Source organism: Stenella coeruleoalba (assembly GCF_951394435.1).
Source record: "Stenella coeruleoalba genome assembly, chromosome: 3".
Taxonomy (NCBI): Eukaryota; Metazoa; Chordata; class Mammalia; order Artiodactyla; family Delphinidae; genus Stenella; species Stenella coeruleoalba.
In genome coordinates this window covers 165,665,004-165,922,102 of record NC_137148.1, presented here as the reverse complement: position 1 = coordinate 165,922,102, position 257,099 = coordinate 165,665,004, and the positions used below count along the sequence as shown (strand labels likewise).

At 49.6% G+C, this 257,099-nt stretch overlaps 10 protein-coding genes across 24 annotated transcripts; 6 read left to right on the top strand and 4 right to left on the bottom strand.

The window, feature by feature from the left end:
• Positions 1-18,426: 18,426 nt before the first annotated feature.
• On the top strand, positions 18,427-60,048 carry ADGRE3 (adhesion G protein-coupled receptor E3). The gene is made up of 16 exons (XM_079917051.1): positions 18,427-18,494; positions 26,042-26,092; positions 27,349-27,471; positions 33,551-33,706; positions 37,011-37,048; positions 41,592-41,772; positions 44,515-44,631; positions 46,093-46,277; positions 48,371-48,538; positions 49,647-49,844; positions 50,131-50,366; positions 50,978-51,044; positions 51,265-51,356; positions 53,356-53,524; positions 57,550-57,645; positions 59,821-60,048. Exons 1-16 carry the CDS (start codon positions 18,470-18,472, stop codon positions 59,827-59,829), a joined length of 1,911 nt encoding a protein of 636 aa, XP_079773177.1. The 5' UTR covers positions 18,427-18,469; the 3' UTR covers positions 59,830-60,048.
• A 7,586-nt stretch (positions 60,049-67,634) lies between these two features.
• On the bottom strand, positions 67,635-80,014 carry CLEC17A (C-type lectin domain containing 17A; the record flags this gene model as incomplete). The annotated part of the gene is made up of 12 exons (XM_079917551.1): positions 67,635-67,975; positions 70,469-70,578; positions 73,863-74,014; positions 74,225-74,320; positions 76,357-76,419; positions 76,505-76,645; positions 77,275-77,316; positions 77,491-77,532; positions 77,616-77,666; positions 77,749-77,781; positions 79,755-79,829; positions 79,972-80,014. 12 exons carry the CDS (start codon positions 80,012-80,014, stop codon positions 67,843-67,845), a joined length of 981 nt encoding a protein of 326 aa, XP_079773677.1. The 3' UTR covers positions 67,635-67,842.
• Positions 80,015-91,974: 11,960 nt separating this feature from the next.
• On the top strand, positions 91,975-96,354 carry NDUFB7 (NADH:ubiquinone oxidoreductase subunit B7). Its single transcript, XM_079917941.1, has 3 exons — positions 91,975-92,146; positions 95,709-95,877; positions 96,172-96,354. The coding sequence occupies exons 1-3, from the start codon at positions 92,035-92,037 to the stop codon at positions 96,293-96,295; spliced, it is 405 nt and encodes a 134-aa protein (XP_079774067.1). The 5' UTR covers positions 91,975-92,034; the 3' UTR covers positions 96,296-96,354.
• Positions 96,324-124,467, bottom strand: TECR (trans-2,3-enoyl-CoA reductase; the record flags this gene model as incomplete). Of its 4 annotated transcripts, XM_079917938.1 has the most annotated exons (13): positions 124,340-124,467; positions 99,412-99,462; positions 98,739-98,790; positions 98,356-98,400; positions 98,157-98,260; positions 97,965-98,080; positions 97,773-97,878; positions 97,582-97,654; positions 97,448-97,491; positions 97,314-97,371; positions 97,143-97,231; positions 96,770-96,815; positions 96,331-96,534 (listed from the first exon to the last, which is right to left on the bottom strand). In XM_079917938.1, exons 1-13 carry the CDS (start codon positions 124,352-124,354, stop codon positions 96,449-96,451), a joined length of 885 nt encoding a protein of 294 aa, XP_079774064.1. In that variant the 5' UTR covers positions 124,355-124,467. The 4 variants fall into 4 exon arrangements, with proteins under 4 accessions (XP_079774061.1, XP_079774063.1, XP_079774064.1 ...); XM_079917935.1 differs by lacking the exon at positions 97,143-97,231 and having other exon boundaries at positions 96,324-96,681; XM_079917937.1 differs by lacking the exon at positions 97,143-97,231 and having other exon boundaries at positions 96,324-96,534.
• Positions 124,468-130,994: 6,527 nt separating this feature from the next.
• Positions 130,995-134,723, top strand: DNAJB1 (DnaJ heat shock protein family (Hsp40) member B1). The gene is made up of 3 exons (XM_079916951.1): positions 130,995-131,270; positions 132,450-133,030; positions 133,333-134,723. Exons 1-3 carry the CDS (start codon positions 131,060-131,062, stop codon positions 133,561-133,563), a joined length of 1,023 nt encoding a protein of 340 aa, XP_079773077.1. The 5' UTR covers positions 130,995-131,059; the 3' UTR covers positions 133,564-134,723.
• A 10,271-nt stretch (positions 134,724-144,994) lies between these two features.
• GIPC1 (GIPC PDZ domain containing family member 1) lies at positions 144,995-157,494 on the top strand. Of its 5 annotated transcripts, none has more exons than XM_079918073.1 (10): positions 144,995-145,079; positions 146,787-146,841; positions 148,438-148,492; positions 149,960-150,047; positions 153,248-153,568; positions 154,468-154,653; positions 154,750-154,930; positions 155,670-155,782; positions 156,099-156,180; positions 156,318-157,494. In XM_079918073.1, exons 5-10 carry the CDS (start codon positions 153,281-153,283, stop codon positions 156,467-156,469), a joined length of 1,002 nt encoding a protein of 333 aa, XP_079774199.1. In that variant the 5' UTR covers positions 144,995-145,079; positions 146,787-146,841; positions 148,438-148,492; positions 149,960-150,047; positions 153,248-153,280; the 3' UTR covers positions 156,470-157,494. The 5 variants fall into 5 exon arrangements, with proteins under 5 accessions (XP_079774199.1, XP_079774200.1, XP_079774197.1 ...); XM_079918072.1 differs by lacking the exon at positions 144,995-145,079 and adding an exon at positions 146,188-146,274; XM_079918071.1 differs by lacking the exons at positions 144,995-145,079; positions 146,787-146,841 and adding an exon at positions 146,180-146,274.
• Positions 157,495-159,456: 1,962 nt separating this feature from the next.
• On the top strand, positions 159,457-163,124 carry PTGER1 (prostaglandin E receptor 1). Its single transcript, XM_079918157.1, has 3 exons — positions 159,457-159,527; positions 160,724-161,703; positions 162,305-163,124. Exons 2-3 carry the CDS (start codon positions 160,744-160,746, stop codon positions 162,569-162,571), a joined length of 1,227 nt encoding a protein of 408 aa, XP_079774283.1. The 5' UTR covers positions 159,457-159,527; positions 160,724-160,743; the 3' UTR covers positions 162,572-163,124.
• A 124-nt stretch (positions 163,125-163,248) lies between these two features.
• On the bottom strand, positions 163,249-188,521 carry PKN1 (protein kinase N1). Of its 3 annotated transcripts, XM_079918156.1 has the most exons (23): positions 188,491-188,521; positions 186,567-187,844; positions 181,636-181,939; positions 179,844-179,995; positions 178,101-178,236; positions 174,899-175,044; positions 174,464-174,677; positions 173,454-173,648; positions 171,722-171,831; positions 171,487-171,630; positions 169,187-169,262; positions 168,963-169,104; positions 168,780-168,873; positions 166,992-167,071; positions 166,841-166,916; positions 166,653-166,744; positions 165,237-165,413; positions 165,014-165,076; positions 164,806-164,882; positions 164,462-164,604; positions 164,088-164,195; positions 163,917-163,997; positions 163,249-163,519 (listed from the first exon to the last, which is right to left on the bottom strand). In XM_079918156.1, exons 2-23 carry the CDS (start codon positions 186,585-186,587, stop codon positions 163,316-163,318), a joined length of 2,835 nt encoding a protein of 944 aa, XP_079774282.1. In that variant the 5' UTR covers positions 186,588-187,844; positions 188,491-188,521; the 3' UTR covers positions 163,249-163,315. The 3 variants fall into 3 exon arrangements, with proteins under 3 accessions (XP_079774282.1, XP_079774281.1, XP_079774280.1); XM_079918155.1 differs by lacking the exon at positions 188,491-188,521 and having other exon boundaries at positions 186,567-188,103; XM_079918154.1 differs by lacking the exons at positions 186,567-187,844; positions 188,491-188,521 and adding an exon at positions 183,012-183,187.
• A 6,791-nt stretch (positions 188,522-195,312) lies between these two features.
• Positions 195,313-203,315, top strand: DDX39A (DExD-box helicase 39A). 4 transcript variants are annotated; one of them, XM_079918484.1, is made up of 11 exons: positions 195,313-195,480; positions 199,102-199,313; positions 199,447-199,574; positions 200,420-200,512; positions 200,868-201,051; positions 201,755-201,873; positions 202,207-202,338; positions 202,427-202,536; positions 202,640-202,784; positions 202,922-203,069; positions 203,165-203,315. In XM_079918484.1, exons 2-11 carry the CDS (start codon positions 199,106-199,108, stop codon positions 203,179-203,181), a joined length of 1,284 nt encoding a protein of 427 aa, XP_079774610.1. In that variant the 5' UTR covers positions 195,313-195,480; positions 199,102-199,105; the 3' UTR covers positions 203,182-203,315. The 4 variants fall into 4 exon arrangements, with proteins under 4 accessions (XP_079774610.1, XP_079774611.1, XP_079774612.1 ...); XM_079918485.1 differs by having other exon boundaries at positions 195,394-195,533; XM_079918486.1 differs by lacking the exons at positions 195,313-195,480; positions 199,102-199,313; positions 199,447-199,574; positions 200,420-200,512 and adding an exon at positions 201,476-201,536 and having other exon boundaries at positions 200,975-201,051.
• Positions 203,316-203,402: 87 nt separating this feature from the next.
• On the bottom strand, positions 203,403-219,525 carry ADGRE5 (adhesion G protein-coupled receptor E5). 3 transcript variants are annotated; one of them, XM_079918480.1, is made up of 21 exons: positions 219,447-219,525; positions 219,135-219,329; positions 215,675-215,725; positions 215,337-215,456; positions 214,628-214,783; positions 211,171-211,302; positions 210,465-210,611; positions 209,849-209,995; positions 209,714-209,760; positions 209,508-209,585; positions 207,869-208,046; positions 207,678-207,785; positions 207,234-207,457; positions 206,464-206,643; positions 205,449-205,640; positions 204,976-205,202; positions 204,777-204,843; positions 204,551-204,642; positions 204,297-204,465; positions 204,106-204,210; positions 203,403-204,021 (listed from the first exon to the last, which is right to left on the bottom strand). In XM_079918480.1, the coding sequence occupies exons 2-21, from the start codon at positions 219,172-219,174 to the stop codon at positions 203,992-203,994; spliced, it is 2,490 nt and encodes an 829-aa protein (XP_079774606.1). In that variant the 5' UTR covers positions 219,175-219,329; positions 219,447-219,525; the 3' UTR covers positions 203,403-203,991. The 3 variants fall into 3 exon arrangements, with proteins under 3 accessions (XP_079774606.1, XP_079774607.1, XP_079774608.1); XM_079918481.1 differs by lacking the exon at positions 210,465-210,611 and having other exon boundaries at positions 203,404-204,021; XM_079918482.1 differs by lacking the exons at positions 210,465-210,611; positions 211,171-211,302 and having other exon boundaries at positions 203,406-204,021.
• Positions 219,526-257,099: the final 37,574 nt, after the last annotated feature.

Sequence of the window (257,099 nt, the reverse complement as noted above, 5' to 3'; positions counted from 1 at the left end):
TACCTAATTTCTCTGTGCCTCAAGTTTCCTAAACTGTTGAGTGGGGGCAATAATGAGATAGCACTGAGGATTGGATGATATAATGCCTATATGCAAAACACTTATCATAATACCTGACATGTTATAAGTGCTCAATAAATATTGGCTACTATCACTATAGTTTTTGATGACATAACCTTATATCAGTATAAAATCTCCCCCTCTTCCCTTTTTAAAATTGGCCTTTAATTTTAGTCTAACATTGCCATAACATCTTCTTGCTGTTGTTGTTAGTATTTGTCTGATATGTCTCTTGTTTTCAACCTCTTTGTCATTTTCTCTTAATTGATGTTTTTTAATAAATAGTACATAGCTGAAGAAACAAAAGAAAAAAGAAATAGTACGTAGCTGGATTTTGTTTTTTAAGGAAGTCTGAAAGTAACTCTCTTCTAACAGGGGAACTTAATCCACTTACATTTAATGTGATTATTGATATGTTTAATGTACTTTTGCCACCTTATTTTACATTTATCTTATGTTTTCTATTTATCATTTGTGTTTCTTGTATGTTGATTGAGCCAGTTCTCTTTTTTCTTAATTTTATTTATTTTTTATACAGCAGGTCCTTATTAGTCATCAATTTTATACACATCAGTGTATACATGTCAATCCGAATACCCCAATTCATCACACCACCACCACCACCACCACCACCACCACTTTCTCCTGCTTGGTGCCTATACGTTTCTTCTCTACATCTGTGTCTCAATTTCTGCCCTGCAAACCGGTTCATCTGTAGCATTTTTCTAGGTTGCACATATATGCGTTAATATACAATATTTGTTTTTATCCTTCTGACTTACTTCGCTCTGTATGACAATCTCTAGATCCATCCACATCTCTACAAATGACCCAATTTCGTTCCTTTTATGGCTGAGTGATATTCCATTGTATATATGTACCACATCCTCTTTATCCATTCATCTGTCGATGGGCATTTAGGTTGCTTCCATGACCTGGCTACTGTAAATAGTGCCGCAATGAATATTGGGGTGCACGTGTCTTTTTGAATTATGGTTTTCTCTGGGTATATGCCCAGTAGTGGGATTGCTGGATCATATGGTAATTCTATTTTTAGTTTTTTAAGGAACCTCCATACTGTTCTCCATAGTGGCTGTATCAATTTACATACCCACCAACAGTGCAAGAGGGTTCCCTTTTCTCCACACCCTCTCCAGCATTTGTTGTTTCTAGATTTTCTGATGATGCCCATTCTAACAGGTGTGAGGTAATACCTCATTGTAGTTTTGATTTTCATTTCTCTAATAATTAGTGATGTTGCACAGCTTTTCATGTGCTTCTTGACCATCTGTATGTCTTCTTTGGAGAAATGTCTATTTAGGTCTTTGCCCATTTTTGGACTGGGTTTTTTATTTCTTTAATATTGAGCTGCATGAGCTGTTTATGTATTTTGGAGATTAATCCTTTGTCCGTTGATTTGTTTGCAAATATCTTCTCCCATTCTGAGGGTTGTCTTTTCATCTTCTTTATGGTTTCCTTTGCTGTGTAAAAGCTTTGAAGTTTCATTAGGTCCCATTTGTTTATTTTTGTTTTTATTTCCATTACTCTAGGAGGTGGATCAGAAAAGATCTTGCTGTGATTTGTGTCAAAGAGTGTTCTTCCTATGTTTTCCTCTGAGAGTTTTATAGTGTCTGGTCTTACATTTAGGTCTTGAATCCATTTTGAGTTTATTTTTGTGTATGGTGTTAGGGAGTGTTCTGATTTCATTCTTTTACATGTAGCTGTCCAGTTTTCCCAGCACTACATATTGAAGAGACTGTCTTTTCTCCATTGTATATCCTTGCCTCCTTTGTCATAGATTAGTTGACCATAGGTTTGTGGGTTTATCTCTGGGCTTTCTATCTTGTTCCATTGATCTATATTTCTGTTTTGTGCCAGTACCATATTGTCTTGCTTACTGTAGCTCTGTAGTATAGTCTGAAGTCAGGGAGTCTGATTCCTCCAGCTCCGTTTTTTTCCCCTCAAGCTTGCTTTGGCTCTTCGGGTTCTTTTGTGTCTCCGTACAAATTTTAAGATTTTTTGTTCTAGTTCTGTAAAAAATGTCATTGGTAATTTGATAGGGGTTGCATTGAATCTGTAGATTGCTTTGAGTAGTAGAGTCATTTTCACAATATAGATTCTTCCAATCCAAGAACATGGTATATCTCTCCATCTGTTGGTATCATCTTTAATTTCTTTCAACAGTGTCTTATAGTTTTCTGCATACAGGTCTTTTGTCTCTCTAGGTAGGTTTATTCCTAGGTATTTTATTCTTTTTGTTGCAATGGTAAATGGGAGAGTTTCCTTAATTTCTCTTTCAGATTTTTCATCATTAGTGTATAGGAATGCAAGAGATTTCTGTGCATTAATTTTGTATACTGCAACTTTACCAGATTCATTGATTACCTCTAGTAGTTTTCTTGTGGCATCTTTAGGATTCTCTATGTATAGTATCATGTCATCTGCAAACAGTGACAGTTTTACTTCTTCTTTTCCAATTTGTATTCCTTTTATTTCTTTTTCTTCTCTGATTGCCATGGCTAGGACTTCCAAAACTATGTTGAATAATAGTGGTGAGAGTGGACATCTTGTCTTGTTCCTGATCTTAGAGGAAATGGTTTCAGTTTTTCACCATTGAGAATGATGTTTGCTGTTAGTGTGTCGTATATGGCCTTTGTTATGTTGAGGTAGGTTCCCTCTATGCCCACTTTCTGGAGAGTTTTTATCATAAATGGGTGTTGAATTTTGTCAAAAGCTTTTTCTGGATCGATTGAGATGATCATATGGTTTTTCTCCTTCAGTTTGTTAATATTGTGTATCACATTGATTGATTTGCGTACATTGAAGAATCCTTGCATCCCTGGGATAAATCCCACTTAATCATGGTGTATGATCCTTTTAATGTGTTGTTGGATTCTGTTTGCTAGTATTTTGTTGAGGATTTTTGCATCTATGTTCATCAGTGTTATTGGTCTGTAATTTTCTTTTTTTTGTAGTATCTTTGTCTGGTTTTGGTATCAGGGTGATGGTGGCCTCATGGAATGAGTTTGGGAGTGTTCCTTCCTCCGCAATTTTTTGGAGGAATTTGAGAAGGATGGGTGTTAGCTCTTCTCTAAATGTTTGATAGAATTCACCTGTGAAGCCATCTGATCCTGGATTTTTGTTTGCTGCAAGATTTTTAATCACAAATTCAATTTCATTACTTGTGATTGGTCTGTGCATATTTTCTATTTCTTCCTCGTTCAGTCTTGGAAGGTTATACCTTTCTAAGAATTTGTCCATTTCTTCCAGATTGTCCATTTTATTGGCATAAAGTTGTTGTAGTAGTCTCTTAGGATTCTTTGTATTTCTGCGGTGTCTCTTGTAACTTCTCCTTTTTCATTTCTAATTTTATTGATTTGAGTCCTCTCCCTCTTTTTCTTGATGAGTCTGGCTAATGGTTTATCAATTTTGTTTATCTTCTCAAAGGACCAGCTTTTGGTTTTATTGATTTTTGCTATTGTTTTCTTTGTTTCTATTTCATTTATTTCTGCTCTGATCTTTATGATTTCTTTCCTTCTGCTAACTTTGGGTTTTGTTTGTTCTTCTTTCTCTAGTTCCTTTAGGTGTAAGGTTAGATTGTTTATTTGAGATTTTTCTTGTTTCTTGAGGTAGACTTGTATAGCTATAAACTTCCCTCTTAGAACTGCTTTTGCTGCATCCCATAGGTTTTGGGCTGTCGTGTTTTCATTGTCATTTGTCGCTAGATATTTTTTGATTTCCTCTTTGATTTCTTCAGTGATCTCCTGGTTATTTAGTAATGTATTGTTTAGCCTCCATGTGTGTGTGTTTTTTATGTTTTGTTCCCTGTAATTCATTTCTAATCTCATAGCATTGTGGCCAGAAAAGATGCTTGATATGATTTCAATTTTCTTAAATTTACTGTGGCTTGATTTGTGACCCAAGGTGTGATCTATCATGGAGAATTTTCCGTGTGCACTTGAGAAGAAAGTGTAATCTGCTGTTTTTGGATGGACTGTCCTATAAATATCAATTATATCTATCTGGTCTATTGTGTCATTTAAAGCTTCTGTTTCCTTATTTATTTTCATTTTGGATGATCTGTCCATTGGTGTAAGTGAGGTGTTAAAATCCCCCACTATTATTGTGTTACTGTCGATTTCCTCTTTTATAGCTCTTAACAGTTGCCTTACGTATTGAGATGCTCCTATGTTGGGTGCATATATATTTATAATTGTTATATCTTCTCCTTGGATTGATGCCTTGATCATTATGTAGTGTCCTTCCTTGTCTCTTGTAACATTGTTTATTTTAAAGTCTATTTTATCTGATATGAGTTGCTAGTCCAGTTTTCTTTTGATTTCCATTTGCATAGAATATATTTTTCCATCCCCTCACTTTCAGTGTGTATGTTTCCCTAGGTCTGAAGTGAGTCTCTTGTAGACAGCATATAGATAGATCTTGTTTTTGTATCCATTAAGCCAATCTGTGTCTTTTGGTTGGAGCATTTAATCCATTCACGTTTAAGGTAATTATCGATATGTATGTTCCTATGACCATTTTCTTAATTGTTCTGGGTTTCTTTTTGTAGGTCCTTTTCTTCTCTTGTGTTTCTCTCTTAGAGAAGTTCCTTTATCATTTGTTGTAGGGCTGGTTTTGTGGTGCTGAATTCTCTTACCTTTTGCTTGTCTGTAAAGCTTTTGATTTCTCCATCGAATCTGAATGAAATCCTTGCCAGGTAGAATAATCTTGGTTGTAGGTTCTTCCCTTTCATCTCTTAAAATATTTTCTTGGGTCCTTTCTCTCTGTCATCTCCTCTGGAACCCCTATAATGCGAATGTTGTTGCATTCAATGTTGTCCCAGAGGTCTCTTAGGCTGTCTTCATTTCTTTTCATTCTTTTTTCTTTATTCTGTTCTGCAGCAGTGAGTTCCACCATTCTGTCTTCTAGGTCACTTATCCATCCTTCTGCCTCAGTTATTCTGCTATTGATTCCTTCTAGTGTAATTTTCATTTCAGTTATTGTATTGTTCATCTCTGTTTGTTTGTTCTTTAATTCTTCTAGGTCTTTGTTAAACATTTCTTACATTTTCTCGATCTTTGCCTCCATTCTTTTTCCGAGGTCATGGATCATCTTCATTATCATTATTCTGAATTCTTTTTCTGGAAGGTTGCCTATCTCCACTTCATTTAGTTGTTTTTCTGGGGTTTTACCTTGTTCCTTATTCTGGTACATAGCCCTCTGCCTTTTCATCTTGTCTGTCTTTCTGTGAATGTGGTTTTTGTTTCACAGGCTGTAGGATTGTAGTTCTTCTTGCTTCTGCTGTCTGCCTTGTGGTGGGTGAGGCTATCTAAGGGGTTTGTGCAAGTTTCCTGATGGGAGGGACTGGTGGTGGGTGAGCCAGTTCTCTTTACTCTTCTCAACTTGCTCCACCTTTTCTTCAGTGTGTTAATTTTTAAAAGTACAAGTTATGGTCAAATTTAAGAGTAGTATTTGGTGTTGTTTCTTGATTATCAATTATTTTTTCCTTTCTGCCTTGTTTTGTATTTATATTATTAAAATCATCCATGTTATTCAATACTTATTTTTCTAATATATCACAAAGAAAAACACTGATGGATTTAATAGACTTAAATTATAACATTCTCTATATTAAACAAGAGTAAAGAGTAAATGATAAGTGATAAACTTGGAGATATATTCCTCATATAAAGAGAAGATTATATCCTCAGTAGAGTTCTTGCCACACCAACAATACAAACACGAATAACACCCAACAGGAGTTGACCAAAAAAAATGCCCCATAGAACAGAAAGGGTTATGACAACTTAAAGTCATCCATGTTACTTATTTTAAAATGTTATATATTATGGGAAATATAAAGAAATAGAAAAAATAATTTCTTTATATACTACATGTTCCAAAATTTCACTGTGGTTTACTCAGTAGGCTTCTTTGATCTGGAAATTCATGTCTTTCAGCTCTGGGAAAGTATTTTATATTATTTTCTTAGATAACATGCTCCTCTTGGATTTTTTTTCTTTTTTGTTTCTTTCTTTCTAAAACTCCTCAGACTCTATCTTTTTGGTCTCCTTTCTTGCAGAGTGTCACCACTTTATATCTAATCCTTTTATTGAATTTTCATCTTGGCTTCCATAATTTTAATTTCTTAAAGCTCTGTCTTATTCTTTTTTTACTTGCAACTATTCTTGTTATATCTTTTAGAAGATACAAATTAAAAGTGTTCTTAAGAGTTTACTTGTTCCCAGAGATTATTTTAGGACAGCTATGGAGTCTCCTTAACACAAACACTATCACAATTGAGAATCCACTGAGGCTGTGAGTTTATCTGTGGCTGTAATTCTGCTACCTGCAAGATAAAACTTTAAGGTTAGTTTTAGATTAGTTCAGCCTGAGGATGTAGGAAATAAGACATTCTTTTAGTAAAGTACGATAGAGTCCCTGATTCCCTGACAAGTGACTTGAGCAAATATTTTAGGACTTTGAGCTTGTCATTCTTTTTTTTTTAAGCTCCCCGTCACATATAGAAGCAACTAACTGGCCTTGCAGTCCTCGAATTCCTCACTTGCTCCTTGGACTTCAATGCCAGTGACCAAAAGCATATGTCATTGTCCAGGGCACCTTCTGGTTGGGGACCGCTTGCTCAAACCTCAGCTCTGTCCTCAGCAGCAGCAGGGAAGCCTGACTGGGCAAAGGGAAGGAGACAAGACATACGAACATTGTGTACCCTAGAACTCAGCATGGTCTGTCCACTCACACACCTAAGTGTGTTACTCCATCTCTCCTCTTGTTCCTCACTGTGTTTTAAGTTGATTTAGTAAACCATGTGATTTAAGTATTTCAGTTTGGCCTGTTAACTTTTCTATGCTGTGACCTCCAGCATGGCTTGCCTGGTGATATAGTTGGGGCCTGTCATTGCATTAAGGTAATTTCCCACGTGGCAGGCACAGACACCAAAACCCAGACACTGATGTGACCAACGCAGGGTGCTGGATGCTAACTCTTGATCCTCTGGCACTGGTAACCCCAGAAAACCTTGTATAGCTGCTGCTACTGTTACCAAAACAGGAAGTCCAGCTGCTTGCTGTTCAGAAGGCAATAAAGAGGCGAGGTTGGTGGAAAGGAAACTTTGCTTTATCCTGGACGACAGCAACCAGTGGGAGGGCAGACTCCTGTCCAAAGGCTGACTCCGTCTCCCACTGACAATCAGTGGGCAAGAGATTTTATAGACGGAGGGAGGGGGCTACATGCAGAAACAGCACAGTCAGCTCTGACAGTCATCTTGAAATTGGTCATGCAGTGGTCTGAGCAGCATCATTTTGATTGTTTTAAGTACAGTTAATCTTCACTTCCAGGGTTGGTTTCTTCCCATTTCCTTGAGGCCAATTCTTGGAATTGTGGCAGCTTACATCATTGCTACAGTCTGGTCATCATGTAGTTAACATCTTCCACCTGGTGAGGGTTTCAGTATGTCTAAGATAGCTCAGAGGATCTGGCTCAGAATATTATCTATAGTCCTTGAGAAGGAACTAAAGGTCCTTGACTATGCTTAATGACTACTATTATTTGGTCTCCTTTGACTGTTTTCCTTTGTTTCTGAATTTTCTCACTTCTCTGATTAAACATTCTTTGGCTAAAGATTTTCCGCAGACAAAAGGCAGGCAGATGTCATGGCAGGGAAGGACCATAGGGTCCTCTCCATTTCACTACCCTCCCAGCATGGGTCCCCTGAAATTCTTGCCTTCTGCATTGCTAGCTTAGGATTCAAGTGATGCTGGATCTGCTTTGTGGAGCCTAGCCCTGTGTTACAAGGGAGGCAAGGAAGGGCGGGATCTGACTTCTAGAGTGAGAAGCATAGGAGGTGTTGAAATGATCTGGGCAGTCAAAAAAGAATGACAAATATTCCCTACAGTTGACCTGGTCTGCCATCCTTCTCTCTGCAGATATGCAGACAGGGATAGACGGAAGGCTGGTCGCAACTATTAATCCTGGTTGTGCCTGGGAGGTGAGCTTTCACATTATTCATTGTTTTATTCCTTAGACTTGACCTTATTGTTTGGGAGGTGTGGTGTAAGGCCTAAAATTAAGGTCCACTATTATGTGCTGCCTTGACATCTGGGGAAAACTGGGATGGTCTTGAATGGCCTACTGTAAGTTCACCTCCTCGCTCTGCTCCCACAGAAATGATCCCCTAGCAAACAATCCTCCTTACCATGGGGACCAGGCGCAGTTCCTGCTGATCCCCGAATAGCGGGCTTCAGTGCCCTGCCAGCCTGCAGAATTATTCAAACATGCCAGTCATATCCACCCATGGGAACAAGAGGCCACTTCATCCTCTTATCACTACAAAGCCTGCCTCTGACAACGCCTGGCTATTCACTCTGTTGTTGAGCATAGCCACATGGAATCCTATGTGACACATGGCATCCTCCCACCCCCCAGGGCTATGAGTATATGTGACTAATAAAGTGCTGTCTGTCCAGTATCAGATGTCATGTGTTCCACTATCCCCATTAACAGTTGAGCAAGAATCCCTTCCTCATCCAAGAGGTGAAGAGGAGACAATCAAAGCAGGAGGGAATATAAATCATAAATCTTTTTAAAGCACCATTTAGACAGAATAAGTCAGGATCTCAAAGGTCTTTACCCTTTGATTCAGTTCCAACAAGTTACTCTGTAGAAATATTTGCGCAAGATCTCAGTGATAAAACACATAAGGATGTTCACTGCAGTATTATTTGTTATAGGGTGAAAATGGAAGCAGCCTAAGTGTCTGGTCTATCAGTAGGGAATTGAATAAATAATTCCACACAATGCAATGTGGTGAAGTCATTAAATTTGAAGTGGTATATAATTTACAATAGCTACTCAAAATATGTCAGTGTTATGAGTTAACTACATAGCAACATCTTTATTTTAATCCCCTAGCATTTCTCTATTCCCAAACTTGCTCTGCACCAACTATCTGATTTTATTGCCTAGAACTATTTGCATGAACAATGCATTTTTTAACAAATAAAAGAAAGAAAATCAAATTTTGTTAGTGCCATGAATGTATTTCTTTCCCCTAAAGAGTAAATGGATTGGCATGATTAACCCCACTTGAATATGAGAAAATTGAGATTGAGTAAAATTAATAACCCTGACATAAAATCACTGAGCACAGAGAAGGTATATCTTAAACATTTGTTGGATGAATGAGTAGACGATGGGTGAATGGATGGTGGATGATGAATGGATGAATGGGTGGGTGGATGGGTGGATGATGGGTGGGTAGGTGGAGGGATGAATAAAGTTCCTACCTCCCATTTTTATGCACTTGTTACAAAATTTAGCTTATTAACTTAATGAATATCTTTGGACCTGAATTTTCAAATGCAATAAGAACATATTAATAGATTTAAGGTGATATAAAAAGGCACTAGTTAATATTTCTGTAGGATTTGCTTCAGTTCCTCACATTCCAAAGATTTCGACCTGTTTCATAAACCCAGCACTTGAAGCTGCTTTGAATTTCTTATTCCGTAGGTTCCCTGGAAGGTGGCAGTATGGTGTAAGGACTAAGTACTCTAAGTTCAAATAGGATTCAACCATCATCCTCATCATAATCAATAAAATGATATTAATAACAAGGGATCTTATTTGCACCCTGCCATGATCCAAGTACAGTGTTCATTGTTTTCCAAGCATAAATGTATATTTAACTGTTTACAGTAAAATGGATTAAAGACCTAAATGTAAGGCCAGAAACTATTAAACTCTTAGAGGAAAACATAGGCAGAACACTCTATGACAAAAATCACAGCAAGATCCTTTCTGACCCACCTCCTACAGAAATGGAAATAAAAACAAAAATAAACAAATGGGACCTAATGAAACTCCAAAGCTTTTGCACAGCAAAGGAAACCATAAACAAGACCAAAAGACAACCCTCAGAATGGGAGAAAATATTTGCAAATGAAGCACTGACAAAGGATTAATCTCCAAAATTTACAAGCTGCTCATGCAGCTCAATATCAAAAAAACAAACAACCCAATACAAAAATAGGCAGAAGACCTAAATAGACATTTCTCCAAAGAAGATATACAGACTGCCAACAAACACATGAAAGAATGCTCAACATCATTAATCATTAGAGAAATGCAAATCAAAAGTACAATGAGATATCATCTCACACCAGTCAGAATGGCCATCATCAAAAAATCTAGAAACAATAAATGCTGGAGAGGGTGTGGAGAAAAGGGAACACTCTTGCACTGCTGGTGGGAATGTGAATTGGTTCAGCCACTATGGAGAACAGTATGGAGGTTCCTTAAAAAACTACAAAGAGAACTACCATATGACCCAGCAATCCCACTACTGGGCATATACCCTGAGAAAAGCATAATTCAAAAAGAGTCATGTACCAAAATGTTCATTGCAGCTCTATTTACAATAGCTCAGAGATGGAAACAACCTAAGTGTCCATCATCGGATGAATGGATAAAGAAGATGTGGCACATATATACAATGGAATATTACCCAGCCGTAAAAAGAGACGAAATTGAGCTATTTGTAATGAGGTGGATAGACCTAGAGTCTGTCATACAGAGTGAAGTAAGTCAGAAAGAGAGAGACAAATACCGTATGCTAACACATATATATGGAATTTAAAAAAAAATGTCATGAAAAACCTAGGGGTGAAACAGGAATAAAGACACAGACTTACTAGAGAATGGACTTGAGGCTATGGGGAGGGGGAAGGGTAAACGGTGACAAAGCGATAAAGAGGCATGGACATATATACACTACCAAACGTAAGGTAGTTAGCTAGTGGGAAGCAGCCGCATAGCACAGGGAGATCAGCTCGGTGCTTTGTGACCGCCTGGAGGGGTGGGATAGGGAGGGTGGGAGGGAGGGAGATGCAAGCGGGAAGAGATATAGGAATATATGTATATATATAACTGATTCATTTTGTTGTGAAGCTGAAACTAACATACCATTGTAAAGCAATTATACTCCAATAAAGATGTTAAAAAAAAAAAAAACTACAAATAGAACTACCATATGACCCAGCAATCCCACTACTGGGCATATACCCTGAGAAAACCATAATTCAAAAAGAGTCATGTACCACAATGTTCATTGCAGCTCTATTTGCAATAGCCCAGAGATGGAAACAACCTAAGTGCTCATCATCGGATGAATGGATAAAGAAGATGTGGCACATATATACAATGGAATATTACCCAGCCGTAAAAAGAGACGAAATTGAGCTATTTGTAATGAGGTGGATAGACCTAGAGTCTGTCATACAGAGTGAAGTAAGTCAGAAAGAGAGAGACAAATACCGTATGCTAACACATATATATGGAATTTAAAAAAAAATGTCATGAAAAACCTAGGGGTGAAACAGGAATAAAGACACAGACTTACTAGAGAATGGACTTGAGGCTATGGGGAGGGGGAAGGGTAAACGGTGACAAAGCGATAAAGAGGCATGGACATATATACACTACCAAACGTAAGGTAGTTAGCTAGTGGGAAGCAGCCGCATAGCACAGGGAGATCAGCTCGGTGCTTTGTGACCGCCTGGAGGGGTGGGATAGGGAGGGTGGGAGGGAGGGAGATGCAAGCGGGAAGAGATATAGGAATATATGTATATATATAACTGATTCATTTTGTTGTGAAGCTGAAACTAACATACCATTGTAAAGCAATTATACTCCAATAAAGATGTTAAAAAAAAAAAAAACTACAAATAGAACTACCATATGACCCAGCAATCCCACTACTGGGCATATACCCTGAGAAAACCATAATTCAAAAAGAGTCATGTACCACAATGTTCATTGCAGCTCTATTTGCAATAGCCCAGAGATGGAAACAACCTAAGTGCTCATCATCGGATGAATGGATAAAGAAAATGTGGCACATATATACAATGGAATATTACTCAGCCATAAAAAGAAACGAAATTGAACTATTTGTAATGAGGTGGATAGACCTAAAGTCTGTCATACAGAGTGAAGTAAGTCAGAAAGAGAAAAACAAAGACCATATGCTAACACATATATATGGAATTTAAGGGGAAAAAAATGTCATGAAGAACCTAGGGGTAAGACAGGGATAAAGACACAGACCTACTGGAGAACGGACTTGAGGATATGGGGAGGGAGAAGGGTGAGCTGTGACAGGGCGAGAGAGAGTCATGGACATATACACATTAACAAACGTAGTAAGGTAGATAGCTAGTGGGAAGCAGCCGCATGGCACAGGGATATTGGCTTGGTGCTTTGTGACAGCCTGGAGGGGTGGGATAGGGAGGGTGGGAGGGAGGGAGACGCAAGAGGGAAGACATATGGGAACATATGTATATGTATAACTGATTCACTTTGTTATAAAGCAGAAACTAACACACCATTGTAAAGCAATTATACCCCAATAAAGATGTTAAAAAAATAATAATAAAATATATTTTCATGGAACTGGTTCTAAGGAGTATTGGTTTCTAAGGAAATGGGGCCAGGGGAGGTACTAACATCATCCTCTACACCAACACTTAACATGAATTAAGCCTGAGTGACATCATAATCCTTGAGACTGTAAAGAATTAAGAATTACGTGTGAGCTGCTCACGCCTGGCTTTATCATGTGATGATGCAACATGGTCTCTGGGAAATCATTATTTTGAACACTTTAAAATGAAGAGGAAGTGACATTCATATTCTGTATAGCAACTTTGGAGGCAGTGGATAAACATAACCAGACAAAGTTTTGAGCACTGTAGTGAACACTCCTGGTGCTCTGTCCAGATCCCATTCATCACTTTGCCTGTCAAGTTATGTAAACACCCTACCCCCTAGAGGCAGCCCATAACCAACGACTGACTAAAACAGGGGGATGAAAGGCGTTGCCTCAAGATGGATCATCTCCATGGTACCCACTCCAGAGCTCCCCCCCCTGGAATTAGCTGGGACAACCCATATCCTCCCTAAAATAATCATGTGCATTCCAACCCCTTCTCCCCCTGCCCCCAATAAACCATGTACATCCCAACAATTACCCCCCAACAAATTATTTGCATGCTAACTGTTCCCCCCAACATATCATGTGCAGTCTAACTGTTACCCTCCAAAAAAATCATTTGCATGCCAGCACTTACTCCTCCAACAAATTATGTCATCCCAACCCTTACTAACCCAACAAACCATGTGATCACAACCCTGCCTCTCAGACAAATCAAGTACATCCAAACCCTTACAAAAGCATGTGCATTCCCCAACAAAGCATGTGCATCTTAATTCCTACCTCAAGATCTGCTAAAAGGAGACTGGCCTAAGATAACCACATCATAAAGGAATGTCTATCAATTAGTAGAAGTTACTTTTGGAGCTATTGTGAAGGTTTCCTGGGAGGAAATATCTCTTCTGGGTCTGGGAGTTGGAAGGGGAGCTAGAGTTAGAGAGAGAAAGGAAATTTCAGGTAGAGGGAACAGCGTGTGCAAAAACAAGACTCCCTGAGAATGGGGATTTTTGTCTGTTCACTATTTTATCCCTTGGACCAAGAATGGAGCAGTGCCCTCTGGGGTGAGGCTGGAGATTGAGCCTGGACTCAGATATGTAGATGCCCAGAGATTCCCATGGCTGAGAGCTCCTGGCCCCCACCATCAGGAGACCTCTCAGGAGCTAGTCAGTGATTTGAAGCAGCCGATAACTACTCTAAGGGCTACAACAATGAATAAACAAAAATCCTTGCCCTACGGATCTGGCACTGCAGTAGTGGAGAGAGACAATAAACAAAATAAATAAAGTAAATAAGCAAACTGTTTTGTATATTAGAAGGTGGTGGGTACAATGAATAAAAATAATTGGGCAATGGGGATAGGGTGTGTGTGTGTGTGTGTGTGTGTGTGCGCGTGTGTGTGTGTGTGTGTGTGCGTGTGTGTGTGTGTGATTTTAGACAGGGCAGTCAGGGAAGGCCTCACTGACAAGGGGACACTTAACCAATAACTTGAAATGAGGAAGTGAGCCATATGGTTACCTGAAGGTATCTGAGGAAAAGCATTTAGATACAGGGAACAGCAAAGGCAAAGGCCCAGAGGCAGGAGAGTGCCTGTCATCTTCAAGGAAAGACAAAGAGCCAGTGTGGTCAAAGCAGAAAAAGTGAGGGAGAGTCTGGGAGGAGGTGAGGGCAAGGATGTGACAGGGGGAGATCATGCAGGGCCCTACAGGCCACAGTGAGGAATTTGACTTTTACTCTGAGTGAGGTGGGAGTCACATGGACTCTCAGCAGAGGAAGATCAGGATCCGACATGGATTTAACAGGATGACATTACCTCTGACCTCAGTAAAGTCTTGTTAAACATCACAACCTGGTTGAGATGAGCCAGGAGGAAGCAGAAAGAGCTTCTGAGTCTAGGGCATGAATGTCAGGGCTAGGAACCAGCACAAGACAGTGACCTCATGGAGGTCAAAAGTAGCAAAGACAGCTACCTGGCAGTAAGGTGAAAGGTCTGGCATGGATGGATGGATGGATGGATTGGGGATGGACAGAAAGATAGGTGGGTGAGTGGATGGATGGAAAGGTAAGTGGGTGGGTGGGTGGATGGATGGATGGATGAATGGATGGATGGATGGATGGATAGAAAAGGCATCTGTAAGGTGGACCTGCAGGAAATGCTAAAAAAAATACTGAGACAATTTTAGAGGGTCTGGTTTTCAGCAAGAAAGTCCCTGGAGTTTTATGCTGTAATAACTTGGTTATAAAAAGCTATTATAGGGGCTTCCTTGGTGGCGCAGTGGTTAAGAATCCGCCTTCCAATGCAGGGGACATGGGTTTGAGCCCTGGTCCAGGAAGATCCCACATGCCATGGAGCAACTAAGCTCGTGTGCCACAACTACTGAGCCTGCGCTCTAGAGCCCGTGAGCCACAACTACTGAGCCCACACACCACAACTACTGAAGCCCATGCATCTAGAGCCCGTGCTCCACAACAAGAGAAGCCACCACATTAGGAAGCCCGGGCACCACAACGAAGAGTAGCCTCTGCTCACCGCAACTAGAGAAAGCCCACGTGCGGCAACGAAGACCCAATGCAGCCAAAAATAATTATTTTTTTTAAAAAAAGCTATTATAATCTCATCTTATCACAGGTAAAAAGCTAGGGATGTTTGGTTTGTACTTGTGTGTTCTACTGAGGAATGTAAGGGTGGTAGAGAGCCAGCAATGGCTTCTGGTTCTCTTTGGGGTTCCTTTAATAAATACTTCATCATCATACTGTTGGTAGACCAGAGAACAATACCGTGCAGATCTGGGTTCTCAGACTTGAGCATGCATCAGAATCACCTGGAGAACCTGTTAAACGCAACTTGCTGGGCCCCACCCCAGACCTTCTGGTTCATCAAATCTGGGGCAGAGCCTGAGAATCTGAATTTCTAAGTTCCCAGATGATGCTGATGTTGCTGGTCCAGAGACCATACCTTGAGAACTAGCGATGTAGAGAAACATGGACATTGAAACATAGACTTTGATAGCTCTGTGTTGAAAGCAATTTTGAACATTCTGAATGTAAAGAAGTTTCCAAAATATCTTAACTAACTTATTTTCCGCTTCTGTTTTCCTTTTCATATATAAGAAAGAGTGATATGTTGTAAAAGTTTTTTCCAAATAAATCTACAACAGCTTGTTCAATAAGGATAACATAAAAATTCTAAATAAGAAGGCATTGTGTCATAGTTTGTTAGGTTTGGTGGTACCTAAAATACGGGCGTACCTTAAAATTAATGATGCCTTAGGTTTGGTTACATACGGAATGCATAGAGAGGGGAGATGTTAACTCTACCTTGGGGTAGGGAACGGGGCAGAGTAGGGCTCTGGGGGGTCTACCTTGGGGGTCAAGGAAGGACATACAAAAGAATGCACACATGGAGGACTTGGCCAGGGGCAGAGCAGTGGAGGAAAAAGGGAAATTCCTGGTGGAGGGGACCACACGGAGGCTGGACAATGCCTGAGCAAGTACTCAGGGCAGATGAGGAGCCGGAGGGAGAGGGGTGGGAGATGAGGCTGGTGAGGTGGACTGGGGCCAGAGTGAATATGATTTATGTGCCTATGAAGCACATTTAGCCTGCAAAGTATCTGTGGGGCTGTGAGGCAGGTGTGTGCAGGGCTCAGATTCTTGTTTCAGAAAGCTTTCCTGGATGAAAGGTAGAGCATGGGATGTAAAGACAACCATTTAGGAGACTGTTGAAGTTATCCCATATCAGAGATGCCTTAGGGACAGAAAAGTTGAATAATTTCCCCAAAGTCACACGGCTAATAAGTGCCCAAGCCAAGACTTGAAAGTAGGCAGTCTGGCTCTAGAGTCAGGACTCTGCAATAGCATTGGTCTGACCACTAGGGGGCACTGCCTGTCTTTCTTGATCAACTCTTGCCTCCAACTCTCACCCCCTCCCCCCACCCCTCCCCAGAGGACCACTAGGAAAAAACAACAGGAAGACCCAGTACATGGTTGCTGGGCCAGTGGGATGTTGAGAGCCCAACAGTCTTACTATGTAGGACTCATGACCTTGTCCATCCCAATAACTGGCTAATTCCACCATGCTCCAACCACCCAAGGAGGTCCTTGTTCATCTTCTCTCATTCACACACTTCTCTCCACCTCTCTCTGGAGTTGACTATACTTGGTGCCTCCACTTCTTCACCTCCCATTTTATCCTCAATCTATTTCATTCTGGTTTCCATCATCATCACCATCACCATCACCACCTTCCCCACTATTATCACCACCACCATCACCTCCACTCCCATGATCTCTGCCACCACCTTCACTGTTTTCACCACCATCACCATCACCATAACCACCACCTTTATCACCACCAGAACCACCAGTACAATTGTCCCCACTGCCACCATTATCTCCACCACCACCTCTGCTATCTTCACCAGCACCATCACCACCACCTCCACCATCTTCATTACCACCATCATCCTCACCACTGGAACTACTCTTAGAATAGAACAACCTCCTTACTGCTCTGTCCTGTGAATATTCTTCAGTCTTAATTCATTTTGGTCTCTTTCCTTGGTCTTCCATGACACCATACTCTACTCATTTCCCCCACATCTGTCTGACCACTCTTGCCCTCTCTCGTCTATTAGCTGCTCCTCCACTCCCTGCTTGTATTTATTTTTTATATAACTGTGTTTATTTATTTATGGCTGGGTTGGGTCTTCATTGCTGCACGTGGGATTTCTCTAGTTGCAGTGAGCGGGCTTCTCATTGCAGTGGTTTCTCTTGTTGCGGACCACGGGCCCTAGGTGGCGCGGGCTTCAGTAGTTCTGGTGCGCGGGCTCAGTAGTTGTGGCGCATGAGCTTAGTTGCTCCACAGCATGTGGGATCTTCCCGGACCAGGGCTCAAACCCATGTCCCCTACACTGACAGGTGGATTCTTAACCACTGTGCCACCAGGGAAATCCCTCCACTCCCTGATTTTAAATTACTTACTCAGAACTCTATTCTCACTCTATAATCTATCTCTAAATGATTTAATCCATTATCATGGCTATAACTACCATCTATTGGCTGGGGGTGGGAGGGAAAAGACCTCTTTTTTGTGATCTAGATTACATATACAATGTATATTGAAATCACAATACCTCAAAATCAACTTAACCCAAACTTAATTTTATCTCTCCCCCGAAACCTGCTTTTCCTCCAATGTTCCCTTTCTCTGTAGTTCTATATAGAAAATATTGTGTTAATTTTGTTCACTGCTATATCCCTAGAAAGTAGCACAGATCTTGTCACTCAATAAGATTTGTCTTAATAAATATTTGTTGAGAGAGGCAATGACTCCCAAATCCTGCAATTGGTCTAGATAGCTCCAAATGACCAAATAATACATCACCTTCTACCAGACTTTGAGACTCCAGTCAGATCTGGTGAGTGCCATATTTTGAGGGGGAAGGGGGATCACAGATTTGTAAAAAATGACACTTTCAGAAACTTTAGATAACGATAGAGATACTGTAAATTCTGGCTTAGCCACCTCCAAACCACAGGGTTATTTAAAGTTTATTTTGATCCCGCAGTCACTTCCTGCTCCTCAGACAATGCTCTGTAATTAAAGGGCATTCCTTTTCTAGGGTCAATTGATTCTGTAATCCCAAAGGTGATCAACAATAGCTAGAAAAATCTACTACCAAGGAAACATCTGAAAACAAGTGAAGAAAAGGTAACGAAAATGAAAAGCAGAACCATGGGTCTGATGGTGAAAGATGGAAGAAGTTCACTTCTCTGTCAGTGGTTTCCTATGTCAGCTGACCATGTCAGTTCTCATGAGATTTCCTTGAGATAGGAAAAGTGGTTGAGAGGGAGCACAGTAGGGAGCTTTGAGTGCTGACTGGCAAGTGTTACCTGCACACAGGAATGCAAGGGTCATCGCTTCTTCCAGGTATGTGTAACCTTAACCTACCCCATATCAGGGGCTACTTGGTTCAACAATTAGCTGTCTTTCCCTTCTCCTCTTTCTTCTGCTCTGCTTTGAACACTCTCCTTTCACCCTTGGGTTATGGTTTCCTTCCTCACCACCCTCTTCAAACTACGCTCTCAAATATCCCTAAAATTGTCCTTACGGTCAAATCCAATGAGCTGTTCATCTCCCTCTTCACAGGTCTTGTTTTCTAACTGATATTCTCTCCTCCTTGATAACTTCTGTGACCTAGCACTGCCCTGATTTTCCTCTGCCTCTCTTGCTATTCTTTCTTTCTCCTCCTTTTGCCTTTTCCTGAATACTAATAATAATAACCAAAATTTTCAAGCACTCACTATGCACCTTGCATATTAATCCATTTAATTCTCATAATGGGCTCATAAGGTGGGTACTAATATTATTTCCATCTTATAGATGAGAAAACTGGAGCACAGAGAGGTTTTGTTACTCATCCAAGGTCACACAGATTGTAAATGGCAGAACCAGGATTTGAATCCAAGCCTCCTGGCTTCAGATCTTTGTTAATATGCCTTTGGGTTTTCTCCTTCTCTTTTTCTACTCTGTCTCCCTAGAGGAATCTTAAGATCCCATGGCTTCAACAACCACATCTGTGCAGGTAGCTCTCCAACTCTGAAATCCCTTCCATTCTCTGGCTCCAGATCAAATAACAATATCAATAGCTACAATATCAACCAAAGCTAACATATGTTGAGCACCTGGTATCAGGCTAAGATGTTCTATATTCATTATCGCACAGTACCTCCACATTACAGATGTAAAATGGCATCACAGAAATGGTGCTCAAAACCTCACACTTATTTAGTTGCAGAGGCAGGTAATAGATCATAAAGTCTATCAAAATAATATAAGCTACTTGAAGGCAAAGGTCCCCTCACTTTTGCAGCCCGTTCTGCAACATCTTACATATAAGAGGTATCCAGTATATATCTGTGGAGTCAAATTTAAGTGAGAGAGCGTGCAATTTTTTATATATCAATTATGCCTCAGTAAAGCTAAAAAACTCTTTTAATGAGAGAAGCTCAAAAAAGATGTTTCCTGCTTTGGGGCAACTGCAGGCAGAGTCCTGGAAACTTCTGAGATGGATTATTTGTGAATTTCAGTTATCCATGACCTCTCTGACCACATCACTAGATGGAACAGACAGTGTAGTAGAATGAGTATCAGGTGAAGAATTTAAAAATAGAATTCTAGTGCAAATAAAATGATAATAGAGGCAGCTAGCATTTATGAAGTGATTTCAGCCAGACATTGTGCTTTACACAATTCCCTCATTTATGTCATCGCTCCAACCCCAGGAGGCAGGCAATGCTATCACCCTGTTTCATATATGGAAACTTAGAGTAGTTAAGCAACCTGCTCCAATTTGCACGACTGGTGTCTGAGGTACTTGACCCCTGGGGACCTCTTTTCTCATTAACAAAAAGAGTCAGCTGATGATTTCTAAAGCCTCTTAGAACTCTGGGATTCTGGCATGCCAATGACTCTTCAAGAGCTCTAACTTAAGACTCATGCCCGTATTATTGAGCACAGGATTGCTGGCTGGGCTGGAAGGACACCTTGAAGACTAGCCTTGAGGAAATGTGATGGTACCCAGACTGCCTGAGTTTTAGGAACCAGGAAGTACTTTTCAGCCTTATGTTTTACTAGCTGCCTCTGCAAGCTATAGTCGTCATTGGGGCAGCTGTAATGTTAGTGTAGCTGCTGCAAATTAATCATCATACAAAGTAGGAAAAAGGGAAATTTAAATGTATTAAGAAATATTCCAGGATCCTGCCATTAAGCGGTTCACATCCCAGCTGAGAATATATTCATTGGACCACCGGAAATATTCAAAATGCTCCATGAAAGCAGTTGCATAAGTAATTGATCACGGGACAGACCTGGCAACTTAGAATAAGAGCCTGGGAGGAGGAGTAACAGCCCCCACCAAAGATGTCAACATCCCCTGAAACGTGTGGATATGTTACCTCACATATACAGGGGAGGTAAAAATTCTCCTCTACCCTCTTATGGTCTCTAGCTGGGAATAAGAATTAAATTGACATAAGATAGATTAATAGGAGAGAAGCATAAACATTTAATTAAATTTGAACATGTACATGGGAGCCTTCACAAGAAAATGAAGACCCAAAGAAGTGACCAGAGCACAAAGTTTTGTACCTTTTAGACAAAGAAATGATAAATGTGTGAGGAAACAAGACAGACAAAGGGATTGGGGCTAGATGCAATAAATTGTGAGGAAGTGACTAGGAGATACAGAGGAGGGGAAAGTACTGGAAGATAGGGTTATTTTAGTAAGTTTGTACAGATCTGTTTCAAGGTCCATTCACAGTCTCTGGGAGTAAAGATGCTCTTCTCATCCTGGTACAGGGAGGGCACCTTTCTTGTGGGAAATTATGGCCAGTTTTTAGGTAGAAAAGGGTAGATCATAAAGCTCGTCCTGCATCTTCTGCCTCTCAATTGCCTCCAGCTCAAAATAATGAATATGCCAAAGTGGAATATTTTGGGGTGGCATGTCCTGAACCCCATCACATGGTCAAAGGGACTTTGCAGATGTGCTAAAGATCTTGAGATGAGCAGATTATCCTGGATTATACTGGTGGGTCCAATATAATCACAAGGGTCCTCATCAGAGAGAGACAAGAGACCAGAAAGGAGAGACGTTGCTATGCCACTGGCTTTGAAGATGGACCAAGGGGCCGTGAGCCAAGGAAGGTGGGCAGCCTCTAAAAGCTGCAAAAAGCAAGGAGATGGATTCTCCCCTAGAGCTTCCAAATCAGCCCTACTAACACCTTGATTTTAGCCCAATGAGAGTGATTTTTGACAGAATTGAATTTTCTACGCAATTGTAAGGGAATATATTTCTGTTTTTTTAAGCCACTAAATTCAGTTTTTGGTTTTTTTTTTTTTTTTTTTTCCGGTACGCGGGCTTCTCACTGTTGTGACCTCTCCCGTTGCGGAGCACAGGCTCCGGACGCGCAGGCTCAGTAGCCATAGCTCATGGGCCCAGCCGCTCCACGGCATGTGGGATCCTCCCGACTTGGGGCATGAACCCGTGTCCCCTGCATCAGCAGGCGGACTCTCAACCACTGCGCCACCAGGGAAGCCCCCATTTATTTATTTTTGTTTTTATTTCCATTTCTCTAGGAGGTGGGTCAAAAAGAATCTTGCTGTGATTGATGTCATAGAGTGTTCTGCCTATGCTTTTCTCTAAGAGTTTGATAGTGTCTGGCCTTACATTTAGGTCTTTAATCCAATTTGAGTTTATTTTTGTGTATGGTGTTAAGGAGTAATGATGAAAAAACTGAAAGTGATATTAAGAAAACACTCCCATTTACCATTGCAACAAAAAGAATAAAGTACCTAGGAATAAACCTCCTGAAGGAGACAAAAGACCTGTATGCAGAAAATTATAAGACACTGATGAAAGGAATTAAAGATGATACAAAGAGATAGAGAGATATACCATGTTCTTGGATTGGAAGAATCAACATTGTGAAAATAACTCTACTACCCAAAGCAATCTACAGACTCAGTGCAATCCCTATCAAACTACCACTGGCATTTTTCACAGAACTAGAACAAAAAATTTCACAATTTGTATGGAAATACAAAAAGACCCTGAATAGCCAAAGCAATCTTGAGAAAGAAAAACAGGGTTGGAGGAATCAGGCTCCCTGACTTCAGACTATACTACAAAGCCACAGTAATCAAGAGAGTATGGTACAGGCACAAAAACAGAAATATAGATCAATGGAACAGGAGAGAAAGCCCAGAGATAAACCCACGCATATATGGTCATCTTATCTTTGATAAAGGAGGCAAGAATATACAATGGAGAAAAGACAGCCTCTTCAATAAGTGGTGCTAGGAAAACTGGACAGCTACATGTAAAAGAATGAAATTAGAGCACCTTCTTTTTTTTTATTCCATGTGTTTTTATTTTAAAATAAAGGACAAAACATACATCATATTATTTTACATATACTTACAAATAGTTTTCTGCAGATATTATTGCTTTTATTGTTTGATTGAGTGTGAGTCATTTTTAAAAGTTCTCACATTTCTGTCCAAGGCAGTGTTTGGCTGACAGCAGTTACTCTTTCTATATATTTGAGATATTTTATGGGAATTAAAAACTTAAGAATTTATGTCATTTGTGTTCTCTTTCTCATGAATATTTTAATGATCTGATTTAGTAACCCCTTCACACTAAGATCACTCATTTTTTTAAAAAGCTATATATCAGGTTTTTCTAGTTTATAATATAAAATAATTTAGATTAGAATGTGTAAATCATTGTGTAATTTCAATATTTCCAACTATAGATTTACTATGGAAATAGCACTCATAGTCAGCTTTCTGGTTTTGTTTTTCTTTGTTTTGTTTACCATTTAAACTTTTTGTCTTATATTGGAGTATAGCCGATTAACAATGTTGTGATAGTTTCAGGTGCACAGGAAAGCGACTCAGCCATTCATAAACATGTATCCATTCTCCCCCAAACTCTCCTAGTTTATAATATAAATTCAACTAAAATATCATTAAAACAAACAGAAGCCATAATTTGGTGGCTCAGAAAAAAATAATTTTGAAGTTGAAGTTAATAAATGCCAAACATAAACTTTTCCCTGCTAAAAATAACACTAGAGACAGTACAAAGAATATTATAGGATGATGGCTGAATGACTTTTAAGCTTTTAAAAGAGTCTCAGTGATGCAATTTTAGTTATATTGGAAAGTATTTTTAATCTTTATAAACCAGTTATTATTCCTTATGTCTAAATTTCTGGTTGAGAGAAGAAAACATTTGTATATGTCTCCAAACTGGGTCATTTCTATATTTTGCAATTCTCTGTTTTAAAAAATTGCAATTAAAAGGAAAAGTCAGAAGTATAACCTGAAGAGCAGGAAAGATTAAATATTTAATGCTGTTCCCTAGAGTTTTTCTTCCCAAATTGTCTCTCCAGTTCATAATTCTTTCATAAGGATTTTGAATGTTCATATGTTTATTATTAAACATTATTTCAGGGGACAGTAATTTAATTACTATCATGAGTATAATTTTTCAATATACTATTTTTCATTTCAGAATCTTTTGCAAAGCATTGTTTAAAACGGTGCATGCAAACGAAATCTGCAAACTCCTTAGCAACTAGATGCTCTCAAAATTACTTCCAAAAACCAAAATCTGCCAGTAGATATTTGCTAAAAATTAATTTTTCTAGTATTCACCTTCTAAAGTCGTTAGAAAGCTGAAGTATGTTCATGTACCTAAAATGTTTAGAACAATGCCTGGCATGTGGTAAGAGCTCAATTCCTCTTGGATATTGTGGAGGCTGCCCTTAGAACTTTGCCCAATTTCCCCCACCCAGGATATCCTCTCCCCAAGACATGAGTCTCTCTCTTCAAGAGAAATTTCACTGATGTGCTCATAGGCAGGATGGAGGGGTGTTTTCATCACAGGGCATGCCACATTTTAACCCAAAAATTCCCATCTCCTCCAAGTCTTGCTCCACAGACACCAGCCACCACATCTTCTGAACCTCCCCAAGGTAGCCAAGACATCCCCCCCACCCATTTCACCAGACTCTCAGCCTCGAGTCCTCCAATCCCAGTCCTTTACCAACAGGAATCAAAGTTTACCAGCTCCACCAAACTAGTCCACCCTCACCCAACCTGTCATCCAACTTGGTAAACAGACACCTTCCATGACCAGGACCCACTTTCTTTTTTTATTTTGGCTTTATTGAGGTGTAATTGACATACAAAAATATTGCACACATTTAATGCCTACATCTTGATGAGTTTGGACATAAGGATACACCATACACCCATGATATCATCCCCACAATCAAGATATTAAGTATATCTATCACTTCCAAAATGTTCATTATTTGTGGAAATGTTTTTCTTTTTCTTCTTTCTTTTTTTGTAAAATGACTAACATGAGATCTATCCTTTTAGCATATTTTGAAGTATACAACACCAAGTTGTTAAATGTATTTGCTATGTTTTACAGCAGACCTCTAGAACGTATTCATCTTATATAGCAAAAACTGTATACCCATTGAAAAAGAATGCCCTGGTAACTGCCATTCTATTCTCTTCTGTGAGTTTGACTCCTTTTCATATAAGAGAAATCATACAGTATTTGTCCTTCTGTGTCTGGTTTCATTTCACTTAGAGTAATGTCCTCTAGATTCATCTATGTTGCTGTAAATGGCAAGACTGCCTTATTTTTTAAGGTTGAATAACATTCCATTGTGTGTGTGTGTGTGTGTATATATATATATATATATATATATATATATATATATATATATATATATATACCACATTTTTTATCCATTCATCTGCAGGACCCACTTTCTTAGGAGGTAACCAATGTTGCAAATAAGGTTACTAGTCACTGGACCTGTGCACACTAGAAGAGCCACATTGGTTGTTCATATTGAAATGTTTCCACACCATGTGTAAATAATTGTTTCCCAGAATCAGCTCCCAGGACACTCCTGCCAGCCCAGACCCTTTCCTGGGACCCCATCGACTGCCTCACAATTCAGCAGCTGAAAGATTAACACCTGCTGCCTCAGAGAGGGTCTCCAATGTCCATTCTGATTGGTTGGTTCCTGAAACATACCAGTTGTTAAATATTTTGTATATTGTACTTGCAAGTGGCAAATTATTCTAGACATTACTATGTTATAAGAGAATGAAAAGAAGGTAAGGAGAGAACTAACAATCAGAGTGGTGTAAGATTTATTAAGAAAGGAAGAGAAAAGCCACCCATCTATCCAGCACCTTCGGGTCTTTGCAGAAGCAAGAACATGGCTGATGATACCACCAGATGTTGGGAAGGTTTGGGGAAGAAGAAAATAGCACTTTAGCAGCCACAGTAGAAGTAGCCTTCACATAGAGGCAGCCTTCATTTTTCAAAAAGGCAGAAACAATACTTCCCTTCCAAGACGTGTTTCTGGAATTTTGCCTATCCTCCATCAAGAGAAAGACTCTGGTTCTGGTCCACTTGAATCTGGGTGGACATGTGACTTTCTTGTAACCAAGAGAATATGGTGGAATGGAGCTGCATGACTTCCTGGACTGGATCTTGAGAGGAGATGTAGACTGGTTGGCCAGAACCCTCATGCTTAGAGCTCTGAAGATGCCTGACCAAGGCTGACATGATGGGAGGAAGCCCAAACTACCCTAGGCCCTGAGACTACATGAAGCCATGTCCAGCCGGTTCCCAGATGCTCCAGCCCCATCACTGTCTAACAGCAACTGTATAGGAAGCTCCAAGCCAGAACTATTCAGCTGAGCCTTTCCCAGATTCCCAAATCATAGAAACCACAAGAGATAATAAAATGAATGTCTGCATTTTGTGATAGTTGTTATTCAGCAATAGATAACTGATACCCAGCCCTTGGAGAATATCCTAGAATCTTTCCTCAATCGTTTCATGTCTCCCTTCTGCTTCCCTGTTCCAGGACTCTGCTTTCTGCTAAGCTTGTCAGGAGTCGTGGCTCAGAAAACCAAAGGTGAGTACTTAAAGCCTGACTTTTCCATAGCCAGAGATCAGGGAGGGTGTAGACCAATAAGGCACCTGGGCCCACTCACATCCTCCAACAAGACAGAGGAAGGGGGCTACTTCTGGGAACAGAAATGGGGCAGGTTTCCTCCTGTAATTCTTTTTAAGTCATCATTTCATCAAATTTGGGTACATTTTAAGTTATCTTTTTTTTTAATTTTACTGTTATTTGTCTATTTATTTGTTTTTAGTAACCACAGCATGACCAAGGTAGAGGTAGAACAGTGAATAAAACACACCAATTCTCATGAAGTAAACATTCTGGTGGGGAGAGACAGAGCATGATGAAAATCATTTCATTCCGATCACAAGCAAGTCAACAAAAAATGAGCAAGTTCATTCCAGGTTAACTTTAATCCCTTGGCGATCTCACTAGATTCTGAATCAACAAGCCTAGGGTGGAGCCTGATATCCTACATTTCTAGCTAAAAGCTAGGGATGCATTCTGAGTTGCCAGGCTCTGCACATTTTCCCCCCATCATGTTCCCTGCCTCCACTCTGTGTGAACCCTGGACAGCTCCCAGAATTCTCCACTAGACTTAAGCTTGAGATATTTCCTCAGCCCCTGTTATTTCCATTCATTTTCAAGGGGCCTCAAATTAAGATCCTTAGTGATCTCCATCTAAATGAAGTTACACATAGTGTTACAAAGATAACATGTACCCTTATCACCATATACCTTCTGTGGTACCCTACGAATTCAAATTTTTGTAATCATAGCTGACACTTAATATGTTCCAGGCACTGCCTGAAGAACTTTATATGTATTAATTCACTTACTCCTCACATTAACCCATTTTACAGATGAGGAAGTTGAGGCACAGAGAGGGTAGGACACTTGTGCAAAGACACACGGGTAGTAAGTGGTGGAGCCAGAATCAAACGCAGTGTCCCAGGTCTTAACCAAGTCATTCCCCTTTTATATATTCTGCAATGATCTTGAGAATAACACAGTTATATTGCATTGAAATATTTGTGTTAAAATTAACTTGTTTAATGCCAACCTCAGTCCTTTATCATGCATAAGAATCACACTTTTTTCTGTAGCTTGGTATCTTTTAACTTTTTAATGTACTGACGTCTCACAAAAGGAAAAAGGTGCAGCTTCCTCAGCCTTGAGAGGCCTTTGCTCAGAGGCAAAACCAAATGATAACAGGAGAGATTTTGACTCTGGTGACATCTGACCTGCCTCTCTTCTCCTTGCAGGGACCTGTCGTTCGTGTCCCCCACATTCTTCCTGTGTCAATGCCACTCACTGTACCTGCAACCATGGATACACTTCTGAATCCGGGCAGGAATACTTCACATTCCCCTTGGAGACATGTAAAGGCAAAGGGATAATTTTCAAATCACCTAGAGGTAGATATGGAAAGAAGGCAGGATAAGGGCTTTGAGGGGGTAACAATAATATGCAATACTGAAACCTATGCCAACTCAACCTTCACCAAGAAAGAAATTCTTCCATGAAGTCAGAAAAGTGGGCTCTTCCAGAACTTAGTTAGGTCTCAATTCTCTCCTCCATAATGTAAGGATAATAATGCTGACTTCATGATAGCAGTAAGGGGTTTGAATAAGGTAATAATAAATGTAACTATACTTCATGAATCATAAAGCATTGTGTAATTTTTTGTACAATTTTTTAAGGAGATAGATTATGTACTGAAGTCATGGCAAAGAAAGAATAAAAGCTTGGGCAGAAACTTTTTTTAATATAAAGTCTGTGGTCACCTAAGATGCAAGATGCTGCCTCAACTCAATAATTTAAATGTCCAATCCTATGGAAGAATGAACACTCTAGAGTTGAGTAAATATTAGGTTTTTCCCCTTTCCTACTTTTCAACATCCCTCCTGGTTGGAAGCCTACAGTTGGGAGTAAGGTGTATAATTGGTTTCTTTCCTCTTTCCCCACCCAACATTCTACTTTCCTTCACCCAATCTTGCAAGAGTTGTAACCTGGCAGGGAGATGAGGAAAGGGGAGCAGGGAAGTTTTTCCTTGACAATACTATGGTTGCTATTTAGTCTCTATGTTCCTGAGATATAGCACTTTCAGTCGTGACAGCTTTTGTGGGTTATTTGAGGACAATTCCCCAATCACTCCCCTGAAATTCCCCTGATAACAGCAAATTCATCCCTACACCTTACTCATCCTGGAGGAATCCTGTGTCTTCTTTAGCTTCTCCCTGATAAAGTCCATTTGCCACTCCATGTGGCCCTCTCTGAAAGAAACTAAGCAACCCCACACCCAAAACTTCTCACACATGACCCACATCTAGCTCTTGGGAGATATTCACTCACCCTTTGCCCAAGAAACTTGAGATGAGCAGGTGCAGCAGATCTCTTTTCTGCCCAAGTGGCTCACTATTTAGATTTTTCAGGAGGAAACAGGCACCAATCAACTGGGTCCCCATAAAATGCAAAGACAGTGTAATTAGCTGAATGAATTCCTTAAAATCCCTCTCTTGGATTAAGCTGAAGAGAAAAGCACCCACACACACTTCTCCTCTTGGGTGGAAGTAGAGGGGCTCACAGGACAGCATCAGCTTTCTCCAAATAAATCCTTCCTCTCTTACTTACCAGCTCTTTTTAAACCTCACATGAATGAAGGCTATAAAAATCACACGACCAGATCCCAGACATCTCCTTCTTTGCAAATATAGCATCATGGCTTGTTCCTCACTTGAAATGCTCCCCTTGTGCTTTTTCTAATGGTAGACCATGAATTATCTTTCCAGTTCCTACTGATTCAATGGGCTTATTCTAATTTTCTATTTCTTCTTGGAATAATATTGATTATTTATAAGAAATCACTTATTTTCCCTAATTTTTAAATTTGTGACCATAAAGTTGCATACAGCATTCTCTTATGGTTATTTTAATCACCTCCTTGAAACTGTGGTATGTTCCCCTTCTTGCTATTTTCCGTCAGGTTTTTTTTCATCAAACTTGTGTGGGTTTATCTGTCTTATTGGTCTTTTGAATTTTTTATCCTTTCTACTATGTTTTTTGTTTTCTATTTTATTGATTTCAGCTTTAATCTCTTCTTAATTTCTTTTTTCTGGGTTCTTAAAATGAATACTTAGATGCTTTATTTTTTCACCTTTCTTTCTTAAAAATAAAGACATATAAGATTATAAATTTTCCTCTGAGTATAGGTTTAGATATATTCTACAGGATGAAGTATTCTTCTTATTGATCTGTGGATGGTTTGTAATTTCCTTTTGATGTTTTGCTACTCCAAGAATTATGTGGGAGGGTGCTTCCTCATTTCCAAAAGTTAAGATTTTTTGTACATTTTTGCATTATATATTCCTAATTTTATTAGGTATTAAAGAATCATTTCTACTTTTAAAAAATTTATTAGAATTTTTAAACTAATGGCTGAAAATCTCTACTTTATAAGTTTTTATTAGAGATATCTTTGTGGAAGCATATGATTGATTTTATGAAAGAAAGTATATATTTTATTTTCAAGGAATATAAAATTCTTTCTCTCTGCATAGGCTTCTATCTTCTATTTCAGTCTCTATTTCTGTGTGTGTGTGTGTGTGTGTGTGTGTGTGTGTGCGCGCGCACATGAGTGCCTTTGTCTGTCTCTCTGACTTTCTGTATATGTGTATTTATTAATTTTATTTACTCATTAATTTCCCCATATCTTTACTTCTTATCCACTAGATCTTTCCTCTGTTTGTATGTGCTTATTGATTGTGATATCCAGTTCTTCTCTACTCTTATTTATTTTTTTATCTACTAGTTCCGAGAGAAGTGAATTGAATATCCGAGTATAATTGTATTTTGATTGCTTCTTACATTTCTACTTGTTTGTGCTTTCTGTATTTATCTGTGTTGTTTGGTGCATACATATTTGTGAATGGAATATAATTTTCTTCATAAAATGTGTTAAGTATCAATACATAGTTTCCCTCTTTACCTTGTTTTACATATTTGTGAATGGAATATAATTTTCTTCATAAAATGTGTCAAGTATCAATACATAGTTTCCCTCTTTACCTTTACATAGTTTCCCTCTTTACCTTAAATTCCACTGAGTCTGATATTAATATTATACATTGTTTTATTTCTGTTTGAATTCTCCTAGTATCTCTTTGTGCACCTCTTTATTTCCAATATTATCAATCTCCTGAAAACAGTATATAGTTGGGTGTCATTTTTTAGCCCATTGTTCCACTTACCTACTGCTGCATAATAAAACCCAAACTTATTGGCATAAAACAACCATTTTATTATGCTCATATGGGTCAGGAATTCAGACAAGCAAAACAGTGATGGCTCTTCTCTGCCCCTTGATATCTTAGGCCTCAGATAACAGGCTCAAATGGCTGGTGGTGACTCAAACAGTTGAGGGTTAGAATTATCTGAAAGCACCTCTCCTCACATGTCTGTGCCTGGGATGGGATAACGCAAAGACTGGAATCATCTAGGATTGTCAGCTGGAGCCCCTATGCTAGATCTCTCCATGTAGCTTCGGCTTCTCACAGTTGATGGTTGAATTCTGAGAGGTAATGTCTCAGCATGGAGTTTCCAGAGAGTGAGGCTTCCAAGAGACTCAGGCAGAATTGCGCGTTTTTTATGACCTTGTCTCAAAGTCCCATTGTAACACTTCTGCAATAGTCTTCTTCTTTTTTTTTTTTGCGGTATGCGGGTCTCTCACCGTTGCGACCTCTCCCGTTGTGGAGCACAGGCTCAGGACGCGCAGGCCCAGCGGCCATGTCTCACGGGCCTAGCCACTCCGCGGCATGTGGGATCCTCCCAGACCGGGGCACGAACCCGTGTCCCCTGCATCAGCAGGCGGACTCCCAACCACTGCACCACCAGGGAAACCCTGCAATAGTCTTTTGACTAAAGCAGTCCTGAGCACACTTGGACACAAAGAGATAAGACAATGTGCCCACATCTCAATGGAAAGAGTGTCAAATAATTTGACAGTTTTGAAACTGTCACACTCAATATTCTAGTCTCTATTTTTTTCTCTTTTTTCCTAGTCTCTATTTTAATAGAAGATTTCCATTTATATTTAATGTATATTAGTCCATTTATATTTAGTGTAATGACTGACACAGTTACTCCCACGGTCTTACTTTACATTTATTATTAATTTTATATTATTATGATTTCCTCATTTGCCTTTTTCTTTGTTTTGCATAGGATTTTTTTAACGTCTTTATTGGAGTATAATTGCTTTACAACTATGTGTTAGTTTCTGCTTTATAACAAAGTGAATCAGCTACACATATACATACATTCCCATATCTCTTCCCTCTTGCATCTCCCTCCCTCCCACCCTCCCTATCCCACCCCTCTAGGTGGTCACAAAGCACCGAGTTGATCTCCCTGTGCAGCTGCTTCCCACTAGCCTTTTTCTTATTTGTGTTTGTTTTATCAAGTTGCTATTAGTTCCATTTTTCCCTTTACTTATTTAGAATTTCTACTATACTTTTCATCCTATTAATGGTTACTTTCTCTTTTCTTAATTTCATAATCAAACACATATTTCTCTCCTAATATTTGAAACACTCATCAATTATTTTTCCCACCAGGTTGCATTGTTTTCCCTACCAAGATGCTTAATTTTACCCTTACTTCCCCTCCCCCAGTAAAGAGATGACATCCTTAAAATACTCTCATTTTACTCCTCTCCTTTCCTCCTCTTCCCTCCAATCCCCCCCCATGAATGTTAATTTTATTTCAATGTTCATTGTGAAACCCTGCTTCCTCTTCCCTTCATCTTCCTCCAAGTTGAGGTTTCTGTACTTGCTAATTTAATACTTGTTAACTTGTTGTTTGCTTGGAGCATTTCTTTGCATGTTTTCTTCACATTGGGTACATGGGTAATATCCCTCTCAATTATTGTATAACCTCACCTTTCTTTTACTCTAACCAGTAGACTCTATCTTGGCTGTGTAGAGAATTTTTTAACTCCATCCTCTTACCCCAGTAATCCATTGATACATATCCCAGTAATCACAGAAACCGTCTTCAAGTTTACAGGTTTGCAGTTGGGAATTCCAGTACCAGATTGAGTCTCATTCCTTTGTAGTGAATTGTAACTACTTTCTATCTCACATTTTGTAAAGTTTTTCTCAGGAGACCATCCTTATTTTTCATTGGTTAAGTGTATGTCACAGGACAACCCTATCTGAAAGGGAGGCTGAGAAAGAGAGCACCTGAGAAACTGGAACAAGATTGCCATGCTTGGCCTCCCAAACAAGGAATAGCTATTGAGTAAGCAACAGCATCAGCCACACTATGTCACACTCTGAAAATCCTAAATTCCCTGTTTCCTGTAACAGACAGGGAAATCCCACATTTTTACTTCCCACTTGACATCATTGTAAAGGGGCTACAGTGACCCTGAGGACTGGAGACATATTGATTTAACAAAAATATTCTAACTCAATTAGTTAGTTTAGCAGATGTATTAATCTGCTCAGGTTCCTATAACAAAATACCACAGGCTGGTGGCTTAAACCACAGAAATTTACTTTATAACAGTTTTGGAGGCTGGAAGAAGTCCATTATCAAAGTTCTGGCAGATTCTGTTTCTAGTGAGACCTGCCTTCTTGCTGTACCTTCACATGGTCTTTCCTCACTGGGCATAAGGGCAGAAACAATGGTTTGGAGTAGCACTCCTGTGTCTCTTCTTATGAGGATGCTACTCCTATCAGATCAGGGCCCCTTTCTTATGATCTCATTTAACGTCAATTACCTCCTAAGAGGCCCCATCGCCAAAAACAGCCATGTTAGGAGTTAGGGCTTCAACATATGAACTGGGGGTAGGGGGGAGATACAAACATGGTCAGTATCCCATCTATATGCCCTTGGCATTTTTCATTCCTTTGTACACCAAGTCTGAGGCTTTCTCTGGCTACTGAAGACCACTCAGTCCACACGCAGGACAAATGGAAGTACTGGAGGGTTTACATTCCCTGGGAACATTCCTCCACCAATAAATAAGATTTTGTGGATAAATACCCCAGCTCCCTCACCCCTCAGGTAGGCTTACCTGAAGTGCATGCTCTACACTGCCTCTCAGAGGTTCCCAGAGGAATTGAGCCTCAGTCACCCACAGTAGAAATTTCCTGGATAATATCCCCTTTATTTTCTGCCTTCCCTTCCCTGTTTCATTTCACCATTTCCATTCCAGTGTTTTCTGGGACCATCTCCCAAATAAAGTACTTGAACTTGAATCCTTGTCTCAATGTCTGCTTCTTGGAGAACCCAACCAAAATCAACGAAGAAAGGACAGAACAAAGACAACCATTACCTTAACTGAGTTGTTTTGGAAAGCCAGGATAGACCCTGATGGAAAGGATATAGCTTCTGGCACATATTTAGATGTTCAATAAATCTTTGTCAAATGAATAACCAAATTTCTCCTTTGTGTTCCAGATATTGATGAATGTACACCACCCATTAGTATATATTGTGGTGTGAATGCTGAATGTCAGAATACCGAAGGAAGTTTCTACTGTCAGTGTAAGGCTGGATATAAAGCCCTCCCTGGGAAAGCACAATTCAATAATTCCAATGAGAACACTTGTCAGAGTAAGAAAATTCTTGTCTTCTTGTCTCCTTTCTAATTTTTAATTGAGTCTAACACCAGAAAATATATACTTGTGGTGGGGCCAGGACATGTCTATTTTCTGGAGGGAAATGGGTGATGGAAAGAGGAGGGGAAAAGGAAAGAAGGAAGTTTAGAGAAATAATGGGGTTAAGAAGCCAAGTGAGGGAGTTCCCTGGTGGTCCACTGGTTAGGACTGGGCCCTTTCACTACCATGTCCCTGGGTTCAATCCCTGGTCGGGGAACTAAATCCCACAAGCAGTGCAGTGCGGCAAAAACAAAAAAAGAAGAAGGCAAGTTGGAGATGGAGGTGACAGGGTTGTGGCTGAGAGAAGATTCTTTGAATTGCAAAGTAAAGAAACCCACTCAGGCTAACTTAAGCAGAAAAGATGGGTTTATGATAAAGATGCGTGGAAACGTCTTGGAACTCAACGGCAATAATACAGCTGGGATTATGGAATGAACTGAAGCTGGGGACCAAACACTGTCAGGGCACCCCAGTCTCTCATACTCTGGGTCTGCTCCTTTCCTCTCTTTCATTGCAAACTGCCTTTTCTGACTCCTTGTCCACAAGACAGGAAATCTGGCCACCAACAGCTCCAAATCTTACCATTTTTATTGATCCAACCACCCAAAGAAGGGTCAATTGATTCTCTCTTGGACATAATTGCATATTACTTGGAAATGTACAAATTGGCCCAATTTGAGTCATATGCCTACCCTCAGATCTGTGACCTTGGATAAGCATGATCACTGTCATAGAAATCATATAGATGGAGAAGATCTATACATAAGAAACATGGGACTTGGCAGACTATCCATGAGGTATTGACTATAGTTGAAATCATAAGAGAGAGGGTCTTTAAAGCTAAATTCTAGGAAACTGATTTGTGGAGAAACAATAATACTGATAGATAATATTTATTTCATTTGTACTATGTGCCAGGTACAACACCAAGTGCTTTACATTCATTATTTCATTTATTACATGAGGTAAGCACTGTTATTACAGATAAAGAAACTGAAGCGGGCTTCCCTGGTGGCACAGTGGTTGAGAGTCCGCCTGCCGATGCAGGGGACACAGGTTCGTGCCCCAGTCTGGGAAGATCCCATATGCCGCAGAGCGGCTGGGCCCGTGAGCCATGACCGCTGAGCCTGCGCGTCCGGAGCCTGTGCTCTGCAACGGGAGAGGCCACAACAGTGAGAGGCCCACGTACCGCAAAAAAAAAAAAAGAAAGAAAGAAACTGAAGCACCCAAAAGTTAAGTAACTTGTTCAAGGTCTGCCAACTAATAAGATGATTTTTAAGATGATAGGCTTAGGTCAGCCTATATTGAGAGTCCACACTCAGCCACTTGCTACACTGCAGCATGGGTCTCAGGGAAGCCATAAAAGGGACAACACATGTTTTTTTGGTGCAATAATAATAATAATAGTAATAATCAGTTATTCCTCTTTATCAGTCAAGATCAAGCCTGGAAAACAGAAACACACTAGGTCTTTTAAACATAAGTAATTTCATATAGAGAATTGGTGCTGGTGAAGGAAGAGCTGAGAAGTCAAAAGGACAGTGAAGCAACCCAGGGATTAGCAAGAGCAGAAATCTGTAGCCATCCTGTACCTAGGGGGACAGAAGAGGAAGTGGTATTAGCAGGATCCAAAAGCTGGGTCCATCTGATGAGAGCTGGCAATTTGGAAGATATACAGCCCTCAGAGGGCTATTGCAGGGATTAAATGAGATAGTACCATTTAAAGCATTTAGTGCAGTACCTATAAGTATTTGCTAATATTGCTAGCTTTTCATCTGATTCTCAGGAAAACCAAACTACATTAACACCCCTGCTCCTGTTAGAAAGGTCTGGGAAAGTTCAGGTTTCTCTTTAATATCAAAAGTATGTTGTCCACCAATGGGAGGTGCTCCTGCAAGATTCAGGCCCAGGTTACGCTATTTCCCCAAGTCTCAAGCTGGAGCCCACACCAGGGTCTTGGAGCTGCACGCGCTCCAAGTGTGAGACTGAGGTCCAGGTGGGGAAGGTGACAGAAATGAGCATGGGGTGCGTAGGAAGGGGTTGCTGTGCCATAAGTCCACCACTAATTCAGACAATCAATAAATAGTTGTTACATGAATTAATGAGTAAATGAGTGAAAGAATATGATTGAAGCCAAAGTGAATTAGCGTTTTACTAGGCAGCAGGCACCTCTGTTGACAATGTATAAACAGGCTGAGATTTTGCCTGGGTTATGATGTTAATCTGTTAAACTCACCTTATCTAACAAGAAAGAGAAATGCCTTAGTTATTTTCCTAATTTTAAGACATTTTCTAATTTTAAGAGCTCTTTTATATGGATTGAGTCCATCCAGGGTTAGTTATCACCAAGGTTGGTAGGTCCAAGAAAGCCCTCACAAAAAATGTATACAGCTTTCAGCCAAAAGCGTGTTTTTCTACAATGAACGTGGTTTCCAATAACAAACATTTTCAGACTCAGGCTGTAAGTAAAAGTTCTTGAACTCTTAAGACAAAACCTTCAATGTACAGGAAAACTCTTTGCTCTTTTTAGCAAATAGACTCAGCTGAAAACCAAGACACAGAATAAGTATAGATTTAACCTCAGTATGATGGTAACAGGTATGTAAACATTTGCTAGACTTTTCTCGTCTTTCTAAAATAGAGATGATTATCCTCACAACGTACAATACAAGAAGCAATATACCAAGGTCCCATTAACAGCTGAAGATCATAAACTGACATTCTAGTCTCAGTTATAATTCCCAGCCAGGCTGAATTTTAAAACCTGAAGCACCTAATTTTCTGTTTCCTCAGCCATTTCAGTTATAATGTTCAGCCAGGTCTGAATGAAAGAATTTGGAGCTTGCAATTTTCCACTTCCTCTATGCTAAGGTATCTCTACCACAGCAGTATTGACATTTGGGCCCCATAATTCTTTGTGGTCAGAAGCCATTCTGTGCACTGTAGGGTGTTGAGCAGCATCCCAGGCCTCCACCCACTAGATGCCTGTAGCATCCCCCACCCCAAGTCATGAGTGACCACCAAAAATATCTCCAGCCATTGCCAGGGTCCCTTGGAGGCAAAATAAGTTGAAAAACACTGCTCTATGCCACAACAGGGAATTTGGACTCTGATCCCCCAAAAGAGCAAATGACCTTGTCAGGAAACATAAAGTGTATGAGTTCAGACCTTCTAGATGCAAAGTTACCCACCTTACCTGCCAACCTCTCCACCCTTTAACTTTCAATTCCGACAGTAACATCCTTTGTTGTCTCTTTCAGAAACCACCCCCCCAGAGACAACCAATGGCACGAAAGAGGTGAGTGGAAGCTGAATCCTGGAACCTAGTCAGGTAACAAATATTTACAAATCTCAAAGCTAGCAAATGGAGGTGAATACTATATATTATATGTGTGCTATATGTCATATACCATATATATGATAATATAAAATATATGATATATATTATGACAACATATTTTGATATATGTTAATTATAATATGTGTTAATTATATTATTATAATGTTATCTAATATGTATTATGTATAACTATGATATATACATGTACATCACTATGTTTATTGCTACATATCTCACTATAGAGATAGATAGATACAGCATGTATGTAAATAAGGGTGTATGTGTATGTATATATAGGTATGTGTGTGTCTGCCCCCTAAAGAGAAGATCTATCCCAAACCAAGAAAGACAGACTAAGCAAGACTGTATTAGGATATGCTGAGCTGTTGTAACAAAGAGGCCCAAATATCCAATGGCTTTAAAAAGATAGATTTTTATTATTTTCTGACTTATCAGTCCAGAGGCAAGGAATCCAGGCTGGTGAAGGGATTCTGCTCCACGAGTCCATTAAGTGTGCCCATGGTCTTTCCATACTGTTACTCCATCATCCCCTGGCATCTTGTCCTCAACTGCATAGCCAAAGCTGGGTTGCTGCAATGCTGCATTCGTACTGGTGGACAGAGGGAAGAGGGTGCTCAGGGCAAGTTCTCGGGAGTACAAGGTGAAGAGGGGAGAATAGAGAGAGGGCCTGTCTCCTCATCTACTCACTACGTGATATGCTAATAATGTCAGGATAACTTCCTTGGAGACATGTCTTTTTTCTTTCTTTTTTTTTTGGATGCATTGGGTCTTCATTGCTGTGCACAGGCTTTCTCTAGTTGTGGAGAGCAGTGGCTGCTCTTGGTTGTGGTGCGCAGCCTTCTTATTGCAGTGGCTTCTTTTGTTGCAGAGCATGGACTCTAGGCACACGGGCTCAGTAGTTGTGGCTCATAGGCTCTAGAGTGCAGGCTCAGTAGTTGTGGCTCACGGGCTCTAGAGCGCAGACTCAGTAGTTGTGGTGCATGGGCTTAGTGGCTCTGCAGCATGTGGGATCTTCCCGGACAAGGGCTCGCACCCATGTCCTCTGCATTGGCAGGCAGAGTCTTAACCACTGCACCACAAGGGAAGTCCCTAGAGACATGTCTTAAGGTGACAACCCAGAAGTCGCATATATCATAGCCAAACCTAGCTGCAAGGGAGGCTGGGACAATATGGTCTGTGGTTGGGTAGCATGGCCCAGATAAAATTTGAGGAATTCATTCAATTATTAAAAGTAAGAGGGGGAAATGGATATTGTAGGACAATTAAGAGAGAGAAACCAAAAAGATGCCTGATAGGTAGTAATCATTTAGTGTCTGTAAACTGACTCTGAATTTTAACAAAAAGAACGATCCATGTCTCTGAGAATCTATAGTCTAGCAGAATGGACTTGTCCCTTATTTGCCCTACTCCCCACCCTCACCCTGCTCTACTCCAGAGAAACTGTTCATGCCTTGCCCTCTCAAGCTCCAGGCCTCCAAGTACATGCTGTTCTCTCAACCTGAAACTCCTTTTCCCAGTTCCTCACCTGGCTGGTTCCTCCCATTCTTCCTTACTCAAGACTCAATTCAGGGGACTTCCCTGGTGGTGCAGTGGTTAAGAATCCACCTGCCAATGCAGGGGACACAGGTTCGAGCCCTGGTCCGGGAAGATCCCACATGCTGCAGAGCAACTAAGTCCGTGCGCCACAACTACTGAGCCTGCACTCTAGAGCCTATGAGCCTATGAGCTTAGTTCCCTGGTCTGGGAACTAAGATCCCACACGCCTCGAGGCAACTAAGTCCGTGCACCACATCTACTGAGCCTGTGCTCTAGAGCCGGCACGCCACAACTACTGAAGCCCGCACACCTAGAGCCCATGCTCTGCAACAAGAGGAGCCACCACAATGAGAAGCACGCACACCGCAACAAAGAGTAGCCCCCGCTCGCCACAACTAGGGAAAGCCCATGCGCAGCAATGAAGACCCAACGCAGCCAATAAATAAATAATTAATTAATTAATTTAAAAAAGACTCAATTCAGGTGTTGTGTCCTCCTGGATGGCCTCCCTAAACTCCTCCATCTTAGTTAATATCCCCCCACTATGTTCTTACAGTAGGGGATGTGGGGTTTAGAAGTGTAGAAAGAGGTTTGAATCCCAGCACCACAATGGCAAGTGATCCAGAGAAACAGAACCAATAGGGGAAAAGATATAAAGAGATTTGTTATAAGGAATTGGCTGACAGGCCCCGAAATCTGCAGTCGACAAGCTGAAGACCCAGAAGAGTTGATTGTGTAGTTCCAGTTTGAATCCAGAGGTCTGAGACCCAGGAAGAGCCGATGTTTCAGTTCGAGTTTGAAGGAAGAAAACAATGTCCCAGCTCAAGGCTGGAACTGTCAGGCAGGCAGGAGGAAAATCCCTTCCTCAGAGTTCTTATTCTAGTCAGGCCTCCAACTGACTGGATGATCCCCAGCCACAACAGGAAGGACAATCTGCTTTACTTCATCTATCCATTCAGATGTTAAGTTCATCCAGAAACACCCTCACAGACACACCCAGAATGATGCTTGACCAATATCTGTGTAACCCATTACCCAGTTAAGCTGAAACATAAAATTAACCATCACGCTCTTCAAGATCAATTTACTCATCTGTAAGACAGGGGTGGTAATGGCACCCTTGGATAGATGAGCAGTTTAGATGAGATAATATATGTGTAGTATTTAGCACAGTGCCTGACCCAGAATACATGTTCCATCTATGTTATCCATCATTATCTCCGTCAGACTGATAATATTTACATGGTGTGCTGTCACCCTCTAGACAGTGAGCTTCTTGAGGGCAGGAATCAGACCAAGCCCACATTGGGAGTTCAGCAACTGTTCATTGAAGTAATGAACAAATAATCATGTTATCAACAGGAGCATTTCTTTATAAAATGTCATTGCCACGTTCCTCAAAAAATTAAACATAGAATTACCAGGTGACACGGCAATTCCACTCCTAGGAATATACCCAAGAGAACTGAAAGCAGGGACCCAAACCTATACCCGGACAAAAGTATATTTCCAAAAGATGCATACATCCTTATTTCATAGCAGCACTATTCACAATAGCCAAGACATGGAAACAACCTAAATGTCCATTGACAGATGAATGAAGAAGATGTGGTATATATATACAATGGAATACTACTCAGTCATAAAAAGAATGAAATAATGCCATTTGCAGCAACATGCATGGACCTAGAGATGATCATACTAAGTGAAGTCAGTCAGACAGAGAAAGACAAATACCATATGATATCACTTGCATGTAGAATCTAAAGTATGACACAAATGAACTTATTTACAAAACAGAAACAGACTCATAGACATAGAGAACAGACTTTTGATTGCCAAGGAGGGGGGAGGGCAGTAAGGGAGGTACGGAAAGTGAGTTTGGGATTAGCAGATGCAAACTATTATATATATTGTAGAATGGATAAACAACAAGGTCCTACTTTATAGCACACAGAACTATATTCAGTATCCTGTGATAAACCATAATGGAAAAGAATATGAAAAAGAATGTATATAAAACTAAATCACTTTGCTGTACAGGAGAAATTAACACATTGTAAATCAACAATACTTCAATAAAATAAAGAAAAAGAAGAAAAAAAGAAGAAAGAAGAAAGCAGGGACCCAAATAGATACTTGCACACCTATGTTCTTAGCAGCACTATTCACAATAGCCAAAAGGCAGAAATGGCCCCAATGACCATCAACAGATGAATGGATGAATAAAATGTGGTATATCCATACAGTGGAATATTATTCAGCCATAAAAAATTGAAATTCTGATTCCCACTACGACATGGATGACCTTAAAAACATTATGTTTAGTGAAAGAAGTCAGACACAAAAGATCACATCGTGTATGATTCCATTTATATGAAATGTCCAGAATAGGCAAGTCCATGGAAACAGAAAGCAGATTCGTGCTTTCCAGAGGCTTGGGGAAGGGAGAATGGGGAGTAACTCTTTAATGGGTTTTATCTGGGGATGATGGAAATGTTTTAGAACTACATAGAGGTGATGATTCCACAACATCATGAATGTCCTAAATTGTCACTAACTTGATCCCCTGGGGATCAAAATCACCCCCAGTTAAGAACCACTGGTCTATTTCTAGAAACCTTACCACTTCCTTGTTGGTAAAAGATGTTCATAATAACTAACACTTATATGGTGTTTACCAGGCACAGACACTGTTCTAAAAACGTAGCATCTCTTCACTTATTTACTCTTCCCCAAAACTCTATGGGGTCTTAGTTCTGTCCTCATTCTAAACAGGGTATCTGAGGCACAGAGCGATTGAGTGACTTTCCCAAGGTTGCTCAGCAGGTGAATGGTGGGGTCAGGAGTTAAACTAGTTGTCTGGCTCCAGCACCTGCTTTCTTGTGTTTTCTTCTGACCCTCTGTCAGATTGGATTTTTTTAAATTCTTTCTCTCTTCAAAGATGCAACAGGTTGTTGAGAATATCAAGTCACTTCTCACCAATGAGACTGTATGGGGAACGGAAAAGACAAAAAACACAACCACGTTCACATCTATTCTCCAGAATATTGAATCAGTTGTTCTAGAAGCTGCCTTGAAAGCCCCAGACCAAAAACTCCAGAAAGTCCAAAACCGTACTGTGGGTAAGAAGACAATAAGGCATGATACACACAGGGTGTGGTTACTAACTGGGGTCTGGATTGAGCAATTAGAAAAGTAAATAAGTACTGCCTGAGTCCATTAATATAAAATTCTAGAAAATGCAAACTAATCTATAGTAACAGGGAGGAGAGGAAAGGTGAAGGGATGAAAAAAGGGCATGAGAAAAATTTGGAGAAATTGTTGGGGGTGTTAGAAATGCTCTCTACCTTGATTGTGGTGGTGGTTTCACAGATGTATACACTCAATGAAACTCATCCAGTTGTACACTCTAATACATGCAATTTTGTGTACATCAATTACACCTCCATAGAGCTGTTTTTAAAAATTGCCAGTGGGGGAATTCCCTGGTGGTCCAGTGGTTAGTACTCAGTGCTTCCACTGCCAGGACTCGGGTGGATCTGGGAACTAATATCCCACAAGCCGCCTGACATGGCCAACAATTTTTTTAATAAAAATAATTTTAAAAAATTAAAAAAAAATTTTAAATAGATAAAAATTGTCAGTGGTTTCTAATCCTGAGTCTGGGATTCTGGCTTGAAGTTAGGTTTTTGGTTTTTTTTCAACCAGTGCTTACATAACTCAACAGCACACGTCACAGGGATGCTACTTAAACCATCCCAGAAGGAACATCTTACTACATATTTTTAAAATAAAAATACTTTTATTAGGGAATTCCTTGGTGGTCCAGTGGTTAGGACTTGGCACTTTCACTGCCGGGACCTGAGTTCGGGGAACTAAGATCCCGCAAGCCACGCAGCGCAGCCAAAAAAAGAAATACTTTTACTATACTAGTCATACATATTCATTATATATCTATGTGATGAGATGATATGTCAATTAGCTTGACCTTGGTAATCGTTTCGCTATGTATATGTGTGTGTCAAGTCTTCATACTGTACACCATAAATATATACAATTTTTGTTTTTGAAAATAAAAATAAATAAAATACCATAGCAAAGCCAAGTATTAAATTTTTTAAAAATTAGGAAAAAACATGTACACAAAACTAAATTGAGACCAGCCAAATCTGCCCACAACCCAATCCTCCAATCTGATACCCATGTAGTTACATGTCTGATGAAGAGACACATGTTTGTTGTGTATGTTACAATTTACATACGGTTGCACAACCTGCTTTCTCACTCACTACATTACTAACATCTTTCCATGTAAGTCATATACATCATCATTACCTATGTTACTGTCTTCAATGGCTTATAGAGTTACATTGTATATATAATTTATTTATACTATATATTTATTTATACTATAATTTATTTATTTCCCTATTCTGGTAAATGCAGGTTGTTACCAAACAACCCTGCGACAAAGACCATTGAAAATTTATCTGTGTGTTTGTTTGATGTTTTCTTAGGATAAATTCATAGAAGAGGAATTGTTAGGTCAAAGGGAAAAAAACATTTTATAGACTTTTGATACATATCACTATATTGGCCTCCAGAAATGCTGTTTGCTGTGCTTTTTATTCAGCTCAGAGATGTCAGTGTATTTGTGTATGCCTAACTAACCATTTTGTTTTACCAACTTGCATGATAAAGTACTTTATACTTTATAAAAATAATAATTTTTTAAATTGCTTTAATAAAATAAAATTCAGTGTCTAACCTTCCTGGGAAACCAGAATCTGCACAATTTCTTTCAAAATTAAACCAGATTACGAGTAACTCTCATCTTTCCTGATTTGGCCAGTTCCTAACTGTTTAATCGATGACCAGTACCCTTACCTCAGGGGCTTCAGTCTTTTCATATATAAAATGAGATAATAATGCTGCATATAATACACTTACAACTAGGGCTGGTAATTGCTATAACTTTGATTATTCTACTTTCCACTCTTTAGTATTATAAAGTTTTATTTAAATAGTATCATTTTTTATATTCCTATCTACTTCATAATAGTATCATTCTTTAAGTGCTATTTTGTTACTTGCTTCTTTTTAACTCTTTTTAAACGTAAAAAAAGGAGACATAATAAGCCTACTGCACTCATCATCCAGATTGAATAATTTCCAACTCATGACCAGTCTCAGACTCTCTGATTTTTAAGATAAATATTTTCATGAGCTTATTTCCTGCTCTTTTTTTTTTTCTTTTGGCCATGCCATGTGACTTGCGCGATCTTAGTTCCCCCGACCAGGGATCAAACCCCTGCCCCCTGCAGTGGAAGCGTGGAGTCCTAACCACTGGACCGCCAGGGAATTCCCTTATTTCCTGCTTTTCTGTGACTTCATTTTTATTGGAAGCATGGTTCCCCATTAAAGAGATAAGCCATAACTTATTTAATCAGTTCCTTCTTAAACATTTAGGTCACTTCCCATTTTTCACCATTATCGTCTTTGCTGTTGTGAAATTAGCTACAACTTTCTTGTAGCTAATTCTGTCCTCTTATCCATGATTGTTCTCCTAGAATAAATTCCGAGAAACAGAATTGTTGCTTCAAAGACAATATGCTAGAGAATATTATTTAAGAACTTGGTTTCAGGAGTTAGAGTCGTACTTAAATTCTGAACTTCAGTTTCCTCATCTGAACAATGGTTCCTCATGGCGTTATATGATGCTGTTATAAGATGATGATGTATAAGGATCTTAGTCCAGTGCCTGGCACATCTTAGACATTCAGTAAATTTGAGCTGTTTGTGTAGCTATGCACATTTTTAAAACTTATAATAATGGTAAGCTTGCCCGTTGTTTTTCCTACCAGCTGTTGAAACTCGAGTTGTTACAGACAATTGCTCCACAGGAGTCATCTTCAACTTGAGCGCCCTAATGAACTCCATGAATATCAGCTGCAGTGACATCATCCAGGGAAATACACAAGGTACATGTGGTGGCTGCATGCAGAATCCCTAAGACATGCAGAGCAATATCACTGTGTGAGTAGTAAGGAAAGGTCCACAATAGGCTCCTCCCTAATGGGTCTGTTACCCTAAAACTGTGTCATTTGAGTCTTTTCCTTAAAAACAAAAATCTTCTTAAACTAGAGGCTTTCTATTCTTCAGCATGAAAGAGGCTTCTTTGCAGTTGAGGGGCTGTTCTACCTGGGTCTCAGTTTAGGTTCACTCAGAAGCAGTCCATGGACAAGTATAAGGAGTTCAGTTGTAATGATTTTATTTGGGAGATGATCCCAGGAAGCATCAGTAGGTGTATCAGTCAGGGTTCTCCAGAGAAACAGAACCAGTGGGGGCTGTGTGTGTGTATGGAGAGAGAGACAGGGACAAAGACAGAGATTTTAAGGAATTAGCTCCTGTGATCGTGGAGGGTAGCAAGTCTAAAATCTAGCCAGCAGGCTGAAGACCCAGGGAAGAGTTGTTGCAGCTTGAGTTGCTCCGCAACAAGAGAAGCCACCGCAATGAGAAGCCCGCGCACCACAACAAAGAGTAGCCCCCACTCTCCACAACTAGAGAAAGCCCGCGCGCAGCAACGAAGACCCAATGCAGCCAAAAATAAAATAAATAAAATAATTTTTTAAAAAAAGTAAAAAAAAAGAATACCCAATGTAGGATACCATTTATGTGAATTTTTAAACACAGAAAACAATACTGTATATTATAATGGAAACATGCTTATGTAGTAAAATTACAAATGTATTCATGGAAAGGCCACACTTCCACTTCAAGTCCGTGGTTATTTCTCGAGAAGGAAGAAAGAGAATGAAATAATAGTGGGATCTTTAGCCATATCTAAAACATTTTATTTCTTAAAAAAATACATAATTCTGAAGCCAATACGACAAAACTATAATATATTTTAAATCCGAGTGTAAATGTCTGTATGTCTTTTTTATAGTTTTCTAAGTGTTTGAAATATAAGTTAAACTTTTTTAGAAAATAAAGATGTTTTCAAAGAATTCACCATTTACCACATGCTTGGCACTGTGCTAGGAGCCCTGTGGTTTCCAAATGAAGTATCCGGTATTAGTTACTCAGTACGTTTAGTGCCTGTTGGAAAAATAGGATTAATCCACAGGAAATAATTAATGGACAGTTGAATTCTCTTTGGCACGGCAGGGACTGCACTTGAAATACGAATTTGGAGAAAGACACATCAAGCTGCCAGAGGATCTAGGGAAGACTTCCCGAGCCAGAGGCTGGGTTGGAGATGGGTCTTTGAGGAGGAGTTGTGAATATTTGGGTAGGAAGAGCAGGAAAGGAAAAGTAAACATCCTAGACACAGCTGAGCACAGGGGTGGCGATCATGGGAGTCTGTCAGGTATGGAGTGGGAAAGGGCAACAGAAGGAATGGTGGCACTTTTTAAGACTCCATTATTCTGTTTCCTCAGGTCCCAGTGCAGTTGCCTTTATTTCATACTCTTCTCTTGGAAACATCATAAATGCAACATTTTTTGAAGAGGTGAATGAGAAAGATCAAGTTTACCTGAACTCCCAGGTAGTGAGTGCCGCTATTGGACCCCAAAGGAACACATCTCTCTCCCAGCCTGTGACTCTAAGTTTTCAGCACCTGCAGGTGGGTGAAAGCTACAATTTGTACTTGCTTAGGTTTCATGGATGTTAGACCAAACAATTTTTAAATACTCCCAAGTCAATCATTCTGGACCTGCACTGTGCAACATCATAGCCAGGAGCCAACTACAGTTATTGAGCATTTGAAATATGGTGAGTCTGAACTGAGATTTTGAAGACTTAGTATTTCCAGGTTTAGATTCAGTATTTCCAGACTTTGAAGACTTAGTAAGAAAAACAATGTGTTAAGCATCTCAATAATTTTACACTGATTACATGTATTGATTTATATTGACATATTAAAAGATATTATTTTGAATATAGTGCTTTAAATAAAATATTTTATTAAAATTAATTTGACCTGTTTCTTTTCCTTTTTTTTTTTTTTTTTTTTTCGGTACGCGGGCCTCTCCCTGCTGTGGCCGAGCACAGGCGCAGGCCCAGCGGCCATGGCTCACGGGCCCAGCCGCTCCGCGGCATGTGGGATCTTCCCAGACCGGGGCACGAACCCGTGTCCCCTGCATCGGCAGGCGGACTCTCAACCACTGCGCCACCAGGGAAGCCCTCTTTTCCTTTTTTAATGTGGTAGTAGAAATTTTCAAATTACATAAGTGACTCATATGATATTTCTCTTGGGCAGCATCATTCTAGTTCGTGGAATTTTTTTAATTGCCGGTACCTCCTACATCTGTGAAATTTGAACTGAGACATAGTGTTTATTCTTGCACAAAAGCCTGGAATTAATTATTAAGACTACATAATTCAATCAGAAGAAAAACTTTTATATAATTCATTGCCTTTTCCCATTCTCTGCCCAAACTCTTAAAGGCAGGAGGGTTAATAGCCAGACATAGTAACTGTTTAGAAAGTAAGAGTTGAAAGAAATCTTGCCGTTTTTTTGACAACATGGATGAACCTTGAAGACCTTATGGCCAAGTGAAATAAGTCAGACAGAGAAAGACAAATACTGACTGATCTCATATATATGTGGAATCTGTAAAAACAAACTCATAGAAACAAAGGACAGATTGGTGGTTGCCAGCGACAGAAGGTGGGAGAAAGAGGTAATCGTGATCAAATGTTACAAACTTCCAGTTATAAGATGAATAAGTTCTGGGGATGTAATGGAGAGAATAGTGACTCTAGTTAACTCTAGTTAACAATACTGTATGGTATATTTGAAAGTTGCTAAGAGAGTAGCTTTTAAAAGTTTTCACCACAAAATAAAAATTGTAAATATGTGAAGTGATGGATGTTAACTAACCTTGTTGTAATAATCATTTTGCAATATATACATATATCGAATCATTACATACACCTTAAACTTACACAATGTTATATGTCAATTAAATCTCAATAAGGCTGGAAAAAATAAATCAAACTTTTTTAATTTTTAAGAAAATAAGAATTAAGTGGGAGAAGGTGAGGAAAGGTAGGTTTTCTCCATCTGATGCATAAAATCTAGGAATGGAATTTTTGATGTATGGCATGGAGCAATGGAAGTGGAGCAAGATATCTGGGGATGGTCCAGTGGATTATCAAAGGAGATACAGCCGCCAAATAGGATAGCATCCAACTCACATCCTTGGCCCGATCAAGTGTTGCTATGGACATCCTGGGGGCAAAAAAAAAAAAGAGAGATTGAAAACTAACTTTATTGTCTCCTGGTAATGTTTCTTCCCTACACTACCCCTGTCATTGTATGAGCAATTATTGTGTTGTAAGCGGTCAGGGCAGAATTGATGTGAAGACATCAGGGAAATTTGGCTTAGAGAGTATTTGGGAGAAAAATTTAAGTGAGCCTTATACTCTATTTTTATTTGACTCCCGTGTTGGAGGATAAAGTCCTGAAGCCAATGACATCTTGTAAAATTCTGGCTCCCAGAGAGAGGTGGGTTCATTTTCTGTTATGTGGAATCCCAATAGAGTTGGGACTACGCGGACAGGTTCCTGGTGGTCATCCTCTTCACTTAAAATAGAAATTACCTGATCTCTCCTAACCCGTGGTGTCATCTCTTTGCACCCCACCAGCATAGACTGACACTCTGAGAGCAGTCTCTCCCAAGGAAGGACATGATGAGCCTGTTCTATTTTCAGATAAATTCCAGTATCAAAAAGGTCTTCTGCGTCTACTGGAAAGGTACAAAGGAGGGCGGCCACTGGTCCACAGAGGGCTGTTTGCTGATACAAGCAAACAAGACTCACAGTATATGCAATGCCACTCACCTGTCCAGTTTCGCTGTCCTCATGGCCATCGACACACAGGTATGATGTAAACATTGAATTCCTCAAGCTAATCCTTTTGGAGGCCCTGCTTAGGTGGCCATAAATGCTATAAGGAAAATTTTTAAAGAGCGTGTGTCTGGAGTGATTGCAGAAGTGTGCTACTTTAGATAACATGGTTAGAGGAGAATTAACTATTCAGGCTGAAATCTGAATATTAAGTCAGTGGGGTTACAATGTGGGTGAATCTCAAAAATATCATGCTGTGTGAAATAAGTTAGACACAGAGGCCCACATATTGTAGGATTCCAGTTATATGAAATGCCTAGAATAGGCAAATCCATAGAGACAGAACAAATTGATGGTTTCTAGGGGCTGGGAGAAGGGGAGAAGTGGGGGTAACTTCTTAATGGGCATGAGGTTTTATTTTGGGGTGATTCAAATGTTTTGGAACTAGAGAGAGGTGGTGGTTGCACAACACTGTGAATGTACTAAAAGTCACTAAATTGTACTGTGTAAAATGGTTAGTTTTATATTATTTGGATGTTACCTCAATGAAAAAAAAAAAGGTTTCAGGGAAGAGCATCCCAAAAAGAGATACACGTATGTGTCAAGGTCCTGAGAGAGAACAAACTTGGTGTGTTCCAGAAATAAATGTGGTTGGAGCAGAGTGAATGAGAGGGAAGTGGAAAAGTTCAGGTTGGAGAAAAGGGCACAGGGAAAATGCATCAGACTTCAAATGCTATGGTCAGGAGTTTGGATTTCATTCAAATTACAATGGAAAGGCAAGAGGGAATTTGAATCAGGGATGCTGCATACTTATGTTATTAGAAGAAATCTCTGGCTCCTGGGTCAAGAATGGATGGTGGTGCAGCAGGAGTGGACTGGTAGAGAGATGATGGTGGTCAGGATTTGGGTGGCAGCAGCAAAGGTGGTGGGAGAAGGTCAGACTGGACACATATCCTAGACGAGGGGTCAGAGTACTGATAACATAGGCTGGGTGACAGCATACAGGAAGTCCTGCATCCCTCCCCTCCTTGCAGAGCTGAAGGTGATCTGCCTATGTTGGGATGCCACATTCCAAGGGGTGGGGGAGTATAATCCCAGAGCAGGAAAGGGTGACTGTGATGTCCTCTCTGATGTGTCCCAGGAGAAGGATCCCACACTGACTGTGATCACCTATGTGGGGCTGAGCCTGTCTCTGCTGTGCCTCCTCCTGGCAGCCCTCACCTTCCTGCTGTGCAAAGCCATCCAGAGCACCAGCACTTCGCTCCACCTGCAGCTCTCACTCTGCCTCTTCCTGGCCCACCTGCTCTTCCTAACAGCCATCGATAGAACTGAGATCAAGGTACTTGTACTGTCCCAAAATACCCCTGCCCTGCCTCCAGTGTTTGCTGAGTTCATGGAGCCATGCTGCATTGGACACCTTAATAAAATAGCCTTGGGCCCCAGAGGGAGGTTGGGGGAGATGTACCAAGGTGAGTAGTGCTGCCATTGATTATCAACCACCTTTACCTTCAATGACCTTGGTCTAATACCAGGTGTTCTGAACTCAATGTCAGTATAAAAGAGACGCCCTGGGGCCATGCTCCACCCTGACAATCCCTCCTGGTTACACCTTCCTCCTTCCCCAGGTGCTATGTGCCATCATTGCAGGTGCCTTGCACTATCTCTACCTGGCCTCCTTCACCTGGATGCTGCTGGAGGGCCTGTACCTCTTCCTCACTGCACGCAAACTGACGGTGGTCAACCACTCCAGTATCAACAGGTTCATGAAGAAGCTCATGTTCCCAGTGGGCTACGGAGTCCCGGCTGTGATCGTGACCATTTCCGCAGCATCCAGGCCTCATCTTTATGGAACACCTGATCAGTGAGCTTGACTCTCACCCTGTGCCATGGACATATTTGAGGGCAGTGTTAATAGTGATGATTGGGATATTCACATCAAATGCACTCTACTTTCTCCTTGAGTATAAGGGTTCTAATCTCTTTCCCAGTGAGGTGGGGAAAAATGATGTAAGAGGCTCTGGAAGGGGAGATTTTTTTTTTTTTTTTTTTTGCAGTATGTGGGCCTCTCACTGTTGTGGCCTCTCCCGTTGCGGAGCACAGGCTCTGGACGCGCAGGCTCAACGGCCATGGCTCACGGGCCCTGGAAGGGGAGAATTTTGCAGTTAGGTCCCAACTTTATCTCTCCCATAATTTGTGACCTCAAGTCCTTAATTCTCAGTCCCCTCATTAGTGAAATGGGGATAATGGTCACCTCCATGGTCCCACCTTCAGAATACTAGTGTGAAAATTTAACAGGACTGTGCCTGTAAAATGTAGCAGTAACACATGGTAGTGAACAATTAAAGCCTTCATTGTCAGCTGACATTTTCAGGAGACATTGGAAAATTCTCTGTTAGGAAAAGGTGTCATTTCATATCCATTTCATGTGCTTTCTCTGATCTCTCTTTGCGTCCCTTTTCCCATTTTTCCCAGCTGCTGGCTCGACCTGAAGCAGAAATTCATCTGGGCTTTCCTCATCCCCGTCTGTGCCATTAGCTGTGTGAGTGAATATGTGGCTCTGATGTTCCTGACCTAAGAAGAAGCACCAGACATGGGTGCAAGATAGCACAAGGGACATATATTTTCTCGGTTGTATGATTTGGTTTTTCCACCTGCTACCAATTCAAACCCATGTTCAGGGAGGTAGGAGTTGTGTACAATTTACAGTGGACATAGTACATCTTAACTTGTATTCTACATGGTCTGTGTCATTCCTGCAGGTGAATTTTGTATTTTTTATCTTGGTTCTTTGGATTTTGAAAAGAAAACTTTCCTCCCTCAACAGTGAAGTGTCAACCATCCAGAATCTAAAGTAAGATGAAGCAAGTGGTATTTTCTAACCCTCTTTTCCTCTACTCACTTCCTACTGGTCCCTCCTACATATTGACACAGACATACACCCCACAGCCAGGCTCTAAGGACTAGCAAGACCACTACCATCTTCCACTATCACAATTAATGAGAAGCTGTATTCACTAGAGTACAGGCTAAATTTCTGTGACTCAAAAATGGGAGTGAAATAGAAGTTTATTTCATTCTCACGCCACAGGCCAGAGGTAAACAGTCCAGGGCTAATGGGAAGCTCGGCTCCACAGAGTGATCCAGGGACTCACGTTCTTTCTATTGTGTTGCCCCACCATCCCCTAGGATGTTGTCTTTATCAGTATCCCATATGCAGGAAGGAGTTGACATGAAAGTTGCAAGTTCCACATTTGCTCATATCCCATTGGCTAGACCTTGGTCACATGGTGACACCTAGCTGGAAGGGAGCCTGGGAAATGTAGTCTCTAACTGGGTAGCCCTGTGTCCTTGATAAATCTCAAAAAGCGAAGCGATCTAACACTAAACGGAAGAAGAGGAGAATGGAAGAATACAGCTTTGGCCACACAGCACAAGAGGCAATAGGTTCAGGGAGGATTTAGGTTAAAATATATTTTGTATAATACTATTTCAAAAAACTGGGAACTATGAGTATTTCTTTTATTTTTCAGCATCCATCTTTTTTTTTTTTTTTTTTTTTTGTGGTACACGGGCCTCTCACTGCTGTGACCTCTCTCATTGCAGAGCACAGGCTCTGGACACGCAGGCTCAGCGGCCGTGGCTCACGGGCCCAGCTGCTCCATGGCATGTGGGATCCTCCTGGACCAGGGCACAAACCTATGTCCCCTGCATTGGCAGGAGGACTCTCAACCACTGCACCACCAGGGAAGACCTCAGCATCCATCTTAATTTGACATGTAATTTGTTGAGGTTTTCATTGTAATCACAAGAATAACACATTTGTTATTTGTTCATTACTTGTCAAAAGTTTTCAAAATATATAAAGTTAAAAGTGAAAGTTGCTTACTCCCTCTTTTCCTGCTACTTTTACCTCCCAGGGAATCCAGGGGTAACAAACTGCATGATATGATATGTCTGATATTTTCCCAGGACTTTTTCTGTGCATTTTCTGTAGAACAGACAGACTTACATACAATAGCATCACTACATAAATTGTTCCTCAACTAGCTTTTCTCACTTATGTAATATGATATTTTAAAATTAGGAATATATAGATACAAAAGTAGGGTGACCTTACATCTCAGTTTGCCTGGAATGGTTCCAGGTTATGTTTGTTGATGCACTGTAATTATTAAAAACACTCCTTTTTCATTGAAGCATAGTTGATTACAATGTTCTGTTAGTTTCAGGTGTACAAAAAAGTGATTCAGTTACACACATACATATGTATATTCTTTTTCAGATCCTTTTCCATTATAGGTTATTACAAGATATTGAATGTAGTTCCCCTGAATAGCACACGTTTTGACCCCTCCATCTATAAATGATATATAGAGAGAGAGATAAAGAGCTTTATCTTTGCAGTTTTAGAATGCTTTACGTATGTATGGTACTAATTTTGTTCTATATACTGTCCTAAATACTTTACATATGTTAAGGTCTCATTTAATCTTTGCAGCAACCCTATGAAATAGGAGTAGTACAAAGATTAGGGAACTGAGTTACAGAAAAGTAGGGATTCCCTGGTGGTGTAGTGGTTAGGACTCAGCGCTTTCACTGCCATGGCCCAGGTTCGATCCCTAGTCAGGGAAATAAGATCTCCCAAGCCACATGATTTAAAAAAAACAAAAACAAAAAAAAAAACAAAACACACGCCAGACAGTAACTTGCCCAAGGTCACACAGTTAGTGCTGCCTTGGATTTAAACCCAGGCATTCTAGCTCCAGAGTCTTCACCGTTAACAACAATGCTGTAGAAATATTCATGTCCATCATTAGCTTTTTTACATTATTGATTACTACTTCCCTCAGGATGCTGACACTCAAAGCAACAGCTCAGCTCTTCATTCTGGGATGCACATGGTGTCTGGGCGTCTTGCAGTTCGGCCCAGCTGCCCATGTCATGGCCTACCTCTTCACCATCATCAACAGCCTTCAGGGTTTCTTCATTTTCTTGGTCTACTGCCTCCTCAGCCAGCAGGTAAACTGTGACCTCTTTCTTTATTGTTTTAAAATTAAGAAACATTTGGAGATACATAGTTTAATAAACATTCAAATCCACATTCTCTAAATTTTCATAGGCACTTGTGAGTGGTGTGTAAACACTCCCTATATGTTCTCTACTGTGAGATGCTATTGATTGTAAGAAATATTAATTTATTAATGGCTTTCAGAAAGTAAATAATTGCTGCATCAAGGAAATACCATGTTTTTCTTCAACTATCCCATGCGTAATAGTCATCTATTGCCATGTAACAAACAACCTCAAAAATCTCAGTGGCTTAAACACAAACATTTACTTTTCTCATTCTGGAGTCTGCAGGTTGACTGGGGTTCAGCTGATCTTGGCTGGGCTCAGCTTGACCTGGCTCCAGGATGAAGATCATGTTCAGGTCTGTTCTTTGTGACCCTGAGGCTTGGGAGAAAGGGGAGCATCTCCCTAACATAAGTTCTTCTTATAACAATGGCAAAATCACAAGAAGGCAAGCTCTACTGAGCAAGGCCATTTCAAGGTGATTCTGTTTGCATCACCTCCACCAATATTTCATTGGCCAAATAAGATCCCATGTCCAAGCCCAAAGTCAATTGGAGAAAAACACTCCATTCACCACGAAGCTAAGACAGGGTGTAATGCTACTACAGAAGAGTGAATAACTGAGATCAATAAAGCAATCTACCACACCACTTAACATGAATTCTTAAACACATTTCCATGTGATGTATATCCTCTCTACTAATGTTTTAATAGCTCTATAATGAAATTACACAATAATATAGTTTTTCTAACATTTGATCATGAACATTTTCAAATATACGAAAAAGTTGAAAGAATTATGTAGTGAACATGCAATACCGATCACCTAGATTCTGTAAGTAACGTTGTGCTATGTTTGCTTAATCACATATCTGTCCATATACCTACCCTTCTATTCATCTACCCATCCATCCACATGTACAGCCAAAGAAAACTGTAAGCAACTCTTCTCAGTGGATGTATGCACTTGAGTGAGCACCATGCAAAAGACTTATTTGTACTCTTCCCCCAGTTCATCTCAGTGCCTGAGGCATCTCACAGTGTGAGCCTCCAGTTTTTCAAGATATATATTTTGTATTCAATATGGCTACTAAACACAAGCCAATTCATGTGTCTGCAGCTGAACAAAAGAAACAGTGTGCATCTGACACTTGGGAAATACTGGCTGCTGTGGGCTTGTTGAGATAAATCTCTAAGATGGTTCCTTACTAAGGGGTGCTCAGGGGTAATATGAACTGCATGCTGGCTCTAGAAATGAACCCCAGGCAAGATGCTACCGTGCTGTATACTACTGAACCACGTTGACATACTTCTACTTAGATTTAGTTAAGTTATACTCATCTATAGAACAGGATACTATGCAACTATTAAATATAATGTAAAAGACTGAAACCCCAATGAAACTTGGATCTACATGATCCAGGCCAGGAGGTGCAATGGCCAAATAAAGATATTCCAGCAGCCAGAAGAAATACAAAATCACCCAAGTTCTTTATTTGTACTTCTCAAATACCATGAAGAAGACACATAGTCCAGCTGAGCTTTGTTGAGCTCGGCCACTAAGATTTTGAGGTCGTTTATTACTGCAGCAAAACATGTCCTGACTGATATACTTCTTCCTCTTCCTTCTCCTCTTCCTCCTCCCTCCTTCTCCTCCTCTTCCTCTTCTCTCTCTCTCTCTCTCTCTCTCACTCGCGCGCGCGTGCGCTCCTTCCTCTCTCCCTCTTTTCCTCACTCTGCATCCACACGCCCAAAGAACCAAACTAGGAAAGGAAGAACAGCTCCTCTGAGGATAAGAGAGAGGAAGAAACTGAGCCGACAGAGCAGCCACTCCCTAGAGAACAAAGGATGAGCATAGGCATAGACCATTCAAATGTTAATTTTTGTCTGGGCACAAGAATACTTTATGACCGGAAGGATATTCAAAATATATTAGTGAATATATGTGGAATCTAAAATATGATACAAACGAACTTATTTACAAAACTGAAACAGACTCACAGACATAGAAAACAAACATTTTTACCAAAAAGGGAAAGGATGGGCAGGGAGGGATAAGTTAGGAGTTTGGGATTAGCAGACACAAATTATCATATATAAAATAGATTAAAAACGAGGACCTACTGTATAGCACAGGGAACTATATTCAATATCTTGTAATAAACCATGATGAAAAAAATGTGTAAAAGAATATATACATATGTATGTTTAAATGAATCACTTTGCTATACACCAGAAACTAACACAACATTGTAAACCAAATATACATCAATAAAATACATAATTTTTAAATTTTTAAAAATATATTAGTGAAAGAGTAAGTTTCAAATCATTGCTCCAGAAGGGTTCTATTTTGTTTATATAACATATATAAATATTCATTTCTTATGCTATGTTATCTAGTTATTCACGTGTGGGTAATGGTGTATATGGAAAAACACCACTTATTCTCAAGCAATTTTGCCACTCCCGGGGGGACATTTATCAATGTCTGGGGACACTTTTGATTGTCACAACTAGGGGAAAAGGTACTACTGACAATTAGTTGGTAGAGGCCAGAGTTACTGCTAAACATCCTACGGTTAATAAGATAGTCCCCACTACAAAGGATGATCCAACTCAAAATGTCAGTAGTGCCAAAGTTGGAAACCTTGGTGTAGCAAATGTTGTTGATGACTCTCTCATATCACTTTGGCATTATATTCTACATGCCCAGGGTTGCTTATTGTAAACACCTGTGACTCTGTGCCTGTGGGCTTCTTACTGCCCACAGGACATGCCTGCTTTATACACAGGGCAAGCTGGTGGTGCCAGAGAGTAATGGCCCTTGAGAGCAGCCATCAACCAATGACTGATGGGAGCTGGTAGATAGTTGCCCCAGCTCCCTTGTCCCTGAGGTGGGATGACTCTGAGGTGTGTCCTCTGTTGTCTCCAGAGCCCCCGAGTGGCACTGAACCCCAGATGTCCACAATGGAAAGGATTATGCATCCTTTACTAGCTGCCTTCCCTTCTCAATCTCACTTCCCCACTGATCTACTGGTGTTTCCTGGGATCACCCCTCGAAAGAACTCTTTGCACTAGAACCCTTGTCTCAAGGTCTGCCTCTGGGGGACCCCAAACCAAGACACATGGAAGGATACCACCAAAACATGATCAGTGATTTTTCGCTAGATTGAGCAACTATGTGTGACTTCTATTTTCTTCCTTTGCATATGCATATTTTGTTGAGTTTCTACAACAAATGAAAAAATTATTGTGATAAAGTATATATAACAAAATTTATCATTTTAACCATGCTTAAGTGTACAGATCAGTGGCATTAAATACATTCACATTGTCATGCAACAATCACCACCATCCATTCTAGAACTTTTTTTTTTTTTTTTTTTTTTGCGGCACGCGGGCCTCTCACTGTTGTGGCCTCTCCCGTTGCGGAGCACAGGCTCCGGACGCGCAGGCTCAGCGGCCATGGCTCACGGGCCCAGCCGCTCCGCGGCATGTGGGATCTTCCCAGACCGGGGCACGAACCCGTGCCCCCTGCATCGGCAGGCGGACTCTCAACCACTGCGCCACCAGGGAAGCCCCTAGAACTTTTTGATCATCCCAAACTGTACCCCTTAGGCAATAATGCCCCATTCTCCCCTGCCAAGCCCCTGGTAACCAGTATTCTACTTTGTCTCAATTAATTTGACTATTATAAGGATCTCATTCATGTGGAATCACACAATATTTGTCCTTTTGTGTCTGGCGCATATATTTCACTCAGTGTAATGTCTTCAAGGTTCACCCATGTTATAGCATGTGTCAGAATTTTATTCCTTTTTAAGGAATAAATAACATTCCATTGTATGCATATATCACATTTTGTAGGAAAGGTTTTTCATAATGTCTCTCTCGTCTTTCTCACTCACTGACTTTTCTCTTCTCCATTGTTAACAAAAACAATCCTAGCCTTTCCTTTGATGTTCCAGGTCCGAAAGTGGTTTGGTGAAATCATCAAATCTAAATCTGAGCCTGAGACTCATACACTTTCCAGCAGGTTTGGTCCTGACTCAAAACCCAGTGAGGTAAGAAGACTTGTGACTTATTCTAATGTTTTACCCCTTGACACCCCGAACTTCCTCTCCATGTCTTAGTACAAACTCCCTTTCTTGCAGGGTATGGAGAAGAGTTCTTTTCCTGATGACCTGGTTTGCATTCTTCATTCCCATCATACTGTTTCTCAGTGACTCTTCCTTGCCCGCTAACAGTGCTTAAGCTGGCTGTTCAATATATTCCTGTCATTTAAAGTATGGGTACAGCACCACTACCATCTAATGTAGAATCCTTTAGCGGGAGACTTACAATCATAGACATAGCAGAGTGGTCATCATCCCCTGAGCTCTCACTGTCTAAAGAGAGGTGGACTAGAGCCCCATGGAGTTAGTGGATACCACAGAAAGGATCCAGGAGAGGAACCCCACCCCAGATGCTCCACATACCTATAGAGGAGGAGTGCATGTGATAATGGGACCTTCCTGGGAGAGGAAATGGTCCTGTTAGAAAGGGAACCTCTCTGGAACTTGGTTGCTGGATTTTCGTCTGTTCTTCCATTGAGCTAACTCAGGACCAATGCACCGAGGAATAAGCTCCCAGTACTATCTGAGACTTCTCTCCACAGTTGTCCCCTAATTGCTCTTTTAGAAAAATGGGAGAATATACTTGTAAGAAACCATGTCACTAGATGAGCCAGATGGGCTCCAAAGCTCAAAATCCATAAAAATCCTCCCAATCTCATTTGGTTTTATGCCTTCCATGTACATGCCTACCACATCTGCTAGCCAAGGAGTCTTAGAATATGTTGTTTTTAAGCTAAACAAAACTGAGAAATTTCTGATACATTGTCTTCTACATTTCTTGAGAAAATATGGGATTTTCTTCAGCCGTGGAAATATTGAGGTCACTGAAGAAACATCTATTCCATACTGGAGGGAGGGAAAGGGAATTCATTCTAAATCTTTCCAAAAGAACCAAGAGGAAAATGGAACCATTTTTAGGACAAAAGTTTTAGGACAGTCACGTCAGCTGATTGGAAAATTTTTTAATATATATTAAGCTTAATCATTCTCAATAAGAGTAAAATGGTGGTAGGTGCTAACCATTGGCTGTGACCTTTGAAACGTTTCCCAGACAATCCAAAATAATAAAGCTGCCAGCACTCCAGCTACTGGTTTCCCACAATGAATAAGAAAGCTTTATTATTATTATTATTATTATTATTATTATTATTATTATTATTGTTTAACATTGTGGAACTTGAATGAGTATATCTTTTGAAAGGGAATTATATATTATATATTTATATATGATATATTATATATTTAAAATATATTTTATATGTAGCTGCATTTAAGAAATACATTTGCTTTAATTAAAAGAATTTCTGAAGCTTTTATTTTTTATGCACAGAGTATGAGTAAAAAGCTAACAAAACCCTCTGTCCTTTACAGACAAATTTGGTCTTGGGTTAACTTTCTAGCTCTGTTCCCCAGACATTTGATAACATTGGAAGGTCAGCTGTATAACCAGGGAATACTGTTTATGGGAAAAGTCATATGCTTGACTGGGTGGGAAATTCTGTGAATGAACCATAAATACCAGGAAGGAAGGCATAGCTTTGGACTTCCTGCATACAGTGACTCTTATAACTGAGTCAGGAATTCCTATCCTCATGGGCTGTTGTACAAGATATTTGTTCCTCTGGGGGGCCTGAGGCATCTAAACCAAGCTGGAGCTTGTAGGGGGCAAAGAGAGTATTTGTTGAGTTCTACAATGTGTAAGACACTATGGTAGGCAGTGGATGTACAAAAAGCAATAAGACCAACACAGTACCTGCCTTCAAGGAGCTTAGAGTCTAGCCTTTCTTTATGGACAAAAACCAACATCCAGGGGGCTGAAATTCTAGAGTAGGATACTATATCCAAACTTTTTTTCAAAAAAAGAATTCTTCAAACTGGATTTTTGAGAAGTCCTCCTACTGTAAGCTAAAGAAGGCCACACCTTTCCTAGGATTCCAAAATGCTAGGATATCATGCCATCATTGCCTGCTGGATGGAGATTTCTGGCTTTAACCCACTCCTGCTGTTTCTTTCTGTTTTGTTGTCATTCATTCGTTCGTTCGTTCATTTGTTTGTTTGTTTGTTCTATCCTTACATCTACCTTTAATCTAAACGTCTTGTTTGGGGGGGGGGCATGTTTTCCAGGACAAGTGAAAATACTAAAACTAGAACATTCAGCTCCTCATGGAAAGCCATACATGTGGATCTGGTTGGCATCATAAAGAATGAAGGTGGGGACAAGAAGAATCATCATACATGTCATTCCTGGAGAGGAAATGCTTAACCTTTACTTCCTGAAGTGTTTGTTCTGCATAATGTGCTCTCAATAAATGTGTATTCAATTGGACTTCTCTTCACTGATGTGTTCAATCCATGCTTGTTCCTGGATACACAAATCATGACCATTGCAAATATTCCCTGGACTTTTTGTAAATAAAGAAGCCCTTTTCAAGGCCTTTTTTCAGTTTCTTACTCTCTCTCCTCCTAAACTTGCTCTAAACTATGAGTTTAAACTAAATGAGTTTAAACTCATTGAGTCCCTCAAACCATCAGCTTCTTCCAAACCATCATCTTTACCTCCTCTCTTATCCAGGCTAAATCTCGCGATCAACGATGTCAAATGATCCTCTCCCATGCTTTCAACACCATTGCTTCCTCATTCTGATTCTACATTTACCTGGGAATACCCAAATCCAGGACTGATCCAATCATGGCAGGCACTGTGGCTTGTCTACTCAGCAGCCATCACCACCATCACATGTTCCTTGTTGACAGAACCTTGATTGTTTTCATATTGGGGATAGCACTGTACCTGGGTCCAGAGGTCCATTGAGATTGGTCTCAGCCCAGTGATTCTCAACTGGAGGTGATTTATCCCCACCATTAGGGACATTTGGCAATGTCTAGAGACATTTTTGGTTGTCATGACTGGGGCAAGGGGGGATGCTACTGACACCGAAGTGACAGATGCCAGGGATGCTGTTGAATATCCTACAATACACAAGACAGCCCCCCACATATACAGCCAAGAACTGTCCATCCCTAAATATCAGTAGTTCTGAGGTTGAGAAACCTCCCAAACCATTGGCAATGGGCATTTGGATCAATTCTACCCACTGAGATATAAGAAACACCTACTGGAACATATATTCTGTCCTTGATAAAAACAAATACAAATTCAAGAAGAGCTTGCCGATTACTTCCTAGTTTTAGCTGCTATCATATAATAATATGAGGCTTGGAGAGAAGATATCATGGAAATACTAAGGGTGGAAGAGTGAAAAGACAGAAATAATCTGGGCTTTTATGACACTGTTGGGTTGCTGAACCAACCCTTGAACTTTTTCATATGTAAGACAAATAAACTCCTTTTGTTAAGCCAGTTGGGTCAGGTTAGCTGTTACTTGCAGTCCAAAGCATCCTTCCTTATGAACCAATCATGTCTCTTCTCTGCTCCCCATCAAGGCAGTGAGCTCTCAGAATCACTCAGCTAGGAGCCAATACAAATGTGTGTTTTCTGGTCTAAACAAGACCTTCCAGGCTACCTGGAACTCACTCTTCCTCTCCCTGGTCAACTTCCCCACATGGGGAGTTCTAGTTTTTCAGTTCTTTCCCCAATCTGCATCCTCTTTCTCTATATAAGGTAGAAGACTGTCTCCTACTTCACAGAGAAAATAAACACCAGCTTATGAAAACTCCCTCAACTTTCTGACATCCCTTACAATTATACCCACATCCACACTCATCCTTGATTCCTTCCCCCACTGATTCTCATCATCTCCTCCATTCTTCCACAATGGCAGAGAGGGTCCCTCTTCTTGTTTGAAACTAACCTCCACCGCTGTGCTTTGGATCTTGTCTCCTCCTGCCTCTTTGGGGACCTTTCTCCATTGATTATCTCCTCTCTCTCCTGAGTCTTCCATCTCTCTCACATCCTCACATTCCTCAGTGGCATTTAAATATGCTAAAGATGGATGAGCGGGACTTTCCTGGTGGTCCAGTGGTTAAGAATCCACCTTCCAATGCAGCAGACACGGGCTCGATCCCTGGTCGGGGAACTGAGATCCCACATGCTGCAGGGCAACTAAGCCCACGTTGGCAGCTACTGAGCCTGCGTACTCTGGAGCCCATGCACCACAACTAGAGAGCTTGCATGCTACAACTACTGAGACTGCGCACTCTAGAGCCCGCGCACCACGACTAGAGAGAAGAGCCTGTGTGGCAACAAAGAGCCCATGCACCACAATGAAAGATCCCGCATGCCACAACTAAGACCCAACACAGCCAAATAAATAAATAGATAAATAAATAAATACTTTTTTTAAAAATGGAGGAGCAAACTTCTTCTGTAAAGGGACAGGTATTTTAGACTTTTCAGGCTAGATATAGTGATAGATAGGAAGATAGGTGATAGATAGACAGACAGACATAAATACATTTGTGTGATATGTGTGTAAAGGGATATATGTGTATATCACTTTAGAAATACAAAAACCATCCCTAGCTCACTGGCCATACAAAAACAGGCTGCGGGAAGGATTTGAGACACACACACACAATGCTATAGTTTGCTGGCCCCCATGATAAAGAAAGAGAGATGGCAGATTCTAGGAAAATGGCCATCTGCACACATCTCAGTTCCCCTCCACGCTCTACCTTAATATATCTGCCTCTTTGAACCAAAAGTCTGCTGGGACCCATGGCAGCTGGGTGGGCATGAGAGTGATATCTCTGGGGGGAATCCCCAAAGGGAAATCTGGGGTTGAAATGTCTCCCCTAGGCACCAGGTGGAAAGTTCCAAGGTAAGCTGAAGAATGCTCTGGGTGGAAGTCAGACAGTTCATCCTATGAAGAGTCTGATCCACCAGGGTCCACAGACATCCTGGGATAAGGTCAGCATCACTCCTGTGTGTGTGTGTGTCTGATCCATCTGGCTCCCAAGGACTCCAAAAGGAGCTCTGCTCCTGAATCTAGAAGAAAGCAAGGAGATTGGGGAGCAAGGAGGCACCTCTGCACACCTGCCTAGTGCACACATAGACCCCTGCAGGGAAGAATCCATCTCCTTTCATCACTTGGGAAACTGTCACCACTTAGAGTTCTCAACCCCCACATCTGAGCCCCAAAGAAAAATGACAGCCCGTGAGAGGCCCCCAACAGCCAAAAAGAGGATGGTCCAACATAATTGTCACCCAGGAAAATCGAGCTGCTGGAGTAGACAGACAACAACTTTAAACAAGAATAATAAAAAAGAAGAATGCAAGGAGGTTCAAGTACAGCACCAAAACATTCTATGGAACCAAATAAAAAGGGAATAAATAAAAAGATGAATTTTACTGGATGAATTAAAGAAGAGGATGAGACAAATTAGTGAGTTAGAAGACCATGTGGAAGAAATATCTCAAAAAAAAAAAGAAAAAAACAGAGCAAAAAAAATGCCAAAAGATGAAAATCATGAAGGAAAATGATCAGTCTTGGAGACCCAGGAGATCTACTATGGGAATAGTTGGGGGTAGCGGTTGGAAGAGTAGGGAGGAAGTATGTTCAGGTCTCTTCCACCCCAGAAGTTCCCCCTGCTACAATAACCATTCTATCTACTTCTCTTCATAGCCAAAATTCTAGAAAATTTGTTTACACCCTGCTGTGCCCACTTCCTCCCACCCTTCACTGCTCAGCCCGCAGTCTGATTTCTGCTTCCAACACACCCAAGAATGACTCAATGTCCCAAATACTTCCTCAGTGCTAAGTTCACTGATGGCTTCTCAGTCTTTTCTAACTTGACCTTTGGGTCACATTTCACTCTGTTGGTCCTCCTTTCTTCTCTTTTTTGACAATCAAGTATTTTTAGGTATTTTTTCCAACTTTATTGAGATATAATTAACAAACAAAATTTGTATATATTTAAGGTGTACAACATGATGATTTTATCTATGTATGCATTATCCCCTTTCCTTCTTGCAGCATTCTCTTCTCCTGGCTTCTCTAACACCACACTGTCCTCCTATAAGGGTGGTCAACTCATCCCAGTTCGCCCTGGACTTTCCCAGATTTGGCACTAAAAGTCCTGCATCCCAGAAACCCCTCCATCCCAGGAAAACCAGAATCATATTGCAATCTCATCTTCTCCTGTCCCATAGTGTCTTAGTTTGGGTTCCCCCAGGAGCAAATTCTGAAACAAGGATTCTAATGCAAGTAGTTTATTTTGGAGGTGATCCCGGTGAACACCAGCAGGGTTGCAAAGAAGTGAATCAGGGGAAGAAAGGAAGCCAATACAAGATGGGAGCTTAATCCCAGCAGGGACCTCTGGGCAATCACTTGGGACCTGCATCTCAGACTCATCTCACCTGAGGGATGAGGGAGCTGGGGCATGGGTATACCAAGTTCAGGCTTTGGTCGAGGATTGTTCCGGGAAGCATTTTCCCCCTGATGCTTCTCACCTGCCTTCTGCCAGATAAGGTGTTTTTCCAGTGGCAGCTGCTGGCCAACAGAAGTCACTGAAAATGTGAGGACTAAGGATATAAGCAGGGCATGACCACATCTGCTACATACAAGATTCTATCCTTGACCCAAGAGACGTTCTTAGAACTTGGCAGGAGTTCATGAACCACCTAAATTTAACTGTGTTGTTAGCATAAGTAATTTTCTTCCCCATCTCTAGTAACAATAACTCCTTCTTTCCTGCTAATGAAGCGGAAAACCTGGAGTCATTCTTTAGGCTTCTCTTTCTCTCACACCCAACATCCAATTCATCAGCAAATCTCACTCGCTGTATCTTCAAAATAGATCTAGAATTCTTCCTGCCTTCACAATTAGCTCCCTGGTCCCCATCATCCCTCACCTGCGTTATTGTAATAGCCCCAGGAGAGCCACAGAGATGATTTATCAACAGACTCAGAATCCAACTCCTGCGCTCCTACCTCAGTCCAGGATGTCTGTTCTATCATATCATGTTGTTCCTTTCCTATAACTGTGGGCTGAGGCAAGAGCCACAGGGTTAGAGTTTTCAGAGATAATTCAGGTTTACGGACAGTCCCTTGAATGGCAGCAGGTGCTACAGAGAGAGATCAACCACTGGAGGCACAGACTGAGTCCAAATACCATCTCTGCCACTTATCCACTAAATGACAATGGACAGGCCATGAGACCCCTCTGGGCCTCAGTTTTCCCAGCTATAAAATGGGGTTGGTAATTATTCCAACCTCACAAAATCATCATGAAGATTAAATGAGAGCTACTCCATCTATCTAGTGCATAATATATGCTTGACTAATCATGGCTTTTTTTTTTAACCACCAAGAATGCCCAACCTTTGGTCCCCTAGACCCAAAGAGGTAAAGAGAGCTTTCCCTGGTGGCACAGTGGTTAAGAATCCACCTTCCAATACAGGGGACACAGGTTCAAGCCCTGGTCTTGGAAGATCCCACATGCTGCAGAGCAGCTAAGCCCGTGCGCCACAATTACTGAAGCCTGCGCGCCTAGAGCCCATGATCCACAACAAAAGAAGACACCGCAATGAGAAGCCTCCGCACCGCAACAAAGAGTAGCCCCCGCTCTCCGCAATTAGAGAAAGCCCAATGGCAGCAAGGAAGACCCAATGCAGCCAAAAATAAATTAATTAAATAATTTTTTTAAAAAAAAAGAGGTAAAGAGGATCTCCTTCATGTTTTCCTCTCTACCTGAAATTAGACAATCATGAGAGATGCAGAAGGGAGATAGGTTTGGACCAGCTCCACTATGGACCACTCCCCCACAGCATGACTCAGAGATGTGACCACAGCGTTCCTGCTTCCCCATTTCTCAGCACACATATTCGGGGAAACTGAAGTTTCCTCTTCCTCTTCTGACAAAAACAATTTCTTGGGCCAAAGTTCCCCTGGGTAGAGGGCTTAGAACAGGATGTCCACCCACTCTGCAGTCTATGGGCCATATGGAGGGTTAGTTTCGATACTGATGAGTTGGGGGGCAGGTGTGCAGGTGGGAGGAGACAAGTACAGAGGGAACAGGAAGTGAGGTGAATGCCAATCCCCTGCTCCCACTGCTTCCCCTGCTCAGAGCCTCCTTGCCTTAATCACCCCCCCACCCCCACCCCCGCTCTCAGTCAAAACAGGAACTATTGTGCTATTAGTCAAGGGCACTTGTTGATCAATAAATTGACTGGCTTGTACCCACCCCTGGACACAAATGCAGGGATTGTCTAAAGAGATTGATGTGTTGAGTTGTGCTCAGCTGGGGGTAGTACCAGCCCTCTAGGGGGTGTTTTTGTTTTGTTTTGTTTTTTGTTTTGTTTTTTGCGGTACGCGGGTCTCTCACTGTTGTGGCCTCTCCCGTTGCGGGCCGCAGGCTCCGGACGCGCAGGCCCAGCGGCCATGGCTCACGGGCCCAGCCGCTCTGCGGCATGTGGGATCTTCCCGGACCAGGGCACGAACCCGTGTCCCCTGCATCGGCAGGCGAACTCTCAACCACTGCGCCACCAGGGAAACCCTAGGGAGTGTTTTTGATTAGCACAATGACTGGGAAGGACACCTCTGGCATTTAGTGGGTTGAATTGTGCACCCCCCTCTCAAAATTCACATGTTAAAGCCTTAACCCCCAGCCCACATAACCTTAGAATGTGGAGACTTTGGAGATAAAGTGTCCAAAGAGGTAATTAAATTAAATCATGTCATCAGGGTGGGCTCTAATCCAATATGTCTGGTGTCCTTAAAAGAAGAAGACAATGGGAATTCCCTGGTGGTCCAGCGGTTAGGACTCCTCACTTTCACTGCAGGGGCCCAGGTTCAATCCCTGGTCGGGGAACTAAGATCCCTCAAGCCGTGCCGTGCGGCCAAAAATAAATAAATATTTTTTAGAAAAAAAGAAGATGAGATTATGACACAGACACTTACAAAGGGAAAACCACGTGAAGACACAGAGAGAAGACAGCCCATCTACAAGCCAAGGAGAGAGAGCTCACCAGAAACCAGCCACGCCAACACCTTGATCTCAGACTTCCATCCTCCAGAAATGCGAGACAATGCATTTCTGTTGTTTAAGCCAGTTGATGGCATTTTATTATGGCAGCCCCAGCAAACTGGCACAGTGGGCAAGGACCACACAATGAACTGGCATTTTGAGAAGCCTTTAACATAACTCATAAGTCAAGTGAATTCCTTCATCAAAGAGCTTTACAGACCGACAAACAGCCTAAAGGCACATGTGGGTAGATATCACCATTGTCCTGAGGATCTGACCAAGATGTGGCCTGCCACACTGGATGATTCAGCTGGTCTGTCTTTCTAGAAGTTCCATGTCTTGGCAGAGGTCTGATGCCACCACTTAGCTTGGGCAGACCTCACCCAGGACATCGAAAAAGCTTCATGTCAGGAATAATTTTGCCCCACCTGCTTCCCAGAAGCTGGTCCGCATCAAGTAGGCAGTAAGGGATCCCAGTCCCAGCATATCATGGTCCAGAGGAGCCAGGGTATTTTCTGTTCCAGCTCAATCAGTGCCAGACCTGGAGCTCCCAGAATCAGTATCATTTCCTAAGAGCCAGGGACTTGGTGACTTTCCTCCAGACCCCAGAACTGGGAGACCATTACCAAGACCTGGTGTCTCTCCAGCTCACCATCCTCTATAGACTGAGTTTTATGTCCCCCCCCCCAAAAAAAAACTCATATGTTAAATTCCAACCCCCAATGTGATGCTATTAGGAGGTTGGGACTTTGGGAGTGATTAGGTCATGGAGGTGGAGCCCTCATTAATGGGATTAGTGTCTTTATAAAAGGGACCGCAGAGAGCTCTCGCCCCTCTCAGGATGTGAGGACTCGGTGAGAAGATGGCATCTATGAACCAGGAAGCAGGTCGTCACTAAACACTGAATCTCCCTGGGCCTTGATCCTGGGCTTACGAGCTTCCAGAACTTTGAGAAATAAATGTCTGTTATTTATAAGCCATCCACTCTACAGTATTCTGTTACAGCAGGCTGAACAGACTAAGACACCATCCAACTGAACAAGCCCTCACGTCCTCGCCCTAGAAACGATCTGACTTGCACCCCAGGGAACTCGCTACATCCAGGCTGCTGGTTCCATCTTGGGCACGTCCACATCAGTTCTCAGAGGGCAGGAGGTTCTCATGTCCAAAAGCCAAGGGGTACCGGGTACGGACCCCCACCCAACCTCAGCTCTTGGGTTCAACAGGAACATTTCCGCTCACAAATCCAATATGTAGTTTTGTCGCAAGAGAGGTCATTCCAGGTGCCACCTTTGTTCATGCTGGCACAGTCCTCATCATGGAGGTTGTTGGGTTCCTGTGGGTCCCAAAAGCTGGATAAAGGAAAAAGTGCATATAGGGAGGGATGAATAGGTGGAGCACAGGGGGTTTTTCAGGGCAGTGAAACTGTTATTCTATATGATACTGTGATGGTAGATACATGACATCATGCATTTGTCAAAACCCATAGAATGTACAGCACAAAGAGCGAACCCTAATGTAAACTATGGACTTTAGTCCATAATAATGTATCTATATTGGTTCATCATTTGTAACAAATGCACCACACTAATGCAAGGTGTTAATAATAGAAAAAAAAGTGTGAGCGACAGAAGGAATATGGGAACTACTTCTCTGTACCTTCTTCTCAATTTTTCTGTAAATCTAAAACTGCTCTAAAAAATAAAGTCTGACTCAGACATAAAAAAAGAATGAAATTTTGCCATTTGCAACAACATGCATGGACTTGGAGGGTATTGTGCTGAGTGAAATAAGTCAGACAGGAAAAGACAAATACTATATGATATCACTTATATGTGGAATCTAATAAATACAACTAACTAGTGAATACAACAACAAAGAAACAGACTCACAGATATAGAGAACCAACTAGTGGTTACAAGTGGGGAGAGGAAAGTGGGGAGGGGCAATACAGGGGTAGGAGAGAAAGAGGTACAAGTTATTAGGTATAAATAAGCTACAAGGATATATTTTACAACACAGGGAATATAGCCAATATTTTATAATAACTATAAATGGAGTATAACCTTTAAAAATTGTGAATCACTATATTATACCCCTGTGACTTATATAATACTGTACATCAACTATACTTCAATTAAAAAAATAATAAAAGAAAACAGAAAGAAGAATAAAGTTTATTCATTTTAAAAAAAAGACTATCGGAAAAAAAAGAAAAAGAGAGGCCTTCATTGTTCAGGGCTCTTTCTGCCATCCAAATCTTTTCTCAGCCTTTCAGAATTACCTAAACATGCTGCATTATCCCCTTCACCCCAGCAGCTTGTCTGTTCTAACTCAGCCCCACCTCCTGTTCACCAGAAATTCTCCCAGCCCCTGAATCTGTTTCCTGCATCTGGTCAGTTTCTGCTTCCTCTTCCAAAGAACACTTCTGTTATACCACGTTCCTCCCAACCTTCTAGGTATTGTAATGTCTTAGGTCATGTTCCCTTAAAGCAGAGCCAGATTTGGCAATTCGGGTGCAGAGGATTTATTAAGGGCTGTCCTCAGGAGATAGGGAGTGAGAGAAACAGGATGTGGCAGCAGATAGAATTGAGCAAGGATGTAGGTTCAGCCTGATCTAACCTCAGCCTGATCCCACAGGAAACTCTGAAATTTGAATAGCACCACAGAGTTATTCCAACTTGAAACAAGGGGTCCAGGCTTCTCTTAACTGGTCACTCTCTGTGGCATGACCCCAATGGGAGTGGAGTAACCTCCTAGCTGAACAGACTTCCATTCAGCTGAAGCCAACTCTCTGGAGAAAGCATAACTGTGAACTTTTAGCAGTCAATGCCCCCTGCTGGAGGGAGCCCTCACCAGCCCCATGAAGGGATATGAGCTGAGCACCTGCAGTGCCACACCATGCCATGACATCTCAATTTGCAGAGCTCTGCCTCCTTCCAGGAATCTTTAATAAAAAATAAAATCCCCAGACAAAACATTAATATCTCTAATATAGAAAGAGCTCCTAGAGATCAGTAAGAAAAAGACCAAAACCACAATATAAAAAAATACACAAAAGATATGAATAGATAATTCACAGAAAAGTTAATACATATGGCTATTAAACATATGAAAATACACCCAACCTCAGGGATAAGAGAAATGCAAATTAATACTACACTGGGTTTCCATTTTTCACCTACATATAAACCAACAAAATTCCAAAAGTTTGATGAATGTGTGGGCAAAAAATTATAGTCAAGCTGGTGAGAGAATAAATTGGTATAACCAGTATGGGGGACAATTTGTTAATATTTATTTAAAATACAAATACATACACTCCTTGAGAAAGTAAAGCATAATGGCTAAGAGCATAGAGTTTTAAGCCAGGTTGGGTGGCACTGCCACCTGCTAGCTGTCTGACCTTGGGAAGGTTGCTTAACCTCTCTGTGCCTCATTTTCCATACCTTCAAAATGGAGATAATAATGGTACTCACTTTACAGAATTATTAAGAAGATTAAATAAATGAGCTAATATAAAGAGTGCCCAAAAAATGAGATCCTGTTCATCCTTTTAGCAAATCAAAATCTTCCTCTTCCTCTTGCCCTACAGCCATGCCTCCTTTTCCTTTTTCTCCCCCCAACCATTGGTCTGGGGACTTGATATGTTTGAGCAGTTGTGCTAAAGGTTGAGATGTTTCAATGGAGGAAAAATTAAAGTACAGGCACCAGAAGTCCTATCAGAAAAAAAAGCACCCTTGTGCCTCCCAGTCCAGCTCAGCCTGGAATTCTAAAGAATCTGCTGGTTTGGACTTCACAAGGACTTACAAGGAAGAGAGATCCCAAGAGCCCTGGATACTTGCCTGAAAGTGATGGGTGACCCATCCAGCCACCTCCAGTCCCCTTCACGGTTTTTGTCGTTCAGCCCCAACCAGTATACCCGAGGAGAGCCATGAGCCTTGGCCACAAAGTTCTGCAAGTACAAACTTCATTCAGCCATCAGTTCTTCTACACACCCTCTGCTCTGTCCCACACACATTTAGGGCTTGTGAGTGCCACCCCAATACCCTTCCCAGTCCCCATGGCATGCAGAACAAGATCAACGCATTCCTCCCACTTGAGCATGTTCAGTGGTAATAGTCATGCCACCTTCTTGCAAAACCTATGAACCACTCTGTGCCTCAGTTTCCACCTCTGTAAAATGGGATAATAGTAGCTACCTCCTCATAGAGTTATTGAGAGGGTTGAATGAATTAGTATGCATAAAGAGCTTGAAACAGTGTCTGACATGCAGTAAGTACTATGACATCTTAACGTTTAACATTATATAATTTAAGGAACATTTTAATAATAATAAGTGATATCTTGATTTCCCTGGTACTTTCACGCCACCCTGCAGTCCTCATCTGCATCCAGGCAGAAGAACTTGGGTGGCGGGGGAAGGAAAGGAATGGGGATTCCTGGCTTTTATATTTCCAAAGCCCAGGCCTTTGGGAGAAAAGAAAGGACTTGGGCAAAATACAAAAGATTAGGAAGAAAATGAAAATATCATGATTTAAAGCAACTCCTCTCCAGGCAAACTGATCTATGGTAAGGGAAACCAGATAAGTAGTTCCCTAGGGTGGGGGTGGCGTGACTGGGAAAGGGGCATGAAAGAACTCCCTGGGTGGTAGAAACATTGTAAATCTTGACTGGGTTGACAGTTACACAGGTGTATACATATGCCAAAACTCAGTGAATGTACACTTAAGATCTGTGCATTTTACTGTATGCAAATCATATCTCATTCACTCAACCTTATTCAAGACCAAGATTCCCTAAAAGGTAGAGAGGAAAGATTGCAATATGAAGGAAATTATGGAGATGTAGACATGGTGGGTGCCAGAAAGAGGGCTCTGCATTTCATTCCCTGGTAGAGTCCGAGGTGATGGCCAAAACCTCAGATGGGTATGAAAACTCTAAAAAGTAGAGTGTACCTCGACCCTGTTGCCTGGGTAAAGCCCCAGAGAAGTATCAGGAAACCAGAAAGAGAAAAGAGCTGCTTGGTCCATCAAATTAGAATAGTGCCTAGCACATAGTAGGTGCTCAAAAATTGTTCGTTGAATTAATAAGTTAATAAGTGACCTACACACTTTGCACAGATATCTCATTTGATCTTCATTGTGACCTACTGAAGCAAGGATTGTTAACCCCATTTTATAGATGAGAAAATTGAGGCAGAGAGAAGTTAAGTAATTTGTCCAGGATCATTCATCCAGTGGATGTCCCAGTGGATACCAGCTTGGAGTAAAGACCTTGAGGACCAGACATGTACTACCCTCCGCCTTGACCCCATATAAGCTGTTCCTACTCAGAAGAAAGATAGAAGATCTCAACTGACAGATAAAATTTCCACCCTCCTGGTATAATGGGAGCTCAAAAGAGGCAGGAAATGAGTTATTTAAAGAAAACAAAGTTATATTTCTTATGCACCTGAGTTTAGGGAGTATGACTTATACCTCCCCATCATCTTATTACATCTAATTAAATTACATCATCTAATTTAATCTCAAAAAAACCCCCTCTGTACTACCTACTCATACAAATGATGCTATGAAACAGAAAGATTTTTTTAAAATAGAGGGAAAAAAATAGGATGGTAGGCCTAAATCTAACCAAATCAATAATTACATTAAATGTAAATGGTCTTAAAACACCAATTAAAAGCCAGAGATTGTCAGATTGAATTTAAAATATATATGTAAGACCCCACTATATGCTATCTACAAGAAAACTACTTTTTTTTTTTTTTTTTTTTTTTGCAGTACACAGGCCTCTCACTGCTGTGGCCTCCCCCGTTGCAGAGCACAGGCTCCAGATGCGCAGGCCCAGTGGCCATGGCTCGCGGGCCCAGCCACTCCACGGCATGTGGGATCCTCCCGGACCAGGGCACGAACCCGCGTCCCCTGCATCGGCAGGCGGATCCCCAACCACTGCGCCACCAGGGAAGCCAGAAATCTACTTTTAAGATAATGACATAGACAGGTTAAAAATAAAAGGATGGGAAAAGATAAACCATGCAAACACTAATCAAATAGTGCTATGAAGCTTATGGCCAAGAATATGGACTTTGAAACCAGCTTTCTGGGCTCAGATCCTAGCTCTGACACTTACTAGTTGTAATAAGCAAGTTGCTTAAGTGAAATATGCCTCAGTTTCCTCATCTGTGAAGTACTGATATGTAATGATATATACTGTGTACAAATGGTCTTACCACCTAGCTTTGGTAGTATTAAGTCATTAAAGTTATTTACACATATTCCAATTCTCCTTCTACATAAACATTGATGAAACCGTCTTTCCCTGCATCTTAAAGCATAGCAGTGCCCATGGGACTTTCTTTGTGAGTGCACATAGGTAGAAGTTTTAAAAGTCAGTGTATGACTTGCCTCATACACTTCCATCATTGAGCTATAGGGACTGTCTGTTACTTCAGAATAACATAACGTCTCCTGACTCACACACTAATTTATAGAGCTGTTGTTAGAATTACGTGAATGCATGTAACATGTTTAGAATACAGCCTAGAGAATAGAAAGTGCTACCTAAGAGATAGCCATTATATTATATCTCCATGTTAGAGGGAAAACTGAGACTCAGAGAGGATAAGTAAACACAATCAGGATTTGAACTCAAGCAAAGCATACCCCCTTAACCTTCATATTAAACGTTTTAGTGGGGACTTCCATGGTGGCGCAGTGGTTAAGAATCTGCCTGCCAATGCAGGGGACACGGGTTAGATCCCTGGTCCGGGAAGATCCCACATGCCATGGAGCAGCTAAGCCCGTGCACCACAACTACTAAGCCTGCGCTCTAGAGCCCATGAGCCACAACTACTGAAGCCCACATGTTCTAGGGTCCGCGTGCCACAACTACTGAGCCTGTGTGCTGCAACTACTGAAGCCCGCATGCCTAGAGCCCATGCTCTGCAAGGGAAGCCACTGCAATGAGAAGCGGACACACCACAACGAAGAGTAGTCCCTGCTTGCCGCAACTACAGAAATCCCACGCACAGCAACGAAGACCCAACATAGCCCAAAATATTTTTTAATTAAAAATAAATTTTAAAATAAAACATATTATTAAAAAAGAAAAAGTTTTAGTGACTCAAAAGCAATTCCAGTTTCTCTACATCCAGGCCTGAGAAGGATATGTAAATCCTAGAAGAGAGGCAGGCTGGCCCTGCTGGTTCTCAAGGGCTTGGTAGGGACAGCTCACCTGCTCAGCAAAGTTACTGATGATGACCAAGTGAGAGTAATTCTCCTGGCAGAACTTCCGGGCTTCATCCCATGACTTGGTGCTTGGAGAGAAGTAGTAACACTTACCCTGAAAAGGGAGCCAGCCCTCAGGGCAGGTGACCCTGGTACAGTCTGGGGACAGGATAGGATTCTGTCAGAGTGGGCCCAGAACCAGAGTAATGTACATGGTATGCCATGTACAGTTGTGCAGGCTATGCACTGCTCCACTCCAGGTTGGCACCACTCACATAGATTACACTAAGAATCACTTCCATGGATTTATGCAGGGTAGCAGCTCTGCCATGTCCCCCATCTCAGGGAAGTTCCCCAAGTCCCACTCACCTAATAAGCCCCGAAGTTCCAGCAGGGACTGGTTGGTGTCAGCTCTTACTCGTTCAATGTCCTTCTTCAGGCCGGCTAGCCCCGCCATGCCAGTCACTGTCAGCAGGGATGGGCTGTAGGGTTAGAGACCCAAACCCCCACCTACCCACCTACCCATCACTGACTGCAGACACACCAGAGAACAGCAAGAGCTGTGTTCCCCCACTGCACCCCTGTTCTACTGGGTGGTGGTAAAACTCAAAAACACATGCTCAGTGCCCAAGAAGAGCCCTAATGTGACTCCAAGGAGAGATTAATCCCTGAGGCATGGGGAAGAGTAAAGATGGTGGGCTTCTTGCAGGAGGTGGGTTTTAAAGGAAAATGGTGATTCCGTATCTCTAAGGGGATGGGGAGGCACAGTAGGCAGGAGCCACCTTGGAAGCAAAGGTCCAGAGACAAGCATGTTGGGAAAGACTGGTGCAGTAGAGGTCAAGCAGAACCTCACAGGAGCTTGAGCTCAAAGTGGGAAGAGGTCTGGTGTCTGGGTCCTTAAATGCAAAGCTAAAGGTTTTGTGTTGGACTCCGGGCAGTGAGAAGCCATTGATGGGTTTTGACTGGAAGAGTGGCTTGGTCTGAAGTGTGGGGTGAAGAATTGTGGAATGGAGCAATTTTCAGACTTCAGGAATCATACTGAAAGCCTCTTCTACAACTAATGTATGTGTTCCCACTACTTTCACACAAATTTGCCCTCTCCCAATACTCCCCAGGGCCACCACTAGATGGCCCTTCAGTTGGACAAGACAGAAATCTTAGATAGAGAGATGATAGACAGACAGATAGATAACATATACGTTATCCTTGACACTCTTCCCTCTCACTCACCACCATTCCCACTCACTCATCCCCAGTCTGGTCAATTTTACCTCCTAAATCTTTCCACTCCACCTACTACTCTTCATCCCCACAACCACAACTCTTATCCAAGCATCCATCATCTCTCAATTACCCAATTTCACCATTCTCCTCCCTTGTACTTATGTCGCCTCCTACCACAGGGCCTTTGCACATGCCTAAGACCCTGAACTCCTTACCCAGTTAACTCCTCTCCCTTCACACAGCTATAGTACCATTTCCCTAGCGAAACTCTATATGACACTCTCAAAGATAAGGTCAAGACCCCTTGTTAGATTTTTTCATAGAATTGCCTTCCTCTTCCTTTGGACTATTCATCAAAACTTGGAATTTTACCCTCATTTGGATGATAATTTGGTAAATGGCTGTCTATGCTTGTACTGTCCAACAGAAACAAGATGTGAACCACATAGGTAATTTTAAATTTTCTAGTGTTTTAAAAGTCAAAAGAAAGTAAAATTAATTTGAATGCCATTTTTGTTTATCTCAATATATCCAAAATATTAGCATTTCAGTGTATAATCAATATTAAAGATTATCATTATTATTGATATATTTGACATTATTTTGTAGCAAATCTTTGACATATGTATCTTTTGGTTGGGTTTTTTGGTTTGTTTTGTGGTTTTGGTTTTTTTGTTTTGGCCGTGCCACGTGGCTTGTAGGATCTTAGTTCCCCAAGCAGGATCAAACCCGGGCCCAAGGCAGTGAAAGCGCTGAGTCCTAACCACTGGACCTCCAGGGATTCCCATGAAATCTGTATGTATTTTTTTTTAAGATTTTTTTCGATGTGGACCATTTTCAAAGTATTGAATTTGTTACACTATTGCTTCTGTTTTACATTTTTGTTTTTTTGGCTGCGAGGCATGTGGAATCTTAGTTTCCCGACCAGGGATGGAACCCGCACTCCCTGCACTAGAAGGCGAAGTCTTAACCACTGGACTGCCAGGGAAGCCCCCCGTATGTATTTTAGGCTTACAGTATATCTCAATCCAAAATGACCACATTTCAAGTGCTCAACAACCACAGTGACTCATGGTCGCCATATTGGACAGTGGAGGTCTAGACACACACACACACACACACTCCACAGGGACAGGGACTATGTCTGATGTGTTAACCATCTTACCCACCCATCCCCCACCCTGCTACCTAGCACAGTGCCTAGCAAAGATGGCATTGGGGTTGGTCATGTTCGTGCTCAATACGCATGCTTTGAAGGGATGATTGAAAGCACTCACCATTTGCTCGCCATGCCATCTGCTGAAAGGTTAACATCCTCAGCTCTTCCACCACCTCCCGGTCTATGAGAAGGAGTCCAGCTTGAGCCCAAGTCCTCCCATACCCCTTCCCCAATTTCTCTGCATGCCCCATCCTCACCTTACTCACATTTAATCAGGGTAACAGCCAGACCAGTGCAGCCCATGAGCAGTGACACCACCACCAGCAGACACACGTACACCATCAGTCTCTCCTCCTGGTAACACCTAAGACCTCCGGACTTCTGACTGATCCAGGGCACTGGAGTGGCTGGGGGGAAGAGATGGGGACAGAGAGACTGATGCTGGTGCTTCAGATAGTGAGGAATGGACCCTTGAGCTTTCCTCCAAGAGCAGGGGGGGCAAATGACTATGGTCATGACTATATCACCAGGTGGGGTCAGCAAGAGAATATCAGGGAGAGAAAACGCTAAAGAAGCCCAGAGCATTTGTGGAATATACAATACGCCACACATTCTGTCACACCCTTATTATTTTACTGGCTCCTCACCCTTATGACGTAGCTATAAATAGTATTCCCATTTTGCAAATAAGTGAACTGAGGGCTTGGAGAGGTCATGCATAACTTGGACCCAGCTCTTCTCTTAACATTTAGGATGCACTCCAGCAGCCCCTGCCCAAGCTGCTCCCTGGTGGCCCAAGCTGTGGACCCTTGCATCTGGGGCAGAGAACATTTCCCATAACTTATAGGCAAGCAGGAGGTAGGGCTTGAAGAGTACCTGGTGGATATCCTGGGTCCCTGGGGGTCTGGTTTAGACTCAGAAAGGAGGAGCTTCTGAAAGGAAATGTTTCTCTACCAGGGTCTCACTCCAGAGCTATAGGTCTCAAATACACTGGCCACCATGAGAGGGGAGATAGAGGTAAACCTAAAGGACTTACTGGCTATAGGCAGCTGGGATGGAGGATGTACAAGATCAGTGCCTGGGAGAAAGGCAAGAGAGGTTTATTCATAAGTCACCGAAAGACTTCGTCTTCCAAGATCAACAACCTCCCCCCAAGCCCTCTGATTTGTTCTTTGGTCAGAATTGGGGGACTGGAGGGAGGACTTCCAAGTGTCCGCTCTCAGGCTTCGTAATGGGTATTCCCACTGCTCACCCAGTTGAGGAGTTGTGCAGGTGACAGGGGTGAGGTTCAGGCCTGGAAGGGGTCAGAAAGACAACAGTCATGCAGAGCAGGGCTTCAGCCAAGTGAACAGGAAGGTCCCAGCCCTAGATGCTCACCTGTGTTCTTCAGGAGCTTGCAGGGAAGTGGGGGGTTCTCTGTTTTCTTTCCTGAGGAGGAAGGAATGGTTGCTCAGGCCCAGATCAGGATAAAGCCAGCACTGGGTCTCCTGTACCCCCAGCCCCAGCTCACCTGCCCTTGGAGGCCTTGGTGGAGCCGTCCAACCTGGCGAAGAGAAGCTCAGCATTACAGCCGGTCCAAGGATGGGAATGAGGTGGAAAGGCAGTGATGGAAACAGGATTGACATGTACGCACTGTTATATTTCAAATAGATGACTGGGACTTCCCTGGTGGTGCAGTGGTTAAGAATCCACCTTCCAATGCAGGGGGCGCTGGTTTGATCCCTGGTTGGGGAACTAAGATCCCACATGCCGTGGGGCAACTAAGCCTGCGTACTGCAACTACTGAGCCCGCACCCTCTGGAGCCCATGCGCCACAAATAGAGAGGCCACGCACTGCAACTACTGAACCCACGTTCTCTAGAGCCTGCATGCCACAACTAGAGAGAGACCTGTACACTGCAATGAAGAGCCCGCACACCACAAGGAAGATCCCGCAGGCCACAACTAAGACCCAGTGCAGTCAAATAAATAAATAAATATTTTCAAATAAATAAATAAAAATAAAATAGATGACCAGCAAGGACCTATTGTAAAATTAATTAATTTATTATTTTTTTTAAAAAAAGAGGGACTTCCCTAGCGGTCCAGTGGTTAGGACTCTGCACTTCCACTGCTGGGGGCACAGGTTCAATCCCTGGTCAGGGAACTAAGATCCCGCATGCCGCATAGTGTGGCCAAAAAAAAGAAAAAAGAAACAGGATTGAGATTGCAATGGAGGGTTAGGGATGGGGTTGTGCATGAGAATGGAATTGGGCTTAGGGATAGGGACAGGATTAAGATACAGTGACCAACCATCCTGAATGACCCAGGACTTTCCTAATTTTAAAACAGGAAGTCCCACATTCCAAGAAATCTTTCATCTCTGCACAAACTGGGACAGTTGATCCCCCTAAGTTAAAGACACAAGTGAGTTTGGGTATGGGAATAGAGTCAAGGTTAAGGTTGGGATGAGGGTTTGGATTGAGATGATGGGGTTGAAGAAGGGTCAGGGATAGTGATGGACATGGGAGTAGGTTTGTGATTCAGAGTGTAGTTGGGGTGAAGAATGGGGCTGTAGCTGCATTGGGGAATGGGGGAGAAGTTGAGGTTGGGTTGTAGTTGTGTTGGGGCTTGGTGATAGTTTTGATTTGGACAGGAGATGGGTTGGAGATGGGGCTGCATTTGGAGATGGGGGTGGGACCTAAATTTGGGGAAGGGGTGGCCTTGAAGACAGCGATGGGGTGGGTCTTCGGGTTGGGCTTGGGGACCATGCTGGGACCAAGATGGATTTGGAGACGGACAGGCAAAAAGCAGAGCCCAGGGGCTTCCCCTGGTGGGAGTTTACTCAGGGAAACCTCAAAGTCTCCACTGTGTTTTTTTCGTTTGGCCCTGCCACGCAGCTTGCGAGATCTCAGTTCCCCAACCAGGGGTGAAACCCAAGTCATGGCAGTAAAAGCGCCCAGTCCCAACCACTGGACCCAAAGCCTCCACTTTTATATACACTTATTGGACTCTTGTTGAGTCCCTGGCCAGGCATGGCCCACCCAAGTCTAAAGGCAAATTTGGGCCCTGGGTGTGAATGCGAAGAGGTTGGAGAGACAACAGTCCACTCACAGCTTCTGAAATACTGGCTTTCATGTCTCGGGGCCTTTGCATCCACCTGTTCTTTTCTGGGCTTCTCTTCTTAACAAACTCCTGTTCATCCCTCAAGTCTCACTCCAATGTCCCCTCATCTGACCCTGAATCCTCCCACTAGTGCAGGCAGACCCCTCAATTACCCTCAGGATTTCCCCAATTTCATAATCCCTCCCCTCTCAGACCTGCTCACCCAAGACTATGCCCAAAACTGCCTCCCCCCATCAGACTGAGAGACCCTCAGGTGGACGCATGGATACTCCCACCATCATGGTGCCCAGTATGGGCAGGCTGACCATGTATGTCTGCAGTGCCCAGCTAGTTCCCCCTGGGGAGTCTGTTCCCCAACCTCATCGCTCAAATCACACATCTCTTCACCTGGCCTCTGAGAGGTCCTCTTACCTGGCTTGGGAGGAAGGTCCTTGTACGGTGGTGCCGTGTTCTCATAATCATCATCATCCTCCTCTTCTCTGGGCCCTTCCAGAGGAAAGGCAAGTGAGAGCCCAGCCCATTCCCTCCTCTGTCCCTCACACCCTGGTCTCTGGCCCCAAGGTGGGAATACTGTAACCTGGGTCCTGACCACCCCTGGTCCCCAGCCCATGCCTGGCCAGGGCCATACCTGGCAGGTCCCTGCACCCAGAGTTAGTATACAGGGTGCACATGACTGCAGCTAACACAGGAGCCTGAGAAGAAGCAGGCAGAGCTCGACAGCTTCTTCTCCTTGTGTCCTCAACTCAGGTGACTAGGTTTTTTCTCAGTTCCTTTTTTCTTTAAAAGTCAAGAACATGCAAATCTATCTTGAGGGGAACACCACAGACCGCACACACACACACACACACACACACACACTTATTCTTCTCCCCAGTTTGGATTCATGCATAGAAATAACAATGACAACAGCCCCTGCATTTGAGTTCCTACACGGCACCAAGCCCTGGGTGAAAAATAGATAAGCTCCTTCCTTCATGAAACTTCAATCGAGACAGGAGAGACAATAAACCTATAAAGAAATATAGAAATAAGCAATATGGTTTGGTTTTTAATTTTATTTCCAATAGTAACTAAGTATTACCTTAAAATAAAATAAAACAGGGTAAAGGGATAGGATGGGGGCTAATGTAGAGAGGTGGTCAGGGGAGGCCTCCCAGAGGGGTTGACATTTACAACAAGACGTTAAAGTAATCGGTGCTAAGTACTCCCACATTCCCACAGTGAAGTTTTAGGCTCACTGTGGCTACATAACAAATTACCCCAAAACTTCATGACTTAAAAAAACAGTAGGGGGCTTCCCTGGTGGCTCAGTGGTTGAAAGTCCGCCTGCCGATGCAGGGGACACAGGTTCGTGCCCCGGTCCGGGAAGATCCCACATGCTGTGGAGCGGCTGGGCCCGTGAGCCATGGCCACTGAGCCTACGCGTCCAGAGCCTGTGCTCCACAACGGGAGAGGCCACAATAGTGAGAGGCCCGCGTACCGCCAAAAAAAAAAAAAAAAAAAAAAAAAAAAAAAAACAGTAGGCATGTATTATCTCACAGTCTCTGAGGCTCAGGGATTCAAGAGCAGCTGTGTGGTTCTGGCTCGGGATCTTTCATAAGGTTTCAGTCAAGATGTTGCCCAGGGTTGCGGTCATCAGAAAGCTAGGCTGGGGCTAGAGGATCTCCTCCACGACGGTACACTCCCATGGCTGTTGGCAGGAGGCCTCAGTTCCTCGCCATGTGAGCCTCTCCCAAGGGCTGATTGAGTATCCTCACAACATGGCATAGGCCAAAATGGAAGCCACAAAGCCTTGTATGATCTAGCCTCACAAATCACAAACTATGATCTCTACTATATTTATCACATGGACCAGCTTTGAGTCACTGTGGGAGGAAACCACACGAGGACATAAATACCAACAGGTAGGCATCATTTGGAGGCCATCTTGAAGGCTGCCTACCACAGTCATATACACAGAACTTGCAAAGGAGTGTTTTTCATCCTGAACTTGACATCGACTGGAGGGTATTTAAAAAGTGAAAGTTAAAGAGAGAGAGAGGGAGGTCTGTCTACCCTATGGGGAAACCAAGGGATGAGGTTTTGATTCACACCCAAAACAGCATGAAGTGAAATGACGGACATAGGGGAAAGGGCTGCAATACGAGTGGCTGCGTCTTTTGGTACATCAAGGATGTGGGAGTTTCCTGTGAGCCTCGTGAAAGAGGTGGAATAACCAGACTGAGGCCCAAGAAAGCAGCCTGCCTATGTTTCTCAAAACGACCACCATCAGCCTTTGGGGCCAACAGCTCGAGAATCATCCATGACGCCTCCCTTCTCTCTCATTCCACGGCTGTGGCACATTATGTTTTCAAAAGATGGCTGCAACAATAGCTCATGTCCTACACGTTCTGATGCAAGGTGACCATGCCACTCCATCAAGAAGTAGAGTCTAATTATCCTCCCTTTAAATCTGGGCTTGCCTTAGTGACTCTCTTATAACCAACAAAATGTGGCACAAGGGACAGCTGCCACGCAGCTTCCACCTGGCTCTGTCAGAACATGTGCTCCCAGCTGACATTTTGTGAGGAAGCCCAAGCCACATGGAGGTGCTTGGCTCAACAATCCCGGTTGAGGCCAGATTTCAAGTCATCCCAGCCCAGGTGCCAGACATGTAAGTGAAGGCACCTCCCAATGATTCCAGTCCCCAGGAGAGTTAGAGTCACCTCCAGCCCTTTGGGTCTTCCCATCCAAGGCCCCAGACGTCATAGAGCAGAAACAAGCTGTCCCTACCATGCTCTGTCCCACAGAATCCATGAGCAGATGAAGTGATTATTTTATGCCACTACATTTGGGGTGGTTTCTTAGACACCCTAGATAACTGGAAATGTGACCAATCTGTTAGTAATTCTGGTTGGCTCTACCTTCACAGCATATTCAGCATCTGAGTCCTTTTCACCTCCTGGTCTTAGCCAGCATCCTCTTTCACCTGGATTGCAGTAATAGCCTCCACCTAAGTCTACCCACTTCTGCCCTTGCCCCCGTTATGGGGGCAAACTCATAGAAGCAGGGAGATGGTTGCCCATGGCTGGAGGGAGGGAAAAAATGGGTAGATGTTGGTCAATGGGTACAAAGTTTCAGTTGTGCAAGATGAATATGTTCTAGAAAACTACAATGTGACTATAGTTGACAACATTGTATTGTGTACTGGAAACTGGCTAAGAGGGTAGATCTTGGGTGTTCTTAACACAAAAAAAGAATAAATAAAAGGAAAATGTTAACTCTGAAGTGATAGATACGTTGACTGGCTTGGTTGTGGTGAATATTTCACAATATACATGTATATTGGGTTATCAGGTTGTACACCTTAAATACATACAATTTTGACTGTCAAGAATATCTCAGAAGGACTTCCCTGGTGGTGCAGTGGTTAAGAATCCTCCTGCCAAGGCAGGGGACACAGGTTCGAGCCCTGGTCCGGGAAGATCCCACATGCCGCGGAGCAAATAAGCCCGTGTGCCACAACTACTGAGCCTGTGCTCTAGAGCCCACAAGCCACAACTACCGAGCCCGCGTGCCACAACTACTGAAGCCCACGCACCTAGAGCCCGTGATCCGCAACAAGAGAAGCCACTGCAATGAGAAGCCCGCGCACCGCAATGAAGAGCAGCCTCCCACTCGCCGCAACTAGAGAGAAAAGCCCGTGCGCAGCAACAAAGACCCAACGCGGCCAAATTAATTAATTAATTTAATTTGAAAAAAACAATACCTCAGTAAAGCTGGAAGAAAAACAACCATAACTGTTTTTATTTAAACTTTTGATAATTTCTTTACCACAATTTTCTTTCACTTTTTTTTTTAAACATTGCATTAATATATAATTTTTCTTGGGAAAAAAAATAGAGTCTGAAATCAAGGTGTGGGCAGGGCCATGCTCCCTCCAAAGGCACTAGGGGAGGATCCTTTTTGCCTCTCCAGCTTCTAGGGTTTCCTGGCACTCTTTGGCTTGTGGCCACATCACTCCAATCTCTGCCTCCGTCTTCACATGCCTTTTTCTCTGTGCATCTCTGTGTCTCAACTCTAGATGCTATGCTGGTGGTTTTGAAGATGCAGGAAGGGGCCATGAGCCAAGGAAGGCAGCTCTAGAAGCTGGAAAAGGCTAGAAAACAGATTCTCCCATTCTCGAAGCCTCTGAGGGAGAGTGGTCCTGCTGATAACTTGGTTTCAGCCACATGAAACAACTTTGAACTTCTGACCTCCAGAACTATAAAAGAATTCATTTCCGTTGTTTTAAACCACTAAATTTGTGGTAATTTGTTACAGCAAGCATAGCATATTACATACCCCAAAGGGCAAGACCCCAATTACTCTTTTGAGGGGTTTTCCATTAAAGTAAAAGGAAATGCAACTCAGATTGGCTTAAACAACAAGGAAATCCCGTCAGGCCCGTCCATGTACAAGTTAGAAAATTGGGCGGGGTCGCTGTAACGGAGATTCAGAACAAGAGTGGCTTAAATGAGATGGAATTTATTTCTCACCTCACAGTCTCAATATAAGCAATCCACAGTCTCCGCCAGCGGAAACTCTTCCCCAGCACATGCGGAGGGGGGTGGCCCCAGCCCTACTTGAGGTGGGAGGGCAGCAGCAGACCAGCCTCCCTCTCCAGGAAAAGCTCACCCCAGGGGCTGGGCATCCCCCCGCCCCGTTCCCATGATGTAACATCCTGAACCTCTCCCACCTGCATGAGGTGTGGGTGTGCTGTTCCCATTCTACAGATGGGGAAATGGAGACTTGTCTGAGAAGGAAGAGTCTGTCTGCCCAGCAAATACCCACTGAGCATACACAACAAGTGTCAGATTCCAGATGGATATGGGGGTTCAGGGTGGACGGATAGGGAAGGGATGGGGGGATACACCAACCAAGAGGACTGATAGCATCTCTGGCCATCAAGGGCATCCTTTAAGGTGGGTGGGCCTGGGCAAGGTAAGTGTGGTGAAGGTTGGATGGTCTCACTATGTGAGGGTGACGGCCACATGGCCAAGGCCATGTCTCGAGACTTGGCACACAGTAGGTGTGCAGGAACTGGTAGTGAAATCCAGTCCTGTCAACTGGGTATAATAACATAAAGCCATGGGCCCAGGCTGACCCGGCTCTGCCCCATTCTTGCTACGTGACCTCAGGGAAGTAGAACAACATCTCCGAGCAGAGGTCTCCTGATAAGTCCAATGGAGATTGGGGATTCAGTTGTTCATTCATCTATTCAACAGATGTGTACTGACCACCTACTATGTGTTAGGCTCTGTTCTAGGTACTAGGGAGACATTGGTGAATCACAACAAAAATCCCTACCCTTGGGATTAGAAACAGGGAGAGATATAATGAATAAAATAAACAAATACCTTATATAGAGAACGAACTAGTGGTTACCAGTGGGGAGAGGGAAAGAGGGGAGGGGCAAAATAGGGGTAGAGGATTAAGAGATACAAACTACTATGAATAAAATAAATAAGAAACAGGATATATTGTACAGCACAGGGAAATCAGCAATTATTTTGTAATAACTTTAAATGGAGTATAATCTATAAAAATATTGAATCACTACGTTGTACACTTGAAACTAATATAATATTGTAAATCAACTATACTTCAATAAAAAGACATACCTTAGAAATGTTGTTAGATAGGCATAAGCAGAAAAAAGAAGAAAAATAAAGCAGACAAGAGGAATCAGGTGTGCATGGGGCGGGACTGTTGCAATAGTAAAGAAGATCACAGAATGGAAATGATACAAAGCATGGTCTTGGACCAGAACCAAAGTATACTAGAAATCACAGAATGATATCTGGAAAATCCATACGTATTTGGAAATTAAATCATGGGTCAGACAGGAAGTCAAAACTAAAAATAGTTTTGACTGAATGAAAGTGAAAACGTACCCTATCAAAATATGTGGGGAGCAGCTAAAGCAGTGCTAAGAGGGAATTGTAGGGCGTTAAACACTTATGTTTAAGAAGGTGATGGGGGAGTTCCCTGGCGGTCCAGTGGTTAGGACTCAGCACTCTCACTGCTGCGGCTCTGGTGGGGGAACTAAGATCCCACAAGCCGCAAAGCACTAGGCGTGGCCAAAAATAAATAAATAAATAAGGTGATTGGGTCTATTTGAAAGTTGCAAATAGAGTTTTTTTCTTTCTTTTTCAAGTAACAGTTTTGGGAACATCTTTCTTATCTGTGTTTCTAGGCACTCCTCTACATGCATTACGGAACTGTCTGCACATCCATTCACTAAAGTAATACTGTTCACAACTGGATGATCAAGGAACACTCAAAAAAAAAACGTTTTTATACATGAGCTGTTAAATACACCACTACATGCAATAAAAAATGGTCAGCACGTTATTTACTGATGTAAGACTCATCTAATCTTGCTGAGCAATTAGCACTCTTAGAACCACCTTGTGTGTCTACAAACACTTCCTTATATGCATTACAGAACATATACCTGATCCATGCCCTGAAATAACACTGCTTTCACAGAGTAAGTATCTCTTGAAAGTTCTCATTACAAGAAAAATAAAAAAAAGGGTAACGGTGCCATAATGGATGGATGTTAATAAGACTTAATGTGGTGACCATTTCACAATATATACAAACATTGCATCATGTTGTACACCTGAAACTAATATAATGTTATATGTGAATTATATATCAATTTTAAAAGAAGGAGGGGGGAGGGAGGGGGGGAGGAGAAGGAGATGATCAGGAAAGACCTGACAGTTGAAATCAACTGAAGAAGGTGGGGGAAAGCCCTGTACCTATCTGGAAGAAAAGCATTCTAGTCTGTGCAAAGGCCCTGAGGACAGCAAGCTCCTGGTGTCTTCGAGAAACAGGGAGTCTGAGATCCAATGTCCCCTTCTCAGTGAAACTTTCTAAAACTGAAGTTCCAAGCCCACCCTTCTCCATACACTCCATTCATTACGTTTGTCCTTAACAGTTATCACCATCTTATCACACACATTGTGTCCAATAGGATGTTTGTTGAATGAATGAGTGACGGTCCTGCCCACCAAACCCTAAGGCCAGGCCACTCCAGGCTCGCTGGTCCTCCACCACCAGCCAGCAGCCCGACACGCAGGCAGCAGAATCCCGGGGCAGCTCCTGGATTACAGGCGCGCCTCTGGTCACTACCACGGACCGAGGCCAGGTCTTCCCCAGGGACTGTCTAGGCCAAGCTAATTTATTTTTCCTCCTCTCCGGAACTAAAGTACCCAGAGCTTCCGACCTCCCATGCAGCGGACCGAGGCGAGGCGCAAACTCCGCCCAGAATGTTCTTCTCCATCCCCGGCCCTACCTGGGGCCTCCGAGGCTGTTCCGCCCACAAAATGCTAATGCAGCCCCTGCCCGGGGCAGAGCAGAAGCCTCTGCGCAGATGGCAGTGGCCCGGGAAAGAGGAAGGAGGGGCGGGGAAGCTGTGGGCAGTGATGCAGGGCACCTGGGGATGCGGGCGGGGAACACAGTAAGGTCTCATCAGATGGTTGGTAGAAGAAGAAAAACAGGAAGACTGTGGGGCACGGGTGACTGAGGCCCGGCCCCTCCCTCACCCCTGAATACCACCCTCACTCTAATATTATCCCCCCTCAGATCTCCAACTCTGAGTATGGACAGACCAAGCTGAAGCATCTGCGTCCAGGGACCTCAGGACAGATGTAGGTCCACATCCCCACCCACCCAGAGTCATCCCTGGCTTGGACCTCTTCATCCTCTAGTGAAACGACTGGTCGTGGGAGTCCCCTCTGGTGGGCCTTCTAGTTAGAGAGCGCCACCCAGATGAAAGTGATAATAGCGCATGCGCGTACTGGATACCTCCTAGGTGCCCGGCAGGAAGCGCTTTTCAGGCAACCATCAACTGGTTGACCGACTGGTTCTTCCAAACCACCCTGTTCATTTATTCATTTGTTGATTTTTGACAAGTATTTACTAAACCCCCGCTGTGTGCCAGTACCCTTCTAGGTGCAGAAATACAGCGGTGAACAAGACAGGTAAAATTCCCTGCTCTGCAGAGCTGACCTTCAAGAGGAGAGACCAACAGTTAACAAGTTAAATACTAAGTCAAATATATAGATCTCAGGTTAGAGGGCGGTAAGTGCTAATAAGGAAAATAAAACCATGAAGGGGGTGGGAGCTGTTTAGTAGGGACCCATTTTACAGATGAGTAAACTGCATCTCTGAAAGGGAAGTCACTTCCCAAGATCACGCAGGGAGAGTGAGCTGGCACCGTGATTTGCCACTCTGGGTCTCCTCCCAGCTCTGGCCTCTAGGTGAGCAGCTGACACACAGAAAAAGAGAGGCAGAGGGGAGACACACAGAACAGGGTAGGGCTGCCTGGTATAGCCGTGCAGGTTGGGCACTGCACAACTCCAGGAGTGCCATTCACAAAGACAAGAACGTGCATGTTGTCCCCTGGAGTCAGGAAGTGCGCAAGGATCACAAATCTATACCACGTTCTGGGGACAGAACTTCCTGGAAAGGAAGTCTCAATCACCATCGGTCTATCCTCCATGGCTTGCGTTACTGAACCAGGTGTGTTTGCCAGATGCCCAGCAAGCCAAACCTGAGACACCAATTTTGCAGCAGAGAAAGGGTTCACTCACAAGGCAGCCAAGCAAGATGGGAGAACATATCTCAACTCCACCTCCCTGAAGGTGAGGGGCTCGGGATATTTATGGAATAAAGCTGAGGCTTGCGGAGCATGGGGAAAGGTGATTAGAGATCTTTTCTTTTAAGTGAGGTAATCATCATTCTACTCAGGCCAGTGTAAGCTACATGCTTCTCCACGGGATGCAAGTCCAGAAAATGGCAGGGTTAGCCTGCTCTGAGGGTGGAGTTTTGAGTCCTCTGACGTCAAAAGGACACTGATTGGACACCTGTGCAGACCCAGTTGGAGGGTGGGTGGTCCCAACCAGTCTTAACTGGCTTGAGCTCAGACTGGACACAGCTGACTCCAAGTTCCTGAAAAACAACCCTGGTAGACATCTTATTGTTTAGGCTACGTGACACTTGGAGGACATGCAAGTTTTTATAAAAACAATAAAAGCAAGCTTGATCCGTGAAGGGACGTTACAGTTCACTACTTATTAAGCAAGTTACAGTTTAATGGATCTAACTGATGACTTTCTGTTTCGCTTGCCTTTTTGAGTTCCCAATATATCATGGCTACGTCCCTGTGTCAGCACATGAAAATCTAGCTCAGTAGTTCTCCCAAGGTTGGTCCCCAGACCAGCAATATCTCTGTCACCTGGGAAATGCAGATTCTGGGGCTCCAGACCTCCTGAGTCAAATGCTTTCAGGCTGGGTGTGGCTTTTGCTCCACATAAATGGGGAGCCACGGGAGGGTTTCAGCAGAGGAAGGACATGATCCAATTTCTGTTTTGACAGGTGCAACCCGAGGGTGAGAGATTAAGGAAGGTGGGGGCCAGGAGAAGCCTACTGCAGTTGTACTGGAGATATGGCCATGACCTGGATGGGGCTGGTGGCCATTGGAGGGGGTAGGAATGGGTTGTGTTCTTTATCGGTTTCTACAGTGCAACCAAAGAAATTTGCCACTGATTTGGATGGCTGGAGTGAGAGGACTAGAGTTGAGTATGACCAAAAGGTTTGGGGCCTGACACCTGGAAAAAATGGAGCAGACATTGCCCAAGACAGGAAGACAGAGGGAGGAACAGATTTAGGAGAGAACAGAGAGAAATCAGGAGTGTCGTTTGAGGGTGTGTTATAGACTGTTTGTATCTCCCCACCACCACCACCAAAAAAAAAAAAAAAAAAATTCATATGTTGAAATCTAATCCCCAATGTGATAGTATTAGGAGGTGAGGCCTTTGGGAAGTGATTAAGTCATGGGGGTGGAGCCTCACAAATGGGATTAGTGCCCTTAGAAGAAGAGACATGGGAGCAAGCTCACCCCCTTTCCACCATGTGAGGACACAATGAAAAGCTGGCCGTCTGCAACCCAGAAGAGGACCCTCGCTGGAACCCAACCATGCTGGCACCCTGATCTTGGATTTCCCACCTCCAGAACTGTGAGAAATAAATTTCTATTGTTTATAAGCCTTTATTATAGCAGCTCAAACAGAATAAGCATGTGAAGGTGCCCAGTCGGTGGCTGGATATATTCATGTGTCGGCATTTCAGGGGAGAAGACATATCTAGAGACAGATTTGGGGGTTATCCATCTATAAGGTGGTATATTCATTTCCTAAGGCTGCTCGACAAATGACCACAAACTGGGTGGCTTAACGCAACAGAAATTTGTTCTCTCACAGTTCTGGAGGCCCGAAGTCTGAAATCATGTTGTCGGCAGAGCTGTGCTCCCTCCAAAGGCTCTAGGGGAGATTCTGCTCCTTGCCTCCTTCAGCCTCTGGTGGCTCCAGGTGTTCCTTGGCTCGTGGCCGCATCACTCCAATTTCTGCCTCTGTCTTCACACGACCTTCTCTCTTTCTCTGTTTCCTCTTCTGTTGATGTCAAATCTCCCTCCATCTTTCTCTTATAAGAACACTTATTGCATTGGAGGCCTACTTGGCCTACGATCTCATCTCAATACCCTTCATTACATTTGCAAAGGCACGTTTTCCAAATAAGGTCACATTCACAGGTTCCCAAGATGAGGGTATGGACATACCTTTTTAAGGGGGCAGCACTGTTTAACCCACTACAGATTGTATATAAAGCCCTTCGTAGGACGCGTGTGAGTGGAGAGAGATACCCTCCACCCCCACTCTTTTCTTCTTGTTCACCTCTGTGTCCTCAAGGTCTGACACAGCCATTCATAATAGAGGGATGTAGTAGTAACAATAAGTAACACTTATCTAATGCTATGTGCTAAGCACTGCTATAAGTACTTCATATAATTAACACATTTAATGCTTAAAACATTAAAATTGAGATCTCGATTTTACAAAGAGCTAAAGGCACTCACCCAGACCACACAAATAGGGTTCTAATCCAGGACATCTGTTCTCTCAAATAGCAGGAAACCCCCTTGGCCCAAGTAGAGGAATCTGGCTTGCTTTAGAGAATCTCACATATTACAAACACAAAATAAATTTACTGAAGAACACCGGATGCTGCTGTCACCTGATATCCTGTGATTGGAGCTGGCATAGAACAACCGTAACTCTAAACATGACATCTCTCGGTATCAATGCCACTCAGGCCTCCAGGGAGCACTTCCCCGCCACTCTGGCTGATGCCCTCCTGTGTCTGAGTGTGATTCTGGTTGTGCCGCTGCCAGTGCTGGAAACAGATGCTGCTTTGGGGTGTGTAGGGGACTTGAGCACCAGACAAGTTTAGGTAGGAGAAAAGACAAATTATCTTGTGTATTTGTTTCCTAGGGCTGCCATAACAAGGTACCACAAACTAGGTGGCTTAGAACAAGAAAAATTTATAGTCTCACGGTTCTGGAGGCTGCAAGTCCAAAATAAGGTGTGAGCAGGGCCATGCTTGCTCCCAAGTCTCTGGGGGAGGATCCTTCCTGGCCTGGGATCCTTGGTGTTCATATGCTTGTAGATGCATCACTCCAGTCTCTGCCTCCAGCATCATGTGACGCTCTGTGTGCATGTCTGTGTCCAAATTTCCCTCTTATAAGGACATCAGTCATTGGATTAGGACCCACCCGAGTCCATCATGACCTCATCTTAACTTGATTACATCTGCAAAGACCCTACTTTCAAAAAAGATCACATTCACAGGTTCCCAGGGGTTAGGAGTTCAACTTATTTGGGGGAGGGGGGGTGGACACAATTCAACCCACAACACCTTGTCAAATGAAATCTAATCATGCAGCATCCAAGTATCATTTCCCAGCACGGCCAAGCACCCAGTGAAAGGCTTCTCTTTTGTGTTCCAATGTGCAGGATTCCAGAGAGAGTAACAAATTAACACAACATTTGTTACAGCTGCACATTGGGTCAAGAAGTATTTGGCAGTATTACCAATGTATTATACTTTTAAATATACATGTGTAGAAGCTCTAATGTAACAGGGGTGAAATGTAATACCCATTCTTTACAGGGGCAACTACAGGGATACTACAATCACAGCTCGTTTTATTTTTACAAAGTACTAAATTGGATTTATTTAAAATCTCAGCTTATAAATAGTTTATAAATAACTTTTATTTGCTTATTTAAATTAAACTTAATTAAAATGCTTATTTTAAATAATTTTATTTAAACTTTTGATATTTGCTAATTATGTCAGCTCTGTGCAGGGTTTTTTATGACAAATTCGAAAGTTTTAGAATAAAGACTTTTTTGAAATACGACATAAGAATAATTTTCATTTGCGCTCTAGCTTCGGGAGAAGCTAGAAATACGACATAAGAATAATTTTCATTTGTGCTCTAGCTTCAGGAGACCAGAGGCGCCCAGGGAGGGTGGGAGGAAGCCTCAGGCTCACATCGTCCACCCTCTCCTGCCCAGATGGATTTCCAGAAGCAGGGAGGCCCCCTCTGGCGATCACCAGAGTAGGAGGCGCGCACCTTACTATCTCAGCCCAACCGCAAGGTGGCGCCAGAGATACCTGAAGTCCTCCGGAGTCGTTCATCTCTATGATCCCCGCTGCGGCCTGAGCAACCCGGAAGCCGTCGCTGGCCAAGGAGTGCTTCCGGGTAGGGGCTGGGTGACCCTGTCTGCTGCAGGAACCTGCGGCGACAGCAACCATGGGGGCGCACCTAGGTCGGCGTTACCTGGGCGATGCATCGGTGGAGCCTGACCCCCTGCGGATGCCCACCTTCCCGCCAGACTACGGCTTCCCCGGGCGCAAAGAACGCGGTGAGTCCCAGTGCGCAGGCGCGGCCGGCGGGAGTTTGGGGTGGGCGCCGGAACCCCTGAACCCCGGGGTCGGCTGGGCTCGAGCGTCATGCACTGTGTCTGGGTTCAGCCCTGACCTCGGCCCGGAGGAGTCCAGGGGGCGCGCGTGACCCTGCCTGAGTGTGGAGGCATTCCAGGCAGAAGGCACTGTTTGAACAAAAAGCCCGGGGGCAAAAGAGAGTGGCGACACAGGACCTAATGAGGCGGTAGTCCTGGAGTGAGTGGGGAACTATGGGAGGGTTTATCGCGGAAGGGATGTGCTTATTGTACCTCTGTCCGGATGTCGCTGCTATTTTTAGGTATGCTAGAGAAAACACGAGGGGGGCTCACGCCGCACATACTGTTCTGCACTTTGCTTTTTTTATTCGTTAATATCACAAGCATATCGAGCGCCAGTCCTGGACCAAGTCCCGAGTTGGGCACCGAGGATGCAGCAGGCACTGACTAAGGGGGAACTCACAGCCCTGTAGGGAAGACAAAGGAACCTGGCGGATCTTGATGATGGCCCCTGGGAGTATCAAGGCGGGCTTTCAGGAGACTATGACTGGAAGCGAGGCCTGCGGGAGATGCGGAGGAGTTGGCCCCACCGAGACCAAGGAGAGGGGAGAGCTAGTGCTTCAAAGCAGAGGAGGGACACGATCAGATTTGCTTTATCAAAAGGTCACGTTGGCTGCCAGGTGGGCGACGACTTGGAGACAGAGAGATCCCTAAGGGAATGGGGTGGTGCAGAGAGGTGTGGATTTAGGAGAATGTTGGGAGGTACGGTCCTATGGTGTCTCGAGTCCTTGTAGTTCCTTTAGCCCCACTGGAACCTGCAGTCCATCAGTACCCCCACCTCCTTATCCTGTCAGTCCTTCCCGCTGCCCCTCACACCCTGCTTTCCCATTAATGTTTTGCAAACACCCAGAGCCGCCCCACCCCATCCCCTCCTCTGTCTTGCTTAACCAGAACCCTGGTTAAAGCCAGCTCTCCTCCGTGGCTCCTGTCCCTGTGCAGCTGAACATCGTGGGAGAAAAACACCCATCCTCCCTGACTGGTCTCCCAATTGCTCCCCCAGTTGACTCTTCATGCTGCTGTTTTCCTGTCACATTCCCTGGCCCTTCGCTCTCTCGGGCTCCTTCCTAGACCATGGTCTCACGCCTTCTCTCTCAGACCCCAGCACCTCCTTTCAGCTAGTCACTTTGTATCCTCTTAAGAAAATAGAAGCAGCCAAAAGAGCTCTTGTGGGCTCCCTTCATCCCTGCTTCCTACACACCCTGGACTCCACCTTCTCTCCTGTTAGCCCAGATGATCTGCCCCGGCTTTAGCTAAGCCTCTGCTCCAGGTGAGCCCTCTGATGCCCTCCATCCCATCCTCTCACCTACCCAAGGACTGCTCCAACCACTCTCCCTCTCTTGCAAGGTTGGTTTTCCCATCAACATGCAAATACGCTGTTATTTCTGCTGTCGTAATATCTTCTTCTGGGGCTTCCCTGGTGGTGCCGTGGTTAAGAATCCGCCTGCCAATGCAGGGGGCATGGGTTCGAGCCCTGGTCCAGGAAGATCCCACATGCCGCAGAACAACTAAGCCCGTGCACCATAGCTACTGAGCCCGCGCTCTAGAGCCCGCGAGCCACAACTGCTGAAGCCCGCACGCCTAGAGCCCGTGCTCCGCAACAAGAGAAGCCCCCGCAATGAGAAGCCCGCACACCGCGACGAAGCCCGCACGCAGCAACGAAGACCTGACACAGCCAATAAATAAATAAATAAATAAAATTTAAAAAAAAATTTTTGGGGGGGGGGGTTGTGTCGGGTCTTCGTTTCTGTGCGAGGGCTTTCTCTAGTTTTGGCAAGCGGGGGCCACTCTTCATCGCGGGCCTCCCACTATCGTGGCCTCTCTTGTTGTGGAGCACAGGCTCCAGACAGGCTCCAGACGTGCAGGCTCAGTAGTTGTGGCCCAGATTCTCAGGTCTAACTCCACTGTGGCAGCAGCAGGCACGGCCGGTCGCTGCCACCTCCTGGGAGCCCCTCTTCACGTGGTTCCAAGACCCCACAGCTCCCGCCCACCTCCCTGCCTTGTAAATGCCAAGGCGCCCCACTGCGTGGGTCTCTCCTGTCTCCACCCACTCCCACCACTCCCTGGGGGTCGTTGCTAGTCCTCTGGTTTCAAATGGCTGCTGTGCACCAGGGCTGGAGTTTTTATCTCCAGCTGGGCCTTGACCCTGAACCCCAGACTCATGGACCTCACTGCCTGCTTGGCATCTCCACTCCACATTTAACGGGCATCTTGCACTCAGCAGGCCTGAAACAGAGCTCCTGACCTCCCCTACCAACCCTGTGCCTCCCTCCAGCGCTGACCACCACATGCTCAGGCCGAAACCCCTGAGGCATCCCGCCTGTCCTCCCACTTCAGGGCCTTTGCACCTGCTGTGCCGCTCTTGGGGATGCCTTACCCGGGTGTCTATGTGACCCACTCCCTCACCTTCGTATGCCACCTTTTGACGGCCCCCTCCATCTAAAGTTGTGACCCACCTCCCCACACTGCCTCTCTCTCTCCCTTATTTTCCTCCCTAATACTTAGCATTGTCAGGCATCCTACAACATCTAGCTCTACCTGTTTGTTCTGTGTCTCCCTCCAAGAGCAGGGAGGGATCCTTGCCTGGCATGTTCCCTTGTATATCCCCAGCACCCAGCACACAGTTGGTACTCCATAAATCCTGGCTACTGACTGACTCATCAGGCTGGAGCATCAGGTGTGAAGTGCCACCTTGACATGGAAACTATCAGGGGCTGCAGGTGGACACAAGGCCTGGGACTCAACGATATACGGGGTGGAGACGGAAGCCATGAATTAGAATGAGTGGACGGCTCTTAGCAAGAACCACCAGAAGCCAAGGCTTAATGTTTGGGCAGCTTAATGTTTGGACAGCCATAGAGATGGCAGGAAACCTGGGGAGGGTGTGGCAGAGAGGGGGGCCACCGGAAGAGAATGTTCGAGAAAGGAGGAGCATCTAGGACCAAGAAAGATGGGGTAAGATGGGGGGGCAGGGGTTCCCTTGAGGATGCAGGAAGGCTAGGTCCTGTGTGCCCCGTGCTAGGTGGGGACAGAGCTCAGGATCACCAGCACAGCGGGCGCGGGCTGGGGTGTGTGCCCACGATTACTGACGGCCCCCAGATGGGCCCCAGTTGAAGTGAAGGTTGATTTCATCCCCGTGGGGTTTACCAGGTGGGTGGGGCAGCAGGACGAGGATTATTAGTTCAGCTTTCTATGAGGCGGGCAGAAGCTGTGCCTCCACTGAGAGGACAGAGCTGGGATCCAGGTCCCCCAGGCAGACACACAGACGCCCACACACCTCTGCAGGGTGGCGCTGTCTGGGGAGTGACCCCAGGGGGAGGGGAGGCAAGAATCTAGCGTGGATTTCGAGGTGCTCGGTGATGGCGGGAGAGGGACCCTGCCCATCTGGGCCTCAGTGTTGGGGGTTGCTTTCGTGCGAATTAGAAAGCTCTTCCTGGCCCTGGCTGAGCCCCACCCGTCCCCCCCGCAGAGATGGTGGCCACTCAGCAGGAGATGAATGACGCGCAGCTGGTGCTCCAGCAGCGGGACTACTGCGCCCACTACCTCATCCGGTTCCTCAAGTGCAAGCGCGACAGCTTCCCCAACCTCCTGGCCTGCAAGCACGAGCAGCACGACTGGGACTACTGCGAGCACCTCGAGTGAGCCCCACGCCCGCCCCGAGCCCTCACCCGGCCAGGCCCCACCTCAGTAGAAAGAGGAATCCCAAAGGGGCTGCGGGGTGGGGCGGGCTGCTTTGAGGTGCCTACAGGAGTGGCCACGCCTAGTTCAGGTGGGAGGCCCAGCTCTTGCTCTGGGCTCACTGGTGTCCACCCCAGGGGAGGGGGCAGACCCCAGAGTTACATCACAGGCACGCAGGTCTTCCCTACCTGCGACCCCCTCAGAGTCCCATCAGCTCCCCAGGCTACCCCTCCCTCCTTGTACTCTGCCTGCAGCTACGTGAAGCGCATGAAGGAGTTTGAGCGGGAGCGGCGGCTGCTCCAGCGGAAGAAGAGGCGGGAGCAGAGGGAGGCCAGAGGCCAGGGGTCCGGTGACGTGGGCCCCGAGGTGGCCCTGTAGCGGCCCCGCCTACCACCCTGTAGACCAGTCAAAAAAAATAAAAGCCTCCAGGGCCCTCAGCCCAAGCTCCGCCTCTTTCTTTGGTGTGCTGAGCCCCGAACCGACCCCCAAAAGAAACACCGCTGAGTCTGAGTCCAGCTGGGCAGGCAGGTTTTATTCCAGACGCTGGAGAGCAGTGGTTCCCACTCCTCGCCCAGAATGACACTGGGGCGGGGGGACACGAGCCTGGCTGGCTGAGCCTGGGTGAGGGGATGCCATTCAGAGCAGGAAGGGGATGATGGGCATGCGCAGGGGCGGGTAGTCTCGGAACTCCTTCAGGTAGCTGCGGTGCTTGCCCTTGGCCCAGATGGTCATCTGGGTGAAGCCCACCAGGGAGAAGAGGGCCACTGTGGGGTGGAGCAGGGGAGTCAGGGAGGGAGGGCTGCACCCAGCAGGGACGGGCGGGGCCCCCTGGGGAAGGGGCAGCGGGCTCACCTGGGAGGCACTGTGTCATGATGGCAAAGCCAATCCAGGACCCCACCTGTGGGCAGAGCAGGCAGGGTGAAGGCGGGCAGGGCTGGGCAGCCCCAGCTGTTCTAGTAAGGGGATGGGAACCGCACGCCAGAGCTCGAGGGGCCTGGAGTAAGGGGGCACTACACGATGAAGCTGCCCCTCAGTCCCCAACAGCCACAAGCCCAGCTGGACACCTCCCAGGCCCCACAGAGGCCACAGTCTCTCCATTTCCAAATGTTCCAAGTTCAAACTGCAGAAACAGCTACGGAGCCAGGCACCGCCCCCTCCTAGAAGCTAGCCCTCCACATGGGACCCCAAGCCCCGGGAGGGAGAGGAGAGGAGGGCAGACCCTCACCTCGTAGGTGTAATTGGGACAAGACACCAGCAGGAAGAGCCATGTGAAGGGGTTCTTGGTGGGGTATGGGATCTTCCTGGTCTTAGACCCTGGGAGGACAGGACAGGAGTGAGACCCGCTGGCTCAGCCTGCCCAGGTGGCCATCCCCCCTGCCCGGAGCAGGCCACTCACCAGCTGGCCGCAGGTCCCGCAGGGCCATGTGGATGGAGAAGTTGCCGAGCTGGCAGATCTGTTAGAGAAGCAGGGTCAGCTCGGAGCCGCCCCCCAAACTCCCCGCACCCTGTCATCCGTCCCAGCCCGCTTACCACAAAGATGGCGAGCGCCAGTTTAACCTGCTGAGCTCCGTAGGCTGAAGAGGAAGCAGAGAAGGGAAGCCCGTGAGGGGAGAGCCTGGGTGAAGGGGTGTTCACAAGGGAGAGCAGGGCCCGAGGCCACTTACTTGGCGGTGTGTAGAGAGGGTGGTTGATGTAATAGGCCATCCACGCGGCGAAGCCCCAGTAGTAGGTGCAGTTCTGAAAGGGAGCAGGGCCGGGATGGAGCCTGGCCCAATGGAGGGCAGGACCCAGGTGAGGGGGACCAGGGAGGGTAGGGCCGGGGGTGAAGGGCCTGGACAGGCAGCTGGGGGCTCACCTTGAAGATGTTGCGCAACGGCATGGTGCCGTGGGAGAAGCGGTGCACGAAGAGCGTCTCCAGCAGGCGCTTGATGTAATGGAATGAGTGGCAGATGCAGGCAAGGCTGCGGGCGGGGGAGCCAGTTCAGCGGGGGCAGGTCCGCAGGCCTTCCCCTCCCCCTGCCACCTCCTCCCACCCGGCCCCACTCACTGTACCACCGTGTGCCGACTGGACGTGAAGTCATATTTGTGGCCATAGATGAAGGGCACCCGAAAGTAGAAGAGCAGATAGATGAAAAGGGGCCCGGCGTACTCTGTCAGGAAGACCTGGGGAGGGGAGAGGTGAGTCACCCCAACGCGGCAGATGGGAGACGAGGCTGCTGGGAGAGGGGTCTGCACGCACCGTTACCCAGCTGATCTGGGCCCCCAGGTCCCGGAAGTAGAGGGTGGCCGTGGTGCCCACGGGCAGCTTCTGCAGAACATCCTCATCCTTCAGGGACTTGCCCTCTGCGGAGAGTCGGGCCAGGGCTCAGGGCCTGCCTGGGCCTTCGCCCAGGGCCACCCAGGAGCCCGGGGACAGCCAAGCAGACAGCTGTACTCACTGGGGTCCAGGCGGAGGGACTGGCGGGCGGGGTACCACTGTGGATCTGTAGGGAGAGTAGGGTGTCACAGCACACAGCCTGATGGGGCCCAGGGTCCCTACAGCTCCTCCGGCCCCCGGGCAAGATCTCTGAAGTTTGTGTGGCTCCAGGACACAGACCGGAAGAGCAGGCAAAGCGGGATGTTGTCCTTCCCAAAGCCCAGCAAGGGCGTTCCTGTTGATGGCCACACGGGGGCGGGTGCCCCAGGCAAGCCCAGAGAAGCCTGGGCCACACTGGGGTTATCTCTGCAGGCCCTTGCGGGAGAGGCATGTAGGACAGGGTCCTACCTAGAGGCCCCTGCCCAGAGGGGTCGCGGGGGCAGTGTGGCTGGGTCCTGGACTTACGGCTCTTGGTGAAAAGGTTCTTGATCTCAGCAATGGTGGCTTGGGGCTCCACCTGGGGGAAACACAGGCCAGGCACCAGTAAGCCGTGGGCGGGGAGCCCGGGACCCAGAATCCCTCTTGGTGAAGTGGGATGGACTGGGGTCCCAGGCAACTGCTATGGGAGGGGGGAGCCGACAAGGCAGCCATGGGCCTGAGGGCCATTTTAACCAGGCAGCCAGGTCACCCCTGGACTGGCTGGGAGATGGTGTGAGCATGGGAAGCCAGGCCCACCTCGCCTCTCCTCTCCACCCCCAGCCGCAACTCCCCCCAGAGAAAAGGCCCTCAACCTGTTCCAGACCTCCCTGGGATGGGACGAACCCCTTCCCCTGGCCTGGCCTCGGAGTGGGGCCGGTCTCAGGACTCCACCTCCTTCCCAGGCCCCAGAGCCATGCAGGGTCCACTGAGGCTGCTTCACCTCCTCTCACACTGGGAGGCCAGCTCCCGGCCACACCCAGGGGCCAGGGTGCTCTACCCTGAGCGGCAAGCCGGCTGGGGCAGGCCCAGGGACAGTACGCCTCCTGCACACCCTGAAGGGCAGGGGCTGGGTGTCAGGACCCAGGTGGAGGGGCACTCCCATCTCCCTGGTCGCAGGCCCAGCACCCTCGGGCCAGCGCAGTCTGCACTGCGGTCCTACCTTGTCCAGGAAGCACAGCTTCTCCCGGGTCTTTGCGTCCAGAATCTCCACCTCAAAGAAGAGAACGGCCTTTTTAGGTTTCTTGATCGTCTTGGGGGGCATGGGCCGGGGGAGGCCATTGAGGCCAAAGACGGGGCCAAGGCCCTGGCTGGTCTCCCGGGCCACCACGCTCACGCTCAGGTCCATGCCTGCCCCGCTCTGCCCGCTGCGGCCAGAGGCCCCAGCTGCCGGCCGTCAGCCCCCACCACAGACCTCCCCACGCGAAGTGCTCTGGGCCGGGCCGGCGAGATCAAATTCTGCCGCGGTGCTGGAAGGCAGCCCGGGCCTGCCTTGGCTCCGCCAGCTTCTGTGCAGATGTAACCCGAGTGGCCCAACAGCCACAGCCCAACTAAATATATAACTGCCCCACACTGAGCCCCCCAGGAGCCATGCCACAGACCTCCTGGGAGGGGGCACCTGGGGGCAGCCCTCCAAGGGCTGAGTTGCCCTGACTGTAAGGCTTTCGAGGGGACACGGACCCCCAACAGCACGGGGGGGAAGGGAGATCCCCAGAAGAGGCATGGAGGTGCCTCCTGGCCTCCCTGCCCAGTGCAGAGCAAGGGCCTGTCACCAGGAGCAGGGTGAGAGGCCAACGGGCCGCCCAGGCCCCAGCTCAGGCGCACAGAGTTCACTGGGCTTGGAGAAATCCCAGCTATTTTGAGAATCCGTGAGATAGATCTTCCATTTCCCCTTCTGAGCTGTAAGAGACACTCCGGATTATTCTCCTCGTGCATCTGTGTTCCCAGGGAGGTGACAGATTCCGGCGTTATTGGTGCAGAGAGCCTCTCTCTAAGTGTGGAACGGGTCAGGAAACCAGGAAGTTTCCAGCAAGCGCCCCAGCCTAGGCCAAGACCTTGGCTCACACCTCCCCGGCCTCCCTCTCCACCCAGTTCTCACTAGGTCCACCCAGGCCTTGTTCAAGGCCACCTCCAGGGCAGTCTTCCCACCATGTCAGCCCAACATAGCACCCTCGTCCGGGCCCTGAGCCCCCCAAAGCCCAGGGCAGACAGCCTGGGCACCCCCACCCCACTCCACTCTCCCTGAGCCCCAGGCAGTGGTGGGACCAGTGGTGCAAAGGGGCAGTGCTGGGAGGGAGGAAGCCCCCAGGGGGACGTGATCCACCCATCCTAAGCGGGTCCGAGAAGGCACCTGGGCCAGCTGAGAATGGTGTGAACTGCTGGTGGAGCTGGAGTGAGGCCCAGTAGGGCCCGAGCCCACCACGCAGGCCTGAGGGCCCCAGTGTAGGGCTTGACGCAGATCTTATTAGACATGGGGACGTGGCAGGCAGGGCTGGGTCTGACCCCAAGTCGGCCACTGGGCAGCAGGTGCTGAGGACCCTTCCCGCCTGGCAGGCCCTCAGTCAGAGATAGCATGGAGAAAAGGAGCAGATCTTAGAGCCCCAGGGCAGGGCCCCAGACAGGGCTCTCTGAGGGCACGCCCACCCACCTAGGGCCACGCCCCCCAGGAGGAAAGGGCTCCCCTCACACACACTCCACCACCAGTGGGAGAGGCAGGGGGCGTGGTGGGCAGCACACAGGACTGAATCCGGCCCTGCCACGCTGTCACTGGGTGACTCTGGGGCTGTCACTTCTCTCTGAGCCTCAGGCCGGAGGCAGGTAGGAAAGTGTGTACCTCGAGGGGCTGGCGTGGTACCTGACAGATGGGAAGTGCTCCCCAAACCTCAGGCTGTGAGGACAGGCTTGAGGGGACCCTGGGCGCCTGCGATGAAGGGAAGGGGATGGGCCTGGGTTCAGATCCCGGCTCCCCTACTGGCCAGGGGGTCGCTGCAACACACTGGCCTGTTTGCCCACCTATGCTCTACCCACCCCACGTCATGGACGGAGGGCAGGAGAGAGCCCAGAGCCCAAGAATTCCTGGCCGATGCTACTGTCACCACGCTAGAGAGTGCGCCTGCTGTCAACTGGGGGCTCTGCATGGCCACGTGGCCTTGGGGGGCAGGTTACTGAACCCCTCTGAGTCATGGGGATAACAAGGCCAGACAGAAGGGCCAGAAAGAGGGCGCTGCTCACACTACCCCGAGTGTCTGGCCCCACCAAGGGGACTCGGAAGAGGGAAGGGGTACAGGCAGAATGTGCCCAAAAAGGCGAGGATAGCACCGCCCCGAGCAGGCAAAGGGCCTGCTGCCCTGTGGCGGCAGGTATATTAATAGTTCCTGGGTCCCAGGCGGGCAGTGCCCACATGCCTTCCGAGCTCGTGTGGTCCGCAGGAAGGCTGCACCACGTCTATTGGGAGAGCAGGCCTCCGAGTTCCTGCTGAACCACTCACAGCTTAAAATACAACCAGCCCCTCTCCCTGCCGGCCAGCTGCTGGGGGAGGGCTGAAACCCTACCCTCTCCCCCCAACCTGGGCACCAGACCAGAACCCAGGAGGAGAGTATGGGACGTCGGGGCCCCGACTGGCTGCTGGGAAAGGAAGCTGGGCAGCGGGAGGGGACGGCCGGGACAGGGGCCACCCTCCCAGCAGCCGCTGCTGCAGCTGCTACGGCTGCCACTGCCGCCAACACACCCAGGCCAGCCCGAGGCTGCAGAGGAGCAGCGGCGCCCTCACAGAGGTAAGCCCGGCCCGTGCGGCAGCACTCAAGGCCCCGGGGCCACTGGGGAGTGGGCTGCCCCAGCTCAAGGCCGCTGTGACAGGTTTGGTCCTCATTTCCCATTTCCTGTCCCCAAATCTCCACCACAGGAGAGGTCTGAAAGGCCCTGGGCAGGGCAAGGGGGTGGGGATGCGGTGTCGGGGGGGAGCCACAGGGCCTACCATCGTACAACTGCCTGTGCCTCTCTAATTATTTCAGAAAAGTAAAATTTTTAAATTTTAAAAGCCAAGTGGGAAGGAAAAAAAATAAAAAATAAATAAAAATTATACATATATATATATATATATATTTAGGTGAGAGAAGCCAGGTACAAAGGGGTCACGTGTTTATGTGAAATGCCCCAAACAGGTAAATGGAAGGAGACAGAAAGCAGACTGGTGGCTGTCAAGGATGGGGTGAGGGGAGATGGGAGTGGCAACTAATGGGGACCGGGTCTCCTTTTGGGGTGATGAAAAGGTTGTGGAACTAGACAGAGACGGGGGTTGCACAACACTGTGAATTAAATTCCCTTTTAAATGGCTAATTGTACGTCACGTGAATTTTACCTCAATAAATCTTTTTTTTTAAAGGGTGGGGCTAGCAAACCGGTCCCAATTACCCATAGAGAGAAAAGGCCGAGGGGCAGGGAGCAGCAGAGGCTAGCCACACCTCCACCCCACCCGATGAGGGCCTAAATATGGGGGAGCCCATCACGCACTTCCCAATCTTCAGTCCCTGAGCTTACCCCCTACTCCCCACCCCGCCCTGCTCTGCGCCCCAGCACACTCCCGTCCCTACGCTTGTCACACACACTCACACACCCCTGAGCCTGCCCGGGCCTGAGGCCAGCCTGGGGTGGGGGCCCAGGATAGGCCCAGGACTGGGGTGAGGGGCACAGGTGGCTGCTGGGCAGAGCCCCAGGCAGGGGTCCTGAGCACAGAAGGGGAGGTAGCAGGCTCAGGCCCTACCCCAGAGAGAAGGCAGGCAAGGGGCAGGGGAGGAGTGAGTGGTGGGACTTTCTGAAGGAGCCGGGGACAGCTCTTCCTGTCCCCGTGGAGGGAAGGGGCTGGGGGGACAAGGGGGCGGTGATATGTTCGAAGGATGAATGAAGCAAAGCCCGTGAGGGTGTCACTGACTTGAAGTCCGGGCACTGGCCACAGGCAGGGGGTGTGGCCCCAAAGCCTCAGGCACAGTGGCCAGACAGAGGGCAAGGACAGGCAGGAGCCCTGGCCTGGGGCACAGGACGCTGGCTCTACGATGACAGTTCCCCAGCCTGGGAGGAATTCTCACCCAGAGGCCCCAGATTCCAGGGCCCAGCCAAGGGCAACTCATGGCACCATGAGGTCAGGGCTGGACAAGGGGCAGGGCACAGCCCACCCCGCAGGCTGCAGCCCTGCCCCACCCAGAGGGGAGTACCCAGAGCTACTGCCGGGCAGCAGGGCCCACACGCTTCACTGCCTTCATGGGAATAAATATGGTGCTGATCAAGGTAGCCATAGTAGAAAGGGGGGTGCCCACTTTCTGAGCACCTGTTTCAAGCTAGCATGGGTGCCCAGAGCCTCAGGGAGACAAGGCTCCTGGGATGGTCCCCACGTGGCAGATGAGAAAACCAGGGCTCAAGAGTAGGAGAGGGCTTCCCTGGTGGTGTAGTGGTTGAGGGTCCGCCTGCCGATGCAGGGGACACGGGTTCGTGCCCCGGTCCGGGAAGATCCCATGTGCCGCGGAGCGGCTGGGCCCGTGAGCCATGGCCACTGAGCCCACGTGTCCGGAGGCTGTGCTCCGCAACGGGAGAGGCCACAACAGTGAGAGGCCCGCGTACCGCAAAAAAAAAAAAGAGTAGGAGAGGCTAAGGGCCTTTGCACATGCTGTTCTCACTGCCTGAATCGCTCTCCCCCAGACCCCGCAGGGCTCCTCCCTAACCTCGTCAGTGAGGCCCTTCCTGACTGTCAACTTAAAATAGCAACCCAGACATTTACCGTCTGCCTCCCACTGGATGGTCAGCTCCAGAGGGCAGGGACTGTCCCGTCCTCAGTCACTTCCCAGCACCCAGGACAGAGCCTGGCGAGGAGCTGTTCTCCATAAGCACCTGCGGGAGGCACCTTGCCTCAAAGCCCCCACCCCACCACCCTCTGAGCCAAGGCCTTTCCCTCACTCCTCCTTCACCACACTTGGGGGGATGGGGGCCTGCCCACCACACCAGACCCCAGAGCAGAGGTGGGCGCCCCAGTGCAGGAGCTGCTGCAGGAGGGCTTTCCCTAGCCTGGGCCGGCGGCCTCGCTCCAGGGAAGCCTCTGTGAGGCCTGCAGACACACCCACCCAGCTCCGGTGACCCTGTGCAGCCCAGCATTCTGGCTGCCAGACCCTCCTCCAAGGAGCGGGGCACTGCTCACCAACGGAAAGGGTCTCTGGTAGGCCAGCTCTGGCTTCTAGGGAACCCTGTCTCTCTTCACCAGCATCCCCAACACAGAAGGGGCTCCACACTGACAGGCTCCACACACCCTGGGCCCTTGGAGGCGGCAGCAACACAGGCACAGCGGCCCCTCACAAGGAGGCTCTGAGGTCAAAAAGACTCACCTATTTCCTGGCTGTGTGGCCCTGGACGAGTAACCCAACCTCTCTGAGCCTCCATTTCCTTTATCTACAAAGTGGGCTGCCCCCACCTGCTATCTCACAGGGTCACTGTAAGATTTACACATAATAACAACCACCATTCTGGTCTGTGTGAGGTCCGGGGCGGGGGGTGCTAGTGCCCGGGGGTGCCGGAACAGAGAACAGCGGCACGTTCTGCACCAAGAATTGTGGGGAAAGACAGAGAACGGGGGGCGGGGGGGTCAGGAGTTGGGAGGATGGCCATTTTAGACAGAGTGGTCAGGGAAGGCCTCCCTGAGAAAGTACACAAACATGTCCAGTCTAGGATAATTCTTATAAAGAATAAATGTTATCAGACCGATACTAGCGAAACAGAAGTGGCAGACGCACAGGGAGCCAGGCCCCTCCTCCTCCCCGAGTCCTCACCACGATCATGAAGGGGCCCAACCACACCAAGGTCAGAGAGGTGATGCAAGGAGCTGATGACAGTGAGCCTGAACCCTAACAATAGCAAGACACGTGCGGATGGCAGAGGCTGGGCTGTGGCGAGCGTCCCTACTGTAGTTCATCACCGCCACAGCCGGGGCGGCAGCCGCCGAGACTGCCCCGCTCTCCACTGCCCCCTTGTGGCCGCGGCCTCTGCTCCCACCAGCTGGAAGGGTGTGCACAGCAGCTGGAGCTCCAGGTGAATGAACCGGGCACATCTGGTGCAGGATGGGAGCAAGAGAGTGAACACTAACTCTGGCTCTGCCACTCACCAGCCAAGAGGCCTCGGGGAGCCACTGCCTCACGCTCCTTCCTTCATGCATTCATCCTTTCCTGCCTCCCCTTTTCCCCTGGGCACTGCAGTGAACAAACCCCTGCCTTCACAGAAGCTGCATTCCAGGCGTGGGCTGGGGGTGGGTAGGGACACACAATAAATAGTGGCATGTTTTGCACCAAGAGCTGTGGAGACAAAAAGAGAAAGGTGGCAGGGGTGGGGTGGGGGAGTATGGCCGTTTTAGACAGAGCGGTCAAGGAAGGCCTCCCTGAGGAAGGGGCATCTAAAAAGGCCAGTGGAACTGAGGGAACAAGTCGTGCATACATCCAGGGGAAATGCGTTCCAGGCAGAGGGAACAGCCACTGCAAAGGCCCTGAGACTGGACTGTGCCTGGCATGTTTAAGCAGCAGACCACTGTGGCAGGAGCAGAGTGTGGAGGGGGAGAGCAGGAAGACACAAACAGGGAAGTGATGGGGCAGATCTTGCAGGCGATTGTGGGCCACAGGGAGGACTCTGGCTTTTACGCTGAGTGAGGTGGGAGCCATGGAGGGTTCTTGAGCAGAGGAAGGATGTGACCTGACTCAGCTGTTCCTAGGCAGCCCCGTGGGAAATGGGAGACCAGGGCAGAAGCAATGATGAGGGCAGGAGTAGGGAGATGGCCATGGAGTGGGTGAGAAGTGGACAGACTATGAAGATGGAAGTGACAAGATGTGCTGATGGTTTGGGTGTGGGGATGGGGGGCAGGGGTGGGTCTGAGGTTCTGACCTGAGCCTCAGAAGGGAGAAGCACCAAGTAGGAGGGCGGCAGGAAGGGTAGGCACCGCCTGAGCCCAGGCTGGAAGTTTGCAACTGCTGCTCTCCCCTGTGGGAGCTGCTGCACAGGCGGGGCACCCGGGGCCCAGGCACCAGTGCCCAGAAAGCCTCCCAAGCCAGGAGCCTGGGCCCCTCTCAAGCTTCAGTTTCCCCATTTTCATAAACACAGCCAGGCCCGGTGTTCCTCAGGCCCCTCCCACCTGTAAACGAGACGCAGTGGCCTCATGGCAGAGTCAACATCCCCGGGCCTGGGACAGGGGCGGGCACGGGCCTGAGAGTCAGCTTGGACTCCTGGTCACCCTCACCACGTCCCGCTTCCATGCGTCCTAAGATGGAACCTGCCCAATGGGTATGGGTTAGAACCGCAGCTGCTTCCCAAATGCCTCTCCTCACCCTCTCCTTTCAATCCCCACGGCAGCCGAGGGAGCTGGAGCCATTAACTCCATTTCACAGATGGGGAAGCTGAGTTCCAAGGGGTGAGGAGTGCACGCAGCTCACGCAGCAGTAAACTCCTGAGCCCACACCCCCACCACACGCCGGCCTCTGGGGCTGCACCCCCAGCCAGCGCGCCCCGCAGAGGCCCCCACGCAGTGAGGGTGCAGTACAGGGCACCCTGCCTAGAGCAGGCTCGCTGGGACCCCACGGGGTCCGCCTGCCAGAAAAGGGCTCTTCAACCGGGATGCCTTGTGCTGGGCAGCCTAGCACAACCCAGTGAGTGCCTGCAGGGGAGTGTGGGCTCCGGTGGGTGACATCTCCCGAGGCGGGGGCACAAGAGGCCTAGCTGAGGGTACAAGCCCTGCTCAGTGCAGCCTAGAACTCCAGGCAAAGATGCAGAGGGCCCAACAGGTCCGTCAGCCGGCCGACCCGGGCACTCTCGGCCCCCAGAGCGCCCACACGGGGCACGAGAGGACGGAGGCCTGGCCTTGAGCAGCACATGCCAGACTGGCTCAGCCGCTTCACAAATGCAGAGTCTTGAGCATGTTCACCTACACTCCGCGGCTCAGCACTTTCAGCTCCCTCTCCCTTCCACTTTCCAGAAATATCGAAGTCACACTACTCTTGCCAGGGCAGCTGAGAAGACCTGCCAGGACGCCAGCACAGGCCACACCTGCTCGGCCAGAAATACCTCCTTCCCCAGTGGCCTCACTCATGACCCCATTTCTCCTGGGGGGACTGCACAGCCTCCCTGAGGTGCCACAGTGGTTGGGGGGTGGGGGAATGTTGCCCAGGGGAGAAGGGGCAAGAGAGAGACTGACCACCCACTCCCAGGTCCTCAACCAGCCGGCTCCTGCCTCCCACCCCTGGTAGCCAGAGGAGAAGTGGCAGGGTCTGAATGCCAATGTCCCTAGGCTCTGGGATCCGGGGCCAGGAGAAGCTGGCAGAGCCCCAGGCAGCCCAGTAGCATCCAGCCTTGAAAGACATTCTTCGGGTGCTCGGGTGCCCCGGCTGGTTGCTGTGACCACAGGAGGCCCAAGATGAAGGAGATGCTGGGCCAACACAGCAGGACTCTGGGTCTTGGGCCTGAGAGGGCCATGCTCTTTGACCAGCTGTTTGCTGGTGCCCACAGCCCACACACCTCCCTGGGCAGTTACCGGCCTCTGGGGCCTCCAGGGGGCGCTGTCCTGGACAGAGCTGGGCTGCAAGGGCCTATTCCATTGGAAGTGCCGTCACTAGTATCGTCTATCAGATGCTTACTTTGGGCCAAGAACTGTGCTGAGACCTTTACCTGCACAACTCACCTAGCCTCACCTGCGCCTGTAAGCTAAGGACTGTGACCCCAGTTAGGTGGCTCAGAAAACCAGGGCTCGGAAACCAGGGGGCCCTTGCCCAAGGCACGTAGCCCAAGGAAGTACCAGAGCCAGCACCGACCCCGCCTACCCGGGCCCAAAGTCTCTCACTGCTCAGCGTCACAAAGTAATACCTCCTCCACTCTGGAGAACAGGGCCAAATGCTAACAGAAAACAAGGAGGAACAAACCCTGGATCCAATTATCTGGAAGGCAGCCCCCCACCCCCAGCTTCCCTGCTGACATTACAACTCCAGCACACCTAGTCTCCAGAGCTCTGAGCAATGCAGAACATGTCACCTCCACAAGGAGCGCCCTTGAGAGGTTGAGTCTGCTTGTCCCTGGGCCCCAGCATCCCTTGGCCCCAGCAGAGTCTGGCCATACCAAGGGCGAAAGGCCTGTCACCCCGATACCACCCAGAGGGGCTCAGGCAAGATTAGCAGCTCTCTCGACACTTCCTGCATGGTTTCCTGCCCCAGGCTAAAGCCACCAATGAGCCTGGAAAACCAGTGCCATAGGGGTGGGGGGCTCCCCCAACCCTGAGCGAGAGGCGGTGCTGCAGAGGCCAAAGTCAGACAACCTCCCTGCCTGAGCCCTGTCTTCTCCATCTGGTAAATGGGAATGTTTGTAAGAGGACCTGACAGAGATGATTCCCGTGGCGGATGTGGCTAAGAACCCCGCCTAGTGGTCCTGAACCCTGCCTGCTTATGAAACCCACCGGAAGAGCCCTGGCCTGGACAACTCAGACAAGGAGATCGGGATCTCTGATGGAGGGCCAGGCATCCACAGCTTCAAAAGCACCCAGGTGACAGATGGAGGCGGCCAACTCAACCCGGACTCCCTTCCTCAAACAGGGTCCTGCCCTTTCGATGATGCCCAAAGCCCTTACCACAGCTGACGGACACTGACTGACGTGCCCTCCCAGACCCTTCCAGCGGAGCCTCAGCCAACCCCCTTGGTCGCTCTGTACCCCGTCCCTGCTCCCTTCCCCAGCACCAGCCAGCAGGGTGCCAACAGCCAGCCTCCCCCAGCTCATGCTGGCCTGCTAGGTTTGCATTGTCACCCCACTTTACAGACGAGGCAGCCAAGGCTCAGGAGCCCCGAGGACACATTAGTTACAAGCTCCAGGGGCAGGGCCCTGCCTGCTTTTGCTCCTTAGAACTGAACGCTCTTCCTCCAGGGCTGCCCCCTAGCCCCAGACCCCCGGAAGATGGCCCAGATCTGCACCCCTGCACCCCTGGCCGGGTCAAGGTTGGTGACCACATCCGGTCTCTCTCCATCTCTGGGCAGGAAGGCACTGTCAAAGCTGGAAGAGGTGGTGAGGCTGAGCTCTGCGGACACAGGCTGACCGGAGCGGCAGAAGGCGCTCATCCAGGCCGACCTACGCGCCCAGCACGCCCAGCCCAGGTTGCAGCAGGCAGGTCAGTCTACGCCGGGGGAGTGCCGCTTGCATGGGACCCAGGTGGCCAGCCTTCTACCCGCAGCAGCAGCTACCACCTCCTGCACGCTCACAACGTGCAGGCAGGGAGGCAAGTCCTCGACACAAATTATCTCCTTTCCTATGAATCCCCTTCTCCAGGTGAGGACACTGAGGCTCACTCATTCACTGCATAAACAGTGACTGAATACCTGCTACATGCCAGGCACTGGGAAGGACTCTGGGGGTTCGGCCCTGGAAGGAGAGAAAAAAAAATCCTTGCCCATCACTTTCACAGGGAACAAAGACAATAAAATAGTCACACACGATATGTGCCATGGGAAAAACAAATCAGGAAAAGGGGACAGGGAGGGACAGGTGAAGGGAGCTGGCAGCTTCGTGTAAAGTGGTCAAGAAAGGCCTCCCTCGGGCTTCCCTGGTGGCGCAGTGGCTGGGAGTCCGCCTGCCGATGCAGGGGACACGGGTTCGTGCCCCGGTCCGGGAGGATCCCACATGCCGCGGAGCGGCTGGGCCCGTGAGCCATGGCCGCTGAGCCTGCGCGTCCGGAGCCTGTGCTCCGCAACGGGAGAGACCACAACAGTGAGAGGCCCGTGTACCGCAAAAAAAAAAAAAAAAAAGAAAGGCCTCCCTGAGGGGATGTTGAGCCAAGCCCTGAAGGCAGTTAATTAAGGAAAGGGCAGTTGAGAGATCTGAGAGCATGTAGGCAGAGAAATGGCCTGTGCAAAGGCCCTGAGGTGCAGCATGCTTGGTGTGCTCAAGCAACAGAGCCGAGGCCCCTGTGGCTGGGGGCAGGGTGGGTAGGAAGAAAGAAGGAGGTGAGGGCAGGGAGGTGATGGGTCATACAGGGTCTCCTGGGCCAGGTGAGGACTGTGGCTTCTACTCTGAGTGAGGTGGGAGCCACAGAGGGTTCTGGGCAGAGGAGGGATGGGACCTGGCTTGGGTTCTTAAAGGATCCCTCTGGACTATAGGGGAATAAGGATGGAAGCAGGAACACCAATAACAAGTTATCAAGATAGGGGCTTCCCTGGTGGCACAGTGGTTGAGAATCCACCTGTCAATGCAGAAGACACGGGTTCGAGCCCTGGTCTGGGACGATCCCACATGCCACGGAGCAACTAAGCCCGTGCGCCACAACTACTGAAGCCTGCGCTCCTAGAGCCCGTGCTCCGCAACAAGAGAAGCCACCACAATGAGAAGCCCGTGCACTGCAACGAAGAGTAGCCCCCGCTCGCCGCAACTAGAGAAAAGCCCGCACACAGCAACGAAGACCCAACGCAGCCATAAATAAATAAATAAATTTATTTATTTATTTTAGAAAAAGAACTTATCAAGATAAAGGATGGCTTAGACCAAGGGGTCAGCAAACTGTGGCCTACAGGCCCAATCTGGGCCACCACCTGTTTTTGTACAAGCTAAGATGGTTTTTACATTTTTAAACAGTTGGAAAAAATCGGAAGCCTATTTTATGGCACATAGGAATCATACAAAATTCAAATTTCAGCACCCACAAACAAAGTTGCATTGGAACACGGTCACGCTCGCTGGTTGACGTATTGTCTAGGGCTGCTTTTGTGACAGCGGCAGAGTTGAGAAGCTGTCACAGAGATTGTATGGCCTGCAAAGCCTAAGATATTCATCATGTGGCCCTTCACGGGTAAAGCCTGCCAGTCCCTGGCCCGGGCCGGGTGATGGCAGCAGTACCGATAAGAAGTGGTTGTATGCCACATGTATTCTGAAGGCAGAGGTACAGGACTTGCTGACTGCTGGACATGAGGTGTGAGGGAAAGAGCTGAGTCAAACAGCCGGGGGCCTGGTGACGAGAAGACTGGAACTGCCATTCACCGGCAGGGGTTGGGGGGCAGCACAGGTTGGTGGTGGGGAATCCAGCCTCAGTTCTGGACAATGTTGAGTCTGAAATGCCCATTGAACATTCCCAAAGAGATCCAGCTCACTGAAAAACACCACCCCTCCTCCCTGGGATCACATGAAAACATCTGTAAGCGAGCAAACTCAGCGCTCTTCGAACGCTTTTTGGTCATGTATCCCTAAAATAATTTTGCAAATTGCATGTCCCCCCCCGCAAAAAAAGATTCTTAAGTTGACAGCTAATATTTTGTGGGGTTTTTTTGTTGTTGCTTTTTTTGCGGTACGCGGGCCTCTCACTGTTGTGGCCTCTCCCGTTGCGGAGCACAGGCTCCGGACGTACAGGCTCAGCGGCCATGGCTCACGGGCCCAGCCGTTCCGAGGCACGTGGGATCCTCCCGGACCGGGGCACGAACCCGTATCCCCTGCATCGGCAGGCGGACTCTCAACCACTGCGCCACCAGGGAAGCCCGACACCTAATATTTTTTACCTGAGCTTGAATAGTTGCAAAAGATGTCACTTCTGGCCAACTGCAGATATTGGAAATTTTATGCAAACATTTACGGGGCTCTGTTAAATCTCACCAGAGTCTAAATACTTGAGTAATATCATACCTACCATCATTTCCTTTAAAAGGAAAAAGCTATAAACAAGCTCTTTAATATTTGCTACTTTTTTGCCTTGAAGTTGAATTCTGTTCCTGTTCCCCTCCCCCATGGAATTGTATCCAAATACACGCTTGTGACTGAAGGTTATTACTGAGCATCCTACCTATTCCTCAAATTGAAATTAAATTTCTTAAAAACATTTTCAGGACCTAAGGCTCTACGTGTAAAGAGAACATCTTTCAGGATGAGTTATCATTACGATATCTGCTAAACATACATCATAAACATAAATCATAAATCATCAACAACTGTCACTAAACATTAACCATAAACAGTAAGCTATTGGCACTGCCTCTCTCAGTGGGATGGAAGCGCCCTTTTTCGCAATTAGTTCATGTAGCCAAGGCGAATATTTCTTATTGCTAGAATGAGCTACAGCCTTTATTCTGACATTTCTTTATTTTCTTTTTTTAAAGTAAACACTAAGAAACCCAGTTCACATAAATAAGCAGATGAGGATGGACAGAGTTTTGTTAAAGCAAAAAAAAAAAAATCCCAATTCTGGGAACTCCTTCCCAGTTACTGGCCCAAAGTCTCACAGTGATCTAGTATCAAAAATATCTGTAAGGATCTTCCAGCTGACTAGCCCATTAGGCACCACTCCACTGTTTTTCTGAAAGCAGTGACTTGGGACCTGGTCCCCAAGGCCTGGTGTTGCTTACTTGCTCACCCCCATGCAGGTCCCCAAGAGCATACAGCGTGGCAGGCATTACCCAGTCAGGGTGGGAGACCCAGACCCCACCTCCCAGTCCAGTCTCAGGCCCAGGCGCCGCCCGTCTTCGAAGGCTCTACATGGCCCAGAGGAGCTCTGAGCAAGCCCATCAGACCTTCTAGTACATGAGCCAGAGGGCTCTACCCAAGGATGGCTGCGGCCACCTACTGCAGGGCAATCCTGTTCCCTGTGCTCCTCGGAGACACCGGGCCCAGGCCCGGGAACTCACAGAGCCCTGGAAACAGTGTCCGGTGCCCAAGGAGAGCTAGGACGTGCTTGCTACACAGAGACCTGCAAAGGACTCAACCACATGTGGAGGTCATCTGGAACCCCCCCAAGAGCCTTTTCTGCTGACTGAGAAGTTCCTGTTCTTCATCTGCTGAGCAAACCGAGCCCTTGATATGCCAGGCCTGTGCTAGGGGGCTGGGCTCGATGATGAACAGAAAGACCTAGGTGTGACAGCAGCATGCTGGGCGGTGATCCAGGTGCTGGGATACAATAGCCAAGCCCCCCCTCCCCCGACTGGGCCTGCTCACGCTCAAGGGGAACATGGGCAAAGAATCTGTTATGTAACATGAGGTCAGGGTGTACCAGTTGCTGGAAGAAAAGAGCTGGGCAGGGAGCCCAGAGGGCCACAGGAGGTGGTCAGGAAAGGCCTCTCTAAGGAAATGCGATTTGAGCCATGAGGCTCCCCGAGGAAAGTGCAAAAGGCCTGAGGCAGCACAGAGCTCGGCAGGGCTCAGGAACATCAAAAGACTGGAGCACAGCGTACTTGAGGGCACGCAGCTCTGGAGGAAGCTGGAGTGGAGGCCAAGACAAGTACTTTGGGTTTGAGCGTCCAGGGATGGGAAGTTGCTGGAGTGCCACAACCTGGTCTGGTTTGAGAAGGAGCCCTCTCGCTGCTGAGGACAAACATGGAAGCAGAGACGGCAGGCCTGAGACCCTGATGGCTTTGATTAGAGCATGAAGGTGGCAAGCAGTGAAAAAGACACCCTAATTCCTAGATCTAAAGTGCCACTGATTTAAAACAAGTTGCCATTTGTGGGTGGGTGGGGACGACACATATGTCAACATAAAATAAATAGGTAGAGGGACTTCCCTGGTGGTGCAGTGGTTAAGAATCTGCCCGCCAATGCAGGGGACATGGGTTCAATCCCTGGTCTGGGAAGATCCCACATGCCGTGGAGAAACTAAGCCCGTGCGCCACAACTACTGAGCCTGAGCTCTAGAGCTCGTGAGCCACAACTACTGAGCCCACGTGCCGCAACTACTGAAGCCCACGTGCCTAGAGCCCTTGTTCCGCAACAAGAGAAGCCACCACAATGAGAAGCCCACGCACCGCAACAAAGAGTAGCCCCCGCTCACGGCCACTAGAGAAAGCCCGCGCGCAGCAACGAAGACCCAATGCAGACAAAAATAAATAAATTTTAAATAAATAGGTAGACACAAATCATAAGATGTATCCCAACTTAAGGAACATGAAAATGCCAAAGGGAAAAAAATGCATGCACGTCTTGGGACAAAGAGAGGAGAGTAGTAACAAGTGAAAGAGGATTTTGGCAGAGGAAGGCAGGGTTTCTGGAATATTTAACAGGCCTAGCCATGTCTATAAAGGGTAAGGTAGTTTAAGAGAAAATACTCCGCTGCAGCTGTTGAGAGAGGGGTGCAGGAGGCACCTTGGTTGTCTCCACAGGCCAAGGCCCTCCGAGCCTCTCCCAGCCCCACAGGTCTCAGCTCGCTCGGCTCTACTGGCTCTGGCAAAGACAGGGAAGTGAAGTAAGGGGAAATGAGTCCCGGCATCTTCACAAAGACACCCTTCCCCGTGCTTTCTCCCGGATGGTGCAGGTTTCCAGGCCCAGCTGGAGAGACTGGAAATGGTACCATCCAGGGGCCCCAGGTGAGCCAGGATGTGGTGTTCAGAACGTGCACAGTTCCCGGGCCCGCTTCTCAGATGGCGCCTGGATGAGCCTGGCGGGAGATATTACTGGGGCCTGTCGGTCGTGGTCGGCGCTTCCTGCAGGATCCCCATCTCATCCTTACATGAAAACTCAGAGTTCAAGTAACTCTGGGTCAAAAATGGGGGGGAAAAAGTGGCCAAATTCCAAAGTACCGAAAGATGAGCAGAAGCCCACACTAACGCACCAGAGCTACACATGCTCACGGCCAAACCCATGGGTTCCAGGGAACGGCCAGGCACCCCAAAAGCGTGCGGCACCCTCCTGGGACCCTCCTGCTCGTCGGGTTGCGGTGCCTTTTGTGCGGGCACCGACAATGTGCCTAACCGACTGCGTGAGCCCGCCCTGCCTGTATGTGTAGGTCTCTTAACAGGCAAACACACAGTCACTAGATCCACGTCAGGGTGACAGAGGAGAACCTCACACAAACAGCTATCAGAAGGTGCTACGTGCTACGCGGAGAACCGAAACAGGAGGGCTGACAAGTGTGGCCTGGGTGGGTCAGAGGGAGCCCTTCAGAGGACATTCGAGCTGAGACCTGAATGACGGGATTCGCTGACAGGACGAGGACAGCCATCTCTCCAGAAACTGCCCCAGCACTGGGATTTCCCCGGCCTCGACCCCAGCCCGTCCTCTGTGGATCCCACCTCCAGCCAGGAGATTCCGTGAGACTTGATTCTCTGCAGTGGAGAGGATTCAACAATACACTGTTTCAGACTCTACATATCTCCCCAAGAATTCTGCTATTACCCTCACGCACAAAGAGACATGCTCCCTCAACCCCACCTCCTGAGAAGCGTCATTTCGGCAACTCCCCCAACCCACCCTTCTCCTTCTGAGTTAGCTTCTTGAGGTGTCCTGGGAGACAGCTTCTCCTCACAAGACTACAAGCTGCAGCTCTTGGACCCCCTCAAGTTCAGCCTGCTTCCTGCTGCTCTATAAAGCCCCAAATGCTAGGGTTAAACTGCCCTCCCCGCCCACTTGAGAGATCCACTCCCACCCTGAGGACAGGCACCGTTCCCTCAGGCCCAGTTCCCTCACAACCGGCATTGTCCCCAGCCAGTGCTCCCTGGTCCTTTTAAAGAGGGGAAAAAAAAGAATTCAGAAGGCCCTGGGAGACGGCACAAACCCTGCAGTCTCCCGGGCTGCCTGAATGGCCCATGACTTCTGCTTACATAAGAGCCTGGTTCGGGCAGGGACAGGGCTGTGCCAGCCTGCCAATCCCCACGAGCTACTGAGAGGCCCTTTATCCCCCAGATGGCTGGGAGACGCTCGTGGCCCATCTCTAAGTAACCGTGGGACTGGGCGTGGGGGGGGGGGGGGTGGGGGGGTGAGCCCCAAACACCACCCACAGCGCCCTTGTCCGTAATGAGAACTCTCCCTCATGTTTACATAACACACACCATAGTGGGAGGCCCCCCCCCCCAAGGACTTAGCAATAAACTGCCCTCTGAAAGTTAAACTTTTAGGTAAAATCAACAGGAAAAAGAAACTTCCATCACCGTTGGGACAAAGTCCACAGGTGTCTGGGTGTCTACAAAGGCTTGCCTGGCCAGCCTCATCTCTAGACGTGGGACAACCACGGAGTCTGGCCTCCAGGCCTCTGCACAAGCTGTTCTCATCCCTTCCCAGAAGACCTCCTCTTTCAGGTCTCAGCTTAGATGAAGACACCCTGAGGGGAGAGGCTGTGGTTCGTTCAGCCCAGTATTCCTGGCGTATGACAGGTATAGAGGAAAAAAAAAAAAAAAAAAATATATATATATATATATATATATATATATATATGTTGGAAGGAATGAACTAATAAATAGACGATGGACCGGAAAAAGGTGAGCAGAGTCCACCACGGAGGAGTGTCCAGACCAGCAGAACCTGCCAGCGACCTGTGCAACAATGACGGGCAGGCCCACGTGCAGTCTTGGAGGCTCCCGTCTCAGCATGCCCAGGTTCCAGAAGGAGGGGGACAACAGGGAACAAGACACTTGTGGCCAGGGTGGACCCAGGGCTTACGACCACCCCGTAAAGCCAACTTCCCTAGGTTGGGACCACTAAGGACAGGTCGCACGGGGCCACCTGAGCCCAACACATGCAACACTGGACTCACCCAGGTCCCTGCAGCAGGCCCCCACTCACCCTTCTACTACTCCCTGTGAGCCTGACCGCAGGGAGAAGACGCATTCATCTACCCATTCGGAAGCTGCAGGAACAAGACACCAAGAGCCCCTGCCCTCAGGGAGCTCAGAATCTGTCGGGGTAGAAAGACCATCAAGTTCCCAAATGAAGACACAACCACAGCCCAAGGAGGGCCAGAGGAGAGGAACAGAGTGCAGGGGTCACACTCCAGACAGGATGGTCAGGGAAGGCCTCTCTGAAAGACGCTGAAGCTGGGCTCTCAATAACAAGAAGGGAGCAGGGACGTCCCTTGTGGTCCAGTGGTTGAGAATCCGCCTTCCAATGCAGGGGGCGCGGGTTCGATCCTTGGTCAGGGAACTAAGATCCCGCATGCCACGGGGCAACTAAGCCTGCACGCCACAACTACTGAGCCCGCACACTCTGGAGCCCATGTGCCACAACTAGAGAGAAGCGCACTCACTGCAATGAAGAGCCCGCGCACCGCAATGGAAGATCCCACGTGCCACAAATAAGACCCAGTGCAGCCAACAATAATAAATAAATAAATATATTTTTTTAAAAGGACAAAAAAAACAAGAAGGGAGCAGGCATGGGAAAAAACAGAGGGAAGATCATTTCTGGCTGAGGGAAGAGCCTATGCACAGGGCAGGGATGTGGATGTAGATGTTTGAGACAAAAGCAGGACACCAATGAGTGAGCAGAGCAGGGGGTAGAGGAGGACCAGGAGACTCTGAGGGGAGTGTTTTCAGGCGGGGAGTGCTAAGATCCTCCCCGCTACACGGGAGAGACCCTCTGGCTGCTGCTGGGTGGGGAACACAGCCAGGAGGGGCAAGAACAGAAGTGGTGCACTTGTGAGTACGAAGGCTGTGACAGGCATCAGAAGACCAGGCCCACTGTGAGCACCTGCCTCTTGGAATGGTTCTTTGTCACCAAAGTTAAAAAGTGGGTTCTGGGGAGTTCCCTGGTGGCCTAGTGATTAGGATTCGGCACTCTCACTGCGGAGGCCCGGGTTCAGTCTCTGGTTGAGGAACCATCCCGCACGCTGCGCAGCACAGCCAAAATACAGAAAAGAAAAAGGTGGGTTCTGACTGGGCTCTGACCTCACTGAGGGTCGTCCCATAGAGGAGGACGCAGCAGGTCATCCCAAAATGTGACTTTAGTGTACGTGATGTTATATCAGAAAGGATCTTTGGCATCTGGGCTTCTTCCTCCATCTTCTGGGCATACTGTTTAGCAAGAATCCATCTCCATGGGCCTTGTTCACTGACAAGTCATGATGCGTTCAAAACAGGCCACATGCAGGGCTTCCCTGGTGGCTCAGGGGTTAAGAATCCACCTGCCAATGCACAGGACACGGGTTTGAGCCCTGGTCCAAGAAGATCCCACATGCCGCGGAGCAAATAAGCCCATGCACCACAACTACTGAGCCTATGCTCTAGAGCCCGCGAGCCACAACTACTGAGCCTGTGCTCCACAGCTACCGAAGCCCATGCGCCTAGAGCCCGTGTTCTGCAACAAGAGAAGCCACCACAATGAGAAGCCCACGCACCGCAACAAAGAGTAGCCCCAATTAGAGGAAGCCCGCACGCAGCAATGAAGACCCAACGCAGCCAAAAATAAAATTAATTAATTAATTTAAAAAATTTTAAAAAAAAAGGACACATGCAGAAAGCACTTCAGGTGGCATCACTGACGCAGATCTGTCTTTATCCACCTAACCATTTATCCTTATCCGCCTAATGATTTATCCCTTGACTATGGGCCAGTAAGTGTGCTGGGCACTTCACTCTCCTCAGTGGCCCTCCGAGACAGGTGTCTTTATCCTGGCTTCATGGATAAGAAAACTGAACTGTCCCGAGACAGTTAAGAAACCGTCCCGAGAGCAGACCCAGTGGCTTGCAAAGGCCACGGCCACTCGGCCACACATCATTCCTTCCTCAGGGCATGAATGCCTGGGCCAACCCACAGTGAAGCCCACTTTGAATCTAGTAGAACCCAGGCTCTGCCGCTCACTAGCTGTGTGACCTGGGGTACATCTCTTCGCTCCTCTGGGCCCTGGTTTCCTCATCTGTCAAATAGGGATAAGAGGACTTTCCCTGGTGGTGCAGTGGTTAAGAATCCGCCTGCCAATGCAGGAGACACCGGTTCGATCCCTGGTCTGGGAAGATCCCACATGCCAGGGAGCAACTAAGCCCATGCGCCACAACTACTGAAGCCTGCGCTCTAGAGCCTGCGAGCCACGACTACTGAGCCCGCATGCCTAGAGCCTGTGCCCCGCAACAAGAGAAGCCACCGCAATGAGAAGCCTGCGCGCCGAAACGAAGAGCAGTCCCCGCTCGCCGCAACTAGAGAAAGCCCACGTGCAGCAAGAAGACCCAATGCAGCCAAAAATAAATTTAAAATTAAAAAAAAAATAGGGATAAGAATAGTACCAACTTCATACGTTTACTGTGAGGGGTAAATGAGTTAATTGATAAAAAGCACTTAGAGTGAGCACTGTATCAGTAGTGGCTTTCATCATGATGCTCTGGCTGTGCCCAGGTTATTAAAACATCCTCAGCTGCCACTGTCGATATCAGCAAGAGGGTGTTAAGACCTCACCTGAACTTGACCAACCAGCCCAAGGTCTCGGGCTTTTCTCATCCTCATCCAGCCAAGACTGTCAGTGAAAGTACAGGGTTTCCCAAACAAACTCAACTGCGTTAACAAGACAGGTAGTCTTTGGGGAGCACAGTCCCCACCCCTCCACGCAGGGCTGTCAACCCTCCACCTTTTTCACTCCGCAGGAACCAGTTATTCAAGAGGCTCCGCTAGGCTCAGGGTTCCCCGTCCGCACCCCAGTGCCCCACCAGTGGGCCCTAACAGCTGCCCTGCCCTGCCCTGCACCCGCCCAGCCACACCCAGCACTCAGCTTCTCCCGCCCACGTCCTCTACCCAGGCCCCGCCACTGGAGTCAGGCAAACCGGAGGCCAAGGTCCAGCTCCACTGCTTCCTCGCTCTGAGACCCTGAGCAACTTAACCGACTTCTCTGAGCCTCAGTTTCCTTACCTGTAAAGTAGAAGTTAACACTGGTGCCCACCGGATCAGGTGTTCACAGGACTCAATAAACTCTGGTCGCTGTTATTACCAGCACTGCCAGCATCACCAGCAATGCCACGGCTCTGGCTCTTCTACGGATGAGGAATCAGACAGACCTGGGTCTGGATCCTGTCTCCACTATGCTGTAATCTTGGACAAGTTCCTTCACCATTCTGAGCCTCTGGTTCTTTATCCACAAAACGAAGAGACAAGGCGTACCCACCTCTCAGGGTTTTTGGAAGGACATGAGAAGTGTGCCCTGTCGCTGAAATTATCATCCAGCAACAAAAAGTAACCCAGAAAGAGGGGGATCATAACTGGGCTCCTATCTTGCCTGCAAACGCAAAATCAATCCCAAAAGCGTTTTCTGAAGGCCTGTTGGATGCAGCCTGCAGAAAGGTGTGAGTGAGAGATCAAGCAAGTCCCATCTCAGAGCACAACACTTTCCTGCAAACAGGCACCAAATTTAAGTGCAAAAGTCAGAGACCAGCATATTAAAACAGCGCTTGATGGCCAAAAGAACCCAAATTATCCCTCACCTTCTACTTCAGACGGACACAAGAATTCAGAAGAAAAAAGTATAGGAAACAACAGACACTTAGGATGCCACTTCCCAGGTTAAACAGATATTTATATTTTACTCTATTTACATCAGATTCCCTTAAAAAAAAAGAAAAATAGCTGAAACCTTCCCTATGCCTTTTCCTCCCCCTCCATCTCTACCCAAGCAACGGTTCCTCTAACTACTGTGTAATTCCCATACATTTCTCATCTCATATTACAATTTATCCTTTAATTAGGTATATGTCCATAAACAACACACATTAAGTCTCATTTGGCATGTTTTTTAAATTTATAAAATCTTTTGCTATTTGCTTTTCTTCCACTCTACAGGATGTTCGGAGATTTATTAAAGGACCAGGAAATCAAACTAGATTGTTTTTCATATAATGGAATCGTGCACAAGTTAAAATAAATGAACCAGAGCTACATGTAGCACCTCTCCTTTTATGCATACCCCTTGAGGATATATTTCCAGCAATTTCATAATGTTCTTTATTGCTGGCCTTTGCTGTCACAATTAAACAGATTTTGCTCCAAGGAGCTCAGAGAGATTAAGTAACCTGCGCTGGGTAACAATTATTTAGTGAGTGGCAGCGCCAGGCCTGTCCAAGGCCCATGCACCTACGGCACCATTACACATGAGTCTACGTTCTCCTTAATCTTCACCTTCCACCCAGTTTTCCGGCTCTAAACAACTGCCTCTTGACCAGAACTCTTGCTTCCAGAACTTTCGCGTACTTACTCCTGTGGAGAAAACTGAAGCAAGAACCGTATTGGTCGAGGATTATTCACAAGATGAGAACCAATAGAGCTACCCTTTTTTTGGGGGGGAGGGGGTGGAAGATCCTAAATGGGGCAGTGGGGACCCCGCGAGGATGAGGCTGCCTTGCCTCCGGGAACCCAGCTGTGGGAAATGGGCAGTGACCTGGGCCCAAGAAGGCTGAGAGGGACTGATCATTCCAGGAATTAACAGACTCACAAGATATAGCAACTATTTTTGAGCTGCCACTGGGATCATCACTTTGACCTCTCATCTGCAATGGCAAAACAAAATTAAAAAAAAAAAAAAATCCTATAGCCTCGGATAAGCAGTTCCCTTATCGACGTTGCTCTGATCCCAAGACAATCCCAAGGCCTGCTCTGCCTTCCGAGGAACTGCTTCAGCCAAAGCCCGAGAGTCACCTGTTCTACCTGCTTTGTCTCGCTTAGGCCACTGAAGGGACACATCGTCCTCTCAAGACCGTAGAAGGGAGAATGGCAGTGTCAGCAAACTGTCATCACAGCAGCAGCAAATCTCCCCGCCAGCTGGAACCCTACCTGCCAAAAACATCAGATATCAACCCTCACTAACTCACTGTGTCACTGAGCAAGTCCTGCACCTTTCTGAGCAGCATCTCTATCGCTTGTAAATTACACGTCATAATCTCCAAGGTCTCTCTCAGAGTCAAAAAGGTCTTTCTGGTGGGTGTTAATCACTCAGTGGATAGGGGGTCGCTTGGGGGTGGAAGGATGGACTTAGTCCCCAACAGAAATACATTCTTTGCTATGGATAACTGACACCTTTTCTCAAACTGTTAAATGTGAGGGAAAGAATCTCTGCTATTTTTATTAGTCTGCAACAAACATCCAGCGCTGATCGGCCTTAACACAACATTGTAAAACAACTACACCCCAATAATAATTTTAAAAAAAAAAAAGTGGATCGGCGTGCTGTGAACTGGGCTGGGAGACAACTGCTCCTCCTGTACGGAAACTCTGTAGCTATGACCTCAGTGCTTACTGGGCAAATGTTAGCAGAGAATGATAACAGAGAACACAGCAAATTAACAATTTTATTTTCTTTCTCCAAGGTCACTTTGAACAGTGGGTTTGAAGCCCCTCCCTCCTTCTGGGAGGGAAAGGGCTTGAGTAAATTAGAGCATGTCCTCCAGTCCAAGCCATGGGCCTCAGGCTGTGCCCAGCTTCCCGGAACAAAAGTGCCCACCCCAAGGGTCCTCTGGGGCCTACTTTATCTGCCTGCCAACTAGCAAAACTGACTCCATTTTGTAAAAGACCACACGTATCTTCCATCGTGCATCTTTCAAAGTGAATGTGGCTTTTTCTCCAGGGTTGCACAGAGGTTTTGAGAGGGAAAACTGTATTAGGAGAACTTTATTAGAAGAACTTCAATCTATAATCATAAAGTTGAATGAAGCATGAGATTATTGAATCCTACCTCCTCATTTCTGAGCCATGTCAAAAATGACTAAGGACTTCTGGGTTAAAGGTTTCAAAATATTCTGGGTAAATTACCGCCAAAAGTAATAATAGTAGTAGTCGTAGTAGTAGTAAAGGGGGTGGGCAGAAACGGTGGTATTCCACTGGTGAATAAAAACAAGAAATCTCTCCTTGTACTTACATGAGCCACCTAACATGATCAAATTCACAGAGGCAGAAAGTAGAATGACAGTTGCCAGAGGCTGGGCAGAGAAGAGAAAGGGGGTTAGTGTTTAACGAGTACAGAGTTTCAGTTATGCAAGATGAAAAGAACAGAGTTCTGGAGATGGATGGTGGTGATGGCTGCACAACAATGTGAATGTACTTAATGCCACTGAACTGTACTTTTAAAAATGGTTAAGGTAGGGCTTCCCTGGTGGCGCAGTGGTTGAGAGTCCGCCTGCTGATGCAGGGGACACGAGTTCGTGCCCTGGTCCGGGAAGATCCCACATGCCGCGGAGCGGCTGGGCCCGTGAGCCATGGTCGCTGAGCCTGCGCGTCTGGAGCCTGTGCTCCGCAACGGGAGAGGCCACAACAGTGAGAGGCCCGCGTACCGCAAGAAAAAAAAAAAAAAAAAAAAAAAATGGTTAAGGTAAATTTTATGTGTATTTTACCACAATTTCTTTAATTGGGGAAGGGAAAAAAAACAACCAAGAAACCTCTCAACCTGCTCATTTTCATTTGGGGACCAGCATGGCATAGTGGTTAGCAACTGAGACTCTGGAGTCCTGAGTTTCTCTCTCTGTTCTGCATTTACTAGCTCAGGACCTTTGAGCAAGTCATCTGACATCTCTGAGACTGTTTCTCCATCTACAAAAACAAGAATAATTAATAGTCTCCTACCTCACAGGGGTGTGAAGATAAGAAAACAACGTAACAGAATCTCACGAGCACAAAAGTAAGCACTCTTCAAATTATCCTTATTAATTTAATAATAAATTAGTTTATTATTTAATGTTACTTATAAGGCAGCAATAATTAATTAAATTATTAACATTATATTATCAGCTAGGTTGGTAAGTGCATCAGAACACTTCGTTTTAAGGGAAAGAGGCCCGAGTTAGGAGTCAGAAGACCTAGACTTCAAGACTGGTTATGGGTGTGAGATTTCTCCTCGGTGACACGCAGGGGTTGACTGAGATGATCTCTTATATTAACAGAAAACAAAGATCAGCTTTGCTGGTCGGCGGGAGCCAGCACTGGAGCTACACCTTCACCGCCTAAGCCGCTCAGGGAGACGTCCCGGGCGAGGAAGGGATCCAAAGATCAAGCCTCTCTGGGCTGATTGCAAAGCCCCTTCCAAAGCCCGAAGCAGAGGCAGGGTGCAAGGTTTGTGCAAGACACCCTCAGACTGGAAGCAAGGGTTTCACACCCTCGCTCCTCCCCTGCCAAAGTCTGCAACTCATCCCGCGGGGGGAGCTACAAGGAACCTGTAAGCTTCCCAGGTCCTGCAGAGACCCCAAGAAAAGGCAACCCCAAAACAGCCTGGGTTGCAGAATTAGAAGTACCTCCCCCGCATATGCGCACTGCGATTTACGAGTGGCCCCGGGGCACAACGCGCGCCTACTGCGCCTGCGCCTTCCGGCTCGGCACAGGGCGAGAAAGGGGGGGGTGTTCCCGTTGTCTCACGAAGAAAAAAATGGGTCTGCGGCGGTCGCCCGGCCCCCGTTTCTTCGCTTCTTACCTCAGAGTGCTTCATGGCTCCCTCACACGGCGGCTACTGCTCCTGCTGCTGCAGCTACCTGCGCGCAACACTGCAAGGGATACCTCACACGCTCACGACCTCCCCGCGAGACTAACCGCGGCTCCGCGTCCGCCCCGCTCCTCCCTGCCGCGCGCGCCCCTCCAGCCAATCAGCGCACGGGGCGCCCACTTCGCCCTCGCCCAGCAGGGCAGGTCCGAAAGAGAAATAGCCGCTCTCGCCACGGGGCTAGCCAATCAGCTTGCAAGACCCACCGAGAGGGCGGAGCGCGGGCAAGAGGGAGGGGAGTCGGTAGAAAGAAGGGGCTTGGCTACCCACCAATCAAAGGGGGCCTCGGCGCCGCGAGCCCCCCCCCTGCCCCGCCCCTTGGTGGCGTTGCTGTGGAAACCAAGGGAAGCGAAGGTTACTGCAAGGCGTGGGGGAGGGAGCTAGCAGTTGAGTGACGTAGAAGGCAGCCTTCGCGTGGTGGGCAGCTCGACTGGATGAATTCCGAGGTGGGCGGCCCCCGGGGGATACCGGGGAGCAACGGGAGAGGGATGGGGGTTGGAGGCATGGGCTGGGGCACCTGGATGGAGAGGCCTTTCTGTCTAGGGGACCCGTATCTGTCATGAATGGGAGGAAAGGAAAGGGGAAATGGGTGGTGAAAAGCCTTCTGGAACCGCCCCCAACCTGTAACCATTCTGGGGCTGTCTTCACTCCCTTTGCAAGCCCCCGCCCCACCTTGCTCGACTCGAAGGGCACGGAGGCCACATTTGTCTCTACCTGCACGGGCCAGTATGGTCACCGCTGGCCACATGTGTCTAGTGAGCCCTTGAAATGTGGCTAGTCAAAACTGAGATGTGCTGTAAACATAAAACACAAACCGATTTCAAAGACTTAGTACGAAAAGGAAAATGTAAAAAAAAAAAAACAAAAAACCTCATTAATCACCTTTTATGTTGATTACACGTTGAAATGATGTTATTTTGGATATATTGGATTAAAATACATTATTAAAATTAAACTCCCCTGTTTCTTTTTACTTCTTTAATGTGCCTGTTGGAACATTTAAAATCAAACACAGCTTGCATGTGGCTGGCGGTTGTGCCTCTCACACTAGCTCTACTGGACAGTGCTGGTTTGGGGTCATGCCATGCTTTTGCTCCATTGATTGTCATGAGCAGGCTGGGAGGCTGGTTTCCACCACACACACACACACACTCATGCACACTTAAGACAGGACCTGGCACACTCCCTCACCTTATCTACTTTCTCCTGATTCCAGACCCTGCCCCTGAGCCTTCATCAACTGTTGAACCCTTCAGAATTCAGAGGCCTGACATCAGGGACATGGTGAGAAGTCCTCAAAGATAGATCTCTGATTCACAGGAGAGCAGGGCAGGGAGAAGGTGAGTCAATGCTCGCACTTAGTCATCCAGGTTAGGCTCTAGAGACTTCTGAAGCTACAGCTTATGGGGACCCCTGTCTCCAAGTAAAGGAAGCTAAGGCTGTGGTCTTCAGAAATTCATTACCTTTTTCATCGGGCCTATCTGGGCAAAACAGATGAAAACATAGTGTTTTATACTTGTACTTTCTCTTGTACAGATCTCTTCCTGTTAGCAGTTGTGGGGCTCACAGTATCTTGAGATCCTTTATGTACCAACAGGCCTCATTCCCTGGCCTCATGGAGGGGGATGGGGGACTACTCGCTCAGAGGCCACAAGTTTAAATCGTACGAAGTTGAGTTACTTGAGGTGTCTACTTCTGAGATGCTGAGGGGGCAGGGTTGAACCCCTAAAACCCAGCCATGTTTTGCTACTTTGCCAGTTCTGCCAATTTCCAGCTTCTCCAATGTGGTCTGAGTAAGCATGTCTTCCCTATCACTGGGTTCCAGCTAGGCAAGGCGTCTGGTGTCCAAATAGATGTCATTTTTGGAGATTCCACACACATTCCTACAGACTCAGAACATTCTGGAATTTCCCTTTCGAGACTGCTTCCCTGAGCCCTGAACTCACTCAACAGGCACCAAATAATTTTGTGAACCTACTATGCTGTGTGCCAGCCGAGGCATAAAAATAATTTCCGTCCCTCTCCTCACCTACAAGAAATGCATAGAAAGGCATGATCCAGCCTGCAAAGAAGTCCTTTGTTTTTGATGGGTATTACACGTGTGAGGACCCCTTGTTGGCCTCACCTGGCTTCCAGTAATCAGTCTGCCAGCAGAAACCAAATCCACCCTCAGAATGAAGACTGGCCACTTTGTTCAAGCCATTCATGACACTGTACCACGGCTCTGACTATACCTGTTGGTAGGGACAGCTAGAATGTCCAGCACAGTGGCTGATTCATAATGGTGACAAGTAAATACATTTGGTATTTGCTGAGCCAAATGTGATAAGTCCCTTAGAGCAGTTTCCAAAGGGGAAATTCTATTTCCCACATGCAAGTAAGATAAGATCTTGACTCTTCCAGGAACCTGGCTTGGCTTGTTTTTGGGTGTGTGATCAAGCTGATTCAGAGCTGTGTGAGGGAAGGTAAAGCCTATAGCAGACAAGCCAGGGCTGGTTAGCAACTTTCCACTGTGTCAGGAGCCCCAGAGAGAGGTTTCCCAAGTTCTGTCTTGTCTGCCTTTTTAATTTTTATTTTTAAGTCCATGGGATTTATTTTCTTTCTTCTTATTGACGTATAATTTACATACAGTAAAATTCACCTTTTTTAGTGTACAGTTCTGAATAAATACAGACATGTAACCACCACCACAGTCAAGATACAGAACATTTCCATCATCCCCCCAAATTCCCCTGTATCCCTTTGCAGCAGATCCCAGCCCCTGGCAACCACTGATCCAATTTCTGCATCAATACTCTTGCCTTTTCCAGAGGTCCTTTAAAATGGAATCACACAGTAAATAGACTTTTGAATCTGGCTTCTTTCATTAACATAATGCATTTGAGGTTCCTCTGCATTGTTTCCTGTGTCAGTAGCTCAGTCTTTTTTTATGGTCGAATAGTATTCCATCATGTTGCCAGATCACAGTTTATTCATTCACCCACCGAAGGATATTTAGGTTTTAATGGCTGTTGGTAATGACAAATAAAGCCTTGATAACCATTTGCTCATGGGTTTTTATGTGAACATAGGTTTTTATTTCACATGGGTATTCCACCAGGGGAAGATTGTTAGCTTGTATGGCTGTAATGCTTTTGAAGTTCTTTTTCATGAAGAGAAGAGTTGAAAAAAATGGCGATGCTTTTTTAAAAAAAATTAAGTCTTTATCATCATCTGAATCACATCTTAACGTAAGCTGATGTTTACGTTAATGTTAATGTTAATGTCATGTTAATACTCATAAATACTCAGTATGCCACACACTTTACACCTCAGCATTTTATTCACTGGGTGACCTCAGGCAAGTCACATGACCTCTCAGAGCCTCAGTTTCCCTACCGGTAAAACAGAGGTAATGATAGTCCAAGCTCATAGGATTATTGTCAGGATTAAATGAGTTAATACACATCAAGTGCTTGGAACCGGCTTGACACAGAGTAGGACCATGGCAGTGTTAGCTATTATTATGATGTTCATTTCCTGGCCCCTCTCAAATTCATCCACATAGCAACCCTGGGAGGTAAGATCTACCCTTATCCCATTTTATGGAGGACATACCTAGCAATTCGAGAGGTAGAGCAAGTTGTGCAAGATCACACAGGCAGTAAATAAGTAAATAGTGGGTCCAGGATTTCAACGGAGGCTGACCGACTCCAGACTCACCTGCTTAGTTCTTTTTATTTTTTAATTTATTTTTGGCTGTGTTGGGTCTTCGTTGCTGCGCGCGGGCTTTCTCTGGTTGCAGTGAGCGGGGGCTGCTTTTTGTTGCGGTGCGCGGGCTTCTCATTGCGGTGGCTTCTCTTGTTGCGGCGCGCGGGCTCTAGGGCATGCAGGCTTCAGTAGTTGTGGCTCGTGGGCTCTAAGAGCGCAGGCTCAGTAGTAGTAGTTGCTCCACGGCATGTGGGAGCTTCCTGGACCAGGGATCGAACCTGTGTCCCCTGCATTGGCAGGTGGATTCTCAACCATCGCGCCACCAGGGAAGTCCTGCTTAGTTCTTACATTAGGGTTCTATTGGATACCAAAGAAACAGAACCAGTAGGATATATGTGTTTGTGAGTGTGTCTGTGTATTAAGAGATTTATTTCAGGCATTGGCTCACACGATTGTGGGGGCTGGCAAGGCAAGTCTGAAATCTGTAGGGCAGACCAGCAGGCTGGAAACTCTTGGCCAGGAATTGATGCTTCATCCTCAGGGAAACCTCAGTATTTGCTTTTAAGGCCTTCGGCAGTGAGAGCGCAGAACCCTAACCACTGCACCGCCAGGGAATTCCCTCAGTTTGCTTTTGAAGCCTTTCAACTGATTGGATGAGGTCCACCCACAATACCAATGGTCATCTCCTGTACTTAGAGTCAACTGATTATAGATGTTAAGCTAACCACATCTACAAAACACCTTCACAGCAGCACTTAGTGTTTAATTGAATAACTGGGTACAAGTGCCTGGCCAAGTCGATGCATACAACTACCCATCACATCTTCTCTTCTTCTCTGAGTTGAGAGCTCAAACCTGTGCTGAGATTTCTGCAGAGGCCACTTTTCCAATAACATTCCAAAGTGCCCAGTGAGTGTCCAGGTCAAAGAATCATAGCCATAAGAAGAGATGTTGAGTTTTTGTTTTTTTCTTTTGGGGGGGGGGTTGAACAATTAAAACTTCCTGAACATGACCCAGGCTCGCTCAAGGAAGGGAGAGTTCCCAGCTCTCAGGTTGCCCCTAAACACAAGGACACCCTTCACATGATGTTTTTGGCCCACTCAGGGCTATGTGAAGACCCTTGGAGGCTGCCACATCTGTTAACTCTTAAATTTATAAGTGTGAGGAAATCCACAAGCTCTGAGTTTTTCCCCATGGTGACTCTCCCGCTGTTTATGTAGCTTTTAAAAAAATCAAACTCTCTCCCCTCCACGATTGGTTCAGGAACCCTGCAGTGCTGTGCCCCTGGGCACCCAGCCCAGACTCATCCTCCCAGGTCAGCTGGTGTGTGTCCCAGTCCAGAGTCCTTACTGACACGGTTACCCTGGGGTCGGGGTGGCCAGGGATGGCCGGAATCCCCCTGCTAGACAGCAGGGGAAGGCCATGGCATCTTTCTCAGGAGTTCCAGCCTGCACAAGGGCAGTAGCTACCAGAAGCTTTTTGCCAGGAAACGGGTGGCTCAGCAGCCCACCATTCAACCAGATGGCTAGTCACCCCTTTGACAGCACTTCCTCTAGGCCAGGCCTGTCCTGGGCACTTCACAAATGTTGAATCAACGTCAACTTCAAAGCCCTATGAGGCAGGTACAACTACTACCCCCATTGTACAGATGAGGAAGCTAAAGGCCCTGGAAGGCTCAGTAACCAGCCCAAGATCACACAGCCAGGAAGAGCTGGAACCAAGAATGAAACCGGGCTGTCTGGCTCCAGAGCCAGTGTCACACCGCCCAGACCTCCCAAGCAGTTCTTCCAGGAAACTCTCCCCTTCACAGGGCACCACCACCTACCCACCCCTCTTCCCTTCTCAGGTGGTACCCCTTTCTGAGCCTTCTTACCCCGTCAGCCCTGCCCTTGACCACAGACACCCCAGACTCTCAGAGCCGAAAGGGATCATGTTGCCCACAGATGAGGAAACAGAGGTCTTGAGAGGTGTATGACACGCCCATGTCTCCCCCAAATCATAAAGGTAGTGGGGAGGGGAAAAAGAAGGTGTATTAAAAACAGCCAGGAATATTTACGAAGCGTCGGTTCCAGACACGTTTCTGCCACTAGAGACCCAGCACTGACAAGACCCAGTCCCTGCCCTCGTGGCGGTCGCAGGCTGGGAGAAGGGTGACATTTAGCATGAAAACCAAGGAACAGGGTAATTTCAAATTTCAGTGGCAGGGGTTCTTGAGAATACGGTAAACTGAAAGACTTAAGGAGCTGGACTGAGAAGACCTCTCCAGGGAGATGAACTTTGGTCCCGGGTGCTCACCTCGCTTTACAGGGTACTGTATAGGTGAGGACAGGGACAGTACCGGGGCTCCCAAGTGCATTCTACCCACAGCCGGTAGAAGAGGGCGGGTGGATAATTTTAGTCCCAGAAGCAGGGTGGGTGTCTGGGGCAATGGAAGATTAGGTAACTCCCCCGCCCCGAGACTCCTGGCAGGAACTGATTCCCACGCCCTGTGAGATAAGAGCGGGCACGTTTGCTTCTGCTACGGAAGGGGCGGGGCCTTCTCCGACCCCGCCCCTTCCCGGAGCAGCGCATCGTAACCTATTGATCCAGGCAGGGGGCGGGCTGCGCGGCCGGCCGGGTCGTCAGGAGCAGTAAAGCAAAATCTCTATTGGTTCCCGCGGGGGGTGGGCGGGGCCTCCGCCTCCCGGGGGCGTGCGCCACGGGGAGGCGTTGCCGAGGGCGGAGCGGGAAGGGGCGTGGCCGCGCGCAGGGGGCTGTTGGCGGCGCGGCCCCGTCCCGGATGTTGCGCGTCGCAGCCTGGGCGGCGGCGATTGGTCGAAACTGCGTAGGGGGCGGGGAGGAAGGTTCTGGAGTGGGCTGGCGGGCTCTGGAAGCTTCCGCCGGGCGGGTATATAGACTCCGGGAGCGGGGGGCGGCGGAGCCGGGGGACGGCTACAGCTGGGCGGCGAGCGGCAGGCGCAGGCAATGGGCAAGGACTATTACCAGACGCTGGGCCTAGCCCGCGGTGCGTCGGATGAGGAGATCAAGAGGGCCTACCGTCGCCAGGCGCTGCGTTACCACCCGGACAAGAACAAGGAGCCCGGCGCCGAGGAGAAGTTCAAGGAGATCGCCGAGGCCTACGACGTGCTCAGCGACCCGCGCAAGCGCGAGATCTTCGACCGCTATGGGGAGGAAGGTAGTGTGCGCGCTCGCGGCCGGGGGCGCGGCCCCGTCTTTTGACAGGCGGAGAAACCGAGGCACAGCGGCCACGCTGCGGTGTCCCGGGGAGTGGGGGACGCCCCGGCCCCCGGGGGCGAGCAGCCCCCGCCCTCTGGCCACACGGGCCTCCGGTCTCGGATAGGCGGCCGCCCGATGGGAGGAGCAGCCCTGGCTGCGCTGCTCGCCCAGAAGCTTCTAGTATGTCTGGGACTGCCCCTCCCTGGGCTCCCGCCTCCGCCCACGGCCCCGATCGGTCCGGGGTGCTGAAGGAGAGGGTTCGGAGGCCTAGCTTGAGTGGTGGCATTGTGGCCCCGCGGGCCCTAGGCTCACCTGGGCGAGGTGCAGGGCGGGGCCTCTGGCTGAGCGCCGGGCACAGCCTGCGTGTAGTGAGCCTGCAAACGAGAGTGACAGTTAATGCCGAGCGACCTCCCGGAGCTCTCCGAGGGTGGAGTGAGGTAATCACTGTAAAGTGCTTACTTGGCTCCGTGCCGTGCCGGGCACGTAGGTCGGCCGTCAAGGTGTATGGAGCAATGGGGCCTGTCTCTGCCCAGCCTCCCCGGGGTAGCTCTCTTCAGGGAAAAAGAAAGCGTTCTTGGTGTCCAGTTGTCCGTTGATGACTCAGGCTGGCTTCTGGGCTTGGTCTTCAGAAATAAGTGACTTTTTATATAAGAATGATGGTAGTAAGTGCCAGGGTGTGAGAATTTGAAAGTCTCCGTTTACAGTTTCACCTTCATCTCTACTCCCCCACACGTCTCTAGTCCTAAAGTATTTAGGAGTAAACATTTAGTGAAAATTGATCCTGGGTTGTGCTTTTTTCATCGGATCTGTTAGTGAATTCTTTGTACTTCTTGTAACATTGCAGGAAGGATGGGTTACTCAGGTGTGAGGATCTGGGTGACCCCAAGAGATATGGCCATCTCAGAGCTTGAGCCTTTCACTACTGTCATGCCACAATGAACTACCTACCTTGGGGAGTAAGGGTTCTGTTTTTGCCGCTGCAAGTGGGAGGTAAAAGCTTGGGGTTCTTCGTTATTCTTCCCAGACAGGCTAAAAAAATCCCTCCCGCAATGACTTCTAAGCTTTTTTCCTTAAAGAAAGCTCCTGGAGAGCTAAGCTTCTAGCCAGCCATCTGATTTCTTCTGCTTTTGCTTTTCAGGCCTAAAGGGCAGTGGCCCCAGTGGCGGGAGCAGCGGTGGTGCTAACGGTACCTCTTTCAGCTACACATTCCATGGAGACCCTCACGCCATGTTTGCTGAGTTCTTCGGTGGCCGAAATCCCTTTGACACCTTTTTTGGGCAGCGCAACGGGGAGGAAGGCATGGACATCGATGACCCATTCTCAGGCTTCCCCATGGGCATGGGTGGCTTCACCAACATGAACTTTGGCCGCTCCCGCCCTGCCCAAGAGCCCACCCGAAGGAAGCAAGATCCCCCTGTCACCCATGACCTCAGGGTATCACTTGAAGAGATCTATAGCGGCTGTACCAAGAAAATGAAAATCTCTCATAAGCGGCTGAACCCTGATGGAAAGAGCATTCGCAACGAAGACAAAATCTTGACCATTGAAGTGAAGCGGGGGTGGAAAGAAGGGACCAAAATCACCTTCCCCAAGGAAGGAGACCAGACCTCCAACAACATTCCAGCCGACATCGTCTTTGTTTTAAAGGACAAGCCACACAATATCTTTAAGAGAGATGGCTCTGATGTCATTTACCCAGCCAGGATCACCCTTCGCGAGGTAAGGCACTAGGCAGGGCAACGTCTGTGGAGGGAGAAGTCTGCTTTTTGACACAGTTCAGTATTTGCTTGACACATATTTCTGAGCTCTTGGTGTGTGCCAGGCTTGGGAGGTGCAGTAGCAACAAGACTTTCCAGGGCTCTGTTTTTCCAGAGCTTCTGTGCTGGTGACCTGGGTGGATCTGGGGGCAGGGTCTTAGCTACAAAGGCCTCATGGTGCTTACCTTACATTAAACAGCCTCTGGGCAGGATGTGAGCTTCCGAAGCTACTCTCTATCTAATGTTGTCCATTTGCTTTCCAAGGCTCTGTGTGGCTGTACAGTGAATGTCCCAACTCTGGACGGCAGGACCATACCTGTTGTATTCAAAGATGTCATCAGGCCTGGCATGCGGCGAAAAGTTCCTGGAGAAGGACTTCCTCTCCCCAAAATGCCCGAGAAACGTGGAGACCTTATTATTGAGTTTGAAGTGATCTTCCCCGAGAGGATTCCCCAGACGTCAAGAACCGTTCTTGAGCAGGTTCTTCCGATATAGTCAACTGTGTTCCCCAAGGATTGACCAGGGACCTTTCCAGAGCTCAAGGATTTCCAGACTGTTCCACCAGCTGTGGACCCGCGAGAGGGCGGGAGGGCCCAGGGCGGGCTTTCGTACTGTTTTCCAGAGAATATATTACACAATCTTTTAAAGTCGTACACTAGACTTAAGTGGTTTTTCGAGCGATAGGGTGGCAGGTGGTGGGGACAGCAGGAAAAGGCAGTCCGGTCTGCCCCACTGGGTCCTGCCGCCCTCCGGGATGGGCCCACACCCTCCTCCCCCAGGCCCTGCCCAGGGGGAGAGGCAGACCCACAGCTGGACTTGATCCCTCTGTAGTCCCTTTGCTTGCAGATGTTAGACGTGGTATGGACCTGCCTTCTTGGTTACCAGGTCTTGTACACTCCTCAGTTTTTGTTGTGTAATCAGTTCATGTTTTATTCTGTATTTGTCTCCCACGTCTTACTCTTCCCCTGAAGAATCCCGTCTTTTCTCTTGCCATCTCAAATTGAGAACCTAGACTATTTTTGCCGAACTGCCTGGCCGGCTCCCACAAGCAATACCTCTCTCTCGTTCCAGCAAGACCAAGGGAGCCGGCCTCCAGTGAGCGAGCAACTTGAGCAGCTGCCTCTCCCTCGAGCGTCTGGGGCCCTGGCCGGAGCAGGGGGTCCTCTCAACCCCTGGCTCCCAGGCTGGGCGCGCTCACTTTCCTTTTCTGTAAGGCAATCTTTTGGCACACCTGGGATTTACCAGTGGCCCAGGTGATTTTTCATTTAACGGACTCTGGACTCTCAAAAGGATCTGATCCTTTTGCATTTTGCACAGCCCTAGGTATAATCCCTTTTGATAAAAGGGTCTTTGCTTCTGATTACAGGAGCACTGTGGAACGTCTGTAAATATGTTTTTATAATTCCGTGTAAAGTTGGTGTGCACTCAAATGAAACCAGTCCACAGCAGCTGCTGCTCTCTGTAAGGGGCCATGATGGAATTCGGAAGGAACCTGGTGGGGGCGGGGGGAGGCATGTAGGAACAAGTATCTGTTCCTTGCAGGCCAGTCTGGTGCTCAGACCTTTAGACTCCTTGTAAGTTGCCACTGCCAACACAAGACCAAAGTGTGTGACTTGTCAGTGTGCAGTGTGACAGCATTAAAGACTGATGCTAAACCTCAGGGGAGCGGTCCTGTGACTCTGTTTGAGGGCTCTGCTGACGGGCTGGGGTGGGGTCTGGGCAGCCCTCCAAAGGCGGCCAGGGTGGGTGGGTGGGTGGGAGGGAGGGGTGAGCAGAAGGCAGGAGTCCTCTGCAAGGGAGAGAGAAGTCACCCTCCTTGAGCTGGATGTGGTGTGGATAACAGCAACCCACAGGGCTCGATCCAGGCATCCGGAGAGCCCAGTGGACTCAGCTTGCTTTCTGTGAAGGTTGGGGCCAGAGTTAAGCAGGTCCCCTCCCAATATTCCAAGGTCTGGTTGCTGGGGCCAAAGGGAGGTGTAGGTATCTCCCCCCACTCCTTACTTGCTAGAACAGGCTGGTGTCAGGCAGACCCTGGCCAAACCAGACTAGGATTCCAGCCCAGGGCTGGCCCTGCCCTGGTGAAGACCTATTTCCTGCCCTCCCTTTATTTGCAGGCCACTGAAACTGCTTTTACTTTGCAACTTTTTTTAAGGAACTGGTTTTATTTTAAGGTAAGTAATTACACAGGCGGAAAACAATGTATTGCTATTTTGCTACGAAATGTCTTGATGTAAAAACTTAAATAACACCATGTTTAACATCAACGTAGGAGTGGCTTTCCCTTCCCACTGAAAGAATTTAACCACTGAAAACAGTCTAAGAGCAGTGCTGTCCAAGAGAACTTTCTTCAGTGATGGCAATGTTTTATGTCTTTTAAAACAGAAATTCTTTAAGATTCAATAGAAGTCGCTTGGTAGCTGCAGCCACACGTGGTTAGCGGTGACTTGGGTAAGACCTGGGTGTCTTAGAAGGGCAGCCATGTGGAGCCCAGAGAGGCCATCCTAGTTGGGAGGTGACCCCTGGAGTATCAGAGCCAAAAGGGACCTTATCACAAGATTTGTTCACTGAACCAGGGACCAAGATGACATTTACTGCAGAATTGGCCCTGGCCTTGGTTGGGGTCACAGACCCCCAGGGCTGCCAATCCCCCCGCCCCCGTCTCCCTCATTACATAGCAGGTGCCTGTGAACTTCATATCCAAGGGCCACCAGCACGAACGTGCACAAAGCCTCAATGTGTCACAGTTCTGGTAACTTATTTAGAGCAATAACCTAACCAGGGCGGTGGATGGGGCAGCGTGAGTCTAGGAAAATGTTCACAGTGAAAAAGACAGAAAGGACCCTAGTGGACAGAAAGCCTGCCCCTCAGACGTACAGCTTTTGCCCACGCTGGGCGCGGTTGTGTGTGTCAAGTGTCTGGTTGTCTGCAAGTGGACCTCTCCTCCTCCGTAGCTTCCAGTTAATGGATCTTTTTTACTTTCCCATGCTGCCTATCTGACCACGTTTCAGAGTTCCTTCCATGTCGGTGCATGTGGAGCTGCCTCTTTTTTGGGCCCACTTCATCTTCATCCATCGCACCAGGAGTGTCGCATTGATGCAAACAGTAGAAAACTCAAAATTTACATTCGGCCTGTGGTGAAAAGTCGAGTCCCCTCCCTCCTCAGAACCACTGTAGGCAAGCCATGGCATTAGAAAATTTTTCCTTTTTTAAAAATGTTTTTTGTGCGTCCTCCCAGAGAGAGTCTGCTTATATAAGCATAAGCATAATTTCTAAATGTTCAGTTTCAATTTTTGGCTAGGTAATCGCAGTACCAAATTTACAAGGGCACATAGAGTTAAAAATTCTCCCTCCCACCCTGCTTTTGAGTCCACCCCCAGTGAATGTTCCCAGTGTCTCCTGTGCATTTCCTTCTGAGATGCTGCACGAATATATTTTTCTTTTTTTGTACTAGTGGTACATACTGTATGCTATGTGTTTTTTTTTTTTCTCACATGTCATGGAAATAGCTTCCTCACTTCTGTTTTTCTACACACTGATTCTGCCAGGCCTGCTCAGGTGGGTGTGAAGATCTAGTTCAATGTTTGATGGCCCCTACCTCTCCTCTATCATTGCTCCTGCTTCTAGGTTTGAATCTCAGCTCGATCACTTTCTAGCTGTGTGACCTTGAGCAAGTGACTTAACCTCTCTGTGCCTCAGTTTCTTCAAGTGTAAAATAGGCATAATAATAGTACTTCTAGGGTTGTAAGGATTTTCAGATATAGATATATAAGCACACAACGGGGCCTGGCACAGAACAAGCACTGTGTGTCAGTTATCTTTGTATCCCAATGTGAAAGTTTCTCAGCCCACAACTGGTAACTCTAAAGACTGAGGGGAGTCCAAGGTCTTCTGGGTCAGTGCTCTCGGGTCAGGTCCAGGAACCAAATCCCCAGGCAAGCCCCTGAGACCCACAGCTCCACCCCAGCCCTCACCCAACTTGAGGAAACTGTACCTAAAGCAGGCTCACTCCCATGCTGTCTTGTCACCACCTGCTCACTCGACAGCAGCAGTGGAGCATCAGGCTCTAGGACTGAGCAGCCCTGGGTTTGATTCCCAGCTCTGCCACTCTGCAGCTGTGTGTTCTTGGGCAAGTGACTTCACTTCTCTGAGTCTCAGTGGCCTCCTTTAAAAACAGGGCTAATGAAGGTACAGACTTCATAGAGGTGTGAAAACTGGGCAAGGTAGGGCATTGGGGAGGCAAAAGAACGTGGTATTAAGAACTTGGCTTCTGGAGCGTGACTGTGCTGAGTTCGAATTCTGCTCACTGCATTCCCCTGGACAAATAACAAACCTCTCAGAGCCTCAGTTTCCTCCCATGTGAAACAGGACTAATCATAGCCACTCCCAACTTTCTCACTCCCCCAGAGCCAGAACTCAGACAGCTAACCCCTGAGAAGAACTTCACACAGGCCTGGCATGGAGCAAGTGGGCAATTAACACAAACACATATTTCTAAGGCAGTTGGGGTAAACCTGCCCCAGGTCTCCTTAAATATTAATTATTCTCATTAGTTGTTAATCATTGAAGGACCCAGCATAGTGCCTGACACATAACAAGAATTGTCCATTCAGTAAATATTTATTGAATACCTACAGTGTGCCCAGTCCTCTTCCTGATGCTGACGACACAGCAGTGAACAAAACTGGCAGACTCCTGCCTTTGCAGAGCTGACAGTCTAGTGAGTGGAGTGAGAAAGAAGAAAATTAAGAATAAATAAATAAATCATCTAACATGCTAGACTGTGATGAGAGTGATGGAGAAATATAAAACAAGTGGGTAGGGAGTGTTGGGTGCAGTTTTAAGTAACATGGTCAGTGAATGCCTCACGGGGAAGGTGACATTTGAACAAAGTGTTGAAGGAGGTAAGGGGAGAGCCATGTGAATACTGAGGGAAGGACCTTCCAGGCAGAAGGAACAGCCTGTGAAAAGGCCCTGAAGCAGGAGCATGCCTGAGTTTAAGGAACAGCCAGGAGAGCAAGGGGTGAGTGGGAGGTGAAGGCAGGGCAGACGGTGAAGGGCCTGCTGGGCCACTGGAGAACTTTGGCTTTTCCTGAGTGAGGCAGGAGCTTGCAAAGGTTTTGGTTTTTGCTTTGTCTTAATTTTCCTTTGTTTAGGGGGTGGGTGGGGAAGGGGGGAGACTGTCATTTGATTGTATAACTTCAAGTCCCTGAGCTATATCATCAGTCTCTTGAAATTTCAACGCACCAACCTTCCATTTCCAAATAGCACAAAGCAAACAATAAGCATCTATTTTCTATTAAAATCTAGTCCTTAAAAGTACAGAAATTCACGCTCCCTCCCACGGACCTGAGAATGCTTTCACGGCCTGCTGATTCCATGCTTGGTGGCAGAGGGGGACGTGGTGGTGTCTGATTTCTTCTGAGTTCTCAAACTCTATGATTATTCAGTGAGACAACTTCCCTCTTTGTCATGAAGAGAGGAGCGATAGCCTTGGGAACACTCCAGAAGGTCGTCCTTCTGAGCAACCTGAGTTTCCTTGAGGTCACCAACCATGCCCTAATAATCTTAGCATCACTGGCACCCAGGGCTGCCCTTGGCCCAGAACTGACACTCTGAGTGTTTGTTGAATGAGTAATCGGGTGACAAAGTGGACCTGCAACACTTGCCATATCACGGCTCGTGTCACGGAGTGTGCAGAGGAACACACCCAGCCCTGAGGTCTGCTGGTGGGTACCCCCAGCAAGGGGTCCCCCATACCCTACTGCTTCCAGTTACCACCTGGAAGAAGGGGATATTCTGTCTGGCTCCAGGAAAGCCCCTATTTCCTAGGATCCTGTTTCCACTTCAGGATTCATGTATTAGTCATTGGGCACAGTTCCTGAAGGCCAGCTCAACACTAGGCCCCAGGGGACCCAGTGAGAGGCAAACAAAGCCATCAGGGAGGCGGGGAGAGGGGGGTGGCGCGGGGGGAACTCGTGGAGCTCACAGTCTTCCAGGAAACACAGACCTCTGTTTTAGTTTCCTGCGGCTGCTGTAACAAAGTACAACAAACTGGGTGGCCTGAAACAACAGGAATTTATTCTCTTGCAGTTCAGGCAGCCAGGAGGCCAAAACTAAGGTTTCAACAGGGTTGGTTCCTTCTGGAGGCTCCGAAGGAGAAACCGTTCCATGCACCTCTCCTGGCTTCTGGTGGTTGCCAGCAATCCTTGGCGTTCCTTGGATCGTGGCTAATCACTCCAATCCCTGCCTCTGTCTTCACGAGGCCATCTCCCCTTCCTGTGTCTGTGTCTTCTTTTCTGTCTCTTATAAGGACACGTTGGATTCAGGGCCCATTTAAATCCAGGATGACCTCACCTTGAGATCCTTAATTTAATTACTTCTGCAAGACCTTCATGCCAAATAAGGTCACATTCACAGGTTCAGGCACACGGGCATATATCTTCTGGGGGTCCACCATTCAGCCTGTGATAGCAGGCAAAGTAAGTACTTCCCACGACCGGAGAGCTTGGAGAGAAGATGCATGGTGGGCCCCGGGCGCACAGGCCAAGGGATAGGAGCTTGTCAGGGTGCAGAGATGGGCCATTGGAGCTGCGGCCCTGTGGATGAGGCTCCTAGACAGACCAGGGGCGTGGACCAAGCAAGGCTGAGCTCAGAAGCATGAGGCCCTTGAGGCCTGGTGTGGGTGAAACAGAGAGAGCAGGAGAGAGTAAAGTGGAGCGTGCCCAGGAATGAGACAGGCCCAGAGTCAGGGCCCTTCTGAGACTGGCCCCCATGCTTGAGGCAGAGGAGAAGCCAGTTGAAAGACCTTGAGTCAGGAGGGACACGGCATGATTTGCTTTTGCCTGGAAGTTGGAGCGGACGTCTGGCTGGTTTGTCTCAACGGGGGCTCAACTTTCCTTGGGAAGATTATGCTGGGCATCAGTGTGGCCAGGCCTGACTCCAGATGAAATAGTTCATCAAAGTATTTTAAAGGCACATGGCTTTTTTGTGGGGGTCATCAGCAGAGGAAGGGTGAGAACTGACCTAGGTGCTCACAGGTGCCTTCTGGGTGCTGTAGGGCTTGGGGGGAGGGGGAATAGACCTGGGGATGATCCAGGGTGGAGCTGGGAGATCAGGGAGAAATTGGCTGTGGGAGGTGATGGGGCTGGACCAGGTGGTGACCAAGGAGGTGGTAGGAAATGACTGGAGATGTATTTTGAAAGGAGATCTACCCATTGGCCCTCCAGAAAGTAGCACTATTGTTGGGTTTTATGGTGACTTCCTGAAACCCAGCACCCAAAGGCAGCTGCTGGCACTGGGGCTGAGACTTGGGGCCACGGGACCTAGCCCAGTCAAGCCTACCTCCTCTGCTTCCCCTCAAGGCCCATCCTGCTGAGTCAGTCCAGTCCTGCCAAGCTAATAGGGGGAGTCAAACCACAGGCCACAAAGAGCCAGGCTCAAACTCTGAGATCACTCTGGCCGAGGCAACGCCTCTCAGCAATGTCCTTCCTGGGTCTAACCTGTCCCGCACATCTCGGGAGCAGGCCTCACATGCAACCTACACCTCCAGAGGGATGTCATGAGTGCTGGGGGAGGAGCTAAAGCATCACACCCGTGAGTTGCTGTGCAACTTGGAACCCAGTGGCTCCCCTTCTTTGAGCCTCAGTCACCTCCTCTGTAAAATGGGGGAGATATCCAGTGGAATTACTCCTGAAAGGCAGCCAGCACATGGCCTGGCACACAGTAAGGGATAATAAATGTATCTATTTCTATCATGTTCCTGTTATGAGTACTGTGTTATTCACCACAACAGCTTAATAATAACAGCTGATGTTCACTGAGCAATTACTATCTGCCCAGCACCATGGTAGGCATTTGACACAGAATAGTTCATTTATCCTAGTATAATCATAATGACTTTAGGAAGGGGGTCCTCTTATGATCACCATTTTACAGAAGAGGCGACTGGGTATACAGGGAGAAGGGGCTCACCCTGGGTCCCACAGCTGGTGAGCAGTGCAGGTTATGGAGAAATATGACTGTATCCTACCCCACAACGTGAGATGAACTAGAGGTGGAAAAAAGACAAAGGATAAGAAAAACCATAGAATGGGTTAAAAAAGAAACTTTGTGATTTAAGGGTACAAAGGGCCTCCTTAATGACATGTCGCAGGCACAAACCACAAAATGTATATGTTCTATTACAGTGAAATTTAACATTTCTTTCCAACGGGACTTCCCTGGTGGTGCAGCGGCTAAGACTCCCCACTCCCAAAGCAGGAGGCCTGGGTTCGATCCCTGGTCAGGGAACTAGATCCCACATGCTGCAGCTAAAAGATCCCTCATGCCACTACTGAAGATCCCGCATGCCGCAACGAAGATCCCAGATGCGGCGGCAACAAAAATCCCGCGTGCCGCAACTAAGACTCAGCACAGCCAAATAAATAAATGAATATTTTTTTAAAAATTTCTTTCCAACGAAGGATAACATGGACAAAGTAAATCGGCACATGACACAGTGGTAGACCACATCTGCAATGTCTAACACTGTATCCACCTCACATGGTTGTTAGGAGAGCTAAACTGTTTATAAAGTTCTTAGATCAGTGCCTGGCACATAGGAAGCTCTGCCTAAACATTATCTATCATTATTGAAACTGACAAGCGTTCAATAACCCAGTGCTATCTAATAGAACTATGCAAGCCCATATGTGCCTTTACATTTTCTAGTAGCCACATTAACATAGTAAAAAGAAACAGGTAAAAATAATTTTAATAATACTTTTTATTTAGCCCAGTATACCCAAATTATTGTCATCTTGACATGTAATCAGTATAGAAACTAATTAACGAGATGCGTTATTTTACATCCTCTTTTCATTCTGCTAAGTCTTAGAAATCCAGAATGTATTTTACGCTTACAGCACATCTCAATTGGTATTAACCATATTTCAAGTGCTCAATAACCACATGTGGAGAGCAGAGTGTCACATTAGATCATATTGGACAGTGCAGATCTAGACTCTGTGAGGAACACGTGCAAATCAACAAGAAAAAGATAGCAACCCAAAGTGCAAAATGGGCAAAGAGTATGAACAGGCAATTTACAGAAGAGGAGAACCTGAAGGCCATCATGCAAATAAGATACTCAAAGCGATTAGAAATCCGAGAAATGTAAAATAAAGCAATGGTGATGTCACTTGACAGTGAGTCAGAGTGGCGAGAATTAGAAGTTGGGTAATGCCAACGGCTGGTGGAGATGTGGGGACATGGGACCCTCCTACAAAGCCAGTGGATGTGATGGGGCTACCTAGTCCGGAAGGCCACATAGCAAAACTGAGTGTGCCCAGAGACCCAGTATCTCTGCATCCAGTACTCTCCCCTAGGGAGATTCTCACCAGGTCCCTAAGGGGGCGTGTCCAAGGCTGTTCATTGTGCTGTGGGGAGGTGGAGGCTGCCTGGTTTCCATCCTTGGGGGACAGAGGAGTAAGATGTGAGGGACGCACCCCCTGAGACACCTAGCAGAAGTTAGAAGAAAAGAGATTCAAGAGATTAGCAGTACAGATGGATCTTCAAAGCAGAATGCAAAACAAACAAACAAGCAGTACAGTACTGAGTGGGTGAAAAAAGTAAAAAACCAAATATAATAGAACACCCATATAAAACAATGCACATTTTCAAGGAAAGACACAAGCAAGGGTGCCTATTAAACCTACTGGAGGGTTGCCGCTGGGGATGGGAGGGGAATAGGGGTATTTTTTTCAGGTATTTATCTTAAAAATTTCAAAGCTATAGAAAACTTACAAGAATAGTAAAATGAGAGACTTCCCTGGTGGTCCAGTGGGTAAGACTCTGAGCTCCCAATGCAGGGGGCCAGGGTTCGATCCCTGGTCAGGGAACTAGATCCCCACATGCACGCCACAACTAAGAAGTCCTCACGTGGCAACTAAAGATTCCCACAGGCTGCAGTGAAGATCCCACATGCTGCAACGAAGACCAGGTGCAACCAAAATAAATAAATTAATTTTAAAAAAAAGAATAGTAAAATGAATACCCATATACCACTCTTAATGAGAAAATTTCCATTCCCTTGAAGACTGTAAAAGGCACCTGTAACAGTTCTTGGCTCAAAAAGATAAAGTTTTGGGAAGATGGAATTATGAAGTTGCCTGAAAAATGGCAGAAGGTAGTGGAACAAAACTGTGAATACACTGTTCAATAAAGGTCTTGGTGAAAATGAAAAATGTGTCTTTATTTTTAACTTAAAAGCCGAAGGAACTTTTTAGCCAACCCCATAATGTCCAGTTAACATTCAAATATCCTAGGTTATCCCTAGAATATGCTTCAGTTTTACCGTTTTTTTGAAATTTTTATCAAGGACCCAATCAAGGATCAAACATTGATTTTGGTTGTCTTCTCTCTCTCTCACTTTTTTTAAAAATACTTATTTATTTGGCTGCATTGGGTCTTAGTTGCGGCACGTGGGATCTTCGGTGCAGCATGAAGGATCTTTCACTGCAGCACACAGGCTTCTCTCTCTAGTTGTGGCACGCGGGCTCTAGAGCACATGGGCTCAGTAGTCGTGGCGCTCAGGCTTAGGTGTCCCACAGCATGCGGGATCTTAATTCCCTGATCAGGGATCGAACCCACATCCCCTGCATTGGAAGGCAGATTCTTAACCACTGGACCACCAGGGAAGTCCCTGTCTTCTCTCTTTTGTCTCCTTCAATCTAGAACTGTTTCCCAGTCATTCATTTGTTTAATTAATGGATTGATTTTGCCTTTCTGACATAGATCTGTTTGAAGAGTCCAGACCATTTTGTTTTTGTTTGTGTTTTTGTTTTATAAAGAATGTCCCTCCATCAGGATGTGTCTGGGTTTTTCCTAGTTATTAGATTCAGGTTAAACACTTTGGGTAGGACCAAGTTCTTTGAAAGTGATGTTGTGCCCTTCTCAGTAACACATCACAGCAGGGAGCACAGTGAGGACAGCCTGTTCCAGCAGTGGTGAAGTTTTTTGATCACTTGGTTGAGGTGGTGACTGCCAGCTTTCTCCGCTGTGCCTTTTCCAAGGTACCTTTTCGCCATTGAAATTAACAAGTAATCTGTGGGCTGGTTCTTTGAGACTGAATATCCACTTCCCCATTGACAAAGCACTGCCTGAATCAATCATTCATCTGGTGGCTGCACAATGGTGCTTTTCTAACTCAAACTTGCCTTCTGTATGTATTAGCTGGCATTCCAGAACTCTCTCCCTCCATCCCCCAAAAGGGACAGAGGTAGCACTAAAATCTGAGCTCCTCACCAGCTGAGGCTTCCAGCCTCTTGAGCTATAAAATCAAGTAGGAAGGAGACGTCCGGTGTTGCTCTGTGCCCTTGGGCAACCCCTCCCCCCTCCCTGGGCACGTCCTCATCAGTCAACAGGTGGATTCAGGTGGATTCTGCTCAGAACTCTGCTGTCCCCATGTCCCACATACTGTCCTCTCCAGGTGTGTAGGAAGCAGCTCAGACGCCAGGCACAAGCAGGGCAGTGGACACAGTCCCACAGAGGGCACTGGCCTAGCCAGAGGCAACCGATCACTCAGTGGGGGTGGCAGAGGTCAGCAGAACAGGAAGAGAAAGACAATAGCTGTGCCTGTTGCCACAGCAGTTTCAGTATTTGCCAGCTGGGTGGGGCCGGCCGGGCAGCCCTCAGCAACTAAGCCCAGGGCCCACTCTCCCCTCTCACTTTGTCCCTCTGCAAGCCCTAGCGAGGCCTGGAAAACGCAGCAGCTCACCCAGGGAACTGCAAAGACCCAATCGTTCATTGAGGTTTGAACAGTTAGAGGTCTCCAAGAACTACAATTCCCAGAACACACAGCGAACTCCTGGTCCAGCCCCAGCTGTCTGAGTGGCTGGCTTGTTCCTAGAACAAGGCAATCTCACCTGTCCTAGGAACTGAGCCTCCCCGCCTGGGCAAGGTGCGTTTGGGTCTTTGTTTCTTGGACCTGCTCCTGCCGGAGAAATCCCGGTTTCAAGCCAAACCTGGAGATGGTGAGATTACCTAGTTCTTTCATTCACACATGTGTACTGAGACCCTGCTCTGTGCCAGTCTCGGAAGTGGAACGGGAGCAGGGAGGTTGCGGGGAGCGGGAACAGAGATGTAATAGACAGGCTCATGAAAGTCAGCTCCCTGAGGGCAGAGGCTTGGGTTGGCTGGGCACCCTTTGTAATCTAGCACTTAGTATGTGCTCAATAAATATTCGTTGGTCAGCCAGCAAGCGAACAGGCTATCTTGCCCTTGTTTTCCGTTCCATTGCACCCGAAAGGTGATTTGCCAGCTGCTTTGCTAGTTCCTACGATATTGTACTCTCCTAAAGTGTGCTGTATCGCTCTGTCCGACCTCCAAGCCTTTAAACGCCCTGTTCCCTTTACCAGGAACACATTCAGTCAGCTTATTCGTCGATGTGTCTGTAGAGATAGGACAGAGCCTGGCACGGAGCAGGGGCACATTAAATATTTGATGAGCGAATGAATGAATGAATGCCCTTGTCCATTGTCCATCCAGGACGCAGGGACACTCGGGACCCTCCCTATTCATCTCAGTCCCCCGCCAGCCCAGAATGAATGCATCTTTTTACCGCCCCGAGGACGGCCGGGCTGGGGCATGTGCAGGCCAGGCAGAAGACTGGATTGGGGGCTGCCCTTGGCCCCCTCCAGGGTCTCCTAAAGGGTCCGTTTTTCTGGACTTTGGGAGTTTGCATCCCCTCCCCGAAACTCAAACTCGGTCAGCTGACTCCCACGACCAGCCTCCCGCCCTCTTACCACCCAGGGCACCCCACACGGACACCCAGCCAACAGCACGTGGTCAAGGGGCTCCAGCTTCCCATTGGCCGCTGGCCTCCTTCCTTCCCCGAGATTGGCCCGGCCCCAGCCGCAGCTCCCCCCTCCGCAGCCTTGCGGTGGTACAGCCCGCCGCGGCTTAGGAGGGGCGGGAAGGTCCAACGCCCCGCGGCGCGGGGGAGGTGTCACGAAGAGCAGGGATCCCTCTGGAATGTTTCCTTCGGGTCCCCCGGGGCGGGGCGGCGCGGCTTGGAGCGGATTGGCCGCGAGCGCCGGGCGGCCGCTCCTGATTGACCGGACGCGGGCCCTGGCCCCGCCCCCCGGTCGTGGCTGAGGGAGAGGCCCCGGCCTGAGTTTGCGGAGGGCCGAACCCGGCGCTCACAGGGCGGTAGCGGCGCCGTCGCAGGTGAGTGTCACGCGCGGGCGGGGCGCATCGCGGCCGCTTGGGGGATCCCGGCGCGGACCCGCGGGATCGCGGAACCGCGGGGATCCGGCCGATTCTGCGGTATGGGGCCGGCCCCATGGACGCGGCTGGAAGTCTAGGCTGAGCGGGGGGATGCCCGAGGCCCCTTCCCAGAGGGCCGCCTGCCTTCCCGCTGGGGGCAGGGGTAAACGCCTCCCGCCACCGGGATGGGGTCTCCAGCCGCACCTCAGCCCCCTGCACCTCTGGACAGTTCCCATCCCGGCGGAGACAGGCTCAGGATCGGTATTTCTGAGCCCTGCCCGGGCAACTCCCCGAAGCTGGCCCAGTCCCAATGCTCCAGGGCCTACGGGGACCTTGGGAGGACCGAGGTTCCGAAGATAATAATGAAAAAATCACCCCGGCTAGCATTTATTGAACACTTCCGTGTCAGGTATTTACCACATATTTATCATTGATTCTCAATACCTCATGGAAGATGCTGTTACTTCTTTCAGAGCTGAAGCAGCAGACCCAGAGAGGTGGAGTGACTTGCCCAAGGTCCCACAGCGAGTAAGTGGCAGATCTGGGACTCAAACCCATGCCTTAGAGTCCAGAACTGGAGTCTCCACCACTATACGAGATGCCCGGTGGCTCCAAAGCTCAGGTGTTTCTGACCAGCTCCTTCCATTCCACTCCCTCCAGCCAGACACGCCATCTGGGGCACACCTGCTGGTCTTTGCTTTCACCAGCTGCTCAAACAGGAAGCTGTCCCCATGGCCCTTGTGCTCTGAGCTGGAAAAGGCAAGGCCAGAATACCTGGGTCCTGAAAAGAGAGTGACATCTGCGGGAGAGATAGGCAGGGGTCCAGGTTCTGTGCCTCTTGGGCCCCCCTGGTAAGCCTGGGCCCAGGACGGTAGGCGTTCTCCCTGGAAACACCCAGGAGCCGGTTTTTCAAGACTGATTCAGAGGCCCTCCTGCCCTCCTCTCTCAAGCAATACCCTGCTGAAAGAGGAGCCTGGGCGTGGTGTCCCCCCGCCAGCTTTTGTGAGCTCCCAGGAACCCCCTTCCCCACTTTTTGCTCCCCTCACTGCAACTCTGTATGGCTGTGAGCTTGTTGAGTTTCAGGCCCTTCCCAGGGAAGAGAGGGTAGGGATGCTGGGATTGTAGCCAACCTTCTCGATGCCCGGGGCTGAAACTCCTTTTCTCCGTACCTGTGTTCAGGTTTGAGGGGATACTGGGAATGTGGTGGGGAGGTGGCCGTTAGCAGGTCTACAGTGGGCATGTTCTGAGGATAGGGGAACTCAGAGAGGAGTCAGAATGAGGGCATAAGACACATTCATTCATTCTACACATATTTATTAAGCACCAACTATGTGTCAGGTACTGTTCTTGGCACAGAGGATACAATAGTGAACACAACAAAAATCCCTGCTCTTGGGAAGCTGCCATTCTAATGGGGGGGAAACAGGCAACAAACAAGTTAACAAATAAATAAAGAAAATACTTGCAGAGGGTGATAAATGTTATGAATAGAATATGAAGGAGTGGCATGGTAGAATCTGTGGGCAAAGGGGGAATCTCAGAGGAGGTAACTTTGGAGCCGAGATCTGAATGACAGAAAGAAGCCAGGCTTGTAGAGATCAGGCAGGGGGCACAGCCAAGGCAAAGGCTCTGAGGATGGACCAATCTTGGCATGGTGTGCCTGGGGCAGGAGAGGACCCAAAGCGGTGATTCTGCAGGGGTCTGGGGGTTTCCTCCATCAGGTGGAAACCGTTGTAAGATTTGAGGCTGGGGAGTGACGCTATCTGGTTTATGTTTTAAAATAGAGACATGAAGTTAAATAACAACCTAAGACTGGAAGACAAGAGTTCTGCCAGGGCAACATGTAATTAAGTTCATGGGCCTGAGTAGTTTGGACCACAGGGCCGGTTCCAACAGGCTGGGGCAAGCTGGGGAGGCTTCCTGGATGAGGTGGCCTGGAGTAGGCCTTGGCAGGCCGAGAGGACCGGGATGTTCCTGGGCAGGGCAAGGGAAGAAGCAATAATGACAATAATAATAACAACTTCCTTAGATTGATGTCAGGCAAAGTGATAATTGAGTTACTTGCATAATCTCTTTGGATTCCCATAAGCACTCTGAGAGACAGGAATTCTGCCTGTTTTTCAGATGAGGAAACTGAGGCCCCATCAAGTGAAGTGACTTCCCCACAGCCACACAGCTGGTAAGTAACAGGGGTGGGAGTTGAACCCACACTACTGTGCTTCTTCTGGCCTGGAAAGCAAATTCATTAATCACCCACTTTCCTCACCACCATTATTACCCTCTCCCGGGTGAGGACACGAAGCCAGCATGAACCAGGGCATCAAGTGTAGGCAGAGTAAGGATGTTGGGAATTGGTGATCAGGATGTAGGGACCCTGGGGAAAGGAGGGAGTTTGAATCTTGGCAACTGACTGAAAGATGATATAGATGGAAATAGTAGTAATTGTCACCAGCATATATGGAACTCCTATTGTGTGCCAGGAACTGTTCCAAGCACATGTATGATTTCCTTGGAAGTCAGAGAGGTTAAGACACTTGCCCAAAGTCACACAGCTAGTAAGTGGCGAATCCAGGTTTCAGATTTATGTTCTTAGCATTCTGCTAAGATGTATGGGGGGTGGTTGGAGGGGAACCAGAGGAGGTGCTGATGTGGGGGAGTTTTTTTGGGTGTTTTTGATTTTGTTTTGGTAGCATCATTGAGTGTAGTAAAATAACTTGACAGAGCAGTACTGGTTTATTCATTCAGAATTATTTTATTTCTAGTATCTAGAACATATAGATTGCATTGCAATTAAAAACAGATTCAGTCCCTGATCGGAGAACTAAGATTCCACAAGCCATGCAGCATGGCAAAAAAAACAAAAAAAACCCGCAGTTTTAAAAAATGGGTAAAGACTTAAACAGGCAGTTCACAGAAGGGCAAATCCAAATGGCTAATAAATGTATTAAAAGTCATTTAGCATCGTTGATTAGGAGGGGAGTGAAAAACAAAATGACAATATCTTCGTTGCTAAATGAAGCACTTATTCTGTCCAGAGTTATGCTGGGAAGCAAGGGATGAGGGACAACAGAGTTAGGACTCGTACTTTTGCCAGGGAGACAAGACCCTACTGAGGGCAGATGCTACAGCCTGTGCTTCTGTGGCTCCCCAGAGCTGCAGAGAAGCTGGGCACAGAGACTGGTGGGCTGGTGAATATTAGGATCATTCGTTCATCCATTCCACAAATATTTATTAAGCAGCTGCTATATGCCAAGCACTGTTTTCTGCACTGAGAGGAATGAATAAGACAGGCAGAGTTCCCTGCCCTTTCAGAAAACAGACAATGAACAAGCTAAATGAATGAAATATGTTTTCCACCTGAAAGAGGTGAGAGAGTGAGTTGTGTGGATACCAGAGGGCACAGCCAGTGCAAAGGCCCTGAGGCTGAACTTCGCCTAGTGTGTTGAAGGAACAGGGAGGAGACCCATGTGGCTGGAGGGAATGAGCTGGGGGAAAGTGGGAGGAGATGAGGGCATGCAGGTAATGTGGGCAGATCATTTGGGGCCTGTGGGCCAAGGGGAGGACATTGACTTTTACTCCAGGTGAGGTAGGAGCCCTGGGAGGGGTTGGAGGAGAGGACAGATGTGATATGAGTTATGTTTTACAGTATCACTCTGGCTGCTGGATTGACAAGAGACTGTTGGGGGCAAGGGTGGAAGTTGGGAGACACAGAGAAGGCAACTGCACTGATCTAGGTGAGTGCTGATGGGGCTGGATCAGTGATATTAGAGGGGGTGTTGGAGAACAGATGAATGAATGAATGAGGAGAGGAGGTGTTGGAGAACAGATGAATGAATGAATAAATGAATGAGGATGGTGCAGCCCTGGGGCTCCTCTGAATCCAGGACGACCCCCTGGAAGAGGAGCAGAAAGTCCCCTTCACACAGGAAAAGATAATTTGGCATAATTTGATCCTCATCACAACCAGGCGGATGGAACGTCCCCATTTGCAGACCAGGCATCTGAGGCCCAGAGAGATTGAGTCACTTATGGGACAGCGTCACAGTGACGAACTTGGGCTTGGGAATCAGACCTGAGGGTGCAGCCAGCTTCTGTGACTTTGGACATGTGTCTTAAAAATTAAATCTGGACTCTTTCCCAGCCTGCAAGCCCCACCCCGCCCCGCCCCGAGTCACCTCTTTTACCTGCCGTCTTCGTGTTCTCCCATTGCTCACTTCACTCCGATCAACCACACTGGTCTCCAGCTGATCTGTGAGTCTGCTCAGAACCCCCCCGACTGCCACCTCACTCAGACCAAAAGCCCAAGTTCTCCCTCTGGCCTACAGGGCCCTGCACAGTCTGCCTGTTACTTCTCTGCCCTCACCTTTTCCTGTTGTCCCCCTTACTCTGATCCAACCACATATGCCTCCTTGCTGTTCCTCAAACATGCCAAGCACATCCCCACCTCAGGGCCTTTGCACTGGCTCTTCTCTCTGCCCGAATGTTCTTGCCTCATATCCTCCTATGGATATTTCTTCCTGTCTTTCAAGTCTCAGATTCATCCTCACCTTCTCAGGGAGGCCCTCCCTGAGCTTGTCTGTAGAACTTGTCTTGTTTTATTGTCTTCATAGCATTCTTAGAAATTATATTAGATATTTACATGTTTGCTTGCTCACTGTATATCTTCTCCTCTGGACTATGCTTCCGCACAGCATGGACAGAGCCCCAGCTAGCTAGCCTTCTGCAGCACCTTAGGCATGAATTAGAAAAATGCCACGCTTCCTCCCATCAGACACATCACCAGACCAGGATCTGGTGCTTTTGCACAGTGAACAACCAGTGTAACTGCTCATGGTGGCCCTAGTCAGGGACCTTGTTGCTTGCCTTTTTTTTTTTTTCTTTCTTTTTTTTAATAATAGAAGTTTTTAAAATATTGCCAGCATACATTTTGTGCAGTGGTTCAATAATAAGCTTGAGTTATTCAGAGATTTTTTCTCACCTTCATAGGTACATTTGGTAGCACACTTTTATGAAATTATTAATTACAGCTTTGAATTATAGTTTTTTTAATTAATTGATTAATTTATTTTTGGCTGTGTTGGGTCTTCGTTGCTGCGTGTGGGCTTTCTCTAGTTGTGGCGAGCAGGGCCTACTCTTCGTTACAGTGTGCAGGCTTCTCATTGTGGGCTCCAGTAGTTATAGCTCATGGGCTCTAGAGCACAGGCTCAGTAGCTGTGGCACACGGGCTTAGCTGTTCCGCGGGATGTGGGATCTTCCCAGCCCAGGGCTCGAATCCATGTCCCCTGCATTGGCAGGCAGATTCTTAACCAATGTGCCACCAGGGAAGTCTGAATTATAATTAATTAAAGATTTTTTTTTTTTTTTTGGCTGTGCCATGCAGCTTGCAGGATCTTAGTTCCCCAACCAGGGATTAAACCCAGGCCCGGCAGTGAAAGGGCTGAGTCCTAACCACTGGACTGCCAGGGAATTCCCTAATTAAAGCTTTTTAAAACATATACACACACGTGTATGTATCTCCTTAAACACATACACATATTATATATATACACATACGTATGTATGTGTATTTGTAAACTCTCAGGATTTATCCATATAGGGTTGTTTTCTTCATCCGTCAACCATTCATCAGAGGCTCCTTATTTACTCCGGGTAAGGAAATGTGGACCCTTGCTTGTCTTATTGAAGGCAATATCCATACTGGTGCATGGGATATAGTAAGTGCCCAAAACATTTGTTAGAAGGGAGGGAGGGAGAAAGAGAGAAAGAAAGAGAGTAGAGGGAGAGGAAAGAGAAAAGTGTGTCCGTCAGGACAGGTTTTGCTGCAATAACAAACATCTCCAAAATCTTAGTGGCCAAACTCAACAAAGGTTTATTTATTTTTTTTGTTCCTGCTACATGTCCATTGCAGCTCAGCGGGGGGTTCCATTCATTGTCATCACTCAGAGCCTGGCCTGATGAGGCCACCACCACATCAAATGAGGCTGGTCACCCTACTAGGAGAAAGGGACTTCTGGAGGCTCTTGCTCCAGTAATTAAATGCTTCAGCCTAGAAATGTCATGTGTCACTTCCTCTCACAACTCACTGGCCAGTACTGGTCACATGCCTGTCCAGTCACGAGGAGGCCAGTAAGTGCCATCTGCCTACATGCTTTGAAGGGGGGAGTCAGAAATTTTCAGCACACAGCATTAATGACTGTGACCAGTAGAACAAAAAAGAGAAAATGTAGGCTGTGAGTTTCCATTTTTGCATCTGTTAAATGGGCATAATCACATATTACGGTATATCACATAATCACATCGTGGGGGTGATAATATGGTCCCCATGATGTGATGTGAGGGTTAAGATACAGAGCAGTTAGCATGGGGTTATGATAGATATTAGCTGATATTATTACTTCTGTGCAAGTGCTGGGACCGGATTTTTTTTTTTTTTTTTTTTGCGGTACGCGGGCTTCTCACTGTTGTGGCCTCTCCCGTTGCGGAGCACAGGCTCCGGACGCGCAGACTCAGCGGCCATGGCTCACGGGCCCAGCCGCTCCGTGGCATGTGGGATCTTCCCGGACCGGGGCACGAACCCGTGTCCCCTGCATCGGCAGGCGGACTCTCAACCACTGCGCCACCAGGGAAGCCCCCGGATTTTTTTTTTTTTTAAGTGAAACAAGTAAAGTGTTTATTAGGAGGAAAAAGAGTACGTGTAAATAGGTACACACGGGCGGACTCAGAGAGAGTCGTGCCTTCGTGGTAGTTTGAATCGCTTATATGGGGCGTTTCTTCTGGGTTTCCTTTGGCCAATCATCTTGCTTTGCCTGGCTCTGAGCTGGGACCGGATTTCGAACTGAGGCCAGTCTGTTCTCTAAATATTTCATTGGACCTGTAGGGGCGAGGCGGCCCGAGGCCACTGCCCAGGCCCTGAGCCCCTTTTCCTGTCCTGCAGATCTCCTGGGCGTGCCCTCTCTTCTCGCTGCTCATGCCGCTGGGACTGGGGCGGCGGAAAAAGGCGCCGCCTCTGGTGGAAAATGAGGAGGCAGAGCCAGGCCGTGGTGGGCTGGGTGTGGGGGAGCCGGGGCCCCTGGGCGGAGGCGGGGCAGGGGCCCCCCAAATGGGCTTGCCCCCCCCTCCCCCTGCCCTGCGGCCCCGCCTTGTGTTCCACACCCAGCTGGCCCATGGCAGCCCCACTGGCCGCATCGAGGGCTTCACCAACGTCAAGGAGCTGTACGGCAAGATTGCTGAGGCCTTCCGGCTGCCAGCCGCTGAGGTACCCACTAGGGAGCCGGGCACCAGGGTCCCTGATGGTGAGCTAGAGAGAAGCCTGAGCGGGCATCCTGTTTGTGAGCTGTGGCTCAGGTGGCGAAGCTGCAGATACTGAGGCCTTACCCCAGTGAATTATGGGGAACTGGAGGCCAGGGCTGGATGCTGAATTTCATCAGGCATTGGGAGGCCTGTACCCCATTGGTTTGTGGCGAACTGGAGGCCACAGGCGGAGGCGGCATTCCCATCAGGCTTTGAGAGGCCTGTGCCGCAGGGGATTGTGGGGGCAGGTGGCCACAGCTGGATGCTGAGTTCCTATCAGGCATTAGGAGACCTGCAGCCCAATGTATTGTGGGGAACTGGAGATCAGGACTGGATGCTGAATCCCCATCAGGCACTGGGAGGCCTCTGCCCCGGTGGATTGTGAGAATGGATGGCCAGGGCTGGATGCTACATTCCCATCATACATTGAGAGGTTTGCAGCCCAGCGGATTGTGGGGACTGGAGGTCAGGTGCCACATTCACTTCTCCATGATTCACTGGGAGGTCCCACCCCGAGGACGTTGGGTGCCAAAGGAAGGGAAGCAAGGAAGGTGACAGTGGGACTGAGCAGGAAGTAGATGCAGGGGTCTCAGTAGGCAGGATGGGTATCTGTGCCCCTTCATTCATTCCACAAGCATTTTCTGAGCACCCACTGTGTGCCAGGCTCTGTACCCCGGAAACAGCAGGGAGTTTTTGCTAGGACAGAAACCCAGCCCTAGTGGGGCCCTGCCCTGGCTCTGGGGTGGTCAGACACTGTGATGGGGACCCCCAGGCCTTTCCCAACTCTCCTCGCTTCCCCCTCAGGTGGCGATTAGCAAAGGGCACAGGAAGGAGGCGAGGGTTGAATATCTCCCACCCCTGTAGGTGATGTTCTGCACCCTCAACACCCACAAAGTGGACATGGACAAGCTCCTGGGGGGCCAGATCGGGCTGGAGGACTTCATCTTCGCCCACGTCAAGGGGCAGCGCAAGGAAGTGGAGGTGTTCAAGTCGGAGGAAGCGCTGGGGCTCACCATCACAGACAACGGGGCTGGCTATGCCTTCATCAAGGTGCCTGGGGGTGGGGCGCCCAGAGTCCTGAGGGTAAGGCCTACCCATGGGACCCAACGGCAGAGCCACAGGGGCTGACAGCTCCTTTCCCCACAGCGCATTAAGGAGGGCAGCGTGATTGACCACATCCAGCTCATCAGCGTGGGTGACATGATCGAGGCCATCAACGGACAGAGCCTGCTGGGCTGCCGGCACTACGAGGTGGCCCGGCTGCTCAAGGAGCTGCCCCGAGGCCGCACCTTCACGCTGAAGCTCACAGAGCCCCGAAAGGCCTTTGGTGAGGAGCTGCCTCCTGCAGCCTGGATGGTGCCCTTCACTTGGGCCCTGGTTGCAGTGCCAAGGGCCACCAGCAGGTGGTGCTCAAGCCCCAGTGGAAAGGGGGTGGGGGCAGCTCCACCCTGCCCTGGGGAGGGGCTGCTGGCTCTCCGCCCAGCCTGGGAGGAGGATGGAGGCGAGGAGGAAGCTGCCCACACACCCAGCTTCCAGGAGCCATTAGCCCAGCCAAGCGCCCCCAACCCTGGCCAGTTCCCCACCCCGCAAGAAGCCAGGCTTGGCTGCCCAGTGCCAGCGCCCCCACTCTTTTGTCTGGCTTCATTAACTCTCAGGAATGGGCCCAAGGCCCCTGGGGTGGTGGTGGGGGACTCTGACACACTTCCCCAGGCAGATAGGGCTGGTCTGTGGCCCAGCAGCTATACCCCCTTGGCCTTGGGGAAAGCAGCTGGGGACCCAGGACCCACCCCGTTCCTGTCCCTCAGGCCCTGGGAAGAGAAGTGGCCCCCTCCAGTCTCCCCTCCAGCCTTTTCCATTCCTAGCCCCTGGCTGCACCTCCTATACCTGTCCCAAGCCTGAGTCAGGAGTCATGCCCTCCTGGGGTCACCTCAGCCTCCAATTCCCCCAAAGCCTACAGAAGCTTGGAGAAGGTGGAGGATTGTCTGAGGCCGGGATGCCTGGGTTCCTGCCCAGAACATGCTGGAATTGGGCTTCTCCAGCCCTCACCCCTTCCCTGTCTCCCACAGACATGATCAGTGTGCGTTCAGGGGGTGGCCGCCCAGGCTCCGGTCCCCAGCTGGGCACTGGCCGAGGGACCCTCCGGCTCCGATCCCGGGGTCCTGCCACAGTAGAGGATCTGGTGAGTTGTTCCAGCTGGGCCCCAGCCCCCCTTCCCTGTGAAATTCATAGGCGGCCGCATCACCTCTTAGTTGAGGGGCTCTGGGCACTGGATGCAAACCCACCTCCCAGCTCTGGGACCTTTCTTGGGCAAGTGGACCTCAGTTTCCTAATCTGTAAAATGGGGATAGTGATACTGACACTTTCACGGTTGTCACGAGGATGAACTGTGTGTTTCTATACTGAAAGTGGTAAAAATTGTACAAGGCACTTAGTAAGTACAATTACAATTATATTCACATTATTATGATGTTGTTGTCCCTCTTCCCGCCCCCCAGCCGTCAGCCTTTGAGGAGAAGGCCATTGAGAAGGTGGATGACCTGCTGGAGAGTTACATGGGCATCAGGGACACAGAGCTGGGTGAGTGGGCGGCGCCTGGGTCTGGGGATGGGTGGAGTTTAGGGGAAGGAGCTTCTAGGTCCTGTGGGGCTGGGTCCACCCTGAGCACCTCTGTCATCTGTGCCTCCATTCTGCTGCCCCCCCCCCGCCCCCCGCAGCGGCCACCATGGTAGAGCTTGGAAAGGACAAAAGGAACCCAGACGAGCTGGCTGAGGCCCTGGATGAACGGCTTGGTGACTTCGCCTTCCCGGATGAGTTTGTCTTTGACGTCTGGGGAGCCATTGGGGATGCCAAGGTTGGCCGCTACTAGGCCTCCCGCTGGACCTTGAGATGACTTGGGCCAGGCCTGGTGGGAGCCTCTGTGGTGGAGACACCATGGGCTGGACCCCAGCGTCCAGCTCGGGCCCAGCTCAGTAGCCCGAAGATGATGCGGAGCGGAAGTGGGGCCCGACCTCTGCCCACCTCCAATCGGTACCACCCCCTCAACAGTTCCCAGCCTGGCTGGGGTCCCCAGCCCCCCACCCCACCCCCGCCCTGTTCCCCACCTACCTCAGCCGGGTCAGGCGCGGGGAGGGACCAGCCAGATTGGGCGGCCACCCCCGCCCCCAGTACTTTCCGCCTCAGCTGCCAAACTGGTCCCTCTATCTCCCTGGGGCCTTGGGTTCTGTTTGGGGGGTCGTGACCTCCCTAGTTTCCTGACGCAGGGCATGCAGAAGGGGGGGTGTCCCCCTCAGCAAACGCAATAATACCCTCCCCCTGCGCCACCTCCGTCCCCCCAGAGGAGCCCCCACTATGGAGTCTGTTACCTCTGCATTTGAAACATGAGTCTGCTGTGAAGCCCCCAGACGCCCTCCCTCTCCTGCCCCCCTGTGTCTCCCTCCGCTCAGCCCTGGACAGAAGGGGCAGGAGGGATGATGGTGGTGGGCTTTCATATCTGAATTTGCCGTCTGGAAGATAAAGAATCTGCTGTTGGACCTGCGTGGCGGCTTCGGGATGGGAGAGGGGGGGTGGGCCGGGGCTGGGAAAGAATGCAGCAGCTGAAATCCATCCTCTTTGGGCTCCGAATTGAATTAGGAGCTGGCCCCAGCCGCCCGCCCCCTCCCACCCGTTCCGCCTGAGGAAGCTCTTGGCCGCAAGCCACCAGGCTTCCAGGCAAGGCTGGAGCTTCTCGGCTTGCTGAGGGTGCAAATCTTGCTTCCTCTCGAACAAGGCTCTTGCCACCCCTGGCCTGATGGGAACGGTGGGCGGGAGGCTGTGGGTCCTTGCCTGCTCCAACCCAGGGCCCTGGAGAGCCCCAGGGCCTTGGAGAGCCCCAGGGCCAGGAGGCATGGACAAAGAAAGATGGGGTGGGCTGAAGATGGAGTCTCAGGCCTGCCCCGCTGTGTGTTGATGGAGAGGAACCCCACCCCGAGGCTGGGGGGGGGGAGTCACGATGCACCCCGACCTCAGCTGACTCTGGACATGGGGGGTCCGCCAGCGCCCGTGGAGCGCCATACTTTGTACCGGATGTGCTTGTTTTGACAGCCCGCTTCATCCTTAAGGATTAAGGCAGGGATCAGGGGAGGGCGGGGGTGGGGTGGGGGGTGGCGTCCTGGCCAGACCTGGAGGGAAGGGCAAGGATTGAAGTGGAGGGAAGCAGGCCAGAGGTCCCCACAGGAATGTTTGGGGGCAAGTTGAGAGGGGAGGTCTAAGCCCGCCCGCTCCCCATTTCCAATATGCAGGCAATGGGCCGTGGGAGGGGGCAGTGGGGAGGACCACCTGGATGGGGGCTGGGACGGGTTACTCTGGGCATCGCTGGGCACCTGTGGGCACTTCGTGTGTCTGTGCTAATATACAGTTCTGGTCGTGAAGGGGTGAGGCTGTGTGAGTCTGGGTGTTGAGGAGGTAGGACTGTGTCTCTCAGAGTGTTGGTGGTTTGTGACTGTGTTGAGGGAATGGGGTGTGATGACTGTCTTCGTGTTCCAGGGTGTTTGTGGATGTCACTGGCAGGGCTTCTGTGTGGAGTGTGGCCGTGTGACAGCATGTGCGCCTCTGGGTGTTGCTGTTGCTAGGGTCGGGGGGTGACCGGCTAGATCTCGGGGTGTCCAGGGGGTGCCACTCCTTGTGTCTTGGGTGTATGTGGTGTGTACCTGTGGGGCCTGTCTTGGACTGTTAGGGGGGTCTCTGGGTGATGTTGGGGTGCGGCTGGGGGCTGTGTCAGTGGTAACAGTTGTGTGCACCGCTCAAGGTGCTGAGTGAGACTGCATTTGCCAGCGCTAAGGGGTGTGATGGTCTCTCTCACAGGGGGCTCTATTTCAGGGTGTTAGCGTCAGTAACTGTGGGCCCATCTCTGGTGCTAGAGGTGAGACTGTCTCAGCGTGACGATGGCTGAGCCCAAGGCACGTGGCTGCTGCTGAGCTGGGAACAGGCCATGACGGTGGGGGGTCTCAGGGCGTTAAGGGATATGATTGTGTATCTTCAGGTGTGTGACCGTGTGTGTGCCCCTCAGGGATGCGATCCTTCTTCTCAGGGCAGGAGGTGAGGATGCAGCTGAGTGCCCACAGGTGTGGCTGTCTGTGGCTTGGGACGTGTGTGTGCTCATCACATCCTAAAGCAGGATCTAGGAGACAGTCCCCTGGTCACCGATCTTCCCGGTTCCCCTGCCCCCCTTCAGCCTCCTCCCTCTTCCCTCCCAGAGTTTGACTCGCTGCCCTTGCCTAGGCTTTAAGCCCCTGTGTAAATAATGGGCGGATCTCCTGGTCAGGCTGGGCATGACCCAAGCTGGTCCACCCAGGGCACTGCCCACCGCCACCCACCCAACATGCATGAAGGTTCTGGCAGGGCAAGGGGGTGCTGCTGTCCCCACGCAGGGCTAGCCCTCCAACCTTGCGGCCCCGGTGGGGGTAGTAGCACCACTAAGCCGCCCCGGCCTGCCCTGGGCGACACTCAGGTTTTCCACTGTTTAGATTTTATCCGCTTTATTAATGAGGTAGGCGAGAGGCCCACGCCTGGGAGGGAATGGGGCTGCTCCCGCCCCACCAGTGGGAGCGGGTCACGGGGGCCAGGCCAACTTCCCAGAGCCCCCCTTACTCAGGGGAGCTGGGGCCTGGAGCGGCCCATGACCATTGCCAGGAGTACAAAAAGGGGGTGTCTGTCACCCCAGGCCCCCTGAAGGCGTGCGCTGGGTGGAACGGCCCCTGGAGGCTGGAGCGGGCAGCGGGAGGAGGCTGGGAGCGAGGAGCCGCCCGGGGAGGGAGGGAGGGAGGGAGGGAGCGGCCTATCGGAGACCTCGGGCGCAGCAGGCTAGGGCGCAGCAGGGCAGCCGGTGCAGCGGGGCAGCAGGGACCAAGCGGCAGGCGATGGGGACCCTGCGTCCCAGGCAGCTCCGGGTAAGAAGGCTGGGGCACGAGGATCTCCAGTGGGGGAGGAAGGCATGAAAGGATGGGGCCATGGCTCCCCCAGCCTGTCCTTCCTGTGTTCCTTGATTCTCAGCCCATCTCTCTGTCCCTGTTGATCTTACTGTCTGTCCAGCCTCCCTTCCCATATGACCTAGCAGGCAGTTCTGACCTCTCAGCCCTCACCAGGGGCTATCAAGGAGTGGGTGGTGACGGGTTAGCCTTGAGGCCTCTGGGGCAGGGACATGAAGCTGGCAGGAGCGGAACTGTGGGCATCCAGGGTGAGGCAGCAGTGGGCAGAGGTAGGGCCTGGGTGAGAGACAGAGATGGGAGTGTGGGAGACAAGGATGGGGCTCTGGGGACAGGGACGGGGCTGTGTGGACAGAGATGTGGCCAAGGGGACAGGGATGGGTTTATGGGAACAGGGATGTGGCCCTGGGGAAAGAGACAGTGTGGCGGGGAGAGATGTGCCCAAGGTGGCAGAGGTGGGGTTGTGAGCATCTAGGATGGGACTGGAGTAAAGGTGACATAGTGATGGTCAAAGATGGGGCAGTGGGGTCAGATGGTGCCCTGGGATTAGAAATGGGTCAGTGGGGGGCTTCCCTGGTGGCGCAGTGGTTGGGAGTCCGCCTGCCGATGCAGGGGACACGGGTTCGTGCCCCAGTCCAGGAGGATCCCGTGTGCCGCGGAGCGGCTGGGCGCGTGAGACATGGCCTCTGGGCCTGCGTGTCCGGAGCCTGTGCTCCGCAACGGGAGAGGCCATAACAGTGAGAGGCCCGCGTACCGCAAAAAAAAAAAAAAAAGAAAGAAAGGAAGAAAGAAATTGGTCAGTGGGTATCAGATGGGGCCGGGGGCCAGGAATTGGCTGTCAAAATGGGAGATGGGTGTCAGAAGTGGGTGGGTAAAGCCCAGAGGTGGGGTCAGAGACAGGTTAGGCTGAAGCCAGGTGACCCTGGTGGACAGGGCAATGAGGGGAGACTGAAGCCTGGAGCAAGAGATGGGCTGGTAAGAGGAAGAGGACAAATGGATCAGGAATGGGGCAGCCAGAGTCATTTGGAGTTGCCATGTACAGAGGGTCCATAGAAGAACTCCATGGAGGGTGAGATGGGTCCTGATGATCTGAGATGGGAACACCAGCTGGTCCCAGGCCAATGGTGGAACCTCACCTTCCTCTCCTCTCCTCTCCCCAGCCCCACCCCCGGCACCTGACATGAGCCCTTACGGGCCCCTCAACCTGAGCCTGGCGGGTGAGGCGACCACGTGTACAGCACCTGGGGCCTCCAACGCCTCCGCCGGACCGCTGTCGGACCTGGCGGGCGCGTCGCCCGCGCTGCCCATCTTCTCCATGACGCTGGGCGCCGTGTCCAACGTGCTGGCGCTGGCACTGCTGGCGCAGGTCGCGGGCCGTCTGCGGCGCCGCCGCTCGGCAGCCACCTTCCTGCTGTTCGTCGCCAGCCTGCTGGCCACCGACCTGGTGGGCCACGTGATCCCGGGTGCGCTGGTGCTGCACCTGTACGCGGCGGGGCGCTCGCCGGCCGGCGGCGCCTGCCACTTCCTGGGCGGATGCATGGTCTTTTTCGGCCTGTGCCCGCTGTTGCTGGGCTGCGGCATGGCCGTGGAGCGCTGCGTGGGCGTCACGCGGCCGCTGCTGCACGCAGCCGGCGTCTCGGTGGCCCGAGCGCGGTTGGCTTTGGCCGCGCTGGCCGCCGTGGCCTTGGCCGTGGCGCTGCTGCCATTGGCGCGCGTGGGCCGCTACGAGCTGCAGTACCCGGGTACGTGGTGCTTCATCGGTCTGGGCCCGGCGGGAGGCTGGCGCCAGTCGTTGCTCGCCGGCCTTTTCGCCGGCCTCGGCTTGGCCTCGCTGCTCGCCGCGCTCGTGTGCAACACGCTCAGCGGCCTTGCCCTGCTGCGCGCCCGCTGGTGCCGCCGCTCTCGACGGCACTTCGCGGCTGGAGGCTCCGACAGCCGCCGTCACTGGGGAGGGCGCGGACCCCGCCCGGCCTCCGCCTCGTCCGCCTCGTCCGCCTCGTCCGTCGCTTCGGCCTCCGCCGCCCCCGGCGGCTCCCTGGGCCGCGGCTCAGCGCGGCGAGCCCGTGCCCACGATGTGGAGATGGTGGGCCAGCTCGTAGGCATCATGGTGGTGTCGTGCATCTGCTGGAGCCCCCTGCTGGTGAGGGGCGCACATGCCCCTCCAACCCTGCTCCTTCCCACGCCCTCCGTGACCTCTCCCACCCTTTTCCATCCTGGGTGGGATACCTGGGTCCTCTCTCCCTGACCCAGCCAGGGCACTGCCCCCTCGAGGCCCCACCTGCCAGAGTCCACCCTTTGCCCTCTTCCTCTGACGTCCCACTCCTCCTCCCAGTCCCGGTATCTTACTCCTTCCTGGGGTCTTTGTAGTTCACCCGACCCAGGCAAGGTTCTCCTCCAACCCCACCCACCTAAGTGCTTCCATTCCCTAGCTTCCTTCCACCATCACCACCCCTTTTCTCTTCTCCCCTTCAATCCCCTGTCCTTTGGGATACCTGGGACTTCTTTCCTGCCCAAGCACACACCCACTGAAGGCCTTTGCTTCTGCCACGCTAAGGCCCCCACTTCTTCTCCCCTCTCTCCACAGCTCCTTCCCAATTAGATTCCCATTTACCCTCCCCGTGACGTTCCGTCCATCCTCACAGCCACCTTACCTTCAGACACTCTCCCATCCATCTCAGCCCTACCCTTCGCCGGTGCCCTTTTGTTACACCACCCACCGCTCACACTGTCTTCTCCCACAGGTGTTGGTGGTGCTGGCCATCGCGGGCTGGGGCTCCAGCTCCCTGCAGCAGCCACTGTTTTTGGCCGTGCGCCTCGCCTCGTGGAACCAGATTCTGGACCCCTGGGTGTACATCTTGCTGCGCCGGGCTGTGCTTCGCCAACTGCTTTGCCTCCTGCCTTCAAGGGCAGGTGCCAAGGGCAGCCCCAGGGAGCTGGGCCTAATGAGGAGCGCTTGGGAGGCGAACTCGCTGCGCAGCTCCCGGCACAGTGGCCTCAGTCACTTCTAGGCGCGCCCGGAGGCTAAGCCAGACCACCCGGGGCCGGCCTCTGGTCCGCAGCTCGGAGACTTCGGGGAATAAACGCTTTTTGCGGACAAGCCCGGGGCGGTGCGTCCCGTCGGGGCTGCAGCACCCTCGCGGCCGCGCCGGAGCGGCAGAGGTGCTGTGTACGCCTCCGGGGTGTGCAGTTCCGGGACTAGCCACGCGGCGGCGTAGAGACACAGAGCCGGAGTCGCAGGAGCACGCGCACAACGCCGTGGCCGCAGTCTTGGGGCGGAGGCTCGGCTGGGAGCAGAGTGGGAGGGTTGGGGGCCGCTTTTCGCCCCTGCTGCCGTCATGAGTGGCTCCCGCAACCATTCGCTCATTGTGGCCCTGAGCTCCCCCACACAACCCGAAGTCCCTACCCCCCAAACTACGCCCCATCACTGGCCTCGAACCCCGGAAGTTCCTCAACACAGCTCCGAGCCCCCCTCCCATGGCGGCCTGCCCATGCTCCCCACCACAATAACAGCCCCGAGTCTCCACCATCCCTTGGCCCCTTCAAACGATCCCCCACCACAATCCAGGGCCTCTCCCCATCACTCCCTACGCCACCGGCCATCCATCACATCCCCTCCCAACTCTCCCCACCTCCAAGCACGCCCCCCACCCCCATTACTGCACAAGAACGGACGGAGATGCATGGATAGAGCAAATCCCAAAGGCCTTTTTAAAAACTGACAGCTCGGTGGGGGGCAGAAGTGGGGGAGGGGGCTAGCAGCCCCCGGCCACAAAGTCGAAGTCCCGGAAGGCTGCCTGCTCTGTGGCCGTGAGGGGCCGAGCGTCGCGGGGTGGGCTCAGCGTGGGGGCCTCCCCTGTGAATTCCTCGTCGAAGTTGCTGACATCAGTGCGGCCCGCCAGCGTGGGTACGAAAGGCGGCGGCAGGCGCCGGGCCAGCAGGGCATCCCAACCCAGTGTCTGCAGGGCAGAGAGGGGAGAGGTCAGCAGGGGAGGCTCAGAGCAGAGCGCGGGGAGGCTTTGCTCCTTGCACCCTGTCTGGCCTTGGATCTGTGGGGATCAACACAGGGAGTCACAAGATAGAGGGAGGGAAAGTGGCGGGCCTGGGGGCTCAGGAAGGATCACCGTATGAGTGGGGGGAGAGGCCTGGGCTCATACACAGGGCAGCGCTCCCCCCCCCCCGCCCCGCCACCCCGCAGGCCAGCCTGGAGTGGATGTGGGTGTAGGAGGGCCAGTGAGGGTAAGGGAGGGGGAAGGAAAGGCAGGCAGGTGTCAAGGGGAGGTGACAGTGTTGGAGGTGAAGCCACTAGGTCTTGGGTGGGGGGGATGGCTGGGTCCTGGGAGTGGGGGACTTCACCCTGAAGAAAGGCTGTTTTTTCACATCCTCTGCATCCCTCTCGCTGGATCCCAGCCTCCGCTCTGGATTCCTCCGCAGCAGCTGGGGGGAGGGAGTTCTGTGTCAGTGTTCCTCTTCCTAGTCCCAGAGCCACTCCCCTGGCCCACCCTAAGTTGGGGGGGGGGTCCTCACCCTGCGCATGATGCCAATGGCTTCAGCTGACAGGAAGCGGGGGTAGCGAACCTCATCGTTGACGATGCTGTCGAATACCTCCTCCTCGTCGTCCCCTGGGAACGGGGACTGGGGACAGGAAGAGCCAGGGTGAATTAGGCCCCTCTGGCCACACCACACCCAGCTCCACCCTGGGCTCCCGTGGCACTTTTACAAGGCTCACGTGGGAGGGTAAGTACCCCAATTTACAGATGCAGAAACCGAGGCTAGGGAGGCAAAGCCGCCTGTCCTCAATCAGACAGCACATAGTGGAGGCCAATTCCGACCCCCCTCTCCCCCACCGGGCATATCCAGGTTACCGGGGACAGGCAGGGCGGAGCGGCCTGGGGCCTCACCTCACCGACCAGCATCTCATACAGCAGCACGCCCAGCCCCCACCAGTCCACCGCCCGAGTGTACGATGTGTCCGTCAGCACCTCAGGTGCCAGGAACTCCGGGGTCCCGCAGAAAGTGCTGGTCCGGTCCCCATAGCCCATCCCTGGGGGCAGCAGGGCCATGTGAGGTTATGGGGGTGGTCACAGCTCTAGCCCAGCCCAGCACGGGGTGGTCCAGACAGCCAGCCCCATCCCAGGACCAGGGTAGGGGATAACCCAGGTAAGGCTGGGGACTCCACTCCCTCCCCTCTCTGTCTAAACCCCAGAGGCCAGCCCCTCAGATCCCAGTCCCCCCCGCTCATCACCCTCCTTGCAGAGGCCAAAGTCTGCAATCTTGACATAGCCCTCGGTGTCCAGGAGCAAATTGTCCAACTTCAGGTCCCTGTGGGGGAGGGGACGGGAAGATGTAAAGAGGGATGAGTGGGAATCTGGGTCCTGCCTGAAGCCTCAGCGTCCCCCTGTGGGCAGAGCATGCATGCACGGGCATATGCGCGCACACACATACACACACACCTGTAGACGATCTTGTGTTCGTGGAGAAACTGCAGCCCCAGCACCACACAGGCCGAATAGAAGCTGCAGAGAGAGGCCGGTGTGAGGGAGCTGGGCTTCCAGGAAAGGCAGAGGGTCACATAAGGCTCCCACATCCTCAAAAGCCCCCCATTACCCCATAACTCCAGGAGCTGGGGGAGGCAGGGCCTGTGGGTGGAGGTGTGGGGTGGGGGACTAGGCTCACACGGCACGGGGCTCCGAGAACACATCACTGTGGATGTGCAGCATCAGGTCCCCGCCGGCCGAGTACTCCATCACGAAGCACACGTGCTCTGGTGTCTGGAAACAGCCAAACAGGTTCACCAGAAAGGGGTGTCCCGCGCTGGTCACAGCCGCCAAGATCCGCTTCTCACACATCAGGCTGGGTGGGATGGGGGTGGGGCAGGGGTCAAAGACCACAGCAGCTCCCTACCACCGACTCGCCCACCCCCTAGAGTCCTCAGTCATCAGCTGTTTGTCAAGGGCCTTGCATGGCTGTGCACACTTGGGCAAGTTGCTTCATGCTTCTGAACGTGCTAACCAGGCACCCAGAATCCATCCATTGTCCTAGTAACAGTCCCAGTAACTTCCCTTTGGGAAACCACCAGAGGGACTGTTCTTTCCCTTTGGAGCACCCCATCTCCCTGGCCAGGAACTGGCCCACAAAAGGGCAAGCCAGGCCAATGGGGCTCAATCTCAGGGTTTCTGCTGGAATTATTAAGGAAGAAGAGCTAAAGTTTGCAGATGAGCCTTAAAACTGCTAGGGTGGGGGGCACCTCTGTCCCTGTGAGGGGACTGCAAGCACAGCCCACACGGACAAAAGCAGAAGGGAGAGATATCAACTGAGCACCTGTGTACAGCCATGCCTGGAGGTAGGCCACCCCTGGACTTTTCTGATGCAGAGCACTGAATTCCTGTATTTGCTTAAGCCTAAATTGGGTTCCTGGTTAATAAAAGGATGTCAAGAAGATTGGGGACAATCTCAGGTATCTACAGGGGGCAGGGCACTGTGCAGAATGCTCTAGAGTCATCCTCTCATTCATTCCACCCGGCGACCCTGCAAGAAAGGCATTAGTACTCCCCTTTTCTAGAAGGGGAGCCTGAGGTTCAGAAGGGTGAAACGAACTCCCTACGGTTTCTAAGCACATCTGCAGCAGAGGGAGGATCTGAACTCAGGGTCCTGACCCCAGTACAATGGCACCATTAACAGCACAGGCTTCAGAACTCGAGTCCCTAAGTTCAAATCCCAGACCTGCTGCCTACTGCCTACGTGACCTTTGGGCAATTTGCTCAAACTCTCTGTGCCATCAGCAGAATGGGGACAATAACAGTCCTTGCCTCTTAGAGCCGTTGTGAGGAATTCGTTACTACATGTAAAGCACACGGTGGGTGCTTTCTAGGAGTCGTTATTATTGGAAGTATTGGGGTGGCCAAAAAGTTCGTTCGGGGTTTCCTGTAATACAGGAAACCCCGAACGAACTTTTTGGCCACCCCAATACTAGCTTAATAAGTACAAGTGACTGTTACGAATCACTCTCACAGCAGCTCCAAGGAGGGGACTGCTCTGTCTCCCATTTCCCAGAAGACCAAAGTTCTCAGAGGGCCTGAGCAGGGTCCCCACCTCTCCACCTCGTCTCGGGCCACAATGTCCCCTTTCTTCAAAGCCTTGATGGCAAACAGCTCCCCGCTGGGCCGGAATTCGGAGAGCAGCACCTGGAACCACAGTGGGCAGGGGTGGCCTTAGTGGCCAGTCCAAGGACCTGGAGGTCTGGACCCCCCAGACCCCCAACTCCTTGCCCCCCGCCTCACCTTCCCAAAGTGACCCCGGCCCAGCACCGCCAGGAACTGGAAATCCTCGAGGGTCAGGGGTGACTTCCTCAGAGGGCTGTGGAAAGAGGAGGCTGGTGGGGAAGGGACAGTGGGCAGGGGTGGTGGGTGGTGGCCAGGGGAGGGGTGTCACCTGCACAGGGTGGGGCCTGGGGTCTCCTGGGTCTCTGAAGGCAGCTCAGGAGTGGTGGTAGTTTCCTGGATCAGAGACGTCTGTGGCAGACAGAGGAGGTCAGAGTACAATAACCCATAACCACAAGAGCCACCAAGGCTCTTGTCACCAATGTGACCTCACCTCTCCTCCCCCACCCCTCCTCACTCCATCCCCCTTCAGCCACACTGTTCCATTCACTGTGCCCTGAACACACCAGGCGTGTTTCCACCCCAGGACCTTTGCATGGGGCTGTTCTCTCCACCAGGAACTCTCTTTTCCCAGCACCTGCACTGTTCCTCCCTCACCTGCTTCAGGCCTTTATTCAAACGTCACCTTTGAAGGTGGCCAGCTGACCGCCATATTAACTAACTAACAGAAGCTCCAACGCTCCCTGTCCCCTTGCTCTGCTTTATTTTTCTTCCCAGCACATTCTATGCTGTATTTTATCATTTATCTACTTATTCCCTTTACTGGTATTAGGGAATACCATGGAGTGACCTAATTCTTTACATCATAAGCATACATAACTTTGAGAAGAATCAAAATTAATAATTTAAGTAGGAAAAATTACCTACTGGTCCATCATTCTCCCCTATAGAGACAGTTCTAAAGATTCAATCAGCACAAACAGGTGTACGGTAGGAAACACAGTCCTCTCCTGCCCCAGCTGCCCTCCCCAGAGCCAGCTGCTGTTCATGATTTCGTGGGTACCTTTCTAGATGTATTTTATACCATTCAAGCATTTTGGTGGCCGTGTGTGAATGTCCATCATAGATGTCCTGGACTGGAACTTCTAGGTCAAGGTAATGCCCATCTTTTTAACTCAGCCAGCTGTGCCGTCCGAAGGAGATGCAGTGATTCTCACGCTTTTCCTGCATCCTCCCCAGCGTTCAATGTTATTCAACTTTTGTATTTTTTTTTGACAAACTCATCTAATTTAATGAGGCATCTCGTTTTAATTTGATGCCACGAAGCATATATTATTGTTTCCATTGTTTTAGAAAACGAGGTATAAAGTGCACTCGGTGAGGCGGGCAATGGAAAGACCTCTTACGTACGTTATCTACCCAGATGCCCGTCGCCTAGCCCAAGGGTCGGTAAACTCCATGCTTTGTACAGTCTGTAAACTAAGAAGGATTTTTACGTTTCTAAAGGGTTGGGGGAAAAAAATCAAAAGAAGACTAATAGTTCACGATCCATGAAAGTGACAGACGTTCAGTAAGGCTTCCTGGCGCACAGCAACACCCCTTCACGTCTGCCTGTATCAGGTGTGGCTGCTTTCTACGAGAGCAGCATTGACTAGTCATCACTGTGACCTTCTGGCCCACAAAGCTGAAAATACTGCCTATATGGCCCTTTCCAGAAAAAGTGTGCTGACCTCCGACCTAGATCAAGATGCAGAACATTTTTATCATCTTTGCCAGGCTCTCGTGTCCCCCCTCCTATCAATAAACCCCCACCCAGAGAAAACCACTAACTGGACTTCTGTCATCGACGTGAGTTTTAAGTGTGATCATTTTACAGGGCAGTGTACTGAACACAGAGAGGTGAAGCTGCTTGGCGTGAGTCACACAGCTAGGAGGCAGCAGAGCAGGGACGGGACCCAGGTAGCCTGGCTCCCAAGCTCATGTTTTTATCCGGGATAGAGAACAGGACCCCGGTTCTGGCAGAGGTGTGCTGTGTGACCAGGGAAGTTCCTGGCGATCTCTGGGCCTTGAGTGGCAGTGGAGGTCCCCTAACACTGCCCAGGCCAAGGGGGAAGCTCACCAGACTTGATGGGCTGGAAGGAGGACCCAGAGGGCTCTTCTGGGGTGAGCTGTCCAAGTCAACCCCGAGGTTCAGCTTCTCCACAGATATGTCGCTGCGGCAAAGGGAAGAGGGTGCATCTAAGACCTAGCATTCCGGGAAGCAACCAGAGGCAGCCGGAACTCCGGGGCCCTCCCTCCTTACCCTGTGGACCGAGCCTCGGGTCCTGGAGAAGCCCCAGGGCTGAAGGTGCCTGTGGCAGTGGCATTGGGGATGAGCCTGCGAAGCAGCCGCACCCAGGTGGCGACGTCGATGTTCATCTGCCTAGCGCGCTGAAATGCCTTCCCTGGGGAGACAGGGGCGGGTGTCACCCTCTGTGACACTCCCGGGACCCCTGGTCTCTCCCCTGCCCCAGCCCATCCCCTCACCTTGCTGCTTGGAGAAGATCTTCTTCTGCCGTCGGAGCCGCGGTATCCTCTCAATGACAGGGTTGCGGAAGGTGACCTGAGGGAGGGGCTCGCGTGAGGACCCTCGCCCACCTCCAGGCAGCTTGGTGGGGAAGCCCTTAGGATCATAGCTGTGCACGCCCATATGTCTCGGGGGTTCTGATCGCTGTGGCATTGCGTCCAACCACAGAGTACTAGGCATCGTATTAAGGGGTCATAAAGTCAATCCGTCCTTCGACGGGACCACCTCCTGAAGTGCTACCTTGGAAAGGCAAGAAGGAGGCAAGCAGGCCCTCCTCCAGGGGTGGGGAGTGGGTCTGGTCCAACGAGATGCGCATACAACTCCAGCAAACAGGTCCTACACTTCACCTGGTGTCCCGACCGCCCGAGTGTGGTCCCAGACCAGCAGCATCAGCATCACCTGGGAACCTGCTGGAAGTGCAGATTCTCAGCACCGCCACCCCAACCTGGACCCACCGAATCAGAAACCCCGGCGCTGGAGCCCCGAAGTCTGTGTTTCAACAAGCCCTCCAGGTGATGCTGGCGCCCACCCACGTGGGGAAACCACTGGCCGAGTTGAATTCTCCCGACTCCAACGCATCTTCTAGAAGGTGCCGGAGTCACAGAACTGTGTGGCTTTATGGGTGTCCAATCTGGTCCCCTCTAGCCACATGTGGCTATTTCAATTAAGTAAAATGAAAACGTCAGTTCCCCCAGTCACACTAGCCACACTTCAACGGACTAGCAGCTACTGTATTGGATGACACAGATATGGAACATTTCTACCTACAACGGAACTCAACGATTGTAGGCTCACTGACAACAGAACTGCAGAAAGTCCTACAGGCTGGCGCTTCGGGGAGAACAAAATAGAATGTTATAAGTAAACCTTGAAGGCAAGAAGGACTGCCTCAGAACTTGTCCCCCGGGCCACCCACCTCTATCGTCCACTTGGGTTTTGGACAGTCTTCCTAATAGAAGAATAGTTTCGTGGCCCTACCATCTGAAGTCTGCCCTTCTCTGCTCCTTTCCTTCAGGAGTCCTCGATTATGAGATCACATAAGAATTTCCACCTGGATAGTAAAACAGCCCTTGAATATTTTCAGAATTTTTCTAGATACTTTTTCAAGAAAAAACTACGTGTTGGGAATTAGTGAAAATTTACTAATGTTTTTTTTAATTTTGAAAGCACTTTTTAGTGAAAACTTAGAGTAATATGTATTTGGTCTCTGGCAACCAAGGAAAAGCTTCTTTCAGGTTAATCTTTAAACTCACTTGAACCCAGTGACTCACTTGGTATTTATCCCACTCCCGAAAACAGAGTTCATTATACAGCTGTATTTTATACTGTGCATTGTGAACTGTTTCTCTTTCATTTCTGATCTCTTTCACATGGTCTGATCTTCTTGCAAAGAGAAGCGGTATTTAAAAATCTAAGCAAGTAGCAAAAAAGAAAAAAACAAACACATTTCCTCCTGGGTTTAAGGACATGGGGAGACACACACATACACACACACACACATATACGTATAGACAAAAAAACAGGACACATGTATATGTTAGGGGCAAATTTGAAGAATTTTTGAGGATGATTCTGGTTAAATGAGGGCACCAGTGACTTTCTCTGTGGCTCATTTCCTCCTCTATCAGATGTGACTAATAATGGTCCTGTTTGCACTGGGTTATTGTGAGGACTAACGAGTCAATGCCAGTACAGCACTGCGAACAGGGCCCAGCCGTACTACAAGGGGTCAGCTAGGAATGTCATTTAGACTACGGGCTCTTCATCAGGGGACCCTGGCCGTGTCTGGAGACATTTTTGGTTGTCACAACTTGGAGCGGGGGGGTTGCTACTGGCATCCTGTGGGGGGAGGCAGGGGGTGTTGCTCGGCACCCTGCAGTGCACAGGACGGCCCCTGCAACCAAGAATGATCCAGCCCAAATGTCCATAGTGCCAAGGGTGGGCTACCCTGATTTGGACCCTAACCCTGACATCACTGTGGAAGGAATCTCTCTGCTCAGCTGTGGCTCTGGTGGCAATCTCCGTAATATGTTGCTAGGGTTTGCTTTTCTTTTCTAGCTTGACAAAATTTTGTTGTTGTTGTTTTTCTTTTTTTAATATCTTGTTTCAGAACAAAACCAATCCCAGCTTAAGTCATGCATTGATGTGACTAATTATATGTACTCTTCTATCGAGATTCAGAGACCAGTGGAAAACACATCTTCCCCTTCCAGAGCAGGAGATGCCAAAGCATTTTTTCAGGGTCGGGGTCAGGCTGTACCTCAGCCACCAGGCAGCCCTGAGGTTCCATGTCCAGCTGTACTTCATGCCTCTCGTTGTCCAAGAAATCCTCCAACTTCAGGAATTTGAGGGCACACAGGCCCCGCTGGTCCCGCCAGAACACAGCCAACTCCAGCTCCCGTGCCTCAAGGGACAGAAAGAGGGCCGTCATTTGGGGCGCCCGAGGCCTCAAACTCCTCCTCCTCCAAGCCCTGTCATCCCCTAACCCAACTCACCCTCTCCAGCTCCAGGGTGAAGCTCTGGTCCCAGGCGTGGGGACCACACGGCTTCCAGGACGTCTGCCCCACCACTGTGTTATCCAGTTTGAGCACAGTGCTCACCTCACCTGGAACAGGGGTTGGGGTAGGCTGTCAGGAGATGCTTGCAGGCCGAGGGTAATCTCTTGCATCTTATTAAAGACGTCTTCTCCTCCCCCCACAACATTCTGCTGCGCTATCTGACAAAGTTTTACAGTTCTGCCTGTCACATTAAGGCCTTTAATCCATCTCCAGTTGGTTTTTGCACGAGGTGTGAGGCGGGGATCCAAATTCACTTTTATGCTGTATGCAAGTTCCGGCAATATATTCCTAAGTATTTACCCTCGAAAAATGCAGGCACGTATACATCGGGAGATGCATAAATATACTGCTTATATAACAGCCCTAAATTAGAAACAGCTCACTGTCCAGGAATTAATATATAAATTGTAATATAGTCTCTTTAGCTAAACCATGAAATGGCTGAATTCAACTATTTTTTACCTAAAAAAAGACAGCAATCTGACATGCCTCATGACGTGGCAAAATGAATGAACTACAGTGTCATGCGACGATAGGGATGAGTCTCCCAAACAATGTTGACTGAAAGAAGCCATTACCATAACATACATTCTGTATGATTCCACATATATGAAGTTCAAACACAGGCAAATTAAACTACATTGTTTCGAGATGGTACATGGGTGCTAAAACTACAAAGCAAAACAAGGAAATGATAACCGTGAGAGTCAGGAGAGTAGCCACCTCTAGGACAGAGGAAGGGGCTGGAATTGAGGATGGGGCATGAGGGGGCTCAGAGAATTCTACTTCTTGACCTGGGTGGTGGCAACACAGATGGTTACTCTATTGTGATTCTTCTTTTATTCATACTTTTAAACATGTACGTATTAGCTTTTTTCACACTGTGGTAAAATTCACGTAACATAAAATTTACCGTCATAATCCTTTTTAAGCGTACAGCTCAGTGGTATCAAGTACGTCCACACTGTTGTGTAACCATCGCCACCATCCATCTCCAGAACTCTTTTCATCTTCCCAGACTGAAACTCTGTCCCCACTAAACAATAACTCTGCATTCCCCCCTCACCCTCAACCATCATCTCTATGAATCTGACCACTCTGGATCATATAAGTGGAATCATGTACTACTTGTCTTTTTATAACTGGCTTATTTCACTTAGCGTAACGTCCTCAAGTTCATCCATGTTGCAGTATGTTTCAGAATGTCCTTCCTTTTCAAGGCAGAGAAATATTCCATTGCATGGATGGACCACATTTTGTTTACCCATCCATCCGTCAACAGACACTGGGTTGCTTCTACCTTTGACCATTGTGAATAATGCTGCTATGAACATGGGTATACCAATATATCTTCGAGACCCTGCTTTCAACTCTTTTGTATATTTACTCAGAAGCGGGATTGCTGGATCATATTGTAATTCCCTGTTTAATCATCTGAGGACCTGCCATTCTGTTTTCCTCAGTGGCTGCACCATTTTACATTTCCACCAACAGAGCAGAAGGGTTCCAATTTCTCCACATCCTCCTTAACAGCTGTGTTTGTTTTGTTTTGTTTTGCGGTATCCATCCTAACGGGTGTGATGTACTAATTTTTGAGAATGTTACAAATGTGGGAAATCCAGGACCCCCCACCCCATCTCATCCCTCCAGACCCTCAATGCCCACTCACTGGTGTTCTCGGATTCCGCTTTGAGACTGCTCCGGCCACTGAGGCTTCCACTTCGGCTGTAAAGGCCCCGGGCTGGGCGGCTCAGGAAGGGGGTGCGGCTCTCAGGGGTCCCAGGCACCCCCACTGAAGGTGAGGGGTTCCAAGGGATGGTCTCTGGAAGGTCTCTGCAGCCCACTACACGCACCTCCAGGGTCCCTGAGAGAGGAGCAGGCTCATGACGGGGGAGGGGGGGGTCACATCTGGGGCAGGACGAGGGGAAGGGCCTGCAGGTAAAGTGGGCATGTGCAGAAGTGGCCAACATGCAAGTGGGAGGTGGTGAAGGACTGTCAGGGTGAGGCAGGGGGTCTGATGCAGGGATGGCTGTGTTCGGAAGTGAAAAACATGGGACAAGGGGAGGGGTGGGTCAATCTGGGGAGGGGGTCTGGATGCTGGGGTTTAGTGACAGAAGAGAGGTTCAGGGTGTAGGCTGAAGGTCCAGGCGGTGGTGAGCCAGGTAGGACTAGGAGTCCGGGCTTAGATTCGGCGGGCTGATCTGAGGTCTGACACTGGGGCTGGGGTCTATGGTAGGGCTAGTCTGGGGAGGTAGTGGCTGAGGGATCTAAGGAGGGAGGAGCTGGCTAGCCTGGGCGTTGGGGGACAGAGGTTCAGGGCTGAGGGTTCTGAGAGCAAGGGACTGTGAGACTGGGCTGGGGGACTCTGGCTGGAGAAAAAAGGCAGGGCCATTTGGGGAGGGGTGGCGAAAGTGAGGATGGGGATGGGGACAAGAGTCCCTCAGAGGGCAAGGCGGGGTGGGAAGTCCAGGTGCATACGGCTGTCTGGCATGGGAAATGGGGCCCAGGTCCAGAGGGCTGGGGTGAATGGAGAAGGGAGGGAACAGTGGGATGGGAGTCCAGGGTTGGGGAGAGTGGAGATCCCGGTTGGGGGTCTCGGGGCTGGGGGACTCAGAGGGGTCAGGAGTCCAGAGCTGCGGGAGGTAGGGTCCGGATTGGGTGGGGGACGTCGGGACCCACCTGTGAGCGGCGCGGGCTTGCACAGGGTGCTATAATGCATGGCGGGGAAGGGCCCGGCCAGGCGGGCACTGAAGGCTGAGGACGAGGCCGCAGCAAGCTCCTCGCGCAGCAGCCGCCCCTTCGGGTGGTCAGCGGGCAGCTCCCCGAGCCGCCGCTCCAGCGCCTCCCGAAGCAACCCCAGCTTCTGGTTGGACTCGGTCAGCTTCTCCTGCGCCTGCGGTGGGAGGAGCCTGGCCGGGCTGGGGGCGGGATCCAGCACGCCCCTCCCCAAGTGCAGACCCAGGCCCCGCCCCCAGACTGGCTAAGTCCTACCTGGAGCTCCTCCCTGGAAGCCCAAGCCCTCAGCCATTTGGGTCCTACCCCTGGGCTCCCTGAAAATGAGGTCCCACCCATCGCTGAAGCCCCACCCCTCTGGGTCGACACCGCGTCCCTCACCTCGCTGACAGCCTTGCGGTCTGGGGCTTTGGCAGCGCTGAGCAGGCGCAGCACGTTCTTGGCGCCCTCCGCCACCGCGTGCTCGACTCGGAAGTGGTGCCGCAGCTCCTCGATGCGCAGCTCCATGGCCCCCAGGTCCGGACTCCCTGTGGGTGTAGGGCACGAGGCAGTGAGGCTAGCCTGGGCCCAGGTCCAACCAGCCCGGTCCCAGACACGCAGCCATCTGCAGGAACAAGCGCTGGCCACAGACGGCCGTCAATATGCATCACTTTCTCCCAAGGTGAGGGGTCATGGTGACACAGTCACACTGTCACCCACAGGCAGACGGCCACACTTCCACCCAGATGCTGTCCCTCTTTTATCCAGACGCTCTCACACCCACATGGACAGTCCCAGGGATGTAGTTAAGCTGTCACCCGGGGACAGTCATATATACAGGCACACCATTAACAAAGTCTTAGGGACAGATACATTGCCAGGGTCCCACTCCATCCCCAGGGACTGTCGCAGGGATACCATGGCAACTGGATAGGATATAGTCACACAGACACAGGGACACTTAAAAAAAAAGAGTAACTTTCATTCATTGCTAATGGGAATACAAGTGGCTTTCCAATGGAGGCAGTTTGGCCATTTCTATCAGAATCACAAATGTATTTACCCTTTGATTCAGCAATCCCAGTTCAGGGACTTTATCCCATAAAAAACACCTCTGCAGGAACTTCCCTGGTGGTGCAGTGGTTGAGAGTCCACCTGCCGATGCAGGGGACACGGGTTTGAGCCCTGGTCCAGGAAGATCCCACATGCCGCGGAGCAACTAAGCCCGTGCGCCACAACTACTGAGCCTGCACTCTAGAGCTCACGAGCCACAACTACTGAGCCCATGTGCCACAACTACTAAAGCCCGCGCGCCTAGGTGCTCCGCAAAAAGAGGAGCCACCGCAATGAGAAGCCCGAGCACCGCAATGGAGAGTAGCCCCCGCTCACCGCAACTAGAGAAAGCCCGTGCGCAGCAACGAAGACCCAATGCAGCCAAAAATAAATAAATAAATATTTTTTAAAAAAACACCTCTACACGGTTATTCACAGCCTTCCTTCTAAGAACAAAAGATTGGAAACAACCTCATTTCCTCCAGCAGGGGTCTGGATAAATGCATAGTGACCACCCACCCCATGAAATACCATGTAGTTGGGAGAACAGGAACAGTGTCACACAGACGTCGTCACACTGTCACTCACAGGGTGACAGTGGCATTATCACTTTGTCACCAGTGTAGGCACTGGAACACACACACACACACACTGAGGAACACACTCTCACAAAGATGCCATCACACTGCCACATACGGACATTGTCACAGTGGTGAGGCTATTACATAGATATATGCCTTGTCAACCCCCAGCAAAGGGACACAGTCACAAGGGCAGAGGGAAATGGTCACAGAACATAAATACCCTTATAGGACACAGTCACAGAGTGGCAAAACTCCCAGGGCTCTATCTCCAGCCCAGGGAGAATCAGAGGAACACAGTCACACTGCCACACGGATAAGGCATAGGGACAGGTAAAGAAATGCCACCATACTGTCACATAGGCAGGGCAGCATCACTGATACCCACAGACACAGAGGCCCAATGGCACAGGGACAGGCACAAGGATACACTGTCACCCAGGTGCAGGAAACTTGTCACTCAGAGAAACAAGGCCACGGTCACCCTTATCCAAGGCTGTAGATTCCAAGGATGGTCTCGCTGTCCTGCACAACGATCTAGACTCAGACGTGGGCACTCAGACAGTCACAGTCACCCACAGCTGTGTGGCACCCACCGGGACTGCTGTCACATGTGCCCAAACAGTCATCAAGGCTTTTACACTTATGGGGACAAAATCAGGCTGTCACCAAAAGTTACAATGTCACCCCAAAGCACAGGAACGTGATCATACCATCACACACTGTCACTGAGAAGCCCACGTAGGCATTCAGAGTACAGACGAACAACCACACAGTCACGCTGACACCTCCCCGCTACAAAGACACACACATTGTCACCCGAGTTCCAAGCCCTATTGCTATGGACTGCATGTTTGTGTCCCTGCAAAATTCGTACGTTGAAACCCAACCGCCAATATGATGGTATTAGTTGGTGGGGCCGCTGGGAGGTGATTAGGTCATAAGGGCGGAGCCCTCATGCATGGGATCACTGTCCTTATAAAAGGGACCCCAGAGAGCTCCCTTGCCCCTTCTACCAGTGAGGATGCAGTAAGAAAGCAGCTGTCTATGAATCTGGAAGAGGGCTCTCACCAGACGCTGGATCTGCCGGCGCCTTGATCTTGGACTTCCCAGCCCCCAGAACGGTGAGAAATAAATGTCTGTCGCTTACATGCCCCCACCCCCAGTCTGTGGTATTGCGGTACAGCAGCCCAAATGCACTAACACCCACCAAGAGCTGACACTTACCTCTCGTGGTGACACAGAAACTACCATAGTTACAGGGCAGGACATTATTACGGAGGAGCTGCGGCACCATGATGTTATTATGTATTGTGTCCCCATGGTCAGCATCACTGACACACATCAGTAGCTGATACACTGACACACATCAGTAGCACAGATAATCTTCTCCGCACACAATACATCAAGACCCTGTGACAAATTCAGGCTAACAATGGGGTTGAGACACCCCCAGGCATTCATACACTGAGACACACAAAGGAACACACACACACCGTGGACACCCACAGTTCTACCCCACAGGGGCCAACGTGACCAGGCAACCACCCAGTCCAGGGGTCCGCACATTATTTCCGTAAAGAGCCAAAGGGTAAATATTTTTGGCCTTGTGGACCACACGGGCTCTGTTGCCACTCCTTGGCCCTGCTGTTGCAGTGCAAAAGCAGCCTTAAGTGATAGTAAATGAATGGGCATGGCTGGGTGCCAATAAAATTTTATTTGAAAAAAAAAAAAGGCGGCAGTCGCAGATTTGGTCCAAGAACCATAGTTTGCCAATACATGATCACGTGCAAATCTGAAATAGGACAAAATGGGAAACTGAGGCCTGGCAAGGGTCAGGAATGGGCTCCAGTCACGTGGTGAGTCACAGCACCCACCTCCCTGCCTCAGAGAGGGACCCCTCGTGGGGCTGGGAGCTGAACTCTCCAGGGTGGAATGCAGGTGAGGCTTGTTCAGGGCAAGGGACTCACCTTGGGCCTCGTCTGCGGCCGCCTGGCTCTCCAGCTGGCAGGCCTGCAGCGCCCGGCGGAGCTGCATGCGGATGATGTCAATCTTGGTCTTACTGTCCTGCAGCATCTGCTGGGCCGTCAGCAGCAGCTTCCGGTCCTGGAGGCAGAGATGGGCCGTGAGGGAAAGGCTGGGCAGATGAGGGTCTGACCACCAGTCCTGCTGTCCACATCGTGCAGGCCCTGGGTGGCCCTGTGACAGAGCATTCATGTGTGGGTGTGATAACACGTGCCTCCGTGTGTTCCTGGGTGCTGATGGGAGATGTCGCCCGTGGCATTCGAATCCTGGCTCTGCCGCCTAACAGCTGTGTGACTTTGGGCAAGCCGCTCGACTACTCTGGCCTGTTTGCTCATCTGCAGGAAGGGGAGTACTAACAGCGCCAACCAACACTGGGCTGAGGATTAAAGGAGCTAACCTGTGTGGAGGGCTCAGAGCCGTGCCTTGCACCAGCAGGCACCGTGTTTGTGTCAGCTGTCAGAATGGCGTACGTGTGTAAGTGTTCCCCGTGGTGGGTGTAGCCTTGACTGTAGCCACGTGGGTGAGTCCAAGGGTGACTGGATGTGAGACAGTTACAGCAAGTGGAGTCCTGATGTTTGTGTGTGCAGGTCAAGGCACAGCGATGACTGGGCATAGCCAAGGACCCCGTGTTGTGTACATGCACTGGACACTGGTTGTGGATTTTTCCATCTACCTGGTGCTGTGTTTCAAAACCAGGCACTGCTAACCTGTGGTCAAAGAAGTCTGTGTACTGACTGAAGGGGGCAGGAGGGAACCCTTTCTGGGTGACAGGAAGTGTTCTGTATTTCGATGTGGGTGATGTGTACCTAGATAAAAATTCATTGGTCTGTACACTTAAGTTTTCTGCACTTTACGTCCATTTGTTACACATCAATAAAAGGTAAAAAAAAAAAAAAAAATTCTGCATGGCTTGTGCCCTCCCACATAACATTCGCATTTGTGTGTGCACACAGGCATGGGTGCTCTCTGGGTCTCTAGCTGTAGGTCTGACTGCGCTGTGGGTGTATCTCTGGGTGTTGGTGCAAACCTGTGACTGTGTACTCAGTACTGGTACAACTGGGGGAGCGCCTGTGTGACAATTCTGGTCTCTGAGTGTGAATTTAATAATGTGTGTGTCTGTCTGTCTAGGCGGTGTGTTGGCCTGTGCTGTGTGTCCGGGCGTTATACGATGGTGTGTGTCTCTCTGTATCGAGAGGTTGCTCTGGTGGTCATCCTCCACGTGCTTATGAGCGTTGTTACTGATGTGACTCTAGACCTTATGACGGTGCATGTGTGTCTGTGAGTCTCTAGGTGTTGTTGTGACCATGGCTGTGTCTCTAGATGTTAGGACGATGATGTGTGTGCCCCGAGGTGTTGATCTGCGTGTACAAGTGTCAGAGAGAGACCACCAGCAGTGAGAGGCTGCGTGTTGCCCTGACCATCTCTGGAGGTAACTGAGTTTGGGGGGGACAGTCTCTGCCATGTGTCTGTCTGACATCACCCACAGTTACCCTGTTTCCCATATGCCCCCATGAGCTGCCCGCACCCCAGTCCTGCTGCAAAGCCACCCATCAGCCCCTCTGTCCCCAACCCAGAGGACCCCAGACTCCCAAGGGAGCAGATGTAGGTGCCACCCTGCCCCCCCCCAGACTGTATTCGCTTGCGGGTGTACATGCACACAGGGCGGGGTGCACTCGCGCTGCCCCCACCTTAGTGCTGCCGTTGCTGTACGTCTGGATCATGTTTTCCGCCCCCTGCTTCACCTTCAGCTCGATGGCCAGCTGCTTCTCCAGGCCGGCCACGCGACTCAGGTTGGTGGCTGAGCAGGCTGGGCCACCTTCACAGGGGGACTGGGGGGCATCTGGAGGGGGTAGATGGGGCAGAGTCACCACGGCCCTCACCTCCATCTGCCCGGGTGGTTCTGCCCCAGCTGAGAGGATCCACCCCCAGGGCCAGGGAGAGGAAGAGCTGGGGACCAGGGTCCAGAGGGCCCAACCACCCCAGCCCTCGTAGGGAAACCCCTGCAGGACTGGGGCAGGACCAGCATGAATGAGCACAGGCAAGTGTCCAGGTGTGCGCTGGGTCCTTGGTGCTGGTGTGACTGTATCTACCTTCATACGGAAGTCCCCAACTACTTACACAGCTGTGTGGGCATCCGTGGGTGTGGCGGTGGTTAGGCCTGTGACCCGCAGGGTGTTGGCATAACTGAGCGAGTGTGTGTCTCCCCAGGTGCTAGTGTAACTGTGAGATTCGAGGTGTTAGAAGGACTGTGTGAGATTCTGGGTGCTGGGGGTGACTCTAGGCATATGCTTCCGACTATTGGCACAACTGTGCTTTCTGATCTCCCGGCACTGGTGCAACTGTGTCCACGTGTCTGGGTGCTGGTACAGCCGGACATGCGTGTCTCTGGATGCTGGCATGGCTCTGTGAGTCTCTAGCGAGTGGTGTGACTGTCCAGGTCACTCTGGGTGCAGCTGTGACCGGATGAGGTTTTGGGGGTCGGCTGAACTGTATCTCTGAGTGTTGACATGACAATGTTGGTCTCTAGCTGTTGACACACCTCAGTGGTATATGGGTGTTGGGCTAAGTGGTGCTGAGTCTTCAGGCCTTGTCCGATTGTGTGTATAGGTCTCAGGCTGTGGACAGGTCGGTGGACGTCTGTAGGGGTTGGGCAGTTCTGTGTGTGTGTGAATCTCTGGGGGTTGGCGTGAGCATGTGCGAGTCTCTCGGTATTGTCTGTGTGTCGGTGTGACTGTGCGTGCATTTCTCTGGGTGCTGGGTGACCGTGTGTGAATGTCTCTGGGTATTCATATGATAGTGCGTATGCCCTTAGGAGTAGTCTGGGTGCTGGGTGGCCGTGTGTGAATGTCTCTGGGTATTCATATGATAGTGCGTATGCCCTTAGGAGTTGTCTGGGTGCTGGGTGGCAGTGTGTGAATGTCTCTGGGTATTCATATGATAGTGCGTATGCCCTTAGGAGTTGTCTGGGTGCTGGGTGGCCGTGTGTGAATGTCTCTGGCTACTGACGTGACGTGTGTTACACCTTTGTCTTGGTTGCAAGGTGAGAAAGTTCTGCACATCCCTTGCACGATAATGTGAACCTACTCAACACCACTGAACTGTACACTTAAAAATGACGCATTTTGTTATGTTTTTTGATCCCAATTGAAAATTTTTTTAATCAATAAAAATTAAAGATATTTTAGAAAGAGTCTTGGGGGTTGTCCGGGTGCTGGTATGACTCTGTGAGCCTAGATATTCGTGTGACCCCGTGTAAGCCCTTTGGTGTTGTCCAGGTGTGGGTGTGACTGTGTGTACCTTTCTCTGGGTGTTGCTTTTGGCCTTTGGTCTGCCTGTATTTTGAGGCTCGGTGCTGTTGTGACCCAGTGTGTCTCCCTGGAGGTCAGAGGCGATGGGCTGGCCTCGCTCCAGGACACAGCGGGTGAGCCCTGGGCAGTGGAACCCCCTGCTGTCCCGCATCCCCGGGGAAGCCTGGCTTACCGTGCACGCCAGCCGCGGGGTCGGGCAGCACCACATGGGCGTGCAGCTCCTGCAGCTGCTGGTGCAGCAGGTCGAGTCTGCGCGAGGAGCCGCGCAGCACCAGCTCCACGGGGCCGAGGTTGCGGCCCAGGTCGGTGGTGGCCCGCCGCAGGTTCTCGGCGCCCTCCTTCAGCTTCAGCTCCTTGCGGATCTCTCGCCGCAGCCGCTCCCGTTCCAGCTCCAGCTGCTGCTGCACCCCGGGGGCTGCCAGGTCGGCGCCCGCCAGGCCCAGCTGCTCCAGCAGGGACCAGCTGCGCGGCTCGCTCTGCGGAGGACGGAGCAGGGTCAGGGGGGCCAGGAGGACTCTGGGGTGCAGAGTGCTCAGCCGTGCTCAGCCGACCTGGCCTGGTCCCCTCCCAGACTGTAACTCCTGACACAGGGCTGCTCTATGTCCTCTGATCGGCACCCCCCCGCCCCGCCACCAAAAGTGGGAGGTGAGGCAAGGCCCTGTCCCTGCTTTCAGACATCCCCAAACCGCAAAGTCCCGAGGGCAGGGGCTTCTTCCTTCCCTGTCCCCTCAGACTAGGGGACCACAAATACAGTTCAATCTCCCTTCATCTGTCCTCAGGCAGTGGGATTCTTCAGGTCAGATCCCATCACCCCACCACTGTGCCCCCCAAGCTAGGGGGTCCCCAAGGACGGGCCCTATCTCCCTTCCATTGTCCTCCCAAATTAGGGGGTCCCAAGAACAGGCCTTGTCTCCCTTCTGTCGCCCCCCAAATGACAAGATCCTGAGGGCAGACCCCTTTCTCTCCTCTGCTGCCCCCCTAACCTAGGAGGTCCCAAGGGTAGGCCCCATCTCCACTCCCCTGTCCCCCAAATTATGAGGTCCTGAGGGCGGGTTTCATCTTCCCTCTGCTGCTCCCCAAACAAGGAAGTATCAAGGGCAGGCCTCTGATGCCCCACCAAACCACAAGGTTGGGGTCCCAGGCCCCTTCTCCTCACTGCTGTGCCCTCAACCTAGGACAGGAGGTACTGAGGGCAGGCCTCACCTTCCCTCTGCTATAATCCCAAACGAGGAGGACACGGGGCAAGGCCTCATCTGTCCCCTGCTGTCCCCCCAAACTAGATCCCGGGGACAGGCCCCATCTCCCCTCCTTTCATCCTCTACAACCGGCACCCTGAAGAGCAGAGGCCTCTCCCTTTCCTCCTCTATCTCCCCAGCCTGGAAGCCCAAAGGGCCCCAAACAGTTTCATCTCTCAAACAGAAAACGCCAAGTCTAACACCTCATCTCCTCCCTTCAGTCCAAAACCGAGAGGTACCGAGGGCAGAGCCTCTGGCCTGTGCCACTTGGGGTCCTCTTCTGCTGGCCCCCCACAAGGACCCCAGCCCGCACCTCCAGCTCCCGGTCCAAAGGGGGATTGGCCTCCGCCATCCTGGGTCCCGGCTGAGGGCCCCGCCCTCTTCCTGAACCTCAGCCTTGCCAGGGCCTCTCGCCTGCTACTTCCTCTTTCCTGCTAGCTCCCAGCAACCCCTGCAAAAGGCCAGCTCTGGGCCTCTGGGGCATCTAGAGGGCCTTCCTCTCAGGCCCCACTCCAGGCCTGAGCCGGCTTCTCTGGAGGCACCCCAGGGATGGCCCCTGCTCCCTGTCCCAAGAGGATGCCCAAGGCGTACACAGCGTGCACACGTTCACAGGCCCACTAGTGTGGACGTGAAGAGCAGCCTCCCCCATGTATACAGGCTCCAGGGGCTGGCTTGGGTGTGCACACGCTCTCATACACCTATAGGCATGTGCACGCATCGCAGGCTAGCAAGTGTGTGCACACCCCCTGCGTCTACCCCTGTGCACACTTATATGCAAACACCCATGAGTGCTTATATGGGTGGCCCAGCCCCCTTCCTGCAGATGCAGCCTGTCCCAGCTTCCGGATTCTTCTCAGCTCGCTCTCTCGCTGCTGCTGACCACAGCTTAGAGGCCTAAGGGGCCTGGCCAGCCCAGCGGCACCTCCTTGAGGCCCACATTGTGAGGAGGCAGAGCTGGAGGGTTGCGGTGAGAGTGTCTCTATGAAAGCTCAAGTATGGTAGCAGTTACTGCAAGCTGCTCCCAGGTCAACTAATGCAACCCCAGGAGGTGCTATCATCACCCCATTTTCTTTCTTTTTTTCTTTGGCCATGCCGCATGGCATGCCGGATCTTAATTCCCTGACTAGGGATCAAACCCATGCCCCCCCTGCAGTGGAAGCACAGAGTCTTAACCACTGGACTGCCAGGGAAGTCCCTATTATCACCCTATTTTCAAGATGAGGAAACGGAGGCCTGGAGCGGTGATGTAACTTGCCCAAAGTCCTACAGCCAGCAGAAGGCAGAGCTAGGATTTCAAACGGGAATGCCCAGAATCTGAGCTAGGTGTCAGCGTGGCATGAAGAGCCCCACAGACATTATCTGCCGCCGCCATGAGAACCCATTTCAGAGATGAAGAAAGTCATGGTTGGCTCCCGACCAACCTCAAGGGCAGCTGCCCCCAGGGATTTACTTCAGGCCAAAAGCGTCACTCCCATGATCCTCCTGACCCCTCACATTTATCCTGAGCAACTGCTATAATTCTCCCCCACTTTACAGGTGAGGAAACTGAGGCTCAGAGAGGTGGCAGCAGCAGTTCTCCATGGGGGAGGGGATCGCCTCCACGACCACCCCACTTCTGGGGGGCATTTGGCAATATCCAGAGACATTTTTGGTTGGTTGTCACAACTGGGGGTGCTACTGGCATCTACTGGGTCGAGTCCATGGGTGCCGCTCAACATTCTACAGTACACAGGACAGCCTCCATCTCAAAGAATGATTCAGCCCCAAATGTCAATAGTGCTGAGGCTTAGAAACCCTGGATTAAAGGACACAGATGCACACGCTGAGCTGCTGACCGTGACCCAGGAAGGATTTCACAGCAGCCCCACCTGCAAGGTGCTGGCCTGGTCTACGTCTTTCCCCACCATGAAAACCCTCCAGCTACATTTTTTTGACGGCAGAACCAAGGCTCAGAGAGGGAAAGGCACGGGGCCTAGGACACACTGTTAGGAAGTGACAGCTCTGGAATTTAAACCCAGGCTCACCTAATACCACCTGCTACCAACCAGGCCCCACCTGCCACCCAGCCTCACCCTATCCCCAGCAGGCAGAGCAGGGGTACAGCCAGGAGCAGGGCCAGGTCAAATGAGGGAAGTCCAGGCAGGCTCCCTCAGCCCCACCTCCTCCAGCAGCTGAGGCCTGAGAATATGCAGAGCAGGGAGGGAGGGAGGCCCGCCCTCCTGGGTTCTCCTCTCTTGGGTGACTCACTCCTACCTAGGGCAGGGGTCACCTGAGGGCCAGCACGATGAACCCATGAATCAGGAGCCTGGCCTGGCCTTGGAGAATCCCTGCTCCCCCAACTCCCACCATGAAGCAGGAGACCCCAGGTCCAGAGGGTCCATCCTCCAGAATTCCCCTCTTCCCAGAGTGGCCAGGGACCTAGACCCCATGTCCGGAGATTTCAATGCTTTGGGCGTTTCCGGAATCTGGACAGGACATCCGTTTGCTGGACACAGAACGGACAGGCACACACTGGGACAGACAGAGGGACAGTTTAGCAGACCCAAGCAGCCACGAGAAAGGAATGACCAGGACAGGGGAAGAGAGCAGGAAGGAGATGGGAAAGGGGACCAGGGCACAGGTCCAGCCTCGTTCCAGGAATCACAGCCTCCGTCCAGGTCATGTTTGCTACACGCCAAGCGCATGCATGCGCCAGGGGATTCCTACACAGCCCTCCCAGGGCTGAGGTGTAGAGGCAGAGACCCCAGCCCTCCCCAGCCCCCAAGGTCTGACCTTGTGTGATCGGCAACACCAGATACGCCCAGCTCCTCGGCAAGGCTGGCAGGCCATCAGCAGGACTGGGATGGGGGATGGGGTCATGGGACAGACACAAAGGGGATGTGGGGGCAGGTGCAGAAGGAGACGAGAACCCAGTTACACAGCAACCACAGGACGACGGAGGGATGATGAGGTGCTAATGGGGGCACCAGAGGTACAGGACATGTCTCAGATTTGGGTCACTGAACGAAAGAAGTGTTAGAAGTCACCCTGGCCCTGCTAGCCACAAATAGGGAAGGTGGGTCCAGGGCTGTGATGTCCACAAGGTGGCACAGGAAGAACCTGGCTGGGCGGCAGGTTGGTGTCAGTCAGCTGTGCCTCTGCGTGTGTGTGTGTGTGTGTGTGTGTGTGTGTGTGTGTATGTATGTATGTTGTGGGGTGACCCAGCCCATGCCCAGGTGGGATTCCAGGTATAAGAGAATCCCCAGTCTGTTGACATGGACACTCCCCACCTGGGATAAGGTTCCACCTGGCAGCCGGGTGGCCGTGTGGGTCCCCCATCCCCCGACCTAATGAGGTGACTCTGGCACTTCCGGCAACAGGTGACAATCTGGGTGGCGTCGGGACCATCGTAAAGCTCAGTCTGGAGGTGGGGGCGGGTGGAGCTTTGTTGTGCGGGGGAGAGGAACGGGCCGGGCGGCCTCCTCCCTTCCCGGGGCACCGCGCCAGGCACCTGCTCAGGTGGAGCTGCACCTGCCCGGAACCGAACGCTGGGAGGGAGAACGAGTGGCAGGGTCGACAGGCACCGGGATGCACAGCCAGCCACAGACACCTGAATTCTAGCCTCCGCCGCGCCCCCTCTAATTCTTGGGGAAGGGCGGAGCTTGGGGGTGCTTCAGGACCTCCCCGCTCCCCCCTTGTGCGTACCTCCACCAGCCGAGAAGGGGACTGTGCTGGCTCCACGGTGCCGGCCCAGGGAGGGGGCGCCCAGTGCTCGGGGGAGGGGGGGACCCGCCCTGGCCGCCCCGATCCCGGGGGCTCCGGCAGCGCGCGGGCGGGGGTCCCCGGCGCCCGCTGGTCGCCAGGGGGCTGAGGACGCAGGTGCGCCTACCTGCAAAGCATCGCTGGCCATGTCCACGCGCCGTCCGCCAGGGGTCCCCGCGCGGAGAGAGGGGCGGTGAGAGGAGCGTGCGTACGCCCCACGCGGGGCGGGGAGGGGGCGGGCGCGGCGCGACCCCCCCGCCCCGGGCGCACGGCCCTCTCCGGCCTGCTCGGCTCTAGCCCCGCCTGGCCTGGCCGCCGTGTCCGCGCGCCTCGCCCTCCGGCCCCAGCTGCCGCTTGGCTCGGTCACGTGACCGCCTAGGTCGGCGCCCGAGGAGGGGGCGGGGCCGAGGGGCTGCGGCTCCCGGCGGCCCCCGGGGCTGCGGGGTCCTGCCTGCCGTACGCCCCCCTCCCCGGCCGAGAGCGCGTCGTCCTCTTCGCCAGCCTTTTCCTCTTTCTGAATCGTCCTTCTGCCCACGGGTGCTCCGTTTGAGCGCGCAGGAACCCGAAGAAAAGAGTGAGCCACGTTAAAGCGGGGAGCTGTGGAGGCCTTTGGGCCTCCCGGGATCTCTCAAAAAACAAAACCAATTCATCCCCGCCTGTGTTTGCAATTTTAGGCCTCTTGGAACGGTCCGTCATTCTAAGGCACCGGAGCTTCCCCATAGGCTGGAGACAAGCTCTGAGCAGACTTGTGTTCAAATCCCCGCCTGCCTTGGGGGAGTCCCCAAGCCCTAAAAGCCCCTCATCTGTAAAACGGGAAGGATTTACCTACCCACCCCTTAGGTGTTGGCAAAATTAAATGAGACAATACATGCCAAGTGCTGTGAACACACAGCTCAATAAAGTTTAGCTGCTGTGATTTTTAGTGTTTTTGCCGTTGTTATGAAAAGGGATTTGAACCCTAAATCCGTCACGGACTCGCTGCGGGCCCTGTGGCCGCTGAGTCCTCAGTTTTCCCTGCTGTAAAATGGGGGCCCGCCTCTTCTTCGGGGCTGCTGCATGCAGGTGGCGCTCCACAATGCACACTCCTGCCCTATCGGAGGCAGAAGGTGGAGACCTTTGAGGAGCTTCTCAGGGTCTCCGGAGTCTCTGTAGCACGCAGGCGGGCTCGTGGCCGACCCCGCACTCCCTTTCAAATCCGGTGACTGGGCCAAGCCGCGGTCCCTGGGGCGCGGGGCGGGGAGCGTTCCCTGGCAGCGCCGCCTCATTGGCGCCCTCCTGGGACCCGCCAGAGCGTGGAGGGCTGCGGGTACCTTGGTTACCCGCAGCTGTGAGTGGTTTGCACCGTCCCAGAGGCCGGGGCGGGATGTTTTCTTTCTCCCTTTTTCCTTTGGGCGACTCTTTGGGGCTGGTTGGGGGTGGTGGTGGTTAACAGAGAAAGAACGAGAAGGAGGAGGAGGAGAAATTATACCAATCCAGAATCCACCCACTTCTCACCCTTCCACTATCTGCACCGGGTCCAGTCTTCATCATCGTTCGCCTGGACCAGTGCAGTCACCTCCTCCCAGGTCTTTCGGCTCTTCCCTCGACCTCGTAGTCTCTTTTCCCCACAACACCCCAAGGACTCCTAGGAACACCTGAGTCAGGTGATGTCCCTCCTCTGCCTAGATCCCTCTTTGGCTCCCACTTTCCTCAGAGTAAAAGCCAAAATCCTACCCGCAGCCCACAAGGCCCTGCACGATCTGCCCCCTTCACCTTCCCTCTCTCTTCTTCTCCCACCTCTTTCCCTTGCTCCCTCCCTCCAGCTACACCTGCTTCCTGGCAGTTCCTCAAATATTCATCCATTGAATTAAAGAAACCTTTGAGCTAGTTCTTTTTCTCTTGATTTAAATATGAGGAAACTGAGGCTCAGAGAGAAGCCCCTCACTCCAATTATAAAGTCAGGATGTTTATAGTCCTTGCCCTGTCTTCCTCTAATTCTCCAGCCCACCCATTTTACAGATGGGGATGAGGGGGCAAAGCAAGGCTGAGAGCCAGCCCAGGAACTGGGTTACCTTATCCAAGGATGGGCCCTCTGCTGCCTGCCAGGTTTCCAGGCTGCCTCCCCGGATGGAGCTGGGGAACCCTGCCAAATTCTCTCTCCAAGCTTCCGGCATTCATTTACTCAGTGAATATTTATCAGCACCCACTGGGGACTTTGGTAGCACTGGAAACAGAGTCGCACTCTGGGCTTGAAACAGGGAGACCAAGGACTTATTGTATAATCTCAGCCAAATATGATAACTGCACCAGCACCGCCCTGTAGCTCCTCTGGCCTCTCTCCAATCCTCTCTGGGGCCTTGGAAACCCTAAATCACACCCACCCCCAGAGCTCTGCCTGCTGGAAAACCTGTTTCTGGCTCTCTGGAGCTCTTAGGAAAAACACCACTCCTCACCTGGCCTACAGGATGGTCCTGTCAGGCCTCTGCCCACCTGTCCAGCTGCATCCCCCTCCACTCTCCTCATCCCCATCTAGCAAAACTGGCCTTCTCTGTGTTCCTCAAATATTCTCACCTTATTTCCAACCACAGGGCCTTTGCACTGGCTGTTCCCTGGTCTTTAATGCCCTTCCCTCACATCTCCCCAAGGCTGGCCTCTTCTGATCATTTAGATCTCTGTTTAAATGTCACCTCCTCTGCTTCCCAGAGCACCTCCATGCCCTGTCATCTCTGGTCCATGGCTCTGTTTTATTTATTTTAAATATCACTCCTCTCTGAAATTTCCCAGTAACTGGCCTAAGCTCGCTCAGTCTTTGTGGAATGAGTGAATGCATACACTGTGAGCTGTCAGGAGAAAGGTATCCCAGTCCAGTGAATGCCTTGAGGACATAGGTGCCCCACTATAGAGGAGGCAGAACGGCTGGCACTAAGGGACAAATTAGGAAATTACAAAATAGTTAAAGAGGAAGGGCTTCCCTGGTGGCGCAGTGGTTGAGAGTCCGCCTGCCGATGCAGGGTACACGGGTTCGTGCCCCGGTCCGGGAAGATCCCACATGCCGCGGAGCGGCTGGGCCCGTGAGCCATGGCCGCTGAGCCTGCGCGTCCGGAGCCTGTGCTCCGCGGCGGCAGAGGCCACAGCAGTGTGAGGCCGGCGTACCGCAAAAAAAAAAGAGGAAAAGGGTGTCTGGTGGAAAAAACAGTCAGGGCAAAGGCCTAGAGGTGGGTGAGGTAGAACTCAGCATGTCCTACTTCCTCTGCCTACATCTGCCACCCCAATCCCCTCACTCACACTCTGGCTGCATGACCTCCTCACTGCTCCTCACACATGCTGATTCCTACCACAGGGCCTTTGCTCTGGCTGTTCTCACTGCCTGCAGTACTTTTCCTTCTCATCTTGGCATTCTATCTTCCTCACTTTATTTCCATCTTTACTTAAATGTCACCTTCTTAGAGAAGTTTTCCCTGACTGCATCTCCACCTAAAACAAGGCCCACCCCATCCCTAGCAAACTCTATTCCTCACATAGTTTGATTTTTCCTCCTTGCAAATTTTAATAAATTTGACTTTACTGTTTTCTTTCTTGTCTGACTTCACCAGGAAGATGTCAGCTCCCAGAGGGCAGGGATCACTGTCTTGTTCACTGTTGGGTCCCTGGCTCCTAGAACAGGGTACTCAAAAAATAGCTGCTGGATGAATAGATGGGTGAACAAACCAGGTATCATAAAGCATGGCTGGATTTGTTTTTTTTTTTTTTACTGCTGATGAACCTGGAGTAGAGGGAAGGCTCCAGATGTTGCAGATGGTGGGAGTGGAATTCAGACTTGACCCTGAGGACTGTGGGAACCACTGGTGGATTCTTAGAAGGGGAGGAACTGAGTGAGGGTTATCTCTCAAAAGATAAGGTTCTTTGCAAACCAAGTCTCCACCAGTCAAGGCCAGAGAAAAGAAATGGGAGTAGATTCATCTGACACCAGAAGAACTAAATGTATCAACAAGGCTAAACTCAAAAACACCATGTGTGTGGGGGGTGGGGGGGCTGGGAGGGGGGGGATAAAAAAGCAAGTTTAAAAAATGATACAGTTTGATATTGTTTATATCAATTACTAAAAACCAGAAAGTGAAACTGTGTATTAAGTTCGTGGAATGTTCAGAGTAGCGGGCTTGTAGTATGCCTGGCATCCTGGCTGAGGCCCGCCAGGCTATCTGGGTTCAATTCCTGACACCACTGCCTATGAACAGTGAGACCCTGAGCAAGTTACTTCACTGCTCTGTGCCTCAGTTTCTTCATCTGTAAAAGGGGATGATAATAGTGGCGCCTACCTCATAGGTTGCTGGGGAGCCTAAATGAATTAATTCTTGTAAAGCACAGAATAGGCGTTAAGTAATTGTTCAGTATCATTATTTTTATTGAGGATGTTTCTGTAGTGGGGGAGGGGAGTGGAGTGAGGGAAGTGAACAGAAGTGACTTCCACTTTAACGATAAGGTGTTATGTCTTTTATTTTGATCGAGGTATAACTTACATATGGTAAAGCACACAAATCTTTTGGTGTGCAGCTCCGTGATTTGTACATACATACACACCCCTGTGGCACCACCCAGGCCACTCGCCTGCTGCATAAGTTTTGCCTGTTTTCTTTCCCAAGCAACCTCCTCATGTAGATTCTATCACCATAGACTAATTTTGCCTGTTCTCGAATTTCATACCTGATGGAATCATTTAAAATTTTTTTAAATGTCTAGATTCTTTCACTCAATACATTTGTTTTGTTTTCTAGTAGAATAAAATTCACACACCATAAAATTCACCCTTTTTAAATGTACAGTCCAGTGATTTTTAGTATGTTTGCAAAGAATATGATGTTTTTGGTATGCATCCATAATGTTGTGTATATCGATAGTTTATTCCTTTCTATTTCTAGTGTTATTCCATGGTGTGGATGGAGCACAGTTTCTTTATCCATTCGTTTGTTGATGGACATTTCGGTTGTTTCCAGTTTGGAGCTCTTATGCATAGAGAATGTTCACTGTTCGTATCTTTTTGTGGACAAAAAGGGTTTCATTGATTGTTAAGTCTATACCGAGGAGGACTGCTTAGTCATGACATAGGTGCCTGTTCAATCCAATGGGTCTGATCTGGGATGATCCCCTCCCCCGCCAGGGGCGGGGACATTACCAACGTCAGGAGGCATTTTTGGTTTGGAGACACTGAGGCGTGGGTGCTACTGGCATTGAGAGGCCAAAGATGCTAAACATCCCATAATGCACAGGATGGCTCCCACCACAAAGAAGGATCCAGCCCAAACGTCAAGAGTGCTGGGGTTGAGATACCCTGCTTAACCTTCTCACAAACTGCCAAATCGTTTTCCAAAGTGGTTTTCTCATTTTACAAGCCTGCTAGCAGTGAGAATTCTGGTTTCTCCACAGCCTCTCCTCCAGCCTCAGTACTGTGAGTCTTTTCCTTTTTAGCCATTTGGGTGGGTGTTTTCAAATTTTCTGTATCTTAAAATAATTCTGAAGTGAATCAAGCCAATGTGACAAATGTTACTATTTGTTCATCTTGGGTGGTGGAAGTACTTTAGCAGGCTCTGATCTTTTCTGGATTTAAAGTTTGTGGGTTTTTTTGTTTCTTGTGTTTTTTGTAATTGTTTGTTTGTGTGTTTGTTTTGAAGCATAGAAACCCGCCCCCCTGCCCCGCCCATGGCTGCATGGATGGTGGGTGTGCTGGGCTTTTTTTTTTTTTCCTGTTTTTCCAGACTTCTTTTTTTTTTTTTTTTTCCAGACTTCTTTACTGGACTCAACTAGCTTCGGTCTCCTCCTCCTCCTGCATCATCTCAGATGATCTAATTACTCCAAGCTCACCTCCCACCTGCTTTCCTGGAGCACCTCCTCTGTCCCTGGGGACCGGTTTTCTCCAGGCTTCCAACTTACCTGGCTTTGGCCTCTATCTCCACCTGTAGAGATTTTGGCCATGTCTAATGATGAGAGATGGCCTGGCCTTGAATCCCTGCCAGCTGTGTGACTTTGGGACTGAGATTAATCCTCTCTGGAGCTCCTGTTAACCACCCGACAATGGATATGGACAATGGATGTGCTAATACACGCCCCTCATCTGCTCCAGGTGGTGATTAGTCTGTTCATATATTTAGATTTCTTAGAACAAGGCTGAACAACCAGGACAGGGACTGGGGTGAGGAGGGGAAGCACTTGCCTCAGACACAGAATTTAAGATACACATGTTTTAGCACAATTTTTTTTTAAATGTATTTATTTATTTATTTATTTTAGGTTGTGTTGGGTCTTCGTTGCTGCACACGGGCATTCTCTAGTTGCAGCGAGCAGGGGCTACTCTTGGTTGCCGTGCATGGGCTTCTCATCGCGGTGGCTTCTCTCGCTGCGGAGCACAGGCTCCAGGCATGCGGGCTTCAGTAGTTGTGGCACGCGGGCTCAGTAGTTGTGGCTCACGGGCTCTAGAGCACAGGCTCAGTAGTTGTGGCATAGGGGCTTATTTGCTCCGCAGCATGTGGGATCTTCCCGGACCAGGGCTCGAACCCATGTCCCTTGCATTGGCAGGCAGATTCTTAACCACTGCGCTACCAGGGAAGTCCTAGCACAATTTTTAAAAAATCAAAATAATGCAGAAAATCCAAAGAAAGACAGGATCAGTAGATCTGATCGTTTCCTTTTGCCTCAGGTGCCAATATGGCTCGGCTTCACGCAGCACTGTTACTGACCCTATGTTTATTTAAAATGTTGATATTTTGTTCATCATAGATTTTAAAAATTAATTTTGATTTTATTTTTATTTATTTTTTTAAAATTAATTTTGATTTTAAAATAGTCCATTCAAATATAATTTATGTTGATGACTGAGTTTTTTGGGTTCTTTCTGTTTGGTTTGGCATTTGGTGCCCCCCCCCTCTTTAAAAAATTTACTTATTTACTTTATTTTTGGCTGCGTTGGGTCTTTGTTGCTGTACGCAGGCTTTCTCTAGTTGCGGCGAGCAGGGGCTACTCTTGGTTGCGGTGCATGGGCTTCGCATTGCGGTGGCTTCTCTTGCTGCAGAGCACAGGCTCTAGGTGCGGGGGCTTCAGTAGTTGTGGCACGTGGGCTCAGTAGTTGTGGCGCACGGGCTTAATTGATCCGTGGCATGTGGGATCTTCCCGGACCAGGGCTTGAACCCGTGTCCCCTGCACTGGCAGGTGGATTCTTAACCACTGTGCCACCCGGGAAGTCCCTGGTGCCCCCTTAAATTTTGCATGCGTCACCCTCATCCTGGCCCTGTTGGGTACACAGGAAGTGCTCTATAAGTGTTAGGATGTAATTATTATTGTACATACAATATTTACCTTATATCATGTAAAGTCTCCCTCTGGATTGACTGGTTTCTCTTCATTGGGCTTTTTGGCTGAAGTTACATACCTCTGATGACTTTAGCTCTGAATTTGTCTAGAACATGGACCCTGAGATAGCTTATACTAAATGAAAATGAAATGCTTGAACCTCTTTGGAAAACTGTGGAGGAAGATTTAATTGTGTCAGGGGCTTAGGGAGACTGGAATGCTGCAGCAGGCTTATTGAGTTTGTCCTACTTACTTTCCCTCCTTGTCCCTCCCCCCAAATCCCCCAATCCTAACAGCTGAGAGAAGACTGAGGTATGGGCAAGAACTGGGAGTAATTGGAAGTTTCACAGGGTGCTAGTGAGAGTGTAAAGTGGAACAACCACTCAGGAAAACTGTCAAGATCTACTGAAGCTGAACACCCACACGATCTTCCACCCACCATTCCATTCCTAGGTATTTCCCCTAGAGAAGTAAATTTGTGTTCACAAAAATACTTGTACAAGCTTTATTAATAATGGCCAAACACTGGGAAAAAACAAATGTCCATCTATAGGTGAGTGGAGAAACTATACCAGCTATATTGGTATAGCCACACAGTGGAATACTACTCAGGAATGAAAAAGAAGGAATATTGCTATGTGCAGCGATGTGGAAAATCTCAAAACATTTTGTTGAGCAAAAGAAGCCAGACACAAAAGACAATCTACTGCATGATTCCATTTATATGAAATTCAAGAACAGACAAAACTATAGTGATAGAAATACCGGTTGCCTGGTGGGGGCAGGAGGAAAGGGGTGTGGTTGACTTCAGAGGGACACAACAGAACTTTCTGGGGTGACGGAAATGTTCCATATCTTCACCAGGCAATTGTCACTCGGGTATCAATCATCAAAACTCATGGACCCGTTCCTTTTACAATACACTTTAGCTCAACTCAGTAAAGTACTGGGTGGGCGGGGAGAAAAAGGTTGGGGAAATTTAATACAAGGAAAAGTAAAATTAACAACAACAAAAAAGTTTTATGACGAAAACATCTGGTTTTGGTTTTATGGCCTGAACCTGCATGGTCACTGGCACAGTGTCTGACCCAGGAAATGACTCTCAGCAAACGGGAATTGTGTCCTAGGACCATTTCTCTCACTCCCACGCCCTGAGGGGCCCCTTTCCCACTGCTGGTGCTAAATGTCCTCTCCACGCTGGAGTCATTCCAAGCTCCCAAGCTTTCTCAGAACCCTTTCAGAGCCTCCACTCTGCGGGACCAGGAGTTCGCGGATGGACATCCACTTCGAACACCAAGTTCTGAGCAAAGCGTAGAAACCATATTTCATAAGGGCGAGACGCTCACCCCGGGCCCACATCCAGGCTTCAGTTGCCCGTACAAAATATGGCGGCACCTACCGAGGTCACAACCTCGATTACAAGACAGCGCGCTGGCAGACGCCCGCCTCAATCAGCCCACTCGGGCGCCAACTTTCAGGTTGACCAATGAATCCGAGGCATGAGGCACGCCCTCTTTCCACTCTCCACCAATAGCTTCCAGACGTCTCCCGCAGGATCCAATCATCGCTTCCGTCCCTTTTGAATGAAAAGCGAGCGGTCCAGTGAGCCGAGCCGCAGTCGGACCCACGAGACAGGAAACGCAATAGCTTGTGTCAAGGCGCGCGACCGGTAACAGGAGTCGGGTGGCGGTCCTCGCAGCACGCGGTGGTGAACGAGGAATCAGGTGAGCGGCGGGCCCAGGTGCGGGCCCGCGGTGTGGAGACGTCGGACCTGCGGGTGAGCGGGCGATGGGAGACGCCAGGGGTTGAGGGAAGGACGAAGACTGGGCGCGAGACGAGGGGAGGCGGGGCGGCTTTGGTGTCCGGCGCGCGCGTTGGCGGCCGTTGGGTGCTGGGACGCACGCGCAAGGGGCGGGCCGGCCTTTGGCGCGCTGGGTGTGGAGACCGCTTCTGGCAGAGGCTGTCATGGCGGCCCGCGGGCTGAGCCCGATTCTGGGGGAGGTCTGCCTGTTCGAGGAGCCCCGATGCGATTCGGGGAGGGCGTCAGGGGCGACGCCGGGGTGTGGGGCCGCGGTGGGAGAAGCCGGAGCTTGTAGATCTGACGGTCTTCTCCGAGTTCGAGAGACTCTCCCCTCCCCCACTCTCGTGTTTAGGGGGTGGATTCGTGGTTCCAGAGATTTCGGGCAAAAAAGATGTTCAGTAAGGAACAAACTCTTAGGTAGAAATTCTCGCTGGGAGCACTTCAGGGTGAAAGGGTACGCGTGCGAGTCAGAGTTGTTAATTATTCTGGTGTCAGCATTCAAGTTCATCAACTCTTGGGGCCTCAGCTGTCTCGGCCACCCTCTCTGGGTGGAACAAACACCGCCAGATCCTTTCCTGATCTAATTTGTTTTGAGCTTTAGATCCTGTCTAGTCACTTAGTCTAGAAAATTTTGTATATCAAACTTAGTCTGTCCGCAAATTTGTCTCCCCATCAAAACAAAAAGACTTTGTTTGAATTCCTAATTTTTTTTTTTTTTTAATACACCACCTACTCCCAGATTTGAAGCCCAGAGTAGATGACTCTGGCTCTTTTCTGTCTGAGCTTCTCCCAGGGGGTGGTCCCACCCTGTAGGGTGTTCCACCATCTTTTCCCCTACTTAACAATGCCACCACTGTAGTTAATTGGGTGTCTGGTTTTCCTTGCTGCTGGTCTCTTACCCGACTCCATCTTCTCTGGAGTCACTTGTTCTTGAGCAAATCCTGATTGAGTCACAACTCAAAAGCTTAGTCAGCGATTCTTTATTGTTTAGCAAATTAAGTATGAATGCCCTGGGCTTAACCAGCTCTTCCAGCTCTGTCTTCTGCCTCTACTTCAAGCAGCCAGTGCTTTCCATTCCCTGAAAGGGTCTGGTGGTTTCTGGACTGGCCTTTGCTGGCTCCTGTTCTTCTCTCTGATGCCTGGGGACTGACTCCTTCCTGTCTTTGCCAGTGTTGGTATCAGATTGCTTCTTTCAAGAATCAGATAAGGATACATGCTTAACTTTAGCCCCTAAACTCTGCTTTGAGGCCCTGATTCTAAATCCATTCATTCAGCCATTGCTGTTGAGTGCTTACACAATGTATGTCAGGCCCTGTACTAGGTGCTGGACTGACATGACTGGAGGGGGTTCTTTTTTAGTCGGGCCAACGGGCCTTTTTGGAGCAACAGAGGTCTGAAAGAAGTGGGAACAGCAAGTGCAAAGGCGCTGAGGCATGTTTGAGGCGCAGCAGCAAGGCCAGTGAGTGAGGGTGATGGGGGAGATAAGGTCTGAGTGTAAAGGGAGTCAGGTTGTGTGGGGCTTGGTAGGCTGTGGTGAGGACTGTTTTATTCTGAACGCAGCGTGAACCTGTAGAGGGTTTTGAGCAGAGGAGTGACGTTTTCTGACTTAGCTTTTATAAGCTCCCTCCAGCTGCTGAGGGGCATGGAAGGGGGAGTCGGGGATGGAAAGCAGGGAGACCGACCAACAAGGAGGCTATTGGCATAATCCAGGCAAGAGATGATGGTGCCCAAATGTCCATCAGCTGACAATGGATAAAATAACTGGTATCGCAGTACAAAGGAATATTATCCAACCATGAAAAGGAATTATGTACTGATACACGGCTACAATGTAGACGAATCTTGAAAACATGTGAGTGAAAGAAGGCAAACCATCACGTGTTGTATAATTCCATTACATGAAGTGTCCAAAATAGGCAAATTCGTAAGAAGAAAACAGATTAGTGGTTGCCAAAGGGAGTTGGTGGCATAGGATGGTAGCTAAAGGATGTCGTCTTTTTGAGGAAATGTGTGCTAAAGCTGATAGTGGCAGGGATTGCGCATCTGTATGACTGTACAAGAAACCATTGAATTGTACCTTTTAATTGGTGCCTTGTATGGCATGTGAATATCTCCATAAAGCTATTCTAATCTAAAAAGAAAGATGGCAGCCTGAGACTGGCAAGGTAGCAGGGGTGAGAAGTGGTCTGATTGACCTGGCGGGATTTGTTGGCTGATAGAACAGGGAGAGAGAGAGAAAAGACAACAGTTTAGAGAATGGAATTGCCTTTTTTGAGATGGGGGAAGCAGGCCTCAATTTCCAGGGGGAGAGGTGAAAGAGGCAGCTAGGTAACTGAGTATGGAGTCTGTGTCTCCATAGAGACACAGCTTGGGAGGCTGCACAGAGGTGGTTAAAGCGCCGGGGCTGATGGTCACAGAGAATGAGTGGCAGAAGGGCCAGAAATTGGGCCCGGGACGCTCAGCATCCAGCTCAGGAAGAAGAGGGACTGCTTTAGTACTTCCAGCCCCTAGTCTGGAGGCTGGGTTGCAGCAGGGAGGAGTAAGGCAGTATTTTCATGTTTGGGTCCCTTGCAGCCTGCACCCAGTAGGCGCTCTGTATGTATTGGATTAAACGAAGCCAGGCGGTGAGCGTGCTTTGTATTAATTCCATTTACCATCTCAGCTGTATTCTTATTGGCTCTGGGCCCAACGGGAGGTCTTTCCATGAGAGCACTTAATTGTTCCCCTGTGCAGACCACAAATAGCAGGAGTAGCTGGGCCTGGGCAGACACTGCTTCCTCATAAGCTCCTGTCTCTCCAGCATCCTGGCAGCCACATATCCAGGTCGGGAGTGGGAAAGCGGGGTGGGGGTGGGGTCCTTGGGGAGTGAAGGGGAGGGGACTCCTTGAAGCTAGCTGGTCTGAGGCCTTGACCTTGATGCTGAGAAGGAGGCATTTGTGCAGAGACCTGGAAGCAGTGCAGCAGTGCGTTCCCAGGGGTGGGGGTGGGCGGCCTGAGCTGGAGTAGGGGCTCGATGAGTATCAGCAGCCCGATAAAGCTGGGGGTGGTTTGAAAGGGGTGGCGTGGAGTGAGGTGGGCAGGGGCCAGTGGGGAGGGTTGCGGGCGGAGAGGAACTGGGGGTTCGCTTAGAGCAGTGGGAAGCCCTTGGAGGCGGAGGGTGTGGGTGCACGTGTGGGCGTCGCTGGCAGGGCGCAGGGAGAGGTGAGGTGGCTTGGCGGGGCATGGTGGAGATGTGGCCACAACAGGCAGAAGCTGGGAGGTGCTGCACACATGGAGTGGTGGGACCTGCTGTTGTTGTCAGTGTCGGGCGTGAGCTAAAGAGGGATCGGAGAACGATGTCCGGTCTTGACTTCAGTGGCTGGGTGGCTTTCTGTGCCAGCTCACAAGAGCTGACGCCAGCACCTCGCCCCTCTCGGACCTGTGTCAACAGCCCGCAGCTTCTGTGCAGCCATCTCCCTCTTCTCCCACGCTGGGTGGGTTTACCTGCATGCATCAGTCACCTTAGTTGCTTCCCTCAGCCCTTCCCTCCCTCCTCTGTTCTCAGCACCATGGCGGAACAGGATGTGGAAAACGAGCTTCTGGATTATGAGGAAGATGAAGAGCCCCAGGCTCCTCCAGAGAGCACTCCAACTGCTCCCAAGAAAGATGTCAAGGGTTCTTACGTTTCCATCCACAGCTCTGGCTTCCGGGACTTTCTGCTGAAGCCTGAGCTCCTGAGGGCCATAGTGGACTGTGGCTTCGAGCATCCATCCGAGGGTATGCCTCCCTGGTCCTTCCCGCCGAGGCCTGCCTCTGACCGCCTCAGTGTGGTCCCCTCAGCCACCCGGTGAGGGGCCTGCACAGAGGGAACATCTGGTTTCTGATAGCTCATATGCTCTCTCCCCCTCAGTCCAGCACGAGTGTATTCCACAAGCCATCCTGGGCATGGACATCCTGTGCCAGGCCAAGTCAGGGATGGGCAAGACAGCGGTTTTTGTGTTGGCCACCCTGCAGCAGATTGAGCCCGTCAACGGACAGGTGGGTGGGAACCCTCCTTCCTAGGCCCAAGCTACCTGAGGCAGCAGGAGTCATGGCTTCTCTTTTTAAAAATCCCTGTTCCTGCATCCTCTTTCTGGACTTTTAAAATTAAACACAGTACTCAGTTGTAACAAAATCGCCCCAAAGACGACAAGCCAAGAGAAAAAACTAAAAAGTGCCCACAATTTGGCCATCCAGCAAGACGGCTGCTCGTTCCATATGTGCTCTTCTAGATCGTACACGCTTACGAAGGTGGGCTTACACTGAATACGGTTTTGTTCCTGTTGTTATTGCTGACAGGCCATAGCTGTACTTCTCATGTCGTGAACATTGTAGTCCCCTGTTTTGGGGGATAATTGAGGTGCATGCTGGTGTTCATTCTTGACATGCTGGGGCACACATCCTTGGGCTGCGTATAGGTGCATGAGCCCTTGTTACCCACCTTAGGCTGGATGGTCAAGGAGAGGAGGATTTTGTTCAAGGCCATGGTGTGGTCTCAGTGCTTGGTGTTGTGGGCCAAGAGGCAGGGGCAGCCTTCCCCTTGGTGGTCACAGGCCAGCCCGAGGGCAGGCTCAGGAAGCTGTTAGCATGGGGCGTGTCACCAGCTAGGCTGGATCTAACTCTTACTGAGGCCTCAGTGCAGGACCTGGCGTAGGGAGTCACAGCTGCGTAGCTGTGAGAAGACACAGAGAATGAGCGGGCTGTGAGAAGATGGAGGCATCTGGACTGCGCCTTCCAATGGCCCAAGGGCTGGGGGCCGCCAAGGGATGAGCACCGGCGTGGGCTCTGGCCGGGGGAGGACTTAGGGGACTGTCTTGAGTGTCTCTCCCTGACCGGCCCCACAGGTGACGGTCCTGGTTATGTGCCACACTCGAGAGCTGGCCTTCCAGATCAGCAAGGAGTATGAGCGCTTCTCCAAATACATGCCCAGCGTCAAGGTGAGCCCCTCAGGCCAGGTTGGGTGCCATGTGGTCCTCTGCAGCCTTGCTGGCCTCGGCTCTAGCCCAGCCAGCATTAACCAGGCTTGGCTGCAGCGGCTGCCTTTGAGGTTTGTGGTGGTTTCTGCTCCTTAAAAGCTTGATGAATTATGCATGGCCCCCAGAGGCCTGTGCCGGTCCCAGCCCTGGGGCTGCTTTTCGGTGAAGCTGGGGCCAGACTCAGGCCTCCACTGTCTCCAGGCACCAGGCCTGCTGGGGGGCTGCTGGCGGGCTGTTAGCTGAGTGGCCGTAGGCACGGAGTGGGGGGGTGAGCTTTCGGCCGCCAGATGGTGAAAGGAGCTTTCCGCCTGCATAGGTGTCTGTGTTCTTCGGGGGCCTGTCCATCAAGAAGGACGAGGAGGTGTTGAAGAAGAACTGTCCCCATGTCGTGGTGGGGACGCCGGGCCGGATCCTGGCGCTTGTGCGGAACAGGAGCCTCAACCTGAAGAATGTGAAGCACTTCGTGTTGGACGAGTGCGACAAGATGCTGGAGCAGTTGGGTGAGTGTCCTCGCTGGGTCTGGGGGCTGTGGAGGCCCACGCAGCCGCACCCTCCTCGCCCTCGCAGCCCCCCAGATGTCAGAGCTAGGCGGGTCCTGACAGGGCAGGCCGGAGGTTTCCCTGAAGTGGGATCCCGTGGGTGGCCAGCACTCAGGTCTCCTGTAAGCGATTTTAGGGCGAGTTCTGGTGTCGGCAGAGTGACCTGCTTCTGAGCTGAAGCTTGAGTGGGACCATGGCACCCCACATGAGCCGTGTCCAGGCATATGTCCACGTTAGCCCTCAGAGTACCGTGGCCTCGCTGCCTGTTGGGTTAGTTCTAGGCCCCTGCCTGCCCTCAGTGAGCCCTGACAGGGCCGGTGGGAGATGGGGCTTGTGTCCTGGGAGGCGGCTGCAGCTCTCACCCCAGCGGCTGTCTCTGCCTCAGGCTCCCCTCCCTGAAGCGTGGCTCGAGGCGCGCTGGCACGGCTGCTCCGCTCTGGCAGCGTGTAAGTGGATTGCCGCTCCTCCCGCGCCTGTGCTCACCCCGAGTCCGGGCCTTCAGGCACCTGGGACTCTCCCCTCCAGCCAGTCCTCGCTCACACCGCCCTCGTCATGGTGCCAACGGCTCCCTGGCACAGGTTGGGAGGGGCTGGATCTGGTCTCGGGTGGGGGTCGTGGTCTGGCAGGCGCTCACGCCCACCTGTTTCTTGCCCTCCCCACCCAGACATGCGGCGGGACGTGCAGGAGATCTTCCGCCTGACACCCCACGAGAAGCAGTGCATGATGTTCAGCGCCACCCTGAGCAAGGAGATCCGGCCCGTCTGCAGGAAGTTCATGCAAGACGTGAGTAGAGGCCGAGACCTCGGTGCAGTAGCTTTGGCCTCCTAGAGTCCAGGCCCTTGCTGCTCCCCCACTCCCACACTGCCCTCACGGCACACGAATGCTGGGAGGCAGCGGAGTTCTCTTCCTTGCTTGTCACGCTGGGAGCTGAGAGCTTGGTTTACACTAGAGCCAGACCAGACCTTAGATGCAGCTGCTGAGAGAGGAGTATTTACTGGGGTACAGCAGGCTCTCTGGAAGCATTGCAGCAAAGGAGTCGCTCCTGGAAAGTTCTCGGCAGGCAGGATGCCCAGAAGTAAGCCCTGCCTGCCCCTTCCTCCTCTCCTTCCGGCACAGCCCATGGAGGTGTTTGTGGACGACGAAACCAAGCTCACGCTGCATGGGCTGCAGCAGTACTACGTCAAACTTAAGGACAGTGAGAAGAACCGCAAGCTCTTTGACCTCCTGGATGTGTTGGAGTTTAACCAGGTGATGCTTACGCACTCCTGGGGCCTGTCCTGGGGCTCTAAGCCTTTGGGAGGGATTCTGGCCCTGACTGCCGCCCCCTCCCTCACAGGTGGTGATATTTGTGAAGTCGGTGCAGCGCTGCATGGCCTTGGCCCAGCTCCTCGTGGAGCAGAACTTCCCAGCCATTGCCATCCACAGGGGCATGGCCCAGGAGGAGCGGTGAGTGCATGCCGCCCTCAGAGCCCCAGGCAGGCCCCTTGGAGGGGAACGCCGCCCAGGATCCCTGTATCTGATGGCCGCCCCTTGTTCCTCCTGCGCCCAGCCTGTCACGTTATCAGCAGTTTAAGGACTTCCAGCGGCGGATCCTGGTGGCCACCAATCTGTTTGGCCGAGGAATGGACATTGAGCGTGTCAACATTGTCTTCAATTATGACATGCCCGAGGACTCAGACACCTACCTCCACCGCGTGAGTGGCCCCCCAGAGGTGTCCCCTCCCTGGTGCCCCCTTCCCAGGATTGGTGTTGGATGAGGACCTCTCCCTGCTTGTTCTCAGATCCCCAGCTTGTGTCTTGTGGCCTGACCCCTGCTCCTGTCTCCCTGCAGGTGGCCCGTGCGGGTCGCTTTGGTACCAAAGGCCTGGCCATTACTTTCGTGTCTGATGAGAATGATGCCAAAATCCTCAATGATGTCCAGGACCGGTTTGAAGTGAATGTGGCAGAGCTTCCAGAAGAAATAGACATCTCCACATACAGTAAGTGGCTCAGACGGGGCTGGGGGGCCACGGCGGTGGGGCCCTTTCTTCCCCCCGCCCCCTCCTCACTGACCTTCCCTGTGTGTGTCCTACAGTTGAGCAGAGCCGGTAACCATGTGCCCGGATGTCCTGGAGCCTCCCTGCTTCCCACATGTTGCTTCAAGTCCTCTTCCTAGGTGACAGTGGGCCTTTCTTTTTACTGTTTAAAAGCTGTAGATTTGTGTAAGAATAAATTTTTATTATGGAAGCCTGGCTCCCACCCTGTCTGTTTCTGTCAGCTCTCGGCACTTGGTGGAAAACCATGGGCCTGGTCTCCGAGCCCTTAGCCAGGAAGAAATGCCACTTTCTATGTCAACGTGATATTTAATTTTAAGTGTCAACACTGAAAGCTTTATACAGATAAAAAACATTACACAGTATCCACAGCCTTCACATCAGTGAGAACCCTCTGCCCTGGGGGCAGATGGGCCTCTGTACCATGAGCCTTCGGCCCTGCCCTTCTCCCACCCCTGACCTCAGTCTTAGCATAACCGGTGCTGAGCCCCAGCACCCTGGCCTCTTGTTCTGTAGCAAAGACAGATGAGCGGGGAGGGCCAGGCTGGGCACAGGAGCCCTCAGTCTGTCTGGGCCTTGTGTACCAGGGCAAGGGGCTGCAGTCCTGGGCCAGCTTCTGCCCCTGCCCTGGGTCCTGGCTAGGGTGGAGCTGAGAGGCAGCCAGAAGCAGGCCCAGTAGGTCCGGCTCTCCACCCTGGCTGGGTATTCTGGAGTACGGTGCCAGGTGGCAGTTGTCACCCTCCTCTCCATGGTGCGTATGGGGACCAGGGCAGGAGGGAGCAGAGCAGTGGGAGAGGAGAGGCGGTCTTCAGCATGTGCAGGAGCTGCGGAGGCCACGGGAGCCGCTGGCCCGGCCAGGACGGCGCCTTCACATGCCAGACTCTGAGGGCCTGAGGGCCTGGAGAGAAAGGAGCCCCGTGAGAACTGACCCCAGGCCCAGGTGCCTTATGGCCTGCACCCCCGCTCCAGGCTCAGCCCTTACCTGAGTCTGACTCTGGCTGGAGCCAGACCCAGAGGTGGATGTGGCGAACTCGGAGTACTTGTTCCTGGTGACCATGCAGGCCCACCTCCGGTACTCCTCCCTCACCTGTGGGGCACAGGGTGCCAGGTCAGGGGAGGAGGGGCCCCGGGACGAGGGTCCCAGCCCCGCCCGCAGCCCGGCCTGCAGCCCGCCTTCTTGTTGAGGAGGCAGTGCAGCACAAGGAGGAAGAGGCCCTGCAGGCTGTTGAGGACGCTGAAGACGTAGCACAGCACCCAGCTGCGCTGGTCGAAGAGGAACAGGCCGAAGACCCAGGTGCAGCCCAACACAAAGAGCTGGGCGATGGCGGTGATGGTCAGCACCCTGTGGGGAGGCGGGCAGTTGCCGCGTAAGGCCCTCGCCTCACACACCCACTCCTGCCAGGCCCCCTCCCTGCCCCTGCTCTCACCTGGCCTTCTTTAGTTTCTTTATGTCTGGGTTGATTTCAGAAAACTTCTGAGTGAGCTTCCAGACAGTAATCACGAAGATGACAGCATTGCACTGGGTGGGGAGCACAGAATTCGGATTAGGGGGTGTCCTTGGAGCTCACAGGGAGAAAGCCGGTGGAGCCGGCTCAGTGTGGAGCCAAGCACCTCAGGTTTCCACAGGTGTGGGGTGGGGAGTGAGGCAGTTACCAAAACGATGAAGGTCACAGGTCCCAGGAAGCTCCAGAGGAAGCCGTTGGCGTGGTCCAACCAGCAGCTGGGCGAGAAGGGAGGGGAGGGGTCTGGTCAGCACCCAGTAAGCCCAGAGGGCGGGGTCACAGGCGAGCAGGGGCACTGTGTTTGGGTGCAGCCTCCACGCCCTGGCCCTCTCCCACCACCTCGCACTCACTACTGGGGGCGGCCGTAGCCCTGGCTCTTGATGGCTGCGGAGACGGCCACGATGAACAGCGGCACGCCGTAGCCGATCAGGCACAGCCAGCGCTTTCTCAGGCCTTGGCCTTGGAACACGCGCACCACGAGGAAGTAGAGCTCCACGCCCTCGAGGCTCATCCAGCAGAAGGCGGCCAGGAAGCAGTAGTGCAGCATCGCGGCCACCAGGCGGCAGCGCAGCCCAACCTGCGGGGCGGGGGCGGGGCGGAGGGACAGGTGACGTCAGCGATGGGCGGGCCCGACGCCGGATGGCAGGCGGAGTCAGGGCGTGGCCGTGCGGGGTTTAAAGCGGGCGAATGGGCGGGGCCCTGGGCTTCCCGGGCCCGACCACCGGACCCAGCTGGGAGTGGGCGGGGCTATTCCACTCAGGGCCCTCGCAGGTAGGTCTAGCGCTCAGGCGAGAGTGGGGCCTTCCACGGGGCGGGGCCTCACCTGGCCGCCTTCGTTCTCGATGCCCGCCAGGAAGATGGTAGAGCCCACGAAGAGGCAGATGCAGAGGTGCAGGTGCACCGTGGTGCGCGAGCCCTGGATGGGCCGCACCAGCAGGAAGGTGAGAATGCACAGCAGCAGGCAGACCAGCGACAAAGCCAGTCCCACCTTGGTGATCAGGGCCAGCTTCCAGTCCTGGATGCAGGACGGGGTGGGCGGGACTCGATTAGTGCTCTGAGGCCTTCCTGCCCTCCTTGTGGACCCCACCACCAGCAGGCACCTGGGACCTGGCCTGTAGGACTCTGATCAGTGGCTCATCTCCCCCCCCACCTCTTCTGCCATCAACATCTGAGTAAACCTGCTGTGTCTCATCCTAAATACCGCCCCCCCCACCCCCATGGGTGCAGCAGGGATCCCTAGTTCTTCCGGATGGGCTTCTCCACTACACACCCAGACAGCTCTCCTGAGAACGTCCCCAGTGAGGCCTCAATGGCTGCAACCTTCTTTCCCAACACTGATGAGCCCATCTCTCTGACCCTCATCTCTATCTCATCTCTTGCCCCTCCTACACCTGGCCACACCTATGAGCTCCTCAAAACCCACATTTTTGTCCTTCCTGGGCCTTGGGCCTGGACCACCAGCCTCCCCTCCTCTGCCTGGCCCATTCCAGGTACTCACATGGCCCAGCGTATCTATGGGTCCCTCTGAGGCCACATACAGAAAGCTGTGCTCCCTCAGGAGCTTTTAGGGATATTTAACAACTTGTTAGGGGGTGAGCGGTCAGAGGGGCACCGGCTGGAGCAGGGCCTGCAGTGCCAGGCCACTCTGTTTAGTTGCTGGGTCATGTGGAGGTCTGGGGGGGTCCCAGGGAAGGCGCTGGGAGGTGTGGTGTAGGGCCGCCTGGGCTGTGCAGCCATACAGAATCAGGTGGACCGTACCCCCAAGAACCAGCTGCCTGTCTCACCGAAGCCAACCGTGCCCCCTGTGGGCTTTTGCGGATGGCCCCTGGTCTGCTCACCTCCACATCGTAGTGGGCCATGAGGATGGCAAAGCTGCTCAGGTGATTGCATTGGCAGGTGGTGCTGCCATTCCCGCTGCCCAGCGTCTGGCAGCCCGAGGTGGACCAGTACCCTCTCCTGTTGCTGTCACTCCTCCAGAAGGCGCAGATCAGCTCCTGCCTTGTCCCGGGCATCTCCCACTGTGAGCAGGTAGGGGCGGTGGTAGAGGTTAGCCTGGATCCCACTCTTGGGTACTGGGCTTGGGTTGAACCCAAAGAGGGCTGTTTTTCATTTGGCCTTTATCTACTGAGCACCTACTGTGTGCGTCAGGCCAGGGGACACGGGAGTAAACAGGGCAGACACAAGTCCCTGTCCTTCTGGGGCTGACATACTAGTGGGGGAGACAGACAGAAAATAATAAACCTAATAAATTTTCAATAAGTAAACTAGATAGTGTGTTAGAAGGTGCTGAGTTCAAAAGAAAGAAAGAAAAGAGCAAAGGGAAAAGGTGAGGCGTGATTACAGATTGTAATTTAAAATAAGCAGGTCAGGGAAGGCCTAGAAAAGGAGGTGACATTTGAACAAAGACTGGAGACAGGTAAAGGACTGAGTCATGTGGAGGAAAGGTGTCCCAGGCAGAGGGCACAGCAAGTGCAAAGGCCCTGAGATACCTGTAAGGAAGGAGCAGAGTGGGTGGAAGTGGGGAAACAAAGGCTGCAGAGGGACCACGGTGACCTTGGCCATGGGGTGAGCAGTAGGGCTGAACCCCCCTCCCCACCCAAGGACTCACAGGGTGGGAGAAGGCGAAGGTGACCTTGGAGTTGAGTTTATCTGTGTTCGTGTTGCTCAGAAAGACCAAGTTGACGGCTGAAAGAAGCCTGAGCTGGGCACCGCGGACAGGACTTTCGTAGATCTCTTTCAGCTCGGTTTGCTTCTCCGAGTCCAGGTCCAAAGAGGCATTGGCCAGCAATTTCTGCATGTTCGGGCTGGAGAGGATTCCTACCACGGTGGGACCTGGGGGACAGACACGCTGGCTACCTTCTGCTCTGCTTCCTTCTGTGCCCCATCCTCCCTCCTAAGATGTCTAATTCAGGCTCACCAGTCCACTGTGATGCCTGGAGTCCCTCCCCATGGGTCAGTTTTCAGTTGCTGCATATTCGGAATCTCACCCCTAGCCATATCCCAGCTTCTCCATCCCTCTCCCTCAGGTGCCCACTCCGGATCCTGCCATTACCGGACTTCTCGGCTCCAGCTGCCACGGCCCAGTCCAGCAGCATCCGTGCCTGGCTCTGGCCCACGGTGATGTTTCCATTCCCCTGCTCCTGGACCATCAGGGACAGCTCTGAGGGGACAGGGGGCAGTGATCAGGGGCTCTGGGTGTATGAGGGGGGCCTGGGGCTGGGGCAGAGCAGGACGGGGTCTCACCTGTGTCCCCAGGAGAATGGTAGATGAAGGCGCCATTAGACATGGCTTTGGCCAGGGTCCTCAGGATTTGTTCGAGGCCTGAGAACAGGTAGGTGGCTGTGTGGTGCCTGGAAGACAGGTCCAAGGCCTCCAGGTCCCCTGGGGTTTTCAACAGGTCATCCAGTGACATGATGAGGTACTGTGGGTGTTGGGTGACAGCTGCTGGGTCATTGCACCACAGGGGCTGCCTGAAGGACCCTGATCTCACCTCCCCTCACCCCGCCCCCACAACTGGGGTACACACTGGAGAACCACCTGGGTTGCCTGGGGGACAGACACAGGGGAATCTTCAAGACACTGCAGTAGCCAGAAGACAAGTAAGGGGACTGAGTATATGCCTGCGTGCACGTATTATAACAACGACAGCGCTTAACATTTATCAGGCACAGGCCCTTTCCTGCCCCAGAACGGTTGCCCCGAGCCACAGGTGTCGCTTGAAATATGGCTCCACGTTGAAATGGTAATAGTTTGAATCTATTGGGTTATATGCAATTTTCACATTAATTTCACTTGTTTACTTTTACTCTTAAATTTATTCTTTACTTTTATATCTTATTATTTTTTATTTTTATTTTGCGGTACGTGGGCCTCTCCCTGTTGTGGCCTCTCCCGTTGCGGAGCACAGGCTCCGGACGCGCAGGCTCAGCGGCCATGGCTCACGGGCGCAGCCGCTCCGCGGCATGTGGGATCTTCCCGGACCGGGGCGCGAACCCGCGTCCCCTGCATCGGCAGGTGGACTCAAACACTGTGCCACCAGGGAAGCCCTACTTTTATATTTTAAAAATGTAGCTACAGGAAAATTTTAAATGACACAAGGGGCTCACATGTTTCTCTCTCTCTCTCTCTCTCTTTTTTAATACTTATTTATTTTGGCTGCGCCGGGTCTTGGGTGCAGCACATGGGATCTTTGTACGGCATGCGGCATCTTTAGTTGGGGCATGAGGACTCTTACTAGTTGCGGCATGCATGCGGGATCTCGTTCCCCAACCAGGGAACCCAGGCCCCCTGCATTGGGAGTGTGGAGTGTTACCCACTGGGCCACCAGGGAAGTTCCTCATATATTTCTCTTTTTAAAAGTTATTATTATTATTTTTTAGGGGCTCAATATTTCTACCAGGCTAAGGACATATGCCAAAGCTTACGTATACTGCTTATACTGTGTGCCAGACACTATTCTTTGAGCCTTACTTCTATTAGTTCATTTAAACCTTTTCACCACCTGTATGAAGCAGGCACCATTTATGAAGTGAGGAGACAGGCCCAGAGAGGGGGAGTCACTTGCCTGAGGTCACACAGCAGGAAGTGGCAGCGGGTAGGATGGGGTGTATTTGAACCTTGAGGCCTGGCTCCAGAGGTGAAATTCTCAACTGCTTCATTCTATTGCCATTATATCCCTCTCAAATGTGTGTGTGTGTGTGTGTGTGTGTGTACATTTTGGGGTGTGTATGTATGTCTGTGTTTGTACAATGTATATATATGGTGTGTGTGTATATTGTGCATACAGACACAGAGGCCCCTGCTTGGGCATCTCCACTCACACTGAAGCATCTTCCAGCCACCCCATACTGTCCTGGGGTTCCCCCCCAGGGCCTGCCCTTACCTGGATGGTTTTCTGAGGCAAGGCTGAGTTGAAGTCTATGCTCATTTTCTGGACTCTTTCAAAGAAGTCAGAGAGACTCTGGAGAGAGGGGAGAGAAGGGGGGTCAGAGAACCTCATCCTGGATGGGGGAGCTTGGGGAAAATGGGTGGACAGGGTGAGCTGGGTGGAAGATTTCCTGTCTCCTGTTCCCTGCTGGGGCCACTCACCTGGCTCTTGATTTCAGGGGGTGCGGTCCAGGTGGGGAAGGAGATCTCTGCAGGGGACAGGACAGCAGTTCATTAGGTGTGAGAGTGTCTGTGCTTGTTGTAGGAGGGGGTCTGGGGTCAGGTCAGGACAGGTACCTTCGCAGATGGTGCCCATTTGCTTATCCTGGAATCCGGGTTTGGGCACCCAGCCTTGGCGGCACCGACACGTGTATGAACCCACGTTGTTGACGCAGATGGTGGAGTTGTGACACTGATGCTTCCCGGAGCTGCACTCATCCATATCTGGGGACACGAAGAAGGGGGTCTGGCTCTGTCCCAGCCCTGATGAGGCCCCTCTCCTCTCTGTGCCCCTCTTTTTCCCATATCAGTGCCCCCTCCCACGCCCGGAGGTGATGCCACCTGCTGACTGCACATCATCGAACGGTGCACGCTGAGGTTATTTACGGGAAGTGTGCAGAGTTCTGACACGTAGCAGGTGGGCCCCATACAGATAGGCAGGTTGTGAAAATACTGAAGTATCTTCGTCTCAGTAATTAGCTGCTGCCTGGAGTCCCTGGGAGCTTATCTCTTGGCACCCCAGCTCCTTCTCCAGGACCCCCAGATGTTTTGACATTTAGCCCCAAAAAATTAATGCCTGGCACAGCAGGGCTCCCCCAGCATTCTTTCTGTTTGGTTTGGGTGGGTGCCACTGAATATGTGATCAGATGTTTTAAGTGTGGGTCTCCAAGAACATAGCATCTGAGCTCTGAACCTTCGCAGACAGTGTTGTTTGGGCTGCTGGGGGCCCCAGGAACTGGCTTCCAGCCTGGACGGCAGTGGCACTTATAGGTGCCCACGAGGTTGAAGCAGTGGCTGGAGTTGTGGCATGGGTTTCTCCCCGAGGTACATTCATTCACATCTGAGGACAAAGCCAGAGGGTCAGGCGCCCCCACTTCCACTTCTCACTGTACCCACTTATCACTGCCCAGCACCAAGGACGCCACTGTGATTGCACGTGCCATCACCTGGTGACCTTCAACTTCACCCTCAAAGCACCTTAAGGTAGCCTCCCTGCAAGATGGGCGTGGCAGGGGCCATGGTCCCCACTTTATAGTAAAACCAGGAGGGAGACTGAGTCGTGGGGTCCGGAAGTCCAGCCCTGGACTGAGGTTCCCCTTCTGGGAACAGGAAGTGACAGCTTCCTCTGCTCGAATGTGACAGATGAGGAAGGGGCGAGGTCTGGGGATGTTCACAGGGGCAGGGAACTCCACAAGGGAACCCCAGGCCCAGAAGGCTCTGCCGCCTCCCTGGCCTGTGGTGGGACCTTTCGGGGAGGCGAATCCTTGGGCAGGGCCCGGGCAGGCCCTTGGCATTGCAGGAACCTGAGGCTCTTCTCCCTCCTCCTCAGGCTCCAGGGACCACCTCGACTCCTTCTTCAGCTCCAGGCCAGCCTCACACTGTCTTCCCAGGGCCTCTACCTGTGCAATGTCTTGGGTCCTCCAGGTTGAGCTTCAAGCCAGGTGGGCACCGGCAGATGTAGCTGCCCGGCGTGTTGATGCAGACACTGCGGCCTTTACAGACTTTGGGTTTCTGCTGACATTCATCCACATCTGCAAGGGAAAGGAGACGACGATGGATGCCTGCAGCTGTGGACAGCCTTCCGGGCCCGCTCTCTCTCCGTCGGTGAGTGGGTCTTTTCTAATTCACATGGAGGCATCCTGTGGGTGAGCATGGTGGCCCAGATGTTCTGTTGTCCAGACGTGGCCAGGAGTGACCCAAGTCCTCCCCCGTCTGCCGGCTCTGGCTCTCTCAGCCTCCCTGGGAAGCTCCCAGCTGTGGTGGGGACATCACAGCTGCTTGTGTCCCAGCCTAAGGATTTGGACACAGGCCTGGGTGTGCCTTCCTGGGAACCGAGTGCAGGAGAAATGCTGTGTTCCCTGAGCAGGGAGGCCTCATCTTGGCTCCCGGTGATGGGCTTTGTCCTGACTCCCCCAGAGGGAGTGCTGTCAGCTGAGTTCTCCTTGGATCCTGGTGACCCTGGCGGGACAGCACTCTCCTGTCCACGCTAACTCTGAGACTCCAGCTCCATGGAGATGCCCCAAGACCCACCCCTGAGCCACGCCCCTCAAGGACGAGGCTTTTGGGCAGTGGCACAGAAAATGAGGGTGATGCCGGAAAGGCCAGGGCCACCTGGACAGTGGGCACCAGGCTGTGCTGGACAGTGGGGCTGACGTCTGGCCAGGCAGCCTTGGGCCTCTGAAGGTGCCTTTTTCTGATTCCCACGAAGGCATCGCCTAGATTGGCAGGAAGTGGTGAGAATCCACGTCTGAGCAAGGCCTGCAGTGGGCAATGGCTGGGTGGCTGGAGCAGGGAGCAGGTGTCATGCATGAAGGGTGGCAGGTGTTTCTGTCATCTTGGCGCTTGGCCTCTCACCTGGGACGTAGACCCGTGGACCCTGCTGAGTGGGGCTCAGCCTCCGTCTTCTGTCCCCAAGTGGTCTGGGTCATCGTGGGGCCTGGGTTGATCTCTTCGGTAGAGGGTCAGGCCAGGGGCAATGATCCCTGATGACAACCTCTCCTGTCATCTGGTCCAGATGGGAGCCTCTTTGTTCATCTGATTCTTCCAGTGTGTTGGGGGCTCGATGTCACCCTGCCCACCCCTGACACAACGTTCTCCCAGGCCCCAGTCATCAGAGCTGCCTCGGGTCCGTGAACTGGAATTACTGGGGAGGGTCAGGGTGGAGCCTTGTGTGGGGAAATAGATGGAAGCTGAGTGGCTGAGAATTGGGGTCAGGGTGCCAGGAGGCATCTTTTGAAGGCAGGTTGCTGAGCCAGGGCAGGGCTGGCCAGGGACGGTGGACCTGTCCTTGAATCTCCCTCCTCCCGCATTTCTGGACAGGGTCCCAGGGTCCACCATGGCCCAGGGGGTCTGAGAGGGCCCCAGAGGGGCAGGTCTCCTCCCAGCAGTCACTAAGAGCGGCGAAGAGGGCAGACAGTGTGCTGGAACACACGGTGCTGTGACCTCATTGAGTATCTTGAATGCCAGCCACTCTTTTGTTTCACGCACATAAGATGCCAGGTGGCCGGGGGGATGTTCCAAACATCTGGAAGTGACCCTCTGCAAAGGGTTCTGAGCCTTGGGGTTCAGAGAGGGTTGGGAGATGAGGTACGTGCACAAGACGGCCCTCTGATGCCTGGAGAAAGTGGGATGAGGAACCCAGGGAGCAGCCCGTGTCTCCTGCCCGTAGCGGACCCCACGGCCAGGACACGGGCGGACACATCCTCAGGTGTGGCAAAGGTTGGAATGCTGAGGAAGGGGTGCACAGACAGTCCAGCTGAGCCAGTCACAGAGCTAGGTCTTCAGGCAGCAAACTCTGGTCCAAACCAGCAGGCTACTCTCTCGCAGTCACCCTCCTTGAGGTCCGTAGAGCTCCCTCTCACACCTCACTCTTGTTCATCTGTGTCTCTGCAGGGGCTCACAACAGTGGGTGGGTGGCACCCCCAGCCAAGGCACACTGAGTGGGCTCCATGACCACCATGTACAGTTGTGCAGGTTCCTGACTGCACAAGGGTGTCCAGCCAAGGAGGCAAGTGGGAGAGGAAAACCAGCTCACTCTCCATTCCCTAAACACACAGTATTCACCTTGGAGATGAGAGACATTTTTCCAGTTCACGTGAAGGTTCTGGCCAGGCCACAGGTTTCAAGCACAGCATACCCCCACAGAGGCCCCTGTGGACCAGCAGCACCTCCACATAGATGCAGGTCCTCTCTTCCCTCCCACCAGGGAGGCTCTGCCGCCCTCCCTCTGCAGGGCAGGAGGGAAGGCGCTGGGACCAAGGTAGCCGCAGGGTGGGCCTGTGGACCCTACTCAGGGTCCTCTGGACCCTGGGTTCAGCCTCTTCCTCACCTCCCACCTTCCCCTCCCCGTCCTCAGTATTCGCGTCTAATCCCCTCTCTGGACCCCTCTCTGGAGTCGTGGCTCCTGTCTGTCCACTGCTGGCCCCATCTGCCCCTTTCCCTGCCTGCCTGCCCCCTCTGGAAAGGGGGCAAAACCTGGTGATGTGTGGAGACCAGGCTCCTCCGGGGTCCCTGGTAAGGGGATGGACTGGGACAGCTACTCGCGAGCACCCACCGTGGGGCACAAACCACAGGGATGCCCGTCCTGGAAAGGGTACATTAACTCATAATCATTATAATTTAAAAACCCAACAGCCATCACTGTTTTGTGTTTTGTGATCTCCTATGCCTTCCTGGCAATTCTATGAGGTAATAAGCGCCATTGGTCACCCCCTTTTTACAGATGGGTAAACCGAGGCACAGAGAGGTGAAGTAACTTGTCCAAAATCACACAGTTAATAAAAGGCAAAGCTCCTTTTGTTTTTATCTGTAAAAGATAGAGACTCTAAAAAAACAAAACAGGGCCTCCCTGGCGGCGCAGTGGTTGAGAGTCCGCCTGCCGATGCAGGGGACACGGGTTCGTGCCCCGGTCCGGGAAGATCCCACATGCCGCAGAGCGGCTGGGCCCGTGAGCCATGGCCGCTGAGCCTGCGCGTCCGGAGCCTGTGCTCCGCAACGGGAGAGGCCACGGCAGTGAGAGGCCCGCGTACCGCAAAACAAAAACAAAAACAAAAAAAGCCATACTCTCGCAATAGTATTATCACATCCCACATGTTAACGGTGATTTCTGAATAAGTATCCTGGCCAGTGTCACACACACAGCTATCAGGTGGCAAAGCCAGGATTTGGGTCCCTGGCTCATGCCGCCCTGCCTCTCTGTGCAGGTGGGAAAGGCACAGGTACATCTGTCCCAACTCAGACCTGGATGCTACACCTGTAGCCAAAGCCCTGACCCCTGGATGCTACAGGAATGCCTCAGTATTTGGGTGACCCCAAACCTCATGGATGGAGAAGTGGAAGATGCAGGGTCATTCTTACCTCGACACGTGTTCTCACTCTCATTCTTGAACACTGTTGCCCCAGAAGTAAGCTCATATCCTGGGATGCACATGCAGTCATAGCCCCCTTCCGTGTTCTGGCAGTCTGCTGATTTTCCACAGGACACTGTCAAGGGTGGTCCGCACTCGTTGATGTCTGGAACACAGCAGGGCAAAGGGTCACCTCCCAAAGGCGTGAGTTTGGTCAGGGCAGAGATCCCCATCCCCTACCTGGCTCCCCAGCACTGGTCCTGATGCCTAATCAGTGTCTTTTTAGAAAGAATTAGACTCTCAGGCAATACTGCTGAGGCTGGGCTGCGGCTGGAGCAAGCCATTCCTGAAGCTTGTGCAATCAGCTCTGCTCTTCTTGGCCCTCTGGCTGGCACCCCAGATTGGGACACCGTGGGAAGTGCTGAAGTCGGGGGTGGGTGGAAGCTCTGCATCCCCCTCCTCAGTCCTGAAAGGGCAAACTGAGGCACAGACTCCAGACTCCTGGAGACCCAGCTCCTCTCTCTCTCCAGGAGGCCATGTTTATTCATGTCTCATCTCTCCACCTCTCTCATAGCTTTTCCTTTCTCTTTTTTCTGTCCTTGATGACGGTCCTGAGGAGAAAGGCTGAAGCCCCCAACCAACACCCATGTCCCCCCACGGGCATTGGACTGCACCCCACAATCTCTGCATGTCCCTCCATCACCCCCAAGCCTCTGTACCGTCACAGCTGCCGAGCCTGTCGGTGAAGTCCTTCCCAGATAAAGAACTGAATCCCGGAGCGCAGCGGCAGACGTCGCCACCGACACATGAGGAGTTTGCAGGGCACCGCCTAGTACAGGCTGTGGGGATGGAGACCTTGGTCAGAACGTGAGGGCTGAGTCAGGGACTGGGGAGGGGGGCAGGATCATTTCCATAAGAAGGGGTGTTGGGGAGGCTTGACCCTGGCCTTCCCCCTGCAACAGGCCTCTCTCCTGTTTGGGCTGAGGGGGGTGGGTGAGGGTCTAGGGCCCCTTCCCCAGGCTCCGGCTGTGGACTGAGTTGCTCCCAGCAGACTCACCCGTGGTGTTCCGGGACCCAGCTTCCGACAGAGTCAGCAAGACACACAGCACTGGAACAGAGAAGGGGAGGGTCAAGGGGGTCACCAGAGCAGGGAAGGGCAGATGCAATGCTAAGAGAGAAGCAACTGTGGAAAGGGGGCTGTTGGCCCCTCCCAGGCTTGGGCTCTGTCCGTTGCTCAAGGAGAGAGTGAGTACGTGGCACCTCCCAGAGATTGGACACCCATGGCCAGAGGCTCTGCCACCTGTCACCTGGAGGTGGATTTCAGAAACTGAGGGATGGAGAAGGGGCCCAAGCACCGAGGGGGTCCTGGCTCCCACGGACCTGTGGGCTCTGTCGGCAACAGTTCAGCAAACACTCTGGAGCCTGGCAGCCACAGTTCAAATTCTGGACTGTGGTCAGGTTACCTCATCTCTCAGAGCCTCAGCTTCCCCTTCTGTAGAATGGGGATGGTGACGGGACCCATTTCCTAGAGTAGTGTGAGAAGTAAGCCTCCGAATATCACCTGGTGTGTCAAAGTGTTTACTGTCATCAACGTTTCTTTTCTTTTTGAAAAAAAATTATATGGGATTATAGTTGATTTACAATGTTGTGTTAATTTCAGGCGTACAGCAAAGTGATTCAGTTACACATATGCATATATTCATTCTTTTTTTTTTTTTTTTTTTTTTTGGCCGCACCGAGAAGAATGTGGAATCTGAGTTCCCCGACCAGGGATCCAACCCTGAAGTGGAAGCTCAGAATCTTAACCACTGGACCGCCCGGGAAGTCCCACATGTATTCATTCTTTTTCAGATTCTTTTCTCATAGAGGTTATCGCAGAATATTGAGTAGAGTTCCCCGTGCAACGTTTCTCTGTGTAAGAATGAGGGGGTTGGAGGAAAAGGACTGGGTGTTTTCTCAGATCCTCCCCACCCCCGAATCTAAGATCCTCCAGCCCACACAGCCGTCCTTGGGGACACAGGTGCAGGCACACCACGCCCACAATATCTGTCAGCCCTGATGGCTGTCTTGAGACCCAGTGGTGACATTTCACCCTAGCCGCCCCTGCGCACAGGAAGATGCTGTGGGCTCACGTTGGGGGTGGTGCTGGACGAGCACCTCCTCCCCAGCTGTACCTGCTGCTCAGGGGCACCCCACTCTCGGGGCCTCCTCAAGTCATCAGGGGCTTTAGAGATGGGGATCTCCTCACGGTTCACCAGAGACAGACAAGAAGACAGAGATGGAGAGAAAACAGAGATGAGAGAGAGGGAGAAAGAAACAGAGACAGAGAGATGAGGAGAGACAGATGGAGAGAAACAGAAGTTAAGACAGTGATAGAGAGGGACAGAGAAACAGGACACTCAGAGAGAGACAGAAATGGCAGAGATCGGACAGAGAGACACAGACATGGAGATTGAGAGCAAGATAGAGAAAAACAATTAGAAAGGGGGTGGGATGGAAACAGAGGGAAAGGGAGGGAGGGGGTGAGGGCAGCTCAGCGACAGGTGGAGGCATGGGGAGGGCTTGGGGGAGGCGGCCAGTCCCTGCCCACGTGGGAATGCCAGGGAGGCAGTGCAGACCCCAACGATCCAGGGAGACCCAAAAGGGGCGGTGGGCGGAGGGATGGGGGCCGGGAGGAAGGGCAGGCATGAGTCACTTCCTGGGCCAAGGGAACGGATGACTCATAGCCCATTGCCTTTGGAGGGAGGTCCCAGGGGAATTCTGGGGTCCAGCATCGTGCGCAAAGCTTGTGGGGCTGTCAAGGGTGCAGGCTGGGGGGTCCCGTGACCACTCAGCCCCTAGGTCCAAACTTGATACCCCTCGGGCTGGCGGTGGGCAAGAGTCCCTCCCAGAAGCACTCCCAGCCAGGGTAAACTGAGGCTGGAATGTCCTTCCCCTCCCTCGTGTGAGGATTTCTCTCGTCCTCCTCTCTGGTCACCGGACTTGGCTAGTTTCCCCCTTGGCTGGGGCTCAGTGCCTCTTCGCATGACACACCACAAAATGGCCTTCCCTGGTAGGATGGGACCTGGGCTGATTTGTCCCCAGCTCCCAAAGTCCCCGGTAGCAACTTTCACGTTCACAACTGCCCTGTTTGTGTCCATTCTGCAGATGGACAGACTGAGGCTTGGAGCCCAGAAAAAGATTCAGGAAGAATCTGGTGAACAGAGGAGCTTGGAAAAGGTGGAATTGATGGGGGTCAAGGTTCCCAGTTGCTGCAGGGGGATGGGACGGTTGTTTTGTGCCCTGTGACCTCTGCCTAGGCTGGGCACTGCTTCCCCACCACAGAGGCTCTTGGGCCAGGACTTCTCCATCTGGGTCCTTGGAAGTCGCCCAAACAGGAGCTGGGAGTGGAGCCGCTGGTCATCTGCTCCCAATCCCATCTGGTTTGCATTCCCCCCGCCGAGCCCTGAGGCGTAAGATTCCTGGGGTGGGGATGGGGCAGTCGTCCTCTCCTTGATCCTCCTGCTAAGGACCCCCCAGTCTACCCCCCAGACCAGCCAGTGAAATAATAATAATAATAAATACCGTTTACTTAATTCTGTGAACCAGGAATAGTTTGCATACGAACTCAGTTCACCTTTAACACAGTCCTATAAAGTGAAGACCAGTCTTGCCACATTTTACAGATGTGGAAAGTGAGATTCAGGGGCTGCGAGATCTGGCTCCGGTGACACACCGCCCCCCATCAGGTGTGCCCCACACAGATTCCAGTTTCTTGCTTCCCAGTCTGGGAGCCACTGGGCTCACGCCCGCCATCCCGGGCCAGCACAGGGAAGCCCGTCCCTGTGCCCTGGGGAAGCTCTGGTTGGTACCCCAAATGCCATTTCTTCATTCTCTTTGTTGCTTGGTTGCCCTGGCAACCAGCTGCCCACGATAACCGGTAGAGCCACCCTGGGTGGGGCGGGAAGGGAGGCCCTGGGGAAGTCGCAGCAAAAGTCAAGTTCAAACCGTCCACTGGCAAAGTCCTTTCCACCCACGGCTGAGTCCAAGCTGGGCCCAGGGGAGCCAGAATGAGGGTCTCTGGGGCTGCCCCATGCCACTGAGACAGTGGGGGACAGGTTGGGGGTACCCCCTCAATGGGGAGGTCCCACCCCAACCCCCCAGCCCTCCAGCGCCGCAGCGCTTCCCTATGCCCGGCTGTCTTCAGGAGTCCCAGCACTCACTTTTTTCCCCTCTCCTTCCCCAAACCTGTTTCCCCGCTTTGGGAGCGCTCAGAGATTTCTCTGGGAGAGGGGGCAGGCTCTTAGAGCACCCTGAGGGATCCTGCCACGGCTTGGGGGTGCTGGGCACTACCAGCCCCTCTCCCCATGTGCCCTCAGCCCCTGCCTGACCATGTGGCTTCCTCCAGGCCTGGCCCCAGAGCTGCCAGCCGCACTTTGCGTTTCTCCCCGGGGAAGAGGGGGCCGGAGAACCCCATAGTGCTGTCAGGAGCTCCCTTGCTGCCTGCCCCCCACCCCACGGGGCTGCAAAATTCTCACCGTGAAAGACGAACAATGCAACGCTGTGAGGGCCTCCCATGGTCTAAGCTGCCCGCAGGGGAAGCAGAAGATAGGGCAGGGCTTCTCTGTGTCTCCAGGCTGGGCAGCTGTGCACGCTTCCCCAAGGCCCACCAGCCCTTTATAAAGGCGGGGACAGCCACTGGCCCAGTGCCCTCCCTGGAGCTGGCGGGGCAGCTGAAAACCAACAGGAAAGTGCAGTGAAAACACAGACCCAGGGGCGCTGTGTGTTGCGCGCGGGAACGCGCGCGCGCGCGCGCGCGCACACACACACACACACACACACACACTCACACACACTCAAACGTGGCACAGAGGCACAACCTGCCCGTTGAGTGTCTGAACTCTCTGGCCCCTGTGTACTCGGGTTGGCTGATCCCAGGGGCAAGGAGGAAGTCTTCCTTGTCTGGCATTGAGGTTGGGGAGGAGCCACGTCAGAAATAATAGCTCAGGGCACCCACGTTGGGGGACCACCCTGTGCTCGCTGCTTCGTCGTGCTGAGTCCCCAGGGCCAGCCTCTGAGCTAACAGGACCTTCCTCCTCTGTTTTCCAGATGAAGAAACTGAGGCACAGAGAGGCCAGAGTCCAAAGAAGAGCTGGGGGAGGGGCACAAAGGGGTCCTCATGGATGCCAGGCTGATGCCAAGAAGAGAAACTGCGGAATCTCGGGGCCACCGTGCTCCTGGAGCTGGCCTTTCTGGGTCAGCGTTTCACCTGGTAGGAAACTTATATTTGGGGCATTCCTGGGTACTGCACTAATCAACAGAGAATCACATGATAGGAGAGTTGTTTCCTTTTCAAATAAGTCATATGACTGGTTTATCTCAAGCCTTCTGATCATTTGTTTTTAAAAAACACTATTATTTAGAAAGCACTTAATGTGAGCCAGGCCTGATTTGCCTAGCGTTATCTCTTTATCTATTTTAACTCATTTACTCCTCGAAATACCTTCGAGGCAGGTGTTGCTATGATTCCCATTTTGCAGAAGGGGGAAACTGAGGTGCAGGTAACAAGTGGCTAAGCAGAGATCCACAGGTAGGCAGTTCAGTCCCCAGGTCCCTGCAATGAGCCCAAGGTCCAGGAGAAAGTCTCTACTGGGTGCTAACACCTTGGTGGCCCTGAGGTTTTTCCAGCTAGAATCCATGGTTTATGTTCCTTGTGTTCTTATTTATTTGTAAATTTACAGACTATTTGAGGCAGTGAGAAGGGTTTCCCAATCAGGACCTCAATATAAAGATTCTTTTTTAAATGAATGGATTCAACGATGCAAAAGCTTAGAAAATTAAATAAAATATTAAGTACATAATAGTTTAAAAGGTTAGGATTGCAGTCATGGAAAAAAAAGGTCACTCATGGCCAGAGGCAGAGAAGCATTATCCCAGGGATGGTGGAGCACCCCCAGTCCTAAAATTAACCCCTTCCTGCTCTTCCTGTCCCTTTGACCTGGACAGGGCATGGAAAGGGGTCCCATCAGGGTAACTGAGGTCTCTCTGTGCCTCAGTTTCCTCAGGGGGAGGGGTGTGGACATGGGAGGAGACTGGGAGGGGAGGGGGACAGACAAGGCCCAAGGTGGATTTTTGGCTTTTTTCCCTTAGAGCTGGAAATTCCAGGGCTGGACATGCCCCCACCTCCCCCCACCACAGGCCCACAGGTCTGACAGCTGGTGCTTGAAGAAGCTGGGGGGTGGGGGTTCCAGCCTGGGGGAGCCACTGCCCAAGGGTTGCAATCATGCCTTCTCCTCCCCCAGAGATGTGTCTTGGGCCCTTGGAGCAGGTCTAACCATCCTGGGACTCAGTTTTCCTTTCTGGTGAATGGGATTTTAATTCCTGCCTACTGGCCTCACAGAGCAGGGTAAGGAAGGAATGAGTGATATAGGAGAGAAGGATTGGGGAAGGCACGAAGAGGGACATCCCCCCCCCACCCCACCCCCCACTCCTTTCCCCTCCAAGTGGCCCAAGGGTGCCTGGGAACACCTGAGTCAGATCTCATCCCTCCTCTGCTCAAGCACCCTCCATGGCTCCCACCTCACTCAGAGTCAAACCCCAAGTCCTTCCTCGGCCCATAAGGCCCGGCCTGCTCTGCTGTCACCTCCCTGCCCTCACCTCCTCCCACTCTTTCCTCGGTAGCTTGGCTACAGTTTTCCTTATGGAAAACACCAGGCATGGGGTGACCTCAGGGCCTTTGCACAGGCTGTTGCCTCTGCCTGGAGCACTCTTACCCAGAGAACTAGATAACCTCACGGCTCGCTCCCTCCTCTCCTTCATGTTTTTGCCCAAACATTCCCTGACCAACCCCCCACCCCCCATCCCCATGTCATAAATGTAATCCTCCGAATATTCCCTACTTTCTCAGTTCTCTGTAGCCCTTCACCATCCCCCCATCATGAAATTTACCTACTTAATTTGTTTACTGTCTGCCCCCCACCCCCCCTAGACTGTCATCCTGGAGGACAGGACTTTGGTCCATTTGTGTCTCTGTAGAACCAGAGCAAAGCCTGCACCCAGTAGGGCTGCATAATTAGTAATACTACCCTCCACTGAAGGAAGCCCACTACAGGCTTCATTATCTTGCCCCTGCTGAGACGGCACAGTGTTTCTCCCCCTTTCCTCTGCCCTGAAGTTCCAGCCCCAAAGCCCTGGACAATCTCGAGACCTCTGTTCCACAACAGTGTGAGGTAGGGACATGCATCCCTGTTTTTCAGATGGGAAACCAGCACCTGGGGGGTTGGGCCACTGGCCTGAGATTCCTCAGCTAGGAAGTAGCAGATCCAGGACTAGTCAGCCAATCATAATGATAGTATTATTTATTATATTATATTTATATTTTTATTTTTATAGCTGCCATGGTAACACATCATCACAGTGGATGACAGTATTCATCCAGCGTCCACTGTATGTAATCATTTTGCAGGGATTGAACTCACTTATCTTCCCAGTAGCCTAGGAGGCAAGTGCTGTGATTTCCATTTGGCAGATGGGGAAACTGAGGCACAGAGTAGTAAAATGACATGCACAGTCACAGGGCATCACCATCTCATAGCAGAGGTCCTGGGCAAACCCAGCCTCTTCCTCTTTTTATTTTTTTAAAATATTTAGTAATAAATGAAAGTGGTGCTGTGGGAGATCATGTACCTTTTTTTTTTTTTTGGCCGCACCTCATGGCTTACGGGACCTTAGTTCCCCGACCAAGGATCGAACCTATGCCCCCTGCAGTAGAAGGATGGAGTCCTAACCCCTGGACTGCCAGAGAATTCCCTATGTTTTGGACTGTGTGGTCTTGGGCGGGTGATGTGGCCTCTCTGGGCCTCAGTTTCCCCATCTGTGAAATGGTCAGAACCTCGCAGCAGGGCTGGTGAAGATCATAAGAGAGTGAGTGGATTGCAGGGATGTCGCTGAGAATAGACACTCAGTGAACCACAGCAGTGGCTCTTAGGATGATACCCTTTTCTTTGCTGTCCTCTGCGGTGGGGAGGGAGACGAGGGGACCCCAGTGTCCTGCCCCCTGGCTTCTTGTGCCAGCAGCCCATGCCCAGCACCCTCGCAAGCCCAGGCTGAGAGAGGGGGTCAGATGGGATCTTCGGGTAGAGGGGGCATAACAGGAAGCCCCCTGGAAGGGAGACAATGGCAGAGGAAGGGGCCGGGCCAGCCCCCACGCGGATGAGCCCAGCTGCTGGCTCCAGGAGGACGGCACAGCTATTGTGAGGCCAGACAGCTGTCCCTGCGCCAGGAAACCCCATGGAGTGAGGGAAGGGGGTGGGAGGCCAGAGACTGATGGCCTTCAACCTGGGGAAAGGCCCAACAATGGGCCCATTGTCTCCTCCTGCAGGCTGGACACCTGGGTTCCCTTGAGCCCAGGCCTCCAGAATCCACCTGACCAGGGACTCCTGGTGCAGACTCAGCCCTGGCCCAGCTGGCATCCTCCTAAGCCCTGGCCCCCACCTGGCCTGGCCCAGCCTGGGGAGTTGGGAGGCAGTAGCAGAGCTGGGCCGTATTTATAGTTCCCTGGCACTATTGAGCAAACTTCTAAATATAGAAGCTGAGCTATTTGGGGCCACGGCCCTGGGGCAGAGTGCTGGGGAGCACTGCACAAGCACCTATTTAGCCCGGGCCCCCAAGACTGCCCAGGCCTCTCAGTCTCCAGGGGCTGGGGCTATGGGGGTCTCAGGGGCGCTTTGTACCCCATTTGAATGGGGGATAGAGGAAGATGTGGAGGAGCAGCCCAAAGCCAATGAGAAGTGAAGCAAGAAGCTGTGATGCCTTAGAGGGCTGCGTTTAGGGCCAAGGACGGGGCACGGGGTCCCAGCGCCCTGTTCCACCTCCTCCCTCACCCCAAACTGACTGAGGTAAGAAAAGTAGGTTGAGCTATCAAATCAGTGTTCTCAGCTTCTTGGAAATGAAGACCTTCAGGAAACTGTAAGGGCACCTCAAACCCTAAACAAACCCCAGCACCTAGCAACCCACTTCCCCTTCCCCATCAGCATTGAACTTACTGGTGGCCCCAAGGAAGTGGGCAGTGACGTGGGCTGGGGGCGGGGTGGGGCTATAAATAGCTGGTTTATAAGCAGCTGCAGGGCCAACAGGGCAGCGGATGGCCTCGGGTCGGAGAGTGCTCCTCAGGGGTAGCCAACTTCACCCCCCCTCCCAGCGATCCCCAAGATTTGGGGAAGTAAGAGGGAACAGAGAGGCGAGTTGCTTAAAAGGAGCAAAACCAATGATTCTTTAAAGGCAGCCCATTAACAAGATGGCTGTTAAGACTTTAACAGAACGTTCATGTTTCCTCAGTAGCAACTGGAGAAACAGTGGAATATTACACGGCTGTGAAAAAGAACCCCAGGGGTCAGCTGCCAGATGGCTGGGTCCTGGCAACACACTCCTTTCTTCATTTTAAAAATTGGATGCAGTGCAAAAATCTTAATTTGCAGCTGGACAGGTTTCATAGTAGAATCTTTATCCACCCCCTGCCAGCTTTATTGAGGTGTAACTGACAAATAAAATTGTAATATATTTAAAGCCTGTGATATGATGATTTGATCATAGTCGAATCTTGAGCAAAAAAGAAGTCCCCAAAGCCCATCTGAAAGCCACCCGAGTCATAAAGCTCAGACAGAGAAATTGATACAAGATAAGCTTTCAGCATACCAACATGTCTAAGAAAACTTAAAAAAATAAAGGAGTGGGACTTCCCTGGAGGCAGAGTGGATAAGACTTCGCACTCCCAATGCAGGGGACCCGGGTTCGATCCCTGGTCAGGGAACTAGATCCCACATGCATGCCACAACTGAGAGTTCACAAGCAACCACTAAGAAGCTGGCGAGCCGCAACTAAGGAGCCCTGGAGCCGCAACTAAGGAGCCTGCCTGCCGCAACTAAGACCCGGTGCAACCAAATAAATAAATATTAAAAATAAATAAATAAAAATACAAGTGATTATTATAAAAAAAATAAAGGAGTGAGAAAATAACAAACAGAATTCAGGGTGGTGGCGGGAGAGGGCAGGGCCATCTCCCACTTCTTGTTGAGGGCTTGTGGGTATACCTTATGGAATTAAAAAAAATTAATGAGTAAAGTAAAGTGGGTCATGGATAGACCCATGGTCATGAGAATGACATATCATCAATTCTGTGAACCAGACCCTACAAACAATATTTTGAAATTTTAAAATATTTAAAGGCTTTAACGAGAAGCATTTAGAGGAAGCAAAAGAAAGACAGCCGGAGGTGGCCAGAGGTGGGGAGGCACAGCTGGGGAAGGGGAGCAGCTGGGGGGTGGTGGGTGCTGGTGGGCAGTAGGGGTGGGAGAGGGGGGAACTGGCAGGCGCCAACAGGAAGGTCTGCAGTCCTGAGCTGGGAACAGTGTGCAAGTCTCGCTGCCGTTTCCACCTCTTTCTCACAGCTCTTGGCTTATTCCCCATTCTGCAAGGGCTTCTGGGTGCCGCAGGCTGGGAGCCGACAATGCCCAGTGAGGGTGGACTCCGGCCTCCCAGGGCCACTGCAAGGGGGTCATGGAATGTGGGGTGAGGCGGGGTAGGAAGGGGGTTTAGGCTAAGTGCCCTCGTCAGTTTCTCCCCATGACTCATTTTCCCCATCTGGGCCCCCGCCTCACGGGTTTCCAGGGTTATGGACTATGAGACCACAGATGCTGCTGATGGTCATGACCAGTCCTGGAAAGAAGTGCTGTGTTCTGGGCAGGGACTTTGGGAGGAATAAACCCATCTGCAGTCTTCTCTCAGATGTGGGTCTGCTTTCAACAGCTCTGGCAAACAGTCTGGCAATTCCTCACAAAGTTCCCACATGCGTGCCATAACTAAGAGTTCACGTGCCACATCTAAGGAGCCTGCGTGCCGCAACTAAGACCTGGAGCCACCAAATAAATAAATAAATAAATAATGTGATCCATCCACACGATGGAACATTATTCAGCCATAAAGAAGAATGAAGTTCTGATACATGCTACAAGATGGCTAGAGGTGGAAGTTGCACAACATTGTTGAATGTACTAAATGCCACTGGATTGTTCACTTTTAAATGATTAATTTTATGTCACGTGAATCTCACCCCAGTTTCAAAATATCCTGAGCTGGTCACGGCAGTGTTCCCCCAACCCCACCATGGGTATCCCTCCTGTCACAACTTCTCCTTTGTGGTTCATAGGTCTCCCCTCATTTCATCTTTCCACTGCCCTGAGATGAATTAGGCATTACGTTCCTCCTTTTACAGATCTGACAGTCATGCATTCACTCAACAAACTTAGCATGCCAGGCTATGTTATTGCATACTGTTCTAGGTACTGGGGGCGTGCAGGTGTGAACAAGCCAAACCCAAATCTCTGCCTTGTGGGGCTGACGTTTCATCACAGGAGAGGACTGTGAACATGATAAATAAGAAATTATGGAGAATGTTAGGAATGGGAACATTACGCAGGTTAATGAAAGGGGGGTGTGCTGGGGGGTTGCTGAACTAAATAGGGTGGTCAGGGAAGGCCTCTCGGAGATGATAGTTGAGGAAACACCTGAAGGAGGTGAGGAGGGAGGAGCCATGGAGATCTGGGGAAGAGACGTCCAGACAGAGGGAACAGCCTGTGCAAAGGCCCTGAGGCTGGTGTGGAAGAGCAAGGAGGCCTGTGTGGCTGAAGCCAAGTGACTAGGCGGGGAGAGAAATAGGAGAGAAGGCCAGGGAGATCATGCAGCAGCTATAAAGCCAGAGGTGACATTTAAAATATTTTTAACACCTAGCAAGGTGTGGAAGCTGACCAGCGAGAAAAGTGTTAGCCTATGTGGGTTTTTTCCTATTCCCCTAATCTCTGAGGGCCTCCTCTGAGTGCCTGTGGGGACCAGAATCCTCCACTTGTTTTATCCATTGTTCATTGTCCGCATCATTCCAGTGCACCTGCTGCGGTCAAGGCTGTGTCCCCTGTACCTTTAACAGCACCTGGTCCACAGCTGTGCTCACTAATGATTGCGTGGGACTTCCTTGGTGGCACAGTGGTTAAGAATCCATCTGCCAATGCAGGGCACAAGGGTTCGATCCCTGGTCGGGGAAGATCCCCATGCCGCAGAGCAACTAAGCCCGTGCGCCACAACTACTGAGCCTACGCTCTAGAGCCCGCGAGCCACAATTACTGAAGCCCGCGCCTTCTAGGGCCCGTGCTCTGCAACAAGAGAAGCCACAGCAATGAGAAGCCCATGCAGTACAACGAAGACCCAAGGCAGCAAAAAATAAATTAAAAAAAAAAATGGTTGCATGGATTAAAATCAAAGTCTGAGTTTATTGTAGTTATATCTTTGACACTTTTCTTTTTTTTCTTTCTTTTTTTAAAAGTGAAGTATAGTTGATTTACAATGTTGTGTTAGTTTCAGGTGTACAGCAAAATGATTCAGATATATATATATATATATACACATATATATATTCTTTTTCAGATTCTTTTCCCATATAGATTATTATAAAATATTGAGTATAGTTTCTATGCTATACAGTAGGTCCTGTTGTTTACCTATTTTACATATAGTAGTGTGTATATGTTAATCCCAAACTCCTAATTTATCTCTCTCCCCCCCTTTCCCCTTTGGTAACCATAACCTTGTTTTCTATGTCTGTGGGTCTATTTCAGTTTTGTAAAAAAGTTCATTTTTATCATTTTATTTTAGATTCTACATATAAGCGATGTCATATGATATTTGCCTTTCTCTGTCTGCCTCATTTCTCTTAGTTTGATCATCTCTAGGTCCATCCATGTTGCTGCACATGGCATTATTTCATTCTTTTTTACGGCTGACTAATAGTCCATTGTGTATGTATATATATATATATATATATATATATATATATATATATATATATATATATATACACACACCACATCTTCTTTATTCATTCCTCTGTCGATGGACATTTGGGCTGCTTCCATGTCCTGGCTATTGTAAATAGTGCTGCAATGAACATTGGGGTGCATGCATCCTTTTGGATTATGGTTTTCTCCGGATATATGCCCAGGAGTGGGATTGCTGGATCATATGGTAACTCTATTTTTATTTTTTTGAGGAACCTCCATACTGTTCTCTGTAATGGCTGCATCAATTTACATTCCCACCAACAGTGTGGGAAGGCCCCCTTTTCTTCACATCGTCTCTTGCATTTATTATTTGTAGACTTTTTGGTGATGGCCATTCTGACTGGTGTGAGGTGATACTTCACTGTAGTTTTGATTTGCGTTTCTCCAATAATTAGCGATGCTGAGCATCTTTTCATGTGCGTGTTGGCCATCTGTATGCCTTCTTTGGGGAAATGTCTATTTAGATCTTCCACCCATTTTTGGATTGGGTTGTTTTTTTTGTTTTGTTTTTGTTTTTGTTTTTGTTTGCGGTATGCGGGCCTCTCACTGTTGTGGTCTCTCCCGTTGCGGAGCACAGGCTCCGGACGCGCAGGCTCAGCGGCCATGGCTCACGGGCCCAGCCGCTCCGCGGCATGTCGGATCTTCCCGGACCGGGGCACGAACCCGTGTCCCCTGCATCGGCAGGTGGACTCTCAACCACTGCACCACCAGGGAAGCCCTTTGCGCCACCACGGAAGCCCTGTTTTGTTTTGTTTTGTTTTGTTTGATATTGAGCTGCATGAGCTGTTTTTGACACCTTTCAACACCTCAGTAATCTCTTTCCATTTTCATTTATTTTCCTTTTTTTCTTTCTTTCTTTTTTCTTTCTTTTTTTTAAGGAATGGAGCAGTCTTTGATCCATGGCTGGACTAGAGGGCAAGGCCATGGCTCTCAGGCCCCTGGGAATGAGGCCCAGCCCTGAGAGCCAGCAACCCCCTAAATTTTGCTCCTGAGTGCCTCACTGTCTTCACCCTAGTCGCAGCTCTGAGTCTTATGAAGGCAGCAGCATTAGCTGACTTTAATATCACCTCCCCACTGCCCCCGCCAATGTAGTTCTTTTTTCTGCTGCCCTCCACTTATGGAAATGGTCTTGTTTTCCTTTTGTGGCAGTGGCATAAAAGTTCCTTTTTTTTTTAAATTAAATTGTATTGAAGTATATTTGATTTACAATCTTGTGTTCGTTTCAGCTGTACAGCAAAAGGTTCCTTTCAAAATAAATTCATAAAGAATTTAAAAACGGGGGACTTCCCTGGTGGTCCAGTGGGTAAGACTCCCTGCTCTCAGTGCAGGGGGCCCGGGTTCAATCCCTGGTCAGGGAACTAGATCCCACATGCATGCCGCAACTAAGAGTTCGTGTGGGCAACTAGGAGTCCAAATGCCGCAACTAAGAAGCCCGTATGCCGCAATTAAAAAAGATCCCACGTGCCCCCAACAAAGATCCCGCATGCCACAACTAAGACGCAGCACAGCCGAAGTAAATAAAAATAATAAATAAATAAAAATAAATATTAAAAAACATCTTTAAAAAAAGGAAAAGTTGCTTGAAGGAACAACCTGTCGTCGATGGAGAGAGGAATGAATGATGCTTGTGAGCTGTCAATCAACTCCATGCTGCAGGAGGTGAGGATGGGGCAGCAGACCTGTGTCCTGTGTGCAGGAGTGGTGCCACCTCAGCCTAAATTGTCTTGTAGGTGAAGCCACTGGGATCCGGGGTGAGGGAAGGGGAAAGGGCCCCTCTGGGCAGACAGCACTGTCTTTTCTGAGTGGTTGGAGAAATGACTTTTCTGAGATCATTTCCTGTCGGCATCCCCATATCTGGGGATGATGGTGTCACTGGGATTTTCCGTGGCCTTTGGCGTGGGTCATGGTGCCAAGCGATGAAACTCAGCAGTAATCTATTTGTGAATATGCCACCACCATGCCTGCCTCTCGCTCCCAGTTTCTGCCTGGCTCAAGGATCCAGCCCTGGGCACGCCACAGGCTGCCTGATGCCCATGAGGCCAGGAGGCCCTGGCATTGACAAAGAGACTGGCACCCATGCCCTGGGCTTTCTTTGAAACCGAGTTGTTAAAATCCCTGGTGGAACAAATGACCAATAAGCACATGAGAAGATGCTCAACATCACTAACCACCAGGGAAATGTGAATCAAAACCACAATGAGATGCCACCTCCCACCCATTAGGATGGCTACGATCAAGAAAACAGAAAATAACAAGTGTTGGCAAGGATGTGGGGAAATCGGAACCCTCGTGCACCGTTAGTGCGAGTGTAAAATAGTGCAGATGCTGTGGAAAAGAGTATGGCAGTTCCTTAAAAAAAAATTAAACATAGAATGAGCATCCCACTTCTGGGTTGCTGTCTATACTCCTCGCTCCCCCAAATTTGAAAGCAAGGTCTCAAAGAGATATTTGTACACCCATGTTCATAACAGCATTATTCACAATAGCCCCAAAGTGGAAGCAACCCAGTTTCCATCAGTGGATCAATGAATAAACAAAACATATGGTACACCTACACAATGGAATATTATCCAGCCTTTAAAAGGAAGGAAATTATAACACAGGGTACAACATGGATGAAGACATTACACTAAGTGAAACAAGCCAATCACAAAAGGACAAATATTGCACGATTCCACTCACGTGAGGTAAGTAGTCAAATTCGTAGAAGAAAGTAGTGGTTGCCAGGGGCTGAGAGGAGGGCTGGGGAGGGGAGTTGTTTAGTGGGTATAGAGTACACCTTTTGCAAGACGTATAAGTTCTAGAGGCTGATTGCCCCACAGCGTGAATATACTTAACACTGCCGAACTGTACACTTAAAATGGTTACGATGGTAAATTTTATGTTATGTGATTTTTACTCCTTCAAAATAAAAAAAAAGGAAGGACCTTCTGACACATGGTACAACTTGGATGAAACTTAAGGACATGATGCTGAGTGAGAGAAGCCTGTCACAAAAAGACAAATACTATATGACCCCACTTACGTGAGGCACATAGAGTAGTCAGAATCATAGAGACGGAAAGCAGAATGGTGGTTGCCAGGGGTTGGGGGAGGGAGGAATGGGGACTTACTGTTTAACAGGGACAGAATCAGTTTGGGATGATGCAGAGAATTCTGGTGACAGTTGTACATTATGAATGCACTTAATGCCACTGAACTGGACACCAAAAACGGTTAAGATGGTCAATTTTGTTATTTCATTACACTGAATAAAAATCCAGGGTGGGAGGTGGGACTGAGGCTGAACCCACCAGTCCCATGAGTCTGTCAGATGACAAAGCCTGGGACAGGCCCTCCAGGGAGTCAATACCAATTATATCCTGAAACCTCATACGTTTCCATCCCCACCTGGACCTTCTCACCTAGTTTCAGACACCCAGCTCCTCCTCAGTCTCACCCAGGGCTGCTACAGTGGTCACTGGGCTCTGTCACTACCATCCCAGCCCTCTCTACTTCCAAGCAGAAGGACGGCACTGCCCCGCCTACTTGTGTGGCCATGTGATTTGCTTTGGCCAATTAAAAGTGAGCAGTGGGGCTTCCCTGGTGGCGCAGTGGTTGAGAGTCCGCCTGCCGATGCAGGGGTCGCGGGTTCGTGCCCCGGTCCGGGGAGATCCCATATGCCGCGGAGCGGCTAGGCCCGTGAGCCATGGCCGCTGAGCCTGCGCTCCGCAACGGGAGAGACCACAACAGTGAGAGGCCCGCATACCGCAAAAAAAAAAAAAAAAGTGAGCAGTTATGACACTTCCAGGTGGAAGCCTTAAGAACTGGTGCTGGCCCTGCTGTGTTCCTTTTCCTTCCGCAGTGCGCAACCTGCAACATGCCAGACAGTGGCTGAGTGAGAAGTAAAACTCTCTGATGTTCTAAGCCCCTGAGATGTGGGGCTCACATGCTACTGCAGCAGAACTGAGGCTGCCTTGATTCTGATACAGCAACCGGCATCTGAGTTCTCTCCTGTGGGTGCTGCTGGCCTCAGACCATGAACCCCAGGGCTGGAACTAGGGTGAGACGTGAGGCATTCATCACAGAGAGCAAAATGTAAGGGGGCAACAAAGAACTCAATAGTCAAGATGAATATTATTTTAATGCAATGTTTTAAATAATCAAAATGGCGACTTCCCTGGCAGTCCACTGATTAAGACTCTGTGCTTCCACTGCAAGGGGCGTAGGTTTGATCCCTGGTCAGGATCCCACATGCTGCGTGACATGACCAAAAAATAAAAAATAAATAAAAATTAAATAATCAAAATGAATGCAAAACCTCCAGGGTGAATAAAAAGGCAAAATTTTAAATGAAGACGGGATCTGTCAACATGATGTACCAAGACATATTGGAGCCTGAGGCAGAGGGAAAAATCAGTCTGTGCACCTCACTCACCTCAGTCTAGTCCCAGCCCTGGTAAACACCCAATATGCTCTGCCTGGGAGCTTTCTATGGATCACATGGCCACAGGTCTGAATTGATAGGAAGCTAACATGCCTGGGAATAACCCTTCATCATTTTTGGTGGATCAATACCCCAGCTCCCTCACCCCTCATATGGGATAACTGAGGTGTGTGTCCTCTACACTCTGTCAGAGGTGCCCCACAGGGACTGAGTCCCAGATGTTCACAGCAAAGATGTGCTCCTTCAGACTCTCAGTATTTGCTGCCCGCCCCTCCCTATCTCACTTCCCTTCTTCTCCACTCATGCTTTCTAGGATCCCGTTTGAAGGAAGCACCTGCACTCAAATCCCTGTTTCAGGCTCTGCAACTGGGGGAAGTAAAGTCAAGGCAGAGGCCTATTACAATTTTTTTCAACATGACAAACACTATGATATCTGGTTCCCCTCCTAACTTCCGGCCAGACCTACTGCATTAGTGATTTCTTGCTGTTATCCCAAACGTAGGGGCTTAAAATAACAGCCGAGAGTTACACCTGACAGTTTTTATGGGCTGGGAATTAGGTGTGGCGTCACTGAGTTCTCTGATTTAGGGTCTTTCGTGGGCTGCCATCTACATGTCGGCTGGGGCTGCAGTGTCATCTGAAGGCTTGTTAAGGGAAGGATCTGCTCCCAAGCTCACTCACTGTTGTTGGAAGGACTCGGTTTCTCACGGGCTTTTGAGGAGGTGGCTCCCAGCTCCTTGCCATGTGGACCTCTTTACGGAGCAGCTCACAATACAATTTCATCAGAGGCAGGGGGAGAGACAGAGACTTGGAAGTCTCAATCTTCTGTAACCAAAGTTTGGAAATGACGTCCCATCACCTTTGTTTTATTCTACTGTTAGAAGTAAGTCACAAGGTCCTGCCCACACTCAAGGAGGAGGGATTACACAGGGTGTGGATACCAAGAGGTGAGGATCACAGGGGCTGCCTTGGAGTCTGTGCACTGCCTTTCCCCTTCTCAGTGAATGACTCAGTTGTTCAAGCTCCGAGTGGGGGTGTCCTTCTGGACTCCCCTCTTTCTATCATTCTGTCCATGAAGTCTTCTGTTCTCACCTCCTTCGCACCGACGGACTCGGTGGGCTTGAGGTGCTCCAACCCTGCACATTTCAAAGAAAGGACAGACTGCAACACTGACCCTTGCCGTGCTCCTGGAGGTCATCTTTAAGCCCCTAGAGTGTCCTGCTGGATAAGAATGTCTGTATACCTAGGATCCTACCCACGCCAGATAAATCACAATGTGATTTATGGTGGGGTCCTTGAGCCCCCATGCAGTATCAGCTTGGCCTCTGGAGGAGCTGGTGCCTAAGATTGGCTACCCGGTGGTCAGCTGTACCTAAGTGACTGGCTCCCAGTAAAACCCTGGACACCAAGGTTGGAGTGAGTTTCCCTGGTTGAAAATACTCCATGCTTATCGTCATACATCATTACTGGGAGAACTGAGAGCTGTCTGCATGACTGGGAAGGGACAATTGGAAATGTACGCCTGGTCTCTTGGGACTCTGACCCATGTGCCGTTATCCTTTGCTGATTTTAATCCGTATCCTTTGCCTGTAATAAACTGCAACTGTGAGTAGAACAACTGTTCTGAGTTCTGTGAGTCCTAGTGAATCATTTATCCCGAGGGTGACCTTGGGGACCTCAAACCCTTGTCGCTGAACGGTATTCTTCTTCATTTGCTATTTCCTGTCTCTCTCCCCTGGATCGAGAACTCTGGAAGGTCAAGACCTCATCTGTCTCTCTCAGGAGAAGCAGATGAGTAGAGTGGTCAAGGGTTTGTCCCAGCTCGGTCACTTTCTGGTACTGTGACCCTGGGCAAGCAACATCTCCTCTCTGTCTGTAAATGGAAACAGGAACCCATGTTTCTCCTTCACAGAGTCGTCAGGAGACGGATGGGCTGATTTATTAATGACCAGAAAGGACTCTACACGTATTGGGTTGGCCAGAAAGTTCATTCGGGAACGTTTTATGGAAAAACCTGAATGAACTTTTTGGCCAACCCAATATCAGCTTTTAAGCATCGGTCAGTCTGTCTCCCCAATAGTGGGAGCATGGTCTGGTGGGTCAGTGGTCAGCAAAGAGCAGATGAATTAAGGAGACCCCTCCGAAGCCTTTGACATGGAGAGGCAGGAGGGGACCAGAGATGCCCAGGAGGTGGTGGGGGAGGGGAGGGAACACAGAGGCCAGAGGATGGGGAGGTGCCAGGGAAGGTGGGATGCCTAACTTGTGGCTGTGGCCACACACAGGACCTACCATGGCTATTTGGGACTCGCTGGGGAGCCAGCCCCACTGCGGCCACCAGGGAGGCAGCCTGAGGGAGTGACAGAGCTGGGAAGAGAAGGAGAGGGTGGGGGAAACCAAATCCCACAGTCGTGGCTCCTAAGAGAAACTGCGTGGGAGGCCTGGGGGGGCGGTGGGGGTCAGGACAGCTGGAGCCCAGACTGTGGGTGGGTGACTGCCAGGCCCAAAGAAAGCCTATTCTGGGAGGCAGCCGGTCTGGTCCGGCCTGGGAATACGCCTCCCCTGCTGCTGGATGCCCTGGAGATGCCGCTGTGCTGCTGGACACAGCCCTGGCCCCCCTGGGAGGAATGTGCCCCCCACCTCCTTCTCTGCCTTTACTCTCTTCCACATAAGGCTTTCAGGGGGTGCTCCTGCCGTATGAGTTCAGGACAAAGGAATCAGAAGCACATGGGCTGGATTCCTCGGGGAGGAGAAATTCTGGAAAGAAGACTAAAATGAATGAGAACAGAGCCAGAGCGGGTGCTGGGATGAGGATTTGGGAGGCTCCTGGCTCTGAGCAGTCTCTGCCCCTAGTGATACCCACCACCCCAGAACTCTCAAATCAGGGCCTTGCCTCAGCTGGGGACGAGGGTCACTGTGGACCCATGTGCAACCTGGCACCTCTCCTACCTCTCTGAGCCTTAGTTTCCTTCCTAGTGGCCCAGACGCTCAGGTCAAAATACTTGGAGTCATCTGTGTCTCTCCTGGCTCTGTCCTCTCCCTTTCTTTCTCTCCTGCATCAGCAAACCCTGAGGACTCTACTTTCAAAATCTATCCAGAATCCAACCACTTTTCATCTCCTTCCTGGCCCCCACCCTGGACCATCCCCATCATCTCCCACTTGGACCAGTGGGAAATGATGGACCAGTCACCTCTGCCCTGATCTTCCAGCTCCTACTCTTGCCCCCTCTACAGGCTGCTCCCCCAACAGTGGCCAGAGGACACCCTTGAATGCCCTCCTCTACTCAAGGACCCTCCTTGGTTCCCACCTCACTCATAGTAAAAGTCAAAGTCCTCCCCATGACCACAAGTCTCTGCACACTCTGCCCTGTCCCCTCCCTGCCCTCGCCTCCTCCCACTTCCCCCCTTACTATTTCCTCTGCCCCGCTGGCTTCCTCACTGATCCTGGCATGCTCCTACTGCAGGGCCTTTGCACCTGCCGTTTCCTCTGCCTGGTACCCTCCTTCTCTAGATCTCTACCTGCCTCTCTCTTCACCTCCTTCAGGTCTTTCCTCAAACATCACCTCCTCAGAGAGTCTTCCCTGATCCCCTGACTTAAAATTGCACTCTCCCCATCCCTGCTTAATATTTTGTAACAATCACCATCCGACACCTGTATGGATTTTCGTTTCTCGTCTTGCTTCCTGTCGGTCTCTTCATGAGAACATCGGTTCCACGAGGCCACGTCCGTTTTACTCCCTGTGGTGTTCCCAGTGCGAAGAATAGGTACTTGTTGATCTAATCAACTGAATGGTGACAATCCCATCTGAAGATTGTTGGGGCAACATGGGTTTTTTTAGCTTTATTGAGACGTAATTTACATATCGTTTAATTCACCGGGTGTGCGTGTACCATCAGATGATTTTTAGTGAATTCACCGAGTTGTGCAACCGTCACAACAGTCTGGTGTTTGGGAACAGTTTCAATAGCTCAAAATTTCCCTCGTTGCCCTTTGTAGTCTGTCTCCACTGCCTCCTGGCGCAGGCAACCGCTGGTCTGCTTTCAGTCTCTCTAGCTTTGCCTTCTCTAGAAATTTCACATAACTGGAATCATATAAGATGCAGTATTTTTATTGATTTATTGATTTATTGATTTATGTTTGGCTGCGTTGGGTCTTCACTGCTACGCGCCGGCTTTCTCTAATTGCGGCGAGCGGGGGCTACTCTTCTTTGTGGTGTGCGGGCTTCTCATTGCGGTGGCTTCTCTTGTTGCAGAGCACAAGCTCTAGGCATGCAGGCTCAGTAACTGTGGCACACGGGCTCAGTAGTTACGGCTCGTGGGTTCTAGAGCGCAGGCTCAGCAGTTGTGGCGCACGGGCTTAGTTGCTCCGGGGCACGTGGGATCTTCCCGGACCAGGGCTCGAACCTGTGTCCCCTGCACTGGCAGGCGGATTCTTAACCACAGCGCCACCAGGGAAGCTCCAGATGTAGTATTTTGTATCTGGCTTCTTTCACTTGGTGTAATGTTGTTGGGGTCCATCCAGGTTGGTGTGTTTACCAATTCTTTGTTCTTTTTCATTGCTGAGTAGTATTCCATTCCATGGATCTACCACGTTCTGTTTATCCATTCCTCTGTCGGTAGACATTTGCGTTGTTGCCGCATTTTGGCTATTACGAATACGGCTGCTGTGAACACTCGTGTGCAAGTTTTTGTCTAGAGTTTACTTTCATTTCTGGATCACAGGGGACATGTACGTTTAACTTTCTCAGAAACTGCCAGGTTGTTTTCCAAAGGGATGGTGCCATTTTACATACCCACCAGGAGCGGTTGAGGGTTCCAGTACCTCCACATCCTAACACTAGGTATTATCAGTCTTTTCTGTTCTACCTCTTCCAAAAGGTGTGTGTAGTGCTATCTCATGGTGGTTTTAACTTGCATTTCTCTAACCACTAATGATCTTGAGTATCTTTTCCTATCCTAATTTGCCATTCAGATATCCTCTTTGCTGAAGTCTCTGTTTAAAGCCTTCAGAAGTTTGATAGTTTTCGGGGTTTTTATTTTGTTTTGTTTTTTGTTTTCTTTTGGCCTCGCTGTGCGGCTTGTGGGATCTTAGTTCCGCAACCAGGGACTGAACCCAGGCCCCGGTAGTGAAAGTGCCAAGTCCTAACCCACTGGAACTCCCTGGAATTCCCTAGAGTTTTAGCTTTTGTTTAGGTCTACAATCTGTTTAGAGTGACGTTTTGTGTAGAATGTGAAATAGTGTATAAGTACTTCCTCTCCTACCCTTCTTTTTCTCCTTCCTCTTTCTTTTACATGTGTATATCCTATTCTTAGGAAAATTCCAAGGGGACGTTATTTCTGTTTCTGGTTGAGTGGGTACTTGGCTTTTGTTTCCCTGTCTGTAACTCTCCCACCAGCGTCAGGGCAGGGCTGCAGGAGAGAAAGCCATAGGAGCCTGCCCAAACAGGATGTTGCCCAGCCTCTCAGGGCTGAAAGCCAACCTCAAGGGTCCTTATCGGCACTTGCATTGGCAGCCCAACCACAGAGCCTGCCACCCCATCCCTGCTCCTTCCTACAGCCCCGGGCTTGAGACTCAAACAGAGCAAGGTGCCAGAGAGGCCCAAACTGACCTCCGGACCCCTGTGCCTCGTCTGAGGGAGCAGCCCCTGTCTCCATAGGGCTTCCTGGGCTGGGGTGACCTCTCTGTGACCCAGCTTCCTTCCCCTCAGCCTTGCCCCAGCCAAGCTTGGTTATGCCTCTCTGCCTCCAGCCACGCCTGTTCCCACAAGCCTGGAGAGGGCAAAAAGCAAACATTGCCCAGCAGTCCTGCCCAAGTGTATCCTGGATCAGGGTGGGGCTGGGTCCTCCTGGGAAGGGGAAGCCCGAGGTACCTTGTCCTCCCAGCCCTTCACCCTACCTGTTCCTCTCCCGGTGGGTCGTAGGAAAAGGTAGCACACCAAACCTCAGGGAGACACAGGGGGGAGAATGGCTGTGGGCAGATCAGCGGAGATCATGATGGGTAGAGACCCAGCCTCTCTCTCTGTGTATATATGATGGCTACTTTGTGGGTCTGACCATCTACTTTTCCTGTGAACACCTGAGTCTGGTCAGGTCCTGTCTCTCTTCTGCTCAGAACACTCAGCAGCTCCCACCTCACTCACGGTAAAGTCCAAAGTCCAAAGGCCCACAAGGCCTTGCACAATTTGCCCCATCAACTCCCACTCTCCCCCTCACTCATTCCCTCCAGCCACACAGGCCTCCTCGCTGTTCCCCAAACACACCAGACACAGTCCAGCCTCAGGACATTTGCACGGGCTTTTCCCTTTGCCTGGAATACCCTTTCCCAGATATTTTCACTCCTTCTGCCTCAAGTCTTTACTCACACACCACCTCCTGTTTAAAAATCTCAGTTACCTTTCCCCAGCAGTCTCTATCCTCTTCCCCTGCCTTAATTTTCTCTATACCACACCTAATATCACTGGAATTCACGTCTTTACCAGCCCCAAGAGAGCAGGGGTGTTTCTGCTGTATTTCCAGCACCGAAACCAGAACCAGGCACACAGTAGGTGCTCAATAAATGTTTGTTGAATGAGTTGTCTTCTTCTCTTTCACATTTTGTCCACTTAGGTCTGATGGGGCCAGGCCCACCCTCATCACCAGGAGTGATCACATGACCAGGCCTGGCCAATGGACACATTCCACTTTTTCTGGCTACAGTGACTGACTCCTAAATGACATGGATCTCGGTCTGTCCGAGGAGGGTAGGTCCAGGATTTTTGCCAGAGCTATTGGCAAAGTGGCCGTCTTCCCTGGAGTTTCTGGGCTGATAAGATATAAGCCAGGGATTGCTGAGGCCATTTAATCCCCATGGGAAATGGCTGCCTGAGAATGAAGTTCCCTAGAGGAGAGCTCAGTTGAGAGGGAGAGATTACTTTGTTTAAGCTCCTGGATACAGCTGTGCCTGAAGCCAACATACCCTAGATTTTTCAGTTACGTGAACCAATAAATGATTATTATTTGAATTCTCAAGTCAGTTTGGGTTTGGATTTTTACTTGAAACTGAAATAGTCCTGACCAATTCTTCCTTCCTCTCTCCCTCTTTCCCTCTTTCTTTCCCTCTTTCTTTCTCTCTTTCTTTCTTTCCTTCCGTCCTTCCTTCCTTCTTTCTTTCTTTCTTTCTTTCTTCCTTCCTTCCTTTCTTCCTTCCTTCCTTCCTTCCTTTCTTCCTTCCTTCCTTTCTTTCTTTCTCTTTCCTTCCTTCCTTCCTTCTTTCTCTTTCTTTCTTTCTTTCTTTCCTTCCTTCTTTCTTTTTCTTTCTTTCTTCCTTCCTTTCTTTCTTCTTCTTTCCTTCCTTCCTTCCTTTCTCTTTCTTTCTTTCTTTCTTTCTTTCTTTCTTTCTTTCTTTCTTTCTTTCTTTCTTTCTTTCTTTCTTTCTTTCTTCCTTTCCTTTCTCCCTCCTCCCTCTTTCCCTCCCTCCCTTCTTCCCTTCTATCTCTAATTGAATCATTACCCAGTTCTGGCCTAAACCACCATTCTTGCCTCCCATCCCCACCGCCCAATACAGCCAACACAGCCGAGTCAAACTGCACTTTTTACCTTCCCTGAAACAAACCTCCTCCAATCACTGCCTCCCCAGGCTCACCCCTCCTTAATTCAGTGTCTGTGGGACCTGCCAAATGTGGGTGTGAATACCAGCTCTCCCACTAGACAGCTTTGTGCCCTGGGTAAGTGACTTCACCTCTCTGAGCCTCAAGTTTCCCATCTGTAAAACAGGGGCAAACCGCCTGACCACTGTTCCCAGGTCGGCCTCCTTTCTAACCTCTTCTGATGAACTGCTCACCTGAAGCTCACTCTTACCTGCCCTCGGCTCACTGCCCTTGAGCTGTGCGCAGAACCTCCAAGTCTATCCCATGGGACCCTGCAGAAGAAGGTCCCAACTCACCCTGACCCCTGGGGTCACCACAGTCACGGCCCAGGACTCTGATGGGACTGCTGACATCACCCCTACTTTACAGATGAGGAAACAGAGTCCTCAGCCCACATATAAACAAGGCAATTTCTCAGAGGGATTAAAGCATGATAGGCTGGAGAACTCCCAGGAAGGGTGCCTGGGGAGACAGTGGTCAGGGAGGGCTCCCTGGAGGAGAGGACATTTTAGGGCCAGAGCTTCTCAGACACAGCATCATGGGGGGAAAAGTAAGCCAGGTAGGGGGACCTGCAAGGGCGAAGGGCCTGAGGTGGGAAGCAGTGGGTGTATCTAGGGCCCAAGGAGGGGGTCCGGAGAAGAGCAGGGAGGTGGGCAGGTCCTGATACTCATGTCACCAGGAGCCCAGGCAGAGGGCTCTTGGGAGGAACAGAGTGGCCCCAGGTGCTGAGTGAGCTCCCGCTGAGCGAGCCACCTCTGGGCCCCCCGGGTCTCCTCTCTGCCCAGAAAGTGGATTCTCTGCCAGCAGACTGCTGGTTTCAGATCCGCATGCTCGCCCCCTGCCCCCACTCTCCCTAGCCCACCACACACCTCCGTGCCGGGAAACTGAGAAGATTCCAAGTAGTGGGGGGGGTCTGGGAGGGGAAATATTTTGGTTCTCAGAAGGCAGGAGAATTGTCTGATTCCCAGCCTACTGGGGTAATTAACCCTTCACAAGGCAGTAATTAAGTCTGTGCCTCTGAAACCGTAATTAGAAGCTCCGGGAGGCTCCGCCCCCGCCCCAAGCTGCAGGCAGTCCCCAAAGCTGAGGCCAGCTGGGACTCGGGACAGGGCTCTGTTCTCCTCCAGAGGCTGAGGGAGACCCACGGCCTCCCTCAGGGCACCCACCCCTCAAAGCAGGGACCCCGGGAACAGTGCTTATGGGACCCGGGCATTTCCCTGCACAGTCCCTTTTGGGGTTTTCTGGCCACACAAGGGGACTTTGCTTTTGGGGGGCATGGAGACAGGGAGATGGGGCTGGGCAGGGGTCTGGGGTGTGGGGCTGGTGACAACCCTTAAGGGTTTTTCTCTCTGGCTGAGGGGAGCTGAAGCAGAGAACCCAGCCTCAAAGGGGGTGAGGACGCCAGGGACAGGGGCTGGGCACAGGGAGGATAGGGGCAGTCCTGGGGGCGCTCAGTGAAGACAGCGGATGCCCTCTGGTGGGGGCACTCAACACAGCCGAGAGGCATTTGACTCAGAAGTCAGACTGGCTGTATGGTTCCCGGGTCCCCCAGGGAGGCAGCCAGGGAGCAAGGAGGGGGCTTTGCCAGCAGAGACGAACCCCTGCCCCAGTGCCCACCTGGCATGGGGCAGCTGGCACACAAGGAGCCCTGGGACGTGCAGGTCCACATAGACCCCCTTGTTTTGTTCCTGCCCCAACAATCTAGCCCCTGGCATCCTCCAAGGAGCTTTCTGAGGCCAACTCTAGGTCTCCCCGCCCCTAGGTCAGTCACCGAGTCCCATTTCTCTCCACTTCACGTGCCCTTTGGTGGCACAGTGAAGCCAATATCCTCAGACGCAAAGGCCTGGGAGGGGAGGCAGGACACATGGTCTGGGGCTTTTCTCTGTGGGGAACACTTGCTCCCAGGTCTTCGTGGTGGGTGGGGAGGATGGTATCTGTGTGGAGCTGAGTGGTGATAGAGGGCTTTTGGTTCAGTCTGAGGTTTATTCTTTTCCTCTCAGGCTTTTAGGAGACAACTCCTCAAGGGGGAGTATAGGGTCAGGTTTGTCTCCAAAAGGGGCCTTGACATCCCACCCGACCTCTCCCTCCACCTCTCAGCTCTGGCCACCCTGACCCTTTCTTGTAACACACCCCAAGCTCCTTTCTGCCCCAGGGCCTTTGCACTTGCTGTGCCCTCCACAGGACGCCTTACCGTAGTCTTGGTATGGCCGGGGACTTATCCCTCTCAGACCTCAGTGCAAATATTGCCTCCTCGGAGAGCCCTCTCTACTCCCCTCATGCAGAGCAGGCTCCCTGTCCTGTTACCTCCCTCTGTTTACTTTCCCCTTCAGAACACTTATCTCAACCAGCAATGGCCTCCTTGGTTGTTGTCCCTTTCCTCGTCTGTCTTTCCCCCAGACTATAGGCTCCAGAATACCAGGGAGTTTTACCTACTATGTTCCTTCTGTGTTCTCTGAACTCAGAAGAGAGCCCGGTACAAAGCAGGTGTTCAGTAACTAGTGATGGTGGAGGGGAATGCACGGGGGACAAGATTACAACGTGGAAACAGCGGCTGGGAAAAGCGGAACGTGGAGAATTTTGTAGGCGGGGAAGTCGCATCCAAAATTGCTGAGCAACCCTCCCCACCCCCTCCGCGGGTGTCCTGGGCGAGGAGAGATAGGAGGGGCGACTCACTTTCCGGGGAGTCACATGCACCTCCCTCCGGTGGCCCACAGGTGGCGCTCGCTCCGCGTGCTTTTAGCTGCGGGAAGCAGAGGTGGGAAAACCCGAGCGTTTGTTTGGTGGCTGGGGAGGCACCTGCAGCTACCCCTCCCCTGTCCTCCACCTGGGGTCAGCCCCTGGCCCCAATCTGGATGCCTCCTCGGGTCCCAACTTCTGGGGCTCTGAGAGGCACGGGGATGGTGGGCTAGGGGTGGAAGGAGCTGAGGGCTCCGCCCCTCCGCCCCTCTGCCCTACAGTTTGCTCCCATTCCACACAAAACTAGTAAAGCAGCCCCGTGCTTGGGGGAGGGGAACGTGGGAGAAAAAGGGCTTACTATGCGCATGTCTTGTCTTAACCCTCTATGGGCTAGAGCTGGGCACAGAGCTTGGCCTCGGTGGGCCCTCAGAGCATACTTGTGGAATCGTGAACGGGGGAATCCCCATTTTACAGATGGGGAAGCTGAGGCTCCGGGAGGCCCAGATTCACAGAGCCCCAAAATAGTGAGGCTGAGGTTGGACCCATAGGTGTGTCCAACTCCAGGGTCAAAAGGTTTAAAAACAGAACCATTAAAAATGGATTTCTTAGTTACCCCAAGTGATGTAGGAATCCATTTGGAAAGTCAAAGTCTTCCCTGACCCTCCTCACCTCAGACCGCAGACAGTGGTGGGGAGGGTTCCCGTCCACCCTGCTTTCTCCGTCTTCACAGGTGTCTACACATACCACTGGGGGCTCCTGGATTTCTAGCTGGGTCGCTGGGCATAAACTCCTCTCTCTGGGCCTCAGTTTCCTCATCTGTAAAATGGGCTTAACGGTCATTGAACTATCTCCCCAGATGGCTGTGAGGATCCAATGGGTTATTCCCATGAAAAGCTCTTAGAACAGAGCTTGGCACACAGGCTACTCCCAGATTGTGAAGGTCCCTTCTGGCAGTCCACATATCCTGGTGGGAAACACACCGTTCTCGAACGTTCCTGCTCTTTCCTTAGTATGAGGGCCTGGTGCGTAGTGCACCTCTGTGGTCTGAGGCCTGTGAACCCCACTGCACGTCTGTGCAGCTCTTTCTACATGGGGGTCAGTTTGGGTGCCAGGGTGTACGAGGCAGTTGGGTTCCCGTAGACCAGAAGTTCTCAACCTCAGCACTCTTGACGTTTGAGGCCAGATCGTTCTTTGCTGTGGGGTCTGTCCCATGCCCCGTAGGTGTTGAGCGGCCTCACTTGCCTTGACCCACTGGACACCAGTAGCACATACTTAATTGTGACAACCAAAAATGTCTGCAGACCTTGCCAAACATCACCTGAGGGGCAGAATCCCCCCCACTGAGACCTGCAGCTCTTTTGATAGGTACACACACGCTCACGGTGGGTGTGCACTTGTACATTTGTGCTTCTCTGTGGGTGCCTTGGTTTGACTTTCTCCAGAAGTGGACCATGACGCAAGGGTGGAGGGCACATGGTTTGTTTGGGAGATAAGATAGATGTTTGTGTTTTCCCCCAATTCTTTTTGTTTGCTTGCTTCCACGCAGCGCGGCTTGTGGGAATCTTAGTTCCCTGACCAGGGATTGAACCCCGGGCCCTCGGCAGTGAAAGTGAGGAGTCCCAACTGCTGCGCCACCAGGGGATTCCCTTCCCCCCAATTCTTACGTTGAAATCCTAACCCTCAACGTGGTGGTGTTAGGAGGTGACACCTTTGGGAGGTGATTAGGTCATGAGGGTGGAGCCCTCGTGAATGAGGTCAGCGCCTTATAAAAGGGACCCCAGAGAGATCCCTCACCGTTTTTTGGCAGTGTGAGGACACAGCGCAAAGGTGGCCTTCTATAAACCTAGAAGAGAGCCTTCACCAGAACCTCACCATGATCTCGGACTTCCAGTCTCCAAAACTGTGAGAAAGAAATTTCTGGTGTTATAAGGCACCCAGTATTTTTGTTATAGCAGCCAGAACAGACTAAGGCAGGAGATGATGGGGGAAACTTGAGGGTAGGTATACGGGGAGAAGGCAGGGGAGACAGGGCTTGCAGACGCTCCAGGGGCCTCTGGGAGACCATTGGCCCATGCAGCTGCCGGGAGAGGAAGCAGAGGTATCTATCCACCAAGTCCCTTCCACCTTGGACTAAGGACTGCTTGCCGGGGGTATTCATTCCCTCATGTCTGGCTCCTGGCCAGGGGCACTGCAGTGGCCAGGGGCCCGGATGTGGTCCAGGCTTGGCAGCATCCATGTAGGGGTCGGGTTGGGGGTGTGCGGTGGGAGGTGGGTTTCTTTACCTTCCGTGTGGTCGTTCCTGAGGGTCTCTGGGCTGTCTGAGCCAGGCTGCTCCAGCCCACCGGAATTCTGCAGCCGGCTGTGTGTATATCTGGTGTGCCAGTGTGTGTTTATCTGCCGTGCCTGTGTTTGAGTCTGTATTTATCTGGCGGCGAGCGTGCGCGTCTTTGTTTTCCCTTCTGCTCCGTCTCGTGGGGGGGAAACTTCTGTTTTTAATCAGGGGCCAGGGAACTGTCTCGTCACCACGTCAACGACGGCGACATCAATTCAAGGCCGATCAGAAATGATCTTTCAGAGTCTTCTGTGAAGTCGGGCCCTGCCCTGGGAACCTTCCAAAGGGAGGAGCAGCAAAGGGGGTGCCCTGCCTGCTCATTGTATGCAGAAGAGGGAAACTAAGCCAGTGGCAGCAGAAGTCCTCTCCCGTAGGCAGCCGGGGAAAGGGAGTCTTGAGTGCAAAGCATTTCACGTGCATAAAAACTTGACGAGTCTCCTCGCACACAGAAGAAAAAAAATTATTGGCCCATTTACAGATGAGGAAACTGAAGCTCAGGGGTGGGACCCAGAGCTCATGCGAAGCCAGGAGCTGCTGGATCTCCAAGGCTTGTCTCCTTGTTCTTTCAAGTGGCAAACCACTTCGGAAGCTGTCCGTCGCTGCTTGGTCCTCACCTGCGCCTCCGTTTCCCACTGGTCAGCTGGTTACCGTGAGCCCTTCCCTGCTCGCCCGCCGTGGCGTCTGAATAATCCCTGTTGCTTGGCAGGGTACCAGCCTTCTCATGCTTTCCTTCCTTGGAGGCTCCAGGCCCAGGGGCCTGGCTGGCTCAGTGAACACAGATACTAATTAGCGTTAATTAATTACCCCCTGCGAGGTGAGGGTGGCGCCTGTGGGTCCCCAAGCTCTGAGAGACCTAGAGGCTGACTTGGGTCCCTGGTGTGTGGTGCTCAGAGCCTGGGATGGGAAAGGGCTACCAGTCCCAAGATGCTTCAAGAGCAGGACCCACAGATGGCACCACTGGTTGGCCTCTGTCAGTCGGGGCTGCTCCCCAGCCCCAAGTCGGGAGGCCAAGACCCAGGCCCTGTGACTCTGTGTAACCGCACTTGGGCTGGAGGGGACCCTCACTCCATTTACCAGGTGATGGAGCCTGTGGTCCCCTAGAGTTCACAGGTTCGGCTCACATCCCCACTCTGACTCCTGCTGTGTGACCTTAAGCAAGTCACTTTCCCTCTCCTTGCCTCATTTTCTCATCTATGACATGAGAGTAATTTCTGCCTCGCAGGGTTGTGGGAAAAAATAAACGACCGCATGTATTTCATGGAAGGTACACACTGTCACCAGGGAAATCAGTAACCAGTAGCCACAGTGGTGACAAAAGGCCACTTGGGCCAGCTCTGTCACTTACCAGCTGAGTGAAATAGGGATTCAATGTACCTGGGGATCAGTTTCCCTATCTGTAAAATGGGGGCTAACACCATAGAGGCTTCATGGGGTTGCTGCAAAAATTATATAAAATGATGCCCTTAAAATGTTTAAGACGGTGCTGAACATGTTATAAGGGCATGATGAATATTGGCTAAATCAAGGGAGAAAAGAAATAGCTGCACTTGGGCTAAAGCTTGGAGGCGTGGGTGTCAGGAGGAGAATGTTAATCTCCCCATGAAGGTTGACTGTGATCACGTAAAGGGAATCAGACCACACTTGGGGCTGATCCCTCGGCACTATTATGTGTCTCTTCAAAAGATATACATAAGTCCCAACCCCCAGTACCTGTGAATACGACCTTATTTGGAAATGGGGTCTTTGTAGATGACATGAGTTAAGTTAAAATGAGGTCATCCTGGGTCAGGGTGGGCCTTAAGTCCAACAGGACTGGTATCCAATTAGAAAAAGAGGTAACACACAAAGGCACAAACACAGAGAGGCCATGGCAGACGGAGGCAGAGATTGGAGTGATGCAGCCGCAAGCCAAGGATTGCTGGGGGCCACCAGAGGCTGGGAGACATGGACCGCTTCTCCCCTCAGAGCCTCCAGAAGGAGCCAACCCTGTCCACACCTTGATTTTGGATGTCTAGCCTCCAGAACCGTGGAAGAAGAAATTCTTATTTTTTTCAGCCACCTACTTGGCAGTACGTTGTTTTGTCAGCCCCAGGAAACTCATACAGGCATCCAGCTCCTTTTTTTGCAGTTTTGTAGTATTCCACAGTACCGTAGCTCATTTTTCCATCCTTTACTGATGGGCACATAGATTATTTCTTGTTTGCATGTCACAAACAGCCTGCTCAAAACATGCTGGCTCTATTTCCATACTCGAGACCAGTGACTCCTGGCCACCCAGCAAGCAAATGATGATCTGTGCACTTCACATTTTAATGCATACTGTCAAGCTGCTCCCCTAAAGTGCTGGGCAGTTTACCTCCATTCCAAACGGGAGCACCCAGAGTGTTTATTTCAGTGAAAATGCCGAGTCCTATCCATTGGACCGCCAGGGAACTCCCCAGAGAGTTTATTTTAAACCTGGGTCAGAGCTGCCCAGTGATGCTGTGTTCTAGTTAAAATGGAGCTTCTGTTTCAGAGAGAGCTGCAGAAGGTTTCTGAACCCATCCCCTGGGTGCTGAGTACTGAAGTGACTCTCTCAGAGATCTGGTTTCCCCGGACCCCAAGGAGGTTGGGAGATCCAGGATATGGTTGATCCGGGAGGTGACCCCAGGAAGCAAGGATGGGGGAGAGGGGGAGTGAGGGAGGGAAGGTGTTGGATGAAAGTGTGTTCATGAATGAATCTACACTGCGGACAACTGTGACTCAGTCTTGCTGGGGAAATGCTGAGACACCAAGTAGAACACACCCCTCAGAGTTTTCCCACCAGGGGCAAGGGAGCTGGGGTATTAATCCCTCTCCTTTCCCCAGTCATTGGGCAAGGGCTGCTCCAGCAGTGTGTTTGCTCTCCAGAACTTTCTGCCTGCCCTGGGAATGATCCAGCAGCCAGAGGCTGGCTGTTGGAAGCTGTAGGGTCAGTGTGCCCAGGAGTGGAGTCCCTTGGGGATACAAGTGGGTGCTGACATTCTGGGGGAGCAGAGATAAACAATAAACAGAATAAGTAAATCACAGGGCATGTTCAGAGGGTTAAGTGTTGGAGAAAAAAGGGCAATGAGAGCAGGGCAAAACTAAGGCAATGATGCTGTGGGTGAAGGTTCCTAACACCAAGCTCGGCATCCCGTAGGCGACTAATAAATGTTCTGTGCTTCTGTTTAGTCCGAGGAGAGATGAAGAGAGAGGGGAGAGAGAGAGAGCGAGAGAGAGAGAGAGAGAGAGAGACAAGCTGGTGTGGAAGAGGCACCTGAGCAGGGTGGGAAAGGAGGGAGGGAGAGGCTGGTAATGATGTGAAAAGTAATCGGCCCTTCTCTCTGGGAGGCGGTGAAACTCTAATTAGAATGAAAATGTGGTTTAATGAGGATGAGAACGGTAATTGTGCTGGGCAGCCTGCAGTCCCCACGGTGCCACTTTCCCAGGGGGCCCCTTCTGGGCTTCTGAAGACAGGGACGTGGATGAGGGGGACTAGGGGCTGGGGAGGGGTGTAGTTGGGACCTCATTGTTCCCCAAGAGAGTCCTCCAGGTGACAGTGGGTAAAGATGCTGTGCAGAGCCCCACCTGCCCCCGGGGCTGGTTCCAGGTGCCCCGGGGCCCTGCTTTTCCAGCCTACAACTTACCCTCAATGATAATACAGTGGCACCGCAACAGTGATATTGTTTATTGAAGACCTACTATGTGCCAGGTACCATTCCAAGCCCTTTACAGATGCCAACTCACGGAATCCTTAAAATTATCTCCATTCTACAGGGGATAAAACTGAGGCACAGAGAAACCATGGGCCCTGATAGGAATATATTAAAGAGTAGGTTAGAAAGGTAGGTTTAAGTAGCCAGGGGCCTCCTTCTTTCCTTAACCAGGTGGTTGCTGGGGACACCAAGTGGTTGCCAGCCATCAAGGTCAAGGGACCCTTCCTGCTTGCCTCCCCCTTGTACAGTTTCCTTGACTATATTTGAGGGGCAACCATTTCTCTGTATCTGCTACTTCCACTCCATTAGAGGAGATGGGCATGGCCGAATGGGGAGATTTTGTATGCAGTGGGCATGGTTTGGTGGGGAGGTGGGTGTGGCTGGATTTACCAATCCCTCTGAACCTGGAAGGAGCAGAAGCTGAGGCATTGCATTGGGCTGCAGAACTGGGACAAAAAGCTGGGGGTCCTGACTTTCTTGCCGTGGAAAGCTGAGGGGTTTTTCAAATGTTGGTCTGAATAAGACTGAGGTTTGTAAGACCTCACAGTCCCCACTTTTGCTTCTGGAGACACCACCAATAACGTGCAGCCTGTTGTGTGGTTTTGTCAGAACAGAAACATTCATCAAGGCCAGAAGTGCAATAAAAACAGAATTGTCTGGCCTTTCAAAGTGGTCTCAGGTCAAGGGAGATTCAATTGTTGAACACATATATGGCAGACAAAGCATTAAGAACCTTAACATATAAAGAGCACTTATGATTCAATAAGAAAAAGACAAACCTCCCAAGTGTGAAACTGGCACAGGGCTTACAAAGGAATGATAAAACTTCAACAAACCTCTGTAAAGATGTGCCGTCTGATCATTCATCAGCTAAAGAATCCCTTTTACTTGTCAAGCTTACCAGCACGTGTGAAATTTTGAGTATACACACCCATGTACTCTCATGGAAGTGTAAAGTAACACATTGGAGGGCAGTACAGATATTTGTATTAAACATTTAAGTGTGTAAACTCTCTGGCCCAGGAAGTCCATTTCTAGGAATACGCAAAGATCTATAAAGAGTAATGCAGGGTGGTTAAGGGCTCCAGAGTCAGACAGCCATGGTTCAAATCCTGGCTCCACCACCTGTAAGCTGTGTGACCTCAGGCAAATGATTTGATGTCACAGAGCCTCCATTTTCTCACCTGTGCAATGGGCTTATCATGAGGACTCCATGAGGTAATGTGTGTGAAATTCAGAGTCTCTTTGCCAAACACATAACAGGTGCTTGATACTATTATCATCATTGTGAAAACCTTTAAGGAAAGCTGGGAAACAATGGAAGCGTCTGTGCCTAGCAGGTTGCCCAAATACATAGTAGAAAATGAAAATGATCAAACCTATGTTCATTAACACCATGTGACCTCTGCGATATATTCATTGAAAAAGAAAAAGAAAACAGGTTTCATACGTCGTATATAGCCACAGATTTCAAGCAATGTGATCAAGAATCAGGGAATTAATTTTTCACATTGCAATGTAGTCTACCCAGATTCAGAACTGAAACAAAAGTTTTATGAAGTGATATTTATCTTTTCTCTGTGCAGTGGGGTCTGATATTTTCTATTCTCTTTTGTTCCATTTGAAAGGAGGTCTTTCTCATAAGTACAATGTTTTTGTCTTCAAGGTTCTGGTTGATGTCACCAGACCCCCAGTAAAAGGCGGGGTCTACATAGTGACTGGAGAAAGAATGGGAGCGACAGAAGAAAGTGATGGCTCCAATGCACTGGTTGGATTTCACCCCCACTATTGGGTTGCAGTATATATGTGTGGCCACATGTGTACCTGTGTGTTCATGTATGCACGTGTGCCTGTATGTGCATACGTGTGGGTGTGCGTGTGTCTGTGTGTGTGTGTCTGTGTGTGTGTGTGCTGGGGCTGGGATGAAGGTGAGACAAGTGAGGCAGTGACCTCAGGTGCAAAATTTGAGGGGATGTCAAAAAACTCAGTCATCAAGATAAATATTTTAATGCAATATATATATATATATATACATTTAGTTGAAGTATAGTTAACTTACGATATTATATTCGTTTCAGATGTACAACATAAAGATTTGATATTCTTACAGATTATATTCCATCTAATGTGATATTTAAATAAATCCAAATAATAAAAAATTCCATATGAACAAAGCACCACATTTTATTTTTTTAAAGCACTACATTTTTTCTTCTTTATATTTCATTTTCTTATTGAAGCATCGTTGATTTACAATATTGTGTTAGTTTCAGGTGTAGAGCAGAGTGATTCAGTTGTGTGTGTGTATATATATATATATATATATATATTCTTTTTTAAAAAATTCTTTTCCATTATAGGTTACTACAAGGTATTGAATATCGTTCCCTGAAAGCACCACATTATAATACAGTCAGGACCTGACCCTGATTTCCAGACTCAGACTCAGTCACTTGACCCTAATCCTGGCCCTGTGTACCTGCATGTGTTTGCACATGTGTGTTTGCACACACATGTGCACGCATACATGGGTCTCCCCGGGTGTGAACACACACGTGTTTGCATGCTTTTGTGCACTTCTGTGTGCGGTGTATATGAATGACAGCAAGCATGTGTGCATATGTAGGCATTTGTAGGCATGCATGCATGTGTGCACACCCGTGTGTGCGAGTGCACACCTGCTTGTACAGAGAAACATCCAGGAAGATACCCTCAGAGTGTTAACCATACTTCCTTCCAGGGGGTGAGAATACAGGTATTGTCCTCTTTCTACTTGCCTGGATTTTCTCCCCCCGGTATGTATCATCTTACAACCAGAATGAAAACAAGAAAGTCGTTTTCACTATGGAAAGAAGGCCATAGGGCAGAGAATCCTCCCTCAGGAAAGTCTCCCGGGGAAGGATGGGGCGGAGAGATCCCTGAATTTACTGACCATCAATAACTGTCAATGGTTACTGAGCATTTCAGCCTGACCAGGACCTGTACCAAATGTTCTTCATCCAGGGCTGTATCCATGGCAGGTGGATGGGGCTGAACAACATTTGTTGAGTGAATGAGTGACTAAATTAATGACTCTATCATCAAACCCCAGGACCCAGGACCACTTTGCCTTTTCCTCTGCCCGGAATGCCCTTATTCAGACGTCAATTAATGTTACGTCCTCCGAGAAGCCCTCTCTACACCAATCCATCAGCCCATTTAAATTTTCTGAATAGCATGTTTCTTGTTTTTATCCCTCATCTCCCTGCTGAGCGCAGACCTCACCTCTTTTATTCACCCCTGTGAACCCAGCCCTCGCACTCTGTACCTGGCACACCGTAGGTTCTCAATAAATATTTGCTGAAGCAATCGACACACCCCTTCCCATTACAAATGAGGACATTGAAGCTCAGAGGTTCAAAGTCACCTGTTCAAGGCCACTGCATTTTTTAGGTGGTGGGACTAGAGTTTGAACCCTTGTCCTTCTGAGGCCAGAGCCTGTACCATCAACCAGGACACTGCCGTCTCCCCCAGGTGATACCAGGTACTGTGTCTGATGCTCCAACCTGGGTCCCTGAGGCCGCTTGCAAGCGGACCAGCTGCCAGGAGAGGCCATGGGGATGATGGAAACAGTAGCTTTGGTTTATTGAGCACCTATTCTGTGCCACTGAGAGGGGCTCAGAGAGGTTGTGCCGTGTGTTGGGGGCCCACAGCTGATCCATGGGACATGGCCTACGTCATGGGTTGGATCGTGCTCCCAAAAAGACATACCCAAGTCCTGTCCTTTGGGCCATGTGAATGCAGCCTTATTTGGAAATTGGGTCTTGGGAATTCCCTGGCAGTCCAGTGGTTAGGACTCTGCGCTCTCAATGCCGAAGGCCCAGGTTCAATCCCTGGCTGGGGAACTAATATCCCACAGCCTGCACAGTGCGACCCCCCCAAAAAAATTTTTTAAAAAGGAAATAGGGGGCTTCCCTGGTGGTGCAGTGGTTGAGAGTCCGCCTGCTGATGCAGGGGACACGGGTTCGTGTCCCGGTCCGGGAAGATCCCACATGCCGTGGAGCGGCTGGGCCCGTGAGCCATGGCCACTGAGCCTGCGCGTCCGGAGCCTGTGCCCCGCAACGGGAGAGGCCACAACAGTGAGAGGCCAGCGTACCGCAAAAAAAAAAAAGAATATATTGTACAACACAGAGAGCATAGCCAATATTTTATAATAACTATACATGGAGCATAACCTTTAAAAATTGACAATCACTATATTGTACACCTGTAACTTATTGTACTTCAACCATACTTCAATTTAAAAAAATGGCCAGTCCATGGGCATTCCCTGGCGGTCCAGTGGTTAGGACTCCACACTTTCACTGCTGGGGCCGGGTTCAGTCCCTGATGGGGGAACTAGGATCCCGCATGCCAGCTGGAAAAAAGACCAGTCGAAATTGAGGTATGCTCTAATAAAAATGTACAGGATTTCAAAGACTTAGTACTGAGAAAAGAACGTAAAATATCGCACAAATACATTTTAAAATATTGATTATGTGTTGAAAGGATAATATTTTGACTATACTGGTTTAAATAGAATATATGGTTACAATTAATTGCATCTATTTCTTTTCGACTTTTTAAAATGTGGCTACTGGAAATTGAAAATTACCTACGTGTCCTCATTTGTGGCTTCATCATATGTTTGTCGCTGCTGGTCTAAGATGTCGGCTCCAGGAGGGGTGGGGGGTTGTTTTGTTGTTTAGGCGTCTTAGACACTCAGTAAATACTTGTTGAATGAATGAATGAACTAACGAACGCGAGCCTGAATGACATCAAAGATGTGGCTCTAAGTTAAGATTTATGGTCTGCTCCAACAGTAAGACCTCAGCTCCCATCTTTCACGGAGCCACCTGGGCTCCCCGTGCCTCTTGTGTGGGGTAGAGGGGCTGGCAGTGGGCTCAGGCAGGCCCATCACGGTGCAGCCCCCAGGGGTGGCTGCCTGGGTGCCTCGCTCCAGTCCCCGGACGAGATCAAGTCTCAGAGTCTCGGACTTCTGGGGACAGAGAAGGAGGGACACGTGGGGAGGGGGACCAGAGTCAGATGTGGGTCTGCAGAGCAGAATCCACCCGGCCCGGGTCCCCTCCCGGGGACTGGGCTGGCGGGAAGGGGCTGGGCTGCCCGGCAGGCAGGACGGGGACGGAGCCGGGGTGTCTGCTATCGACCGCCTGGGCCGCTGCAGGGAAGGTTTTAGACCCGCCAGCGAGTCCCGCCCAGGGGCGGAGGTCTGGGCTTCCCCCTCCCCTGAAGTGGGGAGGCCACGGGGCTTCCTCTCACTTCCACAACCTGCCCACCTGCAAGGTTTGCGGGCTTTGCCTCGGAACTGAGTACGAAATCCCATTTGCTTCTCACCCCATTGTTATCACGCCGGGTTTGGAATCATTTTCCCTGGCCCTCTTATTGAGAGATCATTTACATCCTTTAAAGTGAGATGCCTGCGTGCATTGCAGGTGCCTCTGGGCCCCGGGCGGCCACACCATCAGACTATGGAGCATTCCCATCTAGAAGGTCCCAGAAGTTTCCCATCTTCCTCATCCCCAACCCTAATCACTATTCTGATTTCTGTCGACATGGGTTACTTTAGCTTTTTTGGAGAATTTCATACAAATAGAAGTTCACGCAGGGTGGCCTCTTTTGTCTGGCTGCTTCTCCTGGGTAGCTAGCATTCTGAGATCTCTATCCAGTTCCCTTATTAGCAGTTTGTTCCTTTTTCTTGCAGCAGAGTATCCCATGGTATGAACGGACCTCAAGTTGTTTATCCATTCTCTCATCCTAGACATCTGGGTTTTTTTCCAGTTTTTCGGCAATAACAAATAAAGCTGCTATGAACATTCGTCAGCAGATCTTTGCACCGACATATGTTTTCATTTCTCTTGGGTAAATACCTATGAATTAAATTGCTGGGCTGTATGGTGAGTGTGTCACTTCATAACAAACAAACAAACCTGGCAGACTCTTTTTGCACACCTGCAGTGGATGAGAGTTCCAGTTCCTCCACGTCTCGTCAACACTCGGTATCAGCAGCCTCTGATTTTGGCCAACGTGCTGATAGCTTGTAGCCTGGACCGTTGTAGTCACCCCTGCCTCGAACACCTGCTTCCGCCCTGGCTCCCCCACTGTTTGTTCACACTTCACAAATCTGATACATGGTTTGTCGTTAATATTTCCCTTTTTATTATAGAAAAATTTCATGCATGTACTAAAGCAGACAGAAGAGTATGAAGAGCCCATAGGGTCCTGTCACCCGACTTTTACGATAACCCACATTTTGCCCATCTTGTTTCATCTCTTACCTCCCAACGTGTTTTTTCAGGGAGTATTTTATAATCTTTTTTTTAATTGAAGTATAGTTGATTTACAATGTTGTGTTCATTTCTGCTGTACAGCAAAGTGATTCAGTTATACATATATATATATACATTCTTTTTCATATTCTTTTCCATTATGGTTTATCACAGGATATTGCCTATAGTTCCCTGTGCTATACAGTAGGACCTTGTTGTTTATCCATTCTCTATATACAGGTTTGAATCTGCTAATTAAGGGAGTATTTTAAAGCAAAACCCGAGTACCATATTACTTCCGCAAGCATCACAGGAATCTTCCCAAACCATAAATTAGACGACGCATGCCTTGTCTAGGAATTGACCAGTGGTGCTCATTGCTCTTAGAAAAAATTTCGGATTTCTTCCCATGGCCCTCAGGATGGCTGCTGGTCTCTCTGCCCTCGTGCTCTACCCTTTCCCCTTACTTAATCCCTGCTCCAGGCATATTGTCCTTTTTTTCCCAACCACAGTCCAAGCTTGTTCCTGTCTCGGCGTCTTTGCACATGTTCCTTCTGCCTCAAATGCTCTTCCCCCAGGTGTCTGCACGGTTCCTGTGGTAGGCAGCACCTAAGATGGTCTCCAATGGTCCCTGCTTCTTGGTCTTCAGGCACCTGTGTAATGTTCTCATCTTGCGTGGAGGCTGAACCGCTCACTTCTAACCAGTAGGACATGGCAAAGGTGATGGGGTGTCACTTCCAAGATTAGGTTATAAGACTGTGACTTCTGTCCTGCTGGACTCTCCCTCTTGCCAGCACTCTTGTCTCTTGTTCTGATGAAGCCAGCGGCCATGAGGTAAGCCATCCTATGGAGGGTGGCAAAGAACGGAGAGTAGCCTTCAGCCAACAGCCAGTGGGGAACTGAATTCTGTCTTCAGCCTTGTGTGTGATTCTCCCAAGTTGAGCCTTGAGATGACCATATAGCCCCAGTGGATGCCCTGAGTGCAGCCTCATGAGTTACAGGACCAGCTAAGTGGCACCCAGATTCCAGACCCCCAAATCATCACAAGGTCATCCATGTTGTTGTTTAGAGCCACTAGGTTTTGGGGTAATTTTTTACGCAGGACTACATAAAAAATATAACTCTTTCACCTCCCTCACCTCTTTGCTCAAAAGTCAACTTCTCTATGAGATCTTCGCTGGCCACCCAATTAAAATTGTAACCCATTCCCAGAACTCCCATTCATCTTCTCTGCTTTACCTTCCTCCTCGAACTTATCAACTTCTATATTATTTAACTAATTCATTGTCTCCCTCTCTGTTGGAACATTGGCTCAGGGAGGACAGGGGCCTCTGTCTTGTTCATTGCTGCATCCCCAGTCTTAGGACACTGCTGGGTACATAGTAGGTCTTGCTGGATCTAAAGACATGCCTACCATTGACCTAGCAACCTCACTTCTTGGGTGTACACACAAAAGAATGGAAGGCAGGGTCTCAGAGAGATATCTGTGCACCCATGTTCATAGCAGCATTATTCACAGTAGCTAAAACATGGACGTAAACCAAGTGTCCATCCACCGATGAATGGATTACCGAAATGTGGTATATTCATACAATGGAATATTATGCAGCTTTAAAAAGGAAGGAAATTTTGCAATATGCTACAACACGGATGAAACTTGAGGACAGCATGCTCGGTGAAATAATCCAGCCACGCAAAGACAAATACTGTATGATTCCACTTATGGGAGGTTCTTAGATTAGTCAAAATCATAAAGACAGAAAGTAGAATGGTGGTTGCCCAGGACTGGGGGAGGGGGAGGGGGAGTTATTATTTAATGGAACAGTTTCGGATTTACGAGATAAAGAGAGTTCTGGGGATGGATGGTGGTGTTGGCTGTACAACAAAGTGAAGGTACTTAATACCACTGAACTGTGAGCTTAAAAACGGTTACAATTAAAAAATGGTAAACGTTACGTTATACGTATTTTAACACACATACACACAGAGATACACTTATTGTACCATCCTGTCCCCCTCGGGCTGGGGCTTGGTTACCAGCTTCAAGTTTAATAGTCAGAGGTCAGGGGTTGGGTTCCTGGGTGTCCCCCCTCCCTCTGTTGAGTTGAGCACTGTGTGTATGATTCCTGCCTCGCATCAGGTCTACTTGCCTTTCCCAGCTTCTCAGGAATTTTTCAGGGATGGGAAATCCCCTTCCTGCCCAAATATGGAAGCAGAAAGCATTCCTCCGTCTACTGAGCTGGAGGCCTTGGCTTTGACTCCACCCTTTGTCCCTTCTGCAGCTGCCTCTGGCCAGCCTTGATGGGCAGAGGGGTCTGGGAACCCATGTGTGTGTGTGTGTAGGGGGGGTCATCCGCTCTGGGGACACTGTCCTGCATGAATCACATTTTGGAGGGGCCTCTCACAGCCATCCCCCCATGCCCCATCCATGGATGTACCAGCCACTGCAGGGCCCAGCGTGTCCGCTCAGCCCTCCTGCCCTTTATCAACAGCCTACATTCACAAAGCGGTTGCGTGCCCAGCACCATACATCCCTGGAAGC

Coding starts and splice junctions, on each gene's coding strand:
- ADGRE3 (XM_079917051.1), top strand. CDS start 18,470: ATGCAAGGGTCATCGCTTCTTCCAG. Junction 46,278..48,370: donor TAAGTTTTCAGCACCTGCAG/GTGGGTGAAAGC, acceptor TTCTATTTTCAG/ATAAATTCCAGTATCAAAAA. Junction 51,045..51,264: donor CCGTCTGTGCCATTAGCTGT/GTGAGTGAATAT, acceptor TCATTCCTGCAG/GTGAATTTTGTATTTTTTAT.
- NDUFB7 (XM_079917941.1), top strand. CDS start 92,035: ATGGGGGCGCACCTAGGTCGGCGTTACCTGGGCGATGCATCGGTGGAG. Junction 92,147..95,708: donor CCCCGGGCGCAAAGAACGCG/GTGAGTCCCAGT, acceptor TCCCCCCCGCAG/AGATGGTGGCCACTCAGCAG. Junction 95,878..96,171: donor GACTACTGCGAGCACCTCGA/GTGAGCCCCACG, acceptor CTCTGCCTGCAG/CTACGTGAAGCGCATGAAGG.
- DNAJB1 (XM_079916951.1), top strand. CDS start 131,060: ATGGGCAAGGACTATTACCAGACGCTGGGCCTAGCCCGCGGTGCGTCG. Junction 131,271..132,449: donor CGACCGCTATGGGGAGGAAG/GTAGTGTGCGCG, acceptor TTTGCTTTTCAG/GCCTAAAGGGCAGTGGCCCC. Junction 133,031..133,332: donor CCAGGATCACCCTTCGCGAG/GTAAGGCACTAG, acceptor TTGCTTTCCAAG/GCTCTGTGTGGCTGTACAGT.
- GIPC1 (XM_079918073.1), top strand. CDS start 153,281: ATGCCGCTGGGACTGGGGCGGCGGAAAAAGGCGCCGCCTCTGGTGGAA. Junction 154,654..154,749: donor CTGGCTATGCCTTCATCAAG/GTGCCTGGGGGT, acceptor CTTTCCCCACAG/CGCATTAAGGAGGGCAGCGT. Junction 155,783..156,098: donor CTGCCACAGTAGAGGATCTG/GTGAGTTGTTCC, acceptor CCCGCCCCCCAG/CCGTCAGCCTTTGAGGAGAA.
- PTGER1 (XM_079918157.1), top strand. CDS start 160,744: ATGAGCCCTTACGGGCCCCTCAACCTGAGCCTGGCGGGTGAGGCGACC. Junction 161,704..162,304: donor TCTGCTGGAGCCCCCTGCTG/GTGAGGGGCGCA, acceptor CTTCTCCCACAG/GTGTTGGTGGTGCTGGCCAT.
- PKN1 (XM_079918154.1), bottom strand. CDS start 183,050: ATGGCGGAGGCCAATCCCCCTTTGGACCGGGAGCTGGAG. Junction 175,045..178,100: donor GGCCGCAGACGAGGCCCAAG/GTGAGTCCCTTG, acceptor CTACACCCACAG/GGAGTCCGGACCTGGGGGCC. Junction 163,998..164,087: donor CCATTGGCATCATGCGCAGG/GTGAGGACCCCC, acceptor CCCTCCCCCCAG/CTGCTGCGGAGGAATCCAGA.
- DDX39A (XM_079918484.1), top strand. CDS start 199,106: ATGGCGGAACAGGATGTGGAAAACGAGCTTCTGGATTATGAGGAAGAT. Junction 199,575..200,419: donor TTGAGCCCGTCAACGGACAG/GTGGGTGGGAAC, acceptor CCGGCCCCACAG/GTGACGGTCCTGGTTATGTG. Junction 202,537..202,639: donor GGCATGGCCCAGGAGGAGCG/GTGAGTGCATGC, acceptor TCCTGCGCCCAG/CCTGTCACGTTATCAGCAGT.
- ADGRE5 (XM_079918480.1), bottom strand. CDS start 219,174: ATGGGAGGCCCTCACAGCGTTGCATTGTTCGTCTTTCACG. Junction 208,047..209,507: donor TGCCTCAGAAAACCATCCAG/GTAAGGGCAGGC, acceptor CAACACCCACAG/TACCTCATCATGTCACTGGA. Junction 204,022..204,105: donor CCAGCCAGAGTCAGACTCAG/GTAAGGGCTGAG, acceptor CTTTCTCTCCAG/GCCCTCAGGCCCTCAGAGTC.